This window comes from Sciurus vulgaris, assembly GCF_902686455.1.
Source record: "Sciurus vulgaris genome assembly, chromosome: 13".
Classification (NCBI taxonomy): Eukaryota; Metazoa; Chordata; class Mammalia; order Rodentia; family Sciuridae; genus Sciurus; species Sciurus vulgaris.
In genome coordinates, this window is record NC_136474.1 from 19771924 (window position 1) to 20038694 (window position 266771).

Sequence of the window (266771 nt, forward strand, 5' to 3'; positions counted from 1 at the left end):
GAAAGAGGGGTTTTATTAAAATTCAAGATTGGACAATCAGAGAGTGTAAGAAACTCTGAAATGTGAGTACATTAAAAATGAAGAAAGAGTAGAGTGGAGTTAAGCCAGTTGCAGCAGCAGCAGCAGCAGTGGTAGCAGCTCTGGTTCATTGCACAGAGAAACAGATTTGGTACAGTAAAATCTGAGCTCAGAGAAGCAGCCCGAACTTAGCTGACCCAGAGTCTATACTGTGCAAAGGTGCTTAAAAATTCCTGTGTCTCAAGTGACCACAGAGAGCTAAGGTGGAAGCCATCTTCAGGGCACCATGCCATAGCTGCTATTGTGAAGCTGAGAGATCAACATAAGCTCTGCTTTACTTTCCCAGCAAGGAGCTTCTGTGTGGCCTTGGGAGTACATGGCAAAATGTGAGTGAAACAGGCACAGAGAGATTGTACCCAGGGGGATTCCAGGTGGACCAATGAAAGGGGGCCCAACTCTCTTCTTTGAGTTTGGCAGTTCACATGACCACCACAAGCAGGTCAGCCATCTGAACAAGCAGGTGTGAATCACTTGGAGACTAAGCCTGAGAAGGCAGTGTTAATGGGTTGCAGAGTGTGGAAATTAGCTGCCCTGACCCACAAGTAGAATTCTTGGAAGGCTCCTGGGATCAGACTCCCCACTGGGATCAGCAACTGCCAGGCCCTAAGAGTGTGTTGCTGTAATCTCTTCAGAGCAGATACCACCCAGCAAAGCTCCTGAGCCTGATTAGATCTAAGGTCCACCTGCTGAACCTCCCATCAAAGAACTCTGAAACAGTGCATCCTGGAAGACATCGATCTAGTCTATGCAGATAAAACTTCAACTGAAGCTATTTCCCATTCCATCCTGCCTCATACAAGTGAGAAGGGAAGTGAGCAGTTTTTCAACCAGGTTCAGTCTTAGGTCACTCCCACTGGTAGCTCAGAGAACAACACACAAAGAGGATGGTTAACAACTCCCAATTCTCAGTCTCACTCTCACATACCTCAAGAAGAAATGGAAAGAAAGACAATCAGGCATAGACAGATCATTCATTCTTGTTGATTACTTTGACCTGCTTGTTGGAAAGGATTTCTTCATTTTTCATTACAGATCTTTTCCTGCATATGTGTGTGTGTGTGTGTGTGTGTGTGTGTGTGTGTGTGTGTATTTGTGTTTCTTTTCTTGCTGAGCTGATTGGCTCAAGGACATCTATGCTTATGCATAAAATTTCTCTCTTGTTTTAGCATTTTTAATTTTTTTGAATTATAGATGTCAGTAGTACACTTTGGCACTTAATATATAATGGAGTATAATTTTTCATCCTTCTGGTTGTACATGATGTAGAACCCCACCAGTTGTATAGTTATGTAGTATTTTTTTAATGTAGTTATTTTTCTTTGACTCGTATTTTGAGGGTTAGGAATTTTGGTTTGTATATTTTGGTTTTGTTTTGTATTGTTTTTATTTGTTTGTTTCTCTTTCTTTCTTCTTCTACTGCCAATAACCAAATCCTATTGCTTTCTTTTCCTCTTTCTTTTCACTTTGTTCTGGTTTTTCTCTTACTTCCTTATAACTATCAAATGATGCATCTCTTCTGCATTCTCTCTGGTCATTTCTTGAATATGTGAAATCATTTCTACCTTCCTGTCATGTTTTCTTTTCTCTTTATTAACTGTATTTTTTATCATTTATTGAAAATAGCTGATTTATATAACCTTTGCCCCCACAATTAATGCTGATGGAATTATTATTGCTGTGGGTAGCATAGTTGACACCTGCTGTTTGCTTTAAAGTCAGATCTGTTGATTCTTGCTGATCCCATAATTCCTGTATTCTGTGGTAATAAATGTTGTAGATGTTATACAGGACCTGGGTATTTAGTTTAATGCTGCATATTATATGCATAGGTTGTTGCTATTGTTTGTTTCTCCCTATTCTGTGATATGATAAAAACCCAAACTAACAATCGGGCCCGAAGTAGAACTGGACAGGAATGAGATCCCAGGTCCCACCTACAGATATCCACTGCTACATCAAAAATAGAGAATTAGCTAAAAGACTGTAGGTACCACAGCTATGAAGGGTCTCAATCTAGATCACTCTAGGATACTTTGGCAAGTGAAGACTGTCTTAAAAAGGCCCACACATTAGAGCAGAAAACAAATGCATAAAATCCAACACAGGAATGTATGAAATAGGGAAAACAAGGTAAAATGATACTTCCCAAATTTCATACTTTACCAACAAATGATGCTAAAGATATTGAAGTGGATAACATATTAAAGAGTTCAAAAGAATCATAAAAATGATTAATGAATTACAGGAAAACATAGAAAAAACAACTGAACATATTAAGGAAGCCACTACAGGATGTAACTGAGAAATTCAATGAGGATATAGAAATATTGAAAAAGAACTAAAGAGAAATCATGAAAATAAAATACATATTAAATTAAATAAAATGTTTACTTGAAAGTCTTTCTAATATAGATCATGCTGAAGACAGAATCTCAGAGTTGGAAGACCAAGTGGTCTGCCTTGAACATTTTGAGATAGCATAAAAGAAAAGAAAATAAGTAACCATGACCAAAATATACAAGAAATCTTGGACAACATTAAGATACCAAATTTAAGAATCACTGGAATTTAGGAGGGTTGAGAGATGCAGGCTAATGAAATGAATAACCTTTTCAGGGAAATCATAACAGAAAAATTTCCAAACCTTCAGTATGAGATGGATATCTAGATACTAGAAACATTCAGAACCCTGCAGAGATAAGACTGAAAAAGAACTTCTCCAGGACACATTATAATTAAAATGCCTAACATACTGAAGATGGATAGAATTTTAAAAGCCCCAAGAGGAAATGTCAGGTCACAGTTAGTGGCAAGCCTATCAGAGTCACTTCCAACTTCTCAGCACAAACTCTAAAGGCCAGAAGGGCTTGAAATGATGTGTTCCAAATCCTGAAAGAAAGTAGCTGTCAACCACAACTGCTATATCCCCAAAGCTATTCTGCAAAATCAAAGTAAAATACAAATCTTCCAAGATATGGAGAAACTAAAAGAATTTCTGACTTCTGAACTGGCAGTACAGAACTCACTTAAGGAAATAATATACTGTGATGGGGGAAAAAAAGAAAACAAGCAAACAAAAAACTACCAAACTCCAGTGCTCACAAATAAACAAATATCATTTGAAGTGGAGCTAACCAAATGAAAAACAGGACCAAAATAAACATGATGAGTGAACAAAATGGTAGGAACAAATATCTCTTTATAGTGATATTGATTGTAAATGGTATGATTCTAAAATAAAGGGACATAGACTGGCAGAATGGGTTAAAAACAAGCCCCATCTTTATATTATTTGCAAGAGGTGCACCTTACAGGCAAAGACAGTCACAGGCTGATAGTAAAAGTATGGAAATTGATATACCATCCAAAGGGAGCCTTAAAACAAGCAAGAGTAGCTATGCTTATATCTGGCAAAGCAAACTACAAACTAACATTAATCAGAAGAAACAAAGAATCTCACTTTATATTAGTAGTTGTATTTTGGTCTCATTATATTACTGTCATCTTTCTAAACTAGACGCTGAGTCCTCTTCTGGTTTATGCTTTTGAACTGCTCAGAAGTCAGGTTTGTAGTCACTGAATGATGACAGGACATGGTTGGGACAGCATCCCCAGAGCTGCCACCAGGGCTCAAAGAGCACCTTAGGCTCCTGCTGTTGTTGCTGCAAGACAGAGACTCATACATACACCGAATGATCATCACAAAGCACAGTGGTCATCCTCCTTGCTTAGTACTCAGCACTCGGAGGCAAAATTTAATTCTCAAACAAAGGTCAGACTTCACAGCCAGATTAAGAAAGTTGCATGATGCCTTCCAACTCAGTGAGTGTCATTTCTCTGTGCTACTTTCACACTCTTTGCCTGGGTTCTATAGTCTCAGCCTAAGTTTGTTAAGTGAATACTTTAAAATGCATGATTGTGAAAAATTCTAACAACAGAAATGGTTTAAACTAGAGGGCTGGGACTAAGGAACACCCAATGACCGACTATTGCTCCTGAGAATTTCCCTCAAAAAATATCACCACCTCCTCCAGCCTGTGCATGTGCGTGTGTGCATGTGTGTATGTTAAGGGCATTGATCTTACCTAAAAAGTCAGAAAATGTTCAAGGACAGAAGAAATGCATGAATGGTCAGCATTGCCCTGTGCCTCTGGGAGGACTGTGGTCACTGACCACAGTGATCCTGATGCCATCACATCTGTGTCCTAGGTGAAGTCGCCACGCAAAAGACACATGGAAGGAAACATGAGCAAGAACAGCCTGAGAAATACAGAAAACAGTGGAAACGATCTGTAAGCTGACAAAGCTAAGGTTTGACAACAAAGCCCTTAACTGAAGGAAATACACACCCAGAGTGCTTATGTCAGGAGAGAGAAGTGGGTGGGTAAGAATCGGAGTGGAAATTAGTGTGGAATAATAATTGTGATGAAGATGATGTTAGAAATTTATGAAAAGAACATGATTATCACATACTCTGTTCCCCTCTGGACATTGGAAGTCCTTCCAGAATCCATAGAAGGTGAGACTCCTGAGGTCAGATGACGGAGCCTGGGAAGATTTCCTTTGTTTTAAACAAAGGGATGTTAGAAAATCTCCCTGGAGGTCAATTACAAAGCTTCTGGTGTTGCTGTTAGTATGAAGCTGAGCTGCCTTTTCTGCCCAGTGGGAGCTGTGATTGTGGACATGAAAACAGATGAACTGGGCCAAGGCCAAGGAGGCGAGGGTCACAAAAGGGAAAATGTGGTGGAGGTGATGAAAAGCAGATTTGTAGATGCAGAAGCGGGGAAACCCAGTGGGACATGGGAAATGTGGGGTGCAGGACGTTTTGGTCACTGGAACCTTTGCTCAGTGGGGCCAAGGCTGGGCGCGGCGCTGGTGGCAAGGGACAGCCGTGAGGAGGTTCTCGGCGGTGACCTCACTGCAGGTGCCTGCCTTTCTGTCAACACCTCCTGGGCCAAGAGCCTGGGGAGTTATCTCAGCATGCACTGATCCTGTGGAGGGGGCCTTCTGCGTTTTGGTCTTCCCTTTGATCCAAGATTTTAGTGTGTTGTTCTTCTTTGATCCAAGAGATTAGTGTGTTTCTCCGGAGGAGGGCGGGGCAGCAGGATCTGGAGGAATCCCCTGGGGGTAACTTGGAAACAGAAAGCATCCATCCTAGCTTTCCCCCAAGATTATGTGAAACTCTGCAGAAAATCAGGACAAGCTGCTGCCCAGCTTCAGTTTGGGGCCTGCAGAGGACATTCCAGACACTGGACCAGGCCAGCCTGGGACACGGCTCGTGTGGCTGGGGATTGGGTTCTGCATATCCCTGAACAGTCGTTGCCATCCTCAGGTGCCACTTCCCACACTTTTGAGCAGCTGAACAGACACCACACACTGAAAAACCATGGCAGGTACAACCCAGTACCAAATGTGCCAGGGCCTAACAAACACAGGTCACAGGCTTTGCCTGTGGCCCAAAGTGACGAGAAGATCTTTGTTCATTCCTTTCAAGCCTGGCTTGGTAGACATCTCCTCTGAAAATGCAGTGGTGACTGTTATGTGGACAAAGTGGAGCTGAGCTGTTTGTGCCAAAATCAGATGTCACATCTGACCCAGCCCCTGCCGAGGGCTTTTGATGCCTGCATGTTTCCCCTCATCTGTGACACCCAGGATGCTGTCATTGCTGCTTCTTCTGTCAACCTCTGATGTCATGGGCAGTGCCCCAAGCAGGAAGCGTCATGTGAACGTGGGTCGTTCTTGAAGCGACAGGGTGCGTCTCAGTCCTTGGACCCATGAAATCCCAAATCAACCTTGTCTGGCCCCACAGGTGGGTTTTCTGGAATCAGGACTGACTGGGTTTTCCATGAGCTCGGTGGTTGCAGACACATCTCAGTTTCCAGGGAAACCCTTCTCCAGACCCCATGATCTACTCCAGGTGGGGGAGGTGGCTTCTCTGCAGATTCGGCAGGGCAGGATGGTGTTGAGTGTCTACTGCCAAGGAAGCTCTGCATTCGTTTCCAGAAATTACAGACTGCTCAAGAAGTCTGATTCTGGGTTCAATAGATTCAAAACTTTGATGACTAGAATCAAAGGGAAACCTACTATTTAAAAGCCAACAGGGCGTTTCCTCTGAAGTTCAGACTAATAGTTGTGGAGAAACTGCTCTTTTGCTTGAGACAAGAAAGAAAAGGACCCCTCACTGCTGGTTTCAGTGTTTGTTCCAAAGGTGAAGCCATGATGGGGCATTATCCAGTGTTCAGGAAATGCAGGAGCATGTGGTTTTCTATTGTAGTATAAAGGTGGTCTTCGCCAGGGGCAGGTCTCCCTTTTGTCATTTGCATCCTTACTTACTTACTGAACTAAGGCCCACCACGTACCCAGTGGTGCTGGGAGTGTGACAGACACCATCGATAGTCACATAACTCCTGCTGAGGGGCTGAAGTCAGGGTGAGTGGGACAGGCCACCATAGTCTGGGAAGGTCTCTGAAGAAGCCACTTTTGAGCTGAGATTTGAAGAACCAGAGTTCATCAATTAAAGGGGGCGGAATCCACTTCCGTGGAGTCGAGGGCAGAGGACAGGCCCCACAGCGCCTGGGTACTGATCTTGGTCCTGAGACTAGTGGGGTGACTGGAAGACTTTCACCAGGGCGGTGATGTAATTTATGTTTAATATAATCCCCCTGGAGTGGGGCAGAGAGCAGACGGAGGGAAGGGGCTGTGGCTGCCCCATTGGGAAGGCATCCGAGCTCATTGGGAGAAGGATGGTCGCCACTTGGGCTAGGATGTTGAGGCTGAGTGAGGACCAGAGAAAGGCCAGAGGGCAAGTGGCTGAGCTTGCTGATGTGTCGCTGATGGGTGGGCAAGAGAAGGAACAGTCAGGAACTAGCTCCCAGTATCTGACGGATGGGGTGGCCTGAGTCGGGCTGGCAGCACAGAGAGAAGGGTCGGAGTCAGGGACGATTCTTGTGATGGACAGGTTGACTCTGAGCCTCTGAGCTGTTGAGTTTTACAGTTCCCTGAGGTGGGATCTGGAGCACTGGCATGTTGACTTGGGTTCACCAAGTCCACACTGAGTTTTGGTAGTCTAAGTCTGGATTTCTATCTTCTCCTGGGAAATGGAGGACCTCAGGAGGGATAACTTTCACATGCAGGCCACCATGTGTGGTCCATGCACATTCTCCTAGAGATGGCCATGGTTACCTCCCTTCCATGGTCTCCCCTGCTTCCTGCCATCTTCTTCCTCCTCCCCCTTCTTTGTATTATCTTCCCTTCCACTCCTTAGTCTTTTTCTTCTCATTTTCCTTATTCAAAGGGAACTGACCCACACTCAAGAAGAATAATAATAATCATGAATAATGGTTATGCCGTGTGGTTATGTTTTCAATTATACACCTAAATAAACTTGTTCTTCAATGTCAGGGAAAAGTCTGAAGCCCTGAGAGTAAACTTGAAATCATGTGCTTGGCACATCTTTCAAATGTGCATGTGATAGATACCTGACTGTGGAGTAGAAAGAACTCATGCAGTGGGTGGCCTGCCCTTGGGAGTCAATGCTGTGCAATGGCGCAGGCAGGCCCCTGGGAACCCTGGATCTGGGGTCTTTGGGGTGATCACCTACCTCTGGAGGCCTCTGGTTCTCCAACAAGAGTAGTGATAATCTGGTGTGTTCTAGCCTCATGGGTTGTTGGCAGGAAGGTCTTTTGTGAACTTCAGACTTGCCTGCTGGTCAGAGTTTGCTCTGTGGTGGCCCTAGCACTAAATGTGGCCTGCAGGTGACCTGGACAGCACTTTAACATTGAAAACAGTTGCCAGTTTCAAAATCAGGATTCTTACCTTCGCATCTTAATTCCTCATATTTTCCCTGAAATCTGACTTTCTGTCTGTGCTTCTCTGACCTCTGCAGGCCTGGTGGTGGGGCAATGTGGTGGCTGCCCTAGGGATTTGTCATGCTCACTCAGTAGGTCCCAGGGTTGTCTGAGCTCTGAGCTGTGGCAGGGGTGTAGTCATTTTTTGGATGCTTTTACCTGGGTAGACATTCTGCAGTTCCCGATCACCAAGGACACATGCAGGAAAGGCTGGGGACCGACAGAGGAGCTGACCATGGATGTTTCCGAGACCCTCTAGGTTTGGCATTTCTTTGGAGTGGGCTGAGGCAGAGGAGGGGTGCAGGGGTGCCTGGAAAGCAGGAAGCCACTGCTCCAGAAAATATTTTGGGGGACACTGGGTGGCCAGGAAGTGGGTTGTCACTCATGATCTGGGAAGAGTTTTCCCAGCCCAAGAACTTCTGATAAGAGAGAGGAGAGGGGCAACCCAGTGCCTCCCCTGTCCAGACAGAAAGCCACAGGGTAAGCTGAACCACCACCTGCCCTCCTGTCCAGGAAGAAAAGTGTGACCAGAGGGACACTTGTGACCTCAGCAGGGAGGAGGAGCAGGGGTGTAGGTATTCAGAGGTGAAGACCTGAACAAGAAAACATGGGGTTGCCTGGAGAGGGGGGGTGTAAGTTGAGGAGACTCCTGGGAAGACCCAGACCCCACTGTGCATGTGTCCAGGGTGGTTCCCCCAGGAGCACTGCTCAACTGATGGACAGGAGTGCTCAGGAGCAGGCATCTGGCCTTGCCCTCTCTGCACACCCCCAGTACCCATGGGGTGGGGGTCTCTTCTGAGGGGGCAGCTTCAGCAGATGGCCACTAATGGGCATCAAGGGCATCATACCTCATTCATGGTTCTGAAGGGCGGGGTGCTCCATAACACCATGGCTTGGAAGGTCATGGGTGGGGTGGCTCCATGTCAGGCATCATCATCTACAACAACCATCTCAGGAACAGCGGCACAACAGAGGCCTGTCTCCCTCAAGTGGGATCATGGAGAGGAAGGCTCTGGGACTGGCAGGATGAGCCCAGAGACCCAGCCCCTTCTGCCTACAGCCCTTGGCCCCAGCCTCCACTTGCACCTGCACATGCTGCATCTTGGGAGGGAAGTGGCAGAGAGGAGCAAGCTCTGCCAGCTCCTTTGAAGGAGGCTCGGGCCACTGCCCTCCCGCCAGGCAGAGTCTGGTCACAGTAACGACCAGCTAGAGGGGTTTTTTAGGCAGTCACCAAGGGCTCTTTTGCTATGGACCATGAGAGCAGTGTGTCACCCTGCACACAGGGCTAGTGTGCCCTTTTCTCTGAACATGTGCCGAAGGTGGAGGGCCAGGCTGGGCCAGCAGTTTTTCTGAAGTTGTGAAGGGGCAGTTGTGGCATGGTGGTGGGAGCTCAGGGTCACCTATGAGTGCTCCTTCCTGCTCAGGGAGCCCAGTTACTTCCAGCCCACCCTGCAGCTGGCTGGAGTGCATAGCCAGGTGGTGGAGATGGAAGCTCCCACCCAGCCTCCCGTGTCTCCCAGCACCCTCCACACCTGCAGCTCTGATGCCACCCAGATGTGAGTAGGGGCTTGCCTGGCTCACTGGGTTTTAACAGTTCCCAGGAAGTGTTAACTGGGTGGGTACATTTGGGGCATGACCATAGAGTGGGTACTGGTTATCTGGGAGTCCTAGGATATGCAAGATGGGGGGCCAGCCAGCATCATCCCACTGACATTCAGGTAATCATGGGTTGTTGATCCAGCAGCATTTTATAGCTCACATAAGACTCTTGTCTTCTGAGAAACCAGCCCTCATTTGTGGGTAGGCAGGGATCATGTGTAGATGTTAGCAGAGACCCCATGCACCTGGTGATAAGCCCCCACTCCAGAGGCCTTGTTTCTGGAAGTAGGGCAGGCCTGCAGGGCTGGGCAGAGCCTGCCCTCTCCCTCTCTGGATGCTGAGGGATCCTCCCCTCACACTGTTGGTCACTGCTCCTGGGTCAGCCTGCACACAGGCCGTGGCTTCTCATGGAACTCAAGAAAGATGGAAGAGGCAGAGGGGAAGTCAGAGGAAGAGAGGAGCAGGGTACAAGGGAAACTGGTGTTGAGGTGGCAGAGTTGGCCCGAGCATCATGAAGCACAGTCAGGTGAGCAGAAACTTCCACCTTCCCCGCTTCACATTGTCATCCTGTGCTCAAGTTCTGGCCCCTTTCCTCAGTTACCACTTTGTCAGGAAGGGCCTTGGGGCTGCATGAGGGCCAGTGAAGCACCTGAAGCAGGACACAGGCGGTGTCTCCAGCTGTCCTGTGGGAGTAGACCATGGACCTGGCACTGCCCTCCATAGTTCTAGGACCTGTCCTCAGTCCACTAGCTCATCCCACGTGTGCCCGCATCATGTCTGCACCTTCATACCAGAGCTGCTTCCCCTTTATGTGGGTGAACCTCTTTGCAACCTGCGAGCCTGCTTTCTCTGGCCAGGAGCACTCATAGCCAGGAAATATGGTGGTAAAGTGCAGACGATGTCATTGTCTGTTGGGTACTAAGTATCTGTGTGTCATGAAATGAAGTGTTGACCCATGGACTACACCAAAGGATCCTGTAGTTCCAAAGCAGTCACGTGAACTGTCTCCTGGTGAGCATTGTCAGCTGGACTGATGGCTTCTCTGGCTGCCCCTCACCATGCAGTCCAAATCACATTTAGCTCTCTGACCTTGAGCTGCTGGATTGGCTATGACAGAGGACCCCAGGCAGCTGCAGGAAAAGGCCAACCTGGGCCAGCCTGGATGGAAGAAGGATGGGACCAGGTCACCAAAAGGACTAGCCATGCTGCTGCCTGGGGCTAGTGGAGAGATCCACACCCACAAAGAGCAAGGTGTCTGGCTGGAGGGAGAAACAGAAGAGAGACAGCAGGAGAAAAACTGAACCAAGTGCTAAGAGCCTGAGCCAGAAGGACAATAGCTTGGAGCTTGCTAAGGTCACTCCAGGTGGCCAGGGAAGTTCTCTTTCTCTGTGGCTGAGTCCCATCCCTGAGAAAATAGGCAGAAGCACTTTATTTGCACAGCATGGGAGAATATATTGGAGACACAGTATTCCAGAAATCCTTGTAGTTAACTGAGCATTCAGTATGTCCCCTCTGGGACAACACTTGGCATGCTGCCCATTTGTGGTCTGTTAGCAGGTCTCCCTGTCTTCTCAGGTGCTTCTGTCAGGATGTCCTGGTGGCATCTGTAACACCCTAAGTGGGTGGCTGAGTGTTGGGGACTTGCTTGAGCGGGACTCTGGAGGAGCCTGGACCATCTGCCTTCCATTCTGCATCTGTGTGGAGGTCTCCTCCTGCTGGAGCACCTTGCCTCTTGTAAGCCTGAAGCAGAGCTGCCCTGGGAGCTTCCCAGTTCCGCTCAGGTCGGTCTACATGGGCACCCTCACCTAGACCAGGAAAAGACAAAGGAGTGCCTCATGAGACAGAGGAAAAGAGGAGTGGTCACCTGCACCAGACAGTAAAGTTCTACCATGAATATGGGGGGCCTGGGTGTGGACCGTGGGCCACTGGCCTCCTTCCTCGCTGTGTTTAGGCAGGGTGGGCTCCAATGTCTGACGGTGAGGGTCAGGCTCCAGCAGCCAGAGGGGCTTGATAGCCTTGACCCTGAGTTCAGTCTTATTCAGTGCCACTATTCTGAGGCCAGTGTGTTACCACTTGCCACTGTGCTGACATTCCAGGCTGGGGTCTGGTGTTGCTGACCATATGTTCATTTTGCACTTTTCCTCTTCTGCTCCAACTTTGAACCTGCCCTGAAAGTGAGCTCTTGTGTGACCAGCACAGACCCAGCAGGCAGGTGCCCTGTTCCCCTGGGAACAGGTCATTGCTGCTTGGCCCTCAGGGAGTTAGAGGACAATGTCCATGGCTTCCCAAAGAACAAGGACCAGTCTTTTCCCTCCACAGGGTGGGTGGGATTCCCCTGGCAAGTCAGAATGGGTCCAGGGTAACACTGGTCAACTCAGACCCAGGTGCTGCAGAGGTGTCTGGGAAGGGGCTCAAGCCCTGACACCTGAACTGCACTGCAGGATGCTGAATGGACATAAGTGTCAGCAGTCTCTGAGCAGCCAGAGTGAGCACTGGACATCCCACACACTATTCCTTCCTGAGGGTGTCAAGGAATTGGAAGGAGGATGAGCCACCTGGGTGACTATGAAGGTAAGGACCTGGGGAACGATCCATCTGGAGTGTCTCAGGAGCCAGCTCCACCTAGTGACATTCCACCCCAGGTCTAGGGTGTGAGGTCTCAGAATCCCATAGGATGCTAACATCTCCTTCTCCTCTGCATAGAACCCAGACTGTGCTGTTAGGTCTGTGAGGAGACCTCCCAGGCAGCTTCTGGTCTCCTGTCACCCTTCCTCTGGAGGCCTAGTGGGCTTCGCCTGCACTGACAGAGTATGGCAACTTCCACCTCCTGCCAGCTCACCTTCCCAGCACCCTCTCTAGGTGTGGCCGCAACATGTGATGTGCAAATGGCTTTTCCTTAGGAGCCCTTTCTTGTTTGGGGTGCTTCACACAGCTGAGGTGCCTGCCAATCAAGAATAGGCAACTTGGAGAAAAGCGTTTCATGGAAGCCAGCACCATGGTCAGAAATCATCCAAGGATGACAAGGAACCCAAGGCAGGAGGCTCAGAAGCCACAGGTCACTCCCCACAGCAGCCCAGAATCCAGTTTCCCTGAGGTTTAGACTCTGGAATGGACACTGCACATTACCTCTCTTGAGGGACAAGGCTCAGATGAATGTTGACCAAAGCCCACCCTACGAGTCAGAGTGAGAGTCCTCCAGGACCAGTCTGACCATGAGCCTTCTGGTGATTGTTTGTTCCATCTCATTTGGGGGTTGGTGGTTGGGGTCACCTGGGCAGGAAGTTTTCAGGACTGCTGTCTTGCTGGGCAGCTCTGTGTAGTAACTGCTCCACGGGTCTTCTGACTAGAAAGCTCATGCCTGATTGGAGAGTCACCTTTCCCCTTTATTTGGGAGTCTGCATGCTTACAGGTTCAATGCCACCAAGTGTATCTCCCTCAGTTCCTGCTGCTCTTCACCAGGACAGCTTCAGGCTGAGGGCAGCAGCCTCAAAGCAAACCAAAGCCCAAAGGCAGATTTGTTGAGGAGGAGTTGACCAAAAATCTGTACAAAGCAGGGAATGTGGACACCCATAGACAAGTCATTACCAGGGACTGTGAACATGGACTTCATCCCCATTTCTGCCTGGCCCCTTTAGGACCCTCTTTGGTTCCCTCCTGTTCCCACCAGCCCAAGGGGACCAATAACCACTCTTCTGTTGGTGTCTCTTAATGGAATTCCCCCTTTCCCTCTCCTGGTGTTCTGCAAAGCTGCTGGGCTGAGCCATTTTGCCTGTCTCTCTCTGCTGACTGCTGCAGGAGCCCTGGAGCATCTGTGTGTGTGTCCCTGACACCATCTCTGTGGTCCCTTTGGTGACCTCCTGGTCCTAAAGCAACTCTGCTGCATGCTCTGATCATTGATCTCATTCTCTGCAGGGCTTCAGGGCTCTCTGACTGGCCATCTCTCCTCTGGTCCTCTCCCCCAGCTCTGGGTACCAGCACTCTGGGGTGTGGCCTGGGCTGCTTCTGCCTCACCACCATCCATGGGTCCCTTCTGAAGTCTGGAGTGCTGGTCTGGCTGTGCTCTTCAGGTCACGTCCTGGGAGCTGATTTGCAATCCTGGCCTTATGCTGCCTGTTTTGCAGGACACTCACTGTCCCTCCTCCTGGGACACAAGTCTCAGGACCTGCTTAAGCGTTTGTCCATTTCTGTGCATGGTGATTTCTTTTTGATCCTGGCTATATCATTTTTTTGAGAGGTTAGTTTTTTTTTTTTTTAATTAATTTGGGGAGGTAAGTCATGGAGGATTTTGAACCAGACCAGAAAGATGGCCAACTGAGCCATTCCATGGGGAAGCTGGGCCTCACCAGCTGTTGGCTGCTTACAAGGGTCTCTAGCTCTTTCCTGTATCTTCGTGCTGCATCAGCTCTGAGACACAGCCATACTGATCATCTTCCCACTGAAATGGAAATTTCACCTGGCAGAGTCAGTGGATCTCCCTCCATGCAGACCTGGACCAGCTCAGTATCTGCCAGGCATAGTTCCTCCTGCATTTGACCTCATCTGTGTGTTCCTGGGCTTTTCTCTCAGAAGGTATGGGATACTCTGCTGGTTCTCTTGCTAATTCATGATTTAAGTGGCATCTCAGGCAACTGAGTCATGAGACACCCTTTAAAGTCCATTTTCTAGAATATACTGTGAGCCTGTTGGGATACCCTGCTGGCTCCCTTGCCAATTCAGGAGTTAAGAGGCATCTCAGGCATCTGAGTTATGAGTCACGCTTTAAACACATCCTTCAGTCAGTGGGAGAGTCCCAGGGGCAAGTCGTGCATCTTCTTCACTGACTTAAAAAAAGGCGCAAGGTGTGTATGGTGTGTGGTTCTGTATGGTGTATGTGTATGTGGTGTACATGCTGTGTGTATCTGGTGTATGTGTGCATGGTGTGTGTCTGTTTAGTGTGTGCAGTGTATGTGGTGTGTGTGCATGGGGTGTGTGTGGTATGTGTGTGTAGCACGTGTGGTATGTGTTTAGTGTCTTTGTGCATGGGGTGTGTGGTGTTTGTGTGTATGTGTGGTATGTGTATGTGTGGTGTATATGGGATGTGTGTTTGGTGTGTGGTATGTCTGTGTTTAGTGTATGTCATATGTGTGTTTGGCATGTGTGTGGTGTTTATTGTGTATGATGTGTGTGCATGGGTGTGCGCTTGACATGAATTTTATCTGAGGGTGGTGTGTGTTCATGGGGTGTATGTGCTACATGTGTTTAGTGTGTGTGTGCGCAAAGGGCGTTTGGTGTGTTTGTGTGGTGCGTGTATATTTGGTGTGCCTGGGATATGTGTTTAGTGTCTGTGGTATGTGTGTTACATGTGTAGTGCTTATTTTGTGTGATGTGTGTGCATTGGGGCATGTTTGCATGGGGTGTGTTTGTATGTGGTAGTTGTGTGTGCATGGGTGTGTTATATGTGTGGTGTTTGTATTTGTGTGGTAGGCACGTGATGTGTGTGTGCACACAGGCCTCAGTGCTTGAGGCTGGGCTACCTGTACACTGGGAAGCACTCAGTAGATGGGAACAGAGATGGGTCCTGCTGCAGGCTCTGCAGGCCCTGTTCTTCAGTGAGCTGCCCCCCTCTAGGGGGGTGGCATCATCCTTATTGTGGCATACAGAGGGTGAGCATGACATCCATTTTTGTCAGCAGTGCAGGACCAGGCTGCAGAGCCTAGTAGCGCAGCCCTCAAACCCACATGGAGCTGTCCTGGGAAGGGCAGAAGCTGCCCTCTGGGAGGCTGGCTTGGTCCCCTGGGCACACCTGTGCTGGAGTTCCCTGACTATCTGTAAAGATTGCATACTGAGTGCTGTTTTGAGGACTGTTAGCTGCAGTGGCTTTCTGGGGGCCAGTGGCACACACAGCAGGCAGTCTTTGTTGCTGTGGTGGTAAAAGCAGATGGGTACTTTGCAGGTATTAGATGAGATTTTGCACAGTCCAAAACAAGGTTTTCTGGCTCAAGGAAAAATCCCAGAGCTGTAGTACTAGAAACAGGAGCAGCCAGCAAGAGCATGTCAGAGACAGAGCTCTTTGGTTGGGACCAGCTGCAGCAGAGTCCTGACTCAGAACACAGTGTAAGTGGAGGCAGAGGGCTGGCAAGGCAGAGGCTGAATGACAGGTGCCAGAGCTGAGGTGTCAGCTTTCCCTCCTTTCTTCCATATGGCAGCATAGGTATTAGTGAGGTAAGTGTGTGGGGCATCTTGAAAACACTCAGGCTAGGTGACTAGTGGAGTGCTATTTATAGCACCAACATTCCAAGGGCAAGTGACATATGGGGGAATAATAGTTGGGAGGGATCCCAGCACAAAGTCCTGATGTCCTGATGTGGGTGACAGTGGAACAGGAGGCACTCAGGGACAGTGCCTTCCCTTGGGCCTGGCCCAGACTCATTTCAAAGCTTAGGGCTGTTCCTCAGGATGCAGACAGAGATGGTCACACTGCTCTGGGGTGATTCTGAGGAAACCTCATCCCCAGGGACATAGGGGTGCCAGTAACCAGCAGCTCATGTGGCGCTCCTGATTCTCCTTGATGCTGAGGCTCACCATCCTGGCCATGAATGCGGTGCTGAGGTTTGCAACCCTGGAAAGGAGTGGTGGAAGAGTACAGCATGGTGGATGTGGTCTGGGATGAAGGAAGCTGTCATGCGGTGGTCACATGCTCTTCTCTGGGGACAGGTGAGGAGGCCAACCTGCTCCACCCTCCAGTCCTTGATGCTGCTACAGATCTTTCAGGAGGTCGGGCTGGCCACAGCATGAGTCTCTAAGACAACCTGGATGATGACTGGCCACAGAGCTGAGAAGTGGTGGAGAGAACAGACCAGAGGGCAATGAAGGCCAGATCTCTGCTGTTGTCGACACGTCCTGTGGCTGCTGTGACAAATGACACTAATATGTGGCTTTACAAGAGACACTTGTTTTCTCACAGCCTGGATGCAAGAGTGTAAAGGCAAAGTGTGGGCAGACCTGGTTCTCTCAGGTCTGTTGCCAGTGTACAGGGGACTTGACTGTCTTACACCTGGGGACAGCAGGCTCTGTCCCTGCCTGTGTTGTCCAGGGGACTTGGCTGTCCTGCAGATGGGGCCAGCAGGCTGTGTCCCTGTCTGTGTTGTCAAGGGGATCTGGCCACCCTGCATCTGGGGGCAGCAGGCTCTGTTCCTGCCCCTGCACAGGTTCTTCTGTGCCTGCATCCCTCCTGCCTCTTGTAAGGGCCCTGATTGGAGTCGGGCTCCTTCGAATCCTGTGTGCTGTATCCTGGAGCCTTACTTTGAACACATTGGAAAAGACTCTCTTCCAGGTGAGGTCACACCCTGAGAGTCTGTGCATGATGCTGGAGGAACTGGTGTGAAACAGGACATGGCCCACATTCCTCCCTCTCCACAATGCCTCAGATATGCTGTAAGCTCTGGTCTCCCCTGACGACCAGCTTCACTCTGTTGTCCTTAATTTGTTGTCTTCTCTGTGCACATCCACATGGAGCCTATGCCAATTTATCCTTCACAAATGATGAAGAACCAGAGGTGCCAAGAGTAGCCCATGGCTTCCTAGGTCTAGGATACTATGGCTTCAGGGTTCCTTCCTCTGGCTCATCAATGCCTCACAGTATATTCAGGGACTCATGGTCAGCCATCCCCAGACTGCCACTCCAGGTCTCACATCATGCATCCCTCTGAAGCACTCAGGTCCCAATTCCTGCCCATGTGTCTTTCCTGCAGGGAGTAAGCTGGTCTTGGATCAGCGGGGCTCCTGGGGTTTCCAGGGGCAATGCCAGATCAGTCTTGGCTGTGATCCAGGGTCCCTGGAGACCAGGTGTCCAGGGTCCTGTGCGAGAGCCCTGCTGCAGAGGGGCTGCCTGCTCACCGCAGACTGGGGCTGTGTCTTTCCTCTTGATGCTCATCTCTCTTCATACCTGGCATTTCTGATTCTGTCTCATTTCCTTCCTGTTGAAGGAACATGCCATAGACACCCTTAGGCAGGTCTGCTGGTGACTTTTCTCCATTTTCCCTTGTCTGAGGATGCCCTTACTTTCTCCTCTTTCCTCAGGGGATTTACATGGTTAAGAGCTCAGGGTTCAAGTTCTTGTCACCTAGTGCATGAAGGCCATGCATCTTTCCTCCACCCTTAAACTCTGAGGCTAACTCCATGCTCTATGTAGCTGGCAGCAAGTCTAAATAGGGGTGACACACTGCAGTCCCTGGCTGGGAGCAGGACATGTCCCCTCCCCAAGCTACATCTCCCTCAGCTAGAGACCTCATTTGGTCACCTGGAGGGTGGTGATTTAACTCTTCTCACAACTTCTCTGTGGAAAATGATGATTCCATGGGAAGCAGCAATGACAGTGACAAGAGGGCCAAAAAGCAAAGGTGTGGGGTCAGATCCTGGATCCCGACACTGGCACAGTATGTGTGCAGTCCCTGGCATTTTCACACAGGCCTGGATTCCAGGGGTATCTCCCAAGTCAAGCAGGAGTAGGTCCCTTTTGCTGCCCTTCCTTGCCAGTAGCCATGTTCCTGGCCACCATCCATCTGTTCTCCATCACTGTGATTCTGTCAGTTCAACAACAGTATACCGAGCAATGACAAAAACAGAGTGAGTGACTGAAAGAATCCCAGGCTGGATACCATCTCAGTCCTCATGTAGTATCTGTCTATTTTTCTGTCATCTATCTGTCCATGTATCATCTCTCTACATCTATCCATCCACACATCCACACCCAGCCATCACCTATCAATCCATCACTGTTCATCTATCATCTATCAATCCACCTGTCATCTGTCACCTATTTGTTTATCTGTCATCTGTCATTTGTCTCTCCATCTACTATTCATCCATCCATCCATTACCTGTCTCTGAGCATCTGTACCCTGCCCCATGCAGTTAGTCAGAAGTCCTTTCTGGTCACATCATCTGTGGTTCTCACAGAAACTCAGTGTCTGTCCCATGACCAACCTTGATGTTGTAAGTCATCTTCTGGTGATTCTTCCATTCTTAAATGATATTGGGGCTTTGGTTGACTTGTACTCCATTCCACATGAATGACTTTGTGAAAGACAGCTGCCCTCTAGAGGGTCAGAGGTCTACTGGCTCCCAAGAGGGCTGTGCCTCACCAGTGTCCTCCTTGTCCTTCCTTCCCTCAGGTCTCTTTGCTTCCTCATGTGACTGGTGCAGCAGATTACCTGCTGCATGCCCATCAGTGAGGATAAGCAAGAGAAATGGAGTCCCTGCTATGCCAATCCATTCCAGGGACAAGGACCTAGGGAGGCAGAGTGGGTGCCGTGGGGGAGCCCAGCATGAACCCAGGAGGATGAGGGTGGGGCACAGGGGCCATCAGGGAGCAGAGACCTGGGGAGCACACCCATGTGTGTGAGGAGCAGTTGGGAGGCTGAAGGGTCAAAGGAAGCAGGTCACAGAGGCCCTGCCAATCCTCTCAGGCCCAGGGCAGCTCCAGAAGCTTTGGCTTTCCCCCAAGTGTGGTGAAAGCTGCCAGAGTGGCTGAGCAGAGGGACAAAGCAGCCCCACTTAGGTTTTCAGTAGATAGGGAGCTGAAGGGCTGGGTGGGCCAGGTGGACAGGTCAGTCAAAAAGGGGCCCAGCTGAAAACTATTTGGTCAGGATCTTTTACCAGGTGTGCTGAAAGACTTGGGGCCCTGGAGCTGGGTCATGGGCTTTTGGCTGGTATGGGCAAGATGGAGGTGTGACCATTTGGGGAGTGAGGCCAAGAGATAGGTGTCACCTGTGGCAGGCTCAGAAGGCTTGGGAATAGCAAGGCAGATTATGGAACACACAGCTGGGGGACATACCTAGAGTTCAGGGGAAGGCTGTGCACTTAAGGTTCAGGTGTTGGTGTTTCTCGGCTTGGCACATCACCAACACTAGTTAGTGGGAAGAGGACATGCATGTTGGTTAAGCACCATCTGGGCTGCTGGAGCCCCAAGATGCGGGTCCTGTCTTGCCAGGATTACTGAGGTCCCTCAGCCCAGCCTCTGAATAGCGATTGTCCAAAGAGCTGAGGCTGTCCTCCTGGTGGAGACCCCAGTTGACCTCCTGCTTCAGGTCCCTGTGTAGAGGCGGGGCAGGCTGGCAAGCATTGAGGAGATTGAGGAACCCAGGGTCTAGGAGGAGGAAGGTACCTTCCAGCTCTGCTTGCCATGTTCTCCTGGCATCACTTGTCCTGCCAGCAGTGCCTCTATGGGTCAGATTAGACAATCTCAGAAGCATGCCACAGGCCAGCACCCTGTGACTGAGAGATCACTTCTGTCCTTACAGCAGTCCTACTCAGAGCTGCTCAGAGTATCTCTGTCAGTCTGTGAAATCAGATTTCTGTAATGAGACCTCTCAGATGCACTTCTTTTACCAAAATATATTTTCTTTTCTCTCTCATGTTATTTTTATGGACAATTTTAAATGTGCAGAGAGGCAGGGGGAAGTGTATAGATGCTGCCCAGGTGTTGGCTCTACTGACAAGTCACTACAATTGCTGCCCCTCTGAAATAATTAGAAGCCCACTGCAGGCCCTCTGACACTTTCCATGCACACTTCACACTACCTCTAAAATCGAAAGGCCAGGCAGAGGGCCTGAAAGTCGCACACAGAAGGCTGGATCAGACAGGCAGGATGCAAGCTGCGGGTGGTCCCTCAAGGCCAAAATGAATGCCCAGGCCTCCCAAAGACCAAGCACACTGGGCTGCATCAGGTACAATGATCCTTAGAGCAGGGGAAACAATCATCCTACAGCAGTGGCCCTGCCTGCCATTTGAGCTGCTGGAGGGAGAGGGAACACAGGTCCATGTGGGTTAGTCCCTGGAGGAGGCAGAGCAGAGGCCTGGCCCATTGGGACCTCAGGGAAGTTGATCTGACACCAGCACAAGTCTGGAGAACAATGGATGAGTCCTGGGTACATGACAGGCCATGCCCATCAGTGAGGAAGGGGACAGAGCACCACAGAGGAGCTCCATTTACTGTGGCAAGACCAGTGGTTCCCCCAACCCCATGATGGTCTGAATGCCCCACGAAAACACATTTGGAAGTTTAATCCCCATTAACACATATTAGGAGAGTAGAAACTCCAACAAGTGTCTAGACTTGAGACTTTGGGGAGGTGACTGATGTTAAACAAGGTCATAAGTGTGCGGCCCTGACCCAGTGGAACCATGGCTTCATAAAGACACGTGAGCTGGATTCTGTCTGGCCAAGTGAGGCCTGTGTCACCTTGGGATGCTTCAGACACCCAGAAGCAAGAAGGTGCTCCCCAGAGCAGCCCTCATCCTTGGGCCTCCAGCCCAAGTTACATGCATCCGTTGGGGTGGCCTCACAGGGAGGTTTGACCACATAGTGCCTTCTCCTTGAGTTCATGGAGTGGAGGGTTCTGGAAGCTGCTTTGTCCCTGTGTATTCTTTGTGTGCTAAGGGAGATGTGGACATCACTGCACCCCTAAGGATGGTGTCCCACATAGTGTAAGTCATTCAGGTCCCCAAGTGCCCCTGGGGGAATTACATCTGGGGCTGCCAGCAAGGGAAGACACCCTCCTACTGGGTCTGAGGCCTGATGGCCAATTTGTGTGTGGCATTTGCTATAACAGAGAGACTTCACTATGTAATTCAGATAGCACCCAGGGCACATTTGATCTGTGCACAGGATGGCCCTGGACACTTGGTATGTGCAGTTGCCCCATTCTGGAAACAACTGACTGGACTTTGGGCTACTTCTGCCCCTGTTCAGATGAAGAAATCCAAATCTGCAGAGGCTGAGCCACTTGCCCTAAGTCACATACCATGAATGGACAGGATCTGGACATTAAAGTCCATGCCTTCCAGAAAATAAAGGAGTGTGAGATGTGAACAGTCCAACGCGGAGCACTGTCCTGCAGATCAGAAGCCTCCCAGAAGGCCTTGGGCAGAGGGCAGAAAGGGGCAGGTAGCTGAGAACATTGTTACAGTACAAGCTCAGTCCAGAATCTCTTCATGGCAAATGCAGAGACCCAGCTCCACAGGGCTCACAGGCAGAAGAGGCATCTGTCTCCCCTGCCCCATCATTCAAGCAGGGCCAGGTCAGGGGCTTACATGTGGCTTTTGGAGTCCTGCTCCATCTTCATCCCTGCTCTCCCTGTGGTTACTCCACCCTCAGCAACTCTCCCAGCGAGAGGCAGCAGAACAAAAGAAATGCATAGCTTGGACTCCAGAAACTAGGAGGATGAGTGCCTGCTTCCTGCAGCAGCCACCCCCAAGACCTCAGAGACACTTTAGTGTGACTCACCTGCAATGAAGAGGTGAAACCATCTTGGACACACTTGACCTTGTATGTGGGAAATCCTAAGGAAGCCACAAAACCCTGCAAGACCAAACAAGAGAATTTGCAAAGTTTTAGGATATGAGATCAAAATGAAAAATCAGTTGCATTTTTATACATCAGTAATGAATGATCAAAATGAAATTAAGAAAAAACTCCATTTATAATAACTCAGAATAAAACACATAAAATACATAGGAGTAAGGACTTAATCAAACGGAGACCTGTATGCTGAAAACTATAATACATTAGTGAAAGAAACTAGAGGAAACCTAAATAAATGGAAATATGTTCCCTCTTAATGCACTTGAAACTTAACATGGAAATATCAGAATTCCTAAAGTCAGCTACAAGTTCACCATATTCTTCTCAAAATTTCTATGAGTTTTTCTGAGAAATGGTAAAGCAAATCCTAAAATTCACATGGAATTGCAAGTTATCCCAAGTGGCCAATATGATCTTTAAAAAGAATGGAGGGTTTTATCCCAGGGATGAAAGGTTGGTTCAACATCCGGAAATCAATAAATGTCATTCACCATATCAACGGACTTAAAGTTAAGAATTACATGATTATTTTGATAGATGCAGAAAAAGCATTCAATAAAATACAGCATCCCTTCATGCTCAAAACACTAGAAAATATAGGGATAGTGGGAACATTCCTTAACATTGTAAATGCCATCTATGCTAAGCCCATGGCCAATATCATTCTAAATGGAGAAAAACTGAAAGCATTTCCCCTAAAAAATGGAAGAAGGCAGGGATGCCCTCTTTCACCACTTGTATTCAACATCATCCTTGAAACTCTAGCCAGAGCAATTAGACAAACCAAAGAAATTAAAGGGATATGAATAGGAAAAGAAGAACTCAAACTATCCCTGTTTGCTGATGACATGATTATATATTTAGAGGAACCCAGAAATTTCACCAGAAAAGTTTTAGAACTCGTAAGTGAATTCAGTAAAGTAGCAGGTTACAAGATCAATGCTCATAAATCTATTGCATTTTTATACATAAGTAATGAATCTTCAGAAAGAGAAGCTAGGAAAACTACCCCATTCACAAGAGCATTGAAAAAAATAAAATACTTGGGAATCAATCTCACAAAAGAGGTGAAAGACCTCTAAAATGAAAACTTCAAAACATTGATGAAAGAAATTGAGGAAGACCTCAGAAGATGGAAAGTTCTCCCATGTTCTTGGATAGGCAGAATTAATATTATCAAAATGGCCATACTACCAAAAGTGCTATGCAGATTCAATGCAATTCCAATTAAAATCCCAATGATGTACCTTATAGAAATAGAGCAAGCAATTATGAAATGCATCTGGAAGAGTAAAAAACGAAGAATAGCTAAAGCAATCCTTAGCAGAAAGAGCGAAGCAGGGGGTATCACGATACCAGATCTTCAACTCTACTACAAAGCAATAGTAACAAAAGCGGCATGGTATTGGTACCAAATTAGACAGGTAGATCAATGGTACAGAATAGAGGACATGGACACAAACCCAAATAAATACAATTTTCTCATACTAGACAAAGGTGCCAAAAATATGCAGTGGAGAAAAGATAGCCTCTTCAACAAATGGTGCTGGGAAAACTGGAAAACCATATGCAACAGAATGAAATTAAACCCCTATCCCTCACCCTGCACAAAAATCCACTCAAAGTGGATCAAGGGCCTTGGAATCAGACCAGAGACCCTGCATCTTAAGGAAGAAAAAGTAGGTCCAAATCTTCAACTTGTTGGTTTAGTATCAGACTTCCTTAACAGGACTCCATAGCAAGAAATAAAAGCAAGAATCAACAACTGGGATAGATTCAAACTAAAAAGCTTTCTCTCAGCAAAGGAAACTATCAGTAATGTGAAGAGAGAGTCTACAAAGTGGGAGAAAATCTTTGCCACTCATACTTCATATAGAGTGCTAATTTCCAGAATCTATGAAGAACTCAAAAAACTCTACACCAAGAATACAAATAATCCAATGAACAAATGGGCTAAGGAAATGAACAGACACTTCACAGAAGATGTACAAGCAATCAACAGATATATGAAAAAATGTTCAACATCTCTAGTAATAAGGGAAATGCAAATCAAAACTACCCTAAAATTCCATCTCACCCCAATTAGAATGGCAATTATCAAGAATACAAGTAACAATAGGTGTTGGTGAGGATGTGGGGAAAAAGGTACACTCATACATTGCTGGTGGGGCTGCAAGTTAGTGCAGTTGCTCTGGAAAGCAGTGTGGAGATTCCTTAGAAAGCTTGGAATGGAACAACCATTTGACCCAGCTATCCCACTCCTTGGCCTATACCCAAAGGACATAAAATCAGCATAATGCAGAGATACAGCCACATCAATGCTTATTGCTGCTCAATTCACCATAGCCAGACTGTGGAACCAACCTAGATGTCCTTCAATTGATGAGTGGATAAAGAAACTGTGGCATATATATATACAATGGAATATTGCTCCACCATAAAGAATGATAAATTATGGCATTTGCAGGCAAATGGATGAAATTGGAGAATATCATGCTAAGTGAGATAAGCCAATCTCAAAAAAACCAAAGGATGAATGATCTCGCTGATAAGCAGATGATGGCATATAATGGGGGGTGAGAGGGGTTAGCGTTAAGGTTAAGGTTAGGTTTAGGGTTAGGATTAAGGAGGGTGGCAGGAATGGAGGAAGGAAGGACTGTATATAGAGAAAAGAGGGGTGGGAGGGGTGGGGGGAAGGAAAAATATAACAATGAATCAAACAACATTACCCTATGTAAATTTATGATTACACAAATGGTATGCCTTTTCTCCATGTACACACAAACAACATGCATCCCATTTGTTTACAATAAAAAATAAAGAATGGAGTTAGATGACTCCCACTTCCCTGTGCCCATGCTGATCGTTGTCCTGTAGCCATCAGGACAGCATGGTGCTGGTGTGAGGATGGATATGGAGACCAGTGGAACAGGGTGAATTGGGAAGGATACATGCACATGAACAGTCCTGCAAGACTTCAGGAGGAAGTCTCCTCTTCAACATCTGTGCTGGGATGACAGAATTTCCATGGGAAAGAGCGAGCTTGGGCCTCACTTACTCCATGTGCAAAGACAAACACAAGATTGATGGAAGACCTCAGCATGAAAGCTGGAAGTTTAATGTTAGAAAGACCGGCACAAGTCTTGGGTCTGGCAATGCACCTTAGCTAGAGCAGCAATCGAATAAGAAAAAAAGTAGATGAAGTGGATTTTGTCAAAATTTAATGCTTCTTGCATTGAGGGACAATGAGAAGACAATGTACAGACTTGGAAAAAACATGTCCTAAGTGTGTATTTGCTGAAGGTCTAGAACCTGGAGTAGAAAGAATTCCTACATCTCAGCAATTAAGACACAAATGACCCAGTTAAAAGAGACAGGCAAAGGACATGACTGCATCTGTCTTCAAAAATGGCTCACATGTGACCACTGAGCACATGGAGCTGAACATCAGTGGCCACCAGGGGATGCCCATCAAAACCACAGTGAAGCAGTTCTTCACACCCTAGGCTACGAACAGGGCTCAGGACTCAGTGGAAGTGGAGCCCCAGTCCATCCCCACAGTGCAGTAGGAGCATAAAGCCACAGCTGCTGTGGGAAATGCAGCACGTGAGGAAGTCAGACTAGGATGCCTGGCAAGACTCACCAATTCCTCCCAGGAGGAAGTACCCAAAGAACAACTCAGGGGTCCTAACAGACGCTGGTACACAGATGCTCATGGCTACCCCAAGAACCAAAAGCTGGAACTTCATAGATGTCTGTCACTGAGAGGGATCAGCTGGGCATTAAAAGCATACTCAGAACATGCAGGAAGGGCACTGGCAGGCTCTGTGGTGGGGAACACCACAAAGGAGAGGAACAGAAGGCCACGTGGGGTGAGTGCACGTCCCTGTGGTCTTCAGAGCAATTAAGTCCACAGAGATAAGGCAGATAAGGAGTGTCCATGGGTCACAGGGAGGGAGAGGGAGGTGTTCTGGGATTAAAGGTGGGGATCAAACAGTGTCCCAAACTCACTAAATGCCACTGAACTATACACTTGAAAATGGTCAAGTTTATGTTTTGTAAATTCACTTTGAATGCTAAAAATACTAGGAGTAGAATCTTGCATGTGGGAAGTAAGGGAGAGAAAAAATTTGTACTGTGAACTCCTCACCCTCCCCTGGAGGTTGCTGGAATGCAGACAAGAGGCTCTGCCAATCAGTGAGGAAGGGAGAGAGCTCTGCTCTGCCTTCCTGGTAGATATCACTTCATGGCAAACCTGTAACCTAGGGGATGGTGAAGAGCTCTTCCCAACAAAGCAACCCAGGCAAATAACTCAGAAGGAATGGGAAAACTAGATGTTTCAACACCCCTTGAAAGAATTGACTTGGTTGCTGTCATGGAAGAATGGCAGCACTTCTGTGTGGATGGCTGACAGAGAAGCTTGTAGGGAAGGATCAGGTCCCTGCATCAGAGGAACAGGTGGGTGAATCTCAGCACCTTGGATCGAGTGGATGGTCCTGTACCTCCTGACACCAAAAGGCCCCAAGAGGCACTTCACCAGCAGGTTCATATACCAGAAAGCCCTGGGACTCACCAGTCTTCAGATTCTGTCCCAAGTCTGTGGTAGTGTGGGACAGGAGTATGGAAAAAGGACTAAAATCAGACCTAGGACGTGTATCCCCCAGGACATCTGACCTGGAATTCCTGGAACAGGCAGGGAGGATGCTGCTTCAGATCCAGACAGTCGGTGATGTGGTACTTAAGGACCACCCATAGGACTTGTTTGAATCTGGATCCAAATAAATCAACTGCTAAAATCCAGTGTTTCACACTATCACAGAATTTGAATGTGGCCTGGATATAATAAAAGTCCTACAAACATCAGAAATGTGTTTTTCCCTGCTCTGGGGGCAGAAGTCCCAGACCAACGCAGCTATGGCATCTGGGGAGGGCTGCTTCCTGATCAGGCAGTACTTCTTGCTCTGTCCACAAGTGGCAGAGAAGGCAAAGCTGCTTGGGCTCTCCTTGACAGGGACACTAACCCCACCTGCCTTCACTACATTGTTTCCTCCCAAAGGCCCCTCTGATGCCATCACAGTGATCAGGTCTGACCTTGGGGACACCATCCACAGCAGTATCCCATCAAATTCAGGGCCTGCAGTTTGTTCCAGGCAGTGTATGCAGTGCAGCACGAGGAGATGAGGTTTCTCAGCTGGGCACACCTGGAGGTTTCTGCTGTGCAGTGTGGGATGTGTGCAGTGTGCTTTAATTATGTGTCAAAAAAACAATTACATGGACTTTATACTTTCTGATCACAAGCAAAATGTCAAAATTCCAAGGCAAATGAGGAAAGCACCTGAAGGCTCTGGCAATGACAAACCACAAGCCCCTGTCCTTAATATAGCAAGAGCACATTAAAATCAACAAGGAAAAGTTCTCTACATGAACAGATGTGGCAGGAATAAGGAAGTCACAAGAGACAAAACCTGTCAGTCCTAGAGCCACAACATAGCCCAATGTCACCAGTTATCCAAGGCAGACACATGAAAATGAAAAAGCAGATTGTGTTTTTTGGGTTACACTAAGACTTAAGACTCAGACTCTCATAGTTGATGTGGGGCATCCAGAGCATGGTCTGCCTTGGCCTGCAGGGCTGGGAGTGTCCACTGGACAATGCTTCAATGGGTCTTCTGGTGAAGTGCAGCAAGAGCTGCATGCTTTGCAAATGTGTGCTCCACACAATTTCCCACAAGGAGCAACTCATGGGATCTGAGAGCAGGATGTTAACCAGGCGATTTGGGCTGGCCAAGTCCACAACCCAAAGTTCCAATGAGAGACCTGTTTCCACGGAAGAGTGGAATCCATGCTGTGAAACACCATGTACCCTCAGAAAAAATAGCACAGGCCTGTGTGCACTGGGGACATGTACAAAAATCAATGGTAAATTTTTTTTTTAAATGTGCTACTTTATGACCCAGTTTTGTTTCAGAATACATGTGTGACATCAATGGGTGACAATTTTAAACAGAGACAAAATATGAACATATGTGTGAAGATGCAGAAGGGGCACCCTGGCCCCTCTACACTCCCTGACTGTGGAACACCTTTCATGCTCTCCAGGTTGTTTTGTTCTTTAACAAGAGGCATATGTCATTTTCACAAGTGGTAAAGCCAGTGCTGGGAGTTGGGAAGGAACTTGGCTTTCCTATTGATCAGGTACTTCTCAGCTGAGAATGAGGTCTCTGGGCCACCTCAGGGCAGAAGGAGCCTGGGAGGTACCACCCTCCTGCTGTCTGCCATGGTGCTCATGCCGGCTCTGCATAGAGGAGCCATCCAGCACATTTGCACCTATAGCACCACCCAGCAGCTGGCCAGGTAGAACACACTATCCTAACCTGGGCTCTCACCAGGGGCCACTTCCACTCAGTCTGAGGGTCCCAGGTGAGCAGGAAGTTACCAACCTCCATCCACATCCCCACCCCTTCCACTGACCACAGCCAGGTTATGTGTCTGCATACCCCCGACTTCAACTCCAAAAATATAACCTGGAATGCATGGTTGAAGAGGTAGGAACTCTGGTCTGCGTTCTGCTCAGGTCCCAAGCACTGTCTGGGAGTAAGGTGGGCCATGTGTATATGTTCCAAAGAGGAAGAGGTTTCCTCCATGGGATGGGAGAAGTCCAAAAGCTTTCATGCTCTTGGCTCATGGTAACCCAAGGCTCTGTCAGCCAGGGTTCTGCACCACCACCAAGTCCTGCAAAACTCTGAGGAACTGAAGAGCACAGAACTAAGGGGTTCCGCAAGGTGGAATGGAACTCAGAGAAGAGAACAGTGGGGTGGTGCTGCAGGGTCTCAGGGAGGTGTAGGGGTGTTAAGCATAAGGTGGGGCCAGGGCTGAGGGTCACAGTCTGCCAGCTGCTCATCCTACAGCAGGGAGGACAGGAGGAATGACTGCCAACATCTTTTCCCCATGCTGGGTACCCAGGGAGCCTCTCTCAGGATGTAGGGACCTGGGGGCTGCAGAGGTGCCCTGTACCAGCCAGAATTGTGAGGCACAGCTGGTCTTGAACAAGTAGAAGTCTTGGCCACTCTGAACTATCCCACATGGTTGTCTGCTGGGGCCTCAGGGCAGTGGCCCAGCAGAAGGGGTGTAAGTCCCCTTCCCGCAGCCCCACCTGGACTCACTCCCTGACCATACCCTCAAGCCTGCAGCTTTTCAGCTTGTCATTTGAACACTGATGGGTCATAGCACAAAGGTGGAAGATTATAATATCCCCCCAAAACAACTCTGGGACACTAAGCTTGGCCACAAACAGGGAATGCCAAAGATGAATCTGCCAGCAGAGATATAATAAGATGAGAGCACGATGAGTTTGGTCAATGGAACACAGATATGCAAAATGTAATTTTTCCCATTAACATTATCCATAAGCTCCTGTCAAGGAAATACCTTATCCGAACCCAAAATGAATAATTGTGAGAAATTGCTATCTTGAGGGGAAGGCTTCCAGCAGAGGGATTCAATTTAGGGAGGATCTCAAGACTGGGCCTGGCCAGCTTCTGGGGCAAGAGACCTGCTCACCAGGCAGAGAGGTGGTAGGGGAAGGTACCACATCACTGGTCCTGGGACCCCTGGGCATCAGAAGGTGTGCGTGCCAGGGCCAGTGACCCCAGAGGCCATTCCTAGACCCTTGCATGGAAGCCTGCACACCCTCCCAGTCAAGGCAGCTTAATCAATAATGCCTAAACACCAAGATCCTCTCAGAGGCCAAGGAAGCTGTTGGAAGTTGCTCCTGGGGCCAAGAGGTCCCCATGGGAAGAAAGACACCAGGAGCAGCAAATTCTTACACCTTGTGTCTGACACAGAATGAACCAGGTGTGTGGGTCACTCCAAGCAATGTAAGGACACAAGGTGAAGCAAGTCCATCCTAGAAGTCCTGAAGTTACTTAAGATGGCGTAGTATTTGACACAACCTACACATAGCCTCCCATGTGTTCCAAGTCCTCTCTAGATTACTCATGATGCCTAATGCAATGCAGACTGTCACGAGCAGGTGTGCTGTTTAGGAAATCTGATGAGAAGAGTCTGTGCAGGCTCAGCACAGATGAATATTCTTTTTCTCTAAAAGATGATCACCTAAGGATGGTTGAATCCATGGGGAGGGGGAGGGCTGACTGATTAATGGCAGTGGCTGATTAAGTGCTTATCAGTGCTGTGGTTTGGTTGTGTGCCCACAGGACCACACACTACAGGTATGGTCCTGGGGGACCACGGGAAGGTGGAGGAGCCTTGAAGATGCACAGCCCAGTGGTGTCTTCAGGTCACTGGGGACATGACTTGGAGGTGAGGTGGGACCTAGCCCCTTCCTCATTCTCTTTTGCTCCATGTCCTGTGAAATGGTAAGTGGTCCCCACCATTGTACATGACCACACCACAGGTCCAAACCTACAGGGCCAACTGACCACAACCAGAACCTCCAAACCTGTAAGACAGAATGAACCTTTACTCTTTATAAATTGATCATCTCAAATATTCCATTATTGTTATGGAAAGCTGGAACAACCACCAATCTCCTTAAGAGGCAAAATGACACCACCTTAAAATATCAAGCATATATACTGTTAGACAATTCTACTTCTAGAAATTCATCCTAGAGATGTATGCACTCAATGCACAAAGTGTGTGCATGTATGTTAACTGTATCATCGTTTGACAAGATGAGAAATAAGACAACCCTTGCTAGAAGGAGCTTGATAAGTGCACTGTGTACCTCCACAGGATGCAGCACTGCAAAGCCACTGAGAAGACTGAGGTCAACCCACATCCCACATGTATGTTCATAGACAAGGATAACTTTGGTAAGGCAGAAAAGGACAAGGAGCAGGAAGAAGGTGCGGGACAGCCCTGTGGGGCTCACATGTGTGTATGTGTATGTGTGTGCCTGTGCAAAGTACTCTTGAAGGAGGCTGAAGTCTGCCTCCAGAGACAGTGAATAGAGGGGGAAAAGTGGGGAGACATGGGCGAGGGTGCTGGCAGCTCCACACACTTGGCATGCAACAAGGCAACTGTGCCCCTAGTGTGGTCGGCAGTCAGGGCACTCACACCACATCTCCCTTGGTGTCCAGCTGGTCACCTGCATCACAGGCAGCCCCCACTGTTAAGCACACATTGTTGGATAATCCCTTTGCTCCAGGGATGCATTTCAGAGACCTCTGCCTTGCGCTGAGCAAATGTGTTACTTTTCTTTTTTGGTACTGGAGATTAAACCCAGAGGCACTTGGCCACTGAGCCACATGCCCAGCCCTATTTATATTTTATTTTGAGACAGACTTGTTAGGTTGCTGAGGCTGCCTTGAACTTGTAATCCTCCTGCCTTAGCTTCCTGACCTGCTGGAATTACCAGCATGTGCCACTGCACTCAGTCACCCTGATACTTTAAACAAGCAGAACCCCAGCTTCTCCTCTATTGGCTAAGGTGACGTCAACAAGCCCTGGGTGACTCCAAAGCTGAGGTGTAAGAGCTATGCTTCCCAACCTGTTGATGCACAGGAAACCCTGAGCCCAGCCCTGGAGACACGGGTTCCAGAGGTGTGGGGAGGGCAGGAACTGTGTATGGAACACACAGGTGCAGCCTGGACACTGGGAAGCTGTTCTAGGGGCTGCCTTCACATGATGACCCTCTTCCACCTAAGGTAGAGGACATGGGGTCCTTCACTGTCACAGCAGCCCTGTGTGTGCTTGGTTGTTGGCCCACTTCACCATATAGGGTGCCAGTCACTGGGGACAACAGTGGGCAGCATGAGTCACACTTAGGACTGATGCTCTTCTAGCAGCTCCAGGCTGGAATCTGCACCCACAGTCACATGGGTAGGGTTTCTCCCCAGGGAGCACAGGTCACCTTTCTCATTTTTTCCTATAGTTTTCAGTTCTTTTCTCCTCTTAAAGGAGATAGGTGGTATCAAATTTGCAAAAGATGGGAGACTGCTAAGAGAAAGGAAAGGCATTCCTTTAATCCAGCCATTATGAAGAAAAATCTGAATTCATAGACCTCAAGCATTTCAGAGCAGGGCCTGTCTGATGGCAAGGGCCTGGGAAAGGTTAGATAAAGTTTCCATTGCTTTTGAAGAGTTCTGTGGTAAATACCAAGAAGTACAATTGTTAAGTAATGACATATGTACACTTCCATTTCCAAATGAAAATGGCAGCCTGTCAGTCTCACTGTGCAGGAACAGGTCCTTCCCAGCCCTGCAAACATCTGTGAGGTTCCTGGGAGGACCTGGGCTAATCTTCCTGTTTAAACTTGAGGACCATGTTGGATGCTTTATGAGCAATGTGCTGGAGAAGGATGGTTGGAGGCTCCCACAGTAGAGAAAAGCAAATAAAAACTACTCTGATTTCATCTCAGTGCAATCAGAATGGCATCTACCAAGAATACGTGCAACAATAAATGTTGGCGAGGATGTGGGGAAAAAGGTGCATTCATACACTGTTGGTTGGAATGCAAAATGGTGCAACCATTATGGACAGCAGTATGTAGATTCCTTCAAAATCTTGGACTGGGACCACCATTTGACCCAGTTATCCCACTCCTTTGTTTATACTCAAAGGACTTAAAATCAGCATACTACAGTGATGTAGCCAAATCAATGTTTATAGGAGCTTAACTCATAATAGCTAAACTATTGAACCAACCTAGGTGACCTCAACAGATGAATGGATAAAGAAAATGTGTATATCTACATGATGGAAAATTACTCAGTCTTAAGGAAGAATAAAATTACAGCATTTGCTTGTAAATGGATGGAACTGGAGAATATCATACTAAGTGATGAACCAATCCCAGAAAACCAAAGATTGAAAGTTTTCTCTGAAATGCAGATGATAATTCACAATAGGGAGAGCTAGGATATAATAGAGTTACTTTAGATTAGGTAGAGTGGAGTGAAGGGAGAGGAGAGAGTATGGGCAGTAGGACGGATGGTAGAATGAATCAGACATTATTACCATGTGTATATATATGCCTACATGACTGGTGTGATTCTAAGTCATGTACAAACAGAAGCATGAGCAATTATACTCCATTTATGTATATGTCAATGTGCATTCTACTGTGTTGTATAAATAATTAGACCAATTTTTAAAAAGTAGATTTAAAAATGATACCAACTTTCAGAAAAATAAAATAATAATATTTGTCATCAAATGGGTGTATATGGAGACTTTCAGGCTAAGTGAAGTAAGCCACTTCCAAAAAACCAAAGGTGAAATGTTTTCTCTGGTGTGTGGAAGCTAACCCACCATGGAAAGGGTGAGGGGAAGAATAGAAGTGCAGGACATTAAACCAGAGGGAATGGAGGGAAGGGAGTGGGGGTAAGCAACGGAAAGACAGTGGAAAGAATCAGACAGTTTTCCCACGTAGATATATGAAAACAACAGACGAACCCCACCCCAGTGTACATTCATAAGAATGCAACACTAACCAGAATAAGATAAATTCTATTATGCTTGTATAATTATATCAAAATCAATTAATCTGACATGTATAACTACAAAGAACAAATAAATCAATAGAACATACAAAGTAGTATTTCCTGGGTTTCTTTAAACATTTTTATAGTACTGAAATAAAATTAAAAAGAAATGAAAAGTAAAGGGCTTTTTAGAATGGGTTTACTCTCTTCCAACTTTCCACCAAATGAGGACACAACTGTTAGGACAGACGTTTCCCACTCTGACCTCCAGAACAGTGGGGAACAATTTTCTGTTCTTCACAAATCTGAGTTTTCACTAATAAGAATTAAAACTGAGAAATTGAAAGTGTCACTGACTAATCATCTAACAATACCTTCAAAACCAGATTTCTGTGATGAAAAGTCACTGCTTCTTCTGGCAGGTGGGTGTCTGTGCAAGGGGCAGGCCTCTGCCGCCAAGATGTGTTGCAGCTCCTAATGGCGGTGGGCCGTGCCACCTGGTGTTGCACCAGACCCCAGCACCGCACCAACCGCTGTTTCTTCTTTCTGGATTCTCCTCCACGTCCAGGGTCCAGGAATAACCTCTGCAAAACTGGTCCCACGACAAAGAATAAGCTCCACAGAACTGAAGCAGTCTGCACAGCTATCCCGGTGACACAGCATGTCTCTCTGTCAGAATGCGCTGCCAAGGGTTTATATAGCACTTGGTCCACTGCTATTGGTCCAAACTTATGCTAATTAGGGTTTGAAAGAACTACCAATGCTATTGGTCCAAACTTTTGCTAATTAGGGTTTGAAAGCTGTACCAATGCAATTGGTCCAAACTTCTGCTAATTAGAGTTTGATACACACTAATGATATTGGTCAGTTCTTTTTTTTTTTTTCAAAAATTCATTCATAGCAGCCCCAAACTCCCATACTGAGAATAACCCCAATGTCAATCAACTTGTGAATGAATGGACTGGAATGTAGCTAAATAGGAAAGTGCTTACCTTGCATTCCCAAAGCACTGGGATCCAAAAAAAAAAAAGAAAGAAAAAAGTAAAATAGAGATGGAGAATGAAGAGAAACCCAGAAAAAGAAAACAAAAGCAAGTAAACAAAATTTATCAATACTCAAAACTAATGGAACTATAAAGGTACCAGACCTTTTTTCCACTTATATTTTTTATCTATCCAAACAAAATATACCCAATCAACAATACTATGTGCCACTTTGTTGTGTATAGACTTCATATGGATTCCTCAGCATTGTCTTCACATATCGCTGATTAACCACATTTCTAAGTGATCTTTCTGAAAACTCAAATGTAACTGTGTAACTTCTTTTACTAAAATTCTTTGGTTCTCCTAAGGATGAAATCCTTGTTTGCTAAGGGTTTGAGAAATGGCCTGTCTAGTTCTCCTGCTCCGTTCACCCTGCTCCCTCACCCACCCTTGCTAAAGCTATGCTATTCTGTACTGTCTCTACTACACTCTGTCTCCTAAAGTGGTAGTACCCTGAAACCAGCTAGGACTTAGATGCATCCTCCCACATCCCTCTAGAAACTGAATTCTTAACTCTACGGGTACCCATATAACACATTCTTTAATCTGAAATTCCTTTCTTTACTCTTCTCAGACGAAAGAATTAAACATGCCTGGGAATCCAAGATGGTGGTCTAGAGGGAGGCTGCGTTCCTTGTCGCTCCACAACGCTGGATTCAAGCAGAGGATATCTGTTTCTCGGTGAGGCAGTTTTTGCTGCTTATCGATCCCCTGCTCTTTACCCCATTTGTCTGCTGTGATCACCTGCAATCTGCCAGCATATCAACACCTTTTTTGAGAGCAGATTTCTCACTCTCAGGCGTCTATCATCCGCCATTTGCCTGCCTCTCGCTGGTCCATTGCTTGCCTTACCCCTATCCATGACCCAACACTCGAGTTTCACCTCCCAATCGTCCGACAGCTGCCAGCAGATTGAACGCAGACTGCCAGTGGAGAACCAGCTGCCTGCTGCTGCCTGAAAGTTCACTGTTACAGTACCTGCAGGTTTGATTACACGTGACTGCCTACATTTTGAGACAACAGCCAGGCACTGTAGGACCCCTGGCTGGACTGACTAAGTCCCGTCTCCAGGATCCATCAGCCTAATGGATCACTCGCTGCCTCTGGGGCCCTCACATCAACTGACTGTTCCCTGCTGCCAGGACCCCCAGACCAACTGACTGTGCCCTATCACCGGGAACACAAACCAACTGATTGCACCAGCCTCCTGAATCCCACAACCACACCAAACACACCTGACCTCCAGGACCACTGCTGGACCAACTGCATCCTGTCTCCAGGACCTCCAGCTGACCATGTCCACCCCTGAGCTGCGCTCCCCATTTTCCAACAGATTTGGAAGCCACAGCAGCCATTTTGGATAATCCTGGAAGCCATAGCTCTGATATTCGGGTGGGGCAAATCTCATCCTGAGATGCCTGCTGGAGGCTTGAAGCTCATTACCAGGTACCACTTATACATCAGGCTATTGAACACTGGGAGGTTTCATTAGTATATTCTATTATACAGTAGATTTTCTTTTTCTCCTTTTTTAAAAAAATATTTGTTTTTATTTCTTTATGTTTCTTGCTTTCTTTTCCTTCTGTTTACTTGTTCCCTCAGAGTCGCTTTCTCCCTTATTTACATGATGTTATTGTCCCCATAGGGGCTATTAGGTCTAGGATTGCATAGTGTCTGATTTGGGCACTGCTAATATTGATCTCCCCTTAAAGAAAGGGTTTTGGAAACCTATAGAGCCACTATAAGCCTATAGGGGGAAATCTGCAATACCCCAGATCTGCAGCACTAGAGGGGAAGATTCATGAACATCATAAAAAAACAGGGAAAGAAAATGATCCAAACAAATCTAGATTCTATAGTAATAGAATCCAAAGACAGTATGCTAGAAGAAATGTCAGAAAAGGACTTCAGATTATACATGATTAAGATGATTTGTGAAGCAAAGGATGAGATAAGAGAGCAAATGCAGGCAATGAATGATAATGCCAATAAGCTGAAAGAGCCCCTGCAGGAAGCAAAAGATCATTTCAACAAAGAGATAGAGATTCTCAAAACAAACAAACAAACAAACAGAAATCCTTGAAATGAAGGAGACAATAAGCCAAATAAAAAAACTCAATGGAAAACATCACCAACAGACTAGACCACTTGGAAGACAGAACCTCAGACAATGAAGACAAAATATTTAATCTTGAAAATAAATTCACCCAAACAGAGAAGATGGTAAGAAGGAACAGAATCTCCAAGAACTATGGGACATCATGAAAACACCAAATTTAAGAATTATTGGGATTGAGGAAGGCACAGAGTTACAAACCAAAGGAATGAAAACCTATTCAATGAAATAATATGAGAAAATTTCCCAAACCTGAAGAATGAAATGGAAAATCAAATACAAGAGGCTTACAGAACACCAAATGCACAAAATCACAACAGATCCACAACAAGGCACATTATAAAGAAAGTGCCTAACATTCAAAATAAAGATAGGATTTTGAAGGCTGGAAGAGAAAAGCATCAGATTACATATAGGGGGAGACCAATATGGATAGTAGCTGAATTCTCAACCCAGAGTCTAAAAGCTAGAAGGGCCTGGACCAACGTATTTCAAGTTCTGACAGAACATGGTTGCCAACCAAGAATTCTATACCCAGCAAAACTAACCTTCAGATTTGAAGATGAAATAAAATCCTTCCATGATAAACAAAAGTTAAAAGAATTTCCAAATAGAAAGCCTGTGCTACAGAATGTTCTCAACAAAATATTCCATGAGGAGGAAATGAAAAACAATGGAGGTCAGCAAAGGAAGGAACTACCTTAGAGAAAAACCACTCAAAGGAGAAATCAAGCCATCTTAAAAACCAAAAATAAGCCAAATTACTGGGAGTACAAATCATTTCTCAATAATAACCCTGAACGTTAATGGCCTACACTCATCAATCAAAAGACATAGACTGACAGAATGGAAGAAAAAGAAAGACTCAACAATATGCTGCCTGCAAGAGACTCATCTCATAGAAAAAGACATCCACAGACTAAAGGAGAAAAGATGGCAAAAAACCTACCACGCACATGGACCCAGTAAAAAAGCGGGGGTTTCCATCCTTCTATCAGATAAAGTGGACTTCAAGCCTAAGTTAGTCAGAAGGGATAAAGAAGGACATTTCATACTGCTTAAGGGAACCATAAATCAGGAAGACATAACGATAGTAAATATTTATGCCCCAAACAATGGTGCACCCCTGTACATCAAACAAATCCTTCTCAATTTCAAGAATCACATAGACCACAACACAATAATTCTGGGCCACTTTAATGCACTGCTGTCACCACTAGATAGATCTTCCAAACAAAATCCAACCAAAGAAACCATAGAACTCAATAACACAATCAATAACCTAGACTTAATAGACATATATAGAATATTCCATCCATCAACGAGTGGATACACTTTCTTCTCAGCAGCACAAGGAACCTTCTCAAAAATAGACCATATGTTATGCCATAAAGCAGCCCTTAGGAAATGCAAGAAAATGAGATACTGCCTTGTGTTCTACCAGATCAAAATGGACTGAGAGTAGAAATCAATGACAAAGTAAAAAAAGGAAATTACTCCAACACTTGGAGACTAAATAATATGCTATTGAATGAAACATGGATAACCAAAAACATCAGGGAGGAGATTAAAAAATTCTTAGAGGTCAATGAGAATGATGATACAACATATCAAAGTCTCTGGGACACTATGAAACCAGTACTAAGAGGTAAATTCATTGCATGGAGTGCATTTCAGAAAGGAATGAAAAGTCAACAATTAAATGACCTAACATTACAGCTAAAAGCCCTAGAAAAAGAAGAACAGAATAACAGCAAAAGTAGTAGAAGACAGGAAATAATTAAAATCAGAGCTGAAATCAATGAAATTGAAACAAAAAAACTATTCAAAAAATTGACATAAGTTGGTTCTTTGAGAAAGTAAACAAAATAGATAAACCCTTAGGCACACTAACAAAGAGAAGGAGAGAGAAGACTCAAATTACTAAAATACATGATGCAAAGGGGAATATCACAACAGACACCACTGAGATACAGAACATAAAGAGAAGCTACTTTGAAAATCTGTATTCCAACAAAATAGAAAGTACCGAAGACATTGACAAATTTCTAGAGACATATGCTCTTCCCAAACTGAACCAGGAGGACATACACAATTTAAACAGATCAATATCAAGCAATGAAATAGAAGAAACCATTAAAAACCTACCATCCAAGAAAAGCCCAGGACCAGACGGATTCACAGCCAAGTTCTACAAGACCTACAAAGAAGAACTCATTCCAATACTTCTCAAAGTATTCCAGGAAATAGAAAAAGAGGGTACCCTATCGAACTCATTCTATGTAGCTAATATCACCCTCATACCTAAACCAGGAAAAGACACATCAAGGAAAGAAAATTTTAGACCAATATCCTTGATGAATATAGATGCTAAGATCCTTAACAAAATATTGGCCAACCGTATCCAAAAACATATTAAGAAAATTGTGCACCACGATCAAGTGGGGTTCATTCCTGGAATGCAAGGATGGTTTAACATCCATAAATCAATAAACGTAATCCATCATGTCAATAGACTTAAGGATAAGAATCATATGGTTATTTCAATTGACGAAGAAAAAGTATTTGACAATATACAACACCCCTTCATGCTGAAAACACTAGAAAAAATAGGGATAGTAGGAACGTACCTGAACATTGTAAAGGCTATTTATGCTAAGCCCATGGCCAACATCATTCTTAATGGAGAAAAACTGAAACCATTCCCTTTAAAAACAGGAACAAAACAGGGATGTCCCCTTTCACCACTTCTTTTCAACATTGTCCTCGAAACTCTAGCCAGAGCAATAAGGCAGACTAAAGAAATTAAAGGGATAGGAAAAGGAAAAGAGGAACTTTAGCTGTCACTATTTGCAGATGACATGATTCTATATTTAGAGGATCCAAAAAACGCCTTCAGAAAACTTCTAGACCTCATCAATGAATTCAGCAAAATAGCAGGCTATAAAATCAACACGCATAAATCTACAGCATTTTTATATGCAAGCGATGAAACAGCTCAAAGGGAAATGAGGAAAACAACTCCATTTGCAATAGCCTCAAAAAAAAAAAAAATACTTGGGTATCAATCTAACCAAAGAGGTAAAAGATCTCTACAATGAAAACTACAAAACACTGAAGAAAGAAATTGAGGAAGACCTTAGAAGATGGAAAGATCTCCCATGTACTTGGATATGCAGAATTGATATTGTCAAAATGGCCATACTACCAAAAGCGCTATACAAATTCAATGTAATTCCAATTAAAATCCCAATGACGTACCTCACAGAAATAGAGCAAGCAATCATGAAATTCATCTGGAAGAATAAGAAACCCAGAATAGCTAAAGCAATCCTTAGCAGGAAGAATGAAACAGGGGGTATTGCAATACCAGAACTTCAACTCTACTACAAAGCAATAGTAACAAAAACAGCATGGTATTGGCACCAAAATAGACAGGTAGATCAATGGTACAGAATAGAGGACACGGACACAAACCCAAATAAATACAATTTTTTCATACTAGACAAAGGTGCCTAAAATATGCAATGGAGAAAAGACAGCCTCTTCAACAAATGGTGCTGGGAAAACTGGAAATCCATGTGCAACAGAATGAAACTAAACCCCTATCTCTCACTCTGCACAAAACTCAACTCACAATGGATCAAGGACCTTGAAATCAGACCAGAGACCATGCATCTTATAGAAGAAAAAGTAGGTCCAAATCTTCACCTTGTTGGCTTAGGTTCAGACTTCCTTAATAGGGCTCCCATAGCACAAGAAATAAAAGCAAGAATCAATAATTGGGATAGATTCAAACTAAATAGCTTTCTCTCATCAAAGGAAACTATCAGCAATGGGAAGAGAGAGCCTACAGAATGGGAGAATATCTTTGCCTCTCATACTTCAGATAGAGCACTAATTTCCAGAATATATAAAGAACTCAAAAAACTCTACACCAAGAATACAAATAACCCAATCAACAAATGGGCTAAGGAAATGAACAGACACTTCACAGACGAAGATGTACAAGCAATCAACAGATATATGAAAAAATGTTCACCATCTTTAGTAATAAGAGAAATGCAAATCAAAACTACACTAAGATTCCATCTTACCCCAATTAGAATGGTGATTATCAAGAACACAAGCAACAATAGGTGTTGGAGAGGATGTGGAGGAAAAGGTACACACATACATTGCTGGTGGGACTGCAAATTAGTGCAGCCACTCTGGAAAGCAGTGTGGAGATTCCTTAGAAAACTTGGAATGGACCTACCATTTGACCCAGGTATCCCACTCCTCAGCCTATACCCAAAGGACTTAAAATCAGCACACTACAGAGATACAGCCACATCAATGTTCATAGCGGCTCAATTCACAATGGCCAGACTATGGAACCAACCTAGATGCCCTTCAATTGATGAATGGATAAAGAAACTGTGGTGTATATATATATATATACAATGGAATATTACTCAGTTATAAAGAATAATAAAATTATGGCATTTGCAGGCAAATGGATGAAATTGGAGGATATCATGTTAAGTGAGATAAGCCAATCTCAAAAATCCAAAAGAGGAATGATCTCACTGATAACTGGATGATGACACTTAATGGGGGTTGGGAGTGGGACAAGAATGGAGGAAGGAGGGGCTGTATAGAAGGAAAGGAGAGGTGGGAGGGGTGGGGGGAAGGAAATAATAATGGAATGAATCAAACATCATTACTCTATGTAAATTTATGAATATGCAAATGGTATGCTGTTACTCCATGTACAAACAGAAACAACATGTATCCCACTTTTTTACAATAAAAATAAATTAAAAAAAGAAAAAAGAATTAAACACTCCTCTCCTAAATCCCACTGCATTTGAAGACCGACTTTCCAGAATTTTTATCACAATATATTGTAATTGTTAATTATCTCTATTTCCCCCTTATATGAGATTTGTATTTTAATGTCTAGCAGAAAGTAGGCATGTACAAATAATGAAATAATAATTGAGTCAGACTTCATATTAAGACATCATACATTATCTAAAATATGATTCTTCTACAGAGGTTTGAAATAGAAATCTTAAAATTTATATGGTTTACCAAAAATGATTTAATGAAGTTTTCCTGGAATTATTCACTTTTGTCATCTTCCTCCTTTGAATACTATAAAATATTTCCTCCCAATGCTGTGCTTTCTCCCTTTATGTGGCACTTCCCTACATGTCTCTTCAGGCCACATGTATATTCTTGTATTTCAATGACAAAGATGACATTTAGGCTGATCTTTCTATTCTTGAACTTCTAAAGAAGATTTCAGCTTTTGTTTAATTTTCATTGCTTTTCTGTTTCCCTTGCACATGTCTCCACTGGAAGAACAGCCAATATTTATTTTAGGAGAACAATAGCTTTTTTAAATGAAGGAAAATAAAAATATGGGGCTTCCTTGAGCTTAATAGGATCTGTTCACCATGAAAACACTAACACGTTTTCTGACAATGCATGCCAAGCATTTCAAATACTGAATGATGCTTCTTAGCTCTAGATTAAAAATCTGTAGAAACTAGACTTCTATTTAGTTCCCTTCCATGAAATACCAAAATGTTTGTGTTTGTCTCAGAATACTCAGTGAAGCAAATGCCAAGACAGAATTTGACATGCAAGTGATTTACTGGGGAACATGCCTATGAGGGCAAATGGAAAATAAGTAGGAAAAAAGGCTAAGTAGGGAGCCGACTGACTTATAGAAGTATCTTCCCTTTGTGACAGGGAAGAATGTAAATTTGGATAAAAGACATTAAACTGCAGTACAGTTCTAAGAATATATGGCAAGGCCAATGGGAAGCCCTAGAGTCATAGTCACCATCAAAAACAATACCATACTTCCCAGGAAATAGTTTGCCTTAGTATTCCTGCTGAGTTCAGTGATTAGTTGGGAGCACTGGGTAGGGAGTATTGCCTCAGCTTAAATACACGCTGGATGTCAGACCTAAACTATAAGCTGGGGCAATTAGTTTCCCATTGTTAGATCCCAGGGCCCATGTGCAAGGTTGGCACGGTATGTTTTATATTAAATGACTCAGGTCATTGAGGAATTGCCTTTTTGCAACAATCATTAAATCTTTTACCCATAGTTGGTATTTAATTTTACTTACTGATGATAGAATTTAAAAAATGGTTCATGCTCCAATGAATGAACAATTTTCCTATGTATTTCCAATCAAAAAAATCGGGTCGATCTTATTCTTAAATCCATATCCTCACTGAATATCACAGGTACTTAATATAGCAATAATGACTATTAAAATAAACATTACCATGTATGCATATCTATTTTTAACGTACTGTATACATATATATATCATTTTATGCATGCATTTTTGCATGCTATTTTTAAAATAGCATGCTTTATCATTTTATGCATGCTATTTTGTAGAAACCACGAATGAGTAGATGAGAACATAATGATAAAATGCTTGATTAGATTTTTATTAAGGTCATTTTTAAAGATTTTTAAAGATTTTTAAAGATTTTTAATGAACTCAAAATTGTGAGTTCAAAATCATAGGCCAATCACATGTATTTTAAAATATGACTTGAATAAATCAAGCTTCTCTCCCTACTCTTACTTTCTATCACATAAAGCATAAATCAGCCCTAATGAGTCCCATATATTTGTACATGTGTATAGTTTTCAAAAGTGCTCATAATTTGAAACTTTCTGATAAGATTTCTTGTGACTTTATAAACTACCTCAAAAATTTAAAGGTTACATGAAAATACTGCTGTTATAAATACAATGAAATATAAAAGATGGCACTATTACGAAACCACTAATAGCCTTTGATCATAAAGAATGTGGTCAAAGAGTGTTAGCCGCTAAGAGAGAAAGGCATATTTAGGGGTTAACTCCTATACTAATGCAACTACCAAATGTTCTTTCCTTCTGTTTCAGCTAAAAATGGGAGAATCTTACCAAGAACCAACCAAGATCACCAGGATCACCCAGTCACTCTTTATTTTAGGCTACTAAAATAAACTTGACTCATTGTAATATCCAACTTACCTTGCCAAGAGTGCTTCTGTCCTCCATTTTAATCTTTTTATCTGTGCTCTATGACCTTGAGCTGAGCATGCCCACAAACATTCTGCCACCTTTCTTTCTTGAACTATGGCCCTAAATTAAATATGCTGAGAAATGTATATCCTGACTGAGCATGCTCAGGAATGTACTCACCCCTAAAGTGACTTTATATATGAATATGTATAGATTCCCTAAGTAAAATCTCTGTGCTTCTTCCTCAAAGTAGTATTGATTTGCAGATAACTTAAGAGGTCTCCATAATCTCTGTTTGTAAGGGGATTCTTTCTTCATTCTTTTATCTTTGGTCATTCTCACAGGATGACTCACTCAGACAAGAACACATTGCTTTCAGTAACCAGACAAGATTTGTTTGTGTTCTATAATTTTGTTTGGATTGTTTTAAAACTTACTGATGTTGGTAATAATGTTGGCATTGATTTCAAGATTTCTGTCCTTTTATGCTCCTTTATGAACTTCAAAGTTCTTCTGTCTCTTTCACCTCTTTTAGGATAACTATTGCAATTTACTACAAAAATTTATTATCCTTTTTTTGCTCTGCATATCTCTAAAGATAAGTGAATGTGTATAATACAGGCAGATTTGCATATAATTGTTGTGAATCTGAAGATTTCCCACTAACTTGTATGTTTACTGTTCTTTTAATGTATATCCTTACTTTCCAATTATACTTTCATCTATAATGAAAACACAAACTGTAACAGGCATTTCCCTGAAAAACTGAAATGCTTTTATATTAGTATTATTATGTTTTTTGTTTTATTTTATAGTCATAATGCTTTCATTATAGAAAGAAAATTAAGGAACAAATATTTTCTTTACTAGAAAATTCCCATTAAGATCTAATCTAAGATTTAGGTCAGAAATTTTATTAAAAGTTATATGAGAAAAATATTTTAATAATTTTATATGAAATATGTATATATCATTATTAAATGTGCCTTTATATTTTATTACATTTGAATATATATTTAGAAATAAAAAGTCTTTCCAAAATTCATAAGATAATTTTTAATGAAAATAATACTATCCTTTTTATGGTTTTGTATATGAATTTTTAAAGTAAGAATAAATTTATTATTCTATTTTTCATTCCACATGCTTTATGGCCAGTCTGAAAAAAATATATATGTATATACTGTATACACACACACACACACACACACACACACACACGCGCGCAGACATATCTACACACACATGAATTTATTGACTTATTTATTTAGGGAGTTTTAAAAATTCACTGGTATTGGATTATGTGAGCCTGACCAGGGTATGTATTATTGTTTTATATTATTGCTAATACATAGAAAGCAAAAATTACAATTTATTCTTTTGAACCATAGCTCATGTTTCTTTGTTCTTTGTAGATCTTCCTCAGGATTCCTCGATTGAATCCTCTGGGATTCCTCCAGCTTTACATTCATTCCTAAATCTCTTGCCATCTGAAACAGGAAACACTTCCTCAAACCAATGATCTCCATTTCTTTAGAATTCTCTTTCTGTTGTCAAAGAAATATTTCCTGAAATCTCCTTGTGCTGGCTGTGATCAGATTTCTATTTCCATCCGCAGAAATCTTCCTTAACTTCTTCACCTGAAATTGTCCTTATAAATCCCTGGCTTACCACCTACTTGGCAATTCAGCATTGCACCTATCTACATAATTAAACTAACTTTGAAGCACTTTCCTTGTTTCTCATTTTAATGTCAATGCATATCTCTATTTCTAATCTTTTTTCTTCTAATAAGTGAATCCAAACATATTCTTTATACCTGCATAGTTTTCTACTCTTTCTTGCCCATTTCCTTCCCAATTGATTCCTTCAAAAAACTGGGTATTTTCTTAGACTCTGGTTTTAGACGTCTCTAGGGATGTATTCATTAACAGTTGGGGTATCATAAGTAGAGATATTCTCTCTGTCACTTCATCACTGTATTATTAGGTTGTTGCTATTGGTGATGATGATTAGCATGCAAACCTTAAGTCATTTTCTTATTGTTTTAAAATTCACTACAGATAGTACACTCCCTTTCCTACTTATACACAAGGTGAACTGATACTTGCCCTGAGACTGCTCCCTGGTATCTGACCTCTTCCCTTCACCCTATCTTAATTGTTTAAACAGTGTCATGTACACTCAGTGCTTCCCCTATTATCTCTATGCCCTTGGCTTGCTAATCAATATACCCAGACTCAAACTCTGTTCTAAACTCTAATCAGAGAAGAAATATCTACTCTGATTTCACACATCAATCTAAATATGACCAATTTGCAAATAATAAGACTGTATGATATATTATTATGTATTAAATAATATAATTTAATATTAATTGCTGAAAATTTCTGGGAGTAATTATGCTAAAGACTAAATGATTTACATAAATAATTCATTTAATTTTCATAGCAATCCTATTAATTAAATATAATCTCCATTTTATTCATGTATATTCTAAGAGAGATTAATGAAGTTGCATAGCTAGAAGGTATCAGAAATCAGAAATCTGGTGAGTGGCAGAGTCAAGTTTTGAAAAGAAGCAGTATAACTGGCCAACACTATCTCCTTCCTCCCTTTTTCCTTTCCTTTTGTGCTTTTTCTTTCTTTCTTTCTTCCTTTTTTGTGGTTTTAGAGATTGAACTAGGCAAGTACTTTACTACTAATCTATGCCCCAGCACTTTTTATTAATGAAAAAATTGATTTTGATTCTTGCCAAGTTGTCTAGGCTGGCCCTGCAACTGCAATCCTCTTGCTTCAGCCTCATGAGTAGCTGGGATGTGCCACCATGCCTGGCTTCTTTTCACTTTTTTAAAACTTTACTTTTTTTTTTTTTTTTTTACTTTTTCTTAATTTTAAACCAATGGGATACATGTTGTTTCTCTGTTTGTACATGGCGTAAAGGCATGCCATTTGTGTAATCATAAATTTATATAGGGTATTGTTGTTTGATTCATTCTGTTATTTTTTCCCTTCCCCCCACCCCTCCCTCCCCTCTTTTCCCTCTATGCAGACCTTCCTTCCTGCATTCTTGCCCCCCTCCCTAACCCTATCTCTAAACCTAACACTAACCCCTGCCTCCCCCCATTAATTGTCCTCATCCACTTAGCGATATCATTCGACCTATTGTTTTGTGAGATTGGCTTATCTCACTTAGCATGCTATTCTTCAATTTCATCCATTTGCGTGCAAATTCCATAATTTTATCATTCTTTATGGCTGAGTAATATTCCATTATATATATATATTTATAAATATATATAAATATATATATACATACTGTGGTATGTATATATATACATACCACAGTTTCTTTATCCATTCATCAATTGAAGGACATCTAGTTTGGTTCCACAATCTGGCTATGGTGAATTGAGCAGCAATAAGCATTGATGTGGCTGTATCTCTGCATTATGCTGATTTTAAGTCCTTTGGGTATAGGCCAAGGAGTGGGATAGCTGGGTCAAATGGTGGTTCCATTCCAAGTTTTCTAAGGAATCTCCACACTGCTTTCCAGAGTGGCTGAACTAATTTGCAGCCCCACCAGCAATGTATGAGTGTACATTTCTCCCCACATCCTCGCCAACACCTGTTGTTGCTTGTATTCTTGATAATTGCCACTGTAATTGGGGTGAGATGGAATGTTAGTGTGGTTTTGATTTGCATTTCTCTTATTACTAGAGATGTTGAACATTTTTTCATATGTTTGTTGATTGCTTGTAGATCTTCTTCTGTGAAGTGTCTATTCATTTCCTTAGCCCATTTGTTGATTGGATTATTTGCATTCTTGGTGTAGTGTTTTTTGAGTTCTTATAGATTCTGGAGATTAGTGCCCGATCTGAAGTATGATTGGCAAAGATTTTCTCCTACTCTGTAGGCTCTTTCTTCGTATTGCTGATAGTTTCCTTTGCTGAGAGAAAGCTTTTTAGTTTGAAGCTATCCCAGTTATTGATTCTTGCTTTTATTTCTTGTGCTGTGGGAGTCCTGTTGAGGAAGTCTGGTCCTAAGCCGACATGTTGAAGATCTGGACCTACTTTTTCTTCTATAATTTGCAGGGTCTCTGGTCTGATTCCGAGGTCCTTAATCCATTTTGAGTTTAGTTTCATGCATGGTGAGTGATATGGGTTTAGTTTCACTCTGTTGCATAAGGATTTCCAATTCTTCCAGCACTATTTGTTGAAGAGGCTATCTTTTCTCCATTGCATATTTTTGGCACCTTTGTCTAGTATTAGAAAATTGTATTTATTTGGGTTTGTGTCCGTGTCCTCTATTCTGTACCATTGATCTACCTTTCTATTTTGGTACCAATAACATGCCATTTTTGTTACTATTGCTTTGTAGTAGAGTTGAAGATCTGGTGTTGTGATACCCCCTGTTTCACTCTTCCTGCTAAGGATTTCTTTAGCTATTCTGGGTTTCTTATTTTTCCAGATGAATTTCATAATTGCTTGCTCTATTTCTGTAAGGTTCACCATTGGGATTTTAATTGGAATTGCATTGAATCTTTATAGCACTTTAGGTAGTATGGCCATTTTGACAATATTAATTCTTCCTATCCAAGAACATGGGAGATCTTTCCATCTTCTAAGGGTTTCTTTAATTTCTTTCTTTAGTGTACTGTAGTTCTCATTGTAGAGGTCTTTCACGTCTTTTGTGAGATTGATTCCCAAGTATTTTATTTTTTTCAAGGCTATTGTGAATGGGGTAGTTTTCCTGATTTTTATTTCCAAAGATTCATCAATTATGTATATAAATGCATTAGATTTATTGGCATTGATCTTATATTCTGCTACTTTACTGAATTCACTTATGAGTTCTAAAAGTTTTCTTGTGGAATTTCCTGGTTCCTCTCAGTATATAATCATATCATTAGCAAATAAGGATAGTTTGAGTTCTTCTTTTCCTATCCGTATCCCTTAATTTCTTTGGTCTGTCTAATTGCTCTGGCTAGAGTCTCAAGGACTATATTGGATAGAAGTGGTGAAAGAGGGCATCCCTGCCTTGTTCCAGTTTTTAGGGGGAATGCTTTCAGTTTTTCACCATTTAGAATGATATTGGCCATGGGCTTAGCATAAATGGCCTTTACAATGTTTAGGAATGTTCCCACTAACCCTATTTTTTCTAGTGTTTTGAGTATGAAGGGGTGCTGTATTTTTCAAATGCTTTTTCTGCTTCTATTGAAATGATCATGTGATTCTTGACTTTAATTCTGTTGATATGGTGAATTACATTTATTGATTTCATGATGTTGAACCAACCTTCCATCCTTGGTATGAAACCCACTTTATCATTGTGCACTATCTTTTTAATATGTTTTTGTATGCGATTTGCTAATATTATGTTGGGAACTTTTGCATCGATGTTCATTAAAGATATTGGTCTGAAATTTTCTTTCTTCGATGTGTCTCTGTCTGGTTTAGGTATCAGTGTGATATTGGCTTCATCGAATGAGTTTGGGAGGGTTTCCTGCTCTTCTATTTTGCAGAATACTTTGAGAAGTATTGGAATGAGCTCTTCTTTAAAGGTTTTGTAGAACTAGGCTGAGTACCCATCTTTTCCGGGACTTTTCTTTGTTGGTATGCTTTTGATGACCTCTTCTATTTCATTACTTGAAATTGGTCTATTTAAATTGTGTATGTCCTCCTCATTCAGTTTAGGCAATTCTTATGACTCTGGAAATTTGTGGATGTCTTCAAAATTTTCTATTTTGTTGGAGTATAGATTTTCAAAATAGCTTCTAATTATTTTTTGTATTTCACTCGTGTCTGTTGTGATATTTCCTTGTTCATTCCGAATTTTAGTTATTTGGGTTTTCTCTCATCTTCTCTTTGTTAGTGTGGCTAAAGGTTTATCAATTTTGTTTATTTTTTCAAAGAACTATTTATTTTGTCAATTTTTTGTATTGTTTCTTTTGTTTCAATTTTGTTAATATCACCTCTGAGTTTAACTATTTCCTGTCTTCTACTGCTTTTTGTGCTGGTCTTTTCTTCTTTTTCTAGGGCTTTAAGCTGTAGTATTAGGTTGTTTATTTGTTGAGTTTTACTTCTTTTATTAAATGGGCTCCATGAAATAAATTTTCCTCTAAGTACTGCTTTCATAGTGTCCCAGAGATTTTGATATGATGTTTCTTTGTTCTCATTTACCTCTAAGAATTTTTTTAATTTCCTTCCTAATATCTTCTGTTATCCAGTCATCATATAATAGCTTATTGTTTAATCTCCAGGTGTTGGAATAATTTTTGTTTTTTACTCTTTCATTTATTTCTAACTTTAATCCATTATGATCTGATAGAATACAAGGTAGTGTCTCTATCTTCTTGTATTTGCTAATATTAGCTTTGTGGCATAATATATGGTCTATTTTAGAGAAGAATCCATGTGCTGCTGAGAAGAAAGTGTATTTGCTCTTAGTTGGATGGTATATTCTGTAAATGTCACTTAAGTCTAAATTATTGATTGTGTTATTGAGATCTTTGGTTTCTTTGTTCAATTTTTGTTTGGAAGATCTCTCCAGTGGTGAGAGAGGCGTGTTAAAATCACCTAGTATTATTGTGTTATGGTCTATTTGGTTTCTGAAATGGAGTAGGATCATACATGAATGAGCCACTGTTTGGGGCATAGATGTTTATGATTGTTATATCTTGCTGATTTATGCTTCCCTTAAGCAGTATGAAATGTCCTTCTTTATCCCTTCTGACTAACTTTGGCTTGAAGTCCACATTATCTGAAATGAGAATGGATACTCCAGCTTTTGTGCTGAGTCCATGTGCATGGTATGTTTTTCCCCATCCTTTTACCTTTAGTCTATGTGTATCTTTTTCTATGAGGTGAGTCTCTTGCAGGCAGCATATTGTTGGATCTTTCTTCTTAATCCAATCTGCTAGTCTATGCGTTTTGATTGATGAATTCAGGCCATTAACATTCAGGGTTATTATTGAGATATGATTTGGTTTCCCAGTCATTTGGTTCATTTTTTAAATTTTCTTCTTTTATTTATTTATTTGACACGACTTGGTTCCTCCTTTATTTGACAATTCATTTAGGATAATTCCTCCCTTTGCTGATTTGCTTCTTTGTTTTTCATCTCTTCCTTATGGAATATTTGGTGAAAATGTTCTGTAATGCTGGCTTTCTTTTTGTAAATTCTTTTAGCTTTTGTTTAACATGGAAGGATTTTATTTCATCATCAAATTTGAAGGTAAGTATTGCTGGGTGTAAGATTCTTGGTTGGCATTCATTTTCTTTCAGAGCTTGAAAAATGTTGTTCCAGGCCCTTCTAGCTTTTAGGGTCTGGATTGAAAAATCTGCTGATATCCGTATTGGTTTCCCCCTGAATGTTATTTTGTTCTTTTCTCTCACAGCCTTTAAAATTCTGTCTTTATTTTGTATGTTAGGTATTTTCATTATAATGTGCCTTGGTGTGGGTCTGTTGTAATTTTGTGTATTTGGAGTCCTATAAGCCTCTTGAACTTGATTTTCCATTTCATTCTTCAGATTTTCTGAAATTATTTCATTGAATAGATTGTTCATTCCTTTGGTTTGTTTCTCTAACCTTCCTCAATCCCAATAATTCTTAAATTTGGCCTTTTCATGATATCCCATAGTTCTTGGAGATTCTGTTCATGATTTCATACCATCTTCTCTGTTTGTTCAACTTTGTTTTCAAGGTTCAATCTTTTGTCTTTAATGTCTGAGGTTCTGTCTTCCATGTGTTATATCCTATTGGATATGCTTTCTATGGAGTTCTTAATTTGGTTTATTGTTTCCTTCATTTCAAGGATTTCTGTTTGTATTTTTTCAATATCTCTAACTCTTTATTGAAATGATCTTTTGCTTCCTGGCTTCCTGTACTTGCTCTTTTAACTGTCGATTGGTGCGATCATTCTATGCCTGCATTTGCTCTTTCATCTCATCATTCAGTGCCTGCATTTGCTCTTTCATCTCCTCGTTTGCTTCCCTGATCATTTTAATTATGTACATTCTGAACTCCTTTTCTGTCATTTCTTCTGCCATGCTGTCACTGGGGTTTATTGATGTAACATCTAGATTTGTTTGGGGCATTTTTTCCCTTGTTTTCTCTTATTATTCAGGTATGAGTGGACCGCTGAGATATTGCAGATTTCCTCTATTGACTTATAATATCCCTGAAGATTTCTAGTATATCCCCTCTTAGCCTTCAGTAGGCTGAAGTCTTGGAGGAAGTTGATAGCATGGTGCTCCACATGGAAGTTGCCTCTCTAGGGATGGCAGCCTTCAGGTGGGGTATATTCCTTGCTAGTGGGCAGAGGTGGCTCCACTTGTTGTCATCCAAAGGGGAACTAGGCTGCGGGCTGAGGCAATGCCTGTTTGGGCCTGTATCTCTTGTTTACCATCCTTGTGGGAAAACCTCACCCGGTAGGGAAGACTCACCTGGTGGGGAGGTCTCGCTCGTCAGTTCCCCTCCTAGAGGTTCCCCTCAATCTACAGCTACCGCCTGGGCTGGGCTGCCTTCCTCTGCAACATTCCCAGGGGCCCCGCCCTACCTCCTGGGCCTGGGAGCCTCATCCTTCACAGACGAGTCTCCTTAGGTTGGCTCTCCTCAGAGAATCTGCGCACAGTCCTGGAACCTTGGCTCCGCCCCTAAGCGTGTCTCTGTGCGGCTCTTCCACCAAGAAGCCTCCTAGGTCCTGGGACCCTGCTCTGCACCTAATCGCCTGGCTATGTGGCCTCTCCTCTGATCAGCCACCTGGAGCCCCGTACAATCGCTCCGAGTCCCAGTGACCCGCCACATGCCTCTTTCTCCAGACAGCTGCCCGGTGTTCCAGTGCGATCACTAGAAGTCCAAGCAACTCATTGCGTGCCTCCTCGTCCTGCCAACCGCCCGTAGCCCTGGGCAGTCACTCCGAGTCCAAGTGACTCACCCCGTTCCTCTTCCTCCTCCAGGTAGCCCCCCGGGTGTTCATGAGCGGTCACTCTGAGTCGCTCTGAGTCACTCTGAGTCCACGTGACCCGTTGCACGCCTCCTCTGGGCAGCCGCTGGAGCTCTGGTGTGGCCACTTGAGACCAAGTGACCCACCACGCTCCTCCTCCAGGCAGCCCCCTGGTGTTCAGGAGTGGTCACTTTGAGTCCAAACAACTCACCACTTGCCTCCTCCTCTGAGCAGCTGCCTGGAGCTCCAACGCAGTCACTGCGAGTCCAAGCAACCCGCTATGCTCCTCCTCCTCCTCTTCCTCCTCCTCCTCCTCCAAGCAGGCCCCGGTGTTCAGGAACAGTCACTTTGAGTCCAGACAGCTCGCCACGCAGCTCCTCCTCTGGAAACCACCCGTAGCTCTGGTATAGTCACTCCGAATCCAAGTGGCCACACTCCTCCTCCTCCTCCTCCTCCTCCGGGCAAGCCCTGGTGTTCAGGAGTGGTTGCTCTGAGTCCAAACAGCTCACCCAAGCAGCTCCTCTCTGGCAACTGCCTGTAGCTCTGGTGCAGTTGCTCCCAGTCTAAGTGCCTCACCGCACTGCTCCTCCTCCTCTTCTGGGTAGGCCCCGGTGTTCAGGGGTGGTCGCTCTGAGTCCAAACAGCTCTCCTCACAGCCCCACTTCTGGGCCGCCGCCCAGAGCCCCAGTGGTTGCTCCGAGTCCAAGCACTGTGCTGAACGGCCTCCTCTACGATGCTCCCAGTTGTCCGAGTTCACTGCTCCAGCCAGGGGAGGGGTGTCTCACCGGGCAGCTCTACTTCACAAAGTTCCCTGCGGTCTGGGACTACCGTCCCATCCGGGACACCTCCCCAATGGGAGAGACTCACCAGGCTGCTTTGAGTTGGTCCCAAGTCTCTCAATATCTCCTCTTTTGAATCCTGAGTCCTGGAGCAACATGAAATGCAGCCACCCTCTAGGCCGCCATCTTGAAAACCTCCCCTAAAACTTTACTTTCAATTAATGTCTTTCCTTGGTTTCCTCTGCCCTCATTATTTGCTATTTGAGCTATTGTAGAGTCCTAATGTTAAGAGGACACATATAATTATTGAGAATGTTAGCCTGAAAGCCAAACTCCTTTATATTCTTAAGCATTGTTAGCCTGTGCAAGTTACTCAATCTTTCTAGGCTTTGGTTTTCTCATTAGTAACGAGTACATAAAAATAGCACAACAACATAGGATTACAGTATTTGGACAAATATTTTTATTTGTAGTATGTCTCAGTGGTCTTTATAACCACTGGTTAGATCTACCTGTCTGTCTATATATTGTAAGTTTGTAGTGTTATACTATGATGTGTTTCACATAATGATTCTGGAAGACAACTTCTGTAAATATTATGTAAATGGCTGTGTACTGGCTATTATGTTAGTGTCTTACCATGCATCAAATCTGTGCAAAACATACCTGTTCATTCTTTTTTTTTTTTTTTTTTTTTGCAGGTAACCAAATGGAAAAATAAAAGGCCAAAATAATTGTTGATTTACAAAAACTATATCTGGAAGATAATATGAGAATCAAAATATTTGTTGGTAGATAAAGAAGTATTCTCATCCATAGTCCCAAATAGGCTGCTATATCTAAAATACTGGTACATACATTGATTCTCATGTGCTAACCAGTGCAACTATCCTCTTTTCTTTTTTGTCACCAGTACATGCTTTATAAAAAAAAAAAAAATGTTCTTTTTAGTCATATGTGACAGTAGAATGTATTTTGACATATCATACTGTCCTCTTGATTTTCTTTCATCAGGTTATTTTGCCAGGTTTTAGGTAATGTTAAATTATTGTAAATAATTCTTTTGATTTGTTTAGATTTGCTGGAGGCATCAGTACAGTCTGCATGTGAATCATATTCTCATTTTCAAAAATAAAATTATCTTCAAAGTTTCATGGATGTTCTTCTTAATCTAGATTGACCCCTACAAAGTTTCCAAAGTTCTCCAACTGAGCCCAGAGTACAGGACTTTATCATTTTATTTCATAAATTTGTCTACAGCCATGAGTTCAAATAGATTTGGTTCTTGTTTAAGGCCAACTTCAAATGAAAAATTGTCAAGTACTCCGGCCTATCCTTTTTTCTTTCTATTTTCAAAGATACTGCCTGTAGATCCTATTTGGAGCATGTGTTATTCTTGATCATGGTTAAGCTATTTGGTTGAGAAGTGGATAAAAGTAGTTATAGCTTGTAGAATAGCATGCCAAGATGTGTGCACACCATCACTCACATCTCTGGCCCCCCAGTGCTAGCAGCACACCCCAATTTTTGCTGGGCTGAGTCAGATTTTCACTCCCTCTTTTCTCGTAGACTTCTCTTCTGTTTCCCTCTCAGTGTCCCTCCTTTCCTGCCCATGCATACTCTTCTCAAAGGCAAATTTCATAGATTCTTTTATTGAAACAATATAAGCAATTTTTTACATGTAGTAAAATTCAAATCTGGACAAAAGTGTGGATTTTCACAACCTTTCCCCCTAGCTCCAGCCATCAAAGAAGAACTTACTGGTTATTAATTATCAGGTATTATATCTTTGATATTCAGGGAAGAATGATGGAAGAATGTTGGTTGGACATTTCACAGAGTATCTAAATTGATTTTTGTGTATGAGAAGCTACTTAAAGCAAAAGGAGAAAAATCTTAAGACATATGGTAGATTTATGACCCTGTGGAAGGAGGGGTATTCAGAGGTGTTGGAGCTTGCAGGGGGACATGAATGGGGACAGGACAGTGTCATTGTGTAAGTCTTTGGAAAGAGAAGAATAAGGGTGTCTTAATGTCTTCTTAGATAGTACACCCACCCTGTGGTCTCCTCAAAAGCCTTTTACTAAAGACATATAATTTTGAAGAGGTTGTGAGTCACGTTTTTTGTTTCATTTGAATGTAATATTATTTGGGAAATAAATCTTAATGTGGGCATCAAACGTTCCAGTTTTATTCTAGTTACATGTGTTAATAGCAATAAAACACTAAAATTCAATTAATGCTAACAAGTATTATCTGAGTTAATTTTTTCCTGTTCCATAGGTCCATGAGTAAATTCTTGCATTGTTTCAATAATAAATTTTTTCCAAATATTGAACTGTTTTTTTTTTTTCCCCTTTCTGTCTCTGACTAGTCAAATTTTCTCTTACCCTTTCATCACATTACTAATGATTACCCTGGTCATAAGTTGGTCAGTCATTTATCAGAACAAAATCATGTTTCTGAATATGATGGCTTTAGTGTCACTTGGTTTTTAGTTCTGTGAAATGTGCATTTTCTACATCCTATGGAAATCTAATAATTTAAAAGAAAAAAACTTTTCCAGGTATCTGCATCATGTGTGCATGTATATGTATACTTGAGATTGCAGTCATTTTTAAAGTTAAATATTTCCATTTTCCTTATCATATTTTCTTCAAAAGCAAATATAGTCCAGTCCAGTATTAGGTTTATTGTTTTTGTTGCAGTTAATAAATATGTTTTCTTATTTATAAGAGAAGTTTATCAATAATCCCAAACATACCCATGTTTATCAGTAAAAAATTTAAATCAATCTTTTTCTCACATATTTCAAAAGTTAATTATCACCATCAAACCTCAACACTGATGCTTATTCAAACTTCACCTAATATTTCTGTCACAAGTGCACTGCTGAGCTCCACACATTTCAGAGCTTTCCCACATGATGTAGTTATATCACTGCAGTTGCAATCTCCTTTGCCCTAGGTATTGTTTTAGGTATCTATTTAAGTAGTTAAGCCTTTCTGACTTAGGTAAAAACCTACCTGCTATCCTGTTTTAGAGTGGTAATACATTTTTGTGAAAAAGTTGTGCCATGGGAACTGACAATGTATTGAGCATATAATGTGTTTTTATTTAGAACTGAAATTCCAGAATTATTCCTTGCTCATTTATAATATTACCTTAGATGATACTCTGTATGTTTCAGTTGTTCTTATTTTTGCATCTTCTTTTGTAAATTTTTACATTTGCTTTCTTTGAAGGGTGTACTTATAAGTATAAAGGGTTGTTCATCTTTTATAAGGTTGTAGCTGTGATGAATGTAGCTGTTTTCTATCTAATACATGTGTCTTCTTAAATCTCCTGAACTCTGATTATCCATGTGGCCTCTTTCACATTTTCCCAGATTTTGGAACACACATGTGCACAGACACACACATACACATACATTCAGCCTTTTATTTTAAATCTCCTCATTGATTATGTTAGTGCTCTTCAGAATTATGTCATTATTTTTTTTTTTTTGGAGTTTTAAGTAAACACTTACCATTTCTGACTACTTCAGTGAGAGAATAGTGGTGAACTCTTGGTGAACATGTAGAAATTGATTGTATTCCCTTTGTGGCTGTGCAGAGGTGACACTGGGGAAGGGGCTCTAGAGCAGCACTCAACTACCAGCCAGATGATGGGAAGTGGTGGAAGTGTGGGTGAGGGGCTTTTCAGAACCTCAGCTCAACCTGCTCTGTGTCATGTGTCTGACTCCTAGGATTGGCCCACTGCCTCTGCAGACTGGCTGGGCACACACACATATTCACACACACTCACCTGTTAAGAATACCTGAACTCTGTGCACTTTTGACACTCAGGTTTGAATTTCAACATGCACTTCAAATTAGTTCTCTGTTCACTAATACTAATATTACATACTTTCTTCCCTCTGCTTCTTTGGATTCACAAAATGAAAAGTAAGACTAGTATTTCTACACAAATATTGGGACATAACTGACTGCTCACACCCCATTGTATCCCAGACTGTCTTAATTTTGATCCAGACATTATCAACATTAGAAATTGAATCTAATATTTTATGCTGTATTTTAAATAACTTGATAATTTCAATATGACCTGGGTACAGTGGAAAGTTTGGTACATGTGTGCCCTGTAACAATAAAATCAGAGAAATTCCCACATCCATCTCACCAAGCATTTTTCCTTTCTCTATGGTAGAGCAACCAAAATTCCCTTCCCACTGTTATGAAATGCACTGTACATGTGGCCAGCCATCACCCTCTGAACAGCAATTCAGAACACACTCTGGCATGTGGCAGTGACTTGGCATATGCTGACCACTGCAGTCCTGCCTCTGGGTAGCACCACCCCCATTCCTGGGAGGTCAACCTTGGGTTTGCCCATGATTTCACATGGCAGTGTTCCCATTAACCTGACATGTGTTGTTTAGCATGGTGTCCTACAGGTTCATCCAGATTGCCACAGATGGCAGGGCCTCTTGGTTTGTATGGATAAATAGTTTTCCTTCTATTCATGTTCCACAGTTCCTGGGCCCACCCATTTGCTCTTTGCTGTTAGGTTGCTTTCTGATCCTGTGTTGGACAGTGTCTGATGGCACTGCAGTTCCTGGGAAGTATGACCTCTCCTCAGCATGCTGGTCATCTTTCATTGGGTGCATGCCTCACATTGGCATTGCTGGGTCCACAGCAGCTTCAGTTTCAACTTTCTGAAAAACTTCAACACCGTTGGCCATCACAGCTGTCCTGATTTATTTTCCATGCACCATGTACAAAGGGCCCCTTTCTCTGCATCCTCACTGGTTCTTGTTTTTGGTTTAAGCTGTTCTAACAAGCGAGGCAGCCCTATGTGATGGTTTGGTCTATGTTTCATGGAGCTTTTTCTGGAGCTGCAAATTTTTCACATGCCTCCTTGCCATTTGCAGTGCTGGGGACCTTTAGTTGCCTCTGATCTCTGGGTTCCCCTCCAAATCATCTTTACCCAGTCTTTTAAAGTATTTTTACTTTAAAAGTTTTCAAAAGTATCTTCTTATTTTTATTATATTTTTGAGATGTGAATGAGCCACATACATCCTGGATGTCCATTCGCTTTCTGAGACTCTGTGAGGTTTCCTGGTGCCCTCTGTTCTACAAGGTCCTTCAGACATTTTCACTGGCCACCATCTCTAGAGTTTGTGACTGATAATACAGGAGTCTTGCAAGTGGGAAAAGGTGTGGGAAGAAAATTCCCAAACAGAAGGCACAGCCTGGATTACTCTGTCATCCCCAGATGTGGGTTTTCCTCTTGCAAACCTGTAAGAAACACAATTGTGTACGATTGGTAAAAACAACGGGCTCAAATGTACAAAAGGGACACTTTTTTTTTTTTAAAGAGCAGAAGGAACATATAGTAAAGGTTAAAAAGATAGTTATAACTTTTGAGCTGCAACTTAATTCTGCTCACAGTACTTTTAAAAGCAGTTCTGATCTCCATGCCCTGCCTAGAAGAGCAACCCTGGCACCTCACCGTCCCTCATGTCCTGCACATTTGTGCCCCTGCCATCCTGGCATCATTGAGCTCTGGCCATCAAATTCACCACTCACCCTTTAGAGCACCATCCTGGTTCCCCTCACGACCATTTTATTTGATCCCGCACTGTCCAAACACAGCTGTCCCCTCAGCCCTAACTGGTGCTCTGGAAAGCACTTCCACTGGCTACATCCTGCTCTTTCCCTCCCATAACAAAATGCTAAGGTGTGGAACATTCTCTACAACTGACTACACTATTGCCAGCAGTGTCTCATAAATGCAAGTTTGCAGTGAGCGTGAATGTAACATAGAGGAGTGAGTGAAGGTGGAGCTAACAACCATGGCCAAGGATTAGATAGATGAGGTCATCCTGTCCACTGGCACTCACTGTGGTTTCTAGCTGTGTCTAGAAAACTTACTGGTTATTTGTATCTGAGGCATTTCAGTTTTCAAATTGAGTTGAAAATTCCCAATTTAATCAAATGTCTGACTAAACTATTCAGCTATTCGAATCAATGCCCAGTCTTCTCGGAAACCCTGGCCTTCTGCCTTAATAACTAAACTTTCTCACTCTGAGCAGCAATTGCCAAGTGTCCACTTGTCTCATTCCATCAAAACCAAACTTTCTAGTTGCTGCAAATCCAGCTCACCAAAAATTGCCTGATGTCAATCATACAAATAATCATAACTTACTAGTGCTTGCTTCATAGACACTTTCACATGGTCTGCCACACCTCTGTGACTCTCATCAGCCCATGCATCTCTGTTTCCCAGTTCAAACACAAGTCCATGGATTAAACACGACTTTCTCTGTCAACTTTATGCTGGTGATCCTCTTTCCTCACAGCTGAACCTCAGGCCTCCTTTTTGCTGTCACCTCCATCATCTTCTCTGTGGCATGGCAGCCAATGGGGCTATGATTGACTGGATTCCTGATCTATATGGACCCCAGCTGCACATGCCTATGTATTTCCTCCTTAGCTAACTGTGCTTCATCAACATGCTTTAAATCTCTACCACTGTCCCCAAGATGCTGGTGGACTACCTGGTGGGCAAGGGGACCATCTCCTTTTCTGCCTGCACTGCCCAGTACTTTCTCTACCTGAGTTTGTGGAGGTCAAGTTCTTCCTGCTGGGACTCATGGCCTATGAAAACAATGTGATCATCTGCAGCCAACTGCACTACCCTGCTCATGAGGTGCTGCATTCGTTGTTTCATCCTGGCCAGCTCCTGTTCTGGGGATACTCTAGACAGTCTCCTCCTCATGCCCACCACCATGGACCCCCCCATTCTGAGTCTCCCACAATGTTAACCATCTTTTCTGAAAGCTACCCACCATGCTAAGACTGGCCTGTGGTGACAAGGCCACCTATGTAATGGTGATGTACATCTGCTGTCTCATGAGGTTATTTATCCCTTTCTCCATGGTGTTCAGAACTTATGCCCAGATCTTTCTCATGGTGAATCATATGATATCATCAGAGAGGAAGAGAAAAACCTTCACCACCTGCTTATCACACATGATGGTGGTGAACTTATTCTATGGGAACACCTCCTATAGGTACATGGTTCCCCAGTCCTGCCACATCCCACTCAAATATAAGATGTTCTCTGCCTCCTACATCATCCTCATGCCCCTGTTAAGCCCTCTCATCTACACTCTGAGGAATAGGGATGTGATGGAGGCCTTGGGGAGGGTAAGATCCTGCCATGGAGGAGCCTGCTCTTTGTTGAAGGATGGACTATGACATAGAGAACTTGTATGTGTGTCCCAGGGCACCTAGGGTGCACCGTGAATAGTGTAGGCCATGCTGGTGATGATTCCCAAGGCCAGTTCTGCAAAGTGCTCCTCAGGATCCCTCGCATCAGAGGCCTGGCACCTTGGGGATGTGTACATCAGAGTGACACCAGGGTCCTGGGAAAAGTGGCTTGCCCTTTCCTTGTTCCACCAATTCCATTTCTTTTCTGATTCCAGTTCTCTGGTTCCAGCTCATACAGAGAATATCCCCAGATGTCCACTTGATATTGTATACCTTGCACATACTTGATGTCTTCATAATGACATTATAAACTGTCCATTGTTAGATTTCAAGGAACATTGAGGTATGTCACCATCTGAAAGTGACTGAGCATTAAAAACCCTCCAGGGGAATCTCTACCCAGACTCACATGGGGGCTTGAAGGTCCAGGTATCTTTCCTTTGAGTAGTAACTGAAAACTTTCCTCCTTTATCTAAATTTGGTTCTGGAAAATTGTGAATCCCGAGTTCTTCAGGAAGACAAGTCCTAAGTTTTTAAATATAAAGAGTGCTATTATGTTTTATATGTTATGGGGAAAATAACCATTGCCTTGGAAGTGAGAGAAAGTTGGGAAAGAAGTGCCCATTAACTAGCAATTTCCATAATTATGTCCTGACTTCCTCTGCAATTATAGGATTATTTGTCACGTGGAAACTCTTCATAGATATTAGTGGTGGAAGTTATGATTCTATCCTCTATTGCCTTCTAAAGAAATTATGAAGAGCATTTTTTTCTTCTCTGCATCACTAGGTTTCACATTGGATATATAGCAAAATGAGGCAGAAATGCATAAATAGGTTTTCATAGGAAAATTAGAGGTGGTAAATGATTTAATACCATTTCTTTTTAAGAACCTGGAATCTGGGGAAAAGCATTTAGCGTAAATTATTGATAGATCCAGTCATGAAAACTGGGGACATACCACAGGCCCTTTGGGCACCTCTATATGGTGATCTTAGGACTTCTTCTGTTTCAAAAAAGAACTTATAGGCTGCTCTTGCTAAACTCAGTCACCCTTTGCTTGAACAAAAGCAGGACAAAAGCTTGATGAATGTTGCTCCCTGCACTCTGTCTCCTTTACTCTGAGGCAGTCTGTCCTGCACTCATGGGTTGCAGAACAACAAATTCCATAGATACACTTCTTGTCATGAGAGTTGAAATTGTTTCCAGGAAATAGCAACTTTCTTATCATAGGCAAGGCTCAAGCAGAACAACTGAGAAAATATCTACTAGACAACTGTTAGACCAGCGGTGTTACCTGTGTATGCCTGTTGTCAAACCCACTTCCATCCCTTCCCTATGCAGTTCTTGTCAATGCCTTCCTCTGATGACAGGGCTGAGGAGATAGATCCCCTTGTATTCACAGCAGAGCTACACCAATTCAGGCCCCTCTCCTGTCTTCACCAGTGCTCATCTCTTTGGCACCTTGGTTTGGGTGGCAGAACCTGGTCAGTTGGCAAGGCTTGAGCTAGGATTCCCACAATGTTCCAGGGCTCACAGATGATGGTGGATGAATCAAATACAGCAACATTTGCTAATGTACAGATAAAGCAGTTGGGTGATGGGCAGAGTCTTCAGTCAAATGAACAAGTGCCTGGGAACTTTCTGTTGGGCTGACTTCAGATCACTAGGAAAGCAGACTTCTCTTGACCAGTGGCGCAATGTCATTGCCGCAAACCAGAAGCAGCCTTGTGGCAGCTATCTGCTGGAGAATTCCCTTTTTATCAATCTGACTGGACTGGCTGAGGAAATGCCATGTTCCAGATGACAGCAATCATGAAGATGTTGAGACACAATTAATAAGAAGGAAAGGAGAGACTGACCTGCAAGACCTGGGTGGCAATTTCAGGAACATTTTGAAAATTCTGTGAACTTCTGCCAATCATATGATGTCTCTGAGGCCAAATTTTGTATTCTATTAAATTTGACTGAAGACATATTTCACCTTCTAAGATTTTAAAGATCAAGTAAAATGATAAATGTAAAAATCCTTCATGAATACTCATCATTATCTACTGCTCTTGCTGTTCTTAACAACGATTGCTCTGCATGCTCATTATATTTACTATTTTACATCTCTGCAATTTTCTTTTTCCTCCCTATCTCACACATATAAATATGTGATCTTAGTAATTATATTGAGGTATGGAAGGCTGGGCAGGAGCAAACCTAATATAAATATAGAGATTGAAAATAACTTCAGCTGTGAGTACACATGTAATCCCAGCAACTGTGGAGGCTAAGGCATGAGAATTGCAAGTTCAAAGCCAGCCTCAGAAACTTGGTGAGGCTCTAAGCAACTTAGCGAAACCCTGTCTCTAAATAAAATATTTTTAAAAAGGTCTGGGCAATCCACATCCCCCATTTGATCCCTTTGATCTCATATTCCATACTTTGGGCATATAATAAAACCTGTATGTTATTTTTCTGTCAGTTTATTTCATAGACTAAAATCATGTAATCTTCACATTTCCTGGAGTATGTTTCCCCAAATTTGGCAATTTCCTTTTTGCCAGGAGAAAGCCATCTTTCAAGAGAAGGCCATTGCAAGTGGCTCAGGCCTTTCAAAGGGAGGGAACTTGTCTTATCTCAGTAGGTGTTCTATCATCCATCATGAGTCCTCTCCCCCAAATCCCCTAAAATGACTATGTAGTTCAGGTGAGCATGACTGAAATGATAGGAATTTATAAACTGAGCCCATCCCTCCTCTCCTCCACAGCTTGAAATCCCAAAACAATCATCCTGGCAGACCTTCCTGTTTTAGATCACTTTTTCTTTGCTGTGACCAAAAGACTCAACAAGAAAAATTTTAGAGGAAGGAAAATTTATCTGGGGCTCACAGATTCAGAAGTCTCTATATGGCTGGTTGCATTGCTTTGCACACAAGTAGTGGCAGAACATCATGATGGAAGAGTATGATGGAGGAAAGCAGTCAGAACATAGCACCAGGATGCCTATAGAGTTTGCCTCACCACACACAAAATATAAACCCCAAGTGAACATCCCAGGAACCCATGCCCTCCAGACACACCTTACCTGCCTACCGTCACAATCCATTTAATCCATAACTGTGGATTTTTCCACTGATTGGGTTACAACTCCCATAACCCAATCATTTGACTTCTCAACCTTCTTCTGTTAGTTCACATATGAGTACTGGGGGACACCCCATATCTAAACCACAACACTCCCAATGTTCCTAGTCAGGTTGCAGTTTCTAGTCATTCCCTGGAACTGTATAGAAGATAGTGGTCCTAATCTGCAGTTATGAACTCATGTTTGTAGCTGCTGATTAAGAAATACAAAGGTGATGATGTATTTTAGTGGACTTGTTAATATTGTCACCCTGATCCCTAAAATATCAAGTCCTTCAACCTAAAAGCCCCATGGTGAGTTACATAAAAGAAGGTACCATGTGGAATTAGCCTGATCTCCGGGTCTTGCTGTGACTCTCTTGCACACCTTGGTGAAGATCATCAACACTCAACACACGTCTCTTCTAAATGATGAACTGTGCCTCTGTGGACTGGCCAGTGTGGCCATCAGAAACACCCACTAAAGAGAGCTGACACATGGGCCAGAAAATGAAGACTGGAAGAATGTGTATCACAGAATGAATTTATAACACGTGTACCATGTTTGAGTCTTTTACCTGGTTCCTTCTAACCTGAGTATGGATTAAGATAAAGTGTCTTCTTTTAGCACAAGCTCCTGAGAATTAGTAATGCTGGTCTACAATGCCTCTGTGAGTCTTATGATCTTGTCAGATCTAATCCTGTGAAGTGATACTTATCCCTTTCACCTATTAGATCATTCCAGTGTCTCCCCAAACCTATGTCCTAGTTTATTTTCTATTTTTTCTCTTTGAGTGCAGAAAAAGAGACCAAGCGTTGAATGTGTCCATACTCACATGATCCAAATAGAGGAGCCAAGATGGGAACCCAGACTTGGGCCCCAATGCTGAGGTCTGAACAAGTTCCCTGGGTGTGAGATCAAGAGTCACCATGCACAGGAATAGGAGTCAGGAACTCTGTGATCTTGTGGAAATCCCAGACACTAGCCACATTATGACCTAGTGTCATGGAGTCTCAGCCTGGCATAGTGGTCACAATGTAGAAAGCACAAGTCTCCATCAGATCACAGGTTCTGAGAGTTGGGACACAGCATTTGAATAGGTCAGATTCCGTCAGTAATGGGTCACCCTCAACAACAGTCAAACAACTGGTGTGGCTTTAGTGCTATTTGTTGGCATCATCTGAGTGAGCCTTGGAAACACTGAAAGCCCATGACTGCACATCCTGGGAGAGTGACAAAGGAGAGCTCAGAGAATGCTCTGCTGCCACCCTGGATGTCACCTTTTGTGATTCTCAGATGAGATGAACCTTGCAGAGGAAACTCTTTCTGCCCCTTGAAAAGGCATCACTGGAACAGACAGTGGTGTTTCTCTGTCTGGGCTGAGCCTCTCTGTGCAGTACCACTTCAGTTAGAGTCTGACTGGTGCCACCATGTAAGGAAATATTTGAAAGTGTAGTAAAAAATTATATGTGGAAGAGAGGAAGATCATTGTCTCTTCTGAAGAGTGTCTAATAGAATAATGAGGGAAACATTACTTTCGATCTCTTTTGAGATCATACAAAGTAGAACAGTGAGTTATTTTGCAGTTATTAAAAAAATGCAAGTGTGCTCTATTAATAACTTTGGGAAATGCTCATAATGTCCTTAAGTTTAGACAACTTTCCAAATAATATCCTATGTCACTTTTGCAAATAAAATTCATGAAAATATGTGCTTTATATATTGGTTTTTTAAACACCTTGATGTTCCACTTCTCCAAAACCAGTTAGGTTTATTGCAAACTGAATCTTTCCATCCTAAAATTAAGTCCACTGGATTCAGATCAAATCTACCCACTCATCTCCTGTTCATTAGTCTGTGTCTGTTCATCAATTATTACTTATGCATCAACAGAGTGCAGATTACTAAGCTGTCAGTCAAATACAAATGGCTTTGTTCCTGCCATATAGTATCACCTAATCTAATCTGACCGTGGTTTGTTGTGATTCATCCTCCAGCTTCAGTTTCTTCCTCAACTTTATTTCTCATCAATCTACAAAATATTATCCATTCCACGCATGCAGGTTATTTCCCCTATATACACCAAGATTTCTAGATTACTTACCTCCAAGGAAGGAAGGAAGGGATGAGGGATGTATAGAAGAATGGAAAGAAGGAAGGAAGGAAGGAAGGAAGGAAGGAAGGAAGGAAGGAAGGAAGGAAGGAAGGAAGAAAGGAAGGAAGGAAGGAAGACAAACAAATGCCACTTTAATCACTTTATTGAAATTATATCAACTTGCTGAAATTTTCCATTAAGACTCAAATGATAATTCAATGAAAATTTGACATTTAGTCAATAATACTATTATTGATTGTGTGTGTGTGTGTGTGTGTGTGTGTGTGTAAGAGGGAATCAAACAGGCCCTAATGTATATATCAGTTATTGAACTATTTAAGGTCCATTCCTGGATAATTCACTTCTGCATGGCTTGGCCTGCTTCCTTGGCATTGGTCATCTGCATATTCCTATTTGTGGTGATTGTTCAGTATTGTGCATATCAACACCTGTGCTTTCTGAGGGTCTTTTCAGGGTGTCTTTGCCCTCTCTTGCTTAGCTTAGGGACTTATGTATCACTCTTTAGGCTCACCTTTCTCTCTGTGTCTGAGGGGTTCCCCCAGCTCTTAGCAGGGATTATGACCACTATCTGCCATGCTCAGAGTTAGATGGAAAAGGAACTGCCAGGGTCTACTAAAATAAGGGCTCTTTCCCACATCTTATGCTTGACTGTATTTCTTTCAGAAAATCCTGAGGAACCCCATGGAGGTCTCCAGAAGCTTCCCTTACCCATTGAAAAAACCTGGTCCACCAGGGGGTGAGTGCAGGTCTAGAAGAGAACTTGAGGGGTGCTATAAGAAGCTACAGAAAGCAGCAGGGAGCTCCACTGTCACCTGCTCCTGGCAATTCGTCCTCATCCAGAACTGTTGCCTGGACTCTGATCTGGGTCACTAAGAGTATTTGTAATATGAAGGATAATCATACTGAGTTTGTTTTAGTGCTTTTGTTTGTTTTAAATGTTTTCTTGGCTATTCATAATTTTTACTTAAGAAGAGGAAAAACAGAATTTTTCCTTTCTTCATTTTTGTGTGACATTGAAATTAAAGAATCAGGAATTTGAAGACTTAGGAAACAAACCAGGTAGCATGTTGCTAGCACTGGGACAGAGTCTTTGCATGATGCTCTGTGGGAAAATCCCCTACATGACAGCTGCTGGCTGCAGGGCACAGAGTTTCCAGCTTAGCTGGAAGGAGCAAACTCCAAGTTCTGCCTTATTCACACACTGCCCATCTATAAAATGCCTGTGATCATATCCTCCCAGAAACAGCTCAGTGCTTTCCAGATTTGGAAAAATAGAAAAAGATACATCAGGCAGTAAGGAGAAGTGGGATGTGCAAATCATTGTGGCAGTACTTTTAACAATCCTAATGGACACCATTAGTATGTGTTTTAATAAAGCCATTCTCATTGAAAACTGAAAATAGTCACTTTTTTTCGTTTTTAAATTTATTTGTTCTAATTAGTTGTATATGACAGTAGAATGCATTTTTACATTTTGATAGATAAAACATAAATAGAATGTAATATATAGTTCCCATTACAATGAAATTTACAAACACAAGGTATAATTTCATGGCTCCTAATGTGTTCACAGAATTGTTCAATAATGACATAATTTAATTTTAGGCATTGACTTTTTTTGTGTTCCTGGAATTGAACCCAGAAACTCATGCATGCTTATCAAGCATTCTATCACTGAGCGACACCACAGGTTCTTGCTCTAAATTTTGGTTTTGAGACATGGTTGTGCTAAGTCACTCAGAATGAATTCAAACTTTTGATCCTCCCTCTTTAGTGTCCTAAGTAGTTGGTTTTACAGGTGTGTACCATCATGACCAGGCATCATTAAAATATCCTTTATCAGCATCTTTCCTGGAATTTACATATAATTTAATGTTACATTATATATTTTTCATTTATTTTAATATTAATGTAACATAATTCCTTCTGTCCAGTGTTCTGCTTTCATTCCTAATAATGATTTCTACCTAGATTTATGTAGATTTTACAGCATATCATTCACCACATCATGAAATTAAAATGGGGGAGAGGGCCGGAGCCCCGCCATGGCCACAGCGGACTCCTAGAGTTGGTGCAGGGCACTGGATGCTGCGGGGGCAACGGTACCCAAGCGGGGTAGCAGGAGCCGCGTGCTGTGCTACGGAGACTTGGAGGCCAAGGCGCTGGGCCGCCGCGACCATCCAGTGTGCTATGGCTGCTCCACCAAGATGCGGGTGCTGTGCTAGAAGTGCTACTGCACCATGTGCCATGAGGAGCTGAGCTAGGTGGTCTTGGGAAGAAGCTTCCTGCCTTTGCCACAATCCCCATCCAGCAGCTGCAGCACGAGGAGAAATATGACATGGACTTTGGAGATGGAAAGGTGTTTGCATTTTACAGGCAACTGTTACAGCATGAGTGCCCGCAGTGCCCCCAGATGCTGCCCTTTGGCCTCTTCAGGGACCTGGAGCAGCCCATGCAAAAGAAGCATGAGCTTTCCTCTGCAAGCTTTGCCTGAAGCGCCTGAAGATCTTCAACTAGGAGCGCAAGTGGTACTCCCCCAAGGACCTGGCTGGCAACACATGCAAGGGAATTCTGAAGACACATCACACCGTGGGCACCCGCTGTGCAAGTTCTGCGATGAGCGGTACCTGAACAATGCTGAGCTGATGAATCACTTGCGCTGAGACCACTATTTCTGTCACTTCTGTGACTCAGATGGACCCAGGACTACTACAGCGACTATGCACCCCTGCGTGAGCACTTCCCAGAGAAGTGCTTCCTGTGTGAGGAGTGCCGCTGCAGTACAGAGCAGTTCAGCCATGCCTTCCGCATGGAGATCGGCCTCAAGGAGCACCCAACTGCCTGTCACATTCACAGCCTTACTGAGGCACGCCAGAACCACCAGATTGACCTGCAGTTGTTTTGCACCAGGGCACTCACATCGGAGTGAGGACATTGTCAGTGGTGAGGACTATGAGAGGTGGACAGGTACAACCCCCAGGGTCAATGGGGCTGGGCCAGTGGCCATGGACACCAGCAGAGCCTTCAAGGAAGCTGGAGGTGCAAGAGGGAAGAAGAGGACCGAGAACTGGCTGCTGCCATCTGGGCATCAGTGGCTGCACAGCTAGAGGAGACTCCCAGGAGCAAGAACCAGGAGTAGGGTGGCAGGCCTAAGAAGGAAGAGGCCACACCCTGGGGCCCATGAGCCCCATGGATGCTGGTGCCTAACTCAGCCTCAGGGTGAAGGCCCAGGCCCCAGGGAGGCCTCAGCAAATGGTCCTGTAGGCCAGGAAGACTTTCTGGGCCTGGGTCCCCTGCTCACTCCCCAAAGCACCCTTCTACCCACTCCAAAACTCAAGGATGAAGATTTCACCAGTCTCTGTGCTTCTACTTCTTCCTGCTGCACAGTGGCAGCCCCTGGTCTTGTGGGGCTAGCGCTGGTGTACCCTGGTCCCACCAGGGGTAGAAACACCTTCTAGGAGGAGGACTTCCCTGCTCTGGTGTCCTCTGCATCCAAGCCCAGTACCATCCTAGGAAGCCTCATCTCTGCCTAGAACAGCAGTTGCAGCAAGAAAGGGGCTCCACCAACTGCAGGGGCCCAGGCTGCTTGTGGGAGCAGCCAGACCTTCAGAAAGACTGGAAAGGGGGGCTTGGGTGGATGGAAGTGTGGTCTGCACCCTGTGGAGGAGAAGAGAAGTGGCCTTGGGGCCCATGAATTGTGGGGCATGCCCACTGGGACAACTGCTTTTCTGTTGGGGCCAGCCTCCACCCAGACCTCCACCAAGGTTGGCAAGAAAAAGAAGGTGGGTTCTGGTACCACACTGTCCCCACCACTGCCCTCTGACCATACCCCATATCCCTGGGCTGAGCAGGCCCCTGAAGCCCCTGTGAGTAGTGCAGAAGGGCCAATAGCTCTCATCAACAATGGACACACAGAAGGGCCAACCCTGGCTCAGAGCACCCCCAAAGAAACCCTGGGGTTCCTAAAGCCCCTGGAGCACCTTCTCTGCCCCACTCCCCAGGAAGACTTCCCAGCCCTGGGACCCCTGCCCACCCAGGATGCCTCCTCCCCCATGCTTCAACACTGTGGTGCTCCTGAAGGGCACACTACCCCCAACCCCACCGGGCCTGGCACCTCCTGTCAGCAAGACACCCCCAAACACCAGCTTCTGCAGCCTCCTCTCTAGTCACCACCCAGCCTGCATTCCCAGCCCCACCAATACCACCACCACCACCACGAAAGCACCCATGCTGGCATCCACACCATGAGCCTACTTGGTCCTTGAGAACTTTTGGGAGAGGAACCTGCAGCTCATCCAGAGTATCAAGGACTTTGTGAAGAGCAACAAGGCCTGCTTCAGCAAGTTTAAGAGCCACTTGGGGGAGTTCAGAAAGGGAATGATCTCTGCAGCCAGTACTACAATAGCCGCTGGGATCTGCTTTGGGAGAACTTCCAGAAGATCTTCAGTGAGCTATTGGTGCTGCTGCCTGGCATGGCCAAGCAGTAGGGGATGCTGTCTGCACGCACACACTTCTGCAGCTGTGAGAAGCCTGCAGACACCATGTCCATGGGGAATAAGAAGAGCGCATGGCAGCCCAGCACCCAACAGGTGGGTCTGGACTGCTGTGTGTCCACCTGCCAGCAGGTGCTGGTGCAGGGTGAAGTCAGTAGCCACCAGGCACTGCTTGTTGCCCAGACAATGACTTCCCCTCCCTTCAAGCCATTGCCAGGATCATCACGTAGCTCCTGCCAATGGAGGCCTGATCTCTCACAACTGTGCACCTCCTTTCTGCTTCCTTCCTCCCACCAGCTGCCAGGTAGCCATGTAAGGTCCTGGTAAGGCTGCTGCTCAGACCTCTTGGTTGTCCAGGCCAGCCAGGGGGTCACCAGGAAGGTCCACCCTGTGCCATCAGCACACCGTCATGCAGAAGTTCCACCCCCTGCTCAGCAGTGTGCCAGTCTTGGTTTCTATTCTTGTGCTTTTGGAAAGTGCCAGGGAGGGCAGGTCTGGGATGCCAGAACCTCTGTTTTTGGTCACAGCCAGAGACTTTGGTGGCCCAAACTGTGTCCCCATGAGACTGACCTGAAAGCTGTGGATTCCCTGGTGCTGGAGTTGGCTGTCCAGGGTGTCGTGTAAACATTTCACAATTCAAGAGTGTTCGGTGTCCTGGCCTGCAGCACATCAATGGGTACCTGGAGTGGGGAGCAGGGATTGAGAGAGACAAGAGACACAGGAAATGGAGACAAGACAAAAGCCTGATCAATTCTCATCTATTAGAGGAATAAACACAGTTAATATAAAGTACAAAAACCAATCAGAGGAAAGCGTATGAAGGCAAGACTAGTCTCGCGCCAGAACTCGAATAAGGAAGTGTAGTTGGCCAATCATGAAGCACCATGCAATCTAGTCTGATGCACCTGGTATAGTCTGACAGTTGTGTAAACAGGTAGAGGCACGCCCCGCCAGCATCCGACAGGCGTCATCTTAGCTCAGCGTGAGGCGAGGCAGGGGCGAGACCATGAGCCAAGGTGTGTGACCTTGAGGCAAGGCAGGGTGCATGACCTGCCGGCTCTGGACAGGTCCCCCTTTTTTATTTTATAGAGCTGGAGTGACAATCCCTCGGGAACTGCACCTGCCTTAGGTTGTCCGTGCCAGAGCAGCATCCTTACCCGTCATTGGATAATGAGGCTCTAGCCCTCATTTCCTGTCTTAGGATGGTATGCGCTCCCACGAATCTTACCCGTCATTGGCTGACCAGTTCAGCACACAGGGGTGATGGACTTTACGATCTAATATTGATCAAATGTTGCACCATCACAATCCATCATCTCCAGTCGATGGTAATGAACCTGAATAGGTTTTGCCTGTATAGCCTCAATTTGAGCTTTGATGAAAGCCATAATCTTGTTGAATATCAAAGGACCTATAGATATGACTAGCAGCAAGCAAAGGAGGGGACCTAAGAAGGGAAGGAGATAGGGAAGGAGTCCACTGAATCCAGTCCATAGTGGATTATCAGCCAGTGCTCTTCGGCGTTTTTCTAGGTCTTCTTGCAGCTGTTTGATCTTGTCCTTAACGATTCCTGACTTGTTGGCATAGAAACATCACTTCCTCTGCAAAGCCAAACAAATGCCTCCCTGTTCGGCAGTTAGAAGGTCTAAACCTCTTCTATTTTGTAGGACCACTTCTGCCAAGGAATCTACCTGATCTTGAAGATCTTGTATGGTGCTTGAGAGTATCTGTACATCAGAAATCAATTGTCTGGATAATTTATTATATTGAGTAAGAGAGACCCCCAAACCAGCAGTACCTGAGGCCACTGCTGTAGTTATTCCAAGTCCTGCAAGTAGAGGAATGAAAGTGACAGCGCGTTTAGGTCACCCTGTAATGTAGTCAATTGTTGGTATATGGACAGGCTCATCTCCTGGAATAACGTCTACGTCTGGGAGTAAGGCAGCTAAGACACATAGTCCAGTCCAGTTGATAGGCAGTTGAGTAAAAGCATTATTACCTCCACAAATGAACACAGTGCCATTAGGGGGGCACAATGGCTGCGAAAGATTGAATGTCTCAGAACAACTACTAAAATTATAGTCCCTACATCTAAATCCCAGGTGTTATTATAGCCAGGTGAAAAAAAGCAAGTAGTATTGGAGTACATGAATGGCTGTACTAGAAAGGGTGGAGTTGGTAAGCAATTTCTACCAGCAAAACTGGACCAAGACGCATCAAGATTGGTCATAGTCTTATAACTTATCACTGTGAGGTTGGTAGCAGAGATATTTCTATAATCAATTGGGATAGCTAGTGGAACAGGATATCCGTGCTGAAGGAAAGCCAGCAATCTACAGTCAAGGGAGAGTTAGACTGATTAAGCAAGGCATGAGTGGCCTCAAGGATATCATATGTGGCAGGGTCTATCTCAGAAGGTCTGTGGTTGGGTAATGCTAGTGGGTGATATAACAGACTGGGATGCAGTTCCTCGTACATCCCTTGAATTTTTTCATGGGCTTGCTTGGCTCTATTAGAATCTTGGGGGCCTCCTCCATCAGACACACGTAGGGGAGCCATAGTAGACCAGCAAACTGTTTTCCCCACTAGGTCTGCAGGACATGAGGCAACACTTAATTTTCCAGGGTTATTAGACCAATCCCCTCCAGTTGATCCTGGATGGGACTTTATTAAGGTAGTAGTAAAATAGGTTTTGTTCCCTGAAGAACAGGTCTGAGCTGAGGAATAACAAGAGCTATGGAAGGAAGTGTGAAAGGTCGTGCACGAACAAGGTGCATATTTGCCATTAACTGAGGGAATAATCTGTGGTTTGTCGATACCACAGTACCACAGTGTATGTGTTGTCCAAGATGCGATGTGACTGCCACAATCTATCTCTATGCGTTGTTTCGGGAGATTACCGATGAATGACAGCTTGTAACTTGCCCCATCAGTACTCATTATAAATCCTCCCTCACACTTACATGGCTTGTTTTTGAGCTCCAGTAAATACTCACGAGCCTTAGCAGGGTCCTCAAACCCTGCATGGCTGTAGGAGAGCAGTGAACAGGAAGCCATCATCCAGAGTAGCAATGTTTTGTTCATTCCTGTGAAAGGAAAAGAAAAGACTCTCAGGGATGATTTTTATCACTGGAGGAGGTAACTTCATTAACTTGGCATACAAGGCGCTCTGGCAGCCATCTGGCTGCATCAGCTTTTTGAGAGAAGATGCAGACTGAGCCTTGACCACAGATCAAGACTGGGTCTGGACCATGCCATGAACCATCCAATGGATCTTTCCATTTTACCATGGCAAAATGTTTTTGAGATTCCAGGTGCCAGAAAAGATCAGTGGCAGATTTCCCATGATCATCCATTTTTAAAAAATTGAGAGTGAGTAAAGCATGATTGAGTATATTATGGGGAGAAACCTTGATTGGGTACCATTCCCCCTTTTTTATTTTATCAATAGTCGTTTTAAGAGAGAGATGTGCCCTCTCGACCATTCCTTGGCCTTGAGGATTATAAAGAATTCCGGTGACATGTTGAATTTGTAATTTTTCACAAAATGTTTGGAGGGTTTTTGCTGTATATCCAGGGCCATTATCTGTTTTAATTTGTTTAGGTATGCCCAAGACTGAGAAACAATGTAATAGATGGGCAATTACATGTTTCATTGCCTCTCCAGCCAGAAGTGTAGCCAATATAAATCCACTAAATGTATCTATGCAAACATGAATATATTTTAGATTACCAAACTCTAAAAAATGGGTAACATTCATTTGCCACACCATGTTAGGAACAAGGCCTTTAGGATTAACTCCTAGATGTGGAACCGCTAGGTGAGTAGCACATGTGGTACAGCCTTTTACTATTTGCCTTGCTTGTTCCCTAGTGATTTCATAGAGTAACCTAAGAGAGTGGGCATTTAAATGATGTAGGTTATGAGTGTCTTGAGCTTGCTTAATATTATCTGAAAAAGCTACTGCAACCATTTTGGTGGCTGTGTCAGCAATTCTGTTGCCCTTAACTAATGGCCCCGGAAGGCCAGAGTGAGCTCTGATGTGTCCAATAAACAAAGGCTTCCCTCTATTATGGATGAGTGTCTGACATTGAAGGAACAGTGATGCTGTTTTAGAAACATGTCTGATCTGAGAGACAGTTTCAAGGAGTGGCACTGAGTGCGCTAAGTAGGCGCTGTCTGTGTAGATATTAAGGGGCTGATTGGGAAAGGCAGATAAAACTTCAATAAGAGCCTGTAATTCAACAAGTTGGGCAGATGTACATTTTGTCTGGAAAGTGACAGTTCTATCAAGGAAGGTGTAAGCAGCTGTTCCTGTGGATGATCCATCAGTAAAGACAACAAGAGCATTGTGTAATGGCTCCCTTCTAATAATATGAGGGAACACAAAAGGATGTAGTTTGCAAAACTGAACCAATTTATTTGGTGGATAATGATTATCTATATCACCTGTGAATGAGGCAGAAGCTATAGGCCAGGTGTCAGTATTTTGTAACAGGCAATTGACCTGAGATCGGGTGTAGGGTTGAATAATCTTATATGGTTCTATTCCAAAATATTTTCTAGAATCTTCTCTCCCCATGATAATGAGATCAGCTACTGCATCATAATAAGGCAATAGCACTTTTTTGGGTGAGGAAGGAAGATGAATCCACATAATAGGATTATCTTGCCAGAAAAGACCCATTGGAGTGATGGAAGTATTAAATATAATGAGTGTTAAGGGACGAGAATAATCAATATTGGTAACAAATTGACCTGCAATAGCAACCTCCACCTTTTTAAGAGCAGCTAATGTGTCAGGAGATATAGTCCTGGATGATTGTGGATTAGGGTCTCCTTTTAATATCTCAAACAATGATTTTAACTCCCCTGTGGTTAATTTAAGATATGGTCGAAGCCAATTTATATCACCTAGAAGCTTCTGGAAGTCATTAAGTGTATTTAAATGATCTCTCCTGATTGTTGCCTTTTGATTAATAATCCTAGGCCCATTGATCAGGAAACCTAGGTAAGTATAAGGGTCTTGTAGCTGAACTTTTTCCGGAGCAATTTGTAATCCTACTGCAGTCAGCTGCTGTTTAAGCTGTGTGAGACATAGTAATACCTGTTCTCCTGATTGTCCTGCTATGAGTATATCATCCATATAATGAATAATATACATTTGTTTCCAAGAATCTCTAATAGGTTGTAAGGCACGAGTGACAAATTTTTGGTCTAAGGTTGGACTATTCCTTGTGGCAATACTTTCTACTGATATCTCTTCATAGGTTCTCTAAAATTTATTGATGGTAGACTAAAAGCAAATCTTTTTGATCATCTACATGTAGAGGGATAGTAAAAAAAAACAGTCTTTGAGGTCAATAATTACCTTAAAATATCCTTGAGGGATGGCTACAGGAGATGGCAGCCCTGGTTGTATGGCTCCATGAGCACCATAGTGACATTGACAGCCCTTAATAATCTCCATTTACCAGATTTTTTCTTAATTACAAATATAGGAGTATTCCAAGGAGAATTACTCTCTATGATATGTCTGGCTGTTAGCTGTTCCTGTACTAACATTCGAGCAGCTTCAAGTTTTTCAGAAGTTAGAGGCCATTGATCAACCCAAACTGGTTCATCTGATTTCCAAGTTATTGGATCTGCACACAGTTGGGGTGCAGGCATGTCAATGGCCGAAGTCAAAAATTTCCCAAGCCTTTTCTGTCAATCTGTCCTACATTGGGAATGGGATGTAAAATACCATTTTTGGCCTTTCCTAGCCCTTTTCCTGGTGTATATCCATGAGATAGCATTTGGGCAGCAACCGTTTCATTGGGGCTGCACATGATTACTTTCATCTGAGATAATAGGTCTCTTCCCCACAAATTAACAGGCAAATGAGGTATGATATAAGGCTTAATGAAACCTGTGTTGTTTTCTTTGTCTCTCCAAGTGAGGTATTTAGAACTCTGCTTTGGATTTGTACTTTGACCAATACCCCTCAGATTAGTCATAGTTTCTGTGGTAGGCCAAGAAGAAGGCCAATCCTCTTGTTTAATTATGGTCACATCTGCTCCTGTATCTATTAGACCTGTAAAGGATTTGCCATCTAGCCATAAGGTCAAAGAAGGTTTTTGATCAGTTATGTGTTGTACCCAATATACATTAGAGGATCCAAAACCTCCATTTCCTCTCTTAGGATTTTGAACTGGGTGTTTGGTTGGAACTAATGGTAACAGTGTCAGCTGTGCTATTCTTTCTCCCTGAGTAACAGTAATAATGTTGTTATCTGTTTTAGCCATGATCTTAATTTCTCCCAAGAAATCTTGATCTACAACTCCTGGGAGTACTTGTAAATCTTTCATGGTAGAACTACTTCTTCCTAAAATTAAGCCAAAATAACCTGAGGGAAATGGGCCAAAAATTCCAGTATTCAAGGCTTGAGAGCCCATGTCAGGAGTTAATACGACATGGGAGGTGGAACTGAGGTCCAATCCTGCGTTCCCTGGGGTTGCTCTACTGAGGTCTGAAATGGATTGTTGTTGCTGCTGTTGGCTGGAATGAAACTGATTGCCCCATATGCTTGTTTTGGGGCCTGAGGCTGGCCCCTCCTCCCGTTTCCCTGATGTGACAGAAGGGGATTTCCCTGATTCTCTCTTTTGGACTTGCATTCATTAGCCCAATGTTTTCCTCTCTTGCACCTAGGGCAGAGACCAGGTATTTTGGCCTCAAGAGTTTTTTGTAAATCTGATCTGCAGTCTTTGCAAAGTGTCCGCCCTTGCCACATTTAAAACAGGCCCTTTTGTTTTTGTCTTTATTATTAAGAAAGCCCCTCACTGTCTGTCCACTAAAAGCAGCTGCCATTGCTAAGCCCTGCTGATAAGAAGGTCCTATATCTGAGCACAGACGAATATATCCTGTTAAATCTGTCTTCTTTCTGTATGGTCTTATAGCGGCTTGGCATGCAGGATTGGCATTTTCATAAGCAAGTTGCTTCACATAGTCAAGTCCTGCATCAGAACTGCCAAAAATACGACCAGCCATTGTTATAAGTCTGTGAAAAAAGTCAGCAAAGGGCTCATCGGGGCCTTGTTTGACTCCTGTAAGAGACATGCTGATGTCTCCCTTAACAGGCAATTTTCTCCAGGCCTTAGTGGCTGCCACCTGTATCTGAGCATATGCTCCAGGGTCATACTGCATCTGATTGTCTGTGGTTTCATCATCACCTACTCCAGTGAGCATATCAAAAGTCCACCCATTTCCTGTTTGTTGATTTCTTCTAGCTGTCTCTTTGCAATTTTCAAAATATTCAGACTTCCAAAGCAAGAAGTCACCTTCAGTCAGGGTGGCTCTAACTAAAGTATTCCAATCCTGTGGTGTTAACCAATTTTCTGCTATGGAGTCTAAAATAGTAAGGGTGTATGGCGCTGTAGCTCTGTACTGAGAAACAGCAGTTTTTAATTCTTTTATGATAGTAAAATCCAAGCCAGTTTGGTGCCTCCGGGGTTGTCCCTGGTTATCTCTTGTCTCAGTAACAGGGAAAGCACTTAGAGGAGAGGGTTTTAAATCTCTGTTGATTAAGGGATCTCCTCCTCTTGGACTCTGTTTTCCAGATTGAATTTTGGGCAAATATCCCTTTTAAATCCATCAGGACTGGGCACTGACTCATTGCTTGTCTTTAATTTTTGTAACCTGGTAATCAGAGCTTGGTATTGTTCCTCTAGATTTATTTGTTCCTCCAAATGTTTAATTTTTTCTTTAAGGTCTTCCTTTGGATCTATCACCGCAATTGCAATAAGAGCAGAGGGTGTGCAATAGGGAGGTGGATATGAGAAAACGGACTGTCTTGTTTAAGCGGGCAGTCAGAATTATGATATTTTGAGGCTTCCTCATTTATGAGGTCCAAATCAACTTCCTCATCATCTATTTTATTCTCGTTTGAAGGGTCTTTAAAACGAGTAAATGAAGGATAAATTTTAGGTGGAGCTTCGTTCTGATGTTGAGTTTTCTTTTTAACGTCTGTGCTGCCTGCATCTGGAAAAGGACTTGTAACTTCCTCATCTTCACTCTCAAGGGAAATAAGATCTGCCTCCCCCTTTTCCTCGGAGGGCTCTCCCTAAAGATCCTGTTTTGATGCTGCTTTTAAAATGTCCTCTGTCTGAGTAACTGCTGCTGCTGTATCAGAATTATTTGTTGTATGTTCTAAAAGTTCCTTTATGAGACTCCAGTAAGCAAAAGCTGTAATAGGAACTTTATCTGGGGCAAACGTTCTATGAAAATCTCCCAAAGCATCTCCCACCCTATTCCAACTTCTTATATTAATGCTTCCTTCTTGTGAGAACCACGGACAGGTGTCCTTAATAAGGTCAAAAAACTTAAAAAGATCATTACTCTTAACCTTTAGTCCCCATGTCTTTAAAGCTTCTTTTAATTGCTTAACAAAAACTTTATGCTTACTTAATTCTTGTCCCATAATTAGGCACTACTGTACCTTTAAGAATGGCGCTGCAGGCTCCTGCAGTGACCTTTGTCGAATTGACTTTCACTTTTTTTTTTCTTCGGCCTAACAATTAGACGCCTCTTCCCTCACGAATTCCCCCGTATCCAATGCCACACCATTGGGCGCCAATTGTCCCGACCCGCAGCACTTCAACAGGAATGTGGAGGGGGGAGAAGGGATTGGGAGAGACAAGAGACACGGGAAATGGAGACAAGACAAAAGCCTGATCAAGTCTCGTTTATTAGGGGAATAAACCCAGTTAATATAAAGTACAAAAACCAATCAGGGGAAGCGCGTGAAGGCAAGACTAGTCCGTGCGCCAGAACTTGAATAAGGAAGTGTAGTTGTCCAGTCATGAAGCACAACGCAATCTAGTCTGATGCACCTGGTAAACTCTGACAGTTGTGTGTACAGGTAGAGACACGCCCCACCAGCATCTGGCAGGCGCCATCTTAGCTCAACATGAGGCAAGGCAGGGCGCCTGACCATGAGGCAAGGCAGGGCATGTGACCTGGCGGCTCCGAACATGTAGTAATTTGAGTTTTCTCCCTCTTTCTCTTTGTTAGTGTGGCTAAGGGTTTATCAATTTTGTTTATTTTCTCAAAGAACCAACTATTTATTTTGTTAATTTTTCCGATTGTTTCTTTTGTTTCATTTTCATTAAATTTGGCACTGATTTTAACTATTTCCTGTCTTCTATTTCTTTTGATGTTGTTCTGCTCTTCTTTTTCTAGGGCTTTGAGCTGTAGTGTTAAGTCGTATATTTGTTGATTTCTACTTCTTTTGTTGAATGCGCCCCATGAAATAAATCTTCCTCTAAGTACTGCTTTCATAGTGTCCCAGAGATTTTGATATGATGTGTCTTTGTTCTCGTTTACTTCTAAGAATTTTTTTATTTCCCTCTTGATGTCTTCAGTTATCTATTCATCATATAATAGTGTATTATTTAATCTCCAGATATTGGAGAAGTTTCTGTTTTTTATTCTGTCATTTATTTCTAATTTCAATCCATTATGATCTGATAGAGTACAAGGTAGTATCTCTATCTTCGTGTAATTGCTAACAGTAGCTTTGTGGTATAAAATATGGTCTATTTCAGAGAAGGATCCATGTGCTGCTGAGAAGAAAGTGTATTCATTCTTTGTTGGATGGTATATTCTATATATGTCAGTTAAATCTAAATTGTTGATTGTGTCATTGAGATCTATGGTTTCTTTATTCAATTTGTGTTTGGAATATCTATCCAGTGGTGAGAGAGGTGTGTTAAAATCGCCTAGTATTATTGTGTTGTGGTCTATTTGATTTCTGGAATTGACAAGGATTTGTTTGATGTACATGGATGAGCCAATGTTCGGGGCATAGATATTTATGATTGTTATGTCTTGCTGATTTGTGCTTCCCTTAAGCAGTATGTAATGCCCTTCTTTATTCCTTCTGACTAGTTTTGGCTTGAAGTCCACATTATCTGAAATGAGGATGGATAATCCAGTTTTTTTGCTGTGTCCGTGTGCATGGTATGTTTTTTCCCATCCTTTCACCTTTAGTTTCTGGGTATCTCTTTCTAGGCGATGAGTCTCTTGCAGGCAGCATATTGTTGGATAATTCTTTGTAATCCAATCTGCCAGTCTATGTCTTTGGATTGATGAGTTCAGGCCATTAACATTCAGGGTTATTATTGTTATAGGATTTTTATTCCCAGTCATTTGAATCATTTTTTTTTTGACATGATTTGGTTTCTCCTTTATTTGGCTATTCCTTTATGCTAGTTCCTCCCATTGCTGATTTGCATGGTTGTTTTTCATCTCTTCCTCATGGAATATTTGGTGAGAATGTTCTGTAATGCTGGCTTTCTTTTTGTAAATTCCTTTAGCTTTTGTTTTTCATGGAAGGATCTTATTTCATTGTCAAATCTGAAAGTAAGTTTTGCTGGGTATAAGTTTCTTGGTTGCCATCCATTTTCTTTCAGCGCTTGGTAAATGTTATTCCAGGCCCTTCAAGCTTTTAGGATCTGGATTGAAAAATCTGCTGATATTCTTACTGGTTTCCCCCTGAATGTAATTTGATTCTTTTCTCTCATGGCCTTTAAAATTCTGTCTTTATTTTGTATGTTAGGTATTTTCATTATAATGTGCCTTGGTGAGGGTCTGTTGTAATTTTGTATATTTGGAGTCCTACAAGCCTCTTGTACTTGGTTTTCCATTTCATTCTTCAGATTTGGGAAATTTTCTGATATTATTTCATTGAATAGATTGTTCATTCCTTTGGTTTGTTTCTCTAAGCCTTCCTCAATCCCAATAATTCTTAAATTTGGACTTTTCATGATATCCCATAATTCTTGTAGGTTCTGTTCATGATTTCTTAACATCTTCTCTGTTTAGTCAACTTTGTTTTCAAGATTAAATATTTTGTCTTCAATTTCTGAGGTTCTGTCTTCCAGGTTGGTTTATTGTTTCCTTCATTTCAAGGATTTCTGTTTTTTTTTTTTTTTCCAGTATCTCTAACTCTTTATTGAAATGATCTCTTACTTCCCATATTTGCTCTTTAACTGTTGATTGGTGCAATCATTTAATGCCTGCATTTGCTCTTTCATCTCCTTCTTCAATGCCTGCATTTGCTCTTTCATCTCCTCATTTGCTTCCTTGATTGTTTTAGTTCTGTACATTCTGAACTCCCTTTCTGACATTTCTTCTGCTGTGTTGTCACTGGGTTTTATTGATATAGTATCTTGGTTTGTTTGGGATATTTTCTTCCCTTGTTTTCTCATATTGGTCAGATGTCAGTGGGACTGTGTGATATTGCAGATTTCCTCTATTGGCCTATAGTATCCCTGTAGATTTCCAGTGTATCACCTCCCAGCCTTCAGTAGCCTGAAGTCTTGGAGGAACTTGACAATGCAATACTTCCAAAGAAAGCTGCCCCTAGCCCACTGCTTGTTCCAGGGCTTGGAGCTGGCTCTGTGTGGAAAGGCTCTCACTGGGCAGACTGCTCTGAGAAGCTGGCTGTGAAAGGAGCCTGCTGCTGGAGTGAGCAGGACTGCTTGGGGAAGTCCATGGCTGCCCTGTCCTGGTCCCTGAAGTTGCCTGCGGGCCAGAGCTCACCCTTGGCTCCAGGACTGGAGCTGGTTTTGTGCAGAAAGGCTCTCACTGGGGGACCTGCTCTAAGAAGCTGGCCATGTGGGAGGAGCCCACTGCCAGAGGGAGCAGGGCTACCTGGGGAAGTCTCTAGCTGCCCTGCCCTGCTCTGATAAGTCGCCCCTATCTGGACCTGCTGCTCAGGCTGAGCTTCCCCTGGTGTGGGAGTCTCACCCTGTAGCTCTATTTTAGTCAGAGTCTCTCAATGCCTCCCCTTCTTGAATCCTGGGTTCTGGAGCAACAGGAAATGCTGTCACCCTGTAGTCCGCCGTCTTGGATCACCCCGTGGAAAGAGTCTCATTACAAAAATTTTTAAAGAAAAACATTTTAATCCATTGTTGAAATTTTCATCATAGTAAGCCAAACATGCGGTCTTATCTAGGATAAGCAAGTGGTCTTTGACAGGAGTGAGACTCTGTAGTCATTTCTAGGCATTCTCTTTGGCTCTCTACTCACTGTTTTCTAGAAATGAGATCATAAACAATTCCTTGCCATCCTTTCAATTTTCTGATATTCTGAGATTCTTGGCAGCTTCTCTGACATTGCTCTCCCAACCCTTTCAAAGACTTTGAAAACACCTTAATCCACTGCATTTTATATCTTTTCCTGATGAGAATTCCTAAGATTGGTGCCTGTTTTCCTTTGACCAAAACTTACTAATAATGCATGATCTTTGTTAGTTTATCTACTTTTTTGCCCAGATTATTAATCAGGGACAATGAAAGAGCTGACAGTGCTAATAACTTATATCAATTACTTTACACTATTGATTCCTACAAAATTGTGTTCAATCATAATCCCAAAGTTACATTCAGGCCATCTGTTACCAAATAATGCATTTTCTTTGTTTTTGAGGTATTTAAAAAATTATGAGACAATACTAAAGTACTTGTGGTGATATGGGATATTAACAACTTGAAGTGGATTTTAAATAGTTATTAACAGGTACTCATAGAGAAAACAGAATAGGTAGAATACATTTGTTTAGATACTAAGACTACAGCGGTTTTTAAAAACCTTTTCCTTTTACCCTCTTGGAGACTGTGGTCTAGAGAGATACAAATCCCTCACTTTCCAAAGATTTTCTTTCTCTTGAGTTCATTTACATTAACGTCACTTGATAATTTTCACAAATTTTCTTTCTTTTTCACTCCTGTCTACATGCAAATACCAGAAAAATACTGTAATTCATTTTTATTCATCTTTTGATTCACATCCAGGAACAGCTTCTGAATGTGCCCCTCCATGTTATACTCTATAGCAAAATATTTAAGACTCTTTGCAATTTAATCCAATATCCATTAAAATTTATACCAAAGTGATAACTAACATTTAACACTGTGTTATGAGACATGTTCTTTAATTAATTTGAAGTCATTTTCTTATAGCTGACAATAAGCATATAAGGTCTATAATCTTAAGCTCATATTTTTTTTTCAGATAATGAAATTGAAACTCAGAGAACTTGTATCATCATGAAATTAATGATGATAATTAATTCTGGATATGGGATTTAAACCTAGTGCTATTTGATTCTAGAAATGAAGCACTGTAATAAGCTAAGAAATGGTCCTCAAAGATATAAGATCCTAATACTTGACACTTGTAACTTACTTTATATGGAAATAACTATTGAGATGGGATTTACTGAACAATCTTCAGATGGGACAATTGTCCTATATTTTCTGGGTGGACCCTAAATGCAATCACAAATATGATGATAAACAAGATGGAGAGGCACATTTGACAGAGTACACAGAAATGAAAGGAATGTGGCCATTATAAATCAGTGAATATGGGTGGCCACCAAAATGGAAAAGGCAAAGATTCTCCTCTGGAGTCTTTGGATAAAGCACAGTCCTGACAGCACTTTGATTTTGGCTTATTTATTCTGATTTTAAGACTTTTGTCTTCAGGGTTGGGGAAAAACACACTTCTGTTGTTTCAAGCCACCAAGTCTGTGATAATTTCTTATAGCAGCCAAATAAAACTCATAGAAGCATTGAAACTTTACACTGTCCTCTGCAGACAAGTTCTCTGATTCTCAAAGACAATTCATTCTGAAAAGGAATTAGAGGGTGATGACCACAGGACTTGGATTTAAGGGGATTACTTTACTATCTTTTGTTTTTCTTTTTTTTTTTCTTTTAGTTTTGAGGATTGAACTCAGGGCACTCAACTACTGAGTCACATCCCCAGCCCCGTTTTGTATTTTATATAGAGACAGGGTCCCACTGAGTTACTTAGTGCTTCACTTTGCTGAGGCTGACTTTGAACTTGTGATCCTCCTGCCTCAGCCACCTGAGCCCCTGGTATTACAGATATGTGCCACAGCACCCAGCAAGGGCATTCCTTTCAAGACTATAGAAGTCTAGGTAGAGAAACCTAAGGGAAATGGTATACCTGAGACTGGGAATAATCTTACAAAATATGATACCAAATCAGAGTGGAAACCTCAAGATTTAGTTCGGTAAAATTAACCCTGAATATTATTTTAGATTTTTCAGTTTTCAAATACCAAAAGAAAATGTGGTCTTTGAAGTCATGGCAAAGCAATTCGAGAAAAATACTGATAACTGGCTGTCCCTGAAGAAAACAGTGGCCATGCTGTAGTAAAGCAGGTTAGATGAGTGAAATTGCAAAATTTGCTGATGGGTGAATAATGAAACTGATGTGTGATTTAATAAAACAAGCAACATAAAAGCAGATGCATAGTCACATGCCAGGCCTTTGCATTTGACAGATCCTAGAGAGTATTCTTATCAGTAAGTGTGAGCAACAGAAAGATTTCACCATTAGTGTAGAGGTTTTTACCACTTAGAGCTAGAGATCTCTGAGCACCAAGAAACAATTAATTAAGCACAATTACATCAGTAAAAAAATATTAAATTGGTGTTCACTCTGGCAGCACACATACTAAAATTGGAATACAAAGAAGATTATAATGGTCCATGTGCAAGGATCACACAGATTCATAAAGTTTTCCATGTTTTTTAAATGTCAGGTCACATTTGAAAGTAGTTAATGAGTCACTTTTGAATTCTGAACTCAGACTGTAAAATGAAAGAAGAGCTTAGAATGAGATAATCCAAGCTCTGAAAGAAAATAATTGCCAGCCATGATTCCTATACCTATCAAAGCTATCTTTCAAAAAGGAAGAAGAAATAAAAAACTTTCCATGACGAAGATAAACCGGCAGGCTTTTCTTCAGGGCAATCCAAAATGGCAGACTAGAGGGTGACTGCATCTCCAGTCGCTCCAGAAATCAGGATTCAAGAAGGGGAGACATTGAGAGACTTGGACTAAAATAAAACAACGGGAAAAGTATCCCCCACCCAGTTAAGCTCGGGTTGGGCGGCAGGCCCGGATTTGGGCAGCTTGTTAGAGTAGGGCAGGGAGCTAGAGTCTTCCCCAGGCAGCCGTGCGCACTTCGGCCGTGGCCTCCTCCCGCAGGGACAGATTCTCCAGCTTCTCCAGCTTCTCAGAGCAGGCCGCCCAGTGAGAGCCTTTCCACACAGAGCCAGCTCCAAGCCCTGGAATCAGTAGAGGCCTAGGGGCAGCTTAAGAGAAGCATAAATCAGCAAGATATAACAATAAAAAATATCTATTTCCTGAACATTAGCTCATCCATGAACATCAAACAAATTCTTCTCAATTCCAGAAATCAAATAGACCACAACACAATAATACTAGGCGATTTTAACACACCTCTCTCACCACTGGATAGATTTTTCAAACACAAATTGAATAAAGAAACCATATATCTTAATAACACAATCAACAATTTAGACTTAACTGACTTATATAGAATATACCATTCAACAAAGAATGAATACAATTTCTTCTCAGCAGCACATGGATCCATCTCTAAAATACACCATGTTTTATGCCACAAAGCTACTGTTGGCAATTACAAGAAGATAGAGATACTACCTTGTACTCTATCAGATCATAATGGATTGAAATTAGAAATAAATGACAGAATAAAAAACAGAAACTTCTCCAATATCTGGAGATTAAATAATACACTATTATATGATGAATAGATATGTGAAGACATCAGGAGGGAAATAAAAAAAAATTCTTCGAAGTAAATGAGAACAAAGACACATCATATCAAAATCTCTGGAACACTATGAAAGCAGCACTTAGAGGAAGATTTATTTCATGGGACACATTCAACAAAAGAAGTAGAAATCAACAAATAAATGACTTAACACTACTGCTCAAAGCCCTAGAAAAAGAAGAGCAAAACAACAACAAAAGAAGTAGAAGACAGGAAATAGTTAAAATCAGTGCCAAAATCAATGAAATTGAAACAAAAGAAACAATTGGAAAAATTAACAAAATAAAGAGTTGGTTCTTTGAAAAAATAAGCAAAATTGATGAACCCTTAGCCACACTAACAAAGAGAAAGAGGGAGAAAACTCAAATTACTAAAATTCGGAATGAACAAGGAAATATCACAACAGACACGAGTGAAATACAAAACATAATTAGAAGCTATTTTGAAAATGTATACTTCAACAAAACAGAAAACCTCAAAGACATCAACAAGTTTCTAGAGACATATGAATTACATAAACTGAATGAGGAGGACATACACAACTTAAATAAATCAAAAGAGGTCATCAAAAGCCTACCAATAAAGAAAAGTCCGGGACCAGATGGGTTCTCAGCCGAGTTCTACAAAACCAATAAAGAAGAGCTCATCCAATACTCCTCAAAGTATTCCATAAAATAGAAGAGGAGGGAACCCTCCCAAACTCATTCTATGAAGCCAATATCACCCTAATATCTGAACCAGACAGAGGCACATCAAGGAAAGAAAATTTCAGACCAATATCCTTAATGAACATCGACGCAAAAATTCTCAACAAAATTTTAGCAAATCGCATACAAATATATATTAAAAAGATAGTGAACCATGATCAAGTGGGTTCTATCCCAGGGATTCAAGGTTGGTTCAACATCCGGAAATCAATAAATGTCATTCAGCATATCAGCAGACTAAAAGTTAAGAATCACATGATTATTTCAATAGATGCAGAAAAGGCATTCGATAAAATACAGTATCCCTTCATGCTCAAAACACTAGAAAAAATTGGGGTAGTGGGAACATTCCTTAACATTGTAAAGGCCATCTATGCTAAGCTCATGGCCAATATCATTCTAAATGGTGAAAACCTGAAAGCATTCCCTCTAAAAACTGGATCAAGGCAGGGATGCCCTCTTTCACCACTTCTTTTCAACCTTGTTCTTGAAACTCTAACCAGAGCAATTAGACAAACCAAAGAAATTAAAGGGATATGAATAGGAAAAGAAGAACTCAAACTATCCCTGTTCACTGATAACATGATTATATATTTAGAGGAACCGGAAATTCCACCAGAAAACTTTTAGAACTCATAAGTGAATTCAGTAAAGTAGCAGGTTACAAGATCAATGCTCATAAATCCAAACCATTTTTATACATAAGTAATGAGTCTTCAGAAAGAGAAATTAGGAGAACTACCCCATTCACAATAGCCTCGAAAAAAATAAAATACTTGGGAATCAATCTCACAAAAGAGTTGAAAGACGTCTACAATGAGAACTACAGAACACTAAAGTAAGAAAGAAAACCTTAGAAGATGGAAAGATCTCCCATGTTCTTGGATAGAGAGAATTAGTATTGTCAAAATGGCCATACTACCTAAAGTGCTATACAGATTCAATGCAATTCCAATTAAAATCCCAATGATGTATCTTACAGAAATAGAGCAAGCAATTATGAAATTCATCTGGAAGAATAAAAAACCCAGAAGAGCTAAAGCAATCCTCAGTAGAAAGAGTGAAGCAGGGGGTATCACAATACCATATCTTCTATTCTATTACAAACAATAGTAACAAAAACGGCATGGTATTGGTACCAAAATAGACAGGTAGATCAATGGTACAGAATAGAGGACACGGACACAAACCCAAATAAATACAATTTTCTCATACTAGACAAAGGTGACAAAAATATGCAATGGAGAAAAGATAGCCTCTTCAACAAATGGTGCTGGGAAAACTGGAAAACCATATGCAAAAGAATGAAATTAAACCCCTATCTTTCACCCTGCACAAAACTCAACTCAAAATGGATGAAGGCCCTCAGAATCAGACCAGAGACCCTGCATCTTATAGAAGAAAAATAGGTCCGAACCTTCAACTTGTTGGCTTAGGGATCAGACTTCCTTAATAGGGCTCCCATAGCACAAGAAATAAAAGCAAGAATCAATAACTGGGATAGTTTCAAACTAAAAAGCTTTCTCTCAGCAATGGAAACTATCAGTAATTGAAGAGAGAGCCTACAGAGTGGGAGAATATCTACCATTCTTACTTCAGATAGAGCGCTAATTTCCAGAATATATAAAGAACTCAAAAGCTCTACACCAAGAATACAAATAATCCAATCAACAAATGGGCTAAATAAATGAACAGACACTTCACAGAAGAAGATGCACAAGCAATCAACAGATATATGAAAAAATGTTCAACATCTCTAGTAATAAAAGAAATGCAAATCAAAACTACCCTAAGATTTCATCTCACCCCAATTAGAATGGCGATTATGAAAAACACAAGCAACAGTAGGTGTTGGCGAGGATGTGGGGAGAAAGGTACACTCATACATTGCTGGTGGGGTTGCAAATTAGTGCAGCCACTGTGGAAAGCAGTATGGAGATTCCTCAGAAAGCTTGGAATGGAACCACCATTTGACCCAGCTATTCCACTCCTTGGCCTATATCCAAAGGATTTAAAATCAGCATACTATAGAGATACAGCCACATCAATGTTCATAGCTGCTCAATTAACCATAGCCAGATTGTGGAACAAACCTAATGCCCTTCAGTTGATGAATGGATAAAGAAACTGTGGTATATGTATACAATGGAATATTACTCCACCATGAAGATGGATAAAATTATGACATTTGCAGGCAAATGGATGAAATTGGAGAATATCATGCTAAGTGAGATAAGCCAATCTCAAAAAAATAAAGGATGAATGATCTTGCTGATAAGAAGATGAAGACATATAATGGGGGGTAGGAGGAGTTAGTGTTAGGTTTAGGGTCAGGTTTAGGGTTAGGGATATGGAGGGTGGTAAGAATGGAGGAAGGAAGGACTGTGTAGAAGGAAAATTAGGGTGGGATGGGTGGGGGAAGGGAAAGAAATAACAGAATGAATCAAACAACATTGCCCTATGTAAATTTATGATTACACAAATGGTATGCCTTGACTCCAAGTACAAATAGAGAAACTACATGTATCTCATTTGTTTAAATAATAAAAAAAATAAGAATAATATAAAAAGAACTTATGACCATACAAATGTGTTTTAAGACTTATATTATGTACTAATTGTTGTTTTAACCAAAAACCATATTTGGATATATATTGTCATAACAATAAAGTCCCCAACTGTGTAATTAAACATTAAAAAAGGGAGTAATTAGACTCATTTTTGTTTATGTTTAGATTATAGACATGCATTGAACTAATAAAAGTTAAAAAAAAAAAAGGACTAAACTTTTTTGACAAACTGCTGCAGATATTTTGCCATAAGTTTAAGCTACCTATTTAGGCAGACTTACACATGTAGCATTTAATCTTCCAAGAACAAAATAGAAGCATGGTACAAATCCAAGTAGGACTTTAACGTATGTACAAAGTGAATTTTGATTCCTTTTTCATTCAGTTGCAGTGTCCCTTTGTCTATCAGGCTAGTGTTGAGACATACTTGACTACCTTGGGAACAGTTCAATATTGACAACTGTCAACTAAATAAAAAAATTCAGCTTTTGGCCCCAGTGTTCAAATGAGCTTTTTGTGGAGTGCAGAATCTCAAATGGACAAAATACTTTTATTCTTCCTGAATACTGCAACTTTAATTATTAGTACTACTACTGAAAGAATGTAGCTAACAAACTCTACGTCAAATTAAATTTAGATGGCCAGCCCCTCTGCCCCAGTCAACCTCTTCAAAACTTACTCCCCACCAACTATCGCTCAACACTGTATGTCTGGGGCTAGATTTCAAAACCCACGTAATGGAAAAAGTCAGTTTTACAAACTTAATTTTGTTCTTTTCTGTTTTAAATCAATTAATGTTAAAATTGCATCAACTATTTAATTCATGAGGATCTTTCATATTAAAATTTAACTTAAGAATCAACCACCATGTGCTTTTAAAGAAAATATTTCTAGAGACACCTGAGCTCACTTTTGCATGGTGGCACCTACTGCTGTTAATGTTAGTGATTTTAAATCTTAAACAGCCGTGAATTTTGAAATGTAGCCTAGTTTGGGATTCTGCAACTATAACTTTATGGGATGCTTCAAATCAAAACTAAGAGAAAGTTAACAAGTCTTTACTTCAGAACCTTTAAGCAAGCATTGCCACATTTTTTTTTTTACTCAACTTCTTTTTTATTATAAAAGTTACACTTATATTTAAGCAACAAAGAAAAAAGCATCTACACACTTAGAAATTAATTTGATATTCCTAAATCTATTTTAACTCATTTTAAAATACTACATACAGAAGCCAGAATGCAGGTGTTAAGAATGGAGGAAGGTGGGGAGAAGGGGACCAAGAGGAAAAACACTTAGACAGTTACTTGTCTGTTGTGGGTAAAGCAACAGGAATCCTGGGAGACACAAGAAATCAGTAACAACTTTGCTCATAACTGATATTTTCCCCTCCTGTTTGTTTTTAACAACGTCCATATGGGTGCTCTCTGTATGCTCCCTTCACTGGCCTAGCTGGAGGGGCCTTCAGTGATGGCCTGGTCCCATTCCAGTCATCTTGGCCATAAGCTTCATAAGAATCTTGAACCTCCCCATGTCCATAGTCATAATATTCTGAGTCCCCTTGGCTCTGGCTGTAATAGCCTTCGTAGACTTCACAACTCTGTTCTGCATATGTATCATCATATCCATATTCTTCATCTGTTTCTGGTGCAGGGGGTGGAGACAAAGGTGTTCTCTGGATGCCTGCTGTCCCGCCCTCTTGGTGCTGGAGCACTCCTCACAGTAGGTGGGGGTGGCACTCCTCTGGCACAGTGGCACCTCTGGTGATGGCACCTCTCACTAAGATACCAGCACCAAAGCTCCCCAAGGTGGTCCAACACCACAGCCCCTGGGAACAGGTGGAGGTGGAGGTGCAGCACCCCAGCCTCTCACTGGCACCCCATGTTCACAAGGGCTCAGGTACTCCATTCAATTAGGACAGCTCTAGAAATTGCTACTGGCAGATATCATCCATCATATCTGGTAGTAAAAATTTCTTTGCTTCTTCCATGGCATGGGTCATAAGAGCATAAGCCTCACATGGGGGTCCAAAGATTTGAATGAAGACATGCAGATACATATTCACGTGGGCATACCTTGAGTCTCCACCTTTGGGAAGCTCGTCTTCCTTGGCTTTGTCTCTCATTGAGCCCTTTCCCAACACAGAGATCTTTGCACAGTTTCTTCCTGCAGTCTTTCCATCGTATTCCCCTGTGGTCCAAGAATCTTCCCCACGAAATTGAACTTTGGGTACTGCTTGACAGGTATCAGCACCCGCTCTTTCAGCTACATGTTCTTATTAGAAAATAAATCCAAGTAATTATCCTCATCATCCATTTTACAATCCCTTTCTGAATCGTCTCAATTTCTGCCGTCAGAAGCTGCATGGCATGAGTGAAGGACGGGTCCAGAGAGTCCTTCTCAGTCATGAGTTTGGGCAGGTACTTGTTTTCCAGTTCCATCTTGACCTTGGCCATGGCCGAGGGCGGCAACAGTGGTGGCGGCTGCATGTGTGGTGAGGCCCGGGCGCCTCCTCATAACCCCCTTCGCCTCCCCGGGTCAGGTGAGGCAGCGGCGCCTACCGAGACAGCCTCTGACGCGCCAAGGAGTGGGCACCTGAGGGTTCATGGAGCAGCTGCGGCCGAGGACCAGGACATGCGCGCAGCATGATCTTCCAGGCGCTGAATTGTGGAGGATGTGTGAGCGAGAGAGCGAGCTAGGAAGTGATGGCAGAGGTCCCAGCGGCGGTTGACAGGGGTAGGAGAGTGGGAGGGACAGCGAAGGAAGCTGACCAAGTGACCCAGAGAAAGAGCACCGGAAATGACCAAAGCTTTATTTTTTGATTTGGAGGAATAGAGGTAGGAGGGCTGCTTGTTTTTAAGACTCAGAGATAGACTTAGAATTTGGACCAGAATTCATTTGGGTTTCTACCTATTTCCCCTCCATTGCTCATGCTGCTTTACTAATAAATATGCAATGTTTTTATTGTTGTTTAATTAGATTTTCCATAATCTCTCCAAAAATAGAACATTTCTTCAGCATTGCTCTGCTCTAAACTCTGCTAAATACTGTGCATAGACAAAAAAAGATGTGTCCTGATCTTTATTATAACATCTATTTTTTTTCATTATTTAAGTGCTAAGAAAAATCAAACTTAAAATTTTTCAAGTACTGACAAAGAGCCACAAAGTAATTTTTTAAACCCAAATATATACCATTGGAATTTATTTGGCCCCTTGTACCCCTCCATCAACATTAATGATTGATTCATCCTTCTATTCTAAGCAGTCATAAATATAGTGCAGCCTAAATTCACCATTACATTCATCTATTCTGTCTCAGTTGTTAAAAAATATTATTAATTTTCCAACAAGATTCAGCTGGATCATGTGGCATACCTGTAGTCACTATCAACTCATTAATCATTGCTGAGCATTGCACTTAAAATGGTTGAGATTTAAATAGTCATGTGAAAAATTATCTGGGTGAAGCTTGGGTTCTTTCTGTAGGTCAAGACCTTCTTTCCTATGGTATGAAGCTTTCTTATGTGTTTATTTTTAAGTCATTTCCTAACTGAACCCACACATCTGCCCTCAGTCTGCAAAGGAAAACCCAGAGCAGGGGCATCTTCCAAGAGCTACAAGAAAGGCAGAACAGACAATGGCCAATATTTGGACTCTGGTGTTTATGCAGAGCCCAGATGTTTGGCTCTCCCTTATTCCCTCTGCTACTTCTGTCCCTCTCAGGTATCATGGCTCTCATGTAGGGTTCTTATGGCTACCATTGGCTGATTTTAATTAGTGTGTGGTACTAAGCATCATTACCATGTTGGTGGTGTTTAATTTCAGTGTACTCAAATACCATGAGCTGAAGTCACAGCTCATGACAGTCATAGGGAAGCTATTCTTGAACTAAGCAGGGAGATAATTAGAACAGGCTGGAGTAGAGATTGTTTGTGCCAGCCTTTCCTGTACTCTGGCCCAGCCAGCCTCTTTTGGTGTCATGTCTTTCTTTCTTTGTCTTATTCATTTTCTCTCTACTAATGGTTCCTTTGAAGCAGGCAGCTAACAAGGATAACAATGTTATGAGCAAGAAAAAATAGCAAGTAGAAATGCAAAATGTTTGCCCTGAGAAGGTGCCCCTGGTGGGCTTAACATGACAGTGGAATAAAAACAGAATGAATTTCCCAGAGTGGTAGTGAATGTGCCTTTATGGCTCACCCCACAAGAAGGAAAACAGAGCTTTCTTTCCATTGTACTAAAGAAAGAGAAGAGAGATGCAAATAGTAGTTAACCCAAGACCAATGATAGATATCTTTTGAATTCACTTTAGCAAAAAGCATTCATCATAGGCAGTCACCAGACATATATTGGTGACACTCTGCCAGCTACACTAACCACCCCTGCCAGAGGCAGAAGTAAAGTACAAGAAGTTTTGGTTGGTAAACAAAAATTTTACTTTTTGTACCCATAACTCCTATAATATTTTCTAGGCCCCAGCCTTCCACTGATTTTTAATAAGACCAACTGATTTTCCAAACCATATGGAGGCACCCAGTCTGCTTCCATGCTTGAGTAGTTTTGGGTAAAAGTAAGTCCTAAGGGAAAAAAAAACAAAACAAAACAAAAAAAAAAAAAACAACCAGACATAGTGATAGAGAAGAAATAAGGGGAGAGAATGGCCAAGAAAGGCCTCTGTGAAAAGGTTAAATTTAAAATGAAGCGTGAAAAATGAGGAGCATACAGGCTGAGAGCCAGAGAAGGAAAGAAAACAGCAGGTGCATATCTCCTGGGTTGGAAAAGATCAAGGAGTGTTCTAGAAACTGTCAGAAGACCAGGGAGGGCTGAGGAATAGTGACAAGGGGAACAGGAACATGGAATGAGGATGGAAAGTTAGCAGATGGTCAGGAGCCAGATCCCACATGATGTTTAAGGCAGGGTAAGAAGTGTTTCCTAAGCAAAGTTGGAAGTCATTCAGAGATTTTAGCAGGGGAAAGACATGAATCCATTTTGTCTTATTTTGCTTCACGAAGATCAGTCTCGGTACTATCCAGTCAATGGCTTGAGGGAGTGGCATGGGAGGACAGAGTGGCTGCAGGGACATTGGTTAGATAGCCACTGCAGGAACCTGGCAGCAGATAATGATGACTTAGGTTAGGATGCTTGCAAGAGGAGATGGTAAGAGTTGGAGGTACACTGTGGATATAGAATCAACCTGATTCTTCTCATAGACTGGAGTTCGGGAATGAAAGGAAGGTCAGAAATTAAGCCTAAGAAACCAAGTTTCTACCCTCCATGAGTGGGTAGTGATGCTTTTTAGCTATGAGGTTAAGACAGGAGGAATGACATTGCATGGGGAAGAAAGAGCTTGGGAGCAGGAGAAAATCAAGAGTTCATAGGCATCCAAACACAGATTCCAAAGAGGCATCTTATTAAAATTATCATGTATAGTCCATTACATAGTGAACTGTGTGAATCTGCACAGAGATGAGAGGTCAGTGGATGAAGTTATAAATGTAGGAGCTTCCCAATATAAAGTCACTAAGCTGGTTGAGCTCACACAGGGAGGGTGTGGGATAGGTGCAAAAGGTGGATGGAGGAGGAGTCTCACCTTCATAATCAGAAGGAAGGGTGAGTCAAGGCAGGGCCCCAATCCAGTGTGAACGGAATTGAAAAGAACATGGCCAAGGAGAATGTGCCTCAAACTCCAGCATCTAGTGTCTACCTGGGAGGCCACCAGGTCCTTGAGAGGACTGAGCAAAATAACACATAGCAAAACATTTTGGCAAAATACCACTTATCATTGAGTATGTGATAGAATTACTGCCTTATTCCCTTATCTTTTACTGATTTGTGAATTTTGTGCTTTTCCTCTCACTATAAGGCATGTTCCTAAGTTCAAAGCTAACATTTGGCTCATTGATATTTCTCTGGCTCCTAGAACCAGTGTTTTGAATGTCTGACAGAGCAGCTTTATTTTGCCACCTTCAGGAGGATAACTCCCAGTGCCTCCTTCCCGTTGACTTCAGATAGACCATTGTTCCATCCTTGGTGCTGCTGGCAGTTTCACATTTGCAGGGCAAATATCTGAACTGTAATTCTGATGAAAGAACACAGCAGAATATCCTTTTCTCAGATCAATATGGACAGAAGAGGTGCTACTCTGTTCAGGATGGGTTTTTCTACCTTAGCTGTGGCAAGAAAATTCAAAACTATACCCAAGACTTCGAGTACTCACTTGGTTAAAAGAAACGAAAGAGTTTACTGAAACTCTTTCAGAGATCTGCACTTCCCAATATTCTGTGTGGGGAACATCCATAAGACACAATCAGAACAAAGAACAAAATCTGACCTTTCTATCATTCCCAAACTCCAGTCTATGAGAAAAATCAGGTTGATTCTATATCCAGTGTACTTCCAACTGTTACCACCTCCTCTTGCAACTATCCTAACCTAAGGAATTTTTTGTTCAATCAGAACAAAGTGAATGTTACTAAAATTTTTCATGGGAAGAAAAATGAATTTGACTTTTCCTCTATCAGGTTGGTCTTACCTTTTTTTTCAAAGAAGATTTTTCTTTGCTTCTGTATTGTTAAGACCAAATATGACCTCAAGAGTAAAATCATGAAAGATACTCTCAGTGATGTTAGAAGTCCACCCTTTCTTCTTACAGACTAGACTTCCTTCTCTACTTAACTGATTTTCAGGAAATCTGAGACAAGAAAATATTAATCTATATTGTAAATGGTAAAAACACAACATTTTTTAGTAGACTGTACCCACAAAACATACTTTGGGAGGATGCACAAAACCCTACCCACTCTCCATCAAAAATAAAACCCAGGACAGTAGCCAGTATAGGAAAGGGCTTGAGTTAGAACTGTAAGTCATGTGAGCAGGTCATATATGAAATCTCTTCAGATATTATAATCAAAGAGAATTGGGTTCTAATTCTGACTTACTGACTCCAAATAGGAGTGGATGATTATATATAATGGGGGTGGGGGGTGAGGTGAGAGAAAAATGGAGGAACTTTTGATTTACATAGAGGGAAATGAAAGGGGGTATGAAAATGGTGGAATGAGCCAGACATCATTACCCTATGTACATGTATGATTACACAAATGGAATGAATCCACATCATGCACAATCATAGAAACAAAAAGATGTACCCCATTGGTGTACAATGAATCAAAAAGCAGACTGTAAAAATTAAAAAAAAATTCAGCTTTGGGCAAATTGTTCTCTATGTCCACTTATTTCCTCTTAGAGATGGTTGTGAAGTTTGGACACAAAGTGCAAAAGAGCTGGCACTTGGCATGGCAAAGATGTAAAACACCAATGCCTAATTCCACTCTGCTGTGCCTATAAGAACTCAGAAAACAGAACTAGAGCAATAGCAACAGGTAATATTTCTAAGCTCAAGTCATATGTCAAGAATTACTGTCATTAAAATTAGAACATTTTCTTAAAGTTTCTCAGTAGAAAGTGATGGGACTGGAATTCAGACTCAGGCATTTGGATCCCAGAGTTCTTGCTCTTCCTTGCTATGTGGCACTGCCTCATAGGTATAAAGAAAAAATATAAGGAAAACAGAATACTTGGGTTTCAGTTTTTGTTTCTCACAAATTCAGTTATATGGCCATGGGAAAATCATCTGATTTCCTTGACCCTCAGTCTTCTGAATTTCAAATGGAGACATTGGACATTATTGGATGTCTCAGGTCATGTTTCTCCTTTAATTCTCTGGTCTTGTGATGTTATGCTTGTTTGACTCAGCTGAAGGCACCCAGCTTTTCAAAACTGGTGAATCCTATGTATGATTGGACAGAAACTGTGAAAGTTGGTAAGATAAACCAAGGTTTCAAACATCATAAGTGGTCTAAAAACAAATAAAACAAAATAAACCACTATTTCTACCTTGAACTCTATGAAAGAAAGTGGTATTTTTCAGAAGTAATAATGAAGAATTCTATATGCCTTCTTCATCTCATTGTCTTGATAGAGTCTTCCTATCCAGACATTAAAAATTCTATATAATAAACACTAAGAGAAAATAAATGGGTCTGAGAAGGTAAGGGCAGACCCAGAAACCAGTAGAAACCACAATCATAGCCCACTATGGTGACAGTCATTACAGAGTCACAGCACCTGTGGGTACACAGGGCCCACACTGCCTAGAAAACACAGCTGCCATGTGGTAAAACCAGGGACAGAAGTCAAGGGTCTAAGGCTGGAAAGCAGATCTTCGCTTCAGACTTTCTGTTTCATGGCATCAAGTATGAATCAAAGAGCAGATTTTCTTGATCTAACATGATTAGGTATCAGATTTTCAGGTGTAGAATGATGGTGTCTCCTCTTCAACACTAATGATTAAGTGCCATCTGAAATGGCTGACAGAAAGCCCTGTCATGACTGCAGTCTAAATTGTTGAAGCATCAGAATTATATGGTGCTTTATTATCTTATGGAATACATAGCCCTTGGGTACTCCTTTGAGTTCAACTAAAATGACAGTTTAATTCTCAGTAAATGAGTGCTAATTAAAATGCTGGGGGAAAGACTCATAATTGAATAATGAGAATAATGCAGCATACATTTGTTTAAAAGTTCCTGTAAACTGTATTTAGGGATCAAACAATGGTCTCAAGGAGCTCAGAGGCAAAACCAATGCACTGCAGAGCCTTTAATACTCAGTGTGTGTGAGTATTAAATCTGTCTAAATCTGCCTCTGGAGTAGGAATTCGGTTTGAAAGCTACTGCAGGAGTGTGATTCTTACCTCCACATTTATCTCTTGCAAAATGCTTTCGAGCATGTTCCTCACTCCTAGATTTTGTAAAGTGTCAGCTGGAGTAGAACCCATGGTCTTGAAATCCTTTTCTGACTTATTCTTGGACAGGTAGCTGTGATCCACTTGATCAGTGGATTCAAGTCTCTAGAATGCAGCAGCAGCCTTTGACATAGTAATGCTTTCATGAAACCACAAACCTAGACAGTGCCAAGATTAGAAGTCTTTGGAAGGAAGCAAATGTGGATGAGTGGAAAGAGCTCTGAATTCCAATCCTAACTTTGCCAGTAATTCTAGCACAGTATGTAAATAATTTACCCCAGATTCTCACATTTAGTTAAACTTGTTTGGAAGATGAAATGAGATTATACATTTAAAAGCAACTTGAAAAGGAAAAAGAAATGATATAAATGAAGTAAAACTCTGAAAATCAGTTTACACTTGTATAAATAGACAGGCCTCAGATTTACTTTCCTAATTCAGATCACAGTAGAATCAATACATTTTAACAAGGCAGGACTGTAATGGGCAGGCTCATTACCATTGTATATTATTAGGAAAATCTGTATTATCCTAAAGTATAAAATGTAACCTTAATCCCATGATGCTCAATTTATGTTTGCCCCCACCCTCTGCTGTTGGGATAATTGGATTAACTTTCATGCTTCTCAGTTTCTAAGTTTCTGTTCTCTTTTCCATTCCAGTGATTGTTCATTTCAAAGACTTTAGGATTGTATTGAATTCAACCTATTCACGAAGTTTCTGTCCTATGGGAAACTCTATGGGAAAAATAAATTCTATAACCTCCTTCTATGCCTAACAACTTTTTACAGTGAGTAAATTCTGTACAATCTGAATTCTTTGATTGTGAAAAAATGTCCCCAGGGCCACCCATTGAGAGGCCTCCATACACTTCCTAATTCAACACAGTTTAGAGGCTTGACAGCTCCAGCAGAGCTGCTTAGACACCCCCTTATGAATATGCAAAGACAATCTTACACTTACAAAAGAAACTGATATAGCAATTATGGTCTGTGGTTAATCAAACCTCTATTCACTTCCCTCTGCTTTGACAACCTTCATCAAGAAAACATGTTGCTAAGCAAACTTAGCAATAAGGACTTGGTTCCCTTAAAAAATGATTGCCTAGAGGGCGCTTGCTTAGAAGATCCAGGCTGGGCTTTTTCTTTAGCTTCTAATTTCATTTCCTGTAAAAATCCAAGCTCATCATTCACTTAAAGGAAGATTGGAAAGTTGCTCACACATTCCTTATTTAAACAAGTTAGAGTTTACACGCACTCACAAATGAAGATACACACACACACACACACACACACACACACACACACACACACAAACCAGGTCCTTTCTTCCACTTGCTTTTGCAACTGCTTCTTAGAAAACATCCAAGCTTAGGCCAAGGAAATGCATAAAAGAGAAGCTGATGATGTTCCAAGCATCTTGTGAATTCCCAACTTTCATTGAGCCTTACATAATGTATCACCAATATTCATCCTTTCATACACATCTATCTTAGTCATTCCCACCTCCCCCAGGAAACATGATCAAGAGAAAACCTAAAGGGCATTATATGGCAAATTCTGAATGGAGAATGCACAGGGATAAAAATTCACCTCCTGGCTTAGTAACTGATTTTCAGAGTGACCTTAAAAGATCACTTAAAACAATATATGTCATGGATTCCATAGTTTCCAAATGGAGAGAAATACTTCATGACACAAGAAACTTACCTCTACAAATAGCTTAGGGCATTTTTTAAGCTTCCTAGATTGTCAGATCCCAACTAGATTAGTCAAAAACCTCTTTGTAGGATTTAGGCTCTAATTTCCTTCAGAAGGTAGTGGGCTAGTGGTCTACATTTCCCACTTCTGGCAAAAATTTTACTTTTCCACTGAGGAAAGAATTTAGGTAGATGCGGTAGAACCCAGGTATGTGGAAATTGGTTTCTGACATTAGTAATCAAATATGTTAACCTCTGAGCTAAAATATTTATTTTGGAAAAATACCATATTACATAATGGATACAGAATACAGGTTATTTCATATAATGTTCACATTTAATTGTTTTAAGCCAAATAACATTGCTTTTGCTCCTTTCTCAGTTTTTTTCAGGCAATAAACTTGATCAGAGAATGATGTGTTTCCTCTTTTTAGACTCTGTATTTTGTCTGTTTCACACCCAGCTATCACAGGGCCAATTATGTTCATTATATTTTCTTATTTTCTGATGTGATCTTGATGCTTTGGTATTTGAGGGCCTTCAATACCTGGAGTCATACTGTTCCTCCCAGGACTAGGTCTGAAAGATAGTAAACAACTTACTTGGGAGCATGTCTCTCAGACTCAAGCCAACCATACTCTTATCTAACCCTTACATATTAAGTCAGCATTTCCCTACCTGAAATCATCCCAAGGCCAGGTGCCAGCATTTAGAGACCATCTCTGTAGTAAAAAGGCCCCCAAATTATTCAAACTAGCCAATCATAAACTTCTGCCCTGACCTCCCTGAAAACCCCTTAAAGTCTTTGATCCATGCCTTCCCTTACCACATTCTGCCCTCTGACCAACACTGGCATGCTCCCTGGGAAGTGTAAGTGAAACAAATTGTCTTTCCATGGCATTAGTCTCTGTGTCACCACCTAGTCACCTCCATCAATTGACACCCACAGGTTCAGATGAGACCTGTGTCTATTTTCTGTCTAGTTGGATAAGGTGTTAATATCTTCTGATAGAGCACAAGAAATAGCAACAGATAATTGTCCTCTCTCTGAGATTTTTCTTTCTTTCTTTAATTTATTTGTTTATTTTTGGGGACAGGGATTGAACCCAGGAACACGTAACCACTGAGCCACATCCCCAGACCTTTTTATATTTTATTTAGTGACAGGGTCTCACTGAGTTGCTTAGGGCCTCACTAAGTGGCAGAGGCTGGCTTTGAACTCACGATCCTCCTGCCTCAACCTTCTGAGCTGCTGGGATCACAGGCATGCACCACCATGCCCAGCACCCTCTGAGATTTTTAATCCCCACTCAACTCTGAACTTCTTGAGGTAACTGGGCAGTACTGAACTCTGAATCCCTGGCACAATTTAGAGTACATGTGAGATTTTTATTAAACTATATAAGTTCATAAATAAGAAAATTGCTCAAGTAATATTTTCCATTAGTGTGATGGTGGCAGTAGGATAGTCAGGGCTATTCAAAATATGGTCCAGAATCATCTAAGGACTTGTTGGAAGATGAGGACATGAGGCTTGAATCCTAGTCTCTTGACCAGGCCCATTAACTTTCCATTAAACAAATGGGCACCTTTAGATAAGAGAACCTCCATTTTGTTTTATTTTTTTGTTTTGCTTTTGTCTGAAAAGCATCATTCTTGACTTCAGTGGTTCTCCTCAGTCAACATGAATCAAATGATGATTATAAGAAGTGAGGAATTCATGCCAAAGACTTAACATTCATACTTGCTCTGAGCACCTGTATTTCTGATATTCCAAAAACTTATCAGTTTCACCATCACCTGGGATGAACACTTGGTGCTCAATCCATCTCTATGTCAGATACACAAAGTCAGTTCCTCCTGCAACTGCTTTGCCATCTGATCAACATGATTGATTTATTAAGATTTTCCAGTAAGGAGATGAATTAACCTTTGAATCAAGTAGAGTGTGTGCATGTGCACTTGCATGTTCCCAAAGGATGTGTTCTCACATGCATGTGTGTTTCAATGTTTTGGTTCTCTATTGTTTTTCTTTATTCAATTAAGTCCCTCATTTGCAACTAGCCAAGTGTGACTTCTTAATGGTATGGGTCACGCATGCTCCTCAGTCAACTTGTCATCTTATGCCCTTATCTTCTTCTCAGAACATTTGTAGGAGACATCAACCTGCTGCAGCTACATGTTATAGAAAGGTTCTTAGGAAACACTTATGGATTTTTATTTTCTTCCATGAGTAACACCCACATAAGTACCTTCTAATGAATATTCAGGAATGAGTTCCTGGGGAGCACTAGGACCTGCTTAGTGAAGGAGCACTCCTCTGATAATAACTGATGTGAGTCAAAGTTTCATCTAAGCCTTCAGTGAAGTTTCCCATTCACCCTTATTTTTCAGAAGTGACATTTCTGGCATTTCTGTCAATATTGTTCCCACAGCTCCTGTGACAGGACTAAAACTCCTCAAGGGTAGTGAGTGATGGCATATTTTCTTTCTTTCCCTGTCATCTCACCCATTATTTTTCCTAAGCACATCAGGAGAAACCCAAGACAGATACTTTTATGAAGGTGACAATTCAGCCTGTGATTGAGTAATTAGCTCAAGCTCAGTCTCCCACTGCTCAAAAATCCAGAGTTAACTGAGTGCCACTGGCAAATTTGGTGGAAACTTAGCTTTCGCAGAACCACCTCTGGGCCTCAGGGAAATTCACATGGTCTCCTTGAAGGGCAGAGGTTCACTTTTTATGGTGTCAATTATGTCTCCCCTTGGCTTCATGGCCTACATTTGGGCTGCCATGGAATTCATTAATCTCCTTTGTTGGCCACCATTATCATGACCCTATCCTCTCCTAGGAGACTCCTGAAGCCACAGTTACATTGGTCTTCATAGGATCTGGCCTACTTCAAAGTTTCCATGGTATAAGTTTTGAGCAGAAATGAAAGAAAACACATAGAAGAAGAGTTCTTCTCTCTGACAGTAAAATGGCTTCATAAAGTGCAAATAAAATGGCTTTTTTTTCAAGGTCTTTTATTGTGCCCTTGATGTGAACAATATATCATTTGATTTTATTTTTCAATTACTATCATGAAGCCATGTCCCTCAAAGAACAATTTAAATAAGAAAACACTTGCCACTGGTTTTCTTTAACTCTGGATCAGACAACAGTGTGAATGTGATCACATCCAAGCCGAGAGTCCTCTGCTCCGCTTGCCCCAGGGATTCTGGGCAGGAAGAGGGAGGACCCCTCTCCTAGTGGTCCTTGCTCTAGGGCCAGCCATCAGAACTACAGCTACAGCCTGCACATCCACTGCTCCTCCTCCTATGAGATCCCAAGGAAGCAAGCCTCCAGCAGCCTTCTCAGCTCAGCCCAGGTGCTACAGAGCAGTTTCCTTTCAGATTCTTTGTTAAGGGGGACTTAGCCAGATTCTGCCACAGAAATGAGAGTGAGTCCTCTACAGCTCTCCAGTGAAGTTTCCAAATAAATCACAGAAACTAAATTGGATATAGTAAGTGTCTCTCCCAGCTAGCCATAGGGAATTAGTGACTGACAGCAGGTGGTTCAGAGTGATTTTTCATAATATTCATGTCATGTTGCTTAAAGATGTGAAAAAAAAAAAACAACAAGTGTACTGGCTTCTGGTGTATGACAAACCAGACTGCTGTTGGATCATATTTGACAGACAGCTGTATCTGGATGTGCTAGGGAAACCCTTCTCAGGCAATCAAAGAAGGTCAGCAAAAATTTGCCAGACTAGCTAAAAACTGATGAGCACCTAATTCTGTGAAAATCTAGTGGCAAGCTATGCACACTGTTGGTTGTTTCGTAGACATGTTTGTTCATTCACACATCCCTCATTCATTAGATATCCAACAACTATTTAATCAAGCTCCGTTATTGTTTGGATATGTGGTGTCCTCCAAAAGCTCTTGGGCTAATGCAGAGATGTCTGGAGGTGAAATGATTGGATCATGAGAGCTACAACCTAATTAATCCATCCTAGTTTGAATGAAATAATTGGGTGGTAACTGTGGGTATGTGGGGTGTGACCAGGGGATGTAGGTAATACGGGGCTCTGCCCTGGAAGGGTGTCTCTTCCATGAAGCCCCTTCCTCACTCTCTGCTTCCTGGTTGCCATGAGGTGAGTAGATTTCCTCCTCCACACCCTTACCCCATGGTGTTCTGCCTCACCTTATGCCCAGAGCAAAGGAGTCAGCCACCTATGGACTAAGAACTATGGAACTACAAGCCCCCAAATCAATTTTCCCTCCTCAAAGTTTTCTTGACAGGTATTTTGGTCATAGTGATGCAAAGTGTTAGTCATAGTGATGACTAACACAAGCTCTAATCCGTGCCTATCTCTGAGGTAGGTGATAGGCTCCATCCTGGCCAACACAAAACCTTTAGTGACCATGCCTATACATTCTCATGCATCAGTTAGAACTTTTCCTGAAAAACATACAGAATGCAATTCTTGCTAATAAAACAAGATTTTCAATAATATTTATTTAATTTTAACTGAATATTAATATGTAGAACAAATGAAGATTGTATACCCTGAATTCAAAGTCAAATATAAGTTTCTGTCTAAAACAAGAATACAGCCCACATGATTTAATCTCTCTCTGGTTTTCTCACTAATCATCACTTCATGCCTTTGCAAGAGGAAATCTATAAAACACTTGATTCCCATGACTAGAAAGAGTGTAAATCAGATTGGGCTCAGAAGTAAAACTAGCAAACCAAACAATAAAACACAGTCATATAAAAAGCAGTAGTTTGCATTCTGTGTAATGCCTTAAGTCTGACAATAAGAAAAGCAGCATCCTAATTCTGAATTAGCTGTCATGACAGTATCTTCCTTATCTCCATCCACACCTATTCTCACTGCACATAAGGCTGACCTCTTCTGCCCTGGGTGGCCACTGGAAGCCTTCCCAAAATTCACTGGCATGAACAATTTAAGAGCTTGCTTAAATTGGTGGTTTAGACTTTATCACATCACAATCAACTAACTAGAAGAAAAGGAGGACAAGAAGTTTTTAACTCAAGCATGAGGAGTGCAAGTTAATGTGGCAAGAAGAAGAATGGAGCTAGGCATGATGGCACACACCTGTAATGCCAACAGCTAGAGAGGCTGAGGCAGGTGGATCACAAGTTCGAGGGAGCCTCAGTAATTTAGTGCAGCTGTAAGCAACTCAGTGAGACCCTGTCTCAAAAGAAAAAACTAAAAAGGACTGGGGATGTAACTCAGTGGTTAAGCACCCCTGAGTTCAACCCCTGTTACCAAAATAAAAATAAATGAGGAACTGACATCAGGCACCCAGGATTCCTCAGTAGTTAATGTTCTTAACATGCTCAAGGTTTATCCTGCTTCTACCCCTTTACTTGACTGAAGAAATACCTGAAATCCAAGAGAAGTTAATTTATAATAAAAGAAATAGTGTATGCTGTATTTTGGATAGGCTTCTATCCACAAAGTTATATCTAAAGTTCTCTTATGTGTGAATTTTCAAATAGCATCTCATTTCAAAATAGCACTTCACTCTAAGGTGGCAGCTTGTATAGTTGGTTAAAGTTTTTGACAGATGTTAAACCCTTTGATCTTCATAGTAACAGTGTGAAGCAAGTGGACATCTTTACCTTCCTTCCTTCCTTCCTTCCACAGTACCAGGGATTGAACTCATCAACCCTCTACCACTGAGCTTCATCTCTAGCCTTTTTGGAAATTCCATTTTGAGATGGGATCTCACTAAGTTGCCCATGCTGGCCTCGAACTAGTGATCCTCCTGCCTCAGTCTCCAGAGTAGCTGGGATCACAGGTGTGTGCCACGATGCTTGACTAATTTCATTATTTTTCATTTGTCATACCTTTTATACCATCAGTCAGTGAGCATCTATTGATTACCTCCTTGTTTTAGAAACTGTGCTACACCATTATCATGCATGGTCCAATATGGGAGTTCTTATTCATATGTGGCTACTGAAATCAAACTAAATAAAATTTAAATTTAGTTGTTTGGTTACGCTAGTCACATTTTAAGTACTCACTTGTTGCTAAAGGCTAGCTTATTGAAGAAGATACAGAACATTTACATTTCCAAATGTTCAGATATATAACATTTCCATCTTTACTGAAAATTCTACCTGATAGTAGAATTATCTCCATTGTTAGATTATAGAATCATTTCCAAAGGATGCAGATCTGAGTCTCATCTCCTTAGTACTCACTACCTCTCAGCTCAGAAAAGTCACTCCTCCTTCTGCATCCTTACTTATACTACCAACTCTTTACATGCTGGATATGGGGCAAGAAAGATGAGGGAGGATGAGAGCATCTGCTTGTTCTGGTGCAGAAGATGCATGGCATAGCCACTGCTGCACACATACCTGAGGAAATATGTCCTATAATTTTCCTTCTCCTGTCTGTCAGTGTTTTTCTGTTCTGCCTTTAGTGAATCCCACTCATCTACTCCTGGAACCAGTTATGCAGTTGACTCTCTTTTTTTTCTATGATTTCTAAGAATTGCACATCTACAGTTGGTAACCCCCTCTAATGTTCCACTACTGATTTAAAATTTCTGTATTTACTTGAAAACAGAAAAGGTTCCTATAAAGATATTCTGAATTTTTCCCCTTCTTTACCTCTACTTCTGTTTTTACTCTGTTTTTCAGATGAGAGAGCCAAGCTTGGAGAATTCTTCCAAAGACCACAAGGCAATAAAAGTTTCATTTATGAACAATGAGCTGCCTTGTACTCACCTCCTTTTATGTTCACCTCTGATGCCAGCCTCCATAACAAAAGCTGTCTCTTGAAAGACATCCAACATGTTTCCAGAGGAATGCTCATGTCTCCCTGTCCACTAGGAAATTAGGTGCTGAGAAAGAATCATCTTTGGTCCTTCAGAGGTTTTGTAGAACTAAAACCTCTAGGGCTACACCCCCAGCCCATTTTATTTTTTTATTTGGAGACAGGATCTTGCTAAGATGCCCAGGCTGTCCTCAAACTTGGCATCCTCCTGACTCTGCCTCCCAAGTTACTGAGATCATAAGAGTGTGCCACCACATCTGGATACATCAGAGTTTTTGAATGTTTAAGTTTTTTCAAAGCAGAAAGTAGGGAATCAAAATGTAGAGGAAGCATTTCTGTACCCCAGCAATAAAAAAACTGACAGAGCAAATCGAGTGGGTATGATCTAATCTAATGGTATGGGGCAAACCATAAAGACAACTGGACGTTCTTAAAAGAATTAATGTTGCTCATAACAGAAATAAAAAAGAAGTAAAACTATGAAGAGGTGATTCTGCAGGCCAATCAGAAGAAATTTAAAGAAGACAGGAAAAGTCCTTGGTAAGCCCAAAGGAAAATACGCTCTGTTGTCACCATATCAATGGCCTATCAAACACTTCATCAGATGCTGAACAATGGGAAAGCACTGCAACCTTAGCCAAAGATAAAATTAAATAAAACAGAATAAAACGTCCAATGCAGTAAGTGGAAGAAGTGATAGTTGTAATCCAATACAGCATTTCACATTTTTTATTGTAAACAAATGGGATACATGTTGTTTCTCTGTTTGTACATGGAGTAAAGGCATACCATTTGTGTAATCATACATTTACATTGGGTAATGTTGTTTGATTCATTCTGTTATTTTTTCTCTTCCCCCCACCCCTCCCACCCCTCTTTTCCCTCTATGCAGTCCTTCCTTCATCCATTCCTGCCCCCATCACACCCCCAATACAGCATTTCATTTTTAAAAATATTTCCAGGTGAGGACCTTTTGCCCTGAGCTAGTCAGTGTTGATTGAACACTACCAGCACAGTCAGCAATGAAAGGGGGATGATAGGTGAATGGGTACACTTAGAGGGAAAGATGAATGACCCAAGCCTCAAAACAAGCTCTGGGTCCTGAAGGCTCCCAGCTGCCCAGGCCCACCCAGCTGCAGATGCTGAAAACCAACAAACATGGGGTTTTCTCTACCTATCCTTAGTGAATGAGAGCCTAAGGAATTCCACTGCCCTGCAACCTCCAACAGAGAGGCCCCAAAGAGTCCTTGTGCCCTGGGTATACTTCCATCCTCCAAACTGGAGCATTCCTCTTGTTCCCCATTTCTCCCCTGAGCTGGGTTCCTATTCTTCCCAGGTGATTTCACTGAAGACTAGTGTGGGGCTTCCAGGCAGAGATCTGACTGTAACACATGGAATCGCCAGCTGGGGAGTATTCTCAGTGCCTTACAGACTTAGCACAATACCCTCCTCCCAGTGAGACCCACTAAGGGGTCCTGCCTTGGACTCAATCTGCCAGACCCCCTTGATGTTGTGATTTGACTGTATTCCCACAGCTGTGTCCATTCTCTTAGGTCATGTCTAACCTGGGGTGGCCAGCTGATCACTGGGATTCTAGAGCTTTCCAATTATCAGTCAGTCATCAAAGATCCAAGATGGTAGGCTATTATCAAACAATGAAAGCCTGTAAAGCCTTATAGACTAAGGAAAGGAATTTATATTTTAGTTTAAATATAAGTAGAGAGTTTTGAGCAGAGGAGCAATATGATTTACCATGCCTTTGAAAAATGCTACTCTGGCCAGTGTGAAGAATGTATCTTGAAGTGATGAGGAGATGCAGAATCACAAGTTAGCAGGCCAAATGGTCAACACCTAGTGCTCAAGTAGTAGACCATGAGAAATGTTGGTGACTTGAACTAGACAGGCAGTAGTGGAGAAAGAGAAATAGAAGGATAAGGGTATGTTTTGAAGGTAGAGTCCATTAATACTCTTAAATAGGCAACTAATACCTGTTCTATCAGGAGCACAACTATTTAGACTATAATACACAAAATGGAGTTCAGTAAGTCATAAGTGAGAATGTCATGTTAAATTAGGACTAATTAGCATGACATGGTTATACATATGTAGATGCTGAAATTTTTCAATGGGGGGCTTCTTTTCAATATAAATATTCAATTGCCTAGCACAACTTCAGTGAAGTGAATTTCAACTATAAGTTATTGCTGGGATATAGTAGCAAAAACTATAAATTATAGTAGTAAAAACTCTAAAAATGATTTTACCTCTAAATATAATTTTCCCCATTTTATTTTATTTTTTTTTGTGGTGCTGGGGATTGAACCCAGGGCCTTGTGTTTGTGAGGAAAGCACTCTACCAACTGAGCTATATTCTCAGCCCTAATTTTCACCTTTTGAATGATAACTGCAACAACAGAAAGCCAATATACCAGCTCAATGCTGTTTTTTTTTTTTTTTTTTTTTTTTTTTTTTTTTTTTTCAGCAGGATTTTGTGAAAGAATCGAAAGCATACTGCATACTGTTTTGGGTCTACCAGAGTTGGTTCCAAAAAAAAAATCTTGTCTACTGCAAATGTATTTGTTAAGTTCTACAAATTGATAATTTCTCCACCCACTCCCATGGAAAAGAACCTTTAGTAAATAAAATAAGCTAAATAGACTGGAATATGTTTTGTTCAATATTTTCAATATCAAAATATGTTGGCAGGTGTAGCATCTATTAATGTTCTTACTTGAATTCATTCAACTGTGCATACAGCTCAGTCAACACAGCCATTGCCTTCTGATGAAACAATGCAAGTTTTCTCCATTCTTTACATGTAGAAAAAGCATTCTTACCACCTGTGAGTAACTTCAGTTCTGCACAAAAGGGTTCTCTGGCCTTTCCTGTGCCCCAAACCCTGTTTTTAATTTTAAATTATAAACCAATCTTCATTCTTTAACAATGCATTATACAATTTTATTAACTTGAAAAGGTGAGTCAGGAAAGTCTAATGGTAGCAAACCTTGCAGTATACCAAAAATGAGTATTAATATATTAGATACAGAAGCTCCCAACAAAACATGGAATGACTTAATAAGTTCTCCTAGACATGTATGTGTCCACTAATCACAGCCCTCAAGTGTGAAGTTGATCACATAGATATAATTAAAAATTATCATCAAGTGGGATCCCCAAAGAAGACTGTAAGTCAGTAAAAATTGTGAAGCCATTGTAGTCACACATATGTGGAATTTTTTAAATCCTTTGACAATAACAGAAAGATCAGTAGAATTGAAGGAAAGGAACAAGGAGAGGGAGGAGGGAAGGGAAAGGGGAAGTGCTGGGACTGAATTGGGACAAATTAGATTCCATGCTTGTATAATTACTTTGAAATGAATCCTAATGTTAGGTATAACTAAAAAGAACCAAAAAATATAAAATAAATTTTAAAAATGGCAGCAAGTGTTCTATATTTTTTGGATAATGATGTTGAATGTATGTATTCTTTAATAGGAAGTCATCATAGTGTAAGTGCTATTAAGTGTGGTCCTTTCTATTTCTAAAATTCTATTGTTCGATTACCTTGTACCATGTCACAACAAAATGGCATGGGATTTTCTAGATTTGTACTTTGAGACAGATGGCACATATGAATACAATGTCCTCATTAGATGAGGCTCAAAACTCTCCAGTGGACTCCAAAGTAACTTCAAAGTCAGGAACTACTCAGTTTCTGGTTTGCAAGCTGCACTGCTTATGGCACCTGAGAAGGGGTTTATACCACAGGAGCTTCCCAACTTGCTCCTGAAAAGGTCAACTTCAGGTTGTTGGAAGATGCTCTGCTAAAGCAGGAGAGGTGACAAAGCCTCTGCCGGCATCACTCTCTGGAGTCAAATCATCCAAACCAGAAATCCAATATGTAATGACATCAATATTTTGAACAAAAAACTCTCCAATTCTCTGCAGGGAACTATAACATACCTGGCAGGGATGATGCCCAAGGTCTGTCTAGAGGCAGCAAGCACATGTCCCTTCAGCTCTGCACCCTGGACAGTAGATTTTTTATTCTTGTCAGGCAGATATCTAGTCAATTGATTTCTTTCTTTATATTCTTCTTCCAATTGTTCTTTAGAGATAATGAATGCAACATTGCCCTTGAAATGCCTTTTTACATTCTTACTTTATTGAATTTTAGAATTACAATATGACACAAATTCTAAAAGGATTTGGAAGAGATCAGAGAAGAGGACTTTGGTGTTATGAGAAACAAACATACCTGTCTGTTAGTGAGGCAGGGGAAAGGGATTACACTGGTGTCAGAAATCCCGAGTGTATTCATGCTGCCTCTTTCACCAACTGCATAACCCTGGGAAAATTCTCTAACCTTTCCATGCCTCAGTTGCCTCGGCTCCAAAATGAGCATAACCATTCCTCCCCAGCCTGTCTCACCAAATTGTTGAATTACTGAAATGCAATGATATTTTTGCAAATTTTATGTGCATTTCATGTAAACAAAAGTGTGAACAATCAATTCTAAAATTAGGATATTTTAAATAAAGGGGAATAGGTAAACTCTCCCAGTGAGCCTGAAAGTGAAATGTATCTGATTAATGTTCAGATTCAGGAAAATAGAAAGCCTAAGTTTGGTAGAAGGGAGACCAATCTAGTAGAGGAAGGGGATGGAGGTGGAGAGGCAAGGGGAAGTACTGGGGAACAAAGTCTCCCAAATAATGCTATCTCCATGTGCAAGTACACCACAATGAATCCTGCATTTACACATAATTATAATGCACTAATTAAAACAATAATAACACAAGGGAGGCCAGTAGAGTAGAGCAAGGTGATAAGAAGGGGGAAGGAGGAGGGAAAGGGGAGGTTCTGGGGAATGAGATTGATCAAATTATGTTATGTGCATGAAAGCCTCATTCTCACTTAAGAAGACACCCAACTGCTACAGATTAAGTTCACAAGAAATTGAACCCTAAACCAATAATGCTTTCATTGTTATTAACAACACTTGACACTAAGAAAATAATTTTAAAAATCTCATGAACCAGACTTCCATAAAACTCATTTTTTGCAAGTAAAGAGAACCAGAGTTTATGATTCAAAATGTATGTCCTTCTTCTCCAGCTCCTTGGGTGTTACACACAGATCCTGTGGAACTGTGTGTGTGTGTGTGTGTGTGTGTGTGTGTGTGTGTCCCTCTTCGAATCTGTAGTTTACAACTTAACATACTAATCATACACATCTCTCTCATTTCTCAGTTAACAAATAGTATTTTTTACAACAACAAATAGAGGCTATTTGTAATAGTATTTCCTTTAATTGCATATTTTTCAAACACGAGACTATTAAAGAAACTGTCCATGAAAGCACTCATTCAATTTTCCTCCAAGTTGTCCCTTCATTCTGAAAGGGCCCCATTCATCAAGCTCAATAGTATTGTTTGGTTGCTTGAGAACAAGCACTGGAGGACAAAAAAATAAAAAATAAAGAAAAGGAAGAAGAAGAAACCTATTTTCCTATTTTCCAGATCAAAGTAATCCCTACTCCATTGCCACGGCTCCAGACATCTCTTTTTTTCCTTTCATTGACCAAACAAGGTTCTTCTCAGCTCCCTGCTTTTTCACTCACCCGATGCCAGTTTTGATTTAGTTCATGTATCATCTCATTTAATCATCACAGAAATCTTATGAGGAAGAAACTCTCATTCCATTTTACAGAGAAGATGACTGAACCTTAGCACATTAAGTATTTTCACCCGTGGTTGCTGACTTAGTGTGTAGCTTAGTCCAAATTCAATCCTGGGCTATTCTGACTATGAAATCCATGCCTTAACCACTGTGCCTCTTTCCTCCTCCAGTGCTGTCCATTCATACACTAGCACCTTCATCTGGTCTCCACACTCTCTTCCCCACCAAGGCCTCAACTCAATGCTCCTCTCCAGTCCTGAACTCATACTTATCCAGTGGGGAACCCTGATCCAGTGGCCAGCAGAGCAGTGGCTTCCTGCTGAGTCTCCCTTCACCTCCCAGGATGGTCTAGTTCAGGCTGGAAGTTGCTCTCTCTTGAGGGACTTGACTTTGGTGCTGACACAGCAGAGATGCAAAGCAGAGTAGCTGGGACCAGCAGACAGTCACACTCCTGTGGCAGGAGCCCAGGGGCAGGGTGCTCATGGCAGAGGTTTCTAGCACAGGTTGTGACCTGAGATGCTGTAGGAAGATGGTGGCCCTGGGTCCCAGGGAAGCTAGGCAGGGGGAGGAACTGTGGTCCCAGGGGGAGGCCCAGCCTTGAGCCCCTGGGAGTAGGGCCCCCCCCCCACACACACACAAGGGAGCGCCAAGTGCACCTCAGGATTTCTTCTGGGTCTGTGAGGGAAGCTTCCCAGCTCATTCTCAATGTAAAGAAATATATGTTGGAGTCCACATCTTCTGCCCCTTACTTAGCGGCCATTTGTGGAGAAAATTTCTTACCCCTACAGTCTTGTAAAATGGTCTCAATTAGAATTTTCCATTTAAACCTGGGCTGGATGATATAGGATTCTCTCTCTCTCTCTCTTTCTCTCTCTCTCTCTCTTTCATTCTTGTTACATTATCCCCAGGATATAGATATCCTTCAAAGACAAGAACTCAGACTAATAGGATGTCCACTGCAAGGACAAATATCTGCACACATAAGTTCTGGAATGATCTCTGAATCTGAGAACAAGGCAGGCAGCCGGCTGGCAATCATGCCCTTACTCTACACTATTACTCTTTGCAGACATTGGTAATTGATCGCAGGATAACGTCCAGTGTGCTGGACCTTATCTCAACATAGGGTGATCGTATATTTGACAATGAACAGTGGGACACTTTCAAGAATGCCAAAGGACATGGCTAATAAGTATGTCTGAATCACAGTTATAAACAGAGGTTACTGGAGAGGACCAGCTGCCTGGACTTTCCACATCAACATCTACTCCACCCCGTGTTATAAGTAGCCATTACCAATTGCCCACAGATGGGCACATGAGAGCGGTAGGTTTTGCTTCCCAGGTGTGGCTGAGTGTGGCTGTGAGGGACGACGTGCCCTCTAAGGACACATGGCTCAGGCCACCTCTTCTTTCCAGGGTGGAGTTCTGCTGGGATTGCCCTAAGGAGTGCGGGGGCCATCCTGCCCTGCAAGGAGTGACTTGCCCTTGGTTCTACATTCCTGATTCTCCATGATGGATATTTCCTGAGGAGGTCGGTGGGCCTTGCATCTCACAGGACATCTTCAGGAGGGGACTATGCACACCTCTGTCCATGAACCCTGACTTTGGCAGTCCTGGTCTCCCACCAAGAGCCCTTCATTGACCTTTGACTCTGCATGAAAGCCATGCTCAGCAGGGTGGGCAGAGGGCATAGGGTGAGAGCTGTCACTTAGAACAAGCCCGACTGTGCCCGGGACCATCAGCATGGTCTGAATCTGTGGGTGGGGCTGAGGGTCCCCAGGTTGCAGATGAGGAAATGAAAACTTCCTGGATAAGGAGATCCCTGCCATGCCCCCAGCCTAGACCCCCCACTGGAGAGGACGGGTGCCCCAGGCCTCAGCCTGCATCCCATGTGCTCTGCCAGGTGCTGGGCCACCCCAGCATGGAGCCTCCTGGGGACCAGACCCTGGTTCTTCCTGGCTGTGCTCCCCATGGCCGTGACAACTCTGCATCTCCACAAGCCAGCAGCCAGATGTTCAGTGTCCACACGGCAGGCCTCAGCTGTGGCCCTAGAGGCTGAAGGCCTCCTTGGCTGATCCCCCATGTCTGGGGGGGCAGCAGGTTTAGCCTGTGGTCAAGCATATGGTGGGAAGTCACCTGTGCAGGACCGAGAGCTTGCAGGAGCATTCTGTGTCCATCCTCTTGAGCAGGGGGCATGCCACCAACCCTGCTCTGAAGTCCCCCATACTCACCCATGTTGGGGTCACTTTGGACTGGCTTTCCTAGACTAAGAGGAGGGTTCAGCTCACTGGCTGTGTGACTGGGGTAGGTTGCTTACCCTCTCTGGACCTCACTGCCTTATGTGTAAAGAGCTATTGTCAGCTGGGTCATCTCCCAATATTGGAGAGGCTCTGAGCAGCCAGGATGCCAGCCCAGGAAGACCACTTTCCCTCCCGGCCACTGCCTTTCACGAGGCAGCCCCCTTCCCCACTGATACACTGCAGGTCTCTGTCTGTAAAATGATCTCACTACAGGCCCCTCAGGGGTCACACTGCCTATGGCAGGCAGCTCGCCCAGGGTCCCCACTGGACAGGTAGCTGCTATTGTCAGTGTGCATTCCCAGGGTCACAGGGCCCTGACTACCCAGGGCATGCCACAGACTCAGCAGATGGGAGCCAACAGGTGAGGCAGTAATTCCCAGCTGTTGTAACCTCAGCTTCCTCCTCTGCAGGGAATCCTGTGGGATTCTGGGAGAAGGGGGAGGACCAGGATAACAATCCACGGTGGCGGCCTGCAGCCTTGCCACTCCCCTACCTCCCCCTCCTCTACCTCTTCCCCCTGCAGCAGTGCCCAGACACCTGGGAAGAGGGTCACAGATACCAGTTGCATCCCCTTTCAGGGCTGGGCTGCCCCCAGGGGCCTTCTAAAGACAGGCTGATTGACTTCCCTGCAAGCTTCTGGGTTGGGACAGAGGTCACCAGGTCAAGACCCCTCACTATGGCTATGTATCACCTGCCACATCAGGCTTCACCTTGGGAAACCGGAGCTCCAAGTCCCACCTCGGTATGGGCCTGTCCTCTCCCTGGGCCTCTGTTCCCAGGCCTGTGGAACGGGGAGACAGGGTGTGGCTGGTGACCATCTTCTCTGGGGTCCCCAGGGATCCTGGACCTCAAGAAGTGTCTCAGGGAAGTCTGTTGGCATTGGAGGGGGGCATCCAAGGTGGTGGGAGGCTGAGGTGGCAGGTGGTGACTCAGAAAGTGCTGTGGGTGACACTTCTCCCCTCTAAGCCTTGCCCTGACCGCTCTGACGTGCAGTTGAACTTGAAGGTGAACTTGAGCTCATGAGCTCCCTGGGGCCCAGAGTCCAGTTCAGTCCCATCCCAAACCAGTCCCCTGTGGGGCTCTCTAGTCAGCTCCTGGTTCCCTGTGAGTTCCAAGCCAGGGTGGCCCTGGCCAGGTCTTCTTGTGGGGGATATTTCCGTGGGGTTTTAAGTTCATCATTTCCTGAATGGATGCATGCCCAGGAGATACCTGGAGCCCGTGTTCATGCACAGCAAAGGAATTGGCATGCTGGCTGCCTACGTCACAGGGCCCCATGCAAAAAGGCCACCCAAGTCGCCGTTCTAACATCCTTTAGGTGGGTCTCAAGCCTAAGGTCAAGGACTCTCCCGTGAGGTCCTACTGAGCTCAGGCCCAGCGCATCTGCACAGGTCACAGGCCCTAGAGGCTGACCCGAGGTTCTCCATGATGCTGCTGGTCCCTGGCCACGCTTTGAGGAGGCAGCAGCCAGGAACCCAGACCCATCAGGCTGCGTGAGCTTAGACAGCAACCTTGGCCTCCCCAGGACTCAGTCTCCCCAGCGGGAAGGCAGGAGGGTCAGCTGTGTTGTCCTCCAAGCCACCTTCTCTCTGGCACTCTACTCCCCATGTAGACCCCTGTGACCTGCCTCCTCCAAACCTCCAGCCAGGATCAGATTGCCCAGGTTACCTCCCACATTCAGTCCAGCTGGAAATGATTTTTAAACAAAGCGCAAGTTCCTTGAGAGCTGATCAATTTCCTGAGTTCCCAAGTCCACCACCACGCTGCCATTTCCCAGCCAGTGCCGGGAAAGAAGCAGAGGCCAGACCCCAGCAAGTGGTAGGTATGCAGGCGGCCATGGGGAACAACGGGGCTGTTAGAATTCTTAGCAAGTAGGTGTGCTGGGAACAGGGGCAGGGAGACCCAGGGTGGGAACATTAAGATTCTGTTCCTGCAGGTTTCTGGGCCCAAGCTTGCTGTTCGAGCATCCACCTGTTCCAGCATTTGACTTTCAACCTTGACAAAACTGTGGACAAATTAATTGTTCTCCAGGATATTAAGCATCAGAGTCCATTAACCCTTTCTGAGTGAGATGCTTACAGAATACTAATGGGGAGGGTTCCGGGATGCTGCAGGTGATTTTTCTGTCACCAGGGCCCCACCCAGTCCCTGCTGTCTATCTCCCCCTGGCTGGGGGTGCCCAGGGTTGAGTCGCCCCTCTGCCAACCATTTGCCTACTACCTTGGTTTGCAATTTGAGGCCCAGGACAGAAGGGAACAGGTGGACCCAACTTGAGACCTCCCTGCCCCCACCAGGGCATCTTCTTCCTGGGAAGAAGCGAGATTGTTTATGCAAATTCCAATATCTGCATGCAGGCATGCCACTGGGAGGAACACGGGAGATAATTACCAAATTTTGCATGTCAACTTGGTTTTCCTGAATCCCAGCCCTTAAAAGACAGTGAAAAACCAGGGCAGGAAAGAGTCAAGTGAGCTCTGGTCACCCCAGTCCCTGGGCAACTGAGGACAGAACAGAGGAAACCTGGGGTGGAGTGCGGGATCCAAAGTGGGAGGCAGGACTTCCCAGCTCCGGGCTGTCACCCTTGCGCAGGTGTCCTTGGGCAAATCATTTCCCGGATCTGCAGAGGGAAGGGCAGGGACAAGCATGACGCCCTTTGAAATACCCGTGGGGCATGGCAGTGTGGGGTGCTCTGAGCTCAAGGCTGAACACAGCAGCACAGCAGGGTCCCCTGGGGTTTCCTCTCATCCTGCAGACCTTCCTCCTGTGGTCTTCTGCTGGGTGTCCCTCTATAGTTATTGAGGGTGGGGTGAGGGAGGCCCAGGGAGGCTGATCCGGGAGGCTCAGGGAGACAATTATCTATTCTACAGGCTGCAGCTCAGAGCCCTGAGGACCAAGGGACAATCCCAAGCTCTGGGAGACAGGCTGAGCTGTACTACTCTTGTGTGAGGACACGCCTCACCCGGTGGGCAGCTCAGAACCCTGTGGAACAGGGTGTGGTTCTTGTCCTGGAGCATCCTGAATGCAAGGAATTCACTGGTGGGGCCTCACTCCAACTTAGTGAACCCCAGATCTATCACAAAAGAAAGCTAAAATGACCTCCGCTACTGCGGCCACCATCACCCCCACCTGTTATGGAACTCTTAGTACTGAGAACTTTCCACGAAATTTCCAACCTACTGACCTTTTACAACCACTCTATGAGTTGGGTCCTATTCTAATCTCTGCCCTTTGAAATGAGGAAACAGAGACTCAGAGAGGCTAATCCACTTGGCCAAGGTCACACAGCAAGTTGGTTGCTGTGCTGAGATGTAGACCTGCATCTGTCTGGCTTCAAAGTTCACTGGCTATAGTATACAGGTAGCTTTTTAATCCCTTTTTCCCTCTGCCCTCAGGGAAAGGGGAGACTTCCTCAGTCCTTCCCTACTGGCTTTCTCCACCCCCTACCCATTTCTCCCAAGATGCCTACTTGGACAGCAGGGGGCAGGGAGAAAATTGAGCCTGCTATTTGGAAACTGCATGGATTTTTAGGCACGTATAAACACCACACACGCCTTCTGCACAATTTGGAGCTAAATGCAATGTTATTTGATTAATGCACATGTAACACTCAAGAATATTACACCTATTAGAACTCGCGGACAATTAACACTCCAGGGCCGCTGCCATGTCCCATAAGCAAAGGCTCGGAATCCTTTCTGCACGGAGCCGACTGCCCCGGGAAAACACCCCCACCCACAGCCTGACTGCCACCCACCTCCTTGCGTGGGGCTTATTTCTCCTTTTTAACCTTTGCTATATCTAATCCCAGTACCTCTTCTATATTTAATCTGGAAATTTGGCATCCTTGCTTGGGAAAATTATTATACATAAAACACTGTATTATACATCAGATGATGTAAAAAATCATTTCTGTTTTGGTGGTATGGACACAAAAGAACTTTCTAAGCTCCATGCAGCCGGGGCTGCTGGGTCATGAAACATTTTAAATTTCTTGCTTCTTCTCAGATTTCTTGTTTTAATGCTCATAAATGAAAGAAAAGTCACCTCTTCCAGGAAGCATCCACCAATTGCTCCAGCCTGTTCCAATGCTTTTCTCTGTGGATTGGCTCCAGAAGGGGCTAGTTGGCACCCCTCTGGGAAATCCCAGGCCTTATAGATGAGAGAAAAGGTCCAGGGATTTTTTTTTAAGCCTGCTCTGCTCTTTGGAGTTGCCGAGGATGAAATAAGATTTGGGTGTTGTGCAAACCTGCAGCTGAGTCTCCACTGCACATCCATCTTTCCATCTGTCAAATGGCCACGTGATTTCTTTAGTGATGGCTTGTCCATCCTCACGTGTCAAGGCACCTGGCTTGTACAGGGTCCTGTGGTAAATGACAGCACCCGGAATAGTCCATAAATTAGGCACTTCCTACCACGGCAGAAATAGTTGTTGAGCACCTCCTGTATACTGTAAGATGTGCGCCAACCCTGCTTCCACAGGCTTCTACTCTAGTGAGCCTGATGGTGATAAATCTACAGGAAGATGGAGGATCCTGGCTTTTGCTACCTATTAGGAAAGAAGTTTCTGGTTGACAGGGTGGTGATGGGTGGTTTCCTAGGGTGGTGAAGAGGGGCTCCCCAAGGAAGTGCCTTAAGAGTAGGGACATGAACACAGGGCAGAGTGGACTTCAGCGAGGAGGAGGCTGACCCTCCTGGGGTCGGTGCCCTGTCCCTTGCCGCCTGTCCATCACCATCCCAGCAGCCCACTGGGGGGGCTGCAGGGGCATGTTCCAAAGTGGGGCAGGAGGAGGGCTGGGAATGGATGTCCCTGCCCAGAGGGAAAGAAGTCCTCAGCCAATGACAGACCACTGCTGGGTATCAATGCCTGGCTCCCTCGCTGACCCCCAGGTAATGACTTTGAAAGGTGCATTCTGCAGGGTCCCCTGCTTGCCTGAGCCCAAACCTGCCATTTAGTGCAGCCAAACTTCACTGCTGACCCTTCAGAAAGCCCGTCCTTGGTCTCTGCTCCTGCTTCCTGGACCCCATCCCAGATCAGCAGGTCCAGGGGTGCTTATCTGGGGCTCAGCTGCTGGCCCAGTGGGTAAGTGAGTGGCGGATCTTCCTGGACCCCCAACTAGAGTTCCCTGAGATTCCTCTAGACCCCTCCCCAAACCCCCAGTGACCCCTGGACACTATGTCCTCAAGCTAGGGGGATGAGCAGGGTCCCCAGGGCTGGCCTTCAGATCCACCCCCACCACTGTTTCCAAAAGGGATTAAATAAATATGTCCAGCTGGAGGGGGAGTCCACCTTCACTGCCCACTGGAGGGAAATTAAATAATGCTCCTTTCTGCAGCTGTGAGCCAGAATAAACCTGGCAGGTGGGCAGCTGTGGCGATTGGCAGCTCGTGGCAGCCCTAAATCAAAGGAGCTGATGAAATTTCTAATAGCAGGAGTGTGGCTGGCATTGGCATATAATAAAGTTCCCCTCTTGAAAGGCAACTCGTTCCAGCCTTGTGCCAAGGATATTAAGCCCAGAGGACCAGTGGCTGTTCTTGAAATGCTCCCGGGTTGATCTCTGGGGCATGCCTAGTGTGGACTTGATGGGTGTGAGTTTGTGACATGGGGCCATAGTTTGACAGAGCAGCGTTTTTCATTTTTGTTCCCCAGTTGGGCCAAACAAGGCTGACAGGTGTTAAGCACTCTGCCCAAGGTTGCATAGCGGGGACACAATCTCTGTATGAGCAGACAGGGAAGGGAATTCAGTCAGGTCGGATTCCATGTCTCACAGCTCCAAAAGAGTTTCAAACTGTGCCACACAGGGTCTGGAGCCACTTCTCAGAGTGACCAGGCTCTGTCTCTCTGATCTGCTTCCTAGGCCACTCCTCAGAGGAATGAGCCAGCTCAGCACTTATTTCCAGATGCCCACATGGCCATTGATGAGAGGAGGCATGTCCACAAACAACCCTTAGGAGCCTGTCATATCAGCAAAAAGCCAGCTGAATGCTGAGCTCTTGAACTTGAACCAGACTGCCAGGGATCCACTTGTTTCTTCCACACTGACTATGTGACTTTGGGTGAATTACCTGTCTTCTCTGGCCTTCAGCTTCCTCACCTATAGAATGGAAATAAAAAGAGTACCTGCCTCCTAGTGTCAACGTGAGAATCAAAGAATGATTCACATTGAGGACACAGCACACATTAGGCCCATAGAATGCAGGCTGCCCTTTCTTCATGGCAAACCAGTCTCTCTCCCTCCCTCCCTTCCTTCCTTTCATCTGCACATCCATACATCCACCAATCCATCCACCCATCTACCCATCCACCCACCCACCCACCCATCCATTAATCTATCCACCCATCCACCCACCCACCCATTCATCCACCCACCCCCCCATCCTCCCACCCATCCACCCACCCATCCATTAATCTATCCACCCATCCACCCACCCACCCATTCATCCACCCACCCACCCATCCTCTCACCCATCCATCCACCCATCCATTAATCCATCCACCCATCCACGCACCCATCCATCCATCCGCCCACCCATCCATCCACCCATTCATTAATCTATCCACCCATCCACCCACCCACCCATTCATCCACCCACCCACCCATCCTCCCACCCATCCACCCACCCATCCATCCACCCATCCATTAATCCACCCACCTATCCACCCACCCATCTACCCATCCACCCACCCATCCACCCACCCATCCATCCACCATCCATCCACCCATCCATTAATCCATTGACCCATCCACCCACCCATCTACCCATCCCCTCACCCATCTACCCACCCACCCATCCTCCCACCCATCCACCCACCCATCCACCCACCCACCCATCCACCCATCCACCCATCGATCCACCCACCCACCCATCCTCCCACCCATCCACCCACCCATCCATTCACCATCCATCCACCCATCCACCCACCCATCCCATTCATCTATTCATCCATCCATGCAGACACCTTTCCATCCATCTTTACATCCATCTGTCCATCCATCACCTATCTGTGCATTTGCTGCTGTGCCCACAGGAGGTGGTCTCTGAGTCAGCATTAAGCCATGAACACACACACACACACACACACACACACACACACACACGCACACACACACACACGTTCAATCATGGAAGTAGAACTCTGAGGAATGCTATGGAACCTGAACTTAAGAGAATCAGGCCTTAGACAAAGGGCCTGCACTAGATTTCCATGGCAGAGGTGAACCAGTCAGAGGTCTCAGGAAATCTCAGAGCTGGATGATGCCTGTATCCCATATCACTGCATAATCTTTTGCCAACACTTAACTATCGCATTCTGTTTTTCCCATCCCCAAATTGGTTTTTAACCTTTCACTGTATGGTATAATTCTGTTCATCACACTGTATAGAAGGTAAAGAGAACTGCAACATAAGCCCCAGTGGCATGTCGATGTGGTGTGTCTCCACATACACTGCCAGCCCAGCCTGGAGTTCTCAGCACATGCGCTCTGTCTGCATCTTTCCAAAGCTGACATGTGGTTGTGGTTCCTGAGAGTGCCTCAGTGCTTATGGTAAGTACCTTCCATATGAGTGGCTCTGGGGACCGCAGCAGCTCAGAAAACAAAACCAAATGACAGTGGTGCAGCATCTTCCAACACACAACATTGCATTTTTGTAAATGGATACATCGCAACACTCTAGTGAATTTCTTGTGTGGTATTTCATTTATGCACAAATCAATGACAATTAATGTGTGAACTTTATTTCAGATCAGAAAAATGCTTTCTAAACTGTCAGGAAAAAATGATGTGTGTCAATTTGAACTATTCAATTTTAACGTGTAGCCCAAGTTTTCCATGTGTCTCAGTCTTGCACCAATGACAATTTAGTAATAAATTATTTTCAAGTAATACCAGCACCATTTTTAAAGCTTCACATAATTTGCAAAAATTTACATAATTTCACATTTTTGCAGAAAAAAACAGCATGATATCTGTGACAATTACACAGAAAAATACATTGGGACTGTGGAGGAAGCTGGTATAGAAAATTCTGTGAATATCTGTTTGAGATACTGATTTTATTTTCTTTGTAGACATATTCACTAGTAGGATTGTTGCATTGAATGGGTCTAATTATAGTTCTATTTCTAAGTTTTTGAAGAACTTCTATACAGATTTTCATAATGATTGTACTTGTTTAAATTCCCACCAACAGTGTACAGAGATTATTTTTTCCCCATATCCTCTCCAATATACATTATGGTTCATCTTTTGATAGTAGCCATTTGAACAAGCATGAAGTGATATCTCAATGACATTTTAATTTGCAGTTCCCTGATGATTGAACATTTTTTCATACACCTGATATTTATGTCTTTTGTTTGAGAAATATCTATTTTAGTTCTGTGTCCACTTTTATATTGGATTGATTATGTTACTGCTATTTGAATTCCTTAAATATCTTGAATATTAGAACAAATAAAAATAATTTTAAAAATATCTTGGATATTAATTCATTATCATGTGCATGGGCCTACAAATATTTTCTCCCATATTTTATGGGTTTTTTGTTCACTTTGATGGTTGTTTCTTTGCTGTGAAGAAACTTTTAAGTTTGATATGATACCATTTATCAACTTTTACTTTTGTTACCTGTGTGTTAAGTGTCATATCCAATAAATAATTGCCCATACCAATGCCAAGGGACTTTTCCTTTCTGCTTTCTTATAGTTGTTTTGTTGTGTGGGTCATTGATTAATTTTGAGATGCTTTTTGTATATAGTGTGAGCTGAAGGTCTAATTTCAGGATGTGAAAGAAAAATCAGCACTTGCTTGTTCATGGTAATATTATTCACAATAGTTGAGGTATGGGATGAGTCCAGGTGTCTATAAATGGATCAATGGGTAAAAGCCATTAGTATAAAAAAGCTATAAAGGATCTGTGGAATATTACTGTCTTAAAACAGAAGAAGATCCTGCATTTGCAACCATGTGGCTGAATCTGGAGGACATGACATATGTTAAGTGAAATGTCAGGCACAGAATGACAAACACTGCATGATCTCACTTTTCCATGCATTAAAGTAAATTCACAGAAATAGAGAAGAATGGGAGAAGGGGTGTGAATTAAGGAGATATTAGTCAAAGGATGTAAAATTTTGTTTAGAAGGAGTAAGTTCAAGACATATATTATAAAAACATGGTGACTGTAGTCAGTAACAATGCATTTATTGAATTCTTGAGTATTTTTAAAAGTCCATTTCAAATATTTTTACACAAAATATAAAAAGTTTGTGAGGTAATGTGTATGTTATCTAGCTTTAGTTAGGCATTTCACAATGCATAGTATTAAATCAAAATTCATGAGGCCCACGTACTTCTGAAATGGAAAGCTTTATTTCATTAGAACAGATGTTAGCCAGAAATAAAGGACCTGTCCTGAGACAAGTTCCCTGGACCACCTGCAGCCTGGCCAGATACATGCTAGAAAATGTCCACCAGATCTAAAAAGCCACAGTATTTGACAAGGACCATGTGAGGAAAAGAAGGCACAAGTTGCTGACCTTGAGTCTGCATTAGCCAGAGAGAAGGAGGTGGGGCACACCAAGTTGGGGGAGCACTGGCACAGGGTGGTCTGTGTGTGCTGCTCCTTGACTGGTTGGGGCTGTGGGCAAGAAGCAGTGGCACCTCACCAATCATCCTTCTGGGCTTTTGGGTGAAAAGTTTCAACATTTAGAAATGTAGAATAGGGTATTTTCTGTTATTTTCTTGTGGGTTTGGCCCAAAGCCATGACAGTTTTTCTTATCTCTTGTTTCCCCTATCCTTTGTCCTTGTTAACTTCATTTAGAAACTCTCTTTTATCAATACTTTTTTTTTCAAACAAGAAAGAAAGAGACAGGGTTTATAGTTAAGAATGGAACGTTTAATGATTTGTGTATTAGTTAAAGTATAATTTCTAGGTGAGTGTATTTTAAACTTTCAGAGGCAAATAGATTGGGTCAAACAAGTGAGGGAGGAATAAAGAGTCAGAGGCTTGAATGACATTCTTTGGGCCTTTAAACATGCAGTGCTGCTGCTATTGATAGCCATTCTAACATGTCCATGTGCTCAGGCTTATCTCTGTGTGTAAGGGTACACTCTACTGAGATTCAGTAAAGGGGTCAAGGTACCCCTCCTCCCACCCCAAAAGGAGACTGTAGGTCCACCTCTGCAGCAGTGCCCTAACATTATCTCTCTCTCTTCTCTCTCTCTCTCTCTCTCTCTCTCTCTCTCTCTCTCTCTCTCTCTCTCTCTCTCTCTCACACACACACACACACACACACACACACAGGCACACTTGAAGTTCTGTGAAAAACTGCTTTTGTCTTTGGTTTACTTGTTTTGCTTTGAGTATTTTACATTAGGTTTTCTGGTCTAAGAGCTAATTTTCCCAGAAGGAAGAGTAATAAAATTATCACAATCAAGGGGTTTCTGTTTTACTTTTTAATGGCACTCTGCTATTTCTAAAGCACTCTTACATTTGGTCCCAAACACAATGGGCTGGAAGCTGAGGATGAGGTGACTTAGCAGAACTGGGACCTGGTTAAGTTGCTGCTTTTCTTCAAGAACAAAAGTGTGTGCATGAATGCCTGCACATGGGAAATGAGGGTGAGCTGGATCCCTGATTTGGATTCTCAAGAAGTACAACTAGTTCTTACCCTGGGAAAGGGAGACTTGGGAAGGAGATTTCAATAAATCAATAACTGGATCTAGAATAAGGCCTTCATTCATCAGCTTCTGGAAAGAGTTCTTGAATCCCTTAATATGTGCACAAGGTTGAAAATAAATGCATCAACATGTCCGAGCTAGTCCCTGCTGAGGTCAGAGAAGGCAAGAAAGGGTGCACAGTTATCCTCCTACACTTACTCAGGATGTGAACCTGAGTCCTGGACAGCCCTCAGGCCCTGCAGGGTGGGCTTGCTGTCTGACGGATGTTCCTGCTTCTTCCTAGGAGAGAAAGAAATGCCCTCCTCCTACACATCTCTGCCCTCAGGTGCTTCCCTACTTATCCAGGAGACAAGGAGGCAACTTCCGCTGTTCATCTGATGAGGATGTAGAGTCACGAGTACCTCCTGGTTTCTCCTGCCCCACCAGACTTCCCTGAGGTTTAGGCTGCCACAGAAGAATTGCTCATTCCAGTGCCTTATGAAAGAAGGTGTTTAGCAAATGTTTGTTGACTGAGCTTAGGATCAAGAAGTGGGAGGAGCCAGCTCCCTGGGATAGAGGGAGCTGAGGTCACTTTCCTGCCACTCCTCCCAGACCTCTCTTTCTTCTGCTTTCAAAAGATGCCACATTGTGGGAGCAGGGTTGCTGGTCCAGGGAATACTCTGAGGTTATGCCATTAGCAGAGACCTTTTCTCACAACCACCAAGTGGGCATCTTTGACTGGGAACAAATGGGAATGAATGGAGGGAATGAAGTTTCCACCCATCTGTGGTCCATTGTGCTTTTGCAAATCTCTGCTCTCTGGAAAACCCTGACATGACAAAAACACAGGAAGAAAGTTGAAATACACTATGTGCCATGTGAAGTGTGGGGAACTTTACAGGCCATGGGAGTCAGAGCAAGACCCACAAGGAGGAGAAAGTAGGAGGTGATTCAGGTCTTGAAATACAGTGCCATTGGGCCAGAAGTAAAATTGTCCTTCAAGATGGTAAGTATACTTCAAATCCCAGCAGCCAGGAGCTTCTCTAGTGTGGACCGGTCAGTGATCCCTCCCATGGCTGCACCCCAATATTCTTGCAGAGATCTTAAGAGTCTGAAGGAAGCTAACAGGTCCATCAGAAAAGAGAATGACAGAGGAGAAGAGCAGAGGAAGGGATGGTGGGGCAAGAGCCCAGTGCAGAAACAGGGTAGCTGTGTCAGTCAGCAAGGAGGAAGGAAGCCCAAGAGATGTAAGGATGAGTGGGTAAGAGACAACTGAGGATCTGAGGCTGGGTGAGATAGGGGTCAAGTTTTATGCAGGTCTTAGTGTTGGACAAACATGTTTTACTGGTGATGTGACAAAAAGTACCCCCATTCTTTCAAGCACCAGTTCAACAGCAAGTATAAACAGGTCACTTTATCTTTCTAACCTCACAAAGTATACATTTATCCCTGCAGACTGTGCGTATTTCATTCCTGTGAAGTGTCAGTCACTCCAGTGCAGAACCAGCCATGCCCTCCCCGTGATTCAAGTAGAGGAGCTAATTGAAAGCCAAATGAGCAAATGTGAAAATAAATTAATTAGTTAATTGAAAAAAGTTTAAAAGTCAAATGAGCAAATACATAATTTTTTCCAACCGGTAGCTAGTGCTATCAGTAAGTAGGGTGATAAGAGAGGGACTTTCAGATCGAAAAAGTCTTTATGACATCTCTTAATAATCTGTCTTCTTAAGAAAAATTCCTGGTTCCTTCCGGAATTCCCATAACGAGTTCCTTTGTCCTGTACAGTGTACCACACAGCTGCTACTTCACACAAGGACATTGGAAACAGAGGGCACATTGCCAGCTCAGGCTTGAATCTTGACTAGCTCACCAGCTGGAGGATTTTGAGAATATTCTCTGTCTCCTTATCATACAAATGGAGAAAGAAATTTTGTCCCATAAATCCAGGATTTAATGGCAAGGTACCACAGCAGCTGGAACATAGGGGACACTTAAAAACCTAGCCTCTTTCCCACCAGCCCTTCTATGAACATGTCTGTAACTGAGTCCCTGGACACAGGCACACCTGGTAGTGAAACCTGAGGGCTGGACTGTTATCTGTGATAAAAGACAGCTGGGAACACACAAACTAGACCATTGATTTATTTTTGATTACTCCAAAAACATCAAGTATGAGCTCTTAACAGGCTACAGATACTGCAATAGCACCCTAGGTGATTCCTTCTGCAAAATCATAAATTCATGAATTCATGCAATCTGCTGCCCCAGCCCGGAGAGGTCACAGGCACCCTCAGGAGTGTGGCAGAAGGACTGCGATTCCCTGCCTGACCTTCTTTGAGGTGACCTCCAAAGGTCTGCTTTCAAGGGGTGTGGTGAGCAGCCTCTAAGGTGAGAGTTCAGGGTTTGTTGCAAAAGCTCCTAGGGTGTCAGGGAAACCCTCATCCATACTGAAGAAGAGGTCATATCCTTTAAAAATTGGTCATGTGTGACCACCATGAAGTAGGCATGCTTTGTCCTTATGAAGTCATTTCCTGAAATGGTATTTTTCTTTCTTTTATAAAGAAGTATTTCTCCATTAATCATTATTTTATAAAAGTTTAAGTACTGAAGGTTTTCAAAAGCCAGTTGAATGTTGATATCCATATCCTGCTGTGAATTACACCATCATTTCACAAGATGCCTCCTTTGTGCATAACGGGCTAAAGTCTGAGGAGGGAGAGGTGTCTGTAATATCCTCATGACTTCATGGGAATCTGTGCTGACCTCGAAATAAGAAACCCAACTGAAAAGAGTGACTGAGGATAGCCATCAAGCAGATGCAAGGTGAAGACCTCATTTGTGTCTCAATTCAAACACACAAACTATGAAAGGGCATTTTGAGTCAATCAGAAAAATATGGAACACCAGGGAATTCTTGTTAATATTTTTAGAGATAATAGTACCATTGTAGCAATGCTTTTTAAAAATGTTCCTGTTAGATCTACTGCCTTAATAATTTATAGGTAAAAATGGCATGATTGGTGAGGGTTGATCATTGAAAAAGCTGTTACCTGAAAATATGTGGTGGTTCTTAATGTTATTTTCCTTACTTTTATGTTCTTTTTTCCTTATAAAATTCTGTCATTCTCAAAGTTTTTTTAACAGGTCCTCCCAGGGCCAAGAATAGAGTGTGGCTAAATCCAGCAAAAAGGGCAAGACCAGGCTGTCCAGTGAGATTCGCCTACCATAACCAGTGCAGAGGACCCCTTCTGTTCCAGGGAGTGAACACAGTGGCCACTCAAATGTCAACCACCAGAGCTCTTGGGTGGAACAGGTGTCACTAGATTGTATGCTTACCTGGCTAGACACCTGCTCTGTCTTGTTAACTTCTGATCACAGGGACCAGCACTGTGCCTGGTCCAAAGTTACTTCTCAGACATTACCTGTTGAATGACACTGAATGAAAATTGACAGATACTTAAGAGTAGGAACAACCAGAAGAAAAACTGGGATTTATTTCACAAGCACAAGGCCATTTACAGCAACGGACTCTCAGGAGTCAGGAGGGAGGTGTGCAGGAGGACAGTGATCCCGGCTAGCCTGACTGTCCCTCACATCCTTCCTCCTTTCACTCCTCTGAGCCAGCTTCCCTGCCCACAGAATAAGAAGGCAAGCACCTATTAACAATGCCACTAGAAGCTCAATTGTTGCCTTTAATCCCCACCCCGTTACTGTTTTACCCTGGGCAGATTCCTTAACCTCTGCACCCTCCAGCTTCCTCATTTGTAAAATGTAGCTGACAAGAGGGCCTGCCCCAGAGGGCTGCTGTAAGATTAGCAATTCCATGTCCTGTGGTCGTCATCATGCTTGACAATTACTAAGTGCTGCATCAACAAAAGTATTATTTTATGTTATTATCATCATCATTAGCAAGCTGCTCACTGAAGGAGCAACTTCTGCAAGGTCAGTTCCCTTTTTCTCGAATTTCTTTTTCATGTTTCATTTCATTACAAGGTAATAAGGTTTCTCATTCTGTAAAAGGCACATGAGCGTGCAAGCAGGCTCTCCTGAACAGTATGAGAAACTGAGCTTCAGTAGAGTCAGGGAAGTCTAAAGGCTGGTTTGCTCAGTTCTTCGTTGGAACCTGATAAGCTCTAAAACAAACCAAGGAAGAGAACTCAGTTTTATTATCCATTGTTGTTAGTACTTCTAATACCAAATGCAATACTCTTCCCTGTACAGTAGGTCCTGGATTTTCAGAAATGATTCCAATTTGAAATATGTCATGTCTTGGAGAAGACATCTGTCAGAGATGCTCAGGTTTTCTTTACAAAAATCTGGCAACCATATTCAGAATCTCCAATAACAAAGTAGACTGAGTCACTCTGCAACTGAACTCCGGTGCTCCTCAGAGAAAAGAAAGAAATGAATCAATTTCATTTGGAATAGGTTTCTTATCTCTAACTCATCTAAAGGAACATACACATAAGCACACAGTGTACACACACACACACATACACACACACATACACATATAAACAGACACAAGCACACACTTGAATGCAAACATGTTCATGTGTATGCTCAGGCATGAACACACAAACATACACACGGGCACATACACACAGTAGAAACACAAGAGTGGAAGGGCCAGTGAGTTTAATCAGCTTGTCAAATGTTCTCCAAAATTAAGGGGAAAGGAAGTAGCTGGAGGGTACATGAGCTTGCAAGCAGGCTCTCCTGAGCCATTTCCTGTCTTCTCTAACAGCAGTATTGCTGGTTCAGAGGCAGTTTTGCTCCTGGAATGGCAAAGGCCACTTTCTGCAGCTATTCTTTTAGATAGAGGTGGTATTGGTGGAGGGAGGCTTCTTCCTCTGAAATCACAGAGCTGGGAAATGATTGGAAATTCTAAGCAGCACAGAACTGGAGATCAGATGGCCAGAGCCACCTCAACTTTATTCTTCATAGCTGTTATTACTTCTAATCCCAAGTGCAATACTCTTACCCATACACTAGACCTGGATTTTGAGAAATGATTCCAATTTGTAATATGTCATGCCATGGAGAGAATATCTGTCAGAGGTGCTTGGTTTTCTTTACTAAAATCTGGCAACAGTATTCAGAATGTCCAATATCCAAGTAGGCTGCAATGACCACTCTTGGAGAAGTGGCAGGGGACAGTGGAACTTGGGTCAGGAGATTAGGTTTTGGTCTCTGACTAGCTTGGTAGGCTTGAGCAAACCACTCCCACCTCCCAGTTACAAAGGGATTTTTGAACACCTCGTGTGTGCCAATTCTTGAAAGGTGCTTAGCATAGTTCCTGGCACATAGGAAAAAATTCAGTAAACCTCAGCCCTCAACCTTGCAGACATGATACTGTGCTAAGTGATGGGAGTTCATCAAAGGGAGTGATTGAACATGCGAACAAGAGTGGACTCACTTGGGAGGTAAGGACAGGACACAAAAGATGTACAGGCAGGGAAGAACTTGATCTTTCTTTGGGTAGTGGGAGAGAGGAAAAGAACACTTGGCAGAGGGATTAGTAATTAAGTTGAACAATAAAATAGTCGACAGAAGTTCAGAGATGTACCTTGGGGCACTCTAAGTACAAGGAAGGGCCTGTCCTTAGTTCAGACTTCGAAGGCACTTGGGGAGCTCAGGGGAGTCCCAATGAGGCAGGGACAAGGTGGAGGGAGATGTTGTGGGAAGCAATGTTGGCAGGGTGGTCAGGTGTGTCGTGATCTCCATGTTTCTTGCCATCAATGGCAACCTTATGACTCAAAAGCTCCCCATTTGCCTGTCTGTGGACTAAATCAAGAGTAGGTCCAGCTTTGTCATAAAGCAGAGGTAATGGGTGCATTGGGCCTCAGCAGCACGGCCTGGAGCTCGTGCCAACTTCTTCCAACTTCTTCCTTATCTCTAACACTGCGGGTGTGAATTTCTGCCCTTCTCTTAGTATGGTGTTGTTTCAGGAGAGTGTGAAATGATACTGGTCTGTCACCTGTCAGAAGGCCCAGCCACACACCCCTGCCCACTGGAGCAACTTCATTAGGAAGAACCCTCCTTTTTGGCTGTCTCCAGGCAGTCAGACAGGAGAAACCAAACTCTCATTAATCACAGATATGATTTCCTATGTAGAAAAACTTAAGAAATCAAAAGGTAAATTATTAGAATTATCAAGAGACTAAGCAAGATTTCTAAACACACACCCAATTTGCTAAAGTGAGTTGAATTATATATGCAAATTGAAGATGTAAAATTTTAAAACCTAAAATTCTTAATATAAAAACATATGTAAGGTGTGGCAAGCTTTATGCAAGTCCATTACAGTTAAAAAAAAAAAAAAAAAAAAAAGAAACCTGAAATGTAATCATGAACTAATAGAACAGATAGACATCTACAGGACTACAGGACTGACCTCATAGAACTGAGAGTTACAAAGGTGTGGAACTTTGTCTCAAATTGAGCCGTAGATCTAATGCAATTTCAATGAAAATGCCAGCAGGGTCTTTCATAGAACTTTTTGAAAAGCTAAAACCTAAAATATATTTGGAAGTTCAAAGGGCAATAATAGACAAGAAGAAGAATAAAAATGGCTTAGGTGGCCTCGCCTTTGAGGCTCATTATGAATTGCTGTAAAGTTAGAGTATTTAAACCAGGAGGATAGTTGTAGAGAAATTGACAAGGGTAGGAATCAGTACTTACATACAGTTCAGGAAACATGATTTGTGACCAATTTTGTGCTGTAAATTAGTGGGGAGAGGATAGACTTTTCCAAAAATTGTTCTAGGACTCTAAGTTATCAAGATGTGTGTGTATGGGGCGGTGGGAATTGAACCCCTACATCACCCTATCCATAAAAATCAATTCCAGGTGGATGAAAGACTTCACTATGGGTGATAAGACTATAAAGCTTTCAGAAGACATGGTAGGAAAAAGTCTTTAAGCTCCTGAGGAGGAGAAGGGCTTATTAAGACACACAGTGTACAAATCTAAAGGCAATATCACAGTGACAGGGACAGCATTAGACTTTGCCACTTGTACCTGGCAGGGACTCGCCACTCCCCAGGCAAGGTCATGGGGCCAGGAAACAATCAGAGAACTGGCCCCTGAGAAGCCCATAAATCTCCTCCCATATGATTGTGAGAGCTACGAATTTTTGTGTTACAAAGCAATTAATTAAAACCCACAAATGATTAAATAGAGAAATTATTTGAAAGTTTGCATGGACATTAAAAGAGTGTATTCCAGCTATGTGAGATTAGGAAGAACACTGCATTCTTTCTGAGGCCATAAGTACCTACTCAAATTTAATTAATAAAGCATAAGACTAATAGAGATTAGAGCATATCACAATTGAAATCTTCATGAGCTGCACACACTAGTGTTCATGTTACTCACCCATGTAGTATATATGTAAACTTGTCAACTACTTGACCGAAGTTGAAATATTTATGTTCAGTTCTCAGTATAGGCATATTTGTCCATTTTTGATCATAGCTGATAGTTAATCTTATATCAATTTCAATTTTGAACAATTTCTTTCCCAGAAAAAAATGAATACATGCAAATAAGGAAAGACTTAAATGTAAGGACAAATTTGGCAGAAATTCAGGAACAATGAATTCTTTAAATTCTAATCTTGCCCATGTTTATTTTGTTTGAGATCATTTCCAACAACTTTCAAATGTTTCTGCAGTGGAGACTTTTCCACTGAAATAACTTCATCTTATGATTTATTATAAATTTCATTTCATTTGGTAAAGAAGACACTTTCTGCAAGTATGAGAAAATGACTGAGTAATAGAGATGCTGAGGTCATTTATTCCAATGCTTTGGAACAGGTGTCCATGAGTCATTGAAAATGATCATTCATTCAGGTAGGGTCACTTACATGTCCTCACCAATATATGACCAGCATCTGTTGTCATTTCTCCTGGCATTTTTTGAAATGTGATTCTGTTTTTAATTCACAATGGTCCTCCCCTCCCCCCAGGTAACTTCATCTAAAACTTCATACCAAGTGGAAAAGTCGACTCAAAACAGAAAAAAATTGCCAGACCCAATGGTACATGCCTATAATTCCATTGACTGAGACAGGGGGATTGCGAGTTCAAAGCCAGCCTCAGCAAAAGCGAGGAGCTAAGCAACTCGTGAGACTGTCTCTAAATAAGACAGAAAATAAGACTAGGGATGAGGCTCAGTGGTCCAGTGGTCCAAATTCAATCCCTGGCACCTCAGAAACAAAAAAACACAAAAGAAAGTAGAGGAAAATATTCATAGAGCTGTCACTGAGCATTTAAAATCTGCTTAAATGCAGGAATATGTATTAAGTCAAAGGTATTAGAAGCACAAGCTGCACCTAACATGAACTATAAAAATTTAAAAACTTGTGAACTTGTTCTCTAAATGAATGCATATAGTTGAGTTTTTTTTTATAGGGGTCCACTGTGCAAACGGGATTTCTCCAAATGAACTTCCATGTAAAAATGCAGCATTTATTAAAGAATAGCTAATAAAAATATTCTAATGTGAATCTTACATACACATTTTTAAAAACCAGTGGTCAATATAACTATTGTTTACACCTTAGAGGAATGAAAGGATTTTTTAGGGAAGAAGATCAACTACTAATTTTGTATAGAGTTGTTGACATTTAGTGATACAAAAAAGCATACACACTTGCAGTGTGTTTCATTTTTTTGCTTTTCCATTCTCTAGGGACAATACAATGCTTTGTTTCCTGCACCCTGTTGGAGCACTCCCACTGTCTCATCCTTGGTTTAGCACTGTGTAGATCATCAAACAAAATGATCATTAATAGGCACAAATATTTTCCTTATTCCAAATGCTCAGGACCAGAAGTGTTTTGAATTCAGAGGGTTTTTTTAAATATATTTTTTGATTTTGTGTATACATAATGAAATATCTTGGGGATGGGACTCAAGTCTATACACAAAATTCATGTTTCATATATTCTTTGTACACATAGTCTGGAGGTCATTTTCTGAAAATATTTAAATAATTTATGCAGGAAACAAAAGTTCATTGAAACATCAGAATCATGGAATATCATTGGTGCTCAAACATGTTTAGATTTTGGAACTTTTCTATTTTGGATTTTTTGATTAGAAATGTTCAACCTCTCTATTATAATTTTCAGTTATTTAAGTTCATATCAGTCATGGATGTTTTAGTTAAAGTCGTTTGGAATTTTTCATGACTAGGGAGTTTGAACTAAAATCAAAACCTCAGCTTATCACCCCAAAATTTCATCAGAAGGAAAACACCCCTAATCATGTGTAGCATCCATGCTAAATCATATTAAGTTCAAGTATAAAAAGAAAACAAAAAGCATGAAGGAAAGAAGAGGGTGATTTTGTGGTTCTGTTTTTAAGTGTTATCTACACAGCAAAGACCTCGTTCTGTCTCTGGCTGGGTGAAAAGCGCCCAGGCCTTCAGCTCAGCCCTGGGCTCCCTGGTGCTCACTTTTGAAGAGCTGGATTTGACGTTCTCTCAACAATCAGGTACTGTACATTCACCTATGCTTTCAAGTTTTTCATAGTTCTTACTCCTGTCCCAACTGGGACAGTGATTAAAATTATTTATTTTCAAAATATTTTCTGTCTTATTCAACTCTTAAGCTGTTGCCCTATGAAGTGTCATTCCCATTATCTAATCAGTCATCCTTCTGGATGTTGACACATTCTCTTTAGTTTTTAATTTCAATTTTTGATTGACATGTAATAACTACATATTTATGGGTTGCCGCATGATATTCAACACATGAATACAGCATGCGTTGATCAAATCAAGATCATGAGCATTTCCAATTCCCTATCATTTCTCTTTGCTTGCATGCTTCAATTCCTCTCTCTGGATCTTCATAAAATCTGTAATATGTTAATGTGAGCTACAGTCCCCACCGTACGTTTTACATGCTGCAGAAGCCGAGATATTCTTCCTTTCCTCTCACTATGTTTCGATACTAGTTATCTAACTGTGCTCACCCTCTGCCCCATTCACACTGAGCTTTTATTTATTTTTAAGCTTCCACATATGGAAAAGAATATGCAGCATTTGTCTTTAGTCTAAGGACATTTTTCCTTCACCTCTTTTGACACAGCTCCTGATGCTCCTAAGGGTGTGTTGCTGCCTTGCTTTGACCCTCAGCCCTGCATGCCTTCATATGTCCTCTTCTAACACCTCCTCAGACCAAGCCTCTGTCTTCGTCAGCAAACCACCCATTTCACAAAGTTTCTCTGCCTTTCCTGCTGATTGCCTCTCACAGGCCGTTCTCTCCATTCTTTCTCTTCCCCACTCTCCTTTCTCAATCCTCCCATTCTTCATTCATTCTTTCCGTGCTGAGTTAATACGGGCCAACTATGTGCTGCATCTATTTAAATAAGCAGCTTCCATACAGTTTCCTAACTGTTATGATAGGAGAATTAAAAGAAAATGGGGGGCCATGCATAAGTCAAACTTGACAAATTATGGATGACATTCCACCCTCAAAGAATGTAACAATTGTCCACACATGTATCCACTCATTAGCGTTTCTTTGTCCCTGTGTCATTGATCCAACTCCCTCCCTGAGGCTTCCTGGAATCACCTCTCAAAGAAGCTACCAGTACTAAACCTTTGCTTCAGACTCAGCTTTCAAAGGCAGTCCAAAGGGACAGATAAAACTTCAGTCTGTCTGGAGTCAGAATCAAATGATATCATCAAGACTCACTTCTTCTACACCTTAGCTGTGCCTTAGATTGGCAAGAACACAGTTTCTGCAGATGGGAGCAACTGGGATAGACACTACTCTCTCTCAGAATTGAAGACCGGAATGGGGATCTATTTCCTTAGAGTCTCAGCATCATGTCAGTAGATATAGTTGATTCTGATGTGATGATTTGCCCAATGCAGGTCAATCATGGTGGCTAAACCAATAGCATCTGCTGGGTGTTGGGCCTGGCCCTCTGGCTCAGGTGTACCTAACAGAGTAGCAGGGAATTGGGCCTACCAATAAAATCAAGGTCCTTTTATCACAAGGAGAAGGAGCAGACTTAGGGGCATACAACCAAGTGAAGGACATACCCACACACCGAAGATATTCCCTCTGTACCCCACATGATTTCCTTGTGTGCCTGGTATATTTAAATAAGCAGCTTATGTGCAGGTTCATAGGTGTTATGAAGGAGAGTTAGAGGGTGGTGGGGGCCATGCTTAAGCCAGACTTGGCAAACAAAGAAGGCCCTTCAATGAAGAGTTGGACAACTGTCTGAGGCATTTATCCATGCACCATCTTTGTTCATTTTGTGCTGTGTTTAAAGAATGCTTGATGTTTGGTAATGTACAAAGAAGTCACTTGACTCATGACTCTGGTGGCTGGAGTGTCCATATAGCATGGCTCTGTGGTCTGGCGAGGGGGCACTGACTGCTTCACAGCATGCAGAGAAGTGGGGAGGGAATCAGTTGCATGCAGAAGGGGCCACGCTGGTAGGAAGGGGTTCACTTTATACAAACCCACTCCCTTGAGGTATAATCCAGTTCTAGGAGACCAAGTCTGCTCCTGTGAGAAGGGCATCAATTCCTTCCCAGGCTGAGCTTCAAGATCCAGTCATCTCTGACAGGGCCCCACTCCATGAATGTCCCACCCCTCATGTCATTACACTGGGGGTCAAGCTTTCAGCACAGGAACCTTTAGGGGACACAACTCCATAGAACAGCACAGAAGTGCTGAAGAGTGTGTGGCCAGCCACAGGGATTAACAACAGTCAGTGGGATGTAGAAGTAGATGCTTCAGAATGTAAGGAAAACCCAGGTAGTGCATGACTGCTCTTGGAAACTCCTGTTCTTCCTTCAGCCCCAGCTTCTTTGCTGCCTCCTTTGTGAAGCTTCTCCTCATCTCCCTCCCACCCATGCCCTTTCTTCTCACAACAGTGCCATTTATTGTGCATTTATCTCCTATCCTGTGCCCATGTTCCTTGATGCTCTGGGCTCTGTATGCCCACATTTTTCCAGGGTCAAGCCCATCTGAACTTGCCAGTTCATATTTATCAGGCAAATATAATAAAGCATGATGCCCAGCAAGGAGAAGATTCAGAATTTTGAACATGCCTAGTGTACTGAGCAAATATCTCCCTGGGGTGAAAAGCACACCCTATGCCAACTTTGGTGCAAATCCTGCTGCATTTGGCCTGCAGTAGTTGGATGGATGTCTCAATAGCCACATCTCAGACATCTCTTTGACCCAGCCTTGTCTCTCTAGCGCTACATCCAGAGAAGAGTTCTGAGAGGTTCTCCTTAAGGAACTGCATGGGCTACAACACATACTTTATTTTGATTTGTTTTGTATTCAAAGACCCATTTGTGGTTAATTTCTTGCTTCAATAAGGTTGTTGATCAGTGTGTACAGTACAATACTGAGCCTGGCATTTCTGACTGACTTTGTGCACTAAAAACACAGCTTCTCCCATCAAACAGCCTCAGAGCTGGGTCGTCATGTTTCTGTTATTAGCAGAGAAGTGCTAATGGAGCATTTTGCCCCCAGGATTGCTCTTGGTGACCCCCATGCTCCAGTTTATTTACCTGTAAAAGGGGGAACAGTCATAACTCAGTTGTGGGGTGTAGTGAGAGTTAAGGAAAACAGCTTTCTTAGAACCCCTAACCTGTGCTCATGAAGGACATTCTTTATTTCAATGCTGAAAGCATTTATTTAACACTTATCATGTGCTAAACTCTGTGCCAAACATGAGTAAGTACATACTTTTCTTAATAAAGAAAGCAATGCATTGTTACAGGCACAATTAGATTAACAAAGCACTTGAATAGCTGATTAATAAAGGAAGATGAATAAACATGAAGACGATCACCAAGAAAATTGTTGCTAGGTCCAAGATGATTGCACCCCTTCCTTGTGTGTAGAATAAAGCCACACTCTGTTTCTGCACAATTTCTGCTCTCTATCTTGTCTCTGCCCACCTCACCGTCTTCCTCTTACAACACCCAGGCTACTCGATTCAGCAGAAAAACGTGCCACTGACAGCACTCATCATGACCTGGCTCATGCTGTTCCATCTCCCTGGACCCTTGTGGATCCTCTTTACCCCAGGAGAAATCCACCTCATCTTCCAGGTTCAACTCAGATGCTGATTTATCCATCCACTCCAATATGAATGGCCTGCTTGTCCTGTTGATGTTAATTTATGTATTTATTTCCTCAAGTGGACTGTAAGATCTTTTGAAGCAGTGTGCAGGGTTCATTTGCTTTTGCATCCCAGGAAACTAGCCTGTGGTCTGACACCTAGTTGGTATTCAAAGGCACCCTTGCCATACTGGGAGGGTGGAACTTTCCTAATGACAACTTTTGTCAGGCTCTGTGACTGCAAAATGGCCTCAGGCTTCTCCCAGACTTTGGTGACAGCAGAACTTGCTTGTCACTTTGAGGGGCAGACACCGGAGTCTTTAGCTCCAGAAGAGTGAGCCAGCCCTGGGAATTGAGTCACACTTTAGCAAAGAAGAACACTCACCCATTGAAGTATTGACTTGTTCGGACAAGCGCAAGGCCACAGATTCCCTGATACTCCCTCCATATACTTTTGCCTCATTTTATAGATCTTATTCAGATCTTAAACCTCAAACTTTGGGTGAATAGCAAGTACTGTTTTGTTATTCTTCTCTCAAAGTCGTGAACACTCTTCAAGCAAAAATTATTAGTTTTGCACCAATTCTTGGCACCCCACTGCAGTGCCACAACAGATCTAGGGTAAGGCTCTGCTGATCCTGCGGCAAGAAGAATGTGCAAAGGTGGACATGCCACCCACCCAGCTGTGAAACACACTCAGGTTTCAGCTTGTTCACTTGCTCATTTTTGATTAAAGACAATGCCAGGTACTAATTTCAGTCTGTTTCCTATGATGACTGAGTCCTTGTCTTGTAGTCTATCCCTCTGTCTTGTATTACAGAAAATAAAACCAACCTGCAATGAACTCCATCCTGCCACCTCATACCACCTGACTGTGGCCTCAGGCACCAGCCCTGCAGCCTTGTGTTCCAATCTGTATAAATATGCTTAAAACCACCTGGCCTCTTCAAAAGTCCTGGTCTTGGGTAAATACACAATAAGCTTTCATTTTCTTTCTTACTTGCTTCTGAGCACACACTCCAGGGGCCCCTGCAAGGAATGTGTAGCACATCCATCCTCAAGAAGCAGAGAATGTATCTCCTAACTCCCAACCCTCCCTCCTCACTGGATGAGGTGCCCCAGGGGTCTTAAAGTTCCCATAGGGTAGACTTCAGCTGGGTCTGGGCCTCAGGCAGGCAGGCAGGCAGAGAGATACTGATGCTTGATGGAGATGCCATCAGCCCTCAGGAGATGGTTAACAGCACTGGCAATGGGTGCAGGGCAGCCATCTACAGCCTCTGGCCCCTGCAGGGTGGACCTGGAAGCAGAGTGAAAGGGTCCATCAGAAGGTGGGATGAAGCTGAAGCAATGCGCACAGAACTGAGGTAAGAGGTCGCTAGAACTAGAGAGGATATGAGTCAGACTGAAGACCCAGTCAGTAAGTTTAGATCTATCAATCTACCTGCCCAGGGACCTGGGGCCTGTGGACCCACATCCAAGCTGCATGTGCAGTGTCAGTGAGGCCAATTCCCACTCCTCTGTATGGCTTCAGTCAAATTCTGTCTTTTCTTCCTACTCAAATTTATTCTTATCTATCCAATCCCTTCTTCCCCAAACTGGCTTGAATGACTGTTCCTTATTTCCAACAAAGTAGAGTTCAAGCCAGCATCAAGACCAAATGCAATCTAACCCATCTTGAAGCCCTATGTCCATCATTCTAGCTGCCCAGGAACACAGTAGGGACATTGGGAACACAGGCCCTGGGGTCAGATGGCCCAGTTTGAATCCCCAGGTCCTTCACTCTTATTTGCTAAGTTACTTTGGCAAATTAGTGACCCTCTCTTTGTCTCCATTATCATATCCATAAAATGAGGATAATAACGATACCTACTTGTTATACTGCTGTGAAAATTTAATGAGTTAATGCAAGATATGCTGGGAACATTACCTGGTCCAGAGTTAGCTCTTGGTATTTGTAAGTGAGTTTTATCATTTGACTGAACAGGTAAACTGAACCTTCCTATTGCAGCCATCGCTTCAGTGTCAGCCACAATGTGCCCAGTGCAGCAGAGGAGGAGAGTGTGGGTGATGGGCATGGGGCATGCACCTGCAGAGTACACCGGACAGCAGTGAGCAGAGCCTGCCATAATGGAGCCTGACTCACAGGAACAACCAGCAGCAATCCCTGACATAACGGAAGCACAGCTGCACTTTGTTCTGAGTGCTGACTGAGAAGTGAGGCTGCGCTTGCTGCTGTGATCATCATCAGGATCTCAGTAGGCAGGAGGAAGAACTTGAGAACTGGGTAAACCAGGCTGGAAGACTAATGTTCTTCCAAGATTTACTGCCTTGAGTGTAATCCAGGACTAACAGACCAACCTTGGTACAGTTTCTCTAACAGGTGTTCTTTCAGATGCCCAGGCTGTGAAGCATACAAGCTACAGTGACCAGCATCAGGACGTGGTCACTCTGCTTGGGGTATTGTGCTGATCACCAGCTGGGAAATCAGCTACCTTTCTCAACAGGGTCATTTGGGAGGTCTCTCTAAGTGTCTTCCACTAAGAACCCAGCAGCCGCTCCATAACGCAGAAGTTCTGTTGGGGCTGTTGTCTCCAGCAAGGGGGAGATGACTGATATATCACAGTGTCCAGGGACAGTATAACTAAGTTAATAGGAACTTCTACTCCCTGCTGGGGATCCTTCATGGCACCTAACTGTGGTCCTTTTTAGGGCTGAGGTTGATTCTGACTCCTCTGTTTGCCCCACCAATTGAGGATCCCTCAAGAATGGGATAGGACTGAGCTGGAAAAACCTTTGGTGCTCAAAAATATTTGATGCATGAATGTATGGATGAATAAATAAAACAGAACTCCTTCTTACCCAGGAGGATTCGCATATGCTACCCCCACCCCAACTTCAAACACCCTTTCCATACGGTGTGGCCTATTAAAACTGTTTCTCCTTTAACTCCCAAAAAACCTGTATCATCTCAGAAAGGTTTCTGGCTGGGTGAGTCCCTGAGTTCTCTTGTGCTACAATGTTGTCTTCTGTAGCATATAATTATGGTTACTCATGAAGTCAATTGGGCAATATATGTGTGTGTGTGTGTGTGTATATATCACACACACAAACATATATATATATATATATACACACACATATACATATATAGGTTTATATATAAATTTTTTTATTTATTTTATTTTATTTGTTCTAACTAGTTGTACATGAGTAGAATGCATTTATACATTTTGATAGATCATATAAAAATTGAGTGTAATCTCTCATTTTTCTGATTATACATATTTTAGGATCACATTGGTCATGTAGTCATACATACACGAGAGGTAATAATGTCTGTTTTTACTCTACTCTCTTTCCTTCCCCAATACCCCTTACCCTCCCTTCAGTCCCCTCTACTTATTATAAAGTAACTCTATTTTTTCCTATTCCCTGCCCACCCCCACCCCCTCTTCATGGATCATGAATTAGCTTCCACATATCAGAGGAAACATTCAGCCTTTGTTTTTTTGGGTTTGGCTTATTTCACTTAGCATGATATTCTCTAACTCCATCCATTTACCAGCTAATACCAAAATTTCATTCTTCTTTAAAGCTGAGTAATATTTCATCATATATATATATATATATGTATACATATATATACATATATATCTCACATTTTCTTTATACATTCATCTGTCGAAGGGCTTCTAGGTTGGTTCTATGGTTTAGCTATTGTGAATTGAGCTGCTATAAACATTGACATGACTGAGTCACTGTAGTATGTTGATTTTAAGTCCTTTGGGTATAAGCCGAGGAGTGGGATAACTGGGTCAAATGGTCATTCCATTCCATAATTTCTAAGGAATCTCTATACTTCTTCCCATGGCCATTATATTTTTGATACATCTAAACATTTTCCCCGTCATAGCATTTTGAGTATACAGCAAGATGACTTCAACATAAAATATCTCAAAAATATTTGCTGAATGAATGAGTGAACACAAGAAGAGACTCTGTGCACAATAAAAGTATTTATTGCAACACCATAAAAGATTAGAAAATGATTGAAAAGCCAACATTTGGGTTTTGTAGGCTCCCAAGGTCAGCCAAAAAGTACCTGGAGGAGAAACAGTTTTGGAAGTACACAAGAGCACTCCAATCATCTCTGCTAAAGGACATGCATGTCACCAATTACTTTCCCTTCGTCTCCTTTCAGTAAACAGGTTTCAGAAGAGCACTGTATTATGATTTCTTTTTTTTCTGGAGCTGATTAGTGAATGCTTACTTTAAAAAAAGAAAAGTAATTCAAATGGAGGTAGTTTTACCCTTCTGAAATACTTCTTTATTGTGGCATTCATGCTTAATTGCTTTGTGAAAGATATAGGTCTTATCTAGTAATTGGAAAGCTGCATTCCCATCACTGTCTATGGATAGTGATTCCTGTAAATCTACCAGAAAGCTACTTGAGCTGTGACTTAAACTCATCATTGTTTCCATTCCTGTTAATTTTCAATGCAACATGAACCAAGCTGTCCACTCTCCACATACACATGGCAGTTTGAAGCATTGTCCATGCTAAACACACATTCCAGATTTAATTACAAAGTCAGTGCACCATACAGATGGAATGGAGTGCAGATCCATCTGTAAAGAGTTCAGATACCATAGGTACCTTCTTCAGGGGCTGGAAAGGGAATCTCCATGCATATGTTTGGTATTACCTAGATATTGCCTAACCCAAGAACACAGAAGTTTCTTCTTTTTTATAAATCATATGCTACTCTGAAAGATTTGCACTCATTTTTTACTAGTGTATTCCATTGTTTTCCAACTGGGGTTTTATCTAACATACAGTCTTATTTTCTATTTTGATAGGCTTAATGGAAGGACAGGATATTTAGCAAAACCATTAATTTATTGGAATAAATTTCATTTGTTGGAATATTTTTTTCTCGTTATCAAAACCTAAATTAAAAACTGTGCTATCAGGGATAGTATGCAGCTCATGGAGAACCCCGAGGGACACCGTGGGGTGACAACTCCAAGCGTTATCCAGCTGCTCTCACAGGAGCAGCAGGAAAGGCAGCCATTACAGGGAGCTCACCACTTTGGTGCATCTCTTCGCTTGAAGCCTTGAGTCAAGGATGCAGAAATGAGTGACTGCAGGGTCTGACCTCAGGTGGAAAAGATGGGCAGATCAACCATCTCAGCTCAGGTTTCTCCTGCAACTCCAGCTCATCTTCCACGTGGCCTCTGCTGAGCAGTTCCGTCCCAAGCGGTGCTCATTCAGGGAGCGTGCCTGGAGCACATTCCAGAGCTCTTTCCTGGAGGTGCTGGCCTTGCCAAAGGCACCACTGAGCATGGCTTTCTGCAGCCTCATTCCTGATGGAAGGTGATGGTGAGTCTTCTGTGCCTGAAAGCACCAGGGCTGATTCTGCTGATGCTCTAAGATGGGAAAAGTGGATAGGCAGCCACCGTTTTACAAGCTGACAACTGGAAATAAGAAGGTGATGAGGCCAAATGTTCAATGGGACAGAGCGTCTTGATGGGAAAGCTGAGATTGAATAACTTAATGAGCAGAGGAGGTGGTTTTAGGCTTACTGTGTGTTTAAGTGTTGTGCATAGCCAGATGAAAACTCAAAAGGTCAACTTAAAACATATTAAGAAAAAGATAAGGCCTCCACGAAGGCTCCGTGCCTCTATCTGCATATAACATCCCTTTATCAGCACCAACTCCCTTGTAAATCAAAATCTGAAATTTGGGAACAGAAGATGCCTTTTCAGACAGCTTAATACCACAGGACCCAATTAACTAGGGACAGACAGAGAGAGGAAGATAAAATCATATATAATGAGATCATCGGGGGTATGCAAATGAGATCCCACAATCTAGGAATATTGTGATGGAAAAGATATTTATTCCAATCATTATATTTGTATGTAGAGCATCAAAGTACTGTCCTAGTCTAGGACCCAAGTGAAATCCCCCTCTGGGCAGCAGAGAACTCCAGACACAGCAAGATCCTGGTGTCACAGTGGTTTCATCCTGGAGGGCCTGGGGTAACTGCATCACATGGCAGAAATCTGAAGCTGCACCCTGTCCCTGAGAGACAGGGACTGAGATTCTTAGCAGTAGATTCCCTGCAGCCTGCAGCTTTGATTTAGCATGATGTGGCACAGAGAAATAACAGCACAGAAGAGAAGAGCAGTGATTTTTGTGGACTTTGCTTGGCAGTGGGTTTCACATCTCCTTCATCTTTATGTTTTTGCAGGAAGGAGACCATTGCCTTTCTTTCATATTGCAGGAACCCAAGGCTGAGGTGAATGAAATGGCTTTCTCAAGGCTGCCCAGTGGAGAGTAGAGAAGCTGGGGAATATCTACAAAATTAATTGAAGCAACCAGTGTGGTGGGAGTGGGTGCAGGGCACAGGTGTGTCCCAGGCAAAGGGCAAGGAGCTTGCCTCTTCAGGTTCCTACAGTTGCCCCTGAGTCCCTGGTTCCTTGGTTTGTGCAGCACGTGAGTTTTTCTCTTTGTTTATGCCCTCTAGGGCTTACATGCAGGTGCTATTTGTCTAGTCCCAACCTCTGCACACGCCTGCTCTCAGGTGTGGTTAGGATGGGAAGAGACGTGCAGAGGACCTGTGTCTTCCAGAGGGATTCAGGTCCATTTGAGCATTTCTCCATGAATTACCTCATTCAGTCGATCTCTGAAGACAAACTCCAATTCTTTCTCTGCTCTTTTAATATTATCACTTTTGAAAAGGATATTTGACAATTTCACCTACTTTACTATTTATATTTTGCCAATTCTTTGATAACTAAGGCTAAGCTTTTGTATGTTCCTTATTTTGATAACTCTAGCTCCATGGTTTGAATCCAGGCTGACTCCATCCATCCACCCTACCTCATTATCAGGTGCAGTGAAGAGGTTATTAGGTTCCTGGGAACACATGTGATTTTAAAAGAAATTATATCGCTATATTGTATGCATGTACAAATATATAACAATGAATCCCACTCTTATATGTAATTATAATGCATCAATAAAAATTGAAAAGAAATGTCCTGTCCTTGTCTATTTTTAGTTCCTATAGTGGAATGTCTGAGACTGAGTGACTTAAAAGGGAAAGAATTTCACTTTGGCTTATGTTTTTGGGGGTTGGGAGGACTGAGAGCCCGGTGCCACCATCTTCTCAGTTTCTGATGACACACTTTTCACTCCTGGTGGAAAGTAGAAAGGCAAGTGGGTGTGTGGAAAAGCAAAGCACATGGGCCAGTGTTCCCTCTGACAACCTGCTCTCGAGGTGACCCATCCAGTCCAGCAGGAGCTCTGTAAATCCATTCATGTGGGTGGTGCCCCCAGGACCCAGTCACCATCTAAAAGCTCACCTCCCAACGCTGCTACAATGAATATCAAATTTCAACAGGTGTTTTGGAGGAGATAAACTACATTCAGTTCATAGTTTGTTCTGCTAAAGCATAGTCCCCTTCCCTTTTGTATCTTACCCTTCCCAGGAGCCATAAAGTCAATAACTTTCTAGCTCAAGGCACTTGCCTCTCTCCCCTCTCCATTGTTGTCAGCAAATGTTCTGATTTGTACCCCATTGCCTTAAGCTTTTCTGGCATGAAGAGAAATTTTGTGCTGTTTTATTGAATCATCATTGGCAAATAAAAATTGTATGTACTTATGATATTCAACATGATGCTTTGCTATGACTCTCCATTGTGAAGTGATGACCTACCATATCCATCCCCTTACATAGTTATTGTGTGTGATGAGAACATTTAAAATGTAGTCTCTTACAGATGTCTAGTCTACAACACAGTGTTATTAACTATAGTCACCATGCTGCATATGAGATTCTCTTCTATCTATTCAACTTATAACGTTAACTTTTGTGCTTTGATGGACAGTTCCCTGTTGCCCTCTCCTTTCAGACTCAGGAGACCCCTGTATTGCTACTATGCATTTGACTTTGAATTCCACCTATACTTGACTTGAAGTAGTGTTTGTTTTGTTGGACTGGTCTTATTTCATTTACATACTGTCCTCCAGGTTCATTGGTCACAAATAGCAGGATTTCCTTCTTTTTAAAAGCTGAATGGCATTTCATTGTGTATGTTTACCTCATTTCTTTATCTAGGCATTCATCAATGTACACTTAAATCAATTCCACATCCTGGCTATCCTCAATTGCCCTGAGATGAACACAATAGTGCAGATATCTGTCTCTTTGACACAGTGATTTAAACCTCTTTGAACCCCATAGTGGGATTGCTGGATTATGTGGATCATATAACAGCTCTAATTTTTATTTGGGGGGAAAAAATTGAAGTACAAGTTCCTGGGTCAGGAGAAGAGGTGGCAGGCAAACCTTTTTCTGTGGTTCTTTCTCAGTTGTGGTTCAGTCCTCAGATTGCTGTTGAAATAGATCAAGACCAGTCAATACCAGAGAACACAATTCCTCCATGTAAATCACTTGTATTTTGCAATATTTCACCTAATTACTTGGAATATAAGCTTCCTCTTCTCTATTAGGAAAGCTTCTTCATATAACCTTCTTCACATAATTGCAATCATAGGTCTGAAGAGGAGCAGCCAAAGGCCAGTGCAAATGTTGCTTTCTAAAACAATTTGTAGGATTTTGTTCCCAGATCTTAAGATCAGGACTTCAGGTCTAGTGATACCAATGGCCAGGTCTTCTAGTTTGTATCCTTGTCATATTTGCTACGATCTGAAATGTGTGTCCCGTCCAAATTCATATGTTGAAATCCTACACTTCAAAATGATAGTATTAGGAAGTGGGGAATTTGGGAGCATTCAGTTAATGAGGGTAGATCCCTCAAGAGAAGAATCAGAGTCCCTATAAAAGAGACCAAAGGGAGCTCACGTACCCTTCCACCTGTGAGTGTGAGTGGGCAGGCGTCATCCCTGAACCAGAAAGAGGGCCCTCACCAGACATTGAACCTCTGGTTCCTTGCTCTTGGGCTTCCCATTCTCCAGGGTTGTGAGACAGAAAGTTTTGCTGTTCATATAACACTGTTTATGATATTTTGTTATAATAGTTCAAGTGAACTAAAGCACTATATTTCATATAACTTCATTAATTTCTAAAATTTTACTTTGAGTGAGGCTCAAGGAGTATGATGGGATTTATATTATCTTCCGATTTAGCCTGGACTCTCTATAGCCTATAATGCGGAAACACACCCTAGCCCACTTCGGCCTCCATGAGGCAGTGAGGGGGTTAAAGGGGGCCTGTCACTCCTGCTGTGTTTTTTCATAATTCTTTGTTTGTAACGTCTCTGTCCTGCACCATGATGTGTACTTTACCCCATCTGGAGTCTGGGCCTCTTTTATCTTTATTCTTAGAGTTTCATTATTACATCTGTGCAATTCACATCCCATTCAATGTCAGCTAGTGAAAGTGAACAAATGGGCCAACGATGAATGAAGAGACTCACTTTTCTAGTCATGAGACCCATGGTGGCCACATGACAATTCTCTACCATGAAGGCATGAATCCATGAGCCTGCATCTGTGATGAAGAGGGTGAAGGTCAAGCACCTTCTTCTCCAGTTATCAGAAGGCATGACAATGAATCCCAAAGAATCTCAAGTTTGGGAAAATTCCTCAAATGAAGCCAGCTCTTGTGATAGCTCATGACTGTGAAGTTGACAATACACAATGATGCATAAGTGGTCTCCCACCAAGTCTTTCATCCTACAATAAGTAATGCATCTTTGAAAACCAACCCATGAATGGGATCTATGGACCAGAAATGAATGCAGCAGATAATCATATGACTGTGGAGGCAGTATGTCTATTATGAGATGTTTGGGGTCAAAGGTTTCCAATATGCTTTCCTATACAGAGTTTTATCTTAATCTCATGCTGCTATCATGATGTAGTAGAGTAAGACTTATTATTTCCACTTAAAGCTGAAGAAATGACTGAAAAAAATTCAACATGAGATATCTATCTAGGAAACTGGTGCCAATAAATGGTGAAACCGGAATTCAAACCCAGCTGTTCTTTCCATTCTGGAGTGTCACTGCTTAAATTAAAGAAAAGAAGAAAGAAAACTTTATTTATCTACTTATTTCTTTATGCACATGAAGTGGTCCAACTTTTTCTTTCAGATTCCAAAAGGCATATATGATGTTACAGTGGAAAGAAGTCTCTGGAATCCAGACAGGCCTACCTACTGCACTATCCATACTGAGTCACTTTGGGAAGACAGAAGGTCCATTTTCTAATGCAAAATTCTAAAGATAACACCTACTGCAAATAGATCATCTAAAGATATTGCACAATGGTATTGCACAATGCTTCACACATGGTAGGTCTGGCGAGTGAAGTACTTATTTATTATCCAAGTTGTACCAACTAATCCAGACCCTAGATATAACAAATGCTTTATTTTACTTAATATTTTACTTAATAAATGCTTTATTCTACATAAATGCTTTTCAACTTACTGACATTTTTGGGGGGATTGAAAGACATAAACACATACTTCATTTGGTTATAAGTTTATGTCAACTTTATTTGAAGAAAATACAATGGCTTTGGATCCTAAATTACATGGCTAATCAAATAACTGCTGGCATAACTTAAGTTATTTGAACATTAATTCCAACCCCAGGAAGCATGGTCTGATTTCACATAGGTGAGGTCTCTTTCTTCTTGTGAAGCCTGTGTCCCATGTCTGTCTCCATGCACATTTGGCATGCAGCAATTCCAAAAGAGTGGATGATAATAGAATATAGCTTGTTGTTTTATCCCACTAATTTGCAGATGGTTTTATTATGAAAAAGTAACTAGAACACTTTTTTTTGAAATTGATTTCTAACTTAACCAAGTAAAACACAATATTTATATAACACCTATTTGCCATTATCTAGTTGGTAGAATCAAAGTTAACTATGGCAAGGTCCCCCCTCAAATAGAGTTAGAATTGGCTATTAGACAACCAGGAAATGACTTTCTATAGGACCATGTGTTACCTTACTGAAAAGAATAAACCAAGAGTGCAGCAGGCATAGAAGCAGAGACAAACATTCCATAAGAAGACAGGCTATTAGCAACAGCTCAGAGAAGCAGAGGCTCAACCAGCATCTAGGATGGAAAGCTTCCACTGTGGCTGAAGCTCAGGTGAGCCAGCAGGATTCATGCACCTGGAAAAAGTAGGACTTAAAAGGAATGTTGCATTGAAGCAACTTTGTAGAAGTGTTGAAAGTCATGCTATGGTGTTCAAAATTCTGTGAGTCAGAGTGTATTAAGCAATGGAGAATTATCATTGGAGGGACATTTTAGAGCAAGACACATATACACACACACATTTATGCATGCTCTTTGTCTCTCTGCCTTTATCTGTCTCTGTCTGTCTCTCTCTCTCTATAAAGACTACCCTAAGCAGTGTGAGTGGGAGTCACCCAACTCATTGAGCAACAAAATACAAAGGAGGAGAAAGATGAATTGGCAATCTTGCTCACTCTTCTTGGTGCTCCTCATTCTTGGGCCCTTGAAATAACATCAGAACTTAACACCATTGGATCCCCTTGTTCTCAGGTCTTGGAACTTGCATCAGAACTACACCACCAACTTTCTTTGGCCTCCAACTGCAGACAGCTAATCATGGAACTTCTTGACCAATATGATCATATGTGCAGATCTCTCATGATCCCTCTATGTATATATTATATCTTATTGGTTCTGTTTATCTAGAGATCCCTGATAAGTATGTGTGTATATACTATTTATATTTATATACATATATCTGTGTATTTATGTATTGATTAGTTTATTTATATGTATATGAACATATATACAAGTTGTATTAATATATACGTGCTTATATATATTATGTATACATGAATACATATTTATGTATATACATGTTAATATATATATTAATAAACAGGTAAATAAATGAGATTTTTTTTAAATTTATAAATATGAAATAAAATACTCATACTATCAATGTAAAAATGAATAAGAAGTACACAAAGAAATTAAATAAAAATTCTCAATATCAGGAGATGAGCTAGAAAATATCTAGAGATATTTCTTTATGCATAATATTTAAAAATGGTTATTTATGTTCTAATATGAACCAGGCAATGCTGAATAAAGAAGTCTATGGTCTTTGGTTTCACTGTGTCTCCTGTAAAGTGGCAGAGAAAAGAAGCAAACAATGAAAATATGAACAATAAAAAGTTGTAACAAGGGAGTGAAAAGTGTCACCCTTAAAGATAGGGAAAACTTACAGAGGGTGATCTAAGTCTTTGGGAAACGGTGGTCTTTTAATCTATGCCTAAAGGAAGGTGGGTCAGGCAGAGGGAAGAGCTGGAAGAGGTACTGAAATGCAAAGGGCTTGGGGTGTCCTGAGCTCTGAAACACCGGCATGTTGGGAAGATTAGGGCAGGGCAGCCAAGACAGGAAGTCATGGAATAGAATGAGAAGTTAGAATCATTTTCCTAATAGAGACACATTAAATTAATTCTAAGCTGGGGTTGTAGCTTAGGAAAGTTATAAGCATATATAAATATAGAAATAAGTTCAGAGAAATAGGATTACAATGAATATACTACTATTTTAATGTAGCATAATATGCTCAGAATTCTTTTATATTTGGATAATACTGCTGCACACAATTATTTAAATGGTCATAGAATATTCTGTTGTGTGTACATACTATCAATAATTTAACCAATTCCTTAAGGATGGACATTTAATTTCTGGTGATTATAAAAAAATCTTGTGTTGAACACCCATACAGCATGTGTTATTGTGCACTTTCCTGAATCAGTTGTAAGGAAAATTAGTCAAAGAGAATTTCTTGGCAAAAGAGATATACCATATGAATTTTGCATATCATTACTAGACTCTCCTTAGAAGTTATATTGTGTCTATTTCCGATTGTATCATGTACCATTTTCCCCTCATGCTCATAGGATTTAAAATTGATCCTGATTTGACAGGCTTGAAATTGCTGCATCTTCTTCTGTTTTTCATCCCCTCTGGATTTGAACGTCTTCTCTTCTATTTTGTGCCCATGATTCATCTTTTGGGAATTACATATTACATGCTTGTATGCCTTGCCCATTGTTCTGCTGGCACAGTATCTTTCTCTGTTCTTTCTTATTTTTGTCACAATTCTTAGTATAAAGCTAAGAAAAATTAAATTTAAATTTCAAATTTGAGTTCCCGCTTTCATGTTAAAATCAGCAGCCTTGACTTTTATGTTTTCTATATTTTTATGTTTAAATTTTAACAGAGGTACAAAATGCTAATTTCATGAAGGTTTCTGATTATATTTTTGGAAAACATAACAAGATCCATTGAATCACTAATGCATGCAATATTAAAATTCAGTAAATTTAGCACATAAAAATGTACAATATACAATAGCTTTCTCATAATAAGTAAAAGCAAATAGAACAAAAAGTTCCCATTCACAACAGCAATAATATTAATAGAAATATATAAAAATAAACATATACACATAATAGAAATAAATAGGATTTTTATGATGGAACTGAAGGAGCCCACTTTGTCAGTGAAAGAATGAGGTAGTGAAGTCACTTATCTGGTTGTGAGTTAAGCAAAGGCTCAGTATTGGGAAAGTGGCAACTGGCTCATACTTAATGTACAAATTCAATACACTTCTGTCAAGGTTCCAATAGTTTTTAAAATCACATATTTTTTGTATGTAGAAGGAAAAGAGAGGAGGGGGTTATGAAAGATGGTGGACAGAGACAGACATCATTACCCTATGTACATGTATGATTACACAAATGGTATGAATTTACATCATGCATAACCACAGAAACAAAATGATGTACCCCATTTGTGTACAGTGAATCAAAATGCAGTATGTAAAAATAAAAAAAATTTAAAAAATAAAATAAAAATAAATAAAATACCTGAATATATGTAGCCTAATTCAAAAATACCAAATAGCATTGTCATTACATGTGGTAAAAGTTTAAAAAATGAATAGGAAAGTCAAAGAATAAATTATACTAAAAATTTTCTCTGAAGGAATGATTAAAATAATAAAATTATGAAGTAGAACAAAAAAAAATAAAGTTCACCTTGAAAAATAAATAAACAGCAAAAGGAAAGACAGCTCTGTAATGAAGAAGCAGTAAAATATCAGGTTTAATTTCACAAATTAAAACATTATAAGCCTACTCTTACCATAGGCTTGCCGTAGGCTTACCAGGGTAAGCGTATTACTCTTATAATTGGCACAGAAATTGGTTCAATAAGGAATGAAAGAAAATCCAAATTGGAGCCAAGAACATATAAAAAATTGTGATAGAATGAGGACAGGATTAAAATTAGTGGAGAAACATACAGGATTCAATAAATTTTATTGAGGGCACTGGAAAACCATTAGTAGAAAAAAAGCAAGGTCCCTTTTTAGAGGAAAATAAATTTCAAAGAAGCAAAGATTTAAATAAAAAAATAAGTTTTCCAAGGAAAACTTCTGCTACCCAACTCTGTTTCTCCCCACAAGTCCTTTTGTGCTCACATTTGATCATTAACTATGGATGAGTCTCTAGGTTTGCTGAGATGTACATCCACAAAACAAAACAAAACAAAACAAAACAGACAAACAAACATACAAAAACCCAAAGGCCAAACATAACTAAAGTAAGTTTATCATCCAAATCTCAGCAAGAAACGAGGACCTGTGAGTAGGAGATAGGACAGTGGCAGTGGGGAATGCAAGGGGAAGAGGCAAAAGACCCAACTGATCAGGAATGGAGCAGGCAGGAACCATGGAGGACAGGAAGTGAGTCCCATCATGGAAGACACAGAGATGCCCTGAGGTTACTGCCTACAGATACCATCCCCATCCCCACCTTCCCTGAGCCTGATTTAGAACCTAGATCCTAGAAAGGAAAACCCACAAAGGACCCTAACTTGTGAACAACTTCCCCCAATATGACTCTGCAAGTTTTGACCTAGTGATTTGAGCCTCCTGATTCACCTACTTAGATTCTAGACCTCTGAGACATTCTTGTTAAAATAATTGCCTGAATGTCTGGATGTGTGAGACTAGGCTCATGCTTAAGATCTGCTGTCAGTCAATTTCTTTGTTCTCTAATGGATGCATGGTCTTAATAAGATTTTCTGGCCTGCTTGAGCTGGAGCCTGTAGTACTACTGTCTCTCTGGTTGTCAGGCCCTTCAGAGTACCATGGCCCAATGATGCTGAGGATCCCATGGGAGTTCAGGAGAAAACACTCAAAAATATTATCATTTTGATATTAATCAATGTTTGCAGAGACCAATTGTGTAGTGGTGATAAAAATTAATCATGGAAAGGGTTACTGGGAATTCCAATTATATTAGACAGCATATTTTGTTGAAATCAATAGAACCCTTTCAGAAGTTACTCAGAAAATGACTTACTAAAGGGACCTCAACAATGCCAAGTGTCCTCAGGGCCTCTAGAACTAGGCATCCAGGACAGAGTCACACAGAGAGGGCCCCTCAGGAAGGCTGGACTCTCTTTCCCATGATGAGGGTGACTTTCTAAAGACTGGGGAAGTTGGAGCACTTAGCAGTCACCAAAAAGCCTGAGATGATTTCTCCATATCAAGAAATTGGTCAGAGAAAAATATGTGAGAGAGTACCGTCAATTGAAATAACCATATGATTCTTATCCTTAAGTCTATTGATATGATGGATTATGTTTATTGATTTATGAATGCTGAACCATCCTTGCATTCCAGGAATAAACCACACTTGATCGTGGTGCACAATTTTCTTAATATGTTTTTGGATACGGTTTGCCAATATTTTGTTAAGGATCTTTGCATCTATATTCATCATCGCTGGCTCTTTGAGGTTCTAAAATCCATGGATATTTGTCACCACATGCTGCAACAACTTGCACGGGTCTTATGGGTGGTGGAGTGGAAACTGAGGCACTTCTATCTTTCTCTTTAGTGCACTGCTTTCTTGCTTGTTTACTTATAGAGGATAGAGGAAATGAGGTTTACTTGCTTTGAGAGGAGAGAGAGAGAGACTTTGCTTATCAGAGAGAGAGTCTTTGCTTATCAGAGAGAGAGACTTTGCTTAAGAGAGAAACTTGATATGCCTTAAAGTCCTGCATCCTGTGAACTAAGGGTACATCCACCCAAGGTGCCCTAGTGATGTATCTCAGTTCTCCGTTCCGTGATCTGCCTTCCACCGCTGCCCCTACTCGCTGCTGTGTTCTTTCTTCTGGCTTTTTTGCTAATGGCTGCTGTGGCGTGTCTTCTCTGGCTACTGCCGCGCCGCGTGTCTTCTTCTACTGCTTTTCTTCTGCTAATGGCTGCTGTAGCGTGTTTTTCCCTCTGGCTGCTTCTAATGGCTGCTGTGTCTCTGTCTCGCTCAGCCTACGCTTATATCACCTCCAGGACACGGGGAGCAGGGCCACGCCTCTTACGCAAAGATTAGGCGAGACTCTGCGAGCAGGCAATTAGTGCTCGAGAACACATGCACATACATTGTGTGCATGGACGAGAAAATCACCTGAGTGTGCTTATGTCAATTAACCTCCTCGGAGGTTTCAAGATGGCGGCCTAGAGGGTGGCTGCATTTCATGTTGCTCCAGGACTCAGGATTCAAAAGAGGAGATATTGAGACACTTGGGACCAACTCAAAGCAGCCGGGTGAGTCTCTCCCATTGGGGAGGCGTCCCGGATGGGACTGTGGTCCCGGAACGCAGGAAACTTTGGGAAGTAGAGCTTCCGGCGAGATGCCCCTCCCCCCCTGGAGCAGTGAAAGCAGACAACTGGGAGCGCCGAAAAGGAGGCAGCTCGGCACAGCGCTGGGACTCAGAGCAAACACTGGGGCTCCGGCGGCTGCCCAGGGGAGGAGTGGCGAGGAGAGCTGTGTGGACTCAGGACACCGGGGCCTGCCCTGAGGAGGAGGAGGAGGAGCGTGGCCGCTTGGATTTGGAGTGACTGCACCAGAGCTACAGGTGGTTGCCAGAGGAGAAGCTGCGCGGCGAGCTGTTTGGACTCAGAACGACTGCTTCTGAACCCCGGGGCCTGCCCTGAGGACGAGGAGGAGGAAGAGGAGCGCGGCCGCTTGGATTTGGGGTGACTACACCAGAGCTTCAGGCGGTTGCCAGACGAGGGGCTGTGCGGCGAGCTGTTTGGACTCGGACCACTTCTGAACCCCGGGGCCTGCCCGGAGGAGTAGGAGGAAGAGGAGGAGGAGCGGGCGGGTCGTTTGGACTCGCAGTGACTGCATTAGCGCTCCAGGCGGCTGCTCAGAGGAGAAGGCGAGTGGTGAGTTGTTTGGACTTAAAGTGACAGCGCCTAAACACAGGGGGGCTGCCTGGAGGAGAAGCGTGGTGGGTCGCTTGGTCTTGAGTGGCCACACCAGAGCTCTGGGCGGTTGCCCAGAGGATCCGTGCAGCGGGTCATGTGGATTCAGAGCCACTCAGAGCGACCGCTCCTGAACACTCGGGGGGGTTATCTGGAGAAGGAGGAGGAACGGGGAGGGTCACTTCAACTCGGAGTGATTGATTGCCCAGGGCTACGGGTGGTTGGTGGGAGGTGGAGGCACGCAGCGAGTTTCTTGGACTCCTAGTGACCGCACCGGAATACTGGGAGGCTGTCTGGAGGAAGAGGCATGTGGTGGATCCCTGGGTCTCAGAGCGATTGTACGGGGCCCCAGGTGGCTGCTCAGAGGAGGGGCCGCATAGCCAGGTGATTAGGTGCAGATCAGGGTCCCAGGACCTAGGAGGCTTCTGGGTGGAAGAGCCGCACAGAGACAGGCTTAGGGCAGAGCGAAGGTTCCAGGCCTGCGGGCAGATTCTCTGAGGAGGGGCAGCCTAAGGAGAGTCATCTGCGAAGGGTGAGGCTCCCAGGCCCAGGAGGTAGGGCCGGGCCCCTGGGAACTTTGCAGAGGAGGGCAGCCCAGCCCAGGCGGTAGCTGTAAATTGAGGGGAACCTCTAGGAGGGAACTGACCAGCGACACCTCCCCACCGGGTGAGTCTTCCCTGCCAGGTGAGGTTTCCCCACAAGGACGGTAAAACTAGAGACTCAGGCCCAAACAGGCCTTGCCTCAGTCTGCAGCCTAGGTCCCCTTTGGATGACCATTGGTCAACAAGTGGAAGCACCTCTGCCCACTAGCAGGGATTATATCCCACCTGAAGGCCACCACTCCTAGAGAGGCAGCTTCCTTGTGGAGCACCGCATTATCAACTTCCTCCAAGACTTCAGGCTACTGAAGGCTAAGAGGGGGATATATATAGAAATCTTCAGGGACATTGTAAGTCAATAGAGGAAATCTGCAATATCTCAGCGGTCCACTGATACCTGAACAATATGAGAAAACAAGGAAAGAAAATGCTGCAAACAAATCTAGATGTTACATCAATAAAACCCAATGACAGCATGGCAGAAGAAATGACAGAAAAGGAGTTCAGAATGTACATAATTAAAATGATCAGAGAAGCAAACGATGAGATGAAAGAGCAAATGCAAGCATTGAATGATCGCACCAACCGACAGTTAAAAGAGCAAATACAGGAAGCAAAAGATCATTTCAATAAAGAGTTAGAGATATTGAAAAAAAAAAAACAAACAGAAATCCTTGACATGAAGGAAACAATAAACCAAATTAAGAACTCCATAGAAAGCCTATCCAGTAGGATAGAACACCTGGAAGACAGAACCTCAGGCATTGAAGACAAAAGATTTAACCTTGACAGCAAAGTTGAACAAACAGAGAAGATGGTAAGAAATCATGAACAGAATCTACAAGAACTATGGGATATCATGAAAAGGCCAAATTTAAGAATTATTGGGATTGAGGAAGGCCTAGAGAAACAAGCCAAAGGAATGAACAACTTATTCAATGAAATAATATCAGAAAATTTCCCAAATTTGAAGAATGAAATGGAAAATCAAGTTCAAGAGGCTTATAGCACTCCAAATATACAAAATTACAACAGACCCACACCAAGGCACATTATAATGAAAATACCTAACATACAAAATAAAGACAGAATTTTGAAGGCTGTGAGAGAAAAGAACCAAATTACATTCAGGGGGAAACCAATATGGATATCAGCAGACTTTTCAATCCAGACCCTAAAAGCTAGAAGGGCCTGGAACAACATTTTTCAAGCCCTGAAAGAAAATGGATGCCAACCAAGAATCTTATACCCAGCAAAACTTACCTTCAAATTTGACGATGAAATAAAATCCTTCCATGATAAACAAAAGCTAAAAGAATTCACAAAAAGAAAGCCAGCATTACAGATCATTCTCAGCAAAATATTCCATGAGGAAGAGATGAAAAACAAAGAAGGAAATCAGCAAAGGGAGGAATTATCCTAAAGGAATTGTCAAATAAAGGAGGAAACAAGTTGTTTCAAACAAATAAATGAATAAAATTTAAAAAATGAACCAAATGACCGGGAAACCAAATCATATCTCAATAATAACCCTGAATGTTAATGGCCTGAATTCATCAATCAAAAGACATAGACTGGCAGATTGGATTAAGAAGAAAGATCCAACAATATGTTGCCTGCAAGAGACTCACCTCATAGAAAAAGATACCCATAGACTAAAGGTGAAAAGATGGGGAAAAACATACCATGCAAATGGACTCAGCAAAAAAGCTGGAGTATCCATCCTCATTTCCGATAGTGTGGACTTCAAGCCAAAGTTAGTCAGAAGGGATAAAGAAGGTCATTTCATACTGCTTAAGGGAAGCATAAATCAGCAAGATATAACAATCATAAACATCTATGCCCCAAACAGTGGCTCATCCATGTATGTCAAACAAATCCTTCTCAATTTCAGAAACCAAATAGACCATAACACAATAATACTAGGTGATTTTATCACGCCTCTCTCACCACTGGACAGGTCTTCCAGACAAAAATTGAACAAAGAAACCATAGATCTCAATAACACAATCAATAATTTAGACTTAACGGACATTTATAGAATATACCATCCAACCAAGAGCGAATACACTTTCTTCTCAGCAGCACATGGATCCTTCTCTAAAATAGACCATATATTATGCCACAAAGCTAATGTTAGCAAATACAAGAAGATAGAGACACTAGCAGTATTCTATCAGATCATAATGGATTGAAGTTAGAAATAAATGAAAGAGTAAAACACAGAAACTATTCCAACATCTGGAGATTAAACAATATGCTATTATATGATGAATGGATAACAGAAGATATTAGGAAGGAAATTAAAAAATTCTTAGAGAGAACAAAGAAACATCATATCAAAATCTCTGGGACACTATGAAAGCAGTACTTAGAGGGAAATTTATTTCATGGAGCGCATTTAATAAAAGAAGTAAAACTCAACAAATAAACGACCTAACACTACAGCTCAGAGCCCTAGAAAAAGAAGAACAGAACAGCACCAAAAGTAGTAGAAGACAGGAAATAGTTAAACTCAGAGCTGAAATCAATGAAATTCAAACAAAAGAAACAATACAAAAAATTGACAAAATAAATAGCTGGTTCTTCGAAAAAATAAACAAAATTGATAAACCTTTAGCCACACTAACAAAGAGAAGACGAGAGAAAACCCAAATCACTAAAATTCGGAATGAACAAGGAAATATCACAACAGACAGGATTGAAATACAAAACATAATTAGAAGCTATTTTGAAAATCTATACTCCAACAAAATAGAAAATTTCAAAGACATCAACAGGTTTCTAGAGACATATGAATTGCCTAAACTGAACGAGGAGGACATAAACAATTTAAATAGACCAATTTCAAGTACTGAAATAGAAGAAGTCATCAAAAGCCTACCAACAAAGAAAAGTCCAGAACCAGATGGGTTCTCAGCCAAGTTCTACAAAACCTTTAAAGAAGAGCTCATTCCAATACTTCTCAAAGTATTCCATGAAATAGAAGAGGAGGGAACCCTCCCAAACTCATTCTATGAAGCCAATATCACACTGATACCTAAACCAGACAGAGACTCATCAAGGAAAGAAAATTTCAGACCAATATCCTTAATGAACATTGACGCAAAAATTCTCAACAAAATTTTAGCAAATCACATACAAAAACATATTAAAAAGATAGTGCACCATGATCAAGGGAGCTTCATCCCAGGTATGCAAGGTTGGTTCAACATCAGGAAATCAATAAACGTAATTCACCATATTAATAGACTTAAAGTCAAGAATCACATGATTATTTCAATAGATGCAGAAAAAGCATTTGATAAAATACAACACCCCTTCATGCTCAAAACACTAGAAAAAATAGGGATAGTGGGAACATTCCTTAACATTGTAAAGGCCATTTATGCTAAGCCCATGGCTAATATCATTCTAAATGGTGAAAAACTGAAAGCATTCCCCTTAAAAACTGGAACAAGGCAGGGATGCCCTCTTTCACCACTTCTATTCAACATCGTTCTTGAGACTCTGGCCAGAGCAATTAGACAAACCAAAGAAATTAAAGGGATACGAATTGGAAAAGAAGAACTCAAACTATCCCTGTTCGCTGATGACATGATTATATATTTAGAGGAACCTGGAAATTCCACCAGAAAACTCTTAGAACTCATAAGTGAATTCAGTTAAGTAGCAGGTTACAAGATCAATGCCCATAAATCCAACGCATTTTTATACATAAGTAATGAATCTTCGGAAACAGAATTTAGGAAAACTACCCCTTTCACTATAGCCTCGAAAAAAATAAAATACTTGGGAATCAATCTCACAAAAGAGGTGAAAGACCTCTACAATGAGACCTATGCAACACTAAAGAAAGATATTAAAGAACACCTTAGAAGATGGAAAGATCTTCCATGTTCTTGGATAGGAAGAATTAATATTGCAAAATGGCCATACTACCTAAAGTGCTATACAAATTCAATGCAATTCCAATTAAAATCCCAATTGTGTACCTTACAGAAATAGAGCAAGCAATTATGAAATTCATCTGGAAGAATAAGAAACCCAGAATAGCTAAAGCAATCCTTAGCAGGAAGAGTGAAACAGGTGGTATTGCAATACCAGAGCTTCAACTCCACTACAAAGCAATAGTAACAAAAACGGCATGGTATTGGTACCAAAATAGAAAGGTAGATCAATGGTACAGAATAGAGGACACGGACACAAACACAAATAAATACAATTTTCTCATACTAGACAAAGGGGCCAAAAATATGCAATGGAGAACAGATAGCCTCTTCAACAAATGGTGCTGGGAGAATTGGAAATCCATATGCAACAGAATGAAACTAAACCCATATCTCTCACCATGCACGAAACTAAACTCAAAATGTATTAAGGACCTCGGAATCAGACCAGAGACCCTGCAGATTATAGAAGAAAAAGTAGGTCCAAATCTTCACCTTGTTGGTCTAGGATCAGACTTCCTTAACAGGACTCCCATAGCACAAGAAATAAAAGCTAGAATCAACCACTGGGATAGATTCAAACTAAAAAGCTTTCTCTCAGCAAAGGAAACTATCAGCAATGCGAAGAAAGAGCCTAGAGATTGGGAGAATATCTTTGCCAATCATACCTCAGATAGAGCACTAATCTCCAGAATCTATAAAGAACTCAAAAAACTCTACACGAAGAATACAAATAACCCATTCGACAAATGGGCTAAGGAAATGAATAGACACTTCACAGAAGAAGATCTACAAGCAATCAATAAACATATGGAAAAATGTTCAACATCTCTAGTAATAAGAGAAATGCAAATCAAAACTACCCTAAGATTCCATCTCATCCCAATTAGAATGGCGATTATCAAGAATACGAGCAACAACAGGTGTTGGCGACGATGTGGGGAGAAAGGTACACTCATACATTGCTGGTGGGGCTGCAAATTAGTACAGCCACTCTGGAAAGCAGTGTGGAGATTCCTTAGAAAACTCGGAATGGACCCTCCATTTGACCCAGCTATCCCACTCCTTGGCCTATACCCAAAGGACTTAAAATCAGCATACTACAGAGATACAGCCACATCAATGTTCATAGCTGCTCAATTCACAATAGCCAGACTGTGGAACCAACCTAGATGCCCTTCAATTGATGAGTGGATAAAGAAACTGTGGTATATATATACAATGGAATATTACTCAGCCGTAAAGAATGATAAAATTATGGCATTTGCAGGCAAATGGATGAAATTGGAGAATATCATGCTAAGTGAGATAAGCCAATCTCAAGAAGCCAAAAGACGAATGATATCACTAATCAGTGGAGGATGACACATAATGGGGGGAGGGAAGGGTTAGTGTTAGGGTTAGAGTTATGGTTAGGGAGGGGGGCAAGTATGGAGGAAGGAAGTACTGTATAGAGGGTAAAGAGGGGTGGGAGGGGTGGGGGGAAGGGAAAAAATAACAGAATGAATCAAACAACATTACTCTATGTAAATTTATGATTACACAAATGGTATGCCTTTGTGCCATGTACAAACAGAGAAACAACATGTATCCCATTTGTTTACAGTAAAAAAAAAATTAATTAAAAAAAAAAAATTAACCTCCTCCCTGCCGATGTGATCAGGCACCATCCCGGCGCCGCCAACATGGCATGGCCCCCAAAAATTCATCAAGGATATTGGTCTAAAATTTTCTTTCCTTGATGTGTCTTTTCCTGCTTTGGATATGAGGGTAATATTAGCTTCATAGAATGAGTTCGGTAGGGTACCCTCCTTTTTTATTTCCTGGAATACTTGAGAAGTATTGGAATGAGTTCTTCTTTGAAGGTCTTGTAGAATTCGGCTGAGAATCTGTCTAGTCCTGGACTTTTCTTGAATGGTAGGTTTTTAATGGCTTCTTCTATTTCATTGCTTGATATTGATCTGTTTAAATCGTGTGTGTCCTCCTGATTCAGTTTGGGAGGAGCATATGTCTCTAGAAATTTGTCAATGTCTTCAGTAGTTTCTATTTTGTTGGAATACAGATTTTCAAAGTAGGTTCTCATTATGTTCTGTATCTCAGTGGTGTCTGTCGTGATATTTCCTTTTGCATCATGTATTTTACTAATTTGAGTCTTCTCTCTCCTTCTCTTTGTTAATGTGGCTAAGGGTTTATCAATTTTGTTTACTTTCTCAAAGAACCATCTTTTTGTTATGCCAATTTTTTGAATAGTTTCTTTTGTTTCAATTTCATTGATTTCAGCTCTGATTTTAATTATTTCCTGTCTTCTACTACTTTTGCTGTTATTCTGTTCTTCTTTTTCTAGGGCTTTGAGCTGTAATATTAGGTCATTTAGTTGTTGACTTTTCATTCTTTTCTGGAATGCGCTCCATGCCATGAATTTTCCTCTTAGTACCGCTTTCATAGTGTCCCAGAGATTTTGATATGTTGTATCATCATTCTCATTGACCTCTAAGAATTTCTTAATCTCCTCCCTGATGTTTTTTTGTTATCAATATTTCATTCAATAACATATTATTTAGTCTCCAAGTGTTGGAGTAATTTCCTTTTTTTTACTTTGTCATTGATTTCAGTCCATTATGATCTGATAGAACACAAAGCAGTATCTCTATTTCTTTGCATTTACTAAGGGCTGCTTTGTGGCACAACATATGGTCTATTTTCGAGAAGTTTCCATGTGCTGCTGAGAAGAAAGTGTATCCACTCGTTGATGGATGGAATATTCTATATATGTCTATGAAGTCTAGGTTATTGATTGTGTTATTGAGTTCTATGGTTTTTGTGGTTGGATTTTGTTTGGAAGATCTATCTAGTGGTGACAGCGGTGCGTTAAAGTCGCCCAGAATTATTGTGTTGTGGTCTATGCGATTCTTGAAATTGAGAAGGATTTGTTTGATGTACAGTGAAGCACCATTGTTTGGGGCATAAATATTTACTATTCTTATGTCTTCCTGATTTATGGTTCCCTTAAGCAGTATGAAATGTCCTTCTTTATCCCTACTGACTAACTTTGGCTTGAAGTCCACTTTATCTGTTATACGGATGGAAACCCCGCTTTTTTACTGAGTCCATGTGCATAGTAGGTTTTTTCCCATCCTTTCACCTTTTAGTCTGTGGATGTCTTTTATTATGAGATGAGTCTCTTGCAGGCAGCATATTGTTGGGTCTTTCTTTTTCATCCATTCTGCCAGTCTATGTCTTTTGATTGATGAATTTAGGCCATTAAGATTCAGGGTTATTATTGAGAAATGTTTTGTATTCCCAGTCATTTGGCTTACTTTTGGTTTTTAAGTTGGCTTGGTTTCTCCTTTGAGTGGTTTATCTCTAAGGTAGTTCCACCCTTTGCTGACCTCCATTGTTGTTTTTCATTTCCTCCTCATGGAATATTTTTTTGAGAACATTCTGTAGCACAGTCTTTCTATTTGTAAATTCTTTTAACTTTTGTTTATCTTGGAAGGATTTTATTTCATCTTCAAATCTGAAGGTTGGTTTTGCTGGGTATAAGATTCTTGGTTGGCAACCATGTTCTTTGAAATATGTTGGTCCAGGCCCTTCTAGCATTCAGTGTCTGGGTTAAGAAGTCGGCTGCTATCCATTTTGGTGTCCCCCTATATGTAATCTGATGCTTTTCTCTCGCGGTCTTCAAAATCCTATCTTTATTTTCAATGTTAGGCATTTTCATTATAATGTGCTTTGGTGTGGATCTGTTGTGATTTTGTGCATTTGGTGTTCTGTAAGCCTCTTGTATGTGAGTTTCCATTTCATTCTTCAGTTTTGGGAAATTTTCTGATATTATTTCATTGAATAGGTTGTTCATTCCTTTGGTTTGTATCTCTGTGCCTTTCTCAATCCCAATGATTCTTAAATTTGGTCTTTTCATGATGTCCCATAGTTCTTGGAGATTCTATTCATGATTTCTTACCATCTTCTCTGTTTGGGCAACTTTATTTTCAAGATGAAATATTTTGTCTTCATTGTCTGAGGTTCTGTCTTCCAAGCGGTCTAGTCTGTTGGTGAAGATTTCCATTGAGTTTTTTATTTGGTTTATTGTCTCCTTCATTTCAAGGATTTCCATTTGGTTTTCTTTTTGAGCATCTCTATCTCTTTGTTGAAATGATCTTTTGCTTCCTGCAGGTGCTCTTTCAGCTTATTGGTATTATCGTTCATTGCCTACATTTGCTCTCTTATCTCATCCTTTGCTTCACGAATCATCTTAATCATGTATAATCTGAAGTCCTTTTCTGACATTTCTTCTAACATACTGTCATTCAATTCTATTACTATAGAGTCTAGATTGTTTGTATCATTTTCTTCCCTTGTTTTTTCATGTTGTTCATGTATCTTCCCCTCTAGCAGTGCAGATCTGGGGTATTGCAGATTTCCCCCTATAGGCTTATAGTGGCCCTATAGGTTTCCAAAACCCTTTCTCTAAGGGTCGATCAATATTAGCAGTGCCCAAATCTGACACTATGCAATCTAAGACCAAATAGCCCCTATGGGAACAATAACAAAATTGTCATAATAAACAAAATGTGCTCAAATGTTATCTTTGGTAAAACAAACAGGTTTACAATAATGTCTGCAGTTTCTAATGGAGGACAAAGAGGATGCAGAGGGATGAAGAATATGGCTGTTAATGGGATAAAAAAAGAATATACAGAGGTTCTAGAAAATAGAAAGTGTGAGAGTGTAATCAAAAGAAATTGGATGTTAGCACGTAAATAAGGGAGAAACCAACTCTGAGGGAACAGGTAAACAGAAAGAAAAGCAAGCAAGAAAAGTAAAGAAATAAAAACTTAAATATTTTTTTTAAAAGTAGGAAAAAGAAAATCTATTGCATAACAGTCATATACTAATGAAACCTCCCAGTGTTCAGTAGCCTGATGTATGAGAGGTACCTGACAATGAGCTTCAAGCCTCCAGCAGGCGTCTCAGGATGGGATTTGCCCCACCCGAAGATCAGAGCTATGGCTTCCAGGATTATCCAAGATGGCTGCTTTTGCTTCCAAATGTGTTGGCAAATGGGGAGCTGCAGCTCAGGGGTGGACGTGGTCAGCTGGAGGTCCTGGAGACAGGATGCAGTTGGTCCGGCAGTGGTCCTGGAGGTTGGGTGTGTTTGGTGTGGTTGTGGGATCCAGGAGGACAGGTGCAATCAGTTGGTCTGGGTTCCCGGTGATAGTGTATAGTCATTTGGTCTGGGGTTCCTGGCAGCAGCGAGCAGTCAGTTGATGTGAGGACCCCAGAGGCAGGGATTGATTGGTCGGGCTGAGGAATCCTGGAGACAAGACTCAGTCAGTCTGGCCAGGGGTCCTACAGTGCCTGGCTGTTGTCTCAAAATGGCGGCAGCCATGTGTAATCAAACCTGCAGGTACTGTAACAGTGAACTTCCAGGCAGCAGCAGGCAGCTGGTTCTCCACTGGTGGTCTGTGGTCAGTCTCTGGCAGCTGTCAGACGATCAGGAGGTGAACCCCGAGCGTTGGGTGATGGATAGGGGTAAGGCAGGCGATGGACAGGCAAGAGGCAGGCAAATCCACACTGAAGTCTTCTCCTAAGAGTTGGCCCCAGCTCCAGCTGGGCAGGGGATATTTAAACTTGGCTTCAGGAAGTGATCTCTCATCTCAGCCTCTCCCAAATTGATCAGAGCTACAAATGACTTCCTGAAACCATTTCTTGGTATCCAGAGAACACATCAGGGAATTCCTTCAGATTGCCCTGGTTTCAGAACTGAGGTTCCTGTGTCAGTGTCACTGGATTCCATTTTCTGATAACAAACCCCAAACCCACAAAAATTAATTTACTTTTTTTTTTAAATATGATAATCTCTAAATCATTGTTCCCATGATGAGGGTGACTTTCTAAAGACTGGGGAAGTTGGAGCACTTAGCAGTCACCAGAAAGCCTGAGATGACTTCTCCATATCAGAATTGGTCAGAGAATTGAATGTGAGAGAATACCTTGACATTCGGCAGACCACAGGCGTCCTGCCACCAAAGGTGCTGTTTCAGGGAACAGCCAAGGGGACTCTGATGAACTGTTGAGCATTCTCTTTTATTAGGCATTTGATTGAATTCTCAAAACATTCTGGGGGCTGCGGAGATAGCTCAGTTGGTGGAGTGCTTGTCTTGCAAGCACAAGGCCCTGGGTTCAATCCACAGCACCAAAAAAAAAAAAAAAAAAAAAAATACTGGTAAGATAGACAGAGCCATGCAGTTTCCCTTCTTGGCAAACTGTCAGCCTGAAGCTTGAGATTCACTGAGGTACTCAGCAGGAAGAGAGTCAGAAAATAAACACCAGCATTTTTAAAGAGAGGAATTCTTTTTCTTTTGTTAGGGAAGCTGTTTTTTCCACTTGCTAAGTTTATATAAGTGGTATTTACTTGAAACAATTTATTTATGAGAATACAGAGATGCTTATTTTGACCTCTTGTGAAATTTTTGTTTTTAAGGTGCTTTAATACATTCAAGGTTATATCTTGGCTAAAAATTTGCTTAGCTGTCTCCAGAGAAATGTAGTTTCTATTTTAACAAGCTTAAGGAAGATTTGAAAGCAAAAATAAGAAAAAAGAAGATGAAAATTTGAGAAAACCTGGACTAGGTTTACATTTATTAGTTCCTTTAAATTATAAACCTTTATTAGAGAAACAGTTTATATGATTTAACTTCTGCTATTTTTCCTCAAGATTTTATCTAGGTTAAAACAAAGGTAAAAACAGCACAGTCTTGAATTCAAGTTAAATTAATTTCATTATCCCTAATTAAATGGTACCAGCGATTGCCATCTACATATTCATCTCTGTTTATAACTGGAGGAGAACTATTATATTTTTCTTTTTCTTTACTATGAAGTCCCTCAAAGTAAAATGATTGCTGAATGCTATTTAGAAAAGACAAACACACATATACATTTAGTTTCTCTTTTAAGCTTCTGTTCTTAATCTATGACCATTACTTATGTTTAATTTGCCTTGCCTCCTGGAAAACATTTCTATTTTGCCAAGATCCTTCTTCTCTGCTCATAGAAAGAGGTTCCCACTTGCTCTCTCCAAATGGAAGCCTGCATAGAGTCTGAGTCAACATCCCACCAGACTTCAATTCTGTCCCTGAAAGCACGGGCCCCCATTAGTCACTTAATTCACAAAGAATCAAGACTTCATAATCAACGATTATTTCTTGTCACATTGCAAAGCGAACATAAGTGATAGGATATTTGTTTAAAATTGTTCAAATTTATGAACACAAACACTCCTCATTTTTAACATGAATAATTGGGGGAAATTGCTTCTTGCAGAAAATAAAGTAATACAATGACAGGCGGGCACTGACTGGCTTCAGTGTAACTGCTTGGGTTTCAAACCTGCTTCCTTCACTTCCAGGCTGTGTGACTGAAGAGGTTTTCTTAGCATCTGAAAGCTTCATTCTTCTCATCTGGGTTAAGGGATATTAAGAATTTCTTCAGAGCTACCACCCCACTATGAAATCAATCTTGTGTTTTCCTCTCTAATGGATTATTTCCACCAGAATATAAGCATCCTTAAAAGAAAAAAAAGGAAATCCTTCCTTGGCCTGAATTTTCTCTTCTGGTAATTACTTCATCAATTGCTTTCCTATGCTGAGAGTTTGGAAGAATTTCATTTTCTTACCTCCGGTTTGGTATCCTCCAGCCTGGCTTCTGTCCATCAATGGTGAGAGCTTTTGTCAAGGGTGGTCCATGTCCTTTATGTTGCCAGGCTCTGTGAACACTTTTGTGTCTTAGACTTCTCTACCCTCCATGGGTAGTGGTGCATCCCACCTGTCCATCTTTCTGGAAGCTGTCTCCTCTCTGCTGCATTACCATGGACTCTCATGTTTCTTCTGATTTCACTGGATGCTCATCATGGGTTCCTTTTATAGGGTCCTTTTATTTCTCTCAATGTGAAAATTTGGTAGGGCTTCCAGTCCTGGTCCCCTTTCTTTCTCAGTCTTACATCCCTGGGTCATCTCCAACACCTTGAGGCTTGGTACACCATTGATACTTGGTGAATAAAATTTTAGAACTCTTCTCACTACTGCTCTCACCCCCAGAACCATGTGACCAGCTACCTGCACAGTGTCTCTATCTAGATCTTTGTAGGTATTTAGAGCACACCTTCTCCTAAGAAATAGCACCTGCTTCCTCCTCAGTCTTTCTTGTGATCAGTTCCAGAGCTTCTAAGTCAGCATCTAAGTCATAAACATGAGATCAAGGGTAACTCTTATCTGTCACATCAAAGTCATCCATAAATCTGGACATATTTTCCTCCAGACTTAGCTTCAATGCCCTGGTTCCTGCCAATCTTCACTGATCCAAACCTCCATTTTATTTATTGTGGATTAAATTACGTCACCTAGAAACCAATATGTTGAAGTCCTATTCTGTAGTACCTCAGATTATGATCTTATTTGGGAATAGTTCTCTGCAGATGTAGTCATAATCAGAAGAGTCTTTGGGTCTGACAGAGCATCTTGTGTAGATGGGGACAGACATTGGGTCTGTGAAACTTCAAACAAGGAAAGTCCAAGATTGTCAGTAAGTTCCCTGGAGCTTGGGGAGAGATACAGAACAGATCCTTGCTTAGGGCCTGTGAAAAAAACGAACACTATTGACACCCTGATAACAGACATCTGGCCTCCAGAATGACAAGCAATGCATTTCCACTGTGTTTGTGGTCCTTGGTTATGGCAACCCTGGAAAACCAACATCCCTTGCTACCTGGATTCTTACAGTATCAGAGGGCCCCATTCCCTATCTCACTATTTCATCTCAGGATTATACCATTTATTCATTGATTAAGTAATTTCTTAATTTATTGCATATATATTTAATGCTTATCTCTCCAAAAAATAAGTTTCCTAGTAGAAGATCCTTGTTTTCACAATCAGATTTTATTCCCAGTGTCTGACACCATAACTTCTAAATATGTGGTTGAATGCATAAATAAATGAATGACTATTCATGATATTTTTCAAAACTAACTAACATTATGCAGGTTTCATTGAGTGAGACCCGCAGACCAGGCACTATTGTAGGCACTAGAAGTTCAGCATGAACAAGACAGACCAAGTACCAGGCTGGGAAAATAGTACAAATGAAAGCCCTCAGAAAAAGTTTTCCTGATGCATATGAGGAATGGTATGGCATCCAGTGAGACAGAGCAGATTCAGTGTAAGTTTTAGAAATATGGAAAACCACAAGAGGAAAGTGACAGAACCAGATATTTTAATTATGGGTGAGGAAGGGACAAAGCAGAGAGAGAGCCATTAGGGCTATTTTTACAGTACAGAAGAGACTTTATCGTGACTGGGGTTGATGGTAGTCATAGCGAATGAGAGAAATCATCAGGTATTTGTCAAAGCAGAACTCTAAGGAAATGCTTAAAGTGAGTGATATTAATAGAAAGAGGGCAATCATGGATAAGTGTAAGGTTCTTTACCTGAGCAACTTAATGAATGAAGTTGTCATTTACTAAGACAGGGTCACTGAAGGGAGAAATAAGATCTCAGCACGGTATTTTAATCCTGGAATGCCTTTTGGGTGACTAGATGGAACACCCCATAGGGAGTTGGGTGGGTGAGTTTAAAGTTCAGCACAGGGGTCACTTCAAGGTAATTAGTAAATTTCAAGCCATGTGATATTAAACCTGGACCCTGCATCAGAATAGTGACTAGCTTAGTTTGCAATCGGCAAACATCACTGTCTGCAAGAATATAATTGCTAATCTTTCTTTGGCATTAAACATGCAGTTGAGTTCATAAATGACTGTGGTTTCAACAATTTTATTGACATCCTATGTAATGGTGGCCATTTATTTGATTGATTAAAATGGGACAGTAAATGTTACTACATTTCAACACTCACTCATGTGCTATGTAAGGGGAAGGCATGTTTTAAAGATGTTTATTGGATATTCTTTTTTGCCAACAGACATTCATAGAAGCTATTATGTGTCAACCACTGACTGTATCCAGACTACATAAAGAAAAATAACAGGCAGTTTTCAGACTTGAAGAACTTTCTGTAGAAGGAACAAGCAATTGATAGTCCTTGATCCTAAGAAGTTGTTGTAAGATTCAAAAGAGGTAACTGATACAAATTATTGAATTGCATTCGTCTGTGTATCATTAGTATCCTCCTTTGGCCTATGAAGAACTTGGCATGTCAAGTGGCTTTTACAAAGAAAAACTGGGCCTCACTCCAGATTTTCTGTTTTTAGATCTGAACTTGGTACTACATTGAACTCACCCATTTTGACTCTTTTCTTAAGACAAATGACATCATATTGAACACGTTCTATAATTTCTGCAAACCAAAGATCCTCCAATACTGTGTTCCTCTTTCATGCAGTGACCTGGCCCAAGGTCAATGCAAGATGATTAAGTTCCTGTTCCCACAAATCCCCTGAGAAAAATGTCTTGAAGACCCTAGTGTTAAGAAAGCTTCATTTCCAATGTGGAAAGATTGGTCTCCTTTCTGGGGTTTTGGAACTGAGAGCTAAGATTTCCCTTTCCACAAGACTTTAAGAAAGCAATTGATTACCCAGATCATGGGCCTATTTAGAATTCTCATTCTCTAAGACAGATTTTGTTGATCCATTTACTCTCTGATATTTCAGACAATGACAATTAAATAATGACCTCAATAGGGCCAATAGCCAGTATTCCTATCTATAAAAAGAAAACACTTGAGATGGTTTCAGATCTATGATATATATATGATATATATATATATATTTTTTTTTTCTTTTGCTTCACATAGCAAGCACAATACACAGGAGTAAGTTGGAGAAACTCTGTGGCTTTGTGGAGGAAATGGCATACTACATGATTTTAAATGATGCATGAGATTTCCATGAATGAAGTCATCCAGCACCAGGAAATCAGGTGGGAAGAGGGGGAGGTACATACCATACATTCCATGACATGGCTCATGCTGGACAAGTTGGTTGTGCCACATGACTGGGTTGGCTTCTATACCATATGTGGATACTCTCCAAGATGGCAAGGAGAACTGACAAAAACTGAGGCAAGACTTTGATTGAATGTATAAGGTCAAGCTCTTTGCAAGTTCAGGGGATGAGGAGGATGGTTTTTCTATAGCAGTGCTGTCCAGAAGAAGTTTATGGTTACAAAGAAACAGGAGGAAATAATTTAATAATATGTTCAGGTTGGGCGGTACACTCAAAGTATCATTTCGGCTTTTAATCAATATGATATGTTTTGAATATAGGCCTTTAATTTAAGAATGTTAAAATTACAAGATGTGGAAGTAGCTATCATAAATGCACATAGTGTCTTCTATAGATACCAAAATACCTTGCTTTTGTTGTATTTATTTATCTTTTTGGAAACTACAAGGCTGTACCTTGGTTAAGATTTGTTTTTTCACTCTCAAAAAAATCCCACCTTCCATTACAGTGATGCATGGTAAGATTTAACACCCCAGTTGCTAAACACTTGGGTCAAGTTGCAGCCAGTTCTATCATGAAAAGACCCTGTATGCATTCGTTTATCAAAGTTAGCACCTGGGTAGCCACCCAGCAAGCCAGGAACCTGCTGAAACATGCAGCATGAGGAATGAAAATATCTCCTGACCATCTGCATGTGAGCCACCTGTCACCCCTGAGCAATGGCCTCACGTCACTGAGGTCTGCGAACAGTCACGTTTCGAGTGCATCTGGAGTGAGAGATGGAATAACACAATTGAGCAAATGGAACATACGTGAAACAATTTCTTATGAAAAACATCAGAGATGAAACCCAAGTGTTCTCGAATTTGCTAAAAGTGCCAAACTGCTCTCACATGCCACTGTATTGGGTGACATACCTGGGTGCCTTTGGACATGGTGGTGACCCTCCCAGCAGGAATGGCACACAGATTAGCATCTCCCAACAAACCTGATGGTGAGATCTGCCAGCCTCTGAAGTGTACCAGGGGATGCCTTGTGAAATCTCAAGTTGGTTCTGAAATCCCAGGCAACCTCCCTTGCCAAGTTTTGGAAAGGAAGATGGAACAGCTCAGTGGATTTCTGGAAGCTTCCATCTCTGCAGGCTCCACTGCTCTGGAAGGTCCTGGCCTCAAGCCACAAAGTCTGTTCACCCTGTGGGTCGAGGGAGCTCTCTTCCTGGCAGCCATTGTGGTTCCTCTCTGAGCACTTAGAGCAGTCCGATCATTCGACCCTTTTCCTTTAATCTACTGTCAATGTCTTGGGCTACTTTGCCAGCCATGGTGTGTCTGCTGCTGTCCCTGGAAAACCCAGACACAGAGCAGAAGGATGAGGGACCTCTAGCCAGTGACCAGGCTGCTATACTATCAGTACAAGTGTTAGGGGATATTTTGTATATTTTTTCTTGCTAAGACCAAAATATGGTGTGTGTTTGAAACTTAATAGCACATCTCAATTCAAACTAACTACATTTGTGTGCTTATTAGTCACCTGTGGCTAGTGACCACTGTCCTGAAAGCACTGTTCTGTAATAGGGAGTCTAGCATGGCCAGACAAAACATTCAGGAGGATTCAGAGCTGGGAGGAAATGCTTCTCGAAGATGCCCTGAGGAACAATGCAGGTGGTGGCATAGTGCCATGCTCCCCGTGGCAGGTGTTGGCAGACAGCCAGAGCTCTGGGAGGACTGGCTGTGCAGGGAAGGAGCGTGGGTTTCATGCAGCTCTGCCATGGCTAAGTGCAGCTCGAGCACACCAGCGCCTCTTGGAGCCCATGGCTCCACCTACTCAGTGGTGACTGCACCATCCAGCTCTTGGTGTTTCCACTGTACTTACTCTGAAAACTGTGCTGGGAGACAGGACACTCAGAGATCTGGAGCCAACCATCCTCTGATTAAGGTCATGTTGCAGTTGGAGCTGTGTCCTTCCTTGTTAAAACTTTGACAGACAATCCAGAAAGAGAAGGGAGATAAAGCTTCTGAGATGTGGACAGTCACGCAGTTACTCAATCACCAGGGAAAAACCAGTGCACAGTGGGTCCCCACACAGCATACACACAAGACCCAGAGTAGAGAGAACTCGCCCACTCAGCCCCGCTGACCAGATAGATGACAGCAAGAACACAGGGAATTCTGCTGTATGCAGGCCAGCCAGGCTTCCAAACCACAGCCAACACACAAACACAGCACAAAAAAGGTTTAGGGAATTCTAGACCCATAGGTTCCTTTATTCTAGGCAGTAGGAGACCTAGGATAAAAACACAAGCACAGGCCCTTGCTTCATCAAATTTAGAAAAAGAGAAAATGCAGAAATAACTGCATATTACTCATGTAATTATGTATCTATACAGATGTGAAGCTATGAATCAACTCCTGGCAAAAAAGTCAAAGGTAGAGGAAGAGGAGGGTGGCTGGGGAGAGACGGCATTTGGATGGAGATGGGAACAAAGAGAGGGAGAGGGCAAGTGCAGGTTCTGAGGGTTAGGAGGAGGGGCGGCAGTGCCTGAGACTGGGCACACAAGCAGGGAGGCCAGATCCAGCAATGTGGGACCTGATTCTTGGCATTCTTGCTTTGGTGCCACTGAGTAGAGAGGTGACATTACTGAATTTGCATTTCCAAAAAGAGCAACCAGGCAGTGCACGGAGAGTGACATGTAAGCTGGGCGGCTGTTTCTGCAGGCTGTTGGCACAGCCCACGGGGAACTGATGGTGATGGTGATGGTGGGATTGCAGCAGAGCGTCTGATCTGGACTCACACTGTAGAGATGAAGGTGGAGAGGAAGAAGCATAGACTTTGAAGTCAGGAAACCAGAGTTCAGGCCTTCACTCATTAATTTGCCAGTCCTGAGAATCTGGTTCTTTAATATAACTAAACCAGTAGTCATGATTATTTTTATGAAATATAATGAATCTCCTGGCACTATTTTGAGTATTGATTGCAGCAGAGCAAGCATCCCAAAACTTATTGGCCTAAAACAATAATAACTTACACTCTTTGGTGATTCTGTGGGGTAATTCTTGTTCTCTGGGAAGTTGGAGCTCAAACCATGGCCTGTGGCTAAGCTGGGGCTGTTGTCCAGGGGTCTTGATCTTTTTCACTCTGGATCTCCCCAAATAGCTGTTTATGCCTCGCAGTGGGTTCCCAAGAAGCCATGCTCCTGGCTTGTGAAACTGGAAGCTTCCAATGCCTACAATCCAGCTGCAAAATGTACCCCATGTCACCCCCACCATATTTCTGTGTTCCAAACTCATATTTGGGAAGAGAGGATCAGCCTCCAGCATAAGGTCACACAAGAGAATAAAGTAGGGTGCAAAACAGAACTGTAGAAGTCAACATGAGCACAACTCAGGCACAGTCCTCCTCTCACTGCTGTAAGTCAGCCATATAAGAGGCACAGACACCTCCCAGCTGAGCTGTTTCAACAAGCCACTAAGTCTCTCTGTGCATTTGAGTGTCCACATTAAGTGGGGATAATAATAAATCATAATTTGAATAATAATTTATAATAATAAATTCACATAGAGATTTCTGAGGACAAAAAGCATCATAGTAGTGTCCCCTTAACTAAAAATAATCCAAAGATTTTAGCAAAATAAGAAGTCTTGTGAGAGGGAATACATTCTCATAATTTTTATTACAAAGTATATCATTATAATTACTCTACTCTAATATTAGCTGCTTTAATCTCTTAATTTGCAGACATATATATTAAGCTTGATCATAGGTAGGTATGTATAGGAAAGCAACTGGTACGTATGGGGTTTGGTACTGCCTGTGTTTTCAGGCATCTACCCCTGTGGGGTCTTGATATGTGGTCCTGCAGATAAAAGGGGCTGCCGTACTGTATGCTGGACACTCAGGGTAATGTGGGCATGTAGTGGACAGGGAGCTGTTGTTCAATGTGAGGGTCAGCTCTTCTCACAAGCACATGGTGTGCCAACATCAGAACTTGGGCTCCATAGCAGAATCCAGTCCAGTTCACTGGCTGCCCTGGCATCCAGACCCACAGGCATTCAGCACAGACTGCAACCTCCCCAGGGTGTGGTGGTCACCTTGCACACACGGGGAGTGCATGTCAGTGAGATATAAGATAAAAAATCACTTGATAAACCATCACCATTTGAATGTGGGTGTTATCATTATTATTGAAATAATTGGGAGATCAGCCAAAAAAAAGGAGTGTCAGGCAAAATAGACCAAAGAAGTGATAGCTAACGAAATAAAACAAAGTGTGTGTGGTGAAGGAAGGCCCACCTCTGTTTCTCCAGCATGGATCCACATGACTCCAGCATTGATTTAACCCAGAACCCTCTGAGGTAGGTTCTACTCTTACCTTCTGCTACTACTTAGAGATGGGGACTCTGGGTCTAGAGGCAGATTAAGTGACTCACCAGAGACCTCCTGAAGTGTTGGGGCCAGAACTCAGTCCCTGGCCTCCCAGCCCAGTGGCTGTGTTCTTCCCATCATGCCCTGTTCTATCTCCTACAGGACTTCAGGGGTCAAACTGAAAGGAAAAAAATCAGATGCTTAGAAAGCAGCATTTCCAAGCATAACCAAAATCAATTCTGTAGGCAGCAGAGCTGAATTCTGTGCTAGAATGTATACTAAAACAAATTCTGTTCTGTCCAATAGTTAACATGAACCAGTTATTCGACAGGATTGGAATTCATTTCTGTGCATACAGAGTTTTAAAAATCATATTATTTCACATGGCATACCACTGAGCCAGCACTTTCATGCTCATTAACACCTTATACTCTGAGGAGAGAGGTGTTATGGATTTTCATTCCTGGAACATGAGGGAAAGTTTCAGAGTGTCAGAGAGACGAGTCCTCAGACTTGAAGAGTATGTGGTCCTACAGCAGGTGTCTGAATTCAAGCCAGTGGTCTTCCTCTGCAGCCTCAGTCCTGTGTGGAAATCATGTCTACACATTTTTTTTAAAAAATTTATACCTAGGTTTGAACCCAGGGATACTCTTCCCCTGAGCCACATCACCAGTCCTTTTTATTTTATTTTGAGACAGGGTATTGTTATGTTGTCAGCGCTGGTATGGAACTTGCAACCTTCCTGGCTCAGTCTCCCCAGTAGCTGGAATTACAGATGTGTGCCATCACATCTGGCTGGGCATAAGAGTACTCTTGAATGAATGTTGGAATCATTGTTTAAAAGACATACATGTTTAAAAGCTCTCCCATCTCAAGGTCTTTGCATTTAGTGTTCCCTCTGCTTAACAAGAGGTTTCATCCATTGTTATAGATTCAATAATGTCCCTCCCAAGAAAGATCCCAAAGTCCTGACTCCTAGTTCTTGTGAATATGACCTTGTAAATAGTCTTTGCAGATGACCTGGGTTCAGGTGAGATTTTTTAGGTGTGTCATAAATTAATATGACTGTGTCCTCATAAGAACGGCATCTGCACATAGACAAGAGAAGACAAGGTGAAAGCACAGGGATAAGACAGCCATCTAAAAGTCAAGGATGCTCACACTACCCGAAGCTAATAGAGCAGCTGGGCCCAGATCCTTCCAACAGAGACTCCAACCCCACTTCTATTTCGGATTCTGACCTTGAGAACTGTGACATGTTAACTTTCTGTTGTTTAAGCCCGCCAGTTTGTGGCACTTTGTGATAGTAGTCACTGGAACCTGACCCTTCCAGGATGTTTCCCCACTGACTCTCTGAGTTTTTATGTGATCTCCCCAGGGAGGCCTGCACTAGGTGTCTCCAAAATTGACCCTGACTCATCACAATCTTATCATTTCATCTGATTATTTCCAAATCATAGTCTAAAAATTGTTACTTAAAATTATTTATTTCAAATGCACCTCCCCACATTGGAAGGTTAGCTCTGTGAAAGTCGGTATCTTATCTGAGCTGTCCACATCAAGAGCCCTTGGCAGAAAGTACCTATAATACAATCAATCAGGCAAGGAAGGGAGAGGTAGGCAGTGGGCAGGAACGACTACCGGAAGAAAGAAAGCAAAGGAAAGACGGAACTGGGTCTAGCTCCTTTGGGAAAGTTTTATATCTATATCTATATCTATATCTATATCTATCATCTCTCTCTATATATATTTATGTATACAGATATTATTACTAATAACATTGTCATTGTTGTTATATTTTGATTTCTGCTTGGGCCCATTCAAATGTCACCATATCTAGATTTTGGCACCTAGTTGAAGAAATCTGTTTCCCAGATATGTTTGTCTGCAGTGTGATTTCTTCATCAACCATGAAGACTTTTGTCCTTGAGGTGTGCTGATTACAGGACCCACTGAAAATAAATATTTGCCTTATTCTTGCTCATTTGCACATTTTTTTCCTTTAATATCAGAGCCTTTTCTACAGCTGGGACTTGTGCAAACTTTAGGGATCTCACTTTACTTCTAATTATGTGTGTTCTTCATTTATAACTCACAGTAACTCTTGTCACCAATCCTGTCAAATTTGATCCATGACACTTCCATTGTGGTCATTTCTTTTCCCTGCAATAGTAGCCAAAGTGTCAACATCAGTTGTTGTTACGTTGATTCTTCATCCAAAGAAATGACAATTAGGATTTTCTGGAAACTGCTGCTCACTTTGTCCCCACATATGCTCTTGAGATGGTTGCACCTCCTTCATTCCTTCCTCACTGGGCTGATTCCCTTCTCTGCACACTTGTTCTGCAGTGGAAGAAGCTGGGTTAGAGTCAAAACCTCACATCCACTGGGAGAGTACCATACATTCCTATTAAAGCACCTTGAACAGGTCTCTAGAGTTTTCTGACCTGTGTATTCCCTACCTTTAAAGTGGATGTGCAATAGTTTGTATATAGAGTGACCCCAAGGGTCTATGTCTTAAAGATTGACCCCAGGTTGGTGCTAATAGAGTTGGTGGAAACCTTAAAAGGCAGGGTCCATGGGAGGTCTTCAGGTCATTGCAGGGTGGCCTTATAGGGACTCTGAGATACTGGCTTCTTCCTCCTTCTGTCTTCTATATCTCAGCCCTGAGGTGAGCATTCTGCTCTGCTATATTCTCCAACCATAATGTTCCACCAAACACCTAAAGCAATGGGTCAACAATCATGGTGTAAAATCTCTGAAACTATGAACCAAACTTTAGTTCCAACTATTTTCTCTCCTTCTAGTTGATTCTCTTGAATATTTGTTATATTAAGGAAAACAGACTAATATAATGCAGAACACATGTCTGGGGTTGCTTTAAAGGAAGGCTAACATTCTGTACCAAGCAGCTGTATCCCAGAAGATGGCAGCTGCTCACTGGTGCTAAATCTTATTTTGTTCTTGATTCCTTGTGTTGAGAGGGGAGGCATGAGAAGAGCAGAAGAGAATCCTGCTCTGCTTCACAGTGAAGGTGTCTAGAACTTAATGGGGGCTTCCATGCAGGGTTCCTGCTTCAGTTTGCCTGTGTGAAAACATAGGTCTTCTCCCACAACTTCCCTGACATGACTTGTCCAAATGGCTACTTTTAAGTAGTCCTGGTTAACTGGCTGGTCTAGAGATCTGAGCACAGGAATTCACCCAGTGAAATCATAGAATATGTCCTCAGAAATGCAGAGCACAAACTTCCTAATTTTAGACTTTGCCACCTTACTGGGGATAAGTAGAGATTTTAATAACAGCAATGAAATTCAGTGAAGGTGCTGAGGTGTGGAAAGAGAAAGAGAAAGAAAGAGAAGATCCTGGGAATGGTCCATTTTTGTTTCTCAACATAGCTATTCCTTCTTGTTTAGATTTAGATATGAGGTATCCTCTAAAAAGATTATGTATTAGAAAATTCAAGAATATTTATTGGTGAAATGGTCATATTATTAGAGCTGTAACCTAAGCAGTGGATTAAACCATTTGGTGGGTTAATAATTTTAATGGGTTAATGGGATGCAATAGGCAGGTAGGGTGTGGCTGGAGGAAGTGACTCACCCAGGTTGTGGGCTTGGGTATTATATCTTATCTGTCCTCCTGGATCACTCTCTGCTTCCTGGCTGCCATGAACTGAGCAGCTTTCCTCCACCACACCTTTCTGCCATGATGTTTTGCCTCACTCTGACCTAGAATACTGAGGTTGGCTAACCATAGACTGAACATCAGGAACCGTAACCTAAACAAAAATTTTCTCTAAATTGTTCTTGTCAGGCATTTCAGTCACAGTGATGAGAAGCTGACTAGTACAACTTTCTTGCTCAGTTCTCAGGCAAATGTGGTAGGAAGAAGGTTGGGATCATCATTTTGGCACAGCTATAGATTCAAGGTGTGTGTGTGTGTGTGTGTGTGTGTCTGTGTGCGTGCATGTACATGTTTTTGATAAAGCTCATTCACATATGTGCAGGGCTGAAGGGAAGGGTCTATGCTTTAAACACTCCCTATGATCCAACCACTGTGGTGTCAACTGCAGTATTACTAGGTAAAGGGGACTTTGATAGGAATCAGGATGACATCCTTCAACAGCTGGAGGCCACTCATGTGTGTGAGTGTGTGGGTGTGAGGGTGTAGGTGTGGGTGAGAGTGAGACTGTATGTATGTGTTGAGAAGGGGAGTGCAGAGAATGAAGCAAGGTCTATGCCTCACAATTCTCTTCCAGCCATTAATGAACTCAGAAATTTCAGAATGAATCATTTCATTTTCCACCTCCTCTGTCTCCTTATTTAAAAGGAGTGTTGGTGAAGCAAGAGAGATTTGTAGGAACAATGTTTGGGAGCGTGCCTGATGCCTTGAGCTTGGAGTGTGCCTTCTGTGTCATTATAAACTATGTGTGTCCTTTTGACTATGGGTGTACCTTTGTGGTTCTGCACAGTTGCATGATGCATCTCCCTGGATCTCCTAAAGGGCTGAAGGTCCTGATTTCTTGGGGCATACTCTTGATGGTAGACACTGCTGTGGGCAAAATGACTGAGGAAGGGAGAACCAGGAAGTAGAGCTCTTTAAAGTGTAGATGTTGCCTTGCAGTGATGCTGTGGAACAGAGATACGCTCAGAAGTCTCTTAATGCAGACCTCCTCTCAGTCTGTCAACACAAATCTGTGCTGGTTCCATGATGGCAGCCATGCTTTCTAGCACAGAGCTTTCTAGCACCTGCCTGCCTCCTGCCCCTTCTGGAAAAGAAAGAGTAGGGAGTTCAAAATAGTCATGGAGCTGCCTCAGGGGACCTCTCAAGACCCCAGTCTAATTGTATTTTCTCGTTAAGAATATAGTGCTTGTGCTATGCTCTATTTCTCTCATTTGTCCTTCTGTGTGCTCTCCAGCCTGTCCATCTGCCCAGGACCCTGAGGCCACACTCATGAGCCAAATCAATGCCTCCTGCTCTGGCTTCTGGGCCCAGGCAACAGCAGTCAGCAAAGCAGGAGGCTGGATGGAACTGAGGACTGAGTTGGTATTTTCTGCTCATTTTCCACGCCATGCAGTCGCCGTGTCTGCATATTGTGATCAGGCCCACTTACCGTGCCTGCAGAAGACCCATATGCACAGGGCTGTCCCTCCTTCAAGGGTCCAGGTTGACCCTCCCCAACCTCCCCTGTGACCCATGCACTTGGGCTTTCCCCAGAATCATCCATTGCTCTCTATGTTGTTCCTTCACTGCCCTCATCCCCCAGTTTGAACATGCCTCTGCCCTGTCCTTCTGAGTACCCTAACTGATGCACCCAGCTGCCTGCCACCAAATGCTTGTCTTCCACCTCCACAGTGCAGAGTGATCACTGGGAAGGGGACTTCCACCCTGACTTACTTTCTGGGACCCTTTGTCCCAAGGTGGATTATATCACTGGTTTGGGCTAGTGGAAGGCAAGGCTCTGTGAGGGGTTCAGAAGCATCCCCAGGCTCCAATCTACTTCTGGGGCATCCCTGGGTGCTGCCACTTGAACATGGAGTTATTTCTGGTCATAGAAGGAGCTTTATTCCAGAGTCATTGCTGGAAGGAGAGACACCTGACCGCAAACTACTTGGATATGGTAGACCACTAAGCCTGGGAATTATGCAATCAGTTCAAGTATCCTGAGTAACAGAGAGAACTTGTTTTTATTGTACCCATTGAATTTAATTTCTTTAAGCACATTATTGCTATTGCTATTGTTGTATTGGTGATACAACTTTAAACATCACTATTGCCATTTTAAAACTTACTTGGCAAGGTAATCACTTGAGGTCAATCATTGTCATGGGCCTCCCCAAACTCATGTTATCCTAAATGCCATTGCCTCAGAATGTGACTGATTAGAGACAGAGTCTTTAAAGAGGTGATTAATGTTAAATAAGATCATTAGATTGAACCCTAACCCAATACATCTGGTGTCCTTATATAAAGAGGCAATTAGGATGTAGACACTCACAGAGGGAAGGCCATGTGAGGACACAGGGGAACAGCCATGCATATTTTGAGAAGGGAGTCCTCAGAAGGAGCAAGCCCTGCCCAAAACCTGATCTCAAACTTCCAGACCATAAGATGTAAGTGGCCCCTATTTGCATTACCCAGCCTGAGCCACTTCATTATGGAGGCTCCATGAAACCAACACAGTACATTAGCAGGATGGAGCCTTGCCAGCTCCACTGTCCAGAGCTCTGCATGCTTCCTAAAGCACACTCATGGCCTCAACCCTGGATGTGGCACTTGCCCCAGATGGCTGTATGTGGATGAGAATCATTGGCCAAATTACTAAGGGAGTTGACATGAACTTGTGAAAGCCCTCACCTTCTGTCATTTCCCTGCACTTTCTCTGTGAACACTGTTTTCACTTTATAATAGCCCAGTTTTGCAGATGTGGGAACTTGACCTGTGTGAGGCAAAGTGATTTCACAGAGGAGCCAGAATGGTGTTCTGTAATCTCACCATACCTCAGAGCAAGTTGGAGCTCTCAGACGGTACATGGCTTGTCTGTCCCTTGAAGTCCCCTCTGCCCTCACAGAGTAGGCACAGGCTAATTGTTCTGCAGGGCATGGCATCTCCTTCCTACTCAAAGACTTATGCAATATTTTCATGTTAAAAATGACTCTTTGCAGTTCAGAGGAAGGATGGAATTAATATTGATTGATGACTGAACCTGTGCCAGATCCCATGATGTAAATGAGTGAGGCTTTAATGTGCCAAAGAATACAGCAAGAAGACTGGTAGTCACACTTCTGTGGTGGTAGAGGAATGGGGCTCCATGCAGGAGTCACAGTGCCTTGTTTCTGAAGTAGGTCAGCTTCCAGTGGCATCTGGATGAGTTGATGGTTTTCCACTCATTACTTCAATGGCTTCCATTGGCTTCAAAATTCCATTGCAATTGGAGTCAGACATTTGGGAGATTGTCCAGTCGTATGACCTTGGGTGGACTTTTAATCTCCCAAAGATTCAATTTGCTCTTCAGTAAAGCAGAAGTTAAAAAAAAAGCATGTGGTAGGTTTGTTGCAGGAATTCAACTTTTGAAAAGCCTAAGTACTGGATTTGAGGAACCATACTTGATCCATCAATTTGAACCCCTCACCCTAAATAACAACAATTCTTCTATTTCCATAATGTTCAACTCTCAATTGTTCAACTCTCCAGGCAGTTGTTAGTGTTCAAATTGAGTTTGTGACAGTCCACACAACCCAACCAGTGTTTACAGGCAACTAAAAGATTTTAGACTATTCTATTCATGTAAGCTTATAGCAGTTACTCTTTAAGCTATGATGTCCCAAAACATTGCAAGGAAAAGTTGTTCAGTAAATGCTTATGGAATTGAATTATACTAAATCAAACTCCTTTGCTTAAATTTTATGTTCTTATTGACCAAGAAATTCACAACATTTGTTCTGAGTCTCAATGCTACTAGATTAGCATTTGTGTATTAAAGAAAAGCAGAAAAACAATTTGATTATTGACTTAAAGTCTCAATGCCTACTTTGAAAGATCAATGGACAATTTTTTCCATGGAAAATGTATAGTCTGTAGACTTACCATTCCCTAACATATTAATCATCACATAATCAAGGTTAAGAAAATGATTTTCATCTTCCAGGATCATGCTGCTTTCAATAATTTAAGGAAAACATACAGGTAACCATTTTTAAATGTGTTTCTGAAGGTGAATGTTGGAGGATGGTCCAAATGAGTTCCAGGTACAATTTCTCATCATTTTACTCTATAAAATAGTACAATAATCTGATGGGAAAATGTAACACATCTCAACTTTCAAAGTTGGCAAAAGAAGTTGGTGGAAAAATAATAGCTGCTTCTGTCCCAGATTAAGTGACAGGATGCTAGAAAAATGTCACTTGCCCTCTTAAGGATTTTCAGGAAGAGCAGATTTGCTAAACTGGATGGATGTGCTACCTGGTTGAAAGACTCTCAGCTTCTTGAATTAATGCTTGCACATGTAGATCAGGTGATGGTTTATAAAGAAGGTTTGCATGCTGCCTTATGTGATTCTTACACTCAGTGATGAAATGTTTCAACTCATTTGACAACTGAGAAAACTAAAGCTCAGAAAAGTTTAAGATGGACTAGAAGCTCAAGTGCAAGTGTTTACTTCTCTGCATGATCTTTGAAATCTGTGGTGCTTTCCTACAACCCAACCAGGAATCTAATACACAATGCACAATGTCTTATCATTCCTTGGGTCTCTTCTCATGGATCCCAGCTTTGGGGAGGTAATCAAGCCTCAGCTAGTGATAAGCAACCTAGTAAGTGACTTAGAGGAGCCAAGATTTCAGAGGGTAGATCTCTGGCTTTTCTAATTAAGCTGTTCTTCAAGGAGTAAGATCCTGGATTCTTCTCCAAAGATGTCATTTATAATTCATGTTAATAACCTGTTTTAGAGGGATGGGGAAGATCAAGACATTTTTGTCCTTTGTCTGCTATGATCCCAGAGTGTAGTAGGCATTGGAAACACAGAAGAGAGAAAGAGACCTAGAGCTGTACTTTGAACACAGTCAAAGACTGAATGAGGAGCCTTGTCTCTTTAAGAGTGGTATTTGGATTCTGTAGGAAAATAAAGAAAATAGAAAAACAAAGTAAAAGCATAAATTTTATCTCTTCCAAAGATACATAGACTAGATCAGGGGGACAGTCCAGGAATACATTTTATTTAAATATCTCCAGGGATGCAAATGGCAGACAAGTTTGGAAATCAATAGAAAGGTTAAAAAACATGGATTCTGAGTTTGGATTTGAATTCTGATTCAGCCTGGGTTCTGTAGAAAGCTGAGTCTGAGACAAAGCTTGAGTGTGAGCACTTCATTGGGTCATGTGACCTAGTGAACAGGAAGGACCGGCCATAGAGCAGAGGAGAGCAGGAAGCAGTGCAAGGGCACTATTGTGGTTTGGATGTGAGGTGCCCCAAAAGCTCACATGTAAGACAATGCAAGAAGATTCAGAGGAGAAATGATTGGAATTTGAGAACCTTACCCAATCAATCAATTAATCCCCTGATGGGATTAACTGGAGGCAGGTAGGGTGTGGCTGGAGGAGGTGGGCATTGACAGGGTGGCTCTGGGTATATATTTGTATATTTGTATCTGGTGAGTGGGGTCTCCTGCTTCCTTATCATCATATGCACTGCTTCTCTCTGCCAAACTCTTCCTGATGATGTTCAGCCTCACCTTGAGTCTGGAGGAATGGAGTTGGCTGTCTATGGACTGAGACCTCTGAAACTGTGAGCCCTTAAACAAACTTTTCCTCCTCTGTGATTGATCTTGTCAGATCTTTTAATCACTACAGTGAAGAAGCTGACTGAAACAGATGTTCATGGAGTTGTGGCTGCTGCCATGGTGACTGGGGTCCAATCCTGCACTGCAAACTAAACAGACACATGGCATGAACCCAGAAATGTGCAGCTGCAGAAAGAAGGGAGAGATCACCTGTGCACCAGTCCCACCTCCTGCATGTAAGGTGAGACCAGGCTCCTTGCCTGGCTGCAAAGGCATGCTCACGATCACAGAGATGCCTGGACTGAGCGGACATGGGCAGGTTGGGCCTGATTGAGGTTCTCTCAGTCTGCACCACCTTGAAGCTTCTCTGTGACATCACAGAGCTGGTCACTGAGGTATGGCAGAAAGAGGAGAGAATCAAGGCCCTGTGTAAGGTGTGTCAGCTGCAAAGCCCACTTCACATGGCTTCTGGGTGACCGTAAGCATCTTCCCTCATCCGGATCAGCCTCACTGACTGATTACAGGGATAAGTGAGAGATCTGAACATTCAGTTCCCAGGGCTACTCAGTGTGTTAATCAGATAATGCTCAACTTAACACGTTGTCCAACAAGCACACAAGCCAGGAAGGAAATACTGTGACCTTGTCTTCCTGTCCTTTCCCTTTTAAACACACTGAGTTCCGAGTCCCCTTGTGCAGTCTGGCCTCCTCCAGGTCCCAATGTGGCCCCTCTGTAAGATTCTCTCACTTCACCCAGTGAAATGAGGACATAAAACTTGAGCTTCATCAGGAGATGAAAGAGAGGCCCACACTCCAAAGCCAACACAAACACAAAAGTCACCATGTTTGTTCTGCTGAATGGGAATGAGGCTTGATCTTTAAATGCAGAGATTTTCAGTCAGGAAAACAAAAAAAAAAAAAAAATTGCATAAAAGCTGATTTTTTTTAAACATAAATAGCCAGATCAAGGCTTAAACACATGTACTCAAAAGAAGAATGAATAAAAGATTCCAAGGCACTGTGAGGGCCTCTGGCTCTGGCACAGGAGATATATATATATATATATATATATATATATATATATATATATATATATATATATATAAATTTTAGTTTCTGTGCACTTTTGATCAAAATGACAGTAAGTTGTAGATACCAGCACACAAGGTGGACATAGAGGTGCTTCCTGAGTATAGAAAGCACCAGCGCTCTGAAAAGAAAACTTGTGTGAATCTCCACGGTAATGGGAAGGAGGGGACGCCACCATGGATGTCCTCCAAGGATTGGCTGAGAAGAAGACAGAGATATGGGCAAGTCCCCAGGGAAAGTAGGGGCAGTCTTAGCCAGGCAGAGCTCATGGAGTGAGGTCACTCATGGAGCCCATCCTTATCAGTCACCTGCACAGATGTGGACCTGATGCTTGCAAAGGGAGGAAAGAGACTTTGTCTATAGGCTCAGACAAGATGTCCAGAGGAGGTGTGCTGGACCTGAAGCCCAGTGTTTACCTGGTGCTTGGCTGATGGCCTGGGATGGTGGGTGGCTCAAGCCCTCACTCTGTGCTTGAGTGGGAAACAAATCTAGAAGGATGACACTTCATGATTTGTACCCCTCTAGGGGGTACTCTGCATCTCGCACCATACAGTTCAGGCTGTCCAATCAGGACCCCTGAGTCCAATTTTTCTCTTGCTCCTGCACTACTTATCAGCCACTTCTAACCCTGCATCACACAATCTTGCTGTTTAGAAAGTCAGAGTCACTTGTCCCCAACCAGCCTTCCTGGATAGGTTTGAGGAAATGGGCAGCGGCCGGACATGAAGCCCTACCTAAGGCCTGTCCCAGTTCAGGTCTCAACAAGTGTGGTGCCATTGTCCAGCGTGTGGGGATGAGACACCTGAGGGTAATCCCCAAGGGCTGTTTCCTGTGAGTAACTCCTTCATTCTATGCATCCAATACAGTCGCCAAAGAGAAGCTCTGCATCCAGGGCAGGGAAGAGTTCTGGTCAGCAAGGGAGTACCTCCTGCTGGGAGGGTAAAGATGGATCACATTGTTTCTCCAGCTCAGGGCAAACCACACCCCTTCCCACCTGCTCCCTCTGCCCCCATTCTGCTCACACCCCAGCTGCCCAATGGCTTTGATAGTCATCCATGTGGAAAGCCAGGGCTTTCCACAGCCAAGGCTGTGTGGCTGGATGGCAAGAGAAACAGCTGAGAATCCAGGAGCCTCCCAGTCCTGAACTAACAGTATGCCTCATCTGGTAGCTTCATGGCACCTGAGGAGTGATTAATTCTTCCAAGGTCAACTCGTTAGGACAGGCCAGATCCATGAGTTGAACCTCATTCCAAATATTCCCTAGTAATTTTCTCCCATAGATCTAAGCACCTAAAGATGTCATGGAGCATGGATAAAATACAAGGAAGTTTCATGCTTAATTCTAGAAAGGAGAAGAAATGTTCATGGAGTTGGGTGTAAGAAAATTTGAATTTGAACTCCAGTGCTGCCAAATACTGCCCATAAAACCTGACAAGTTTCACCTCTTAAATTTCTCTTTTATTTTCTCTACCATGATGATGATAATTCTTACAATGCAGGGGAATCTGTAGGGTCTGAATAAAATTGTCTCTTAAATATCTGGCATGGGACATAAACATATCCTCTTTTTTTAATTTGTAACTGGGAATTGAACCCAGGGATGCTTTACCCCTGAGCTACATCCCCAAAAGTTTTATTTATTTATTTATTTATTTATTTATTTATTATTTATTTATATTTTGAAAGAGGGTCTCACTAAGTTGCTTAGGCCCTCATTAAGTTTCCAAGGCTGGCCTCAAAGTTGTGTTCCTCCCGCCTCAACCTTTAGAGTCCCTGGGTATACCGTCTTTTATATAACGTAAATACTCTACCAATCCTTAGCAAAGGAGGAGGAGGAAAAGAGAATTTAGGCTAATTTAGTATTTTAAAATGTAATTTTGGGCATAGCATTTACATTATCAAGTGAGAGTTTCAAAGTTTTTATTATCTTCAATATATGCCAACAAATAAACATTTTAAAAATCCATAGAAAGAACTTTTAGCTGAATCTAGGAAATGTGTTCTTCTGTGTCAGGCACAGCGTGATGTATCAGAAGAATGAGCATGACACATGACACATGCACACCTATCCCCATGTGTAAGTGCATTCTTAGATTTTGTGTGTGTGGTACCAAGAATTAAACCCAGGGGTGCACTACCACTGAGCCACATCCCCAGTTTGTCTTGTTCTTTTCTTTTATTTTCAGACAGGGTCTTGCTAAATTGCTGATGCTGTCCTTGAACTTCTGATCTGCCCCCCTCTCCCCGCAGCCTCCTAAGTCCTGGGATTATAGGTGTACAACACTGACCCTGGAAAATGCACTCATCTTTAAATGAACTAATTGCATTTAAAGTGAAGTGTTTTAAAGGAGGTTAGCATCTGAGTGACTTTGTATCTTCACATCTGGCAGGATGATCTTGAGACAATAGAATATCAATTTTTTATTCTCACTATCTCAAAAGATGAGTACCATGTACTAGGAATCTGAAAAGAGAATGTCGTGATTCTTGCCTCATCTCTCAATCCACAGTAAACCCAGATCAGCCACTTATTTTCTCTGGTTCTCTGTCTACTCACTGACATGGGGTCATGGTGTTTCTTAGTACACTATCATTTCCAGCCTGACATTAAGGGTTGAATAACATTCTTAAAATGAAGATGAAAACCTCTGCATTATGTATCCACTCATTCTTCTACTCAAGCTGCAGGGTGTAGCCATGGGGAGGACACCTGTGTCCCATTCCTGCATTACTCCTGAGTGAGTGATGGGGAGGGAGAGAGGTGCCCAGCGAGGTCTGGTCAGGATCAAAGGAGCCTAGAGGGACATTAGCTGGGGCATTTCCAGGGTGGCCAAGGGACCTGCAGGCAATTCCTGGAGTATGAAGGGAAGCAACATTCTGGAAGAGGGTGGGGTCAGAAGAGAATTGGGAAGGACTCCAAGACAAATAAAGTTTGAGCATACAGAGCACAGACAACATGTGACCTGTCCAGGGAAGAAAAAGAGATTCAGTCCAGTTGTGTCACAGATTTCAAGAACAGCATTCTAAGTAGCGGAGGGCTGAGACTCTTCCTGTTCTTTCTGTGGCTCTGGGGATCTAGCAGATGTAGCATGCTGAGCACTGGCTGTACCATGGAGTTATGTTGCCAGCCCTCTACCCATTCTTATAAGCCACCTTAGCTAGACTTTGAGATCAGAGAGAGGCCTTAAAATATTTTTCAAAAAGTAACTATAATGACTCTCTTCATGAATCACATATTAACTCATTCAACAACTGGAATGCTAAAAGTTCCCAGTGTCAGACAATGGACCTCTCAGAAACATTGGTTCTTAATCAATATTTATTCCTTGCTTCTTGATCCTTGTACCCCAACCTCCATGACCCTTCTCTTTGGATTTTCATAGTTTTGTGAACAGCTTCAACCCCAGAAAACCCACATTGGAGGGTTATGTGTTTGAGGGCAAAGCTACTGTTCACAGACCAGCCAAAAAGCTTCTCTCCAGCAGTCTCAGGAGCGCCTGCATGTCTTCCTTGACTGGATCTGCTCCACTACACTGATGGCTACTATGAAAAGCTCAGAATCGCAGTAGGTTAAAGGGTTCTAGAAACCTCAGCACTCACGCGTGTGGCCATCTCCTCTCCACCCCCACTGTTGAAGGGCCAGGCTGTCTCCATCTTTTTGCCTCAGTTCTGTTTAGTACAGTGTCTGTCTTAAGAGAAATACTCTGCAAGTATGGGAACAAAGAGCAGATGAGAAGACTGAGTCCCAAGTGTGGATGAGGCTTGTGGCTGACTGACACTCAGTTCTTTGAGTTTTCACTACAGAAATGTTGGCCATCCTTCATGCTGGGGACTGAGGGCGCTTCTTCCCCATCCGAAAAGTTCTATTCCATAGCCCCAGATCACCAGCCCTGACTCCTCTCTGCTCTCTCCCTATCTCCTCTCCTGGTGAGCAGGAATAACAGAGCTCACTGGTGAGTTTTCTGGGGGAAGAAAGGGCAGGCCCTGTCCCCTGACCCCTTCTCCCCTTATCAGCAGGCTGCTGCTGACGTCTTTGTCCTTTCCCCATAGTAACCCTTAGTTAGGTCCTGGTCCTTGCTGGGGTAGCCTGAGGTCTCCATCCTGCCTCCCTCTCCTGTTATTCCTGGGAATGAGCTTCTGCAGGGAGCACACACTCCTGTGTGTTCTGGGTACAGACGGCCACATCTACACTTCTCAGAGGAGCTGCTCCACTTCAGAAAGTCCTACGATTTCTGGGAGGGTCTAGCTGATTCTCGGTCCAGATATCAGCCCTGTTACCCAAGAGGATCTTTACCTAAGGAACATAACACCTTGTATACAACAAGCTGGCTTGTTGTATCTCTATCAGTTCTGAATTTAAGCTTGGTAAATTGAAGCTCTTTATGGAAATCCTCAGCCTCCCACTGTGGAAAGTCGACATTCCCTGGCTCCTGAGGGGCTCTGTTTAGTGGGGTGTGTTGGCTGCACCTCAGGGCCAGTGCTGGAATGCAAGGGGATATACTCATGTGACCTTTTTCTTTGGCTGATGAGGACCAGTTGAACATAGGGTTTTGAAAGAGACACAAACCAGTAAAGAACTGCAATGGCCTGGCCCTTGGGAATTCCCAAAACTTTGCCAACCGAAGCCTTTCGCAGGCAAAGGAAGCCAGCCCACCCACTGCAACTGCTAAAATGTATACAGGAAGCTCAGCTGTGTGCAGACAGATGCTTTCCATGCCTTTCAAAGGAGCTCTGGTGGCTCCCAGCCAAGCCAGTCTGGGGCACCATGTGCTGAGTATCACTTGCCAGGCTGCCTGGCCGGCTGTCCTGGAGGGTGCAGAAGCCAGTTTAACTACATGGGAATTCACATCATATGTTTAATGAGGTGGAATCAGTGCTCTTAAAGTGCATTACACACTCCTGTGGGGGATGGGCCTCAGTTCTCAGTGCTGCTTTGACAGTGGTGGCCTCAATTTGAATCATGTGACATGGTCCAATTACTTTTTCAACTGAAATTAGTGTTGGAATAGTGAGTGGCATTTCTGATGCACTGAACCGGTAAAATTTAGGAGGATCTAGTCCATCTGGGGGCTCTGAGGAGGTGGTGGGCCTTCCCAGCACTGCAAGCCCTGTCTGTCCTTGCTTGCTTGGGATGGTCTAGCCTGGGGTGTGGAGCAGGGAGGTTGGAATCTGGCCTGCTCCCCTGCAGCAGGATCATACCCAGCTGCAGATACATCCTGGCTGGGTGATGTCTACAAAAGATTTCCACTCAGCCATGGTTTCCACCTCTGGGAAATGGGTCTATACCAGTGTCAAAGTGTTGGGCTTGCTGTGAGCCAGGCTTGTGGTGCTAAGATGATTTGCTTTTTGTGTTGTACTTGGTAAATATTGTCAACTCCTACATTTATTCTTGTCATCTCTCCTGTATTTCCACTTAAAATCTGTGCCTGGGTTTTCTCATCTGGAAAATGGGGAGAATACCACCCATTACACTGGGTGGTAGTATAAAGTGAGTGACCTTCATTATGGTTGGGTCTTGGAATGTCCCCCAGGAGCTCATGGGTTGAAAGCTTTGCCCCGGGGCAGCAATGTCCAGGCTTTGGGGAAGGGAGAGGACCAGGAGGGTTTTGACATCCTGGATGAATCCACTGGATGGATTAATGATTTGACTGGATGACTAGGGGGTAGGAATTTTCTGGAGAAAGTGGGTCACTGGGTGATGCTCTTGAGGGTTTCATCGTCCTGGCTCCTTCCTCTCTCTGTCTGCTTGCCAGCTGCCATGAGCTGGCAACTTTCTTTGCCACAACCTTTCACCCATGATCTTCCTCATCTATTCTCTGAAGCAATGGAAACAGCTGTGAGCCAAAATAAATCTTTCCTTCTTCATTTTGTTCATGTCAGCTATTTTTGTCTTAGTGGAGAAGCACTGAATAACATAATATAGTTGAAGACGGGGTGTAAACCACTTTCCTTCTTTCTCAGACTAACTTTAGGGTTGTGGCAGGGCCCACCAGTCCCTCTCTGTGCCTCAGCTTCCTTGTCTGGAATAAGATCAGCAAGAGCACCCACTGAGGTCTCTTGGTCAAGGTTGACTGGAGGGGAGTTCCCAGGGTGACTGCCAGTCTGGTGACTTCACAGTGCCACCAAGTGGCCACTTCAGATCACCATGGGGCAGGCTTCAGTCCAGGGTTAGGGACGAAGGTGTACCTGACCTCTCCAACACTGCTGGAGTTTCCAATTGTGGAAGTGTCTTCTAGGTCAGGCCTTGTGTGCTGCACGTGGTCAGCACCAGCTGTACACTGGAGAAAGGACAGCCTCTTCAACAAATGGTGGTGGGAGGACTCTACATCTTTGTTGGCAATTGGTACGATTAGTTTCTTTGTTGTTGTTGTTTTCTGTTTTTACTTTAGCCTTTCTAATGTCTACAGATACCTAATTGCTGTTGAATTTTGCAATATTCAAAATGCAAATGAGATTGAGTATAATTTCCTATACTTATGACATGGCCCTTTTTGTTAGGTGTCTATTCCAAATGTGTACCTTTTTTAAAATTGATTTCTAAATGTTTGACTTTGAAAAAGTTATTTACATAGTTGTAGAAACTATTCTCTTTTCAATTAATTGATTTTATCACATATCAGTTTTCCTTTCTGTGATTCTCTTTCCAAGATCTCTATTCTACTCCAAAGATCCATGTGTTTGTTATTTGACTGAGATCATTCTCTATTTAGCTCTATATAGCTTAATAGCAAGTCTCCAAATAGGGCAAAAACCCAACTTTACTTTTTATTTCAGTATTATATTGGTTAAAGTAGAATGTTTGCCATTCCATATAGACTTTTAGAATTAATTTCTCAGTATCTAAAGAATATTATGCTGAGATTTTGTTTGAGAATCCATTGACTCTATGGATCAAGTTGGCAAAAACTGACATCTTAGCATTACTGAATCTTCCAATCCATGATCATATATTCTCTCTCCAGATCTTTGTGGTTTTCTGCTTTATCTTTATATATATATATATATATATATATATATATATATATATATATGTGTGTGTGTGTGTGTGTGTGTATATACACATATACACACACACACACACACACACACATTTTTACTCAGGTGCACCATTCATCTCTTTGGTGTTAGTATGAATGATATCATTTTATTTCAAATGATGTTCATTAGTAGTATCTATGAAAATGATGACTTTTGTATTTAAACTTTTTTCTTGAAATCTTTCTATGATTTCTAATTGGTTCCAATGTTTTACTATGTTATTTGTATTTTCATCATAATTGTCATTTACAATTTTAAACAGGTTTCATTTTTTTCTTCTATTTGTGTTTTTTCCTTTCTGTGTTTTGTCTTACTAAGTAGTTGTGACTTTCAGTACAATTTTCAGTAACAGTAGGAGAGGGACATCCTCTCATTTTGGAATCTTAGAAATAATTTGTCCAGTTTCTCACTATTTGCTATGACTTGAGTTGTAGATATTCCCCTTTTATTGCTAGCAACCTGAGAAATTTTAGCATTAATTAGGGCTACATTTGGTAAAATAATTTTTAAAAACTCTATTGATGCAAGCATGTGATTTTTTCTTTAACCTCTTAATAAGGTGAAATCCCTAAATTATTTTATTTGTTCTTTTTAGTTATACATTAAAGGAGAGTCTATTTTGACATATTTCTGCAAACATGAAACCTCATTTTTTTTTAATGTTGAACCAGTCAGGGATATATGGCATAATTCCTGGCATAATTCATTTAATATATTATTGAATTTTATTTAGTAATTTCTGTTTCTTTTATTGGCATCTAAATTCTTGAGAGATGTTGATTTAACTTTTTTTTTCTTGTAATATCTGTCTACTTTTGGTGTTGACGTTATGCTGGCAGCATACAGGTAGAAAATATTCCTACTTTTACACTCTAGAAGAGATTGTAGATAATTGGTATCATTTCTCCCTTAAATAACTGGAACATTAACTGAAACATTTAACCAGTAAATTGGGCTTGGCACTTTCTGTTTGAATGTACTTTGTGTTTTAGAAATTTTCTTATTGTTCAGTGTTGAGATAGCAACACTTTTTCTTTCATTATTGGTTTTCATAATGTTAAGTCAACACTTTTTAAAAGTCTATAATTTATTAATTTCAAAGAACTTTTGGACTCACTACTTTTAGTCACTTTTATTCCTATTGCTTACTTCACTTTTTTCTGTTTCTATTTTTTAACTTCTTTTTATTTGCTGTGAGGTTATCTGCTCTTCTTTTTATGTTTTCTTAAGGTAGAAAGTTAGATTTCTGATTTGAGATTAATTTTCTTTATTTTTCCTTCTATACATTTATTGCTTTTGTAAAATTAATGTTCTATAAGTATATATACAGGTAGAATTCACTATGGTATAGTATATATATAGATGTAGATATAGATATAGATTAATTTGTTCAAATTTATTCCACAGTACCTCCCTTTTCATCTCCCACCTCCTTCCCACTTTATCCTCTTCAGCTATTGTATTTTCATGGGATTCCCACAATACTATTTCCTAATTTTTCTTGAGCTTCTGCATGTAACAGAACATTTTTAACCTTTGATTTTCTGACTTTGATTTCCTTGACTCAACATCATGTTCAGTTGTAGTTATTTACCAGCAAATACCATAATTTCTTTTTTCTTTATGGTTGAGTAAAACCCCATTGTACATTTATGCCACATTTTTGTTATCCATTTGTCTGTCAGCAGGCATCTGGGCTGGTCCAGTAACTTGACTATTGTGAATTCTGCTGCTACAACATTAATACGCCTGTGTCACTATAATATTCTGATTTCAGGTCCTTTGAATGAATACCTTGAGGTAGGATATCTGGATCATACAGTGGTTCTATCACATGGATTAAAAGGATTTTAAGAATATAAATCATTAGGAGAGAAATAATTGGTTTATTAAGGCAAAAGAAAAATAGGAATATTTTTGATAGGATAGACTTATAAAAAGTAATAAATCAGAGATTTATAAAAGTGAGAGGAGAGACAGTGGAAGAGAGGTAGCACACAAAGGCCCTAGTAAGGGAGAAAGTGGAGAAGACAAAAGAGAATGAGATATTTTGCTATTAGAGAGCAAACGGAGTAAGAGTAATGAAATAATCAAACAAGTAGCGCAAAACAATCCCAAACGCCAAACAAGAAAACAAAAATAAAAACAATAAGAACTCCAAGCAAACACTACCTCTTACAAAAATGAAAACAAATGGCAAGGCATATTAATGAAAGGAAAAGAAAGGATAAAACAGTAAACATGTATGTATATGTATAAACATGAATTAATCATCAAATATTATTAAACAACAAAAAATTTAAAAAGAAAAAATGATTGATAGAAAACAGAAGAGAAAACTATGTTTTTTCTACTGAGGTGGCAAAAGTTGTGAATATTTACATCCTCTCTCAGAATGTTCTTCTGTCCATCACTTCTTGAGCTACTGGCCTCTAAGAACAAGGGCTGGGTGTTATTAAACCTATCCTTCTTTTGTGATTTTTGCAAATATGATTGCTGGAGTGGTTTGGAAGGTAGTTGACTGAATTGGCTCTTAGTTTGTCTGCTTGCCAGCACAGAGGAATTGGAATTGAAAGTACCTTCTACTGGGACTTTGTCTGTACATCTTAGATCTTGGCTTTTTCTAGTTGAAAGTGGTACAGAGATGTATTTGGGAAGTTATGGAAGCTGGGATTGAGCCCTAAGTGGAACTTTGAACCTTTGTTTTGGGTATCTACTCCAGAATGATTAAACCTTTGTACTCATATGGCAGAGTAGATACCAATCTTTTCTGGGAATCTGGATTTTTTGCATCTCTGCAGAGTTCTCTTCATAGGGGATTAAATGACTACTCTCACTGGAAGATGTATGGCAGATTTCCCATACCACCCCCCTTCACAGATGGACTTCCAAGTCTGCATCCCCAAATGTAATCACACCCACTTGTTCAATTTCCTTGATTCAGCTGTTTGTACCACAGAACTCAAAGGGAGAGTAAGTTGTACTCTCCTGACCCCAGTGTAATCACACTTGCCTGTTCAATTTAACCAGATCCTTCTCAGCCGGTCATTTATGCCCCCTCCAAATGGAAAGCAGGTGGCATTTGCCTATGGCCAATGAAATCATGCCCACCTGTTCCACTTACTCAATTTCTTTCAGTTTGTAGTTTGCAACAGAGAGTTCAAAGACAGAGAAGGTTGAACTCTCTTGATCCCAATGTAATCATGCCTGCCCATGCTTTTCAGCTGGTTGTTCATTCTACAGAGCTCAAAGCGGGAACAGCTTGCTCTTGCCTCCATTTCTCTGTTTCAATCACCTCCGATCCACTATTCTTGTTTGAAAATCATGATTTGTCAGGTACACTTTAGGTTATACAGTAAGCATAAGTGTAAATATTTGCTAGAAACTCTGTTTCCTGTAGGAACAAAGTTTAGTATAGTATAAACTCCTTGGATCTCCACCTCAGTTCTTTCCTTACAAGTTGAGAACACAGAGTGCATTTCCAACATTAGTTTGCTCTATAGTCTTTGTAGCAAGGTAGGTACAGACTGTCTTCTACAGGTGCTTATGTGCCCAAAGAGTCTGCTCTTTCCCTTTGTGTTGCTCCTCTCTTTGTGGTCACATAGCATAACTACTAATGCTGGGCTCAGGTGTATTTCCCTTTATCCTCCATTCACAGCACCAGATTTATAATTATAATTTATAATGATTTATAATTACTTTCTTCAGATACCCATCCAGTATGCTCATCATTTCAATTCTGAATGGCAGAGCAAGTGGGAAGTACATCCTTTCTTTACTCCACCATATTAGAGTCCCCTACTACCTCAAGTTTTATTTTGAACAGAGGCATTTACAAATACAAATTTTTCTTTAAGCATACCATTTGTTATGTCTACTAATGTTTGATATATCAATGATTATTTTAAATATTTTTTCATGAATTTGACTATTTAGGATTATGTATCTTAATCTGCAAATATTCATGGATTTCCCAAATTTTAACATTTGTTGATTTTTTAATATTACTAATTCAAGCAAAAGAGCTTATCTGTCATGATTTTAAACATTTTTAATTCATGGACACATATTTTATGGCCTAACAAATGCTGTCTAGGAAATACTACATGTTTATAAAGAATGTATATTTTGCTATTCTTGGATGAATCATTTGTAGATATCTCTGAGAGCTGGTTGGTTTATTGGCATTTGTTTTTCAACTTTTTTATTTCCTTGTTGATATTTTGATACTCTTTCTATATATTGTTGAAGGTTACTGATATCTCTCACCATTGTTTTATTGTTATATTGCCTATTTCTCTGCTCGATTTTGTTATTTTTGTTTCATGGGTTATTTATTTATTTATTTATTGAGTTCCCATGGGCTTTTATTGAGAAAAATTAGCAAAAATCAAGATTTAACCAACCATCCTTTTGAACCTTATAAACTCAATTGAGACTGTGGTCCATATATGTGTACATACAACATAACACACCCCGTCAAAAACAAAGTCCCACTAGAACACTTGCCAATTAACAGAAAGCCAATTTTCCCTTTCCCCAAATGTTTTCAAATTTGAGTTTCCACCATTCACTTCTCAGCAGAACTGGTCTCTCATGGCTAGGGACATTGGAATTTTCTCCCATTTTTACCAAGAAAAATATTTTTTCAAGTTTATTTTGCTTAAAAAAAAAAAAGGAAAGAGAAAAAAGAGTAGCCTGTATATTAATGACCCAGCCCTACCCACACCCTTTCCCTGTCCAACATTGTCTACTAGAGAATTTAAATACACTTCTACTGGATGCTTTTTCTGCATCTATTGAAATAATCATGTGATTCTTAACTTTTAGTCTGTTGATATGGTGAATGACATTTATTGATTTCCAGATATTGAACCAACCTTGCATCCCTGGGATAAAACCCACTTGATCGTGGTGCACTATCTTTTAAATATATTTTTGTATGTGATTTGCTAAAATTTTGTTGAGAATTTTTGTGTCGATATTCATTAAGGATATTGGTCTGAAATTTTCTTTCCTCGATGTATCTCTGTCTAGTTTAGGTATCAGTGTGATATTGGCTTCATAGAATGAGTTTGGGAGGTTTCCCTCCTCTTCTATTTTATGGAATACTTTGAGAAGTATTGGAATGAGCTCTTCTTTAAAGGTTTTGTAGAACTTGGCTGAGAACCCATCTGGCCCCGGTCTTTTCTTTGTTGGTAGGCTTTTGATGACCTCTTCTATTTCATTGCTTGAAATTGATTTATTTAAGTTGTGTATGTCTTCCTCGTTCAGTTTAGGTAATTCATATGTCTCTAGAAACTTGTTGATGTCTTCGAGGTTTTCTGTTTTGTTGGAGTATAGATCTTCAAAATAGCTTCTAATTATGTTTTGTATTTCACTTGTGTCTGTTGTGATATTTCCTTGTTCATTCCGAATTTTACTAATTTGAGTTTTCTCCCTCTTTCTCTTTGTTAGTGTGGCTAAGGGTTCATCAATTTTGTTTGTTTTTTCAAAGAACCAACAATTTATTTTGTTAATTTTTCCAATTGTTTCTTTTGTTTCAATTTCATTGATTTTGGCAGTGATTTTAACTATTTCCTGTCTTCTACTTCTTTTGTTGTTGTTCTGCTCTTCTTTTTCTAGGGCTTTGAGCTGTAGTGTTAAGTCGTTTATTTGTTGATTTCTACTTCTTTTGTTGAATGCACCCCATGAAATAAATCTTCCTCTCAGTACTGCTTTCATAGTGTCCCAGAGATTTTGATATGATGTGTCTTTGTTCTCATTTACTTCTAAGAATTTTTTAATTTCCCTCCTGATGACCTGTTATCCATTCATCGTATAATAGTGTATTATTTAATCTCCAAGTATTGGAGAAGTTTCTGTTTTTTATTCTGTCATTTATTTCTAATTTCAGTCCATTATGATCTGATAGAGTACAAGGTAGTATCTCTATCTTCTTGTATTTGCTAATGGTAGCTTTGTGGCATAAAACATGGTCTATTTTAGAGAAGGATCCATGTGCTGCTGAGAAGAAAGTGTATTCGTTCTTTGTTGGATGATATATTCTATATAAGTCGGTTAAGTCTAAATTGTTGATTGTGTTATTGAGATCTATGGTTTCTTTATTCAATGTTTGTTTGGACGATCTATCCAGTGGTGAGAGAGGTGTGTTAAAATCACCTAGTATTATTGTGTTGTGGTCTATTTGATTTCTGGAATTGAGAAGGATTTGTTTGACGTACATGGATGAACCAATGTTCGGGGCATAGATATTTATGATTGTTATGTCTTGCTGATTTATGCTTCCCTTAAGCAGTATGTAATGTCCTTCTTTATGCCTTCTGACTAGTTGTGGCTTGAAGTCCACATTATCTGAAATGAGGATGGATACTCCAGCTTTTTTGCTGTGTCCGTGTGCATGGTATGTTTTTTCCCATCCTTTCACTTCTATTGGAATCTGTCAGCTATGAAACAGCAGAGTCCAGATGCCAGGCTAGCTCCCCTGACGTCATGAACTTTGTACACTTACCCTAAAGATGAGTTTGTAGATCAGAAAGAATAGCATTTCTCTTGGAGTTTAAATAATACAATAACCTATCTTTATGAACATAAAGATACACAAGTTCACCAAAGTCCACATTAAGTTCACCAAAAAACTGACTTAAGGTTCCCAAAAGGCCAATAATTTTTTGGATTTGTTTCATGTATTTTAAGGCTTTGTTGCTATATGCATATGTATTTATATTTGTTATGTCTCTCAATAGTTTTTATTATTAAAGTACCCATATTGCCAGATACAGTGGTACACACCTATAATCCCAGAAGCTCAGGAGGCTGAATCAGGAGGATCATGAGTTCAAAGCCAACCTCAGCAAAAGCTAAGCAACTCACTGAGACCCTGTTGCTAAATAAAAAAACAAAAAAGGACTGGAGATGTGACTCAGTAGTTGAGTGTCCCTGAGTTCAATCCCAAATTAAAAAAAAAAAAAAAAAAAGACAACAACAACGAAAAAATGTCATCTTTCTTGTTACTAACCTTTATTTATCTTACTCTCTATTTTGTTTCTATTTATTTGGCTCATTACTATTACTGTTTGCATGACATATCTTTTTCCATATTTTAAATTTTAACCTACTTTATCTTTGAGTTTAAAGTGTATTGCCTTTAAAAGGCATAGAGTTTTATCATGTTGCTTAGTCTATTCTTATAGGTTGTGCTTTTAGCTGGAATTTTTAACTTCATTATTTTATTTAATTATATATGTGCATACATGTGCATATGCGTATCTATATACACATGTACATTACGTACTAATCTACATACATTGTAAATTTTACTATTTAAATCATTTGAAGTGTATGTTCCAGTGACAGTACAATCAAAATGTTAAATTATCTTAACTACCTCATTCCAGAACCTTTCTATCTCCAGACAAGAAATTCCCAAACTTACTAACCAGTTATCCATTATTCCTATAGTTCCTGGCTACTACTAGTTTGCTTCAAGTCCCTCTGGATTTGCCTATTCTGAAATTTTCAGATAAATATTCTTATAATATGTGGTCTTTTACTTCGTCAGGCTTTTATCATTTTAACATGTTTTTAAAGTTCATCTATACTGTAACAATTACCAGTATATAATTCCTCTTTGTGACTGAACAGTTTTTCACTTTATAGATATATCGCATGTATTTATCAGTTCATGAGGTGATGGACTTGAAGTTGCGTCTTTTCTTCATTTGCTATGAATATTGCTCATACGGATGTTCATGTATAAAATTTATGTTTAAAATTGGTTGTCAGATCTTTGGGGTATAATTATGTATATGATTGCTGGATCATGTTGCAGTTCAGTTTAACTTGTTGAGGAATGTCTAAATTGTTTTATTTATTGAATGTACTATTTAACATTCCCAACAACAATATATGTAGGCTGTAATTATTCTACATTCTCATTAACAAATGTTACTTTCCTTTTATTTTTAAAACCATAGCCATCATAGTAAATAGATAATGATATCTTATTGTGGCTTTATCCATGTAATTAATAATAAGGGAATACTTATGTCTATAATTTTATTACTTATTTTGATATGCATTACATATTTTTATCACCCTACTATTCCTTTTCTTTTGTGTTAAATGAATATTTTCTAGTATGGTACTTTAATTCCCATTTGTTTCCTTTTCTATATCTTTTACACTTAATTTCTTAATGGTTGACATGGGGATTACAACTAAGATCATAAGCTAAACCATTTAATTAATTAATTAATACTAACAATTTCAAAAGTATGCAAATGCATTGCTATCATGTAGTTATCCCCTTCCCCCTTTCCTTGGTGACATTATACTTTTTTTAAACTACATCATGTTATATAATACACTCAAAATCAAAGAATTGTTATTGCTTTATGCAGCTATTGAAAAATCAGTATTAGAAAAAATTACAAATAAATACACACTTACAATGCCTCTTACATTTAATTATGTAGGTACTGCCAGGGATCTTTATTTTCCTCAGTAGATTTGAGTTATTAACTATGTCTTTTCATTTAAAACTGAAGGACAAATTTCAGTACTTCTTGTGAAATATGTTTTCTAGCAATTATTTCTCATTTAAAGTTTATCTAAAGAATGTCTTAATCCATGTTCATTTTTGCTTATATTTTATGGAATTTCAGTTGACATTCTTTAATTTAAAAAGTTTTAATTATGTTTTCACTAACTTCCTTTTCTTGTTTTCTTTTATTCCAAAGTGCAAAGATTGAGCCCAGAGACTCACTCATGATGGGCAAGTTCAGTACCAAGATGTAAATCTAGCCCCTCCTCTCCCATTAACTTCTACAACTGCAAAATCACTGGTAGGAATTTCATTGTTGGTTTTACTGAGTGTCCCTTGAACATGATTAGTTGTTTCTTTCTGCTTATATATTATCTTTCTTTTTTTGGCTTTGAAGACTTTGGCACTGATGATTCTAAGCATGTGCCTCTGAGTTTATTTTATTTTAAGTATGCTGAGTTTCTTGGATAAGTAGATTAATGTTTTGCATCAATGTGAAAAAATCTGATCACTATGTCTTTAATTTTTTTTATTCACTGCTCTTGATCTTCTCCATGACTCTGCTTTATGTTAGCATTCTTGATGACTCTTCATATGTATCTGTTAACAACTTCTTTCTTTCTTTTTTTTTTTTTCTTTTGAACTGGGTAATCTCAGACCTTTCTTCAAGATCTTTGATAAAATTGCCAATTTTAATATGCTTTCGATTTCCTATAGTGAAATTTTCATTTTAAGCATCATACTTCTTAAATGATCAGTTGCTCTTTGTTTATTTTTGTTCCTTCTATGTCATTATCCAAACTCTATTTCATGATATTTCATTTTCACACTTTCCATCAGTTCTCTGGATATGGTTTCCTTTCGTTTTGAACATATTTATTGTAAGGGGTAATTAAAAGTTTTGTTTAGAAAATCTAATATCTGGCTTTCTCAAAAGACTGCCTATTCATGGCTATTTTCCTCTTTCATCAGCATACTTAATAATTTTGTTGGTTACATGTTGAAAACTGTACATCAAAATAAAAACATATGGCAATTCTAGAATTTGGTTTTCTTACTCTGGTGCTACATTTGCTACTGTTGCTGTCTCTGTTCTGGTATTTTGAGAGTTGTGAAAATTTGATTCTGACAATTTTTTTGCAGTGTTTTCTATTGCTTTTAAAGGAATAAATTTTTGAGGCTTTTTATTCTGCCATTCCAGAATTTGTTCCTGCTAAATTTTGTTTCTTTGTTTTAGTTTGCTTTTCTTGCTTATGTTAACAGCATTCTCTATTACTTGAATATAGTAAAGCAAACACTGTTGGATAGGAATGATTAGTTCAATATAATTTGATTCATTCTGTTACTGGTGCTGAGGATTGAACCCAGGGCTTTGTGCATACAAGGCAAGCACTCTACCAGCTTATATCCCCAGCCCTCTGTTACTCATTTTTGTGCTACATATATTTTCAACTTCTTGATAGTTCCCTTATTTTAATTTTCAGATATTATGAAATAGAGTTTGGATAATGAAATCTATTTTCATTTAAGGTCACAATTTCTGCTCAAAGTAACTTTTAAAAATGAGAATATTATTTTTCAATTATAAAATACACATATTTTTAGTATTCAGTCCTAAGAATGAGCCAGTATTTGTTGGTTCTTTTATTTCAGGTCAAACACCTCTATTCTTCTATTAGACTAAAAGAACCTTGCATGTTTGCTCTATATTTATATTTACCTAATGCAATTTTGTTGTATCCCTTCATATAAAAAAGTAATTGTATGAGTAAAAGATCTTGACTGCTACTTTATTTTTGTGAACTCACTTAATGATGCTGTGCATTAATATTTGTTGCTTAACTTTGGTAATTTAAAAATTTTGAAAACTAATAAGTAATAGCTATTATTTTTGAGTTCTTACTATAAGAACCCGATACGTTATCCCATTACATTGTTTAGACCCTAGCATTTTTTACTGGAAGTAAGGATCATTGCAGAGAAGATTAGAAAATGGAGACTGACAGAGATTTAACTTTTGATGTCAACACAGTTGGTACGTGTGGAAGGTAAGATTTACTCCTGATCCTCTCTGACTTCAATGCCTATACTTTAATAAGTATCATTTACTGCCCTTCTGGGATTAATGATTTGCACATTCCAAAGGAGAATGTTTGTAGGAAAAATTACAATTGATTCTTGCTCCTTTTTACATTTTTTAAATCCATACTTAAGTGTTAGAATAATGTCATATAAAGAAATATGAAGATGAATTAGAAAACCCCTAGTTCATTCTCACATTAATGTCTAACTATGACAGGGTTGTGAACAATGAATGCCATTGTAGTTATTTCAGAAAAGTAGCTTCCCCCTTAAGCATATATCACTGGAAGCCAGTGCATTCTTTCATTCAAATTGTGTAGAATTGTCACATTTTCAAGAGGATTACAAGTGTGTGTTTTCTAAATTTTTATCCCTAAGAGTCATATTACTGGGTAGGATTTATAAAGGAATCAGCAGTCATCATTTGTGATTGTGCTGATTAATTTTGAATATGCTGCAATAACATTGCTGGATACTTAAGGGTTAGGCTCCACATGAAGCATTATTAAGATTTCTTAACTCTGTTGGTGGCTTTCAAAACCCAAGAGTGTTTTTATGCATCTATCTTTGTCTCTTTCTCTCTCTATATATAACATTATTATGAATTCAGTTATTACAGCATTCAGAACTTTTCACAGAATTCAAACATAAATATATAATTTTAAACTTAAAATCACTAACTCTCATTCAGATGTCTATCTAAGCATTACATTTAAAGCATAGGTTGAAATATGTTTCTTCCATTAAGTTTTTAAAAATCGTTGACTTGTGTATTCTACATCTCCACAACATATATAGTTTGAGTCACAAATGTTTACCTAATACCACCTTGGTTCCTATAAACATCCACTATCAAGGAAGGGAGAAAAGCTGTTTAAAATATGAAGTAGGTGTATAATCTACAACAAGGTTTCAAGTCTAATCAGTATCATTCATGGTATTATACTAATAATATTCTGATATTTTAATATGCTGCCTGAGGTTCACTAAAAATTTTAATACTTCTTAAGTGCTTTTTCAGTAATAATCCTTCAAGCTCAGAGGAAACTATGACAAATGTAACTACATTCATCTCGAAGACCAAGAGATCAAAGCATAGATACCAAGATATGAAAATATGTTTCATTCTTAGTAATGTAATCTGGGTCACAATTTTTTTTAGAGCTTTTTTCTTTTGTTACATGATAGTAGAATGTACTTGACATGTTATATATACACAGAGTATAATGTATTCTAATTAGGATCCAGTTCTTGTGGTTGAACATAATGTGGTGGGTCATAAATTTTCAACTATTCCCTTCTTACATAATATATTTTATATATATATAATATATATATACATAAATGTATATGTATACATGTATATAAACATATATACATACATACATATATACACACAAATGAATATACCTACATGGTTATTTTAATTATATATATATAAATTATGAACAAACCAGAAAATTCATGCACACTTCCAATCATATTTAAACCTGCTATTATACTTAATAGCTAATATATTTAAACTCATATTCATGTTTAGAATAGACAGATTTAGGATACCAGAAAAAAGGTGAAATAAGTTGATTGCTAAGACAGAAGCAAATGGGTTGGCTCTGACATCTCTAAATTGTTTTAAAAAGCTGTAGCAAAGCACATGAAAGCTTTGTAAGCAGAACTTCTAAATCGGTACTGGGAAGAAGGACATTTGAAATGAGAGATTTAAAGGAGCCAAGAATCTTGAAGTAGGTTCTACTGTATTCCAACAGGCAATCATAGGGACAAATAAGTCTATGAAACCCTGCAATTTGAGGACCTTTTCCAATGGAAGGTCATTATTAGTCCTATAAAAAGAGTTATGGTAATATCTATAGGCAAAACACTATCTCCCATGTCTTGATAACATGCTTGATAAATGCTATTTGTTGATTCATACAGTAGAATGTAAACATGATGGAACATTGCTAATCAGAGTTTACCTTAATAAAAGTAGTGTAAAATGTGTCTCCTTCAATTGCCCTAATGATGTGCTATAGTTCATTGTTTTGGATTATTATTAAAATAAAATGATATTATGTTAGAAAATAAACTGATGAAACAATTCAACCTTTGGAAAGGAACAGAGAGAGTTATAAGTTGATGTATGCAAACACTTATATACGATACATATATATATATATATATATATATATATATATACAAACACAACATGCATGAAACATATATTTGAGTTTCAACACAAATTCTTTCTGTAGAGAAAAGTGACTGTACTGTCAAGGCCATATTTACTGTGAAACAGTGAAGCAAACATAACTAAATATTTGAGTCATCTAATTATCTTTGTTTTGAACCTATTTTGTAGAAAACAATTTTTTGGTTATGAATGGTTTTATAACTAGATTTCTCTACAGAAAAAAAAAGTAAATTTGGCACTTGTTTCACATATTCTATTTTCTAAGACATTTCCTGATTGTTTTAAATCAACATGTCTATCATACTGATATCAACCCCAGCCTCCAGGGTACTCTAATGTGAAGTATATTAACCTCAAGGACTCCAGAAATCCTTGAGCATTAACAAAAGAACTACTTGAATTTCAAAGTTGATAGACACAATGTTCTAAATCTCTAGTGGATGTCACAATCATCTCTATCTCTCTCCTTTTACTGATTCCCAAAATAGTGGTTTTCTCCTGTTTATTAAAGGAGCGACAGCACACAAATCTTATGGATGACCCATTTTTATTTCAGACAAATAAGATAAAGAATGATGGCAAAATTGAATGCTACAAAACTTCAGATAAAACATGCTTTATTTTTGTCAAATTGCAAAGCATGGACCTTATAGCTGACTAATGAGAAATTTTATCATTGCATTTTAACTCATAAGGAAATGGATGTGTACCATGAAGGCTTGTTTTGGAGAAGGTCTGTAGTTTCCTACAATTACACAAAGTAATTCTAGAAATCATTAGATCATAAAACAGATGAAACAGCAAAAGTGGGATGAGCAAAGATTTTTATGAAAACAGTATATACAGAAGAACAACAACTCTGGGGATCTTCTTTAAAAATGTAGTGAGCGATATTGTCACTATTCTTAGGAGTATTAAGGATTCTTAGATACTATTTTTAGGAAAAATTCATATTCTAAGGAAGATCCTCACATTCTTAAATGTTATTACTTGAACCAAGTCTCTGGCTCATTACTTTCTAATTTTTCGTATGAAAGAGAAAAATAAAATCATAAATTTAAAAAATAATTTAAAAAACATGAAAAACAAGAAAAGTCTTGCTTGCCTATAAGATAGAGGCTAACCTAAAAAAATTGATGAGAGAAAGAACAAGGAGTTCCCATCAATATGAGGAAATTTTAATTACAAAGGGTGATACATAAGGATGATAATGAAAGTGCGATCAGGTAGGACTTGTTCCTTGTGGGGCAAATTTGTAGCAACTGGAGTCCATGGTATTGGGAAGAGATTTTGAAGCATCCTCATGAAACATATTCCAGTCAAGAAAGCAGATAATTCATGATTATAGAAAGGTCTCCAAGATGGTCCCCTGCATGCAACTCAAAGTAACCCTTACCACTAAGAAAACATTTCTGAGAATTTCAATTCAGTAATTCACATTACTCATATATGTAAGTAGAGATTTTGTCCCAGCTGTGATAATTATGAAGACATTCAATCACCAAGAACACAATTAGCTTGCTCACTGTCAGAATCATTGAGCTTTATTTCCTATCTTAGTGTGAGAATATGGTATGCACCATAAAGGGTGGGATTACTATTTAAAAGGTTGAGATATAGACCTCCAACTACACCTCCAGTTCTGTGTATGTGCATGTGTGTGTGTGTGTGTTTGTACCTTTCTGTGCCTATAAAATTATCCTAGGGAATTTTGTTTATAGAGAGAGTCTCTTAAGATTAAGCTATTGTTGCTATTACTGGAGCAATTATCTCAAGTTTCTAAAATGTCTTTAATTTAAACTGGTTAGTTTTCTTGATAATGCAATTCTGATAATACAAGATTACTTGCCATCTCTTTTTCTCTAAAATTTTATATAATTGTACATTTACTTTTTATTTCTTCTATGTTCTCTGTGTATTCACAAAGGTACAAAAACCATTTCTTTGTAGCAATCTTAGTTCATACAAAAAGTTTGGACATCTTTGTTTAATTTATAATCTTTTGCCTACTTTTATATTGGCAGCTAAATGCCCCTTCTCCATTTCTTTTCAGCCCTATTGCTCTTTCACAGAGGATAGTGCCTTAACAGAGGATAAAATATCTTCCTTTTCTTTCTTTTTTTTTTTTTTTTTTGATCGATTGGCTGACTATGTTGACAAGATAATGATTGGTTACATGATGAAGAAAACATACAATACAAAATACAGAAAAAAGTTGGTTCCATCCTCTCCCACACCCCCTGTTACCCACCCACCCCCAAATACTCATCTTTGTGATTTGGTCAGAACAGGGCTCAGAACCAGAGATCAGGTGACTGAGGGTGGAGGGGTCATGGGCAATGGATATGTGGCTGTCACAATGATGCTGCGATAATGCTGCGGTTTCTCTCCCAGCTGGGAGTTGGGTGGGAAGGGGGCTGTAGTCAGATGACAGCCAGCTGAGGGAAGAGCTACCTGTCCCCTTCCCAGCCCAGGACCTGCCCACCACCCCAGACTAAGACCACTCCCAACAAGGTAAGGATGTGGGTTCTCTTGCTAAGATTGCTCTTCAGCAAGAGGGAAAGGAAGGGTTGTTCTGAGCCTCGACCCCACAGACAAGGGGAAGGGGCTGGAGAATGTGGCTACTACCAGCAAAGGAAAAAGGGGAGAGTACAGTAGAAAGGGTGGAAGTGGGAAGAGCAGGAGATCATATATATTTAAAAAGTGACTTAAGACTTAAAATTGAATTAGTATTTGTACAGAAAGGTGCAGGTGGAATAACTCCCTCCAGCCTAGGATCAAAGTTATATGGAGAAATCATGATGGGCCCCACCCCTGCCCCCAGTGGTGGCCCGAGTCTTAAGTGCGATTGGTTAGAGTGGATTCCAGTTGGGTCATTCAGGTGGAGGAGGTGGGGGCAGTGGCAGGCAAGGGGGGTTTCATTGCGGCAGCACTGGCTCCAGCTGGCTGGGTTGTTCTTCTGAAGTTCCATCCCTTGGTTCTGGCCTGGAGCACATGCTGCATTTTGAGGTTCATTCTTGGGAACCTTCTTAGCTATTGCCATGAAAATTTCATTCACATTCATTGCAATCTTTGCTGATGTCTCCATGAACAGCAAACATGTCATCTGCATAGGCCTGTGCTTCCTGGAACTGCATGGCTCTCTTGCTGGCCACGTCTGCCTTGTTACCCGTGAGTGCCATGACGATGTTGGGGCTGTCCTGCCTCTGTAACTCCTTCACCCAGTTCTTGGCCCATGCAAATGTAAGTGTGTTGGTTATGTCAGAGACCACGATGGCAGCCTGGGCCGCCGGGGTAGTACATGGGGCCAGGCTGTGATACCGCTCCTGTCCAGCTGTGTCCCAGATCTCAAACTTGACTGTTGTGTTATCCAAGCAGACAGTCTGTGTAAGGAAGGCCACTCCGATCGTACTCGCTTGGTACTCACGGAATTGTCCCTTGACAAAGCGGAGGACGAGACTGGATTTGCCCACTGCAGAGTCCCCTAGCAGGACCAGCTAAAACTGAAATCTTGTTCCCAGCAGCTAGTCCGTAGAGTCATGCTGCCCCTCCCCAACCTGCCATGGCCGGTCCTGCTGTAATGGTACCAGTGAGAGTGGGGGTGGGGGCCCGTGCTACACAGAGAGGCACTTAGTAGGGAGGGGCCTCCAACGCGGCTACTGGGTGACGTTACTTGGGGCCAGGGCTCATATAGACTCCAATCCTCTTCTGCCAGATGTGTCCCAGTCTCCGGCCTCCACTTCCCAATATCTTCCTTTTCTTAATGATGATAATAAGTCCTTTAATCTGTATCATAGCAGTAAGAGGCAAGTTCTACTAGTGCCCTCATTTTGAAGATGATATGGTTAAGTGGTTTGTGTTTTCATGCATTTGTCTAGAGAAATGAAGAAGACGGATTCATGCAAGTTCCCAATGTGATATTCATGTTATTATACACTTCTGCTTCACTTAAACTATCCTTTATAAATATCTACTGTGTGCCCTAATGGAATTAAAATTAAATATGAACCCTATGATAAAGATGATGTCTCCTTCTACAGGTTCAGGCAAAGTGGGGGCATAACTCTATCCTTTCATTCTGTGATTTCAACTTAGAACCTCTTTCAGGTGAAAATTCAATGGGAAGCAAGTAAGAAAAAGAAAACTGCTTAGTATAAATGTTTTAATTAGGGGATGAGAAGAAAATCGGGATTCTTAAGGAAATTGTAGGTGAAGCATGAAGTTGACTCAAGTTCAAAGATTGTGGCAGAGTTTGTGCCTTCTCTTTCTTATTTCTACCTCTCTCCTCCTCTCTCTCTTTGTCACCTGAAGACTTGCTCCTATATTAATATGTTTTCTTCATGGCCAACTGAGTATCAAGGTGGAGATGGGTATGACTTTGGTTGTAAAAGATGTATAGAAATATTGCCCTGACTACACAGTAAAACAAAATTTATATCAGCTTCTTGTGTAGGCTAAAGTATGTTAGCTCAGACTTCAACATGAGGTAAATTTGGTTTCAAACTGAAATGCAACAATTTTTCATCCATGCTTATGTTTATGTTAACAAAGGTGGAGCACAGAAATAGCCTAAAGTTATTCATGATTCACAGATGATATCATGACCCTCAGATGTGTTTCAGTATAAGCGATGTTTGTATCAAGGAAGAAATTTATACAAGTCTTCATTGTCACAATTTCTCTCTTAAGTAGATTCTTATTGACTACCTTGCTCATTGTTAACTTTATTTCAAGTGTTTTGTAATACTTAATATTAATTATTTTATAATAGTTTTAATTAAGCTTTTCTTTTTTATTGTCATCTCTATTTGGTTAATTTTTATTAACTGATATATATTCATATATATTCTCTTGTTAATTTTTATTAATATGTATATATTCATATATATGCTCACATATAGAAATCTATAATTCTAATAGTTTTCAGTCATTTCCTTGGATGTTTCAAATAATTTTCACATGAGCAAATAATGATAGTGTTGACTACTACGTTCTGTTCTTTTTACCCATATTAGTCTTAACCTACTCCATCAGTGGAATGTTAAAATATAGTTTATTAGTTTTGTGATAGAGGTTAGGTAGTCCTGAATTTTAATGAGACTGTATCAATTCTCAAGCAATTAATTTATTGCTTATTAAATTATTTGTCCACTTTTCAAATGCCCATTATTGACTGGACATTATATCTGGAATAGAAACAGAAAATTCTTACTTAGGAGTCATCTTTAAAATTGATATAAATTACTGAATTGAAGAAGTGTTGTACTTTATTATGTTTTTTTTTTAGAAAGACATGGTTAATATCTAATTCACTGATTGTTTTTAATCAATGATATAATTAATTATGCCTAAACTGGGCGCAGTGGCACATGACTGTAATCCCAGTGGCAGGAGAGGATGAGGCAGAAGGATCATGAGTTCAAAGCCAGCCTCAGCAATGGGGAGATGCTGAGCCACTCAGTGAGATGCTGTCTCTAGATAAAAACAAAATGAGGCTGGGAATGTGAATAAGTGGTTGAGTGCCCCTGAGTTCGTTTCCTGATACAAAAAAAAAAAAAAAAGCTAAAGTAAGTTTAAATGATAAAATATCCCAGGTTTCACAATTAAATTTTCATAATATAATTTATCACTTGGGAAAGACTTTGTTTTAAAATTTAAATGCTTCATGAATATTTGAGATTTTTTAGTTGCCCCATATTTGCATATAAAATTAGGTTATATGGAATATATATGATATAAATTTAAATGATAAAATAGTGTATATATGTGAATATTGAAAATGGTTATTCTAAGCAGTAAAATTATAGGTTTTTAAATTTTTGTCTTAATAATGTCAGTAGTCATTAAAATTACTGAAAAGAATATATATTGATTTTCAAATACATTTTTAGTGATTCACAAAAGTCCTCTGGCTACCAATAAAAAGTAAAGAAATGAAATTTGAAAAAATTCACCAAAATGTGTATATAAAATGTAAATATAGATATATCATTAAGCTCAAATTCACTGGTAAATCAGAAAATTAAAATGAATTGAAAATGTCTGGGTCTCTATTTTAGGATTAAAAAGTACTATCAAGTGTAAACAAGAACTTTGAGAAAGTTAAAAATCTTTTGCTCAGAAACAAAGTAAGAATGTACTCTTTCAATATTGGTTTTCAGCATCTTATCTCATCCTAGCTAAAGATTAGGACAAATCACGAAATAACTAGTAAGAATAAAACTTTGCAGGTGACATAATTGTCTATGTAGAAAAATCATAAAACCAACAATAATAATAATGGAGCGAGTAGGCAATTATAACAAAGTTGGAAAATATGAGGTTAATATTAGAAAGTGCATTATTTCCTATATTTTAAGTAAAAAAAAGTGAAAATTGAGATTAAAAACAATAGTATGTACACTAGCAACCACAAAATGCAATAAAATATATCCAAGGTCTCTATGGGAGAAATTGCATCTAATGAAATAATCAGAGAACTGAATCAGTGGAGAAATATTCCACATTCATGGTTAAAAGACTCAATATTGCTAAGAAATCAGTTCTTCTGAAATTGACTTTTAAATCCAATGCCATTGCAATAAAATTCCAAAATATTATTTTGTGGTTACTGACAAACTGATTATAAAGTTGTTTTGGAAAGATAAAAGATTCAAATTGACAACATGAATTCAAGAAAATAAAAGTTAAAATACTGAAACTACACAACTTCAAGACATATTATGGATCTGCAGTAGTCAAAGCAGTATGGTATTGCTGTAAGAAAGAATAGTTGGATGAATAAGACGGAACAGAGAACCCAGAAACAAACTCACTGGAATAGAGTCTTCTGATCTTTGACAAATGATCAAAGGTAATTCATTTATCAAACATTAGCCTTTCCAAGTAATTGAATAACTGGACATTTGCACAAAAATAAATAAATTTAGACACAGAACTTGCACACTTTATGAAAATTAACACAGAAAGGATTATAGACCTAAATGTAAGGAGAAACTCTAAAATTTCTAGAAGATCACAGAGGAGAAAAATGAGATGATTCAAAATTTGGCAATAACATTTTAAATACTGTGGGGAGCCCTTCTTATCTAGCAGAATTAGATGTGGTTTAGCCATGGAAACCAGAGGCCTGACTCTTAGGAACTGGCAGCCACTAAGGAGTGTCCCAGCCCCGGGCAGTATGTGGCACTGTGTGGGAGTGGTTCCCTGTCTGGTTCTATGATAGTTTCCCTGAGCAAATTGACTCCCCTGACTCCACCAATCCTGTTAATCACAGAAGCAGCTCTTCCAGTTCCAGGCCACTTTACCTTTGTGACTATAAATAAAGGACTGGTGGGCTATTCCAGGTTGTTAGAAGCCAGATCTGGTATGGCCTGATCTGCTACACCCCCTTTCATTTAAAAAGAGTATTGGCTCTTGTGTATTTATTGATTAGATGAGTTTATTCATAATTGATTGATTTATAGCCAACATCATCCTCTGGCAGTTAACTCTTTTCTCATCAATGCAGGGCATGGTAGAAACCCCTACAAGATACAATACCAAAGCTACAATACATGCAATAAATCATTAACAAGCTCATCATCATTTAAATGAAAACAAAGCAAAACTTCATATTGGTGAAAAACACTGCCAAAAGAATAAAAGTACAAGTCACAGATAAGGAGAAATGTTTGCAAAATATAAATCTGATAAAGGACTGTTATCTAAAATATGCAAATAAATTTTGAAGTTCAAGAAATAAACATAACAAAATTAAAAGAAATACAAAATATTTGAAGAGACACCTCAGCTAAGAATATACAAATTAACATAAGAAAGAATAGTCAACATCATGTGATATCGTGGGATTGCAAATTAAAACAATCGGACATCATTATGCATCTATGAAGAAGAAGCAAAACACAAAACACAAAACTAAATGTTATGTGGAAAGTGAAGCAAAAGTAATCACTATTGTCATAAAACTCTAAAATAGTACAGTCACTTTGGAAGAGAGTTTTAAAATTCTTACAATACTGAAAATGCTTTTATAATAAAATTCAGTAATAAGTTTTATTGGTATTTACCCAAGAGAGTTAAAAACTTATGCTTACATGAAAACCTGCATCCAAATGTGTACAATAGCAATATTTGTAAATTGCCAAAACTTGGATGTAACCAAGATGTTCTTCAGCAAGTAAATTAATGAACAAATAATGTTATATTTAGACAAAGGAATATAATTAAGTGCTAAGAAGAGATGTATCTTCGATCCATCAAAAGACATGGACAAAATTTAAATGCCTATTACTACGTGAAAAAGTCGATCTGTTAAGGCTATGTGCTCTATGATCCTGACTACTTGGTATTCTGGAAAAGAAAAAAACTATGGAGATAGTACAAAGATCAGTCATTCCAGAGGTTTGGGGAAAGGGAAGACTAGGTGGACCACACTGGACTTTCAGGGCATTGAAGCTATTCTGTGTGATACGATAATAATGGTGAACACATCAGTACTCATTTGTCAAACCCACAGAACACACAAGACAAACCCTTATGAATATTCTAGACTTGAGTGACAATGGTCCATGTTACAAATGTACCTTTGTGGTGTGAGATGCCAATATTAGAGAAGATTGTAAGAGTATAAAGGCAGAAATTTATAGGAGGTCTATACTTACTGCTCATTTTTCCTTTGATTCTAAAACTGCCCTAAAATTAAGTTTACAGTACATTTTTTTTCTTATTAGTTATACATGACAGAATATATTTTAACATGTATACATATATGGTGTATAACTTCTCACTTGTCTGATTTTACATGGTGTAGAATCACATTGGTCATGTAAACATGTGCACATGAGAAAGTGATGTCTGATTCATTCTACTATCTTTCCTATTCCCATTCTCTGTCCCTTCCATTCATTCCTCTTTGTCTAGTTCAAAGTACTTCTAGTCTTCCCTACCAGCCCCACATATTGTGAGTTAGTATGGGTGTATCAGACAGGAATTCATCCTTTGGTTTATTTGGGATTGGCTTATCTCACTTAGCATGATATTCTCCAACTTCATCCATTAACCAGCAAATGGCATAATTGTATTTCTCTTTATTACTGAGTAGTATTACATCGTGTATATATACCAAATTTTTCCATCTGTTGGAGAGTACCTAGGCTAGTTCCATAGTTTAGCTATTGTGTATTCAGCTGTTATGAACACTGATGTGGCTGTGTCAGTGTAGTATGCTGAGTGTAAGCCCTTTGGGTATATATAAAGGAATAGAATAACTGGGTCAAATGGTGGTGCCATTCCAAGTTTTCTGAGGAATTAGTGTACTGCTTTCCAGAGTGGTTGCACCATATTGCAATCCCACTTGCAATTTATGAGTGTACCTTTTTCCCCACATCCTTGCCAACATTTATTGTTACTTGCATTTTTGATAAATGCCATTCTGACTGGAGTGAGATGAAATCTCAGTGTAGTTTTAATTTGCATTTCTCTTACTCCTAGATATGTTGAACATATTTCATATATTTGTTGACCCATTGTAATTCTTCTGTGAAGTGGCCGTGCAGTTCCTTTGCCCATCCATTAATTGGGTTATTTGGTTTAAAATCTTTTGAGTTATTTATATATCCTATCTAAAGTGCAAGAGGCAAAGATTTTCTCTCATTGGCATTAGACCAGAGACTCTGTGCCTAATAGAAGAAAAAGTAGGCCCAAATCATGTCAGCTTAGGAACTGACTGCCTTAACAAGACTCCTAAAGCACAAGAAGTAGAATCAAAAATCAACAAATGGGATCAAATCAAATTAAAAAGCTTCTTCACAGCAAAGAAAACAATAAAGAATTTGAAATTTAAGTACATTCTTAAAATATCCTCTTTTGCATCCTCCTTAAATAAAACTCTTTTGAAACTTTATAACATATTAACATAACAATTGGATTTCCATGAACACAATTATAAAATTTTATCATCAAAGTTTTGCTTTTGATGAAACAAAATATTTTATGAGTGCTCAAAATAAAAGATTGACTATTTCAATTATAGTTATATAAGTATGAAAAACAATGTTAGCATTATAATTAAGTATTCACATCAGAAATATTTATTACATAATTGTAAGTAAAAATATAGCATACTGTATTGCCACAATTCACAAATTCTTACATATTACATTCATGCTATTTCATGAATGGTGGCTTAGGAATGTTATTTTTTTCCCTTTATCAGTCTAAATTTGCTGAACAACTTATACTCAGTGCATACAATTTCCTAACTAGAATAAAGTGTTTTTTAATTTCACTGGTCTGAACTTTGAATCATTCCAGACTCACACATTCTTTGTTCTTTACTGAGCCTCACCAATACTCTGAGTCCTCCTGAGTTTGCATTCTCTCCTTCCACTTCTGCATATAACCAGATGACCATAAGAGAAGGCACATGGAAGCAGTTATAAACTAAAGGCCAGAACCATTTTGAGAGAATGACCTTTTGGTTCTGAAATTATGAGAACCCTCCTCATGAAGTTAAATTTATTTTTTTTTTTTGATGGCTCTTGCTTTCCTTCTTCTGGGGTTGTTCACCATTGATGTCAGAACTCAATTATTATTATTATTAATAAAAAATTCAATAATCTTGTGCAGACTTTTCTCCAGAGAGTTTGGTCATGGAATCATTCTAAAATCTAAGAATTCTGTGGTTGAATAAATATTCCTGTATTGCCAACTGGGTAAAGTGCTGATCTATATAAATATCATTTATCAGGCTAGCACAGCCCAAGAAAAGGTCTATAACTTGATAAGCATAGTTTTCTTAACAGGTTAATTGATATTTGAATGTCAAATGACTGAATTTTAAAAATTCATGGGCTTATACATTTATTAACATAAATGTATTTCTTCTGTACAAATAACTACACATATATACATGTATATATATTTATATTCTCAGGATATAAATATATATGTATATTTAATTCATGTAAAAGTAAATTCAAGGAGGTAATGTCTTTTTTCTATTTGCTACAAATAAAACAATAACATACTATGCACAATATCCTGTAGCTTCTTTTTCCAAAGAATGATAGTGATAGTTTCACATTGAGTTTAATGAGATTTCTTATTTTTAGGCATAAAATGCTATTATATTGATATATATTAAAAGTGCACCCATGCTTAAAGTGGAATTATATTTTTGGTGTTATAAACAATGTCATAAATTACTTTTAGCAGTTCTTTTTGAAAATGCATATGTGTCTAAAAGGCAATTTTTAGAAATAAAATTATTGAGTTTATAATGCATTTTAATGAGTGATTATTCAAAGAAATTCTATCTAAGTGTGCATTTATCAGCTACATATGCTTTTTACCCCATGAACTTTTCCTTACATACCCCAACATAGGGTATTGTCAAACTTTACGATCTCTGCCACCATAACTGGGGAAAGTGGTAGAATAAAATCTCTCCCATTCATGTCCATATATTTATTTTTCTATTGATCCAATTAAAAATGAATTGGCAGGAGCACATCATGTGTTTAAAAATGAGTTCTTTTGTCTATAAGAAGCATTGCTTATAATTCTGGGGTGGGGGGTTAATCATTTTTTTCCTGTTGGTTTATAATTTAAGTTATAGGTTTACAACTGTAAGAGAAACAAGTTGTACCCCATTTGTTTACAATTTAATAAATTTTAAAAGTAACCAATCTATTGTTTATAGATTATCAATTCAAGTAATAATTACAAAGCTTTTCTCAATCTGAAGTTATAAAGTAATTACTATTATAATACTTATATATGTATTTATGCATTATATTTTTTTGTAAGGTATATTTTTGTATATTTAATTGCTATTTTAAAATTTTAATGCATTTTTTGCTAATCACTCGTTTAAAAACAAAACACGCATGTAATTGACTGAAACATATGTAAATAAAAAGCAGATTTTGAAAATATTTGGGTATTCAGCATGTGTCTTTCAACTCAAGAACTGGCCTGGGTAACAAGACTTGGAAATAGAGGGAAAGGTTCTGATCAAGCAGAGGAGGTAGGTCCTGATGCCTTTGGCTTGCCCACTCTTGTGACAAGCAGTGGTGGTAAGAATGCTAGGCTTCAATGGAGATTACAAGTGGAGGTCCAGGCATTACCAACCACCTGGCCTCGGACGTACAGCCACATGTGGACCCAAGTCTCTCAATTCTGAACTTGGGGTGGCCTGAAGTAGCAGGACTGGACTTTTTCCCCATTCAGCCCACATGACCCCAAGGACTCACCCCCAAACCAACCCTTTTGCTATATGCCAGACCTGGAATTATTTGTCTTGAAGAGAAAAAAGTCTTGGTCCAAAAATCCTCTAGGCCAGTGCTACTCTCCTCACTCCTCACTAGGACATCTGCAGCTTAGCTTCAGTCCCATGGCTTCTGGAAAACTGCAGAGACCATCCATGACCTTGCAGTTGAATCTGAGCAGCCTCATCAATTCTCTCCCCAGGCGTCTGGAGACCTGCCCTCAGTCTGAGCCACAGGCCCCTCTGACTAGCTTGTTTTGTTTCTTATTCCTTCACTGCCCATTTCATTACTATTATATTTCTCATGCTTTTGGAATTCACAGAAACCCCTCGCTTTTCCCATCTGCATGCACATTATCCAGCTCTGTATCTCAAACCTAAAAACTCAGCTATTTGATCAATCCAAAAATCAAGCATAGGTGCTCTCACTGCCCTCATCCCCTACACCCAGCAACCACCTACCCCTTACCAGCCATCCTCCTCCTATCATAGTTCAGGCCATGTATTTTTCTGTGCACCATAGCCACAGCCCACATACTGCTTCTAGTGCGGGTAGTATAAGGTGAGACTCTCAGGTCACCAGATGGAAGGCAGACTGTAACAACTGCTGAGAGCAGACAGGTGGTGCCCATGCTGACTATTTTGAATGCACCTTATGGGTTGGAGGTGGGGAGATGGTGGTAAGCTTGGATGAGGGAATGCACATCTGCAGGAATGACTTGGAAGTCCATAGGTGGAGAGGAAGCAATGTCTGGGGCTTGAGTTCAAAGGTCAGTTCCGGCTGGGGTGCTGCCTTGGAAGTCAGTCAAGGTGAACGCTGATAACTGCTTGAGGAGATCCAGAATTGAGTCAGGATTGGCACCATCTGTCATCAGAGAACAAGCTGGCAGAGGCAGAAGTAGCCCAGAAGGCAGAGCAGCAAAAGGATCCTGCTAAGAGTTGAAGCAAATAAGATCCCGAAACTCCCATGAGACCTGTACTTAAAGTTCACTTGTTGCCTACCAAGAACACTGCCATGGAATGACAGGGTGGGCTGAGCACAAGGTAGAAAGTGAGGAAAAACAGCAGCTTCTCAAGAGAGGAGCGGCGAGTTGAAGGACATTCACAGCTCCAGACAGATGTGGTTCCAGACAGATGTGGACTTGATTCCAGTTCTGCCCATTACCAGCTGTGTGACCTTGGGTATATTCCCCTCTAGGTTTCAATTTCCTTCTTTGCTACACTGGAGACATAGCCAGGGCTGAGAGACAGCACACTTCAGTGTGCTCCACGAGGTGGAAGTTCACAGGAATAATCTGCCCAGCTGAGCAGAAAAGTCAGGGGCACAGGAGCTGAGAAATCCCAACCCCCACATCCAGTACAAGGGGTGGATGGTGGCGGTGTTTTTGGTAGCAAGGAGAAAGTGGAGCCAACGAGCAGACAACTGAGAATGGAGGGCCTAGAGATAAGCAGCTACAACAAGGAAGAACTGCCATCCTGGGAGCAACCCCTCTTACTCTAGGCTGCAGGAGGCCCCGGGCCAGCTGGACCCACACTCTAGAAGTGCCAAGGCATGTGCATAAAGGCAGCTGCCCTTTGCAGAAAAAGCTAGCTATGGGACACCCTGCATGCAACCAGTCCCTCTGCTGCCATCACATGGTCCACACCCAATCTTGTGCCTGACCCATCGCCTCCCCTCCACCCCAAAGAGACAAACTGAGCTGCACGCAGAGAGCACAGAACAGGGAGAGTCTTGGGACCTTCCTTCTGACTGCAAGGCTGCTTTATACCAGGCCTTTCCTTGCCTTCAACTGTGATTCAGACACCACTTGATACATAAGATATAAAAGCTGTACATCTCCAAGGGGAAGGCTTTTTAAATTATTCTGTTCTGCACAGCAGAAAGAAAAGGTCCAGCCCTTAGCAATACTCTCAAGTAGTCTGAAACCCAAGCACCACAGGCTCCTAGAGTTCACCAGCAGATAACCTCAATTCCTGCTTTACCACTCTGCCTGAAAGGATATCCTCTACCTGGCCCCTTGAAGAGCTGTCAATTCCAGAGGCTCTTTGGTGTCACATACCAGCCTCTGCTTCTTCCACTAGTTCACCCACTTTGGTCAGGTCACTAATGCCCCCTTACCCTAGGGAATTCTGCCAGCAGTTTTCTCCTTCCATACAGATCTTCCCACGATTAACAGAAGTAACATGAGCTGCCCTTCTAAAAGTTGCTCTTCCAGTTTCTGGAACAGAATTAACCCACCCAGTTAAGTTTGCAGAAGCTTGAAATAAACCATTTTCCAATATGTATACACTAAGGCTAAATGCAAACCAGAGAAATGCAAACCAGAGTAATGCACAGATGATCTCTAAGGCCATACTGAGAAAACTATGATTAGATTATAATACACAGCAGCCTGTCCTGCATTTAGCAAGTTAAAACAGGATCCACAACCAGTCAGCTCAACGCAGGACAGCTCTCCCAGGGTGTCTGCAGTGATTTTATGCTGAGATTTCCAAAAACACCACAGGCTTAACAGTGCTACCCTGAACAGCAACTTAAACACAGCGATCCTCACACTGCCTGGACATGGTCCACTTGTTTTTTAATGCATCTTTCCTTACTGGTTGCTAGTTTAGACTGAATTTTTTAAAGGATTTATCTTGATGACTTAGAAAAATACACATCATTTCCCTCTTTGATTCAGGTAGTACACGATCATAAAACTGAGTAAGTCTTTTAAAAAACAAAAAGTCCACAGATCCCATTGTAGAAATTTCCAGGATGCCCTCCCGGGTAACAATCAGGGAATCTTCAACAGCTCAAGGAGTGCTCCAACAGCTCCAAAATAACCCTCATGTTCTGAAAAAAGTGCTTTCAACTGTCCCTTGGACCAATAATCCAAAGCATATGCCAAAAGCCGCATGGCGATCGTATTAATTCTCAAGAAATTTCCAACAAATACCACCTGGTTAATGTTTTCATTAAGGGCACACATTCTTGCTATGGAGCCAATGTTGTTGGTGATGGTGATCAAAGTTGCTCTGGCGAGGTCCTCCTTACTGACAGCCTCTCGCTTCTCCTTGCTCATCATGTTTCCAAAGCTAGAAGCTACAGCCCAGCCTGGCAATCCAAACCTCTCATAATCGCCGCCATAAATGTCTCGCACTCATTTATCCACTTTGGTGCTATCTCCACGAGACGCCATTTCAAGAGCTTCTTCAAAAGTGGTACACCCAGTAAGAAGACAGCAGAGACCAAAAAAAGTTCCTCCTCCAAGACTTGTGCCTGTGACCCTCTTGTAATTATCTTTGGAATACACTGCTAAAATGCTAACCCCTGAGCCAATGTTCACCAGAAGCAGAGGATATGGATTTTTCAAATCAAATGGTAACTTCTGACATTTTTCAGAATCAGCGGGATTTTCAAAGTAATAGCACTGTGACCGTCCATTGAAACCAACTGAGTCAATGTATAAAATTCCTTTGATTAAGCAATCTAGTTCATCCAGTTTGCAAAGCTGAAGATCACCTATTGTGAGAAAATCCCGCTCAAATTTGTATGCTCCACCTCCAGTGGCACAAAAGACAGTGTGGAGACTCGAGAAGTTTTTATCTCTGCCCATTTGAATAAAAGCAGGCATGTCATGAGTGGGAAAGCGTATAAAGTGCAGATTGCCTTTGCGTCCACACAGAGTCAGGTCCTTCAGCTCCAGGTGCACGTCCCTAATGCCCGTGGACCCATAAGCCACATTGGAGGTCAAGTACTTCCGAATGCTTTTAAGACTATCCACGTCTTCCTCTTCTTCTTCAGCAGTGATGTCTTTGGGTTCAAAATAAACCAGCTTGACCAGGGTTCCACCAATATCCAAGACAAACCATGGAAAAAGCGGCCGCTTTTTCCGGAGGCTTTCAACGCGCTGGCGGGAGACCGACGCAGGGCCGCTGTAGGAGCTGGACCGATCCCGCCTCACGCCATCCGCCGAGGCCCCAAATGAAGGCGCCGACGCGCTGCTCGCCCGGCGCCGCAGTGGCTCCCGCCGCCGCCCTTCGGAGTCCCCGGGCGCCGGCTCCCCGGTCGATGAGGTTGAGGTGGCGGCGGCCCTGCCGTGGCGCTCCATGGACGAGCGGAGCCGGCTCGCTCCCATCCGCAGCGGCCACCGCTGCCGCCCGAGCAAACCCCCCAGCGCCGAACTCCTCCTCGCCTCCTCCGCGGCAGTCCAGCCTGAGCAGAGGCGCACCCTCTGCCGGCCTATTTTTTAAGATAAATCACAAAAAGGAATTCATACTTTTGCAACAGATGATATATAAAACAATGTTTGCAGCTACAGTATTCATAATAGCATATAACTGAAAACTATTCACATGGCTGTCAACAATAAGAATGAATAAATATAATACCATAGAGTTGCTGATGAAAACAATATGCAGCAATTTCAATGAATAAATTTGAGCAGCTGTAACAATCACTATAAATCTCTCAAACACTGTTGAGATGAAGTTTTACTTTATTTACTAATTAATTTCAAATAATCAGGCCCTGATACATCATATACATGATGCAAAGAACCAGCCAGTATGATATCTAAGTTTTTTAAAATTTTTATTGTTCATTACAGTTTCACATATTAGTGGGATTTGTTGTTACATAGTTATACATGTACACAACATAATTTGACCAATTTCATTCCCAAATACCTTCTCTTTCTCTCCCCTCCTACCATAATCATTATAAAATTGTTTTCCTTTAATACTTTTTATTTCTACCCTTACTGTCTTTATTTGAATAATTGACTATGTCATAAGATTTGTTTTTCTTTGTATGTTTGCCTTGTTTCTTGTAAAATAGGTAATCAATTTCCCATTCTTTTCTTTATTTCACTTAGTTCTAGAGCATATATATGTATATATTTTGCAGTGTTTCCTGATTGTTGTGTATCTATTCTGTTGTCTTATTTATGTGATTGATTAATTATTATTAAATTCAAGTTCCTACATGTATACTTTATTTTTTTCTGTTTCAACAAATTTTCTTCAATGTGTTCTTTTGTTAGTTTGGCCTAATTTTTCTCCTCTATTCTTTTTTTTCCCTCTTTTTGGAATTATACAGGTGCTCATTTTTTTAAAAAATTAACTATTACTCATTTTCAAGGCAGACAAAAATTTTTTCTGGTCTAATTTGGAGGAGGTTTCTGAAAGATGATGAAAAGTCTAGAGCACTATTCCAAGTTTTGCTATTTTGCCCAAGGAAATTTTCTTTTGACCATTTTTGTGTTTGCAATTTTATTTGGTTCTTCTAGAGAGAAAAATATATAAATGTGTTATTGCTAATCTGCTTCCAGGTCACACATTATTATTATACATTTGTATATTTTAGGCCATGCATTTTGGAGATTCCTGTGATAAACAACAGAGCCAGCCCTTCACTGTAAGGAAGTTTATTGCTGCCAGCTCTTTCCCTTCTTGGAAATGCTTATATTTCTCTATGACATGTGTGTCCTCTCAGGTTCTTCCTGCAGGATCCCTCTCACCTGTACCCATCTATGCCTTTATTTGATGTGTAAAGAGTGTCAATTTTTCTAAAACTAGAGCTATTGTTTCTCCTGTTTACTTAATTTCTAGGATGTGAAAGGGTAAATACTGAATTTTAGTCACTGTATTCAAGACATAAATCTAACACATCTGTTTTATGTAAGACCTGAGATGCTTGTGAGTTTTGTACTCTCAGTACATTAAAAACTATCATAAATGCTTACTGCCATCATCTTCTGAAAACCATGTTACAGATTGTACAGTACATTTGAGATAACCACCTGCAAAGTTATTGTAAAAGATATCCCAAGGCAGCAATTCACATACTTGAGTTTGAGGGAAATTGTATTTCTCTCAAGAGGAAAACCAAATTAGGAATTGTATTTTTATTGAGATTATTCTGCGACTCTAGATCACCATGGGGTAAGCTTGAGTCCAGGGTTAGGGACAAAGAGTGTACCTGACCTCTTCAACACTGCTGGAGGCCCCAGATCCTTTATGCAAATATAGAAAAGTCCACAATCAAAGAAATCTACTCAGGGACACATGGCCATGACAGGAGAATAAAGACCAGAGCTCCTGTGCTAGGTGACCTCAGAGTGCTGGGTTCCCTTGGGGCAGTTTGTCCCTCTGAGTCTTGCTTTTCTCACCACATCAAACCACCCTGGATGCTTCTGGTGGCAGTTGCCTCCTTTGTCTCTGTGCCTATTCCAGGGCTGTGTCTGTTTGGTAGTTCACAGCTTCATAGAGTGCCTACTCTGTGCTATCTACACAGGATAAACAATAATGACAACTCAATAATAGTAATTGCCAATTGTGGAAGTTTCTTCTAGGTCAGGCCTTGTGCACTGCATGTGGTCAGCCCCAGCTCATTTAATGAACATGGGACTGGACTTTCTAAACACTTTACAGCAATTCACTCATTTAAACCTCCCAGCACCGTGAGACTTAGAGTACTGAGTGTTCAGATCACTAAATTTATTCACCAGGTATTTTATTGAGGACTTATGTGCTAGGCTCTGTGCTCAGCAATGGGGCCACTGGTTAATAGCACGGTTACCATCTTGAACCCTTCTGGCTCCCATTTGAGTGGTGGGATCTGCAATAAACAAAAAAGACATCATGGATATAAAATTGGAGATTCACTTCCCTGAGGAAGTGAAGAGCAGCAGCGAGGGTAAAGGGGAGGTAGGCAGCATAGTCAGGAATGGCAGCATGGAAGGTGCTGTTTCCACAGAGGCCAGAGGGAGCATAAGAAGTCTCAAGTCATGAAGGCCCAGGGAGCAGCTTATGCAAAGGCCCTGTGGTAGGAATAAGCTGATGTCACTGAGGGTCTGGAAGGTGGCCTAAAATGGTTTCAAACCCAGCACCCCCTCTGAACCTCAAGATTCCAGTGGGCACTGAGGATACTGGGCCACTGAGAAAATCATCAGGGAGGCTAACAGAAAAGCTATGCCTGGACCGTCTTCAGAGGCATCTAACAGGCTCTGTAGACATAGGGCTGGCTTGGGTTTTTGTTGTCTCCTAAGTGATAACAGTGATGAAAATTTGGTCCCTCAGACTCAGATCTGGGTCTTGCTAAACTTTCTTGACCCAAGGACTGAGTACTTGAATATGTATTCTCTTTCTCTAGAGTTGTGCATGAGTCTGACCCACAAAAAGTAAATACTGGTTAAAAAAACAAAGTAAGGATGATGATGATGGTAATGATGATGATCAGTGCTACTCTCATGTCTGACAAGCAGATTTAAATAACTACCAATAAAAGGGAGACAATATTTTTAAGCACATAAGATAAAAAAGTATGACAAAATTTATTTTCTCAATGTCTGCAAAATTAATAGGCAACTATAAGCTAAATATCAATTAAAAATAAGAAGTTTGAATTTTCACTATTGATAATAATTGAAGAGACTCCACCTCTATTAGTAAGGTTTTGCTACAGAATATTAAAACTGGTACACCTGTCTTTTTGTAAAGATGTATAAAACAGATCGAATTCTCCAATTAAATAAACAGAATGATTGGGCATCTTTCCAAAACATTCATCTGTACAATCCCTACAAGAGACTCATGTGAATTTAAGGATGCACAAAGTTAGAAAATGAAATTTGAAACCAAACCAGGCAAAACAGCAAAGTATTTGCTATGCTTAAATAAGAAAAAAAAAAAAGTTTTAAGCCATGCAGTATAAAAAGAGACAAAGACGGTCATTACAGACTGATAAAGGAATCATTTTATCTGAAAGATAATGATGATATATATATATATATATATATATGATGTTGACATTACAGCACTTAAATACGTAAGCACATATCAGTAGATCTGAAGAGAGGGCTTGGTTGCACTACAATATACTAGGGGACTCAAATATCTCACATTCAACAATGGACAAATAAGGAAATACTCAAAACTGCATGACTGATAAGAACCTGCAATATGTATAATCAGAAGAATGGGAGAATACACGTTTTTTGTGTATGATCTATCAAAATGTATAAATGCATTCTACTGTCATGTACAACTAAGTAGAACAAACAAAACACAAAAATTTAAAAAATAAAATAATTGCATGCTCAAGAATTTACCATAGAATAAGTACCTTAATATGTATGTACATAAGATGCTCTTATCCATAAAAACATTTTTCAAAATCAAAACATATTTTTTCTCTATCAAAAGGTCTTAAGTTATTCATATATAATACCAGTATACCCTATTTTCAGTAAAGAAAATTATGGATAAATAAAACTGATTATTAAATTAAAGAAGAATGTGTTTTGAATTGAAAAAAATACATATATCCCAATATAATTTTGTTATACTTAAAATATTATAGTTAATGTCTCATAGCAAATAGAATAGGACAAGATGAATTAAAATAAGATACAATTAGTAAGAAGTATTACTGAATAATGGATAGCATTAAAAATGTTAATTTAAAAGAAATATTCTTATTGTTGTGTAATCTATGAAATGTAATTTTATATTTAATAAATAAGTTAAGATATTTTAATTATATTTTTCTTATGTATTTATTCATAGTGGTTTAATAAAAATAACTATGCCCCTCCTTACAAGTCTCATTAACCTACTATTTTCATGGTATGTTCTAAAGGAAATATTGAGAGGAACATATATACAAAGTACACTTTTTTAGATTATGAAGTCAACATAGACATAAGTATGAATAAAATTTCTAATGAATCTCTGTGTATCATACATTCAGAGAAAACTCTTGAAATTTTAAAGAAAGTGACTTCAGGACACAATATAATTTCATAAATTCTTGCACTTCCTTTCCAATTTATTGTATTTTTCCACATTTTTATTCATGCTTTATAGTCATTTTATTTTAAATTTTTCCTTGATGTTTCCAGATGATGTTTGGAAAGTAACTTATTTGTGCATTTTCTATTATTCACTAATAAGTATGTTCTGCTTGTCTTGGAAACAAATTTGTTAAAAGTCTTTATTCATTCATTTATGTACTAACTTTAAGCAAAAATACTTAAATACACATTAAATTCACTTTTCCTCCCCATCTTTCATATCTCCACTTGTAAATGGCATCTCAATTATAACCCAGGCATAATTTACACAGAAACTCCTTCTACTCTAATATAAACTTTTAAAGGGAAAGGTTGGCCCTATTTTATTGATTCATACTTTCAAACATCTAGTTCGTAGAACACAAAATTAACAATTTCCACTAATACTAAAAAAATTCTGAAATGTCTTAATTTTGTTATAAGCCAGAGAATGGAACTGAAGAGATTTAAAAAAAAAAAGCAATTCAACCAACAGTTTCAAAAGAACAGTAACAACAGAGCAAAAAGAACTGTTCCTCACTCATGTGTACATTTCAGCCCTCCATTCAAAATCCTCTAGGTGGAGGATGACCACCAAGGTGCTTCACCTTCTTACATTCTTACCAGTCAAGAAGCAGCAGCTATTCTTACATTCCCAAACTTGTCCTTTCCTCAGAATTTAACTTTGCATTGTCCTTCTGTTCTCATCTGGAGCCAACATAAGTTCAATGTGAGCAATGTATGTTCTTCTCCCTAAATTTTTATTTTATGAGAGCTGGTAGGCACTTTCACAAGTGCTACTTACCATACTTCTGGTGGCTCAGGGACTGTGTCTCAGGACCAGTCCTTTGGTCTAGCACTTTTTATGGCTCAATGAATCCTTTTTATCTACATTTTCCCCCTTTAGAGGTCTCTTGCTTTCCAGAATTTTGATTTAACACCATTTTTTTAAAATCAAAGCCTATAGACTGTTTTCAAGTTCTGTCTATTTCAACTCCTAATAAATTGGAAATAATTGTTTTCTCATTCACATCATTTCTAACATCAGGTAGAGCATTCCACCTAATTTCTCCCTGAAGAGCTGTTTTCTTTCTTAGTCATTTATCTAAATACAATCTTTTGTCATTGGAACTTGCTTTCCAAACTACAGAAAAGTAGCATGCATGCAATGGAAATATGAATGTCCCCCACCAGCTCAGTACACTGCTTCAAAATTTCAATGAATTTCTTTTGCTAAAATACTTCCATTGTTATATTAAGTAGATAACAGAAATATATGTAGTTTGGTCCTTGTCTATTGTTTTAACTTTATCTCTAATAATGCCCCAGCCTAATATATACCTCATGATTTTCCAGTAATGTTTCCTAGTGACTCTAATAATTTATGCTTTCTTTCTGAGGACATTGTATCATTCCTTTTCATCTTCCTGAAAGAATATTTGCACTTTTATTCACTACACATCTTCAGGAATATAAAAGAGAATGTGATCATATAAAAAAACAGAAAATCTTCACCTCTCTTTGAGCAATTAAATAGGTAATTCAATACTTTCTAATTATATGGATAAATCTTACACTTGGTAATAAAAATTACACTTGGTAATTGGTTTATTTTCTGAATTGTTTATTTGGCTAGGTAAGCCACTTGATACATTTAACAAATAAATGAAGTAAAAATATTTAAGCAGTATTTAATGCAGGCAAATGTAATACAAATAAAGCTTTTTATTTCTGCTTGGGAAAATTTGGGTTAAATTTATTTATTTATTTATTTATTTTGGGTGCTGGGGATGGATCCCAGGGCCTTGTGCTTGCAAGGCAAGCACTCTACCGACTGAGCTATCTCCCCAGCCCCTGGGTTAAATATTGACATAGATTTTTCACCCAACACAGCACTATAAGTTTCATTAAAGCCTGCATACTAATAAGCAGGTGTAATGTGAATATCTGGTAATTTTAAAATTGCCAAAAATCATTGTGTTGGTCAAAATGTTTATAAGCCCAACTCTTGTCAAAGCAATTTTCTTTGTTATTGTAAGAAAAAAACTGCCACTTTGCCTGGGCTCATTTTACATACTTCCTAGGAATGATTGATGGAATAATTCAATTTCACTTCTTGAACATCCTTGATGCATCAAGAGGGGGAAAGTGTCAAAGTTAACAGTCAGATGAAATTGTGTGTGTACTGATGCATCCCCTGAACTCTATTGTATAAGCCTTAGATTTTCACATTGTTTAAAGAAATTGGTTGCTCCTCTTTTGGTTTATTACTTTGAAGGGTTTTCTAAAAAAGGGAATAAACAGAGGTGTTAAAATACTACATATTCTCAAATAAAGTGGAAGCTAAAATAATATTCATCTTAGAATGATAGAGAATGGTGGCTACCCATGGCTTGAAATGGTAGGATGGTGGGGGACGGATAGAGAGAGATTGGGAAACAGATTAAAAAATCAAGATGGGAGAGATTAAGTAATATTTTCATAGCATATTAAGATGACTATAGTCAACAATAATTTATGTATTTCAAAAGAGAACAGAAATTTGAATGTCCCCAACACAAAGAAGATATAATCCACACATCAGGTGACAGATTTTCTAATTCCCTGATTTGTACACACATATCAAAATGTCATACTGGCCCCCTAACATGTACAATCATCATGTATCATTTAATAAATTTTAAATAAAAATAAATACATGTTTGGAAAAGGTAGAAAGGGGATATTGAAGAGTGTCACTTCATGGAAGGAGTCGGTGATGGACCACACATGCCTTATCAAGAGCTGTTCTTCTACTCTCATGATTATTTCTCAGTTGTTAGCTATTTAAATTTTTTTTGACTTTTCTGTCTTCATTATCCTCTTATATATAAATATTTATGGCCTCCTTTCCTTCTATAGGTTTTCTCAAGAAAAGTTTTCATTATTTCTCTATTTTGATCTATCACCCTTTTACTTCATTCATCTCTAAATTTATATCTCCAGAAAATTTTCCTCTTGACACCTGCATTAGATTCTTACTAGTCTAATAAATATCTCTTCTAGGATATTTTATAAATAGCTCAATATCAAACAGTAACTAGTATGACATGACTTACTTATCTTTTGGAGGGGATACTAAGGATTGAACTCAGTTTTACTTGACCATCCAGCCACATTCCCAATCCTGTTTTGTATTTTATTTGGAGACAGGGTCTCAATGAGTTGCTTAGTGCCTCAATTTTGCTGATGTTGGCTTTGAACTCAAAATCCTCCTGCCTCGGCCTCTTGAGTTGCTAGGATTACAGACAAGTGCCACCATGTCCAGCTGACTGAATTATTTCTAAGAGAGTGGGGACTGAAGCAGAAGTAAGTTTATGAATTTATTGCAATACTCTAGGTTTGGGCTTTTCTACTTTAGTACTATTGCCATTTTGATGAAATAATTCTTTGTTGCAAGGATCTTCCCTATGCATTATAGATATTTAGCATCATATTTGGCTTCCATCAACTGGATTATAATAGTACCCTCTACCCATTTGCGATCATCAAAACTTTCTCTAGGTCTTGCCAAAAATTTCTTTGTGATCAAAATCACCTTGGTGGGAACCACTGATCAAAAGTTTGGGAACTCCTGACAAAAAAAGTGAAAAAATAATGGAAAAGTAATTAAATTAAGAGGGATTTTGAAGGAAGACTTAATAAGGCTATATTGACTGAATATATAAGAGAAGGAAAATGTAATCTTGACACAAAGGAGGGGCCCATGTGACAAAGTTCTAGTTTCTTTACTCCCATTAAAGGAATTGAAATTTCAATCTGTCAATATTCTAAATTTTCTAGAAAAGATATGAGTTCATAGTCATACATCAGGAAAAAAAAAATCATAGAATTAAGCAAAAATACACAAATTCTTTCTACTTATAAAAAAGGCTTAAAGTGAACATTGGCAGTCAATGTGTTTCAAAGTAATTTTTACAAAGCTTTGCAGTCACATGACTGAATCAAGTGAATTGTCTTCCTTCATATAGCCTCTCTCTCTCTCTCTCTCTCTCTCTCTCTCTCTCTCTCTCTCTCTCTCTCTCTCTCTTTACTTTTGCTCATTCTTTATTTTGAAATTCTTTCTGGATCATATAATCTGAAATTTTTGGAATGTTACGAGCAACAGAATTAACTATAAAACACAGCATGGAGAGCCAACAAATCCCAGTGCTGGGCACAAGATGCCCAGGCAAGAGCACGTCTGTACTTCAGGTCTTTCCTGGATACTGGGCAGGTCCTCCTGAGACAGCTCCACCACTTGATGCAACTTCTTATGAAGCTCATCCATTTTCTGCTTTAACAGCTGTTCTCCAAAAGCATTTGCTTCTTTTTTTTTTCATATAATGTCTGTCTTCAATCACCCATTGTTCATGCTTCCTCCGTTGATTGTATTTCTGGGCTCTCAGTTCTTCAAAGGAAAATTCTGATTCTCCATGAATAATCTTTTCCTTGCAACAAATAACGACCTGCTGAACATCAGTTTTGGCTGCCAAAGATGAGTGTGCAGAATACTCTGATTTAGAAATCATGATTACCCTTTGTTCTATATTTGACTCTTTGTCACAAGCTAAAGTTATTGTTCCAGATGGTTCTGAAGCTTGATTCTTAGAGATAGAGGCTGAGTTCTTTCCTTGACTTGATTTTGAGGTTACCATTTGGTTTAAAATTGAAGCATTATGCAGAGGTCCCGAGGTTCTAGCTTGAGTTGGCAAGTGGGTTTCAGTGAGGCATGTCTGAAACAACCTGCACTGCTGTTGTAAGAGCTTTCAAGGTTCAGACTGGTCTTGAATTCCTCTCAAAAATATGGCACTGGCCTGCTGCAGCTCCCCCTGGGCTTCCAGATGCTCTGCCCAGGATCTGTACAGAGGAGATGCCTGGGTTCCTCCCAGTGACTGATGAAGGTCTCTGTTGTATTCAGCGAATTTTAAACAATAAATGATGAATCCTGGGTTATTGTGGTATCTCTTCTTATCTAAAAATTCCTTCATTGAATGTTCTAATAGCATTATCCATCCAGTAGTCTTTATTAGCAGGAAAATTCTCTCCTACCCACTGCATGTAGCTTTCCCATTCACCAAGTGGGTCATCTCCTTTGTAGCTTTGCACATGGGCATCAAACATTCCTCTGGAGTAGAATTTTTTAATAAGTGACTTAAATCATGCGGGGCAGGGTCAGGATGGGCTGGACGTGCCCATCTCCTCCCACCATGGTGCTCCATGGTCGTGGACCTGGCTCCTCAAGAGAAGAGAGAGCGAGACCCCCAAGGGCCTCTCAGTTTGCCTCAACGTCCCCCAACTGTTGTTGTGGCCGCAGATCCCAAGATGCCGGGGTCTCGGCGAGGGCCACCCGCTAGCTCCTCGGTGACCCAGTGCGGTAGGCAGCCTTCTTGGCCCGAAAGCCCAGAAACGCAGGCAGGTCGGTGCGGAGGGCCCACAGGCTGCGGGCCAGATCCCTAACTGCCCCAGTGCCTTGGGCCCTGAGTCCGGAATCTCCACTGCACCTTGCCCACCCCGCCAGGCCGACACTCACTGAAAGACATTTTCTGGGTTATCCATGGTGAGAGGCCCTTCACATAGCCTCTTATTTAATGTCCTCATTGTGCCGTAATTTTTCTCTAAGAGAATCACAATACAAATTTCTTAATCTTGAAAATGTGTTTTTCTGCCTATAACAAAATATTATGTTTCTAGGTCATAAAATCTTAGTCTCATTTTTTATTTTAATTTTTTTCTTGTAAGTTTAAATACAGAGAAACTATGTTTTATCACATTACCTACTATAATTGCAGGTTATTTATAGGTAAAATGATTTTATTTTTTAAATATCAAAATAAAAAAAAACAGTTCCACGTATGAAAACATGAATATTTAAATGTTTATCTGCATGACAGCCTAAAATGAATTTACTTGTAATATTTTTATTAATTGAGAAAAAATTCAGTGGTCTCTTGAAGAATAAGTTCTTTATTTACCACTCAGTCATTGTATTTAAAATAATCATAAAACAGAAAACAAAATACTACACATTTGTATTATTGTTTAAAATAATTTACACTTGCCATTCTAAGTAGGAAAAATATTAAATAATCAGAACCATATTTCCATTTTCCAAATACATTCACCTTCCCTACATAAAACTTGTTAGATTCACTTCAACAAATATACAAAATCAGTCATAAACTGTTACTTTTGTCATGGCAAATCTAAAAGCCTGGTCTTATAATTTCCACTTCTGCACTCATAATTAACTTTTTCATATAATGTATACATATATCCTGGCTCAGGAATGTGGGTAGTTATCAGTTGGTAGTTTTTGGTAATTAAGCCCACAGTGTTTATTGTTTCACTTAAGCTCAATTCCTTCTTTAGTGCTTGTTATTTACATGATTTTGTCAAGTTGCATCACTGATAACCTGCCTTCACGTTCTCTTTTCTGAAGATAGGACTTATAACTCCACGTTGTGTGGAGAATTGGACTACATACTGCATTTAAAGTTCTCAGCTGGCCCTTCATAAGCCTTAAGTAAACAGTAGTGTTAAGTACAATTAGAATACTGGAATAACAAACTCTGGGTTATAAAATCTTTCATAGCCTCCAATTTTGAAATCCCATTTAAATTTTGAAGCTTGACAAAGTTAATTGGAAGAGTTCCATTCATAAATATGAAATATGTTCTTCAGATAAAAACGTAAAAAAAAAAAAGGAAAAGGAAAAAGGAAGTTGTGAAGAATGTTTCACAGATGAATTCCAATTTTGCTACATAGGCGAAAACTCCTAAATTTTCTGAACTTATTATAATACCCCTCAAAGGTCACAAGAATACGTAGCTGAGAAAAAACTCAATTCATGCAGGGAAAAATGAAGAAAATACAATGCAGTAGTCCAAATGATCACCTTTCCAACTGCCATGTTTTCAGTTCAAGTATGTTTCACGTGGCCTACACTAATGCTGGTATCTTCTGATTGTTGTCATTTGTAACTTTGCACTTCTCTAGTTTATTTTTGTCATTATTTTCTAATCAAACTTCCTAATATGTAGTTATATTTAAAAATCCTTCAGTTATATTAAATCACTTGTATTGACAACTAAAATTCTCTGTCCTTGAGGTGTAATGTTTTTATTATGTGATCTCAACCTGCCTCTGCAAAATTTGTGATTGTTCCCATTAAACACACTGTGACCTACTGTCACATATGAAATATATATTAAGTACAAACTGCATGTGTGTAAATATATATGCGTGCGTGTGTGTGTGTGTGTGTGTGTGTGTATGTGTGTGTGTATATATATGCAAGTTCTTGAAGTACAACGAGAAGGTCTTTTCATTAGCAAGCAGGGATAATTTTGTTTTTTCTTGCACTTTGGATGCCTTTTACTTTCCTTGTCCACTTTTCCGGTTAGAATGTCCTGTTCTATGTAAAGTGGAAGATGTAAGAGTGGGCATTCTTACTTTTTCCTGATCATCTAGGGGATGTGTTCATTTTTTCAACTTTGACTGTGAGGTTAGTTATGAGTTTTCATATGTGGCCTTTATTGTGTTTAGGTGAATTCCTTTTATACCTCATTCACTGAATGTTTTAGTCCATCAATAGTATTGAAGTTTCTCAAATGTTATTTCTACATCTTTTAGGATGATTATGAGATTTTATCCTTCTTTCTGTGAATGTTGTGTCACATTGATGGAGACCTGTTCAGTGTAATAGATACTTATGAAAGATGAATATGTTCTGGAGATCTCCTGAACTACAGTATTCCAATAGTGAGCAGAGCAAAAATATATAGTGACTTTAACAATTTTTTAAGAAAGTATACCACTAGATAGTGTTTCTATCACCAAAGGAAAAAAAAAATCCCAAAACAGTACAAATAATAACAAAGGAGTACGGAAGTATGGGTATTTATTTTCTTGATTGTTGTGACCATTTCACAGATGTATAAATCAATCAATGAATAAAAATAAATATTTTTAATATATGAAGATTTTTAAAATCTCAGTACAGTTAAGAAAGTTTGAATTTACTTCTGATCCTTAAAGGCAATCTTGGAATAAATTTAAGTAAACATTTTATTAATTAGATAAAGAGTTTAAAAAGTTATTTCTGGGGGAAATGCAGAGAACAATTTGGAAAGGTAGAAACATATGATGGAGAGAGTTCATGTCATGTGTATTTTAAGAGTAAACTTATAGAAGTGCAAATCACAGTTTTAGAAATGGAGAGGCTAAGTCTGCAATCTACAAAAAGTACTAAACAAGGTTTGTTTAGCTGTTAGGTCTGATAGGGTAATAAGTGCTGTTCAGAATACCAAGTCTAATGTAAATCATAGGTAAAATTTGCTCAGGCAATGAGGTTCTGATCCAGTGAATTGATGGCACTATAAACATATAATCTATTGTTTTAACAGTTAGTAAGTTCAGGACATCTCTTTTCTAGCAAGAGTCATATATTTAAAATGACAATAGTAAAGGGTTAACATTTTTATTAGTAGAGAAAGAACTCATTTAAAATTTACTATATTGGGCAGTGGCTGTGGCTCAGTGGCAGAGTGTTTGCCTAGCATACGTGAGGCACTGGGAGCAACCTGAGCACCACATAAAAATAAAGCCCCAGGATGGCGTCCATGTGGGAGAGCGACCCCGGCCTGTGGTTTCACAACAAGCTGGGCGCCCAGGAAGAGCTGTGGGCGCCGCCCAGCATCGCGACCCTGCTCATGGCCGCCTTCAGACAACAGCCGCCTCTGCTTCCACCGCCTCTCCTCCGCTGTGAAGCTCAAGCTGCTGCTCTGGACGCTGCGCCGCCCGAGCCGCACAGCGGACGAGATGAAGGATGGCCTGATGGAGATCGTCCAGCTCGCCACCTTGTACTCTAACCCCTGGGTCCTCATGGTTGCTGACATTCTGAAGTCCTTTCCTGACAAGAGGTCCCTTAATCTTGACCTTGAGGAACAGAACCCCAACGTTCAACATACTTTAGGAGAACTTAGAGGAAAGGTGGGCGAGTGTGAGGCGTTGCCATGCTGCCCCTGGAATGCCTGCATAAAAATCCCCTGACCCCGCTCGCTGGACCCCTCACCCCGCCCGTGAAGCATTTTCAGTTAAAGCGGAAGCCCAAGAGTGCCACACTGTGGGAGGAGCGGCTACAGAAGTCCACGGAGACCGCACAGCTGCTGAAGAGGAGCGCAGGGGTGCCTTCATGCCAAGGGCCGGTGGCAGCTCTGCAACATGGACACCACAACCCCACTCAAAGGCATCCCATACCAGGCACCCTTCAGAAACCCTACCACGCCCAGTGTCTTCAGCCCTACAGGAAACTGGACCCCATCCCACCTTTGAGGACCCCACTGCGGAAAGAAAGGGGCATGAAGCTGCTCGACATCTCTGACCTGGATATGGTCGGTGCTGGCTGAGAGGTGAAGAGGAGCAGAAGTGGTGGAAAAGTCAGCCAAGGAGGAGACCGTGGTGGAGAATGCCACCCGGACTACACAGCTGGCCTGGTGTCCACACAGATTCTTGGGTTTCTGAACAGTGAGCCTGAACGGTCCTCCACGAGTTACCTGCCCTTCACACCCAGCATGGTCCCAGCCTCCTCCTATGTCCCCAGCTCCGAGGCTCCCCCAGCACCAACTTCCTGGGAAACCAGCCTGCAAGCCACCTGGGCACCTGAGGAGCCGAGCACCCTGAGCCCCACACTGCCGGCACAGTTTAAGCAGAGGGCACCCATGTACAATAGCAGCCTGAGCCCTGCTGTGCCCACACCTGCAGCACCCATGTTGTCCCTGATGCCCACCACACCCCCAGCTGTCACCCCAGCCCCTCAGATGCCCCTGGTGGCCATGGTGGTCCCACAGACCCAGCCCCCTGCCCAGCAGAAGCCTAAGAAGTTGCCCTTCATGAGAACCCATGCCAGGAGCAAGGGGACGTGATCCAGATCAAGCTGAATTAGCACACAGAGAACCTGCCCAAGGCTGGTGGCCAGGACAGCACCACAAAGCTGGTGGACACCATGTTTGAGATGAACTATGCCACAGGCCAGTGGATGCACTTCAAGAAGTACAAGCCCATGACCAACATGTCCTGAGGGCCACCTGCCTATGCTACCCGGCCCTGACTGCGTAAGGCTCCCAGGGACAAGGGCTTTCTGGCTTGGTTAAGCATCCAGCGGGTAAATGCTGGCAGGGTGAGGTCCTTGCCTGTGCTCAGTCACCCACGGTGCTGTGGAGCCCTAGGTTGTTTAAGTTTTAGATCTTTTCTCTGGAGTGTTTTGGGCTTATTTTTTATATTTTAATATGGGTTATATTTTTGTGATTTAAGATACTTTTTTGGATTCAATATTAGAGTTTCGAATGTTAAAGTTAACCAGAAGAGTTATAACTTCCCAGTTTTAGTGCCTGTTAAACTTTTAACTTTTAAAATTTTTCTTAAAGAAATTCTACTGACCGAGTGTGAGGGCTTGTCCCCCTGCTAGTGCACACTCCACCCCAGAAGATTGAGGTATCAGAGGTGGTATTTGGCAATGCTGGGAGGCGGGGGGACTGCCAAGGCAATGCCAGAGAGGGAGACAGCGGGCCTCACCACCATCAGCTCCTGCCTGGGAGTTTTGTATGTCTTTTGTACAGCTGAGAATATTCAACATGGTCTTCTGGTACCTATTTTCATTGTAACACTAAGTGATTAAAGTCTAACTTTTCTAAAGAAGAAAAACCAGATAAATAAACAAAAAAATGAAGGCATCCTGTCCACCTACAACTACAAAAAATTTTTTAAAATATTTTCTGCTATGTAGAATTTTATTTCCTTTGCTAATCAAACAAATGGATGGGATTTGCAATTCCACATTATTTATTATTCTTTCTCTTAATACAAAATATCTTACCAAATGTTAATTTTTGCCCATATATGGCTAAAACTAAGTATTTGTACAAAATATCAGTGACTGAGTAACAACTTATTTGTTGATGTTTGGCTAACTACAATATTACTGTTATTATAAAAATTTTATTGAATATACAATAAGTTCCATTTAAAAAAACCTCATTGGAGCTATCATCACAACTCCTTACTATTAAGTATATAATTAAATTCATCTAAAAAAACTTTATACTTGGACATCAAAGTACAAAACACTATATTAGGCACTTTATGTATTATATTATTAATTTGAGCCATTTGTGAGTTATTATTAGTGACTTTTTAAAAATACTATTTGTTAAAATCGAGTCTGCTGAAAGAACCCAATTTCAAAAAATACTCCCCACCAGTGTCAACTTCAAGGGCACACAACTATGCAGTCACCCTCTGTCTCTCAGAAGGGCTGTGTCTGTCACCCCACACCCACATTTTTTTCTCTAGGCTCCACTGATTCTCTATATGAGTTTGACTTTTTAAGACACATTATGATTTCTAGCTCTTAAAAGAGCATTAATAATACAGATGGAGTTTTAAAAAATTCTGGACGGTGTTTTCAGAGAACAGATTTTTTGTTATATTATTTTTAACTTATTCCATAAAAGGAAATATTTTTCCACAATAACAAAAGGTGTTTAAAATCTCAGGCTTTCAGCCAAATATAATGATACCCACCATTTACCTATAGTTTTGAATTCTTTTGTGTTACATCAGAGGTGAGTAGTTGTGGACTTCCTCCTGTATGGGAATCTTAAAGTATGTATCACTGGTCACAGAAACAGTATTCTTATTCCTCCATTAGTATAGTAGAAATGTTCTATCTTAGATGTAGGTGAATATTTCAGTGGGGAATTTTGCTTATTGAAAGACATTCACAAAACTAGGGAACAGAACAGAATATTTAACCTTTCCTCTTTGTACAGGATTGGATGGTGTTCCCAAAGATTCATGCCTACCTGGAACTTGTGAATTTGGCTTATTTAGAAATAGAGTGTTTGCTCATAAGCAAGTAAAGATATAGTCATCCTAAAACAGGGAAGGCCACAAACCATTACCAGTGTCCAAAATTTGGACATAAACACATACACAAAGGAAAGACCATGTAAAGACATAAGAGAATACCAAGTCTGAGAGCAAACACCAGAAAGTAGAAAAGGCAAGGATTGATTTATTCCTAGAGCATTTGGAAAGATCTACAGCCATGTCATAAATGAGCTATCCTACTAACATTCACCAAACCTGATTGTTTCTTTCCACGTTGTTGGGATCTATTGAATAATCATAAACTCAAAGCTATATCATTTTCATCTATTGCAATTCACCAAAAATGCTAGTGATTCTTTTGGTGTCATGACTAAGGCAATCACAGTTATTTTATTCCATTCCTTTTTAAATTTCTAATATCTGTAACACTCACATCACACATAAAGATGTGTGTGTGTGTGTGTGTGTGTGTGTGTGTGTGTATACACAGAATGTTGTGATAACAGCAAAGGCATAAAGCATATATAAATTCAGAGTCATTGTAGCTGATTATTAGATAAGGGTTTTAAGGAATAAGTTCCTCAGGACTGTCAAGGCAAGAGTTCTGATGGTGAGCAGTTTCACAGTATCAACTTAAAGAGTCAATTGGAGGAGTCATATTTTGTTGTCCTGTGCAGGAGAAACTAACTATTCTGAGTTGACTTCCAGGGACAGAGAATCAGAGATTTGTTGCTATGGCAATTTTCCTGAGCATGACTGTTGATGAGTGACCAGAAAATGGGGTCAGTGTGCAGCCATGTCTAGTTCTGAGGTGCTCCCACTTTTATGGGTCTCAGCTGAGGGGGCTGATTCCCTTGGTGCTCTGGTATATTTGATAAGCTAGCAGGCCTGTTTTTTTTTTTTTCTGTTATAGTATTGATAAGTCCATGCATCTATATTTCTGGTTTAATTCAATAATTTTAAGGTGGTTAATTTTAGTAACAATTGATCTTTCAGTTTACTACTTATAGTTCTGCTGTACAGAATATGGTTGTTTAATTGTACAAGCAAGGTGTAGAGTCATTCTACCTTGTTATTCATATTCAAAACAGTAACTCATGGCAAAGTGCTGCTTTAGAAAATGGAGGAACTAGAGCTAGACACATGCTGAAAATTGCTATAGTTCTTCTATTCATCAGAGTCAGGTATAAACTGCTAGCCAAAGGCAGAAAGTTTGATTTTCTATTTTTAATGTGCTGAACGGCGAGCAAATGAGTTTGCTAGTAGGTAGTAACCTGTCTGTCATACTTGGCCTTTGGTAACTAGTACTATGTTTTACCTCATTTTGATAAAATATTAAAAGATCCTCAAATTATTGAATGTTTCTTTTCTAACATCTTACTGGTTTGAAGTAGAAGACTAACATTTATTACTATTGTAACAAAAGCCTGATATTCCAAATAGGTTCTTACCATCTGGCATTTTTGCAGAACAAACACATTTTTATGACTGATTTTTAATTTTTTTATTTGTTCTAATTAATTGTACTTGACAGTAGAATGCACTTATACAATTTGATAGATCATACATAAGTACAGTGTAATCTCATTTTTATGATTATACATATTGCAGGATCATATCAGTCATGCAGTCATACATGTACATGAGGTAATAATGTCTGTTTCACTCTACTATCATTCCTTCCCCATACCCCTTCCCCTCCATTCACTTCCTTCTACCTAATGTAAAGTAACTCTATTCTTCCCTATCTCCCCCTTATTGTGAATTTGCTTCCTCATATCAGAGAAAGCATTCAGGCTTTGGTTTATTTTAGTTTGACTTAAACACTTTTGATAAAAGTAAGTAGTATTGCATTTTAATTATCCATCATGACTAAATGGGTTAGCATAGTTGTTCAAAGATGAGATGAGATGAGTGAATATTTATCTTCATATTCGCTTTCTAAAATGCTTATCATTTATGATGCTTAAGAGTATACAAATTAAAAGTTATGATGAAAAGTACAACTTAATGTCTTCCTCTTACTACTTTTCTCTGGTAATTCTATGTGGTATTAAATCCTAAAAATTAATTACTACCAATCACCATAGTCCAAGTGCAGTAAGTGCTTATTTTCTAATTATAGGCTTATTTAGGGCACTTCACTTCAAGTTTTAAAAAATACTAATTTCTTACAAGGAATAAAAGACATTTGCAATTCAGGCTAACAGCTTGAGCTTCTAAGCTTTGGAGATTTAGAAAAAAATACATTTAATAAAATTGCATTATCAAAGGCAATGCATGAGAGGATAAGTAAGGACAAATGGATATGTACTCAGTTTTTGCAGCAATTTGTCATTTTTCCTTACCCATATTCTTTTCTGCTGCATTTCAGGATGCGCTTATGTTCTAGAAAAGTTTCTACCTTTGTGGTACCACTCAGTATGTGCTGCCATATTCATCATTATGTAATGTGTAGACCCAAGTGCTGTTTTAGAACCCCAGACAATGTTTATTAAATAGGTCAAGTAATTATATTTACTCATGATCATTTCAGTTCCACAGTGAGATCATCACTGGTGTGGCTAGCAGTTATATTTCTTCATCCACAGAGCCACTGCTGTACATAAAGTATCCACTAGTCATTTTACTTAATTCATTTACTTACCTGGGGCCCTGAGCCACTCTTTCCCTAATTGATGTTTTTTGTTGTGTTTCACAGAAAACAGAATAGTCTGAAGAGAGCCCATGTATAAGATTTGAAACAGGAGCATACTCTTGTATAAGGTAGACTTGGAGACACCTTGCAACATTTACATATATATCTGTGAGATAAAGAGAACTCAAGAAACTATAATACATGAAATCAGGAAAGAGAACAATGAAGGAAAGGAACATGAAGTAGAACAAATTATTGCTTTTTGTAAAAATATAATGTAGCTCATTTTTAGCATCATGTTACTAAAATATGAAGCAACACTTAGTGACTAATTTTGTTTTAGAACTTATCATTTTATTCATTGTACTTCAGAGTTTAAATTATGAATGCACATTCTCCATTGTTGACCTTCTTGGATTCCATCCAAGAAGAGATTTTCTATTGGCCTTATATTTGCAGATTCTTCTTCACTAACTAAAGTTTATGGGACCTTAATTATATATGCTATTATTACCCTCACTGTTTGATACACATGTCCTAATAAAGATTTGATTAAGGTATAGTTTTTAGCACTTAAAATGATGAAGATATAGTGACTAATATTTCTTACAATAAAATTTTAGCTTTAATCATCAATATTAATGATTTCATGAACAGTTTATTGCAGTACTAATTCAAGAAATGAATTTACAGTGTAGAAAAGAAGAGAATTCAATATTTTCTACAAAAAATTCAATTTAAGGAAACAAAATAGAATTCACAGTTTGCTTTTGGAAAGCTGAATTACCATGAAAAGTAAAATGCTATTACAGATGAAACATCTTCCAACAGAACACAGCAAATAAGTACATGCTTTGAAATCTGATTTACACCAGATGAATGAGAGATAAACTTTGATTCCATTAATATCTGTAATTCTTAGAAATAGTGTGCATATTGTGTAAATTTAAGTGAGACAAGCATCATTGGCTGGTGTAATGTTGAACACCTCTTCTATAAATGATTTTTCTCATTTTCATTTACATTTTTAACTGATGATATTTAGGCAATAGGCCTGCATTTAGCAGGAAATTTTAAGTGCAACAATAAATGGTTAAAAGAAACTCGTAGGCCACTGCTGCGGATGTCTCCATGTGTTTCTTGTGCATCAGTTTGTTGAAGATGGTGATATATGCCTGGTGTTTTGTAGTTCTGCCCTATATTCTTATTTTCTTCTCTTGGTATGTATTCTTCCTCTCATTTGTCTGTCTTCCTAGATTCCCTTTCTATCTTTTCTTCACCTAAGAACCAATCTGTGTTGGTTTCTCTTCCATTTTTCTGTGGATTTTTGCTTCTGTCTTCTCTCTTTCTCTCTCATGAAACCCATGTCCTGCACTGTTTCTGTTCTTTTGTTGTTCACTATTTGAGATTGTAAATCTGTTTGGCAAATTTTCTGTTTTTTATTGTGACAGTGATTGAACTCATCATTGCTCTTGATAACAAGAGGGCAGTGGCGAACTTGTTGTGAGCTACTAGATATGAGGCTGTACATTATTTGAATGGGTGTTGTTGATATTGGTCTCACTCTTAAAGGTGGGATACTGAAAATCTTCAGTGACAATATTACATCTACTGGGTAGAATCTATATTTCCTCAGATCCATACAACTTGATGGGAAAACACAGTAGAAACATGAAAAAACAAGAGAAAAAAATACCACAAACAAACCAGATGCCATAAGAGAAGCCTCTGATGACACAATAGAGGAAATGTTCAAGAAATAGTTTAGAATGTACATAGTTAATCTGATGTAAAGGATGCTATAAAGAGGGAAATCAAAGAGAAAATGAAGTGAATGATAAAGAGTTAGAGACTGTGGAAAAAGCCAAGCAGGGATCCTAGAAATAAAGGAATTAAAAAATCAAATTACAAATTCAGTGGAAAGTATCACCAACAGATTAGACTATTTGGAAGACAGAACATCAGACGATGAAGTAAAAATATATAATACTGAAATTATAGTTGACCATGGAGAGAAGTTGGTAAGAATCCACGAACAAAACTTCCAAAAATTATGGGATAACATGAAAGAACAAATTTAAGAGTTTTGGGATAGAAGAAGGAGCAGAGATACAAACCAAGGAATGCACAATCTTTTCAAAGCAAATTATCAGAAAATTTCCCAGACTTAAACAATGAAATGGAAAATCGAATACAGGAGGCTTCTAGGACACCAATGGTACAGAACTACATCAGACCCACACCAAGACACATTATAATTAAAGTGACTAAATACAGCATAAGTGTAAAATCTTAAATGCTGTGAGAGAAAAACAGCAAATAATGTATAGGAGAAAACCAATTCAGACATCATCTTATCACTCATCCTAGATCCTCAGAGTAAGGAGGTCATGGAACAACATATTTCAAGCTTTGAAGGAAAATGGATGCCAACAAGGGATTTATATCCAGAAAAATTAAGTTTCAGATTTGAAAACCAAATAAAACCTTCCATAATAAGTACAAGTTAAAAAAAATTCACAATCAGAAAGCCTGTACTACAGAAACATCTCAATAAATATTCATGAGGAGGAAGTGAAAAAAAAAAGTGGAAACCAGCAAATGGAGGAACTACCCTAAAGGAATAGTGAAAAAAGAATCTAAATCAAGTTAAAAGCCAGAAATAAACCAAAATGACTTGGAATATAAGCCATATCTCAGTAATAAACTTGAATATTAATGGCCTAAGCTGATCAATCAAAATATATAGAATTGGAGATCAGATTAAAAACAAGACCAACAGGATTCAAGATGGCAGACTAGAGGGTGGCTGCGTTTCGTGTTGCTCCAGAACTCAGTACTCAAGAAGAGGAGATATAGAGAGACTTGGGACCAACTCAAAGCAGCTGGGTGAGTCTCCCATTGGGGAAGGTTCCTGGATGGGGCAGTAGTCCCCGAACATAGGGAACTTTGTGAAGTAGCGCTGCCCGATGAAGACACCCCTCCCCCCACTGGAGCAGTGAATGCAGACAACTGGGAGCATCGGAGAGGAGGCTGCTCAGCACAGCGCTTGGACGCGGCGCAACCCACCCGGGCTCTTCATGGCCAACTGAGTATCAAGGTGGAGATGGGTATGACTTTGGTTGTAAAAGATGTATAGAAATATTGCCCTGACTACACAGTAAACAAAATTTATATCAGCTTCTTGTGTAGGCTAAAGTATGTTAGCTCAGACTTCAACATGAGGTAAATTTGGTTTCAAACTGAAATGCAACAATTTTTCATCCATGCTTATGTTTATGTTAACAAAGGTGGAGCACAGAAATAGCCTAAAGTTATTCATGATTCACAGATGATATCATGACCCTCAGATGTGTTTCAGTATAAGCGATGTTGTATCAAGGAAGAAATTTATACAAGTCTTCATTGTCACAATTTCTCTCTTAAGTAGATTCTTATTGACTACCTTGCTCATTGTTAACTTTATTTCAAGTGTTTTGTAATACTTAATATTAATTATTTTATAATAGTTTTAATTAAGCTTTTCTTTTTATTGTCATCTCTATTTGGTTAATTTTTATTAACTGATATATATTCATATATTCTCTTGTTAATTTTTATTAATATGTATATATTCATATATATGCTCACATATAGAAATCTATAATTCTAATAGTTTTCAGTCATTTCCTTGGATGTTTCAAATAATTTTCACATGAGCAAATAATGATAGTGTTGACTACTACGTTCTGTTCTTTTTACCCATATTAGTCTTAACCTACTCCATCAGTGGAATGTTAAATATAGTTATTAGTTTTGTGATAGAGGTTAGGTAGTCCTGAATTTTAATGAGACTGTATCAATTCTCAAGCAATTAATTTATTGCTTATTAATTATTTGTCCACTTTTCAAATGCCCATTATTGACTGGACATTATATCTGGAATAGAAACAGAAAATTCTTACTTAGGAGTCATCTTTAAAATTGATATAAATTACTGAATTGAAGAAGTGTTGTACTTTATTATGTTTTTTTTTTTAGAAAGACATGGTTAATATCTAATTCACTGATTGTTTTTAATCAATGATATAATTAATTATGCCTAAACTGGGCGCAGTGGCACATGACTGTAATCCCAGTGGCAGGAGAGGATGAGGCAGAAGGATCATGAGTTCAAAGCCAGCCTCAGCAATGGGGAGATGCTGAGCCACTCAGTGAGATGCTGTCTCTAGATAAAAACAAAATGAGGCTGGGAATGTGAATAAGTGGTTGAGTGCCCCTGAGTTCGTTTCCTGATACAAAAAAAAAAAAAAAAGCTAAAGTAAGTTTAAATGATAAAATATCCCAGGTTTCACAATTAAATTTTCATAATATAATTTATCACTTGGGAAAAGACTTTGTTTTAAAATTTAAATGCTTCATGAATATTTGAGATTTTTAGTTGCCCCATATTTGCATATAAAATTAGGTTATATGGAATATATATGATATAAATTTAAATGATAAAATAGTGTATATATGTGAATATTGAAAATGGTTATTCTAAGCAGTAAAATTATAGGTTTTTAAATTTTTGTCTAATAATGTCAGTAGTCATTAAAATTACTGAAAAGAATATATATTGATTTTCAAATACATTTTAGTGATTCACAAAAGTCCTCTGGCTACCAATAAAAAGTAAAGAAATGAAATTTGAAAAAATTCACCAAAAATGTGTATATAAAATGTAAATATAGATATATCATAAGCTCAAATTCACTGGTAAATCAGAAAATTAAAATGAATTGAAAATGTCTGGGTCTCTATTTTAGGATTAAAAAGTACTATCAAGTGTAAACAGAACTTTGAGAAAGTTTAAAAACTTTTGCTCAGAAACAAAGTAAGAATGTACTCTTTCAATATTGGTTTTCAGCATCTTATCTCATCCTAGCTAAAGATTAGGACAAATCACGAATAACTAGTAAGAATAAACTTGCAGGTGACATAATTGTCTATGTAGAAAAATCATAAACCAACAATAATAATAATGGAGCGAGTAGGCAATTATAACAAAGTTGGAAAATATGAGGTTAATATTAGAAAGTGCATTATTTCCTATATTTTAAGTAAAAAAAAGTGAAAATTGAGATTAAAAACAATAGTATGTACACTAGCAACCACAAAATGCAATAAATATATCCAAGGTCTCTATGGGAGAAATTGCATCTAATGAAATAATCAGAGAACTGAATCAGTGGGAGAATATTCCACATTCATGGTTAAAAGACTCAATATTGCTAAGAAATCAGTTCTTCTGAAATTGACTTTTAAATCCAATGCCATTGCAATAAAATTCCAAATATTATTTTGTGGTTACTGACAAACTGATTATAAAGTTGTTTTGGAAAGATAAAAGATTCAAATTGACACATGAATTCAGAAAATAAAAGTTAAAATACTGAAACTACACAACTTCAAGACATATTATGGATCTGCAGTAGTCAAAGCAGTATGGTATTGCTGTAAGAAAGAATAGTTGGATGAATAAGACGGAAACAGAGAACCCAGAAACAAACTCACTGGATAGAGTCTTCTGATCTTTGACAAATGATCAAAGGTAATTCATTTATCAAACATAGCCTTTCAAGTAATTGAATAACTGGACATTTGCACAAAATAAATAAATTGAGACACAGAACTTGCACACTTTATGAAAATTAACACAGAAAGGATTATAGACCTAAATGTAAGGAGAAACTCTAAAATTTCTAGAAGATCACAGAGGAGAAAAATGAGATGATTCAAATTTGGCAATAACATTTAATACTGTGGGGAGCCCTTCTATCTAGCAGAATTAGATGTGGTTTAGCCATGGAAACCAGAGGCCTGACTCTTAGGAACTGGCAGCCACTAAGGAGTGTCCCAGCCCCGGGCAGTATGTGGCACTGTGTGGGAGTGGTTCCCTGTCTGGTTCTATGATAGTTTCCCTGAGCAAATTGACTCCCCTGACTCCACCAATCCTGTTAATCACAGAAGCAGCTCTTCCAGTTCCAGGCCACTTTACCTTTGTGACTATAAATAAAGGACTGGTGGGCTATTCCAGGTTGTTAGAAGCCAGATCTGGTATGGCCTGATCTGCTACACACCCCTTTCATTTAAAAAGAGTATTGGCTCTTGTGTATTTATTGATTAGATGAGTTATTCATAATTGATTGATTTATAGCCAACATCATCCTCTGGCAGTTAACTCTTTTCTCATCAATGCAGGGCATGGTAGAAACCCCTACAAGATACAATACCAAAGCTACAATACATGCAATAAATCATTAACAAGCTCATCATCATTTAAATGAAAACAAAGCAAAACTTCATATTGGTGAAAAACACTGCCAAAAGAATAAAAGTACAAGTCACAGATAAGGAGAAATGTTTGCAAAATATAATCTGATAAAGGACTGTTATCTAAAATATGCAAATAAATTTTGAAGTTCAAGAAATAAACATAACAAAATTAAAAGAAATACCAAATATTTGAAGAGACACCTCAGCTAAGAATATACAAATTAACATAAGAAAGAATAGTCAACATCATGTGATATCGTGGGATTGCAAATTAAACAATCGGACATCATTATGCATCTATGAGAGAAGACAAAACACAAAACACAAAACTAAATGTTATGTGGAAAGTGAAGCAAAAGTAATCACTATTGTCATAAACTCTAAAATAGTACAGTCACTTTGGAAGAGAGTTTTAAAATTCTTACAATACTGAAAATGCTTTATAATAAAATTCAGTAATAAGTTTTATTGGTATTTACCCAAGAGAGTTAAAAACTTATGCTTACATGAAAACCTGCATCCAAATGTGTACAATAGCAATATTTGTAAATTGCCAAAACTTGGATGTACCAAGATGTTCTTCAGCAAGTAAATTAATGAACAAATAATGTTATATTTAGACAAAGGAATATAATTAAGTGCTAAGAAGAGATGTATCTTCGATCCATCAAAGACATGGACAAAATTTAAATGCCTATTACTACGTGAAAAGTCGATCTGTTAAGGCTATGTGCTCTATGATCCTGACTACTTGGTATTCTGGAAAAGAAAAAAACTATGGAGATAGTACAAAGATCAGTCATTCCAGAGGTTTGGGAAAGGGAAGACTAGGTGGACCACACTGGACTTTCAGGGCATTGAAGCTATTCTGTGTGATACGATAATAATGGTGAACACATCAGTACTCATTTGTCAAACCCACAGAACACACAAGACAAACCCTTATGAATATTCTAGACTGAGTGACAATGGTCCATGTTACAAATGTACCTTTGTGGTGTGAGATGCCAATATTAGAGAAGATTGTAAGAGTATAAAGGCAGAAATTTATAGGAGGTCTATACTTACTGCTCATTTTTCCTTTGATTCTAAAACTGCCCTAAAATTAAGTTTACAGTACATTTTTTTCTTATTAGTTATACATGACAGAATATATTTTACATGTATACATATATGGTGTATAACTTCTCACTTGTCTGATTTTACATGGTGTAGAATCACATTGGTCATGTAAACATGTGCACATGAGAAAGTGATGTCTGATTCATTCTACTATCTTTCCTATTCCCATTCTCTGTCCCTTCCATTCATTCCTCTTTGTCTAGTTCAAAGTACTTCTAGTCTTCCCTACCAGCCCCACATATTGTGAGTTAGTATGGTGTATCAGACAGGAATTCATCCTTGGTTTATTGGGATTGGCTTATCTCACTTAGCATGATATTCTCCAACTTCATCCATTAACCAGCAAATGGCATAATTGTATTTCTCTTTATTACTGAGTAGTATTACATCGTGTATATATACCAATTTTTCCATCTGTTGGAGAGTACCTAGGCTAGTTCCATAGTTTAGCTATTGTGTATTCAGCTGTTATGAACACTGATGTGGCTGTGTCAGTGTAGTATGCTGAGTGTAAGCCCTTTGGGTATATATAAAGGAATAGAATAACTGGGTCAAATGGTGGTGCCATTCCAAGTTTTCTGAGGAATTAGTGTACTGCTTTCCAGAGGTGGTTGCACCATATTGCAATCCCACTTGCAATTTATGAGTGTACCTTTTTCCCCACATCCTTGCCAACATTTATTGTTACTTGCATTTTTGATAAATGCCATTCTGACTGGAGTGAGATGAAATCTCAGTGTAGTTTAATTTGCATTTCTCTTACTCCTAGATATGTTGAACATATTTCATATATTTGTTGACCCATTGTAATTCTTCTGTGAAGTGGCCGTGCAGTTCCTTTGCCCATCCATTAATTGGGTTATTTGGTTTAAAAATCTTTTGAGTTATTTATATATCCTATCTAAAGTGCAAGAGGCAAAGATTTTCTCTCATTGGCATTAGACCAGAGACTCTGTGCCTAATAGAAGAAAAAGTAGGCCCAAATCATGTCAGCTTAGGAACTGACTGCCTTAACAAGACTCCTAAAGCACAAGAAGTAGAATCAAAAATCAACAAATGGGGATCAAATCAAATTAAAAAGCTTCTTCACAGCAAAGAAAAACAATAAAGAATTTGAAATTTAAGTACATTCTTAAAATATCCTCTTTTGCATCCTCCTTAAATAAAACTCTTTTTGAAACTTTATAACATATTAACATAACAATTGGATTTCCATGAACACAATTATAAAATTTTATCATCAAAGTTTTGCTTTTGATGAAACAAATATTTTATGAGTGCTCAAAATAAAAGATTGACTATTCAATTATAGTTATATAAGTATGAAAAACAATGTTAGCATTATAATTAAGTATTCACATCAGAAATATTTATTACATAATTGTAAGTAAAAATATAGCATACTGTATTGCCACAATTCACAAATTCTTACATATTACATTCATGCTATTTCATGAATGGTGGCTTAGGAATGTTATTTTTTTCCCTTTATCAGTCTAAATTTGCTGAACAACTTATCTCAGTGCATACAATTTCCTAACTAGAATAAAGTGTTTTTAATTTCACTGGTCTGAACTTTGAATCATTCCAGACTCACACATTCTTTGTTCTTTACTGAGCCTCACCAATACTCTGAGTCCTCCTGAGTTTGCATTCTCTCCTTCCACTTCTGCATATAACCAGATGACCATAAGAGAAGGCACATGGAAGCAGTTATAAACTAAAGGCCAGAACCATTTTGAGAGAATGACCTTTTGGTTCTGAAATTATGAGAACCCTCCTCATGAAGTTAAATTTATTTTTTTTTTTGATGGCTCTTGCTTTCCTTCTTCTGGGGTTGTTCACCATTGATGTCAGAACTCAATTATTATTATTATTAATAAAAAATTCAATAATCTTGTGCAGACTTTTCTCCAGAGAGTTTGGGTCATGGAATCATTCTAAAATCTAAGAATTCTGTGGTTGAATAAATATTCCTGTATTGCCAACTGGGTAAAGTGCTGATCTATATAAATATCATTTATCAGGCTAGCACAGCCCAAGAAAAGGTCTATAACTTGATAAGCATAGTTTTCTTAACAGGTTAATTGATATTTGAATGTCAAATGACTGAATTTTAAAAATTCATGGGCTTATACATTTATTAACATAAATGTATTTCTTCTGTACAAATAACTACACATATATACATGTATATATATTTATATTCTCAGGATATAAATATATATGTATATTTAATTCATGTAAAAGTAAATTCAAGGAGGTAATGTCTTTTTTTCTATTTGCTACAAATAAAACAATAACATACTATGCACAATATCCTGTAGCTTCTTTTTCCAAAGAATGATAGTGATAGTTTTCACATTGAGTTTAATGAGATTTCTTATTTTTAGGCATAAAATGCTATTATATTGATATATATTAAAAGTGCACCCATGCTTAAAGTGGAATTATATTTTGGTGTTATAAACAATGTCATAAATTACTTTTAGCAGTTCTTTTTGAAAATGCATATGTGTCTAAAAGGCAATTTTTAGAAATAAAATTATTGAGTTTATAATGCATTTTAATGAGTGATTATTCAAAGAAATTCTATCTAAGTGTGCATTTATCAGCTACATATGCTTTTTACCCCATGAACTTTTCCTTACATACCCCAACATAGGGTATTGTCAAACTTTACGATCTCTGCCACCATAACTGGGGAAAGTGGTAGAATAAATCTCTCCCATTCATGTCCATATATTTATTTTTCTATTGATCCAATTAAAAATGAATTGGCAGGAGCACATCATGTGTTTAAAAATGAGTTCTTTTGTCTATAAGAAGCATTGCTTATAATTCTGGGGTGGGGGGTTAATCATTTTTTTCCTGTTGGTTTATAATTTAAGTTATAGGTTTACAACTGTAAGAGAAACAAGTTGTACCCCATTTGTTTACAATTTAATAAATTTTAAAAGTAACCAATCTATTGTTTATAGATTATCAATTCAAGTAATAATTACAAAGCTTTTCTCAATCTGAAGTTATAAAGTAATTACTATTATAATACTTATATATGTATTTATGCATTATTTTTTTTTAAGGTATATTTTTGTATATTTAATTGCTGTTTTAAAGTTTTAATGCATTTTTTGCTAATCACTCGTTTAAAAACAAAGCACGCATGTAATTGACTGAAACATATGTAAATAAAAAGCAGATTTTGAAAATATTTGGGTATTCAGCATGTGTCTTTCAACTGAAGAACTGGCCTGTGTAACAAGACTTGGAAATAGAGGGAAAGGTTCTGATGAAGCAGAGGAGGTAGGTCCTGATGCCTTTGGCTTGCCCACTCTTGTGACAAGCAGTGGTGGTAAGAATGCTAGGCTTCAATGGAGATTACAAGTGGAGGTCCAGGCATTACCAACCACCTGGCCTCGGACGTACAGCCACATGTGGACCCAAGTCTCTCAATTCTGAACTTGGGGTGGCCTGAAGTAGCAGGACTGGACTTTTTCCCCATTCAGCCCACATGACCCCAAGGACTCACCCCCAAACCAACCCTCTTGCTATATGCCAGACCTGGAATTATTTGTCTTGAAGAGAAAAAATTCTTGGTCCAAAAATCCTCTAGGCCAGTGCTACTCTCCTCACTCCTCACTAGGACATCTGCAGCTTAGCTTCAGTCCCATGGCTTCTGGAAAACTGCAGAGACCATCCACGACCTTGCAGTTGAATCTGAGCAGCCTCATCAATTCTCTCCCCAGGCGTCTGGAGACCTGCCCTCAGTCTGAGCCACAGGCCCCTCTGACTAGCTTGTTTTGTTTCTTATTCCTTCACTGCCCATTTCATTACTATTATATTTCTCATGCTTTTGGAATTCACAGAAACCCCTCGCTTTTCCCATCTGCATGCACATTATCCAGCTCTGTATCTCAAACCTAAAAACTCAGCTATTTGATCAATCCAAAAATCAAGCATAGGTGCTCTCACTGCCCTCATCCCCTACACCCAGCAACCACCTACCCCTTACCAGCCATCCTCCTCCTATCATAGTTCAGGCCATGTATTTTTCTGTGCACCATAGCCACAGCCCACATACTGCTTCTAGTGGGGGTAGTACAAGGTGAGACTCTCAGGTCACCAGATGGAAGGCAGACTGGAACAACTGCTGAGAGCAGACAGGTGGTGGCCATGCTGACTATCTTGAATGCACCTTATGGGTTGGAGGTGGGGAGATGGTGGTAAGCTTGGATGAGGGAATGCACATCTGCAGGAATGACTTGGAAGTCCATAGGTGGAGAGGAAGCAATGTCTGGGGCTTGAGTTCAAAGGTCAGTTCCAGCTGGGGTGCTGCCTTGGAAGTCAGTCAAGGTGAACGCTGATAACTGCTTGAGGAGATCCAGAATTGAGTCAGGATTGGCACCATCTGTCATCAGAGAACAAGCTGGCAGAGGCAGAAGTAGCCCAGAAGGCAGAGCAGCAAAAGGATCCTGCTAAGAGTTGAAGCAAATAAGATCCCGAAACTCCCATGAGACCTGTACTTAAAGTTCACTTGTTGCCTACCAAGAACACTGCCATGGAATGACAGGGTGGGCTGAGCACAAGGTAGAAAGTGAGGAAAAACAGCAGCTTCTCAAGAGAGGAGCGGCGAGTTGAAGGACATTCACAGCTCCAGACAGATGTGGTTCCAGACAGATGTGGACTTGATTCCAGTTCTGCCCATTACCAGCTGTGTGACCTTGGGTATATTCCCCTCTAGGTTTCAATTTCCTTCTTTGCTACACTGGAGAAATAGCCAGGGCTGAGAGACAGCACACTTCAGTGTGCTCCACGAGGTGGAAGTTCACAGGAATAATCTGCCCAGCTGAGCAGGAAAGTCAGGGGCACAGGAGCTGAGAAATCCCAACCCCCACATCCAGTACAAGGGGTGGATGGTGGCGGTGTTTTTGGTAGCAAGGAGAAAATGGAGCCAACAAGCAGACAACTGAGAATGGAGGGCCTAGAGATAAGCAGCTACAACAAGGAAGAACTGCCATCCTGGGAGCAACCCCTCTTACTCTAGGCTGCAGGAGGCCCCGGGCCAGCTGGACCCACACTCTAGAAGTGCCAAGGCATGTGCATAAAGGCAGCTGCCCTTTGCAGAAAAAGCTAGCTATGGGACACCCTGCATGCAACCAGTCCCTCTGCTGCCATCACATGGTCCACACCCAATCTTGTGCCTGACCCATCGCCTCCCCTCCACCCCAAAGAGAGAAACTGAGCTGCACGCAGAGACCACAGAACAGGGAGAGTCTTGGGACCTTCCTTCTGACTGCAAGGCTGCTTTATACCAGGCCTTGCCTTGCCTTCAACTGTGATTCAGACACCACTTGATACATAAGATATAAAAGCTGTACATCTCCAAGGGGAAGGCTTTTTAAATTATTCTGTTCTGCACAGCAGAAAGAAAAGGTCCAGCCCTTAGCAATACTCTCAAGTAGTCTGAAACCCAAGCACCACAGGCTCCTAGAGTTCACCAGCAGATAACCTCAATTCCTGCATTACCACTCTGCCTGAAAGGATATCCTCTACCTGGCCCCTTGAAGAGCTGTCAATTCCAGAGGCTCTTTGGTGTCACATACCAGCCTCTGCTTCTTCCACTAGTTCACCCACTTTGGTCAGGTCACTAATGCCCCCTTACCCTAGGGAATTCTGCCAGCAGTTTTCTCCTTCCATACAGATCTTCCCACGATTAACAGAAGTAACATGAGCTGCCCTTCTAAAAGTTGCTCTTCCAGTTTCTGGAACAGAATTAACCCACCCAGTTAAGTTTGCAGAAGCTTGAAATAAACCATTTTCCAATATGTATACACTAAGGCTAAATGCAAACCAGAGAAATGCAAACCAGAGTAATGCACAGATGATCTCTAAGGCCATACTGAGAAAACTATGATTAGATTATAATACACAGCAGCCTGTCCTGCATTTAGCAAGTTAAAACAGGATCCACAACCAGTCAGCTCAACGCAGGACAGCTCTCCCAGGGTGTCTGCAGTGATTTTATGCTGAGATTTCCAAAAACACCACAGGCTTAACAGTGCTACCCTGAACAGCAACTTAAACACAGCGATCCTCACACTGCCTGGACATGGTCCACTTGTTTTTTAATGCATCTTTCCTTACTGGTTGCTAGTTTAGACTGAATTTTTTTAAGGATTTATCTTGATGACTTAGAAAAATTCACGTCATTTCCCTCTTTGATTCAGGTAGTACACGATCATAAAACTGAGTAAGTCTTTTAAAAAACAAAAAGTCCACAGATCCCATTGTAGAAATTTCCAGGATGCCCTCCCGGGTAACAATCAGGGAATCTTCAACAGCTCAAGGAGTGCTCCAACAGCTCCAAAATAACCCTCATGTTCTGAAAAAAGTGCTTTCAACTGTCCCTTGGACCAATAATCCAAAGCATATGCCAAAAGCCGCATGGCGATCGTATTAATTCTCAAGAAATTTCCAACAAATACCACCTGGTTAATGTTTTCATTAAGGGCACACATTCTTGCTATGGAGCCAATGTTGTTGGTGATGGTGATCAAAGTTGCTCTGGCGAGGTCCTCCTTACTGACAGCCTCTCGCTTCTCCTTGCTCATCATGTTTCCAAAGCTCGAAGCTACAGCCCAGCCTGGCAATCCAAACCTCTCATAATCGCCGCCATAAATGTCTTGCACTAATTTATCCACTTTGGTGCTATCTCCACGAGACGCCATTTCAAGAGCTTCTTCAAAAGTGGTACAGCCAGTAAGAAGACAGCAGAGACCAAAAAAAGTTCCTCCTCCAAGACTTGTGCCTGTGACCCTCTTGTAATTATCTTTGGAATACACTGCTAAAATGCTAACCCCTGAGCCAATGTTCACCAGAAGCAGAGGATATGGATTTTTCAAATCAAATGGTAACTTCTGACATTTTTCAGAATCAGCGGGATTTTCAAAGTAATAGCACTGTGACCGTCCATTGAAACCAACTGAGTCAATGTATAAAATTCCTTTGATTAAGCAATCTAGTTCATCCAGTTTGCAAAGCTGAAGATCACCTATTGTGAGAAAATCCTGCTCAAATTTGTATGCTCCACCTCCAGTGGCACAAAAGACAGTGTGGAGACTCGAGAAGTTTTTATCTCTGCCCATTTGAATAAAAGCAGGCATGTCATGAGTGGGAAAGCGTATAAAGTGCAGATTGCCTTTGCGTCCACACAGAGTCAGGTCCTTCAGCTCCAGGTGCACGTCCCTAATGCCCGTGGACCCATAAGCCACATTGGAGGTCAAGTACTTCCGAATGCTTTTAAGACTATCCACGTCTTCCTCTTCTTCTTCAGCAGTGATGTCTTTGGGTTCAAAATAAACCAGCTTGACCAGGGTTCCACCAATATCCAAGACAAACCATGGAAAAAGCGGCCGCTTTTTCCGGAGGCTTTCAACCCGCTGGCGGGAGACCGACGCAGGGCCGCTGTAGGAGCTGGACCGATCCCGCCTCACGCCATCCGCCGAGGCCCCAAATGCAGGCGCCGACGCGCTGCTCGCCCGGCGCCGCAGTGGCTCCCGCCGCCGCCCTTCGGAGTCCCCGGGCGCCGGCTCCCCGGTCGATGAGGTTGAGGTGGCGGCGGCCCTGCCGTGGCGCTCCATGGGCGCGCCCAGCCGGCCCGCTCCCATCCGCAGCAGCCACCGCTGCCGCCCGAGCCAGCCCCCCAGCGCCGAACTCCTCCTCGCCTCCTCCGCGGCAGTCCAGCCTGAGCAGAGGCGCACCCTCTGCCGGCCTATTTTTTAAGATAAATCACAAAAAGGAATTCATACTTTTGCAACAGATGATATATAAAACAATGTTTGCAGCTACAGTATTCATAATAGCATATAACTGAAAACTATTCACATGGCTGTCAACAATAAGAATGAATAAATATAATACCATAGAGTTGCTGATGAAAACAATATGCAGCAATTTCAATGAATAAATTTGAGCAGCTGTAACAATCACTATAAATCTCTCAAACACTGTTGAGATGAAGTTTTACTTTATTTACTAATTAATTTCAAATAATCAGGCCCTGATACATCATATACATGATGCAAAGAACCAGCCAGTATGATATCTAAGTTTTTTAAAATTTTTATTGTTCATTACAGTTTCACATATTAGTGGGATTTGTTGTTACATAGTTATACATGTACACAACATAATTTGACCAATTTCATTCCCAAATACCTTCTCTTTCTCTCCCCTCCTACCATAATCATTATAAAATTGTTTTCCTTTAATACTTTTTATTTCTACCCTTACTGTCTTTATTTGAATAATTGACTATGTCATAAGATTTGTTTTTCTTTGTATGTTTGCCTTGTTTCTTGTAAAATAGGTAATCAATTTCCCATTCTTTTCTTTATTTCACTTAGTTCTAGAGCATATATATGTATATATTTTGCAGTGTTTCCTGATTGTTGTGTATCTATTCTGTTGTCTTATTTATGTGATTGATTAATTATTATTAAATTCAAGTTCCTACATGTATACTTTATTTTTTTTCTGTTTCAACAAATTTTCTTCAATGTGTTCTTTTGTTAGTTTGGCCTAATTTTTCTCCTCTATTCTTTTTTTTCCCTCTTTTTGGAATTATACAGGTGCTCATTTTTTTAAAAAATTAACTATTACTCATTTTCAAGGCAGACAAAAATTTTTTCTGGTCTAATTTGGAGGAGGTTTCTGAAAGATGATGAAAAGTCTAGAGCACTATTCCAAGTTTTGCTATTTTGCCCAAGGAAATTTTCTTTTGACCATTTTTGTGTTTGCAATTTTATTTGGTTCTTCTAGAGAGAAAAATATATAAATGTGTTATTGCTAATCTGCTTCCAGGTCACACATTATTATTATACATTTGTATATTTTAGGCCATGCATTTTGGAGATTCCTGTGATAAACAACAGAGCCAGCCCTTCACTGTAAGGAAGTTTATTGCTGCCAGCTCTTTCCCTTCTTGGAAATGCTTATATTTCTCTATGACATGTGTGTCCTCTCAGGTTCTTCCTGCAGGATCCCTCTCACCTGTACCCATCTATGCCTTTATTTGATGTGTAAAGAGTGTCAATTTTTCTAAAACTAGAGCTATTGTTTCTCCTGTTTACTTAATTTCTAGGATGTGAAAGGGTAAATACTGAATTTTAGTCACTGTATTCAAGACATAAATCTAACACATCTGTTTTATGTAAGACCTGAGATGCTTGTGAGTTTTGTACTCTCAGTACATTAAAAACTATCATAAATGCTTACTGCCATCATCTTCTGAAAACCATGTTACAGATTGTACAGTACATTTGAGATAACCACCTGCAAAGTTATTGTAAAAGATATCCCAAGGCAGCAATTCACATACTTGAGTTTGAGGGAAATTGTATTTCTCTCAAGAGGAAAACCAAATTAGGAATTGTATTTTTATTGAGATTATTCTGCTGACTCTAGATCACCATGGGGTAAGCTTGAGTCCAGGGTTAGGGACAAAGAGTGTACCTGACCTCTTCAACACTGCTGGAGGCCCCAGATCCTTTATGCAAATATAGAAAAGTCCACAATCAAAGAAATCTACTCAGGGACACATGGCCATGACAGGAGAATAAAGACCAGAGCTCCTGTGCTAGGTGACCTCAGAGTGCTGGGTTCCCTTGGGGCAGTTTGTCCCTCTGAGTCTTGCTTTTCTCACCACATCAAACCACCTGGATGCTTCTGGTGGCAGTTGCCTCCTTTGTCTCTGTGCCTATTCCAGGGCTGTGTCTGTTTGGTAGTTCACAGCTTCATAGAGTGCCTACTCTGTGCTATCTACACAGGATAAACAATAATGACAACTCAATAATAGTAATTGCCAATTGTGGAAGTTTCTTCTAGGTCAGGCCTTGTGCACTGCATGTGGTCAGCCCCAGCTCATTTAATGAACATGGGACTGGACTTTCTAAACACTTTACAGCAATTCACTCATTTAAACCTCCCAGCACCGTGAGACTTAGAGTACTGAGTGTTCAGATCACTAAATTTATTCACCAGGTATTTTATTGAGGACTTATGTGCTAGGCTCTGTGCTCAGCAATGGGGCCACTGGTTAATAGCACGGTTACCATCTTGAACCCTTCTGGCTCCCATTTGAGTGGTGGGATCTGCAATAAACAAAAAAGACATCATGGATATAAAATTGGAGATTCACTTCCCTGAGGAAGTGAAGAGCAGCAGCGAGGGTAAAGGGGAGGTAGGCAGCATAGTCAGGAATGGCAGCATGGAAGGTGCTGTTTCCACAGAGGCCAGAGGGAGCATAAGAAGTCTCAAGTCATGAAGGCCCAGGGAGCAGCTTATGCAAAGGCCCTGTGGTAGGAATAAGCTGATGTCACTGAGGGTCTGGAAGGTGGCCTAAAATGGTTTCAAACCCAGCACCCCCTCTGAACCTCAAGATTCCAGTGGGCACTGAGGATACTGGGCCACTGAGAAAATCATCAGGGAGGCTAACAGAAAAGCTATGCCTGGACCGTCTTCAGAGGCATCTAACAGGCTCTGTAGACATAGGGCTGGCTTGGGTTTTTGTTGTCTCCTAAGTGATAACAGTGATGAAAATTTGGTCCCTCAGACTCAGATCTGGGTCTTGCTAAACTTTCTTGACCCAAGGACTGAGTACTTGAATATGTATTCTCTTTCTCTAGAGTTGTGCATGAGTCTGACCCACAAAAAGTAAATACTGGTTAAAAAAACAAAGTAAGGATGATGATGATGGTAATGATGATGATCAGTGCTACTCTCATGTCTGACAAGCAGATTTAAATAACTACCAATAAAAGGGAGACAATATTTTTAAGCACATAAGATAAAAAAGTATGACAAAATTTATTTTCTCAATGTCTGCAAAATTAATAGGCAACTATAAGCTAAATATCAATTAAAAATAAGAAGTTTGAATTTTCACTATTGATAATAATTGAAGAGACTCCACCTCTATTAGTAAGGTTTTGCTACAGAATATTAAAACTGGTACACCTGTCTTTTTGTAAAGATGTATAAAACAGATCGAATTCTCCAATTAAATAAACAAAATGATTGGGCATCTTTCCAAAACATTCATCTGTACAATCCCTACAAGAGACTCGTGAATTTAAGGATGCACAAAGTTAGAAAATGAAATTTGAAACCAAACCAGGCAAAACAGCAAAGTATTTGCTATGCTTAAATAAGAAAAAAAAAAAGTTTTAAGCCATGCAGTATAAAAAGAGACAAAGACGGTCATTACAGACTGATAAAGGAATCATTTTATCTGAAAGATAATGATGATATATATATATATATATATATATATGATGTTGACATTACAGCACTTAAATACGTAAGCACATATCAGTAGATCTGAAGAGAGGGCTTGGTTGCACTACAATATACTAGGGGACTCAAATATCTCACATTCAACAATGGACAAATAAGGAAATACTCAAAACTGCATGACTGATAAGAACCTGCAATATGTATAATCAGAAGAATGGGAGAATACACGTTTTTTGTGTATGATCTATCAAAATGTATAAATGCATTCTACTGTCATGTACAACTAAGTAGAACAAACAAAACACAAAAATTTAAAAAATAAAATAATTGCATGCTCAAGAATTTACCATAGAATAAGTACCTTAATATGTATGTACATAAGATGCTCTTATCCATAAAAACATTTTTCAAAATCAAAACATATTTTTTCTCTATCAAAAGGTCTTAAGTTATTCATATATAATACCAGTATACCCTATTTTCAGTAAAGAAAATTATGGATAAATAAAACTGATTATTAAATTAAAGAAGAATGTGTTTTGAATTGAAAAAAATACATATATCCCAATATAATTTTGTTATACTTAAAATATTATAGTTAATGTCTCATAGCAAATAGAATAGGACAAGATGAATTAAATAAGATACAATTAGTAAGAAGTATTACTGAATAATGGATAGCATTAAAAATGTTAATTTAAAAGAAATATTCTTATTGTTGTGTAATCTATGAAATGTAATTTTATATTTAATAAATAAGTTAAGATATTTAATTATATTTTTCTTATGTATTTATTCATAGTGGTTTAATAAAAATAACTATGCCCCTCCTTACAAGTCTCATTAACCTACTATTTTCATGGTATGTTCTAAAGGAAATATTGAGAGGAACATATATACAAAGTACACTTTTTTAGATTATGAAGTCAACATAGACATAAGTATGAATAAAATTTCTAATGAATCTCTGTGTATCATACATTCAGAGAAAACTCTTGAAATTTTAAAGAAAGTGACTTCAGGACACAATATAATTTCATAAATTCTTGCACTTCCTTTCCAATTTATTGTATTTTTCCACATTTTTATTCATGCTTTATAGTCATTTTATTTTAAATTTTTCCTTGATGTTTCCAGATGATGTTTGGAAAGTAACTTATTTGTGCATTTTCTATTATTCACTAATAAGTATGTTCTGCTTGTCTTGGAAACAAATTTGTTAAAAGTCTTTATTCATTCATTTATGTACTAACTTTAAGCAAAAATACTTAAATACACATTAAATTCACTTTTCCTCCCCATCTTTCATATCTCCACTTGTAAATGGCATCTCAATTATAACCCAGGCATAATTTACACAGAAACTCCTTCTACTCTAATATAAACTTTTAAAGGGAAAGGTTGGCCCTATTTTATTGATTCATACTTTCAAACATCTAGTTCGTAGAACACAAAATTAACAATTTCCACTAATACTAAAAAAATTCTGAAATGTCTTAATTTTGTTATAAGCCAGAGAATGGAACTGAAGAGATTTAAAAAAAAAAAGCAATTCAACCAACAGTTTCAAAAGAACAGTAACAACAGAGCAAAAAGAACTGTTCCTCACTCATGTGTACATTTCAGCCCTCCATTCAAAATCCTCTAGGTGGAGGATGACCACCAAGGTGCTTCACCTTCTTACATTCTTACCAGTCAAGAAGCAGCAGCTATTCTTACATTCCCAAACTTGTCCTTTCCTCAAAATTTAACTTTGCATTGTCCTTCTGTTCTCATCTGGAGCCAACATAAGTTCAATGTGAGCAATGTATGTTCTTCTCCCTAAATTTTTATTTTATGAGAGCTGGTAGGCACTTTCACAAGTGCTACTTACCATACTTCTGGTGGCTCAGGGACTGTGTCTCAGGACCAGTCCTTTGGTCTAGCACTTTTTATGGCTCAATGAATCCTTTTTATCTACATTTTCCCCCTTTAGAGGTCTCTTGCTTTCCAGAATTTTGATTTAACACCATTTTTTTAAAATCAAAGCCTATAGACTGTTTCCAAGTTCTGTCTATTTCAACTCCTAATAAATTGGAAATAATTGTTTTCTCATTCACATCATTTCTGACATCAGGTAGAGCATTCCACCTAATTTCTCCCTGAAGAGCTGTTTTCTTTCTTAGTCATTTATCTAAATACAATCTTTTGTCATTGGAACTTGCTTTCCAAACTACAGAAAAGTAGCATGCATGCAATGGAAATATGAATGTCCCCCACCAGCTCAGTACACTGCTTCAAAATTTCAATGAATTTCTTTTGCTAAAATACTTCCATTGTTATATTAAGTAGATAACAGAAATATATGTAGTTTGGTCCTTGTCTATTGTTTTAACTTTATCTCTAATAATGCCCCAGCCTAATATATACCTCATGATTTTCCAGTAATGTTTCCTAGTGACTCTAATAATTTATGCTTTCTTTCTGAGGACATTGTATCATTCCTTTTCATCTTCCTGAAAGAATATTTGCACTTTTATTCACTACACATCTTCAGGAATATAAAAGAGAATGTGATCATATAAAAAAACAGAAAATCTTCACCTCTCTTTGAGCAATTAAATAGGTAATTCAATACTTTCTAATTATATGGATAAATCTTACACTTGGTAATAAAAATTACACTTGGTAATTGGTTTATTTTCTGAATTGTTTATTTGGCTAGGTAAGCCACTTGATACATTTAACAAATAAATGAAGTAAAAATATTTAAGCAGTATTTAATGCAGGCAAATGTAATACAAATAAAGCTTTTTATTTCTGCTTGGGAAAATTTGGGTTAAATTTATTTATTTATTTATTTATTTTGGGTGCTGGGGATGGATCCCAGGGCCTTGTGCTTGCAAGGCAAGCACTCTACCGACTGAGCTATCTCCCCAGCCCCTGGGTTAAATATTGATATAGATTTTTCACCCAACACAGCACTATAAGTTTCATTAAAGCCTGCATACTAATAAGCAGGTGTAATGTGAATATCTGGTAATTTTAAAATTGCCAAAAATCATTGTGTTGGTCAAAATGTTTATAAGCCCAACTCTTGTCAAAGCAATTTTCTTTGTTATTGTAAGAAAAAAACTGCCACTTTGCCTGGGCTCATTTTACATACTTCCTAGGAATGATTGATGGAATAATTCAATTTCACTTCTTGAACATCCTTGATGCATCAAGAGGGGGAAAGTGTCAAAGTTAACAGTCAGATGAAATTGTGTGTGTACTGATGCATCCCCTGAACTCTATTGTATAAGCCTTAGATTTTCACATTGTTTAAAGAAATTGGTTGCTCCTCTTTTGGTTTTATTACTTTGAAGGGTTTTCTAAAAAAGGGAATAAACAGAGGTGTTAAAATACTACATATTCTCAAATAAAGTGGAAGCTAAAATAATATTCATCTTAGAATGATAGAGAATGGTGGCTACCCATGGCTTGAAATGGTAGGATGGTGGGGGACGGATAGAGAGAGATTGGGAAACAGATTAAAAAATCAAGATGGGAGAGATTAAGTAATATTTTCATAGCATATTAAGATGACTATAGTCAACAATAATTTATGTATTTCATAAGAGAACAGAAATTTGAATGTCCCCAACACAAAGAAGATATAATCCACACATCAGGTGACAGATTTTCTAATTCCCTGATTTGTACACACATATCAAAATGTCATACTGGCCCCCTAACATGTACAATCATCATGTATCATTTAATAAATTTTAAATAAAATAAATACATGTTTGGAAAAGGTAGAAAGGGGATATTGAAGAGTGTCACTTCATGGAAAGAGTCGGTGATGGACCACACATGCCTTATCAAGAGCTGTTCTTCTACTCTCATGATTATTTCTCAGTTGTTAGCTATTTAAATTTTTTTTGACTTTTCTGTCTTCATTATCCTCTTATATATAAATATTTATGGCCTCCTTTCCTTCTATAGGTTTTCTCAAGAAAAGTTTTCATTATTTCTCTATTTTGATCTATCACCCTTTTACTTCATTCATCTCTAAATTTATATCTCCAGAAATAATTTTCCTCTTGACACCTGCATTAGATTCTTACTAGTCTAATAAATATCTCTTCTAGGATATTTTATAAATAGCTCAATATCAAACAGTAACTAGTATGACATGACTTACTTATCTTTTGGAGGGGATACTAAGGATTGAACTCAGTTTTACTTGACCATCCAGCCACATTCCCAATCCTGTTTTGTATTTTATTTGGAGACAGGGTCTCAATGAGTTGCTTAGTGCCTCAATTTTGCTGATGTTGGCTTTGAACTCAAAATCCTCCTGCCTCGGCCTCTTGAGTTGCTAGGATTACAGACAAGTGCCACCATGTCCAGCTGACTGAATTATTTCTAAGAGAGTGGGGACTGAAGCAGAAGTAAGTTTATGAATTTATTGCAATATTCTAGGTTTGGGCTTTTCTACTTTAGTACTATTGCCATTTTGATGAAATAATTCTTTGTTGCAAGGATCTTCCCTATAAATTATAGATATTTAGCATCATATTTGGCTTCCATCAACTGGATTATAATAGTACCCTCTACCCATTTGCGATCATCAAAACTTTCTCTAGGTCTTGCCAAAAATTTCTTTGTGATCAAAATCACCTTGGTGGGAACCACTGATCAAAAGTTTGGGAACTCCTGACAAAAAAAGTGAAAAAATAATGGAAAAGTAATTAAATTAAGAGGGATTTTGAAGGAAGACTTAATAAGGCTATATTGACTGAATATATAAGAGAAGGAAAATGTAATCTTGACACAAAGGAGGGGCCCATGTGACAAAGTTCTAGTTTCTTTACTCCCATTAAAGGAATTGAAATTTCAATCTGTCAATATTCTAAATTTTCTAGAAAAGATATGAGTTCATAGTCATACATCAGGAAAAAAAAATCATAGAATTAAGCAAAAATACACAAATTCTTTCTACTTATAAAAAAGGCTTAAAGTGAACATTGGCAGTCAATGTGTTTCAAAGTAATTTTTACAAAGCTTTGCAGTCACATGACTGAATCAAGTGAATTGTCTTCCTTCATATAGCCTCTCTCTCTCTCTCTCTCTCTCTCTCTCTCTCTCTCTCTCTCTCTTTACTTTTGCTCATTCTTTATTTTGAAATTCTTTCTGGATCATATAATCTGAAATTTTTGGAATGTTACGAGCAACAGAATTAACTATAAAACACAGCATGGAGAGCCAACAAACCCCAGTGCTGGGCACAAGATGCCCAGGCAAGAGCACGTCTGTACTTCAGGTCTTTCCTGGATACTGGGCAGGTCCTCCTGAGACAGCTCCACCACTTGATGCAACTTCTTATGAAGCTCATCCATTTTCTGCTTTAACAGCTGTTCTCCAAAAGCATTTGCTTCTTTTTTTTTCATATAATGTCTGTCTTCAATCACCCATTGTTCATGCTTCCTCCGTTGATTGTATTTCTGGGCTCTCAGTTCTTCAAAGGAAAATTCTGATTCTCCATGAATAAGCTTTTCCTTGCAACAAATAACGACCTGCTGAACATCAGTTTTGGCTGCCAAAGATGAGTGTGCAGAATACTCTGATTTAGAAATCATGATTACCCTTTGTTCTATATTTGACTCTTTGTCACAAGCTAAAGTTATTGTTCCAGATGGTTCTGAAGCTTGATTCTTAGAGACAGAGGCTGAGTTCTTTCCTTGACTTGATTTTGAGGTTACCATTTGGTTTAAAATTGAAGCATTATGCAGAGGTCCCGAGGTTCTAGCTTGAGTTGGCAAGTGGGTTTCAGTGAGGCATGTCTGAAACAACCTGCACTGCTGTTGTAAGAGCTTTCAAGGTTCAGACTGGTCTTGAATTCCTCTCAAAAATATGGCACTGGCCTGCTGCAGCTCTCCCTGGGCTTCCAGATGCTCTGCCCAGGATCTGTACAGAGGAGATGCCTGGGTTCCTCCCAGTGACTGATGAAGGTCTCTGTTGTATTCAGCGAATTTTAAACAATAAATGATGAATCCTGGGTTATTGTGGTATCTCTTCTTATCTAAAAATTCCTTCATTGAATGTTCTAATAGCATTATCCATCCAGTAGTCTTTATTAGCAGGAAAATTCTCTCCTACCCACTGCATGTAGCTTTCCCATTCACCAAGTGGGTCATCTCCTTTGTAGCTTTGCACATGGGCATCAAACATTCCTCTGGAGTAGAATTTTTTAAGTGACTTAAATCATGCGGGGCAGGGTCAGGATGGGCTGGACGTGCCCATCTCCTCCCACCATGGTGCTCCATGGTCGTGGACCTGGCTCCTCAAGAGAAGAGAGAGCGAGACCCCCAAGGGCCTCTCAGTTGGCCTCAACGTCCCCCAACTGTTGTTGTGGCCGCAGATCCCAAGATGCCGGGGTCTCGGCGAGGGCCACCCGCTAGCTCCTCGGTGACCCAGTGCGGTAGGCAGCCTTCTTGGCCCGAAAGCCCAGAAACGCAGGCAGGTCGGTGCAGAGGGCCCACAGGCTGCGGGCCAGATCCCTAACTGCCCCAGTGCCTTGGGCCCTGAGTCCGGAATCTCCACTGCACCTCGCCCACCCCGCCAGGCCGACACTCACTGAAAGACATTTTCTGGGTTATCCATGGTGAGAGGCCCTTCACATAGCCTCTTATTTAATGTCCTCATTGTGCCGTAATTTTTCTCTAAGAGAATCACAATACAAATTTCTTAATCTTGAA

The 266771-nt window shown here is 40.6% G+C and overlaps 1 protein-coding gene, 1 long non-coding RNA gene and 5 pseudogenes across 7 annotated transcripts; 3 read left to right on the forward strand and 4 right to left on the reverse strand.

The window, feature by feature from the left end:
• Positions 1-11841: 11841 nt before the first annotated feature.
• Positions 11842-204859, forward strand: LOC306643258. Its single transcript, XR_013758868.1, has 3 exons — positions 11842-12095; positions 201609-201713; positions 203354-204859. It is a non-coding gene; the product is annotated as an uncharacterized lncRNA (long non-coding RNA).
• LOC306642588 (E3 ubiquitin-protein ligase ZNF598-like) lies at positions 16151-70718 on the forward strand (annotated as a pseudogene). Its single transcript has 5 exons — positions 16151-16217; positions 16597-16836; positions 17255-17348; positions 33741-33969; positions 67813-70718. The product of its transcript is annotated as an E3 ubiquitin-protein ligase ZNF598-like (transcript).
• Positions 90462-98040, reverse strand: LOC306642590 (KH domain-containing, RNA-binding, signal transduction-associated protein 1-like; annotated as a pseudogene). Its single transcript has 2 exons — positions 97957-98040; positions 90462-91756 (listed from the first exon to the last, which is right to left on the reverse strand). The product of its transcript is annotated as a KH domain-containing, RNA-binding, signal transduction-associated protein 1-like (transcript).
• A 3087-nt stretch (positions 204860-207946) lies between the features above and the next one.
• On the reverse strand, positions 207947-209726 carry LOC306643257 (ras-related protein Rab-5C-like; annotated as a pseudogene). Its single transcript has one exon. The product of its transcript is annotated as a ras-related protein Rab-5C-like (transcript).
• A 10795-nt stretch (positions 209727-220521) lies between these two features.
• Positions 220522-222164, reverse strand: LOC306643256 (pantothenate kinase 2, mitochondrial-like; annotated as a pseudogene). Its single transcript has one exon. The product of its transcript is annotated as a pantothenate kinase 2, mitochondrial-like (transcript).
• Positions 222165-235408: 13244 nt separating this feature from the next.
• On the forward strand, positions 235409-236877 carry LOC306642790 (negative elongation factor A-like; annotated as a pseudogene). Its single transcript has one exon. The product of its transcript is annotated as a negative elongation factor A-like (transcript).
• Positions 236878-253421: 16544 nt separating this feature from the next.
• LOC306642495 (pantothenate kinase 2, mitochondrial-like) lies at positions 253422-256491 on the reverse strand. Its single transcript, XM_079108241.1, has one exon. It carries the CDS (start codon positions 256416-256418, stop codon positions 255075-255077), a length of 1344 nt encoding a protein of 447 aa, XP_078964367.1. The 5' UTR covers positions 256419-256491; the 3' UTR covers positions 253422-255074.
• Positions 256492-266771: the final 10280 nt, after the last annotated feature.

Coding starts and splice junctions, on each gene's coding strand:
- LOC306642495 (XM_079108241.1), bottom strand. CDS start 256,418: ATGGGAGCGGGCCGGCTGGGCGCGCCCATGGAGCGCCACGGCAGGGCC.